The sequence below is a fragment of the Molothrus aeneus genome, chromosome 1 (assembly GCF_037042795.1).
Source record: "Molothrus aeneus isolate 106 chromosome 1, BPBGC_Maene_1.0, whole genome shotgun sequence".
Classification (NCBI taxonomy): domain Eukaryota; kingdom Metazoa; phylum Chordata; class Aves; order Passeriformes; family Icteridae; genus Molothrus; species Molothrus aeneus.
Genome location: NC_089646.1, coordinates 35,536,987 through 35,817,315, shown reverse-complemented (window position 1 = coordinate 35,817,315; position 280,329 = coordinate 35,536,987). Strand labels below are relative to the sequence as shown.

Here is a 280,329-nt window from a genome sequence, read left to right as displayed (position 1 = left end):
AATTAATATTTTTTCCCTGGCTAAAATATTTTAACAAGATGCTGTAACAAGTCTTATCAAGATAATTCCAGCCTGCAGTAGAAATCACGGTATAAATTCTGTCCCGGTATGTTTTGTATTGCTGAGCAAATCCACCTCATCTGAATTTCAGCTACAGATGAAAAGACACCCAATTAACAAATTTACAGCAATCTTAGACACTTTTGGGACAAAGCTGATAGGTAACATTATCACTGAAACATGCATGTGGAATCCAGCCTTTTAACATATCCCAACCATTTTAACAAAGAAGAAATGAACAATTGCAGAAGATGTTTGTTCAGTCTAGTCAATTAAATGTGCAAGTACAAAACACTGGGTGGCACACTTCCAGCAGCTTCTATTCCCTCTTCTGCACAACAAATCTTCCTGAACCATTTCCCATCAGTCTGTTTTTCAATCTTATCTCTTAAAACAGTGGTTTTCCACTGCCATCATATGAAAGAGATATTTTCTTTCCAATGGATGAGCCTCCCTTTAGTATCTGACAGGACATCTTGTTTCCTTCAATGCATTTGAAGAACAGCATCACTGTTATGGTCTCCCCACATGGAAGTCAAGAATATAAAATCCATCGTATTTTTCTTCATACTTCTGGTTACTCAGACATGTTACAAAGTAGGCCCTTCACTGGGACACAGAATGGGTTGCTCCTCCTGCCTAGTCGTTGATGATTTCCTTTCCTAGGATGCTTTCCTGTGCATCCTTTGATGGAAGGGGAAGGAGCACTGCATGGCTCAGGTTCTTCTGTCAGACCCAGAGCCATTGCCTTCACCCTGAGGTCCAATCTTTTAGGTGCTGCTATGTGCAGATAGCCCACAAGCCGGCTGCCCGCAAAAGGTATTGCTGTCCTTGGACTGCTGTTCTACAGCAAACCCTAGAGCTCCTCAGTCCCTGGGAAAGGACCATGTTACAGCTTGTGCCAAATACACCAGCAATTGCTCACAAAAAGGGCCAGTTTGCAGTGTCAGTATTGGCCAGTGCCAATATTATGTTGAATTTCCTGCTGGTCGATGTATGCAAGAGCTGAAAGGCTTGTACTCCTACCAGGCCAGCTCAAGTAGACCTAGTGGTAGAAATCCCAGTGGTATAAATACCTTCAGCAAATGCAAAGTCAGTTATTGACTTCCCTAAGAAAATATTCACCATCCTTCACTATTGCAAATATTGCTCATTAATTGCCAAGAGCTGGAACATGAAATCAAATCTCGGTCTCGTTAATTCTAAAGGCATTAGGAAACACAGTTGCCTTATTGCAGAGCAACAAACCTTTCAGTCACTGTTCTGTAGCTGTTTGTACTTACCCTTTCCTCCCCACCTCATTTTGGCTCGCATTTTTGTCCAAACCATTCTGCATCACATACTTGTTCAATATTACGTGACATGTTATGTTATCCGTACGTGAAGAAACACCATATACTTTCAGTGTACAGAGCCCATGTTTAACTGCCAGGAAAATAACAAAGCAAGAACAAACCCAAGGCTGGATGGAAGAAAGAGCGTGTGGACAGGTTGTTACTGACTCTTTAATAAACATCTTGGATTGATTTACACTCCTATGCCAAAAGCAGATGTGCCACTTCCATTTAAAGACTCAACACATAGCAGCACTCATGGTTTCATAGCTGCATGTATTGTATGCCACAGTTCTTTGTGCTTGTAACAATGGCTTTATTTGCACAGATGTGAAGAAAGTCAGTGCATAAAATGAGACCATTTACACGGTGCACAGGATTTGTGGTGTTTTTGTAACTAAGTAACTTTCCCCACTCTTCCAAGAATATAATAAGGAGTATGTGTTTTTAGATCAGAAGAAGATATCATTCATTTGAAGGTATTGTAGATGGTTTGTGTGCATGGCATTGTAGCAAATATTGCTCATTCAATGATATTTTCTAATAGCAAGTTAATAATAAGTTAGAACAAGTTCTGTGGAACTTGCTTTTTAAGGCTATAAAAGCTTGATAAAATCTGCTGATCACTGGCAGGGTATTTGGCACTTGAATTTGTGATTTATAAGATGTTTGCCAATCTGTCAGAGAAGGAAATACATCTGAAATTTCATTTTAAAAGATTTCTACTCATAAATCATGCCCCATGTAAAATGGAGCATGGAAGCCATGGACCCTTGCACTGCTTTTCAAAAGCAGTTCTGTGGGCATGAAGGTCAGGCACACAGGATGGAAAGTAAAGAGAATATATATCACAGGAGGGACAGCTTCTGGATTTACTGCACCCCAGCCTCTGGCTAACTCAGAAATGGTAGCTCTCAGGACATTAAGGGCAGTACCATGCCTAAAACCTGGCCTCTAACACAGCCCTACACAGCTACCAGCTATCTGTGAGGGATGAGAACTGTTGATTATCATTAACCCCCCTAGAAAAGGTACATCTGAAGGGATGTGGGCAATACACAGGCCATCACCACCTCCTGCCTCTTAATCAACCACTATTAATATCCTCAGGCTGGAGAGGGTTCTGGATACCTTTAATCCTCAGTACCCCACCCTAAGGGAATCTGAATCCAGTTTTGAACTGGTTCTGACTATTTTAGTGCCAACATCCTTCACTAGAATATCATCCTGCATTGACCATAAAATGCATCTAACAGCATCTAACCCACCATTAGGGATAGTGGGACTAAATAGTTGGGTCTAAATTGCAGGTGGAAATGGAAATAAGGTGGTTTACCCTTTCAGAGTAGCTGACCTGGCCTCCTTGGTTTTAAAAAATGAAACAAATTATGTAAGGGAAATTGATCGTTCGTGTAGTATTAACACCAGTGGTGTTACATCACAGATATATTCAGCCCTATGGATGGAAGGTCATAAGAAGGAGTCCTCCATGATAGGTACTGACTGGGGATCTATGCCTGTAGTTTCATTTATGGCTGGAATTTTCTTCCATAGAGCAGGTCATGAAACCATTTGCAAACAGAAATCTCAAAAAACCCAAGTGATGCTAAAGGTATCCACAGCAAAACCATTTTTCTGCACCAAGGGCTCTTTAGCTGGTGGGCATCTTTAACAATATGTTAAATGAAGTTTTTACTCAATTTCTTTCTGCACATACAGGTGGTATATAAACAGCATGTGTCTCTCAGAGACTCTAAATACAGACAGCATTTAAAAGTCACAATATTCATATGGAAATTCTGTCCCCATAGTAAGTATTTTTAGTTAAAGTGGTGTTTAGTGAAGAGAAAAAGCTTTAAATGGTTCTGGCATTTCTTGACACATTTAAGTGCTCAGTGACATGTGGTTGTCTACAGATTGCTCCTGTTTCAAGGCAGTGGTCACCCACATCATCGAAGCTGGAAATTACGTTTTTTTCTTCTTCCTAAATAGTTACATATTTATGTGTAGCTGGTATAATAAATAGTTGTTCTTCAGTTAGCTGCTGAGTATTGCACATTGGATTCATCAGGGAAGTTGGCACAGAGTATCATGAAGAGAAGACAACATTTAATGAAAGTGTGAGGAGTGAATGATGTCACTCTTGCTGGGGGGTGGTTCAGAGCTGAGTAAAGCACGAGTTAAGTCACTGCAGGTGTGCAGCTTAATGACCTGCAATTGAGTAGCAAGTGTGCATGAACTGAGAGCACAGAGGGCATGTTTGGGAATGTTATTACCATGGAGGAGCTGAAGTAAGTGGATGGATGTGTGAGGTAAGGCTACAGTGGATATTATTTTTTGTGCTTTCATTTTTAATATGAGGAAAACACAGAGCAAATGAAAGTAAGCTATGTTAATATAACAGGTGTGTGAGTGGGACCTATGACTTCTCTATGTATTTCCCAAACAAGATCTACATTCTTTAATAGTTTGGGAGAGGAAAGTGGAAAATACTCATTTTTGCAAGCCTGTTTCCTTTAATAGTTCTTTTTGTTTCTAAAGTACCAATTTTAAAAACACATTACAAGAGTTAACAGAGAAGTTATGATGCAGTTCAACTGTGTGTATGTCAAAGTTTACTTTCCAGAAGAAAGACCTAGATTCCTTCTACCCTGCTCTCTGCCCTTTGAGGTGCAGTTAATGGTGGGATGGATATTCTGTAAAATATGGAACCATATATACTGATGTACATCTTGAAAAATGTTTGTTCAGGAATCCAAAACAAACCCTGTGGTTTTCTTTAAATTTGTTTAGGATCATCAATATTCACATACAATAAACATTACATTTAAAGTAATATCAAAAATGAAGCTGGGCTTCATGCCTAAGATGTTCTAAATAAACTAGTTTTAGCTCAGAGATGAGCACTGTCACTGGTGTCTGTGGGAGCTGTGTGTGGGCTATGCATTTAAAACCAGGATTGAATTTAGGGCAGAAGATAGAAAGGAAGTACCTGTGTGTGTGTATGTGTATAGAATTTCAGTCTGCATATATACTATGTGTGTGTGTGTACATATAACAATTTAAATATACAAAATAAAATTAACCTCATCTATTCTCATACATTTCTGTGTGTTTTATCCTACAATCCTGTCCTATGCACTCTGATTGGTTTGTGGCAGGGTTGCTAAATATAGGAGTAAGCTAACTGTTGAAGATACTTCCTTTCTTACCTTTTTTTTCTTTTTCTGCAATAGATAAAACCTCCTATTTTCATTCCTTTAGCAGCACAGGACTGAACTCTGTACAGCTGAATGAAGTATATGACTTTAATATGTTAATATACTTTTAAAACTTGCCACCTATGTACGTTTCTGGTTAACAGTGACACTCTGGGAAGGTGCTCAGTAATGCCTGGAACTTAGAGAACCTTGTTTCCATTTTGTGACCATCCCTGTGGATCTGGGTTTGTTTCGGATCAGCTATTTTCTCAGGCTTAGAATGGGATACCAAACTACCTCAATTAAGGAAATCTGCTAAGGGACATGAGACCCATTTGTTTGCTGTCTCATGAAAATATCTTCACATTGGCAAGCCATTAAAAAGAATAAGAGGGTGGAAGGAAGAGGCAAGACAACTGAGATATCGGGTAATTTACTGCATTCCCTGTGCAAGTCTGTGTTTCCAAAGGAATGGCTCTGGTAGAAAGGAAAGGAAAGGAGTGTCCTTTCCAAACATAGCCTTGGTAGGAGGTGAGGCACAGAGCTACAAGAGACACTCACTACAAGAAAAGTCTCTGCCTGCCTTTAGCCTGTAAGAGTTTTCTGTGTGATTTTCTGAGCTTTCTTCTTGACAGAAACTTAGGCAAGAACAGGGATTTTGGAAGCCAAGTTATAAGAATTAGGATTGTCATACCAACAGGTTTAATCTCTAAAACTTCTACTTCTTAGCAGCCTAGAAAGGGGCAGAGGTGATGGACGATAGAGGCTGTGGTCACTTCTGACTGCCAAATAAGAGGCAATAGGAGCAATCATAAACAGTTTTATTACTCTGATCACAAGCAGTCAGGTTGTTAATAGTCATCAGTTAATATTTTGAAAGATATATCTGCAAAAATATCAACCAGGTTGCTAAGGTAATAGAGACAGAAATTTATGACTGTCAAGTGCTGTCATTTACCAGACTCTGGACATGCTTTGCACTGCACAAGAACACAAACTGAGCTATGTAACTGATTATTCCAGTTTATTTTTATATGTTTGTGGCTGAAGTAAAATTTTATTTTTATTCTCTTACTTAATTACTGCATACAGTGCTAGATTGCTGAGATTTTTTCCCTGAATACTTTCTTCTTCATGTTGGGTCTTGATCTGTGGTTTCATTTTGTTTTGGCTTTTAAAAAAATTATTATTATTAGTGTTATTTTTTTTTCTGTTTAGGGAAAAGGCTCTCTTGGCATATGTGGAATACTTGGTTTGTGAAGGTGGTTAGCAGATGCAGTCTGAGAAGCCATCTGGGAGGTAAAGGCTCACAGAAATTGAAACAAATAATAGAGCTGTTAAATGAGGAGAAAATTAAGTAGGCTTACAATAAGTAATTTGAACAAAGTCTTTGTCTAAGGGTACTGAGTGCTTCTCAGAAATCACACTCCTCCTCATCCATACAGTGAGAGACTGAAAATGTGAAGCAGGTGAATTTTGGTAGGAAGAGTCCTACTTTTAAAGGTATACCTAGGGATGACATCCTTTTCTGAAAACTCTTGTGACTGCAGATTTATGTTATGGTTGGTGAACTAGGAACCTGGACTGTTCTTTTGCTAGCACCAACATTTTTGTCATCAGTCTCAAAAGAATAAGCCCATGGGAGTTTTGGGAAACAGTGATTCAGAGATTCTGCACCAAAGGGAAAAGAGCGGGAAGAAAATTTTCAGTAGATGTTAAAAAATGGTCCTGCAGGTTTCTCAGGACTTTTCCTCTGTAAGGAAAGGCAACATGCAGGGCAAGGGATCATCACTAGAATCATCATGGGAGACTTTTAATTGGGGTGAAAGATGGTGAGAATTTGGCACTGCCATATCTCAACCCAAAGCCACCATTTCCTGGCCTAGACAAGAGTCAAGACAAGCATCTGCCTCTGAACCTGGTCTGCTGGATCACTTTGATCTATTAAGACTCTCTATCACTTCTGCCTTACAGGAAATCTGTATCCCCACCCAGCTTTCTGGGTTATAGAAAGGCTGATCTATAGTCCTGAAGCAAAGAATCTGTACACCAAAAGCTGGAAAAGTGGCTTACATTTTAAGAGAAATTCTCCAAACCAGAAGGTAAAGTGAGTGTGTGTGTTCAGGGGGTGCTGTTCTGGAAACCATCACTCAGCAGGTATCTAAACAAAAATAACAAGTCTTTATAGTGGTTTTAATAAAGTGCATTTTATAGCACCTTTCATCTTCAAAGAATGAAACAAATTTATTGTTAGTATAAACTCATGGGGACCAATGAAGATGAAGAAGGGAGTGCAGTTATCCCTTTACTAATCAGGGTCATGATTCCACAGGAATATTATTTTGTACCATGTCAGTAACTATTACAAAATCTGGGAGGCTGCAGTATGAATTTAGCTGCAAAAGGCAGGCTGAATCTTGTGACTGCAGACTTAATGGCCATCATTAAGTATAATATATATGCATAGCTGCAGTACACTTTTCCAAGATTCTGGAAAGATCAGCTGAGTAACTGACTACAAGAGTGTAAAATTTATACCTCATCTCACTAATGACTACTTTTATTCCTACTGCATGCAGTATGAAATTCTCTAGATCATATTACACATAAAATTGCACCTCCTTCTCTTTCTCACCCTCTTGCACAGCATCATTTTCAGTGCATTCCTTGACAGTATGGGAGCTGTGAAAGTTCAAATTGAGGAAGTGAAACACTGGACATAATACAGGAATCCAAAATGAAGCAATGCACTTATGCCTGTTAGTAAAGGAAAGGCCTTTGGAAATGAGAATACAAACAATATGACATTTCAGCAGGGCATAGAGAACATTTCTTCCATGTTGCCTTAGTCATTTTATGGTGTGGAAAAGGCACAGGGCCAACATATGAGGCTAGGTCTCTGTTTTCCCCTTGGCTCTACATACTGAGAGTGCAAGCTAATGCATTTTGCTTGGCTCCTGCAAAGAAGTTCAAGGATCCCCCTCTTTATCTGAGCAACTTTTGGCAAAATCTGCCTGCATTTTGCTTTTATAGTGGGAACTTTACACAGAATTCAGATTACTAATGGCTGGCAAACTAATATGCTGGAATGTCTCAGATATGACTAATCTATGTTTCACCTCTGATGTTTTATTAAGGGGGGAAGGGCAAAAAAACCCTCAGAAATACTAGCAAAGGAAAGAATAAACTTTAAATTAGGTAGTGGTTTACAATACACAACCCAAAACTTAACAAGGTGGGTATGAAACTGTCTCACTGCTACCAGTATTTTAATAGATCCTGGATGAGATTCTTTAAGCAAGGTCTCATTTAATTTGACTTGTATGAATTCTTGGTGGAAGAGCTATTGTCCATGTAAAAGTAGCTGGTTACTGTGAGACTTCTTGCAAATACTTCACAAAGTTTAATCTTAATTATAGAATAATGCAGGAAGGGCAGATTCCAGACTTATCTTTCAGATTACCTTCTTAGAGGTAATTTAAAAAATGAATGGGTGGGCATTGTCTAACATGAAAAAAAATTATATACCTTCATTATAAGTAACACCTTCTGTATATTTCTTAAATACTTTAAATGCTTTGTTCTCTTCTGGTAATGTAATGCACCAAGTTTTTTGTTTTGTGGTATTTTGTCTCTGCACTCATTTAGGCTCTTTGGTTTCTGTGAAATGATCGTCTGTTCTTGGTGTATAAACATTGCAAGGAGTGGTAACCAGGAAACACATTGGTATTAATGTAGCTGCAGAGTAAGTGACCAGGAATTCCTCTGGAAGTTGCACAGACTGCTCTGTTACTTCTTACTCTGTAAACAGCACTAGAGCATATGCCTTGTTCTATGCTCTATACATGGAGGAAGATAGAGAGAATTAGCAAACTCCCTGAAAGTTGCTTCAGAAAGATCTAGTGAATGGTGACAGTGCCCTGGAAACTGCACAAGAGCGGGATATAAGGAGATGTGGACTCTTCCCTACTCCTCCCATTTAGTCTTTACTGGTGGATCACTTACTTGTGCATTTCCTACATTTCTGTTTAGATTTCTGCCTTCTCCAGACAGGACCTGTGTTATGTCAAAGGTTCACTCAGCAACTCTGCAATGCCAATCTTACCTTAACAGTAGTTTTGTAAGGGCTGGAGTTACTGTGGACAGCAAATTGAGGTGACACATTCTGGGGTAGCTGCTTCCAGCTTGGATCAGGATATCATACCTTGAGTCCCCAGTTAGAGTTGTGTAGCATCAGACATAGTAATAGCCAGAATGAGGCTCTTTTGCAAAGCTGTACGAGAAAGTGACCTAACAGCCAGATGTAGATGGAACTGACTGATGTAAACTTCCTTTAGCTGGGAATTTCCTTCCCCATGAGGAAAATTTACTCATTGAATGGGGTTGCAGAGATGTTTTCTATAAAGAAGCTCAAAATGGCTAGGATGTCTCAACATAGTAGGGATTTGTTTACTATCCTCCATTGGTTCTTCCAAATGTGGGGTCATTCTCCAGGACTTTCAGAGTGCTGTAGAAAGAGCTTGTGATATGCTGTTACAGCTCAGTGTGGCTGTTAACGTCAACAAAATCTTACTTGTTCTCCTGCAATATGTAATAATTTCCTTGCTGTTCACTGTAATTTTTTAAGCTTTTGCATGGATAAAAGTGATGTTCACAAGGAGTTTATATCCTTTAAACTTGCTGATAAACTTGTTTGCCTCTTAAAACAGTACAGTCTGCTGTTGTTTTAATGTTTCCTTCTAGCAGTACAGTACTAGATAATATATGGTGAAATAACATAATTTATACAGAGATGTTAATAAAAAATCCTAGCTCTATAATATTACAAGCATAATTCCTGCAAATGATCGGAGGACTGTGCAGTTTATTCCTCTCCCATGCAGATGGTAATCACTACCACAAGACTGTGTAATCTCCTGTTTACTGACATACTTTTATATAAGTGTGCTAAAATGGACTGTCCCATGCTGTCTTCTGCTTCCACTGAGCTTATAGCAAATCCACAGATTCCCAGGCTACCTCAGCTGCTCCACTCCTTTGGCATGGTGTAGAGTGGTGAGTAACCTGTGGTACGTGAGGATATTGCCATTGCCTCCCAATACTCAATGTTTTGTGTGGAAAAAACGCCTGCCATGGCTAAGAGGGCAGCCCTCAAACCTGAAGGGCATCGATGAGTGTTAATAAATAACGCTGGATACTTTGTATTTCTTAATGCAAGGGCTGTCTGTAAGTCAGAGAGGCAGCTATTCATAGACTGAGGAATTGCAGCCCAGGCTGGCAGAGGTTTGCACCCATGATACATCTGTCTCCAGGATTTGTGCTCTTTGTTGAACCTGTGGCAGTGGAAATATGAGATGCGTGTGCTATTGCTAAATCTCTGCTTTGTGCCAAAGAAGGACTGAGGCTGAAGAATGAGTTATAAACAAAGGAAAAAGCAGCAGTAAACTTACTCCAACCTGTTGCCTCGGTTGATGTGAGGGCTGTGTTAAGTGACAGGGTGCCAGACCACGTGTCTGAGGCCTACAGCTGTGGTAAACAGAAAATAGTGTTTGTTTTTGTGGTGACAACCCTTTAGGCTCACAGAGGGAGATTTGTGATTATGTTTGGAATTGGGCAATATGTAAAGTGAGGGGCAAACAGGTTGAATCTTTTTGAGGACTGTCGCTCCCAATGCTCAGTCACACATTATTCTAGTATCCATAGCTGCTCTATCCGTGCAGGTGCTGGGTAGCAGTGTGGCAACCTAGGCAGCAGCTGGTGTGAAACACCAGCAGGTATGTGTCAGTGGTGCTGGCTTTTCAGTTAGACAGCTGAAGAGATGATTCCTGTCTGTCCCATGATGGGGCATGGCTGGTTGTAGTTGAAATCTTGAAAGCAAAGAATCAAGTGTTGCCTGCACAGCTGAACATCCCCAGTCTCGCACAGAGCCACTTTTCCCTCTTCTTCCTGGCTTCCTAAATATGGAAAGGGGTGTTGAAACTGCTGGGACGGCCTCTCCTAAGTGCTGTTGAAGGTGTGGCTTGGTGCGCCAGGCAGCAACAGTATTTAGTTTAGTATTTTTTTCCTCTGACCCAGCAGTCACCAGGCTTGTTGTGTTCAAAGCATGAGTGCTTGTAGCAGTGTGGAAGGAGGGTGGTCTACAAAGGGTGACTTCTCTGAAACCTGGATGGAGCTGTGTTACTGTCAGATGAGGATGAATGCTAATGTGCAGGTCAGAGGTGGTGAGATGGCAGTTTGGAGGATGCTTCACTTCTGGTGCCAAAGGGTTCTGCTGTGGGTATAGTGCACACATTTTGGACACTTGATGTGTGTCCACGTGTCTCCAGACAGCTGTTTAGTACAGTAGTGCTGATGGAGGGTCCTGGGCCAAGAGCTTCTTTCAATGTAGGTTTAACAACCTTTCATATATTTCTGCCCAAACAGATCATGTTGCAGCAATATCTAATTGTGTATGAGTAAGAGTTATTCTCTTCCAAGTTGTTAATGTATTAATTTCATGAGGTCAGTTTAGTCAAATGTGTTCTGAAGTTTTCCTGCTTGGCAAAGACTTGTCAAAGTGGCAGCTCCTGGGTTTGCTACTTCTCTGGAGAAAACAGCAAAGACTCAGAAAAACACAACTAAACTGTACCCAGTCTACAAAACTAATGAGAAGTTCAGATTTATTCAGGCAAATACTCTTTGAAATGGTGCTCACTACAAGCAGTGCAACTGTGTGAAGTCACTAATTCTAAAAATATAAAAGGGTGGTAAGGAAAATAGTTTTGAAGTTTTCATCTAGAAATGAGCAACTAGCTACAGGAATGTATGTTTCATGGTATGTATTCTGTTTGCACAGAGATGTAGTGCTTTTAAAGTTAGTCTAATGGCAAATAAGGTCAAAATAAAACGATAATTGTGAAGAAAAATAGTTTCTTGCAACAGGAATTCCTTCATTTAAGGAACTTTTCCTGGAAATATTGTTGCAAACAAATACTATCTACCAACTTGTTCCCCATTTGTGTTGGTTAAGGATTCAGTCTGCATCTCACCTAGCTTTGTGTCTAGAAGTCTTTCCATTGTTTTCAGTGGATTTGAAATTGGGTTTCCAACTGGAAACTCCAAGATAAATCGTGTTTTGTACATCACCTTGGGCTGGTCTGTTCTTATGTCAGGCAAAATATACCTTTATTTCTTCTGCCAAGCTCACCTCAGTGTTACACTGGGGCATGTTTTTTTGGTTTTTGTTTTGTTTTGGCTTTTCCATTTCTTTTTGTTTTGTTGAGTTTTTGTTTGGTTTTGTGTTTGTTTGTTTTTTCTTAAATATAAATCTCTATTGCCCTGATGCTTTCCCTAAGGCAGGAGACCACTGACACATCTCCAAGTTGCTTTTTGACTGCTCTGTGAATGCATTTATCCTAACAACAAAGCAAATGATTTCTATTCTGCTCTATTTGCTGTTGTAAAGAGTTTGTCAGAAATTAATACTGCAGAATGTCCCTGTGTGCTTTGCCATGTGGAAATGGACAGGGATAATTGTCTCCCATCACTTACAGCTCAGTGGGGCTCTCCCTTGAGGAACAGCAAGGGCTCTTGTACAGCTTGAAAATTCCTCATGTGCTGGGGCTACACCCTACACAGGTGTAGATAATGACAGTCCCAGATAATAAACGCTGCTCAACAGGAGATCAGTTCCCACCAGGTCTTCATAAGACTGAAAATGTACCTACATGGTGCTTCTTGAAACAACATGTAAATGATAGTAATATAATATCCACAGTGATGTGATGCTGAATTCCAGACATGTAAGAACAACCTAAGGGCCTGTTACACTCAGCCTCTGGGGTATGCTCTGCTATTTGTTGTATGGTCTTCTGGTCCCCCTAGGAACATTTGCTATCGTGCTGCTGGATCAAGTAAGTCCATTTGTGCCCTGCCATGCCAGAATGGATAGCTGACATGGCCTGGTGCCTTATTGCCCATCTTGTAGAATGAATGGCCTTGTACCTGATTATCTCACACTTTTTCTGGAACACGAATTTTTTCCATGCATCAAGTTCAATTGCAGTGGGATTTTAATGCTATCTGCATCTTGTGAAAAAACAGGTATTTTAGTCTTGGGAGTTGTATGCACAAAATCATTCCCAGGACACTGAGAGCTCTTGGGGTTCCTAGTCAGATGCAGGGTTTCATCTTGCCTGTTTACAGCTCTCTAAATCCTCACCAACTCAAACATAAATTTGTAACAGTGCAGATACTCTTGCTTTCAGCCTTCTAGCAAACAGTTGCATCAGGCAACCATCCATCCTTCTCTGGTGTCTTTTAATTTAAGACTGTTAAATATGGATCACAGTCTCATTCTATAGCTTTCACAGTAGGTGTTTTATTTTAACACTACTTTTGTCCAAGTCCTTAGTTGAGGCTAATGGGAATTGCTTGTTACATATCTACATTTATTGCAAATGGTTTAGACCCACACTTGCTAAGCTGTAGCCTGCTGTTAGACATAGTTGTGACATTTCTAATGAAAATGATATTTAGGCTCACTGCTACAGTGTGGTCATTTTATTAATGTTTTGCCAAAAAGCACAAGACAAGTACATTTTTTTTCTCTCCTAGTACAAAAAAATCTTTGCTCACGTTGCCTTGGAATTAAAAATGAGCTTGCTCAACTGAACAGCTCTCTGTGTTTTTGGAAGTAGTCTTGCTAGATTGCCTCTGTGTCTCTTTAAGTCCAAAATTAGTCTGTTCTCATGGTCAGGGCTCTGGCTGACTAACTCTGTAATGAGAGAGTGGGTACAGTACATCAACTGGTTCTAACAGTACCATTTTTTACACTTATTTTGCTAGTCCCTCACCTAAGCTGAGGGACATCCATGCTATTTCTACTTTTTAGATGAAGCAATCTGCCTAATTTCTAACCTCATTTAAGAGATATGCTTGCTCTTTGGACATGGATTTCTTTGCCTTGCTTCAGGAGGGGAGCTGATAAAAATCAGATCTGTCTCCTTTGCACTCCTGCATGTCATGCTAGGGAGCTTTCTAGCTTAGTTTCAAGCCAGAGGGCCAGAAGATCCACTGCCAAATATGTAATGACAGAGGATTATAAAGATGACTATAGTTCAGGTTAAAGTCTTTATGTTCTGTTCTCTGTATGTTCAAGACAAATATTCTGTACAAATGTATCATTTGAGCACCCATCATCTATCATCTCATGAGGCTGCAGGTCACAACCGTGGGGACCTCATTTGTTGTCTTTTGTTTTTCTGTGGAAGATGCCATCCTTGCAATCCACTCAAGGTGTCATCTCAGCAGCTGCAGTCTCTTCTCATATGGCTGTAGAGGGTGGCTTTCTCTAGAAAAAGGTGCTGTGCTTAAGCAAACCATCATCTCTACCACTATTTATGAAAATCTTTCACTCAGGAATCAAAGACCCAAATTTAGAAGCATAAATCTTGAGATGCAAGGTACATGTCAGTCCTTTTATGCAGGACTACCATTTAACAGGTTTTGTATATTGACATTTAGTCTTAGACGGGGTTTTTTGCTAGTTTTTAATCTTAGCAAAATCTTCCTTATGTTTTTCTGCCTTGGGGAATATGACAGCAATGCTTATTTTAGATGCACATCTTAACTGGATGGTTTTGACCTGTGGGAGGCAATCAGTGGAAATAACCCTGCAATGGATCTTTAGACTGTAGTAAAAATCATCATAGGAAAATGTTTCTCCCATCTGGAGGTTTCCCTATTATGTCATAGGGGTGACAGACTGTCTGGAAGAGGGAAGCCTGTTGAAAGGCTGGGATATAACCTGCTTGACTCTATTTATATAAGACATCACAGTTAGCTGCATCTAATCTTCGTTGCTTCCGTTCTAAATGGCACAGTGCTTTATCCCACTCTGAAAGTCTGCTTTTGCTCAAATGTAGTGTGCCAACATCTTATTTCAAGGGCAGTTTTGCAGAAGTTGGGACTGCTGTGTGTTAGCCTAATTGAATATATTTCTTGTTTCTTTTAATCATCCAAAAATTCAGAATGTCTCAATAACACTGAGATCATGGGATCTATTTCTATCCTTCTATATGCCTTTGCTGTAACAGAGGCAAGTTTTGGTTTCTCTTTCAAAACCAGTATGGCTTTAAATTATGACTTTTCTCCATTTTAATGTAGCCAGTATGCCATTTTTCAGATCTGGCTCCTCTGTGGATACAGCCATATCTGGTTTTCATACTTAATTTTACTAATAATTTCTTCCTAGATTAAATGATGCTTGGAGGCATTCAAACTGTATATTGATCTTGTCTACTGAGCTGCATAAATTGCAGGTGTTAAATTTGTGTAAACCCACTGAAGTTTGCACAGCTATTGGTAGGCACAATATGAGATGCCAGGGTCAGTACAGCTGCAGTATAACATTTGTGATACTTGAGCAGAACTACAAGCTATCATAAATAAGGTTTATTTTCAGATTTCAAAGTGTTTATAGACAATATAATCTAAAAAGGAGAGGCTTAGAGTTAATGGTTGACATGGATATGACAAAAAGAAATAGAACTTTGCAGTGCTACATTAACAGAGTTAAAGTAGAGTTGGCAATCATATTTCATATGGAAAATTGTATTTCAGGATTTGATCTACCCTATAAAGCAAGAATAGGAAAATAAGACTTTCACATGATATTACAGGATCCTTAGCAGGAGAGGCAGCTGAGGCAGTGCAGTATGGCTTGCCTGCTGCTTTAGTCTTTGTTTAAATTGCCTGCCTGTGCTTGTTGTTAACATTCAGAATAGCTATACACTGAACTCTAAAGATACTTGCTGTCTCTGTATTTGACAGCTGAGAGATCCTTGGCATATCTGCTGATGCACTTTATCTGTGCTTTTATTAACATGTGTTTATCTCTTTTTTGTACCGTTTAAGACTGGATTACTTAATCCAGATCCATCATAACTAGACAGCATTATTGCAACCACAATCATCTAGGCATAAGAGGAAAAAGCTTTACCTCCTTGTATAAATTGAAACTTTCTTATACAATTGTTAAATGGCTTGATTTTTCTCCCATCAGATTTTTTGATTTTTTGTTATTATGACAGCTGAAAGAGTTTGATATTGTATTTTTCTGAATAATGTATTCCTGATTATTTTAAGAGGGTGTTTTCTTGCACATAAATGAAATCCCATCACAGCAGCTGTAGTTCTTAAAATGCTAGCTACAGAGCAACATGCTCAATGTTTAATTAGCCCTGCCATGTTATTAACATCTCTTTAATATTCACTCAGAAGTACTTGGCTGTTAAAATGTAGAAAAGCTAATGGATACATATAGCTGATTTATATGCATAAATTAGTATAAACATGAAAAATACAAATGGAAAATGTAGGCTAAATGCCTAGACAATCATTTTGACAGCCAGCTTTGCCAGATTGTGGAATCAAGCCTCCTTGCAAGCAGCCTTGAACATCAGAAGATACCCTGTGGCATGCAAGGGACAAGAGATGTGGTTTTGCCGAATTCTGGGCTGAATGAGCTGACATTATTTGATTGCTGTTGTAGTGGCCTCTCAGCTGAAGGCACTGCTCGGGTGCTTGCCTTGTGAAAGGGTCGAGACTTGCAGCTTCAGGTGAGAGGGTGATTTATGCTTTGTCTGACAGCCTCTGTCTTCTGAGTTCAGAGTTGAGAAGGGGATCTGACAAGGGCCAACCAGCAGATGCTGTGGGTAGAGTGGCAAACTGTCTGTGCAAGAGAACAGAAGTGGAAGCAGTGACCCTGGGAGGTCCTGCTGCTGTCCCAGGTATGCTACAGAACACGCCATCCTACTTGGTGTGGGGGTGGCAGAACTCCTGCCAGGTGCTTTGCTTTGGGTGTACTTGTGTCCTCTGGATATCTGGACAAAGCGCTGCTCGGAAATAAAACCTTACCCCAGAGTATTTTTCTGGAGCAGGAGGACTAATGGCTTCTTCTCATCATAGGACAGACTTTTTGCAAGATCTGAGCTCTAACTCATATCAGAAGTGATGATTTGTAATGAGAAGATTTACTGACTTACAGCTGTGACTTGTCCACTCAAGGTTTTTTCCCCAGAATATATGAACCACTTTGAAATGAACCATAGAAGGCAACTAAAAAAAAGAAAAGTTTTTTTCTTTTTGTAGGACTATGGAACAAAAAGGGATAAAAGCCCCCACCCTTCCCTACAACTACCTTTTCAACTACCAGCATTACCATGCCAAGAATGCCATGGAGCATATTTTTCCTGGCTCCTTTGAGGATTTATTCTGCTGCATTACTCACTAATAGGAACAGTTCTCAGTTGTTGTTTATTTGGTGGTTACTTACTGTAAAATCTTTTACATGTTTTGAAATCCATTTTCATGTCTTCTTGTGATTGACCCAGCAGTGAATCTTCATATGAAATTTTGCACTGCCAGTCTCATGTTCAACTTGAGTTTGCCAGTTCTTGCCATTCAGTGAATAACTGTTGTTTCCAATGTGCCTTTATCTCATTTGCTTTCCTTGGATCAGTTGGGGAACAAAAGAAGAGAGCAACTAATGCTAGAGGTGCATAAATTACATGAGTGGTACTTAAATATAGCTGTAAGTAGACATCTCTGGAGAATCAACAGAGAGAAACACTTCCCCCAAAGCTTGTTCTACAGTGCATTAGGAATAAATAACACTCTCTGTAAGCAGTGGAGTGGGAGAAGGAAATTGTTGGGCTTTACATCACAACTCCTAACTCACTGAGAAAGAAAAACCTGTCTGATGTTTCAGACATAGTCAATATTCCTGCTTCAGCTGTTCCTGATATACTTCTTAATGTCATCATCTCCTCTCCCATAGAGTGCTTGAAACTGGAGGAGGGGAGTGAAATGGAAATAGTGATCCTTCTTTCCTAGCATTTTAAAGACATGAGGACATGCTTGAGACATTCACATTTTTTTCCTCCTTCTGCTATTCTTCTCATATTCTTTCTCCCCTTCCTCTTCTTCCCTCTAAAAGAGACTTCAGAGGAAGAAGGATGAGAAAATTCACGAGCTTTCTTTCCAAAACTAAAATTAAAGGACATAGGAACCAAAAAAAGAGCTCCTTTTGTTTCTCACTGTATAAATAGCCAAAACATGTTGGCAGTCAGTCAGAATGGCGGGTAAGGTACTCGCAAGCAGATGACTGTAAAGCTATCAGATTTACAGGGCAGCTTGACGTAAATGTAAATTATGCACCATTCATATTGGGCGGGTGCTAATTGAATCCATACATCTATTTAAATTGTATTCCAAGAAGAAAGCTTCTTCCTGTTGGATGCCTGTTGGCAGGGTGACAAGTTCATTGCCTAATTTTGTAACTTTGCTTTGTCCATATTAACAACTGCCGAACTCTAAGAGAAGATAAGATGTCAGTGTTGGGTCCTTACCTCTTATTCAGCTGCTGTGATTCATGTGAGGCACATTACAATATGCTGAGGAGCTGTATTATTGAACAAAAGGTTCAAAGATCCCCTTTAGAGCAGAAGATGAAGGTTTGGTCAGCAAAGTGCAAGGCTACTTGGTGTCCATTTAGAGAAAAAAGAACAATAAATAATATAATTTTTTGGCTTTACTTGTGTAACCTTGGAATGTGTCTGACAATTGCATGCCATAATTTGTTTCCTTGATTCTGAAGGCAAAACCCCGCAAACATTCCCACACTACTGTCCGAGCAGGAATAACTGTGGCACCTGAAAGGCAGAGGTACAAATTATCATCCTTGCAGGCTCAGGCTGTACTAAAGCCAAGGCTTGCTGCCATCTCATTGATATATTAAATGCCAAGCAGTTGAGACGAAGAAACTGTTACTTCATCCATCTTCCTTGACTGAATGCCCTTACTTCCCTTACATCTTGTTTATTCATGAGTATTTAGAGACATTCCTCACTGTGGGCTGTGTAGCTGCAAGTTTGTCTCCTTGGAGTTTGTCTCCTTGTTCACTTACTTCATTAAACACTGGTTTTGCATTTAAGGCAATAGTGTTTGTTACTTAGTTCATTGCAGCCTGTTTCAGGGAAAAGTATAGAAACCATAATTAGATGAACAAGTGTAAAATGGTAGGTGTGCAATAGGCAAGGGGGAGAAGCAGGGCAAGAAATTGAAATGTACTCAAGGAATTGATTGGGCAGGGAAAAAGAACAAATTTTGCTGGCAAGGAGGGCAGGGGAATAAAGCCAAACCAAACTTCCTAAAATAAGAGGATAGAGATGATGGAAAAAAATATAAATTCCTTTATTAGTGTGTAACATATTTGTAGGGCAGTTTCATTCTTGGGTGGCAAGACATGGCTGATTACCAGTTAGAGAGAATAAAAGGGGGGAATAGGTTGTAATTGCTTCAAGTTGAGGAATAAAGGAATTTGGTTCCCTTTCTGGTCAGCCCTATGATAATACTGAGATGTCTCTGGTTTTCCTTCCCTACTAGTTTCCCAACAGTAATCAAAGTGGCCCCAGCTGATGAAGCATGGAGAGGACAAATAAGCTTTGTTTTGCTTCAAAGTGCGGTGATTCCTTCTAGAATTGTTACCAAATTTTACAGTTCACGAGTCTGAACTCACTATCTTGCATCTAGGATTCATTTAATTCTTATTTTCAGCTATTTTGGAAAACCTACAAAGTAGTATAAGTAGTACATGTGATTTCCAGCTTAGTGGAGTCGTAAGGGCTCAGAACTGGAAAATTATAGAAGTAGTTCTAGAGTGTCAGGCAGTGGTATTTGGTCCCCATTTCTGATACAAGATGTGAGATGAGTTGGCCTTCTGGCTGAGGTAAAGGACAAGAATTTCAAAAGTGACCTCAAACTCGACGTGCACACCAGCAGCCTGTTTTCAATGCAGAGTGAGGAGCAGATGATACCTGCAGGTTTAAGTGCTGGAAATGCAAGTGCTGGTGCATCACATAAAGTTAGGTTCCAGTAAAGAAAGTAGAACAGAGCTCTTGGGTAATGTGGACCATCAAGGATGCAAAAATCAGTTGAAATGGCTCCAGTTCTCGTTGCCCCATGGAAACTGACAGATCCTTCACAGTGTGGGTGTAGGCTGGGCTGTTTACCATGAGGACACCATTCTTCATTGTCTTTATTGCTGTCATTTTTCACACTTGCCCACGGGATTTTGAGTAGCAGGATTTGTAAAAGAGGTGTAAGAAATAGCCTCAAGCTTTTGTTGGCTGAACATCACCCTGGTCTGTGTGTTGACACTTGAGAAGTGTGAGTGGAGGGTTGGAACAGGTCAGGCTGTGGCCTTTGTCCCACCTCAGCTGTGTGGGCTGCTGTGAGAATTGCTGCCTGCAATTGTGGAGGAGGTTTTTAGGAGAACTGTGGTGCCAATCCCTGTGCCTGCATGTACATTCCAGGAGGGAATTTGGTCTTACTGAATGTGCCCAGCCACATATGGGAGCTGACCTTCCAACCACCCACTTGGTGTGACAGATCTCTCTGTTTGTATATGTCAAGCCCCACTAAAGCAGCACAAGGTGGAAAGTCTTAACTTGCAGGTTCTTTCCCACAACATTTTAGCATGTAATGTGTTGTAACGATGCTGTCACATTGAACAGTATTGTGGTATTTTTGTGTTCCTTTCCTGAATTGACTGGCTGTGCTGGATTCAGATTGTGGTTACAAGAAGCTGTTCTAGATTTAGGTGGTGTATATTGAAAGTGAAATCCAGCTGAGAGACAGGATGAATATTATGCTTAACTGAAAAGCATGTGCTTAACTGTACCCATAACAAAGCCACAACTTGTCAGCTCTGGAGTCAGGATAAATTGGGCTGATTAGTGCCAGGAAAACAGTATGGCATTTTTTGTTGTTGTTATTACCAAAAATGTGAAAGCAAAACTTCCATGAAAACAGGAACCACTGTTGCTCTGGTGTAGATAAAAACAATGCCAAATCAACATCAGCAAGTGGGGAAAAAGAAAAAAGAAAGAAATTCATATTCAGAAAACAGTTTATTAGAAATAAAAGTTTATGTAACTGATAAAAAGCTGGACTTTTCCCACCACAACTGCAGATCAGTATTCCAAAAATCTTTCCCAGAATTAATATGTAGAGAGTGTTTATAAGCTGAAGTCTGTTCATAAATTTGTAACTCAAGAGCAGGCAGTGAGTGCCCAGAGGGTTTTGTTCTTTCATCCTACTCATGTGTAGGCCATTGAAAGAATGGCCACTAAGACCAATCAGTCTATGAATGGTGCATGAAGATTTCTGGCCTGTAAACAGAATGAATCAATTCTCTCTTTCCAGTTGCATTAGGTTCACTGGTATGTATGGGGTTAATGGCTGTGCAGGGTATTTGAGGACTGATTGCACCATACAGCCTTGCCTGGCACCAGAATAAGCCACAGATCCTGCCAGGCTGGGGAGGATTGGGCATTGGTGGGCTACAATGTGCTCAGCAGCATTTCCATCTTCTTCCCACTGCTGGGAAGTTGCTGTATTTGTGGTTCTGTACAGCCATTGGTAGTGATGCATTGATTGTTCAAAGCTGTCTTTTGTTTTCCTTATCTTTCTGTCTCCTAAGACAAAGAACTATTGTGAGTCTGCTCCCTCAGCTCCTCATAATTGCAGGTCACGCTATAACAACCTTTTCAGGGTTTATTTCAAAGCCATTGGTAGAAGTCTTTATTTAGTATTATTTAGCATCATTATGAAATTCAGTTCATCAAAAAGTACTGCTTAAGCCCTTGGCTGGTGGACATTCTTCATTCTAATATGAAGTACACAAACCAAATGATTACTTTTTAAGAACAAAACTCTTTTCGATGGGTGAAGCTTCTAGTTTTTCCCCTTTCTAGAAGGAGCAAAAGCAATACATCAGCATAATGGAATGAAAACTGCACAATTGGTTCCCTTTGGGAGCAGTGATAGGCAGAGATGAAACTTGGGTCTGGCAAAACTCATTCATTTGTATCATCATCTCACGGTCTCCTATACATACATTACTTTGTTTATTCATTAAACACTGGCATTCCTACAAAGAGAAGCATTTGTTACATTAAATTATTTAATTTTGTGTGCATTTTAAGTGCTGGTTTGTTTCTTGTTTCAGTGCAAACAAGAAGAAAATTTGTCTTTTCTTCTTTGATGTGTGCTCTTTACTGTCTCAGTAATCCCCTCCAAAACCTTTAGTATAATGGATTAGGCATACTCTTGCCATCTGGTTCTGATCAGATCAGGATTTGTGATCTGTGAATATCTGGAGGGGTAAAATCAGTAAAAGCAAAAGCTTTGAACAGATTTCATTGACTTTAGTTTCTTAACTTCTTTGGTGAAGAAGTTATGTGGCTTGAAAGAGTGAAACATGAAAACAGCCAAAATAAATAAATCCAACTAACTGAGGTAAGACTTGGTAGGTAATGCAACCATGCTGCAGGTGTATTATTTCTGAATCTCATGAATATTTTATCTAATCCTTTGTAGAATAGCTGCATACTCTTAAAAAAGGCAAACCAACAAATCAACCCTCATGAATCATTTATATGAAATAGATAACACAGAATGGGGAAGGAACTGGCTTAACAATTTCACATACAGAACACAGCAGGATAACTATAGATTTATTGAAAAGTGACTTTCTGTGCTGGGGTAGACTACTACTTCTACCATAAATAAGATTCAACCAGTGCTCAGCAAACACCAAAAGGGCAAAAAAGCCAAAGGGGCTCCAATAAGTGTCACCTCTAAAGATCTTCTTGTCCAAAATTCTCACTCTTCTCTCTGTCTGCAGTTAAAGGGGACGTTCCCCCTTCTTAAATCTGTAATCCCATAGGTACTACCATGATTGCTGATGGGCTTGGCCTTGACCAGTGGTGGGTCCACCTTGCGGTCAGCTGCCCTGGAATCCATCAGACACAGGGAAAGCTTCTGACAGCTTCTCACAGAAGCCACCTCTGTAGACCTTCCTGTTACCAAAACCTTTCTGCACACAAACTCAATGCAATAGGTAGCCAGAACCTTTCCTTTGAATGTCAGAGTTGCTCTGGGGAGCTCAAACCAAAGTAAACAAAGAAAACTGCTGTAATCCTGGATTGTTTCCTTGGGAGCTGTCAAAGGCCAGGGTGCTTGTGCTGAAGGAAGAACAATAGGGCATCTGAGGTACGACTCACAGTTATGGAACAGCAATTCTCCCCTTCTCTCCTTAGGACAGCAACAGGCCAATTTCAAAGGTTCCCAGCTCTTTGGCTCTGCATCCCACTTGTGCTCACTTTTTCTTCCTTTGGTAGGAACAGTTCAACTTCAGTTCAAATTCCTTATTCCAGGAGGTAAAATCTGATTTGCTGATCTTGCTGAGAAGTCCTGAGATTTTCCTGTTTAGAGCCATGATTCTATGAGGATAGAGAGAGTAATTTCTGGACATTGCTGGTTTTCTCTGTGGGTTCTCTGTGTTTCTGATTCTAATTTGACAATAAAAGCTCAATGTTTCCTTGCAACTAATGTTAAACCTGGATCTTTCCCCTGAATATCTTTATGGGCTTTGCTAATCATCCCTAAACACTTTTTCTCATAGGGGTTCCTTTGAAGCTGTTTCTTGGATATAAATGACCAAGTTTGCAGAAGATCTTGTAATTGGAAAGGAAGTGAACAGAATCAAACTTAATGGAGTCTTTCTATAAAAGAAAAGAACAGAGTTTTGAGACTGCAAGTTAAGAGTAATTATTTGAAATCTTACTCCTGGGGAGACAAAGTAGTAAACACTGTTACATAAATGAGGGTAGGAATATAAGCAGCAAGTGCACTGTTACAGTCTGGAGTTGTTTTTAACTTCTTGCATTTTTATTAAGGCAATACTGTTCAAACTTTCAGTGCTGCCTGTCCAGGGAAGTGTAACCTAATAGCATCTGGTCCTTTGCTGCATTCAGTCAGCAATCACTTTGTATGCATTATTTCTTTAACTAAATTTTCAACTGCGCAGCACTGGTTGTATAAAAACATACCAAAATTATGGAGGCCTTTCCCATAATCACACATGTGTCACAACTGACTTTATCTATCTAGCCTGTCATAACAAAGCATCTATTACATTTGAATTGCAATCTCATTTCATGTTGCTGATAAGTTTTTTTCTAGATTGCAGGGGAGAAAAATAATTTTCTGGGGAAAGTGAGATGCTCTCAAAGGAAACCAGGTAGGAACCCTGAAACTATGGCATGAGCAGGGACGTGTAACCAAGACATTTGCTGTGGCTTTTTCTTCCTCTAGCTTGCTGCTCTGGAGCAGTGCTCAGTGACAGCGCTGTCACTGCTTTGCTTTAACTTTCTTAGTCCTGTTTTTCTTTCTTCCTTTTCTCTCTCATTTACCTGGAATGGAGCTCCTTTGACCCAAGGACAGTGTTGATGCAAAATCTAGCCCACAGGTCTCAGAATTTACAGGGGTCTCTAAAGCCTGACTGTAATGATAATTTTCGTTATCTAAATAATTGCATTTCCTTAAAATTTTTCTCACTGTCATTTGGAAAGACCTAAAATAACCTTGTTCAGATCAGCATGCCCATAAGTTTAACTCAGAAAGTTTTTTAAAGTGTAGAAGCATTAATGTGTTCAGTGATGCTGCAAAGCCTATGCAAAGCATAGTATATTCTACTTCTGTCACTTCTCAACCTTATCAGACCTGTATTGACCTTAAAATGTATAGTTTGTGGCATGAGGGCTTATTTTCTACCAAACGAAGCACATTTCAAAAAATATTTAAAAGATCCTCAGTCTCTTTGGAACTGAGTTGTTTGGAACTCTGAAAATAGAAGTTCACTATTGGAATCCAACTGGAACATTCAGTGATGCTCCACATTGGCTTCCCATCCAGAAAAATTTTAGTGAAAGCTCCAATGAACATAAATTTAAATGAAAGTTCTATTTCCCTGGATTGGAAGCAAATAATATTGTTTTGGTTCATATTAAAAGAATTCTTTTGTTGATGTTCATGCAACATATTTTGTGGTAAGCTGGAAATACAATCACCAAAGGCTGCAGATAAAAAGATAGAAACAGCTAAATAGAAAAAGGTTGTGCCACTGAAAACCAGTAAGTTTGGTATGTTTGTTAACATCTGGATGCTGTTTGTGAGGAGATGGAAAGATGGCTGACGGGAGCTTGGAAGGAAAAAACCCTAGAAGGGTATTGAATTTCCTATGCCTGTTTTCATGCAGGCTGAAGCAGCACTTGACTGAACTGGTGCATTTTACAACATCTGAAGCAGCAACAGAACAACTGTAAAAACGTGTAGTGATAAAACAAGGTGAGGTGGTTTTACACAACTTCTCTCTTAAAGAGTTACGGAGCACGTTACTTGGCTAAAGAATTTGCTCCAGGTTATGTAGTCTGCCTTATGGGAGGAAAACACCCATCCCTTTCAGTGATTTCTTTAGACTCCAGGCATTTCTTGAAGCCTGTGCATTGATATTTTGTCCTGCTTCATAATTGCTGGGAAAAAAGCAGTTTAAAAAAAAAAGAAAAGAAGTGTGGTCTCTACAAGCAGAACTATTGCTGATATTCCTTCTAGCCAAAGCTCAGGGGCAAGGTGGGATACCAGCAGAGATGCATGAACACCACTACTTTAGCACAAAATATGGAGGAGGAGAAAGCTTGGGCAGATAAAATCCTTAGGGAGCATCTCATGGGTGTTACTGTCTGCTTCTCTACAAAATTGAAAAATGTTTGACAACTCTAGGGTAGCTGGACACTTTGCAAATCAGGGACATGTTCTAGACATTACAGGAGAAGAAAAGATCACAAAAGTCCAGCTCTAATAGCATCTAATTCTGCATATCTACACAGTTACAGAAGCAGAGCTCATAAAGCTTGACTTTGGAAATGCGTTTAATGTGCCTTCACTGCAAGCCCTTCCAACAGCAAAACTATATGAATATGAAAATTCTTTTGTCTAAGCACTGTTTGATGTTAGCTAATAAGATTTTGTGCTGGCTGCCTCATCTTATTTGAGTTTAGAAACACTTTCAGTTGATGGCTGAAACCCTGTCTCTATTGAACTCCATGATAGACTTTCAGAAGGAATAGGATTTCACTCTATATACTTTTGCAATGGAGATTAAGCTGTGATGCTGTCCATATAATAGCTTTTTTGTTCCTTGAATCAGCCAGAACTTTTTTTTTGTCTATGAATTACCACTAGATTGATTTTAAAATGGTGTATGCATAAAGCAAATAGTGAAGAAAACCATGAACTTTAAAAACAAAATCCAGATGTTTTCTATATGTTAATTGTCCACAAGTGTCATCATTTCTTTATTTATGGCTGTAATTTAGCTAAGTGTTCTTTAACTGTTTCATTTCTTTCACTACTACTACTATCTGTACTGATGGCGCAGGTCCCTTACCATACCTAGCACAGTGAACAGGATATGATAGCAGTCACCTTTACCTCAGTGTACAATGCCAAGGTTGCAAAGCTCTGTTGCCCTATTTTGACAGATAAAACCTGGAGGAAAGGGAGATTGTTTTTTCCAGCTTGAACCATAATGTCTTTGTTCTATGCCCTGCTTCTGATTTTCAAAGATGCAGGTTTCTGCCAAAAATGACAATTTAAAGGGCAGCACTGAAAGGATTTATTACTTTCTAGATTTGTAAGTGCCTACTAGCAATGGCTTTGTTTACAAAAAATATTGGCAGGCTTTGCTTTCTATTATGAGCAGCTCAAGATATCACTGGCATATTGCTGAGAAGAAGCATTTCATTCAGCCGACTTTTAACTCAATAACCTGCATGGCATTGTATGGGTGAAGGAGGAAAGAGTTGTTCTTTCTGAAAGGGAGGTGCTTTGAAGGCTTGTTTTCCTTTAAGAGAAGCCATCCTTTCCCCTTTTCTGTATTTCCACTTCCCTGATTTAAGAAGACAACACTGATCTCTTCTAAATAGTCTCTGCTCTAATTGTTTAGTTTTCCTTCAATTCCTAGTCAACAGTCCTTACAGCATAGAAATAAAATGTGAAACAGGCAGAAGGGAGTTACCAGGGGTTGAAAATAACAATCACTTTGCCCAAGATGTGATACCAAATCATTAGGCTATTGCCTGCCCTCTACCATTTCTCTCTCCTTTAGGGTTTCAGGTGTGTAGCTGTTTTATAAGAGCTTGTATTGAACATTTCACTGTGCAGTGTGTGCAGCTCGTTTATTTTGATTCAGAGCATAATCCATTTGCTGCTTTATGAGGTTTTGGTGCATGTCTTGTGCATGCAGCTCTGGGAATTATGTTCCTATAGGAATGTTGTCTATTAATAGCTCTGCAAAGTAGAGACTAACTCTCTGGGAGGCTGCTGTGATAAAAAGCCTTATCACAGAAAGGTCACGTGCTATTTCTATTAACTCTTTTGATGTGATTGAGAAAAGGCTGTAGCCTAATAAACTGAAGATGAGACTGAAGCTGGGGCTTCTTAGTCCTGTAACCATGAGAGTAATGCCTCTAATAGCCTTGCAAAGACACAAAGGGCCAGATCCTGTACCTAAATCCCACCAATCACACCAAACTCAGACTAAATGAAATCAGGAAGTATTTAGGTACCTAAAAACTTTTGTGTATCTGGCCTTCTGATCTTTTATCTGCTTTTTGAATAGGACATATAATACTCATAGTAGCACTGTTGGAATCAATCTATGAATAGGGTGTGGTTGTTATTTATGCAAATATCTTAAAGAGAAAGCTACTTTCAATGCCAGACTTTGTTGTTAAGATATAATTTCCCTGTCATATTTACTAAATATCTCTGCAAAACCTTCCTTAAAAAATATTTATTTAATGTGTTAGGAGGTAATGAAGTGCAAGCATAAATAATTCAGAAATACACAGAAAATGGTGGGCCTCTGGACTCCAGTGTTGATTTCTCTGACTCAGACTGATAAATGCCAAGTTTACTTTAGATCTTTTATTTATGTATGTGTCTGTGTCTACAGTTATATGGAACTCTGCTCAACAATTTAGAAACTCTGCAATTGAATGTTACAGAACACACATCGCTTTCACAGCAGTTTGTGGCAAGAATCCCATGAGAAATGGTTGAGACAGCATAACTTTGTTGCCAAATAATAATGTTTAGTGACTCAGAAACTGCCATCTGTTATATAGACTCATAGCTTGAGCTCTGCATATTGAAATAGACCTTGAAACATCTGCAGGTTTCCTTGTAATGTTTAGGCTTAGGCATCCACCTATCTGGAATCTCCTACCTCATCCTCAACCCCTCCCACAGAGATATTCACATATCATGGCTGTTTGGGGTTTTTAACCTCCCATAGCATACTGTCAACCATATTCTCTTTCAAAAATATCTCTGAGTTCATGCTCTTGAACTAATGCTTCATTTCAGCCACTAAAGCCCGATATTTCTATGGTGTTCCCAAGGTGAAAATTATCTTACAGACTTTTGAAACTCTGAGGGGGAAATGAGAGTTGTACCACCTGAAGCACCAAATGCTCCTGTTCAGATTACAGTGTTTGTCAAGTGGGCTGGCTTGCTGTTGGACACCTGGATTCAGCGCAGCAGCCCCAAGCACATCTCACACTGGGGAAGCAGCTGTGCAGCCTTCTCTGGAGCTGCTGTCCACTCAACTTGGCATTGCTCTCTGGGTGCACCTTGGAAGATTGTATGTGTGCCTGAAAATGTGCTGCAGGAGCAGAGGAAGACACAAATGCTCTCTGGTAAACTTGCAGATCTTCATCAATCTGACTCTGAAGTCTTTTGTATGTTGTAGTCTTAAAAAATTGAGTCTGGTCTCTTCCCACCCTCCCTGCTGCTTGCCGCTTCTCATAGCACAGAAGTAACCCCAGTCCCAGTGAGAAATGTTGAAGGAGGAAAGTAGGTCATGGCATTAAATGATGGGGTGTTTTGGTGCCACTGTCTCTCACAGTTCTGCCATCTGCTGTGCAGAATCCAAACCAATCCCTGTGCACAGGGATCTTCCAGGCAGAGGTGAGCCACAGAAACCTATTGAACAGTCAGCATGGCTTGTCTTTCATCTTAGATTTTGCTTCTGTCAGAGAAGGTGAAGAAGAAGGCAAGGAACAAAGGCTGGAAGCTGAAAAAAGCATTAGACCTGATGGAGATCTGTGCAACACAGCTATGAAACACAGATGTGAATGCATTGATGCAGGGGCACTTGTGAAGGCACATTACATGCTCTGTTCCATTCCTATTATGTTAGAGGTAGAATGTTAGAGGAAGTGACAGCCGTATGGTTTTGATGCTTGGGTTTGTTTTTATACACTGAAAATGAAGGTCAAAGAACTGAGAGAGAGCTCCAAATCACAGGTCAGCCACAGGCAATGCCTTTCTATTTGTTTATTTTGTAGTAGTTCCAGTATTTATAAAGATGTTGTAGTCCAGGAAAATGTCCTAATACATTTATATGATATGATATTGGCTAAGAACAGGAATAATCTACAGCAACACATTAGGTTTAGCCAGAAACTAACCTTGTCTAAATATTACCACAAGATTGAAGTATCTTACCAGCAGAATGGCCGTGAAGAAATCTTTTCAGAAGTACAGAAGAAAGACATTTTGCTTCTGATGTTAAAGAGAAATAAGATCTTTATAAAGGAGTAAAATATATCTGGAAATAGATTCCCTCATGGACAAAAGCAATGATTCCTCTGAAACAGCTTTACACAATAGTAAAATTTCATTTCTTGCATAGGTTTTTTTTTTTTTTTACTGCTCATTACACAAAAGGAGACGTTGTTTAATTAATTCCAACAGTTATTCACATTTTGAATTTACAGGAAGGTTTGAATTCTTAATGATGGTGATGACTCATGAATTAAACATCCCTGAGAAGCTTTCACCTCTGTCTCACCCGTGAAAACCCAGGTATATGATCCCTACCACACTGCCTTTCCCCTGTTTACAGGTGGTATGTATCCGGCGTGGGCACAGTGGCAGATATTTGAGCAGCTGGGGCTGGTTTCCTTTGAAAGAACAGGTAAAGGGAAAGATTCTTCAAAGGGAAGAGGACTGAAACTGGGGGCAGGGCCACAGAGCTGCAGAGAGCTGAGATGTTGCTGTGGCCCTTGGGACAGCCATGGCAAAGTATTAAAACATAGGTCCAGCCTATACTGCTATAGAAGTTTTGCTGTCATAGAAATGTCAGTGAGGAGTGAGAGCCTTTTCCTTATGTGGCAATAGCAGTATAGCCCCAATGCAAAGGTCATCCCAAAAAAATCCCTTTGCTGCCACAGCATGTTCTGCTTAAGGACTAGATACAAGCCATGGGAGCAAAAGAACTTTATTTTTGGCCAGCTCCTGATTGTGCTTACCTTAGGAGGAATAGCTGGTATAGCTGTGGCTTTTAAATGCAAAAGGGCCATAGAGCAACAATTAGAAGCATGTCTTCTCTCATTTTTGTCCAGGTCTGATCATGGCATGTGGGTGGGTGACAGATTAATTCATTATTTATTTTTTGTTAAGATAGATTAGTTCAGCATTTTTGCACTAACATTTACTGGAGAAGTAGAATTACTTCAGTTTATATACAGCACATAAAACTACCTTGGTACCACATGATTAAAAAGGGGCAAGTGTGCCTTCAATATATTGAAATTATATATTCAATGTGAATTGACATATTGATATTGAAATTCAATATATTGAATTGATATATAACATTTTCAGGAGGATTTGGGACTTAGCAACCAATAAACCTGTATCAGAAAAACTAAGAAATTTGGTTAAAAGTAGACACACAAGGAGGCACATGCACAAATAAGGTATGATACAGAATTATCATTGCTTTTCCAGAGGGATCTCATCCTGTGGATATTTATTAGAGACCTATTATTATTATTATTAGATTTATTAGGGTAGTTACTTGCATGTGTGAAAAGCTGAATAGTAGGTCTGAATGTCCAAAACAGCTTTTGCCAAACACCTGAAAAGGAGCAAAACTACTGAGCAATGTGGTTGTTCTTATGAGTCTGCAATTCATTAAGAAACAGGAAACAAAGAGTTGGATGCTGTGGTCTAAAAATAAGCATTTTGTGTCACCTGGGATGCTCCATGATATCGAAGACACCTGCATGAAGCTCTCAGACAAGACCTGGGATTTAAGGGAAATGTGCTGGTTGGTACTGTACAAACTATGCAATACACAAAATTACATACAATGTTTTTCTTTATACAGTGGATCTCACTTGAGCTGTAGGTACAGACAATGGGTTTTTGCAGGGAAGTAGAGAACTGCAGTCTCCTGGACATCAGTGTTAGAGCCAGTGCTGCCTGGGTTGTCCATGAGTGACCTGATAAAGGGGGATAGACAATGATGAAAGGAAGTTTCAGGGAGAGAGATTGCCACAAAATGGTGTAACAAGATCACATTTCATAACTAGGTGATAAAGTGCCATCTGACACTCACTGTTGATAAAAGCAAAGTAGTGCACTTTGGAGAACAGCCCCAATTTCACATATACAGTTATAGGCTGTGAAGTAGATATTGGCAATCACAGAAGACCTTGGAGTAATTTTGGACAATTCTGTCAAAATGTCTGTTGAGTGCTCACTGAGGATCAAAGAGGAAAAAAAAGTGTATTAGGTAGTGTTAAGGATGGAATAGAGCAGAAAAATGAGAGGAATAGTGGTGCTGCTGTAAGAGTCAATAGTGTGCCCACTTCATGAATCCTCCATTCCTAAAAGGGATGAGTAAAGAGAAAGGATACAAAAAAGGAAGGCAACAGTGATCAGAGGTACAGAGCGGCTTCTTTCCAAAACATGACTTAATAAGTTACAGGTCTTCATCATGAAAAAGAAATTACTAGGAGGAAAGAATATGACACAGAGCTATCAAATAAAGAGTAGCAGAGAAGGTAGACAGGGAAAAGTAATTCACCTTTTTCTCCACTGTTGTTACATGCTGCCAAGTGAAGAAACAGGTTAAAAAGTTCAGAATAGGCAGGGGAATTTTCTTCCATGATCCCTAGCTAAACTCTGGCAGCCTTTGCCAGAGGGCATTGTGGGGACCGAAACTTGACCCAGGGTCAAAAGCAACCAGAGGATCTCATAGAATCAAAGTCCATTAGCACTTAGGGGCACATGAGCATATGCTTCTCCTTTGGGAAGTCCTGAAGCTCTTGATTGCTGGGAGTGTGTTCTGGCAAAGCACCACTGTGTGCTTAGCCTGTTTTGATAGTCTGACTTCAGCATCCCTTACTGGTCTCTGGGCAAGAAAGGATAATGAGCTAGAGGATGCAGTAGTCTGGCCCAGTATAGCTGTTCTTACTTCTCTAGCATGTCTCTTTTTCCCTGTGAGAGAAGTGCCTATTTGATTCAACAGCTCCCCTGAGATACAGGTGATAAAAACAATAACTTACATCTGGAAGTGAGTTAAGCTTCAATCAGCAGTGTCCCAGTTTTCCATTCTGCAAACCTGTGAGACTGCAAGCAATACCAGCAGTACAAGATATTAATGCTATTTCTTATCTACTAATACCTTTCACCTTTTTTGAATGCTGCATTTCTCAAAAAAGCTTTGGTGCTGTAGTGATCTCTTGAGCTACTTGTGTTTTATCTTGGTGTGAAAGTGAGCTCTTCATCCACAAGTGAAGGAAATTTAACAATATATTTTAGATCTTATTTGGAGCTCTGTTAACCCAGTTGAGAGAAATACTCCCTGATTATATAGATTTTACAAAAGTTGGGGGGGTGGTGGATGGAAACACCACCCCTTTTTTTTGCATTTCTGCAGTGTGAGCTTCATAATCCTCACAGTGTTAATCTTGCTATCAGCTCTTACCTTCAGACAGTATGTTTTGAAACAAATTTTTCTCAGTTTCTGATTCCTGATGCTCCAATTCTTCAGTTTATGATGCCTTTGTGGGTTGGCACAAAACTCTCCAATTTCTGACTTGCTACAAAACAAAGATGGAAATTATTGATCCACTTCCTATTAAAATTCCATCTTGCATGGCTTTGTATAGTTACCATCATTTCTTTCAAGCAGCAAGTGTATCATAGAGTCCAAATGCCAAAGGAAGATACAACTGCTAAGTTGTCAGTAAGATACTATCAAGAAACTCATGTTGGTTTTTTTTCATATAGGTGTTGCTTGGACTAGCCAGCAGGAGAAGTTATTGGGAAAAATTGTTAACCAAATGCTCTCTGGTGCTCTCTGATTCCCTTTCTCTGCTGTAAGCAGACAATGTGTAAGGCAATCAGTTAGCAAGTGGCCCTATGTCCACCAAATATTTATAGCCATGAATGATAGCAAGCCCACCTTGTCCTCCCTGGTTTGTTTTTCTGTTTTGGGTTGGGATCTTTCGATAGTTTTTTGGGTCTGGGTTGTTTTGGGGTTTTTTGAGTGTGGGTAATTTTAATGAGTTAGAAATGTTTTCTCAAAGGAAGTTAAAATCCATATTAAAGTAGATTGTCACATAGGCCACAAATAAGTGCAAAACCAAGTTAAAATACTTATTTTTTTATCACAATTCTTCAATATTTTTGTTGGACAGTGCTGGAGGAAACATGGTAGGGCAGAGATTTAATGGCAGAGTGAAGTTAGTGATCCTCACTTACCTGAGATCAGAGCTCTGCAGAAGTGAACAGATACATTCAGTCCCTGGGACCATGAGGGCCAGCACCTGCTGCTGTGGGTTTGTATTATCCATATATTTTGGGGGAACCTTCTGTCTTTCTTCCATTTCTATTAATGCACTTAAAGGAGTAGAGAGGTGAACTCTCACTGGATTGCCTTCTTTGAAAAACAGCAATTTTGTGTCTAGTCACTGCTTAAGGATATTGAGATCTTGGAGAAAGACAAACATCCCTAAAAGCTATGAATTTATTTGGAAGAAAAGAAACCATTGAGTAGGAGTATTTGCTCTCAAGTCAGTCATCTCAGGAAGAAAAACGAATGATTTGGGGACAGAATTGCATTATTGTTATCACAAATTCATAGATGGTGCAATATGGTGAATTTTTCATTTGATACTTTCCTCCCTTACTTTTCAGAGTAACAGAGAAAGTTTATTTAGAATCTAGATAATGAGCTTTGCAATGAAATGGCCTCAAGAAATGTATGAGTTAACTGTCCTCTTTTACGTCTGTCATGGATGAACTAAGAGTCGTTGGAAAATTTAATGGAAATAAAGTATCTGCTCTGCTGAATATGGAAAATATAAGCATGGGCAATCAAACTATTATTTGCTATTTGAATGCTGTGGTTACATGGCACTGCTCACTAGGGAAGGTATAAATTGAATAGTTTCACAGTGCAAGAGCACTAATTATGCAGGAAGTGTCTTGGAGCAGAACTAAATGCTGCAAACAGCCTTGCTATACCATCACCCCTTACCAAAGGTGAAACCAAAAATCATTCCTGTTTCTCAATGACACATCTAATAAGGTCCTGTTATGTTAGGATGTATTTCATCCTGAATGTGGTTAAAATGTCCTTGCTAGAGAAAGTCCAAGTATTTGTTGCTGGGGATAGCCAACAAATTGACAGATCATACTGTGCTGGCACAGCCATCAGTAAATCTCAGTACTGAGTTTGGACTTGACAGTTTTTCATTAACTTTATTATTTCCCAGAAAGTTCACACAGGAGGGCTCAAACCTATTTTGTTCTGTCCCAAAAGCTCCCAACAGCTTGTGGATCTGGCCTGTCTTGTGTTTTTCTCCTGTTTACCCTGCTCCAGGTTGGACAGTGAATATTAGTGTTTTACAGTGCTTTTATAGCCTATTAGTATTTTTGTGATTCTATAGCAACTAAAATCCTTGAAGAGGATGTGGGAATTTTCTGTCCATGGTTTGTTTTTTTTTTTTTTTTGACAAATATCTGTCACTTGGTTTGCCTACTCATTCCCTTGCTACTGCCTACATAGCCTTCAGTTCTGCCCTGGAAAGATGGAAAACTCACAGAGGCAGGAGAAAACCTACTCATTAGTGCTGACATTTAGAAGCTGGAGGTGTATTACACAATTTGGCTGCCTTGTGGGGAGCAGTTTATGACATTTCTGCTTCCCTCTGCCCCTCACTCTCATCCCTGCCCTGTGCTTCATCATTTCTCCTTAGTTTTACTGATAAGATTGTTCAAAATAATTTTTTTAGATGCTTCATTTCTGACAGAGATGGCAAGTAAAGAGAAGCTTGTATCTCCCAGTGCAAGGATCCAGTGGTGCAGTAACAAACTGCTTTCTCTGCTCCAGGCTGGACTAGATCCCTCGAGCTCTTAGGGCCCATCATGCCAAACACCGTCCCTACACACACATTCCTGCTGATCCCTGATCAAAATGCATGCAGTAACTGCACATAACCAGGGACAACACACTCTCAGATGGGGAGGTGATGGGTGAAATGTCCAGCTAAGCTGGCTGGACAGTCACTGCATGCTGACTGCCTGCCACCCAGGAGCTAACTGCCCCACTGCCCATGCAGTGATGTTTTCCTAGAGGTGTAGGCACCTGAATCCAGAAAAGACATCAGTGGCATCTCAAGGATTTCAAAAGGAAATGACAGACACATGGTGAGAATGCTATCTGTCACTCCAGGCATAGGTGTGTGGGTGTTATTCTGTATGCATGTTCCCAGGCTGAGGATGTTGTTGGTAACTCTACGGCACCAGTGACAGAGAGATTTATTTCTGCTTGCATCTGAGTAAGTCTTTCTGATGAAGTTCTCTCTGTGGTGACATGTGGTGTCAATGCTTGGGAGATTGTAGAGCTCACTGATTTGGCTCAGGAAAACATAAAATCTGATACTGAACCAAGTGAAAACTGTGTTGAATTGCTTGGGCAGCCTTACATAGAAAAATGTCATTTTGTGTCTGTGAGACCGTCTCCTTATGCGGTCACAGTTGAGGGTGGCCATGCTGCTTTTAGTAGACCTGCTTTGCCCAGGTGTCAGAAATCCATCAGCATCAGCAGCTCACTGCTCTGCCCCTGGCTGTGCTTCTTGGCTCAGAGAGTCTTGCTAGATTTCTTTCTCATTCCTGGGAGTGTTTGAGTATCTCTTGACTGTAGTTGTCCTCTGAAGTTTGGTGTTAGGTTATATAAACTGCACAATGGAGGATGAATATGATCATGGTAGAGCAGAGTGTAGATACAGGGCTTTCTCCTCAACTTGAAGGTTGAATTGATGGAGATGGCTTGAGCAATTACTGCCCTTAATTCACACCACCAATTTTTTTACAGAGGTCTTTGTCAGGGTCAAGCAGAAATAAATGTGATCGTGAGCTGCAACTTGTATACAATGCATAAATTCAAAGTCAGTGATTTTATTTCACGTTAACGTGTCAGACTGCAAACTCTGGCAGGTAGATACTCCATTTGACAAACTCTTCTGCAGGGGTAGCAATAATTGAAACAGGGTAAAAAGAACAACTGAGGGTCAGCAAAACATGTTTCATGTTACAAATCAGAAGCTTTTTGTTTTGTGAGAGAGATGGATGAAAAGGTCTTGATGTGGCTCAGGTTTTTAGCTCACATAAAGGGGGCCATCTTTTTCCAGAGAAGCTGACATTTAACTTGATGTAATTTTCCAATAAGATAGTGAAAACTAAGGTCTTTGACCTAGCAAGCTGATGACCTGCTGGAGTGTCTCGTGGGAGCCAATGTTCTAGTAAACAGAGCTTACAAGTTCAGGCAACACTTGTGATTGTCAGTACTTTTATCAAAGCTTTTAAAGTGTTTTACAATTTATGGGCAATTCTAGTTCTAAGCTCAGTTATGCAGCTTCATACCCTTGTACTTGCTGGCATTTTAAGAGTGCCCTGTCCTTGGTGATGGGTGACATTCCCAGAGTGCCGAGGGGACTCATCAGGATGGTGCTGCCTCAGGCTACAGACAACGAATCAGGATCTTTCTCCTTTTGGTTACATTTGGTTTGATTTGATGTGCTATAGGAAGGTCACACACTCATCTGTGAGACTTCTCCAGGCTCTGTTGAAAAAGTCTTCACAGATATTTCCAGCCAGGTTTTGCTTTGAAAGCTGCTGCTGAGCACTGGCTTTCAGAGGTTTATACTGCTTTGGGTTGTTTGCCTGTTTAAATACCACATCCAGTGCAATGCTGTAAACAAGGGAGCAAACAGCTACATAACTATGATTCCCAGGAGAGAATGATCCGTTAAAAGGGAAAAGTGCTTGTTTTGTCACAGCTGAATTACTAATATTCCTATAAATTGCTTCTCTGGGGTTGTGTAACGTGTTTGGCAATGTGGCAATAAGAGATGTTGAAATGGGGAACAGACTTAGAGGAGCAGAAATGGAAGGAAGCCAAGCCAAAATACACAGTGAGCCTTTTCCAAAGACAGGTCAGCAGTGATCCAAGAGTATTCCCACAAAATGGAAGTTCAGACGGGAACTGTAAGCAGTGGAAAATATTGCATGCTCAACTTATGTTACAAACTTCGGTCACGCTGAGTTCACTGCAGAAAAAAATGTTTCTAGAGCCTAAAGTCCTTTCTTATTCATTTCTTTTCCCTTTTTCTTCTCCTATATTTAAATATTTTTGTGTTAGGTAAACTAAACTAGGAGAAAAAAAAAATTAACTGTTTTTGTAACACAGGAAACCTTAGGAATAAAAATACTACAGACCTTTTCACGGTAACATTTGTTAGGATAATACCTCCAGTTTTCCTTAGGAGGAAGGCAGCTTAAAGGAGAAGTTTTATGGGGTATGTTTCCACTTGGCTTTTATCTTTATTTTAGGCTGGAAAATAACTTACTGTGTTGCTGGTTTCTACCATTGATGCTCTGTGCTTGCACACCCCTTCTGCAAGTAGGCTCCCATGAAGAAGACTTCGTCATGCTTATTAATATTTAGCTTGTCTTTATTTGTAAAACTGCTGTTTGCAGTTTGCATATCTGGTACCAGTGTGTTGATATCTAATCACAAACTAGATGCAACCTGTGCTTTTCTTTTGTTTGAAAGTAGACAGAAACCATTAGAAAAGATCAGAGAAAGATCAGCCTGCTCTACAGCTCTGACACTACAAAGAGAAAAGACAACCTGGTAGTACTAACAGCATCAAACTTCTGGCACTAATTACACTTCGAAGTCAAGCATTATTAATGGAGGCAGAGATGTTTCCTTTATTGAGAAAGGGATTTATAGCAGGACTGTAATTTGGATAAACTGGCTGGCCCTTAGGAGATGCATCTGACTCTCTCTATTACCTGCAGAGAACCTGAAAGATTTATTGTAGGCATCAGCAATTAGATCATGTGAATATCCACCTCTGCCTCAATTTCTCAGTAAATAAGGAAATGCTGTGTCACACTTGTTCATGGAGTTTTATTAATGTCTTCAGAAGGCAGACCAGACATCTTTGTTGGTTGTGCCTGCTCGCACTCTCACAACTCAAAAATAGGTCAGTAACCCTTCTCCCCATTCTGACATCTGTTGTTGGTCAGGTTTCCCATCTCTGTTTTCTTCTCCCTGTGTTCAATTATTCTGTTGTCCCAGACAGACCTGTACATTTTATACACTCAAAGTGTCTCCAGGATGGAAGCTTCTGCACTTACTTTTTATTGAAATTGAAGTAAAAGAGGGCAAGAAACCTCTTCCTGACCTGAACAGTTCTGGATGTTCCACTGATTTGAAATTTGTCACAGGGAAATTCCTTCTGCAGGCCAGTCACATTAAGGTGGTCAGCCCTGCTAGCACTCTGGTTCCTAGGCTGCTGCCATGGGCGATCTGAGGTCAAACTCGGTCTCCTGGCTCATAAAGGCCTAAATTATTGGGGGTGTAACAACTGCCAATTTTGTCCTGCCAGTGCATTAACAGAGCTCTTGCCCACCCTGCCCTTTGGTGGTTACTGTACACCTCTACTCTGTGGGCTTTTTCCTCATGGAATTAGGTGTGTGATGCCCCATCTCTTGGGTGGCTGCTCAGCCATGTTGAGGATGTGGGAACCATGATTCCTTGTGGTGTCTTGTTTTTCCCAGATGCTGCCACAAGGAACTTGATTTTAGCCTTGGTAGAAAGCTCCCCGTCTCCCAGTTGTGGGAATTCAGCCTTTTACTGATGTAGCTGGTTTACAGTTATAGATTTCTATACCTCTTGGATATGCTTTTTTTTCATCTGTTCCTTTAAAATATGCTTTTAAATGACATGTTGGTAGTGTTCCCTGTGTGATGTGACCATGGGGATTAGAGGTATGTTTTTCTCTAAGACATGTACTAAGAAAGCTTGTTATTTGCCTTTTCAAATTACATGCACTGGGGTCTCCAGCATTCCTGGCTGGAATGCTGAGTCCATCATCCTGCCACCTCTGGGTGAAAAGCCTGAAGGTGTATTCCACAGAATGGCAAGTGAAGAAAAGCATTCAATCAGGCTAGTTTTATGGTTTTTATATTATTTTATGGTAATATCAAAAATTTTTTGAATAGTTTGTAGTACAGAGTAGGAATACTTCCTTCTAGCTCAGGGCAGAACGAACCTGTCCCCCCTCCTCTGGCAAAGCCTCATGATGTTTACAGTTTGACAGTCTCGTGCGTTTGTTCTGGACAGCATTGCTCCCCAGATGACCTGCATTTCTTGTGCTAACCTATAATCAGAATTCCCATAAAAAGCAGCCTTGATCTGACCACAGTTTGTGATAAAATGCATTGGAATAAAATGGGAGATACTTCTTCAAACTTCAGCTCCCCAAGCCTCCAAAGTCAGAAAGAGCAAACAGTTTAACACAAAAACTCAGAGATGTGTGTTTTAAAACCTGTTGATTTTTTTTTTTTATTTTCTCAAAGATAAAAGTGAAAAAGAAAGAGGAAACTGGGTTTTTTGGGTTTTTTTGTTTTTTGGGGATTTTTTGTGATCTTAGGAAGAACTTCAAAAAGTAGCAAGTTCCTGAAATATTTTTATAGACCTTATAACAAAAATAACAATACAAACTTCAGAATAAAACAAATTCCAACCCATTGGTGTGCATGAGTATGGAAAAGGAATAAGTATGCTCTCCAAGGTCATGTTAAAAGCAGAAGTGAATAAAAACTACTTAAATATGCATTCATCTTTGCTTTTTTTTCTGTCTGCAGATCCCACCTGTGGTAGCACATACAACTCATGGAGTACAAATTATGTGCAGTGGGCGTTCATGTGGAAAATCTGTATGGCTAAAGCATCCTGGCAAACCACAATTCCTGCTGGGTGAGTTAAGAGTCTGTCTTGAAGGAATGAGGGATTCAAAACTCCCCATGCAGGTGAGTGTAAATCTTTTCCTGCTTTCATGGTTTTAGCTTTGCTGGTGGTTTTAATTCCCAGTTACAAGCATTCATTGGAATGAAATGAGAGTCTCAAGGTGCTGCTGCATGGTTCATTAACCCCAGGGTTTTTGATGGAGTCTTTCTTTGCTGTGGTTTCCATGGTTAGCTCTGTTCTCTGGAGTGATCCTTCACCTGCTGCCAGTCTCACCTGCACCACCATAAAGGGAAGGTGCAGCCCATGTCAGTTTGCAGAGGGAGCAATATCTCATGGCTTCTGAGTCATGCCTTAAGGCCCAAAGGGGCTTCTCTTGCATTGCTGTTTTCTGTACTAAGCAATTTTCCAAAGCAAGAACTCTGAGCACATTAAACTTGAGCTTTTTATTTGCTTTTTCTGTATAGTAATGAGTCAAAAGCTTCTGTGTTATGTAATTATATAATTCTGTGTTGGTTTTTTTTTTTCTTTTTCTTTTTGTTGGTTTGGGGTTTTTTTGGTTTGTTTTTGATTTTTTGTTTGGTTTTGGGTTTTTGTTTGTTTTTGGGTTTTTGTTTGTTTCTTTGCTTGTTTGTTTGGGTCTTTTTAAAGCTAGAAAATAGAACCCTGACTGCTGTGGTGAATTTATCCCCTAAAAATTTGTGCAGTCATAAGGAAGAGATGGGATGATGGTGATGATGATGATGATTTGTTAAAATTAGTCTACCCCGAGCTTCTGGCAAAGGATTGCAAAGTGTAATTTATGCAGCAGGCTTCAATAATGCAGTAAAAATATATTTGTAATGTAGATACAATGGCTGAGGTTAACTGCCTCTTTTAAATTTTCCAAAGGAAAAAATATCCCTTTTGCTTCAGCAAGCTATGAAGGTCATCTTAAGTGTGAAGCCCAAAGCAGGTGATTCAGCTTGATCATCCAGTCCTTTGGGAAAAGCTTTTGTCTTCAAGAGCCAACAGAAAACTGCCACAAGCACCTTGAATGTCTACTGAAGACAAAACCCAAATCTGGTCTGGGATGCTGAGGTGTTGCTGCCTGCAGTCAGCTGGCCTCATGTCTTTGCTGTTTTAGGCTGTAAAGAACAAACATCTGGCCTGCCTAGGTAGACATGAAGCAGCTCTGCTGCCGGGAATGCTCCACAGTTTGTGGGATCATGCATGACCTGGTGAGGAGCTGTTTTACCTCCCTGTGCTGGGCAGCCAGGTACCATCACAAACTGCAGACTTCAACTCCTGTGAGGCTTTTAACAATTCACAAAAATGGCTTTGTGTCTTGCCCTGGATGGTTGAAATTGTGTCAGTGCACTTTAACTCTTCCAAGGCATAAATTTCCTGGCAGTTGGTGCCAGGTTGCACTGCCAGGTGCAATGGCTGTAGAGGGAGGGACCCTCAGCACTCCCTGGGTTCCCTGAGACAGTCTCACAGGCTGAGCTGCTCCTTGGTTTGCTCACCTGTGGCAAGTCCCCGTGGCTGCCCAGAGCCCACCTGCATGGAAACGTGGTAGGCACTGCCAGGGCACTGTGCCCACCTCACTGCAGGCTCGGGGCCAGCTGAGCATGGGGCAGTGCAGCTCTGCACAAAGCCCTTCCCATGAGGCAGGGATGCCACATGTGGTTGCTAGCAACCACTTCACATGCCAAATAAAATTCCTCAGCAATAGAAAACAGAAGTTATGACAGCAGGCCAGCTACATATCCAGAAATACAGGAATATGTCCTTTGTCAGCCTCATGTGGGGTTATTGGAGAGAAGTTTTGGACTTGTGATGGTTTCTTTTAGCTGAAACAGGAGGTAAACTTCTACTCTGTGAAAAGCACCTATTTTGGAGGGCAATCATTCATTTAATTTAAAAATATTTAGTTTAGCCCCATGTTTTGCTCTCTGGAAAAAGCTCAGCAATGTGAACATTATTCATTCAAACCTCCACAGAAGTTAAACTTGCTAACTATGAAGTTTCAAGCCTTTGCTCTGGACAGGGTAAATTGTGTTTGTGCCACTGAAGTCAGTAACAGCATACATCTGCTGAGCATCTTGTCCACAAGTATCTGCAATAAGCTGGCAGTGACATTTATTTCATAGAATGAGATTGGATTTTTTTATTATTGCTCTTTGTGTCATCCAAGATACACACATCAAGAACTGATTCTCGTCCTCTGTGTCTCAATCTGTTCTCACATGAGAGCTGTCTCTGAATGTGACCAGAGAATTGGGCCCTAGCCAATAAAGCTAATATTTTACAAAAGGACATATCAGGCAATGTAAACTGCCCTCACAAGGAAAGTTTACATGTCTGAAATATCTAATGCTTTTTTAAACTTCTGCCTCTCTATCCACTGCCAACTTTCTCCAAGAGAATCATGCTTCCTAAGACATCCTTTCCGATTGTAAATCATTCTCACATATCTAGCCAGAAGACAGACTATGTAGTTGCTGGCCTGTCTCAAATGGATATGGCAGGTAATTATTAGTCTCATTAGTAAACAATTCACAGTCAGCTGCAAATTTTTGATTTAATTGTATGCATGACAGAAGAATATATTAAACTTTAATCTGCAGTTTCGTTAAACAAGTGAATACATTAAACTCTCCTCTGCAGCTCCATAAGCAGCAGAGGAGCTAACATTCAATACACTATGGGTTATTCTACATCTTCTAATCCTGGGGTTAGTGAAGATCTCCATTTTCCTTTATTTCCAGTATTTTGCTCTTTTGAGACCTGAACAAAACATCACACCCCAAGATGATCATGTTTGTGCTCTGTTGGGAAGCAATACTAAAAGAGCATGCTAGATTTTCCTAGTTCCACCTACATTTACTGCCATTCTCAGATATAATTTTTCTCCTCCTTTGGCTCACTCTGCGTCTCCACTGAGGATTATAGAGTTCCTTTAGAAATTAGCCCATGCTGCAATTGCCAGAGAAATCCTCTTTCTAGATTCATGGTTTGCTATTTTTTTTTCAGCACGTAATAATATGTGCATGCCCAGGGACTCACAAAAACCTGAAGCCTCTCATTATGTGTTCCTCTGCTCCTGTCACAGGTGCACAGAATTTAAATGCTGGCTATATGTTTTTAACTCTTATGCAGCCTTCAATACCACACTGAGTTTCACCTCAATCTCATCTGGTTTAGGTGTGGGGTTTTTTTCTGCAACACCTCTCTGTCTCAAGTCATTGTTTCATTTGCTCAGAAAAGCTGCTCCAATTCCCACACTACTTTTGGAAGCTAAAATCCAGTGCCATGCAGAAGTTAAAATACAGAGGCCTGTGCTGTATCCAGGACCAGAACAGTCAACTCACAGAAGCAGTTTTGTAAGATACAGAGGCCTCTAGGATGAGGGCTGTGGTTTTGATACTATATATGTATCAAAGGCATAGGCCTGTGCCTGTATTGCTTTCCTTTGTCTCGCTTTTTCTCATTGTATTTGCAAGAACTTACAATGCTCTTATTTTCAGCAATAGCTGCCTATTTCTAAGACTTTTATTGCACAGGGTTTCAACAGGTGATATTCCCAGGTGTGTTGTCCTGCAGGTTAATACTCCATACCTATGCAAACTTAGCTTATCAGGTTTTTGAAATGTGATTTGAACAATATTGACGCTGTTTTTCCTCAGACAGCTTAATTATAAGTCCCTGCTTATGAAGTAATATCATTCAAATCACAGCTGTCACAAAACATAACAATCAGATTGGGATTCAATGTGTGACATTATGCTCAGCTGGTTTGTCATAGGTATTATATATAGAATTTATGTATCACATATTCTTTAGGAGATCTAGATAGTTACAAGAGTAATGCAGAACCACTACCCAGGGGTCAGTATCACCAAGAAGTCCCATGCCTGGCTTGTACCATGGATTTAACATTTGTTTGCACATACCAGTATGTGTAATTTCAGACTGTTTTCGCTATGCCTCTTCTGTTTTAAATCAAGTTTTCAACAATGGGATTTTAAAAACACTAAAAGCAGACAGTAATCTATGATACTTCTTTACTTGCTGTCAATTTCTCTTCCCTTAGGGTCCTCTTGCCTACACCAAGTTTTACGTTGTCCAAAACTCGGTATAACTGTTGGTTGCCACCAGAAGATGTGGTTCTTCTCCCTCCCATTCCCTGTTGTGCACAATCTGGTTACAGTAAACAGCTGCTAAATATCTGGTCAAAGCAGGAGTGGTTCAGGGAGTAATTCAACACCACACTAATCCCCCACAACAGCAGATAGCTCTGTTGGAGGTGAGCAAGCTGAACTGATGGAGCTGGACTGATGCATGGGATGACAGCAGATGCTGTAGCCCCAAAGGAAGATGGGGAAGGATGGCCTTCTCCTCTTGGTGGCAGACCAATTTTACAGCACATCAGCTATAATGCACAGCTGTGCTCTATTTTCTTCCTCCTACAGAAACGGTTCCTGTTTTCAAGAGGTTTTCTCATCCTCTGCGCTATAATGTCTTTAAGTGAAATATACACTTTGATATGTTTTCAACACAAGAAGAGATATTCCATTTCCATAGGCAATTGCGAACTTTTCTATTTCTCAGGACTTTATTTCCTCTTATAGGGAGGCTGCCTGAAGTTTCACCCATCTGTATTCCACATGAGTCAACTTTCTCTGCAAAATCTTTATTTTAGATTCAGATGTCACATTAATCAATGTAGTCATGTCCTGTTTGTAATAATCATCTCATCTAAATCAAACATAATATTCCAATCAGTGGAAGTATCTAGCTCTTGAATTCTGATATTTTTTCCTTTCCTTAGCTAGATTTTCCTTTATTTGGAATATATACGCTTTGGAATAGTTTAGGATATAGGGTTTTTTTTTTCCTTTTCACAGTCTGCTGTAAAAATGTCTGGTTTTCCTGCAGACAGACAAGTTTTTCCCAACAGTTGGACACTGCATTGCTCCCACGTGTGCTCCTTACCTCCTGCAAGGTTGGGCTGCTTCAGACTTTGTAGAATAAGCACACTCAGTTGCCTGTGCTGAGAGTCTTCCCACCAAGATCTGATAGGTACAATCTGTACATCTAATTAATCTGTGTTTCTTCCAAGTTTAAATCCAGCAAGTTTTTAAAAGTTTGGGTATCTGATCCCCATTAAAACACTGATGTGACTAAAAGACTGTAAGCAGTCCAGAAGAAAGTGTTTGACTGCACAGCTGACATCTTTGATTCTCTGGAAAGTTATAGCTACTAAAAGTCTCTCTAATGCTTAAGAGACGGGGAAAAAAATTACAAAAACTTTGACTGCTTTATGCTTGTTTGTGTGGTTTTGAGGTGTTTTGTTTGGCAGTGGGGGTTTTTTGGGACTCTGTACCTTGTCACAAAAAGACTATGTAACTACACAAAAGACATTGAGGTGCTGGAGTGCATTCAGAGAAGGACAACAAAGTTGATGAAGACTCATATGGGAAGTGGCTGAAAGAGCTGGGATTATTCAGCCTGGAGAAAAGGAGGCTATGGGGAGGCTTTTCCAGCCTCTACAACTACCTGGAAGGAGGTCATAGCGAGATGGGGGTTGGTCTCTTCTCCCAGGTAACAAGCAACAGGACAAGAGAAATAAGCCTCAGGTTGTACCAGGGAATGTTTAGATTGAATCTTGAGAAAATTTTATTCACTGGAAGAGTTGTTAAGTGCTGGAACAGGCTGTCCAGGGAAGGGTAGAGTCACCATCCCTGGTGGTATTTAAAAGGTTTATAGGTTTGGCACTTAAGGACAGTTTAGTTGTGGACTTGGCGATTTTTAGGTTTATGGTTGAATTTTGTGATCACGGAATCACAGAATCACTGAGTGAGGTTGGAAGGGACCACAGTGGGTCATCTGGTCCAACCTCCCTGCTCAAGCAGGGTCATCCCAGAGCACATGGCACAGAATTACATCCAGATGGTTCTGGAATGTCTCCAGTGAGGAAGACTCCACAACCTCTCTGGCCAACCTGTTCCAGTGCCTGGTCACTCACATAGTACAGATGTTCTTCCTCATATTCAGGTGGAACTTCCTGTGCATCAGCCTCTTCCCCTTTCCTCTAGTACTATTGCTTGGTCTTTTCCAACCTAAATGATTCTGTAATTTCATTCATTATATTCCTGGAAAGTTCAGAGTAGTCCATGTTTCTTGCATACTGGATTTTTTTTTAATCTCTCTCTTTTAGAAGTGTTTTTTCTATCCCTACCCCAACTCTGCTAACTTGGCAGCAAGGTTAGGTGCCAGCTAACCAGAAGTGAGTACCAGAACTTATGCCTTAGAGGGGTTGTTGATATAACTAAGAATCAATAGACTAAAGTTTCTGGAATGGAAAGAAAGAAGAGTATGTCTGGCTTTGAAGGCTCCAAGTCAAATCTCTGTATGACTAAACTCCTTCTAGACTCCTGTATTTCAGCCCAAGTCTTAAAGACTAGATAGGCTTACAGCTAAAATAATTTGGTAGCTCTGCTATTGATTTGTGGATGAAAAAAGACAGACATTTGCTCTAAGCTTGCAGCCATGTGATTATCTTTCTAGGAACGGCAGTCACAGCTTTTCTAAGAACCAAATAAAAATGGAGCAAAGATTCATTGTTCAGCTCTCTGTACCAGTATTCACATGGCTCATGCCCATGTCTATTAATACACATTGTGACTTTAAAAAGTGACTTGAAACTAATAAAAATAGGGATAGTTTCCATAAAGTGCTGCTCTCTTTCTTTTCCACTGAACAGACCCAAAAATACTTTGGCTCATGTTAGATAACATGGTGAAAGAGAAAATGCTTTTTCTTTGATCCATAAAGTTTGGACTGCAATGTAAACCAGATGGAAAAATCCCAGCAGAGAATTTTCCTTTCTTTTGACCATTGAGGGCCATCACTCCCATCATATGAGCTCAGAGAACCCTTGAACAGCTCTAGCATATTTACAAAATGAGTTGGACTGAGAATTTTATTGTTTGAACACAGTGGCTGCATGGAAATAATTCAGTGATATACCTATCATATTATCTAAGGGAAGACTGAATTGTATAAAAGACCTTTCACTCTAGCATGCATCTGAGGCAGAGTGACTGGTGCCAGGAATCAGGAAATTTGTGGAATTTGCAGTTTGACATGCTTTGTTTTTAGTTGTCCTAAACACTATAGGCAGCTCAGTGCTTCAATGTCTGCTGTACTTCATGATTTCGTCTTACCCTACTGCAAACAATTTTAATAAAATGTGTATTAAATTAATCTCAGTTTTACCAAAACAATTTCAAAAGAACATAAAACAAATTGTAAACTGAAGTGGAACAAACCTGAAATGCAATAAGTTTGTAACAGGCTATTTATCAGACACATATGTTCCACCTTTAGGTTTTGCATGCTGACTGTATTTCATACAGATACATATTTGCTGCAAAGAAAAATACTGTTAGGGAAGCAAAACCATACTGATATGAAAAAAAGCTATGTCAATACTTTAATTATCTAATTCTTAAAAGAGTCTCTTTTTAAGACTGATGTACTGGCATTTACTTTACACTTTCTTAGCACTTCGGTTATTTATTTACAGTTTTACTACGCTGATGCTAAAACCTGTAGCAGTATTCTCATGGTCAGTATTCTCATGGTCAGTGTTCTCATGGCCAATCATCAATGAAAAGCGAAGTCTCAGATTGCTTTGGTTGTGTCCAGGATCTCCCTCTTCCACCATACCCTTTCCACCTCATCAGACATCACAATCCTAAAAAAAGGACCTTTTGAAGTATTTACACAGAATGGCCCATCACCAGACCCACAGAGAAATTTAAGACAGATAGTTCTTTGGAAAACTTTTATATTAAAGGGGCACAAAACTGTTGGTGCCTGGTCTGTCTCTGCTGTAGCTGTCTCTTAGCCATACCTGTAATTTTCTGACTGAAAATTCAGCAGTAATGGCACTGGCCATTTCTGTGGCACATACGGATTTCTGCTGGTCTCAGTAGTGACCAGCAAAGGGTGGTGACCTCTATTTTAACAGATGACTCCACCAAAGGCAGGGAGACTATAGGCTTATGTTGCTGCAACTCCACTATTTTTAATGGATTCATTGCAATACTGGCATGAACTAGAGCTTGGAGAAGATTCAGACCCAGATACAACCCTGCATAGTGAAAATGCTTCAATCAAGCTTTTTCTGTGGTGGGACTGTTTGTTGGCAGCACAAACAGTTCAGATCCTGGAGTGGCGATCACAGGCAGGCAGATGTACTGTATTACAGAAACTGCCGTGCTTGGCACTTCAGGGTGGTGTCTATTGTCTTTGCAGGAAGAAAAACCTTTGCTTTGATAAAGCTTTCTGATTCCAATTTTGCAGAAAGCTCGTTCACCTGGATTTGCTGCTGCACACTCGGGTGTTAAACCTGCCAGTGCAGGGAGAGCTGCATTCCCACGTACAAGCACATTAGATAGCTCATCTGCCTTTAAAGTGATCATGGCAGTTATTTTGGAGACTCATTTGATTCTGTGAATACAGCTGTTCTTGGTGCTGCTCTGTTCTTAGCTCTTCAAAATTCTCATTAGTGTGTGGTTTGTGGAATTTGGCCTTTTTCTTTAAGAAATGAAAATTGTCCTGCCTAGATCCTAATAGATATTTAACAAATCAGTCTGCATCCCAGTACAGCCTGTTCTGTTTAAGTAGATGCAAATGACCCTCTAGCAGGTGGCTTAGTGATCCAGTGCAGCCAACATTTGCATACCTATTTTGGGCTAAGTTACTGCGTCGTGACTGCTCTTGTCCTTGTGAGCAAGTTGGAGTTTTAAAGATGCTGCATAGAAATGCAGGACTTTGTTCTAAAATTGTGCCAGCCAACTGGTTTATTAGTTTAAGCAAAAACTTTAGCAACTTGTTCAGTTCTTTGGAACACAAAATGGGAGACTGAAATGGAGAATTTTTCCAGAGAAAGCCATGGATAAAGCTTAATGCTTCAAAATAAAATTTAGGCCCATATTTGTTATTAAACTGATGATTGAATATCCCAACCCACTGGAAGAGAAGGCAACTGCTTTGTGTCTAGTTTTATAAAAGATATATGTTCTTATATCTGCTTGGTAAGACAAAGTTAGTTTTGAACAATAAGAAAGCATTCAGAATAAGAAAAATTTCAATTTCAGTCACTCTTTCTGCAATTGTTAGCATAAGGCTGAATTAAAAATTTGGAACTGCTTTTCACAGGTGTTTAAATGAAAAAAGTGTTAAGACTTCCAATATTTTTTCCATGCTGGGATTATACAGAATCGCAGTTTGTTGGTTTATTTTTCTCTTGTAAAATTCAGATACTGCTAGGTTTACTGTGAAGAAAATAAAGTAGTAGTTCAACTGGGCCAAAAGAACAACTTCAAGCTTTTCAACTGGACTGCCAAAGAGGGCAAAGTGAGGAGGCAAGTGTGCAATGTGAGAAAAAGCATGTAAATTTTCTCATCTTCTCTCACTTTTTTTTCCCTAAAAATGTTTTGTCCTCTTGTTCCTCCATTCTTACTGTTCTGACCTGTGTGATTTAAACACTGCAGACCAGGTTTGGTACTCAACAGGGTTATGTAAGTCATGGTCAGACAGTGGTTTTGAGGTCTGTCAAAAAGCTTTTGGTGACTTTTCAGGGTTACAAAGCTGTAGTCTGTGACAATTCATGGGAGACCGAGGTTTTTGCCAAAGTCCCAGATTATGTTGCAACTCAACACAAGGAGGCTTGAGATCAGTCTTCACATCTTTTTCTACTTTCTATCAACATGAAGTCCCAAAACTGCAGGGCAGTTCTTACGCTTCCCATTGCTGCTATTTCTGGGTTCCAGATTAAATGGGTGATTATGAGGGAACAGGATAATGAGAGGTAGTGATCACTGCAAGCTGCTCTCCATGTCATTTCAGTTTGCCCACTTGTTCAGACAAAGTAAAAGGCATTAGAGTACTGCAAAGAGACATGGATTCTGCTTCCATCTGTCAACAAACCGTTGCACAGTTTTGGGAAAGTCACTCTGTTCTCTGCCTTGACCTCTTATTGCTTATGAAGTGGGACTGCTGGGCTCCATTTTCATTTGGGGGTGCATTGAAAACCCCAGACTTTGGTTTCTGTATGAGCATCTTGGAAAAAAAAAGATTTTCTTCTTTGGCTTGCATAATTGTGTAATGTTGCTTGAAGAGTTCTGCTGACTAAGGAAAAAATGAATAAAGTAAGGTAGAGGGAGATGATCCTTCACAGCAGCCTTCTCCACTGAAGTGTCTGCTCTCTGAGGTCTATCTCCAGCACAATACAACTACCCATAAAAAAGATCCTGTTTTTTGATCCTGTTGGTGTAATTTGAAAAATCTTCATTTGAAACAACTGTAATATATGGTGTTAATATGTGGGTAGCCCTAACCAGTCTCAGAATATCTTTATACTCTCAAAGTGGGTGTGCTTTTGACTAGTTATAATGTACTTAAGTGAAGGATTTGTCATCCAGGGTGATTTGCTCGTGAAATTAATATCTTCCAGGTCATTATTGAAATTATGGTCCTTTGCCATAAAGAATTTCTGTTATCCCTTTCCTCCCTAGCCCATCCCCTGCTGAAACTTGAGTTTGACCTCTTCACCACTGAGGTGATCTGTAAGACCCATGTAAAGGAGAGAATGTGCAAGTGGTTTAAGTACTTTATAAAGCAGTTCAATTTCTTTAGCAATTTCTAATAAAGTAGTTCAGGCAAAACCAGTGTGTAGAATAATTTTAGCAAACATGAAGATAGTAAAGTTCAAAGCTAGGTTTTCAAAAGTGGTGGGAAGGTGGGCTTAGGCTGTGGTTCTGTTGAAGAATCCTTCCTTTTATTAAAGTCTTAGAAGAAATAGAGGTGGATTTGGGGAATCTCTTGTTCTCTTTTTTCTTTTTTTTTTTTGTGTTTTCCCCCAGCTTAAACAGGGAGAAAATATTTATGCCACCAATACTTTGAATACATTGATCATAGTGCTAAACAGTAACACATTTTTCATATTTCACCAGGTTGCTTCTGCTGCATACATGGCCTTTTTTATTCTTTAAGAAACCACAAATAGAACACTTTTATGTTTGTTGTATTCTTTGGTTCCCAGATTCCCATGCAAATTTGTCAAGCCCTCAAAAAACCAATTCACTGCTTAGGCATTCAGTGTATTTGATACCTGCTTCAGTTTATCTTGGTCTTTTCTCCTTTCACAGGTTTGAAGGCAGCTCTTGCCCCTCATTACTCCATTTTCTTTCTCTCTTTTTTTTCTTTTCTTTTTTCAATAGGAATGTGCATTTTATGGCTTTGTCCTTTCTTTTGGCAAATTACCAGTAGCTGGATTTTGAAACACTCTTGCTGGAGTCTTAATTGTCCTCCACAAATTAGCCAAGGTCACTGGCTTTTGAATCAATGCAATCTGCAGAAACAAGGACAAAGCCAGGAGTAAAAATAAAAGCAAAATATTCTCTTGGCATGATAATTGTCTAATACACAAGCAAGTGTAATATTTGGAGAGTAAGTCAGTGGTGTGGCCTATTAGATATTGATTCAAGCGGAGACTTAAAATGTGTAAAGATTTGAATCTTCCTTGGAAAAATCACATTTTTCTTTTTTGTTCAAATACCTGCATCTCAAGTGTATCTTGATTTATCCTATTCCTTGTTTGTAGCATAGCCGCAAGATAAAGGCCAAGTTTTTGAGCTAGATTGTCGTGCTTTTGGTACTAGTCAGAAAGCCTTCTTGGTCCAAAAACTTTAAAATCTATTCTCTTTAAAAGTAGCATAATGAATTACTGTTTGATTTGGGGTTGTTTTGCAATAAAATATAGTGAAAATGTGGAATAAACAACAGAAGTGCATCTGTAGTGAATGCTGGGAGGCAAGAAAATCACATATGACAGGATGTTCCAGCCTTTCTGTATAAGCCTGCCACTCCAAACAGATCCTTTGAAATCAATGCAACTCATAAGTGCAGATCTGCTTATGTGGGTATCAAACAGAACACTCTTCTCAGCAGATCTCTTCCTTATAAAAAGTATCCTAGTTTTGAAAACATTTTTTTTGGAATAACATTTTATTTTGTCAGAGTATTTTTTAGAAGTCTTTGGATTATATTAGAAAATAATTGAAACAGCAGGTTTATATATATAAAAATATATATAGTAAGAGTATAGTTTTGAGGTGCGAGCAAACAAGAGATTTTATCCTAAGAAAGTTACAAAAAAGTGAAGAAAAGGAAATTCTAAATCTAAGTCTTAGCTCAGTCCCAGACACAAACAAAGCAGATAGTGTGTAAAAACTACTATAAAATTCAATTAAATTAAATACATGTGAACATGTGCATTCATTAAGTGGCTATTTATATACATTTATGATGTTATTGTTGTACATGCTTTAGTGATTCAAGCATGTAACTGAAAGCTGTGTCTAAGACTTTCAAAGATCTAAGTGACTTAGATCTTGTTTTCAGCAGTAATGTTGGCACTCATGAGCCTTTGTTTCCTTGAAAGTTAGTGGAGCCATGCAGTCCCAGGTCATTGGAGCTTCAACATATACAATAGGAATTCTTATTTGTGCTTGTTTATATGCAATTTAAAAATGAATAAGGTATAAAAATGAATATACCTGATGAAGCAGCACAAAGAACATCTTTCATCCAAGCATTTTTTCCTGCCTTGCTGCTGCCTCCAGGTATCAGTGGCACAAAGCACCTTGAATACAGCAGAAATCAGGAGGGTTCATCTCTAGGGTCCATCCCTTAGGCTGAAGGCAGATTAGGTGCCAGCAGCCACAGATCTGGAATCTGGTGGAAATGCTGCACTTGTGTGCTGGTGACACCTCTGCTGGCAGACTTGTCCTTTATCCGGACAAAGTGATTCACTCAGTGTTGTGGAGGGGCTGAGAGCCAGAGATGGTTTGTTTCTGCTCCTGTGGCTTTGCTGAGGGCTCCTCAAAGAACAAACCTGTGGAAGAGGGATGCCTGAAGCTTTCTATTTCATTTCCAAGCCACACTATGCCCTGCTTGTAGTTTCCATTAGCTTCCAGTGAATAGGTATGAAAGGTATATCCCATACTTGACTTCTGTGAGAAATATTAGACACAAGGTGTAGAAAATATGTGTAGTGAGTCTCTTAATAGACCATCTAGTAATAACCAAGTTAATTTGGGAAAAAGAACATGGAAACTCTGCTCAGGAATATTTCATACTGTATGACTTGCTCTGCAAAGTGCACCTAGACAGTGGCAATACGCTTTTTGTGGGAAGGGAGCCCAGCCTGGAAGGCTGTGCTAAAGGCCAGTCCTCTGGAGGAGCCAGTCACAAATATTCCCACTGTGTGAGAGGCCTGTGGCCCTGCAGTGCAGCAGGGCAGACCAGGGCTGGGCTGGCATAGATGCAGTTTAAAATACCAGCATGTTGTGCCCACCACAGCTGAGAAGATCACTGAGGTGTGTCTCCTCCCCAGTTCTACAGCCAGGGCTGTGGCAGTGACACAGGCTGGATGGCTCAGGCACAAGTCTGCCTGATGACTTGGGACTGCAGGGCTGCTCTGCTACTGCAGCACTGATCATGACATCAGTCTAGGTGAGATTTTGGGGCAGTGTATGCAACATTCTCTCTCTTCTGTAGGACATAAGAAGCCCACACAGTCCCTTGTGAGCAGTACCAGGCTTGCCAGTGTGGCATGTTCAGCAGGAGCTTGATCTCCCACCAGCCACACTCTGCTTTAGCCACAGTGTAAGAGAACTGAGCAAACCCTGTGCATGCAGGAGGGACAGGCATTGCTACCTTGCTCATCAAGTCCACATCTATGTATTCAAAAACATCTGCAAGGTGGTTTCATACATCCTTCTAACCTCACTGCTGTCTTTTGGCCAAATTTCAACTTCCTGTACTGAACCTTCACAATCATCTCAGTAGTTTGTGGGGAAACCTGCCTTTGTCACTAATTTTTGTTAAAGAAAGCATCTGAACATGGATATTTCCTGATTGACTTCAGTCAGAGAAAGAGCATGGAAGATTTTAGATCTTGAAAGCTGAAGGTCTGACAAAGTTGCCAGCAACTGGAAAGAGTGGATATGATGGAAAATATTAGCATGGGGTAACAATGGATGGAGCAGTAGCAACACCTATAATTATAATTGTAAGTGACGAAACAGAAAGGAAAACTACATTCCATGGGATTTAAGAGGAGTTTTTTTAAAAACCTGGGCTAGATTGTTCCCTTCCATGTTAAAACCCACAGAAGGAGATTTTTGGAAACTGCTACATGCCGATCTGCAGGCCTGTCCCAGACTCATCCCTGAGGCAGAATCTCTTTTTCTGCTCTCCAAAGGGGGCAGATTTTCTATTCTAAATAGGCACACAGATGCCTGAACTATCTTATTTCAGGTCCTGCCCTAATGATCTTTCTTACTCCTCACCTTACCCCTACTCCCAGTTAGCCTATTTGATTTGGAAGCACCCTTTGAGCTGTCTTGGTTTGTTGGGAGCAGCCTCCGGAATGGAAAAGGGAGAGATGGAAACTATGCAGCCTTTGGCCTCTGGCTGCACAGGTTATACAGAGAGAGAAAGGAACAGCAGAGAAGGGTAAAAAATCAGATTTGTCTGGAAGGGAAGGATCTGCACAGAGTGAAGAATGCTTGTACCTGGCTGCTAGCTTGCTGTTTTCTTAAAATATTGTAACTGGCCTTCTGAGTTTGCTAAAAAACATAAATAAACCAGCACTGTGTTATATTAACATTTTTTATAGCATAATATTTTTAATATAACTTTTGGCAGCATGTGCTGAGAAGCAGAGATTTTCTCTGAAATGTGGGACCTCAGAAGAAAGACTGTTTGTCCCAAAGTGTCACGTTGTTTCTTGACCTTTCACAGATGTTTCATGAATTTGTCATCCTGAGCTACAGAATTGCTTTTGTTAGGATGTAGAAACAACTCTGTACTTGCAGAGCTGTTGGTGACATGACTCATGGTCCCACTGAATAGACTTGGACTAGTGCAATAGCTGGATAGAGGGAGGGATTTTTTTTTTTAATTTTTTTTGCAGTCTGTTGTAGTAACAAAGGAGAGAAATTGCTCTACCTTTTGCTTTCTTCTCCTCCAACCAGTGGTAAAAGTCCTAAATAAATCTATAAGAAAAATGAATGATGATCTGTAGTAAGGATTTATTACTTTACCAGTTATTGAATTTCTCCCTTAAGATTGCACAAAGGGCAATTGGAGGTGTTTTCCTCATTCATAGTACAGGGTGTAAGCAAAACCAGGTAATGAAGAGCAAAGCTCAAAACAAATTATGACATTGTGAAAGAATCTGCCTTCAGTCACGGGGGAGTCCTTAAAAAATCATCCAGTTTATCAAGAAAGCATAGTCTGGGATTTATTATCTAACAAATGTTTATTGTTTTTAATATCCAGTGAGTGTTTTTCAGATTCATGTCCTAGAAAATGAGGCAAACATTCCTTCAAGCTCTTGCTGGAACTCTCTGTGGACATTATGGAGCCACCTCCTCTTATCCTCTCCCAAATGACAGCAGGAACCTTTAAGACAGCCAGCTGAGACTCTTGATGCCTCTCTTGGCTCTCTGGGTTGCAGGACACAAACAAAGAGCAGGTCAAGCCACTCTTCTTGACTGCAGAAACCTAGCTGAGGACAGAGAGTTGAGTTCAAGACTGGAGGATGGAAGGACATCTTTGGACCAAAATGAACTTTGTTTCTGAAGGCCACTTCAGTTTCATCACTTTCAGATGCAGTGGCAGTACAGCAAGGCAGGGACGAGGTTCCCCCAAAAGAAAAAGTTACCCCGTCCTTGCTGTGACAGACACAACTATCATCCAGGGTCAAGGCAGCTCTGATGCTGGCAGCTCTCACCACCTTCCCAGCTGCATTCTTTTATATCATCTCTGCATCCCTGCTGGCTCCCTCTTTTCTCTTAGCCTGCATTTTGGTGAGGGATGAGGATATGGCAGTGTTGGCACCCCCATGATAAGTGATAAGCCTACAGCAACAGGCCCAAGAAATCTTCCTGTAGCTGCCCTATATTTTTGTCAGTTTGAGCTAGGAAGGTGTTTTAACTAGATGATGCTCCCAAAAAAGAAGAAATGAGTCCTCTTTTGCATATTACTGAGTGAAGTGAATTATCCTGGAGTTTGACTGTAAGTTTCCCTGAGGACCTGTGCAACAGTGGTGCACATGGCAGGAAGAGCTTGGCTCAGACCTCACAGTTCTGGCCAAGTTTGAAGGATTGTTGTCAGAAGTTGTGCCTGATGCCAGGACAGACCTCAGGTGCAGCCTGTACAAGTCCTCACGGAGACTTAGACTCCTGCTCCATGGTGTCTTTTTCAGAGACATGGTTCTTAGGGCTGCTCTGCTCTTGGCTCCTGGTAGAACAGAAGGAAAAGCAGTGAGACAGTGGTGTGAAATCAAATGAGATGACAGGTGATATTGCTAATTATGGGGGAAAACCTCTAAAAGTCTGGATTACAACATATAAATCCTGTCACTTACATCCTTCTTTTGTATTGATGCAACTTTTAAGTTAATTCTTAAAAATTCAATAGTCACTAAACAGCCAGTGCAATGGAGCAGGAACTAAGCTTCAAAACAAGTGCGTGGTAAATATTCCACTACTCCCAGGAGCAGGAGTGAGAGGAAGGAGCTATTCCACAAGGAGCGTGGCAGTGACCACAACACAGCTATGAGGGTGGAGCGTCTGCTCTGGGGTGTTCCAGAACACATCCTCTCCATGGCACTCTGGAGATGTGCTGGGTGTTGCTCTTGATATTTGCTTGCAAAACCAGAGAAAAAGGCTGGCCTGCAAGAGTGTGCTTTCCTCACTTGCCCCATTGTTCAGTGTCAGGAACCACTGTCTCCCATCCCTGTGGGTCACAGAGAAGAGGTACTGGGGCGACACAGGTGTGCAAGACCAGGGGTGTCACCGCAGGAATGTGCTGAAGGGGTCACTGGCCCCTCTCAGGAAATCTGTGTTGGATTACCTTCTCAAGGATGGCCAATACACCAATTCACATGGATGTTAAATCTCCACCAGTACTGCCATTTGCTGCCCCAGGCTCTAGCTCAGTTCCTTGCTGCCAGAGTTAAGGGTGGCCTACAAAGCTCTCTGTCTCCACAGCCACTAATAATGATTCACCAATTTTCAACTGCCCAAAATTGATGTTGTATGGACAGTGGCCTGTTAGTTGTCTTTGGTAGTAAAGCACATTGTGTAATTTACAGTTCATTTAGAGTCTCTGAGGTAACTAATGCTGATTTATGTCCTCCTGTGAAATCCTAGTCTTCTGGTGTCAAAATGGCAGGCTTGCTCCCAGCATGCTAATAGGACAGTCAACTTGCCACAAGGCACGTCTCTCACTTGCCTTTACAATATTCCTACAGGGCAAGAAATAAAGTCTATTCATAGCCTGCCTCTAAAACCTTTTAAATCCTTCCTAACAGAGACAGTGTGGCAAGAAAAGCAATGGTTATAGGAACCGCATCAACAGGTGTTGGACTCTGAGTTGTAGAGTCCAACCTCTCCAGTATCAGTAGTCAGCAGAAATCAGAGATCTCAAGCCTGGTGGCCTTTTTGGAACAGAGACCTCTTGAGGGCAGGATCAACCCTATTCACCCCTGCTGCCCATAAGGACCCCTCACTCAGTCCTTGGAGCCACTTGTGAAAATCACACCAGATGACTGAGGCTCCCAGTCTGGGGAACTTGTGAGGATGTGAGTCTCTGGGATTATTTTTAGTTGCTTTGCTGTGCTACTTTCCCAATGCAGCACAGCCATGAGCCTTTAGGCAGCATTGTGCTAGCAGGATTTTTTAATCCAGCCCAGCTAATATAAATTTCTGGACTTTCCCCATTGACAGTATTGCTGTGTGAATAGATGGTTAAGAAAACAGAAACACATCAAACAAGGCATAGGAACCGCCATGGTAGGTTGGACAAAAGTCTTTCCATTGTAGGCAAAGCAAAGATGCTGAGAAGCATTTCTGGGGTATGTGCTCCAGCTTCCTGGCCACCAGCTGCTGCTCAGGGACGTTCTGTTCCATCCCACTCCGGTCTGCACCTCCTGGCACTGCTTTGGTTGCACATAACATTGCCATTACAGCGACTCCCGGGACTGCAGGAACGGACGGACGCTTTGCTGTGTTTATCAGCAGAAAGACAGTCGAAGGCAGTTTTGTTTGGGAGCTTGGCATGCAGGTTTAATTCCCTTCAACAGGAAAAAGATGGGAACAGTCAGAGTTTAGCAGAAAAATAGAATAGTCATGGGGAAAGAAACAGAAAAAAAAGTATCTGAATAATTTTGCATCTGTTCTTACTTATGGACTATGCTCTTGTGTTGACTGGTTACCTCAGATTCAACATTCAAATGTTATGTGTGAATTATTTTTAACTCCGGCCTGGTAAATATCAGCTATCTGCTGCTCAGACTGCCTTAGCAGATAAGTTGCCAGGCTGAACTGAATTCATTAACCAGCAACAGTAAAAACATTTACAGGACAGGAGTCATCATCAGAGGAGGGAATTAAGATATCCCAAAGTGCAAGCAAACACACCCTGACATTTCCCCAATAGAAAAATTAGTCAACAAGAGTATGAACTCCCTAACTGATCTGTGTCCCCTCAGCTTGGCCTCCCTGATTGTAAGCTGCAAGAAGCCTCCACCCAAGCAGGCTGAAAACATCTGCTGCACATCAGAAGCTTTTCCCTGCACATCCACCCATCTCCATTTTCCCAATTGCTGGACTCATTTGAAAGAGCTGTCAGTGCAGCAGCTCCCTCTCAGGTGATCTCTGTCCATCAATATGGCTTTATTGACAAAGTATCTGTGTGTCCTGTGGACTCAGAATTTTGGTGAAGGTCACATGGTGAGTGGGTCACAGTGACTCTGAGTCACTGCGTCTTTTGCCTGAGTACATCCTTCATGCTCAAGTGCATCCCAGAAGTCAAAATAGAGTTCTAGAGACACAGACCTTTCAATAGCCTAAGTGTTCTGTAACATGCTTTTTTAAATTAGATGGCAAAGAAAACTAAATGATCCTTTCCTTCTTGCTCATATGGTTCTTCTTAGAGCCACCTATTTTCTACTATCCTACTCCTTCTCGTCCTCTTCCTCTAAAACAAAGAAACTTTGCTCATTTTCCCCCCAGCACAATTTCCAGGAGTACTGCCTGTTTCCAGAAAGCAGCACTGCCCCTGTATTTCTGTGTTTCAGACTTGAGAGATGGAATAGCTTGGTGGCACCTTTATAACAGAATTTTTTTCCAGTACAAAGAGCAGCTTGAGCTGTTCTTGTACTTGCTGCTGCCAGTGGGCTTTACAAGGCCCCCAAAAGGTGGGACAGCAGATCAGGGCACCACAAGGAGACAGTGGCTTCATTTGCATCTTACTACAAGTCCGTTGGTACCAATTCTGAGTCACCTCCTTTACCCACCCTACCATCTCAGCTGTGCCTCACAGGGGCATGATCAAGATTTCTTCTGCCAACTACACCAAGAGTTACTTTAATTTGCTTCTGTTGGGGATGAAGTACTGCTGAAGATCCTAGGAGAGAAATAAGTTTCTTAGTTATCTCAGGTGGGCCCAGGGGTCCAGAGTAGGCTCCCCAGCTGTTGTTTGTCTCAAAATGAGATTTATTTAAAAATGAATAGTTTCAGTTACCTAAAGCCCCTGGGTGAATCCATTCCTCCAGTCAATGAGAAAGCTGAGCCAGAATGAAAAAATAGGAACGGGACTGTGCATGTAAGTGTAAGAAAAGGAGGGACAGGTGGAAAAACAGTGTATGAACACCTCTTGCTAAAAGACAGAATTTCTCTTTCCCTGAGAAAACCCTGAGGGGGCAGAGATGTGCTTGGGCTCAGCCTCACATGGATGTGGCACAGTGCAGCCTTTGGCACAGATGGGAGCAGGGCAGGATGGCAGCACTGTCCTTGCACTTCTGCAAAGATGCTGCTCTTACAGCTAGGTAAGAGAAAAATCTCCCCAGATGATGAGTTACAAGCCTCAGTCTGGCCAGAAGTCTCACTCCTGACTTGGCTACTTGGATCTGGAGACCTATGGTCCAAAAGCAGAGTGGATGTTCAGATCTGTGAGTGGAGTGGTTCAGGGTTTCCTGTGGGTAAGAAATAAGGCCCCAAAATGTTTTTACATTTAGAGGCGCTGGCTCTGATGAAGCCTCAGTCCACCTCCAGTTCTTTTTCTGGTTTGAATAGACAACATCCTGAATTTCATCTGGTCAGATCAAAAGGGATAAATCCAGTCATGCTGTTGCAGCTGAGGATTGAGTCATGTGAAGACAGGAGGGAGCAGCAGAGTCAGAGCTTTTTTTTCTTCACTATCTTGAAATACATTATTTGAGACCTGGATGATGATGTAGTCTCCACGTATAACTTCAGAAACTGCTATAATCTGCCATACACTGCTATAACCTGCTCCCAGATCTGCACATCTTCTCAGTGCCCTCTTTAAACAGAAATGTTCCTCTACTGTCAGATTTTTGGACAGATTTTCACTGCTAATAGTTAAAGAAACTTGGTTAAATGCTTGTATTTCACATAGTCTGTTCCTACTAAAAAAATACTTGATTTGTACATAATAAAATATATGGAAATAAATAGGGATGATGATGATGCAGGGAAATTCTTTGAGCCAGGAAAATAAATTATCCATTCCATTTTCAAGGAATCTATATGAAGATACAGATCCAGTCTCTTCTGGAGGCAAAGTGGTAATGTGGAGGGCTCATTCAAAATGAAAGCAGCTAACTTGCCAAAAGATTTTGATTAGCCAAAATTTTATGCTTGGAAATTTACATCATTTCTTAATCCTGTTCCATAAAAATATACTGCCATACGTAAGTGTTTAACATCACATTTGTAGGAATTTGATCCAGTTTAACACATAGTAAATTAGTTCCGTGAATGTTGCTTGCTTTATGCTGCTCTGGCTGTTCCCAATACTCCGCCTGTCTGACATTCCACTCTGCCCACATGTTCCATCCCTGACATATAAAAATATGGAAGATTAGGACCACCCTAGAATTTCTGCTTTCTTTTTTTAAAAACTAACCCCCTGTATTTTGGCTTCCATATAAGTTAAGGAAAAATGAAAGATTATAAGAATTCATTTGCAGATGATAAGGGATATGTGGGTTTGCAGAATAGATCTCTGTGTTTGTGTGGAGTTACAAGGCTCATGTCTTGTTTTCAGGATGGGGTCAAAGAGAAGAGCAATGAGTTTGTTTTCAACACAGAAATCCTATCAGTGAGAAGGAGAGAAAAGTTTCCCAGGTGATCAAAGTACATTTTAAACCAGCTGACTTTGGGAGCTAATATTAATTTGGGGGGGATTTGGGTCAGATATGAAAGCATTTAATCCCCACATAGTTAATCCTCCCAGGAGCTAATTTAAATGGAGACTGATCTGTCAATTACAGCATTGCTTTGCTACACAGTAGAACTTCTGAATTACTGAGGTTTAATTTAGCTTGAAAATTTGTTAAAGTACTCTGTTAAAAGTTCAAATAAAATGGAAGCAAATGACTGAATTGAGAAAGAAGTCTGGGTTTTTTCTCCCACAGTGAGGATGGATTCCTTTGACTTAAATTGGATTTGGGGAGCTTGTTCAAGGGTGGATCTTGGTGACGTTTTTGTATATTTTGGTGAAAAATGTAGATTCAAGGCAAAGAAAATTATCTTTGAACTTGTCAATTTATTGAAGGTTTTTAAGCTGGCAGAAAAAGAATCCAAATGTTTAGTATCAGTATTTTCTCCTGAAATCCATTTATTCTATTGAAACAAAATTTAGCTTTTATACCTGAAGAATGTTTTGAAGAGCCTACTGCCTTCTGTACTCCCAAAATGAAACATATCATGTCACACTGACCAAAACAGTCTGTCTGGCTGACAACAACACCTTTGGCTATTAATTTCTATGTCAAAACTTGATGTATTCCGTTTCAGGTTGACCTGGAACAGCACCTCTGACTTGAAGGTTCACATATCAAGCCCCACGTCTCAGTTATTTGTGCAACTCTTTTCTGGGAGTCTGGCCTCTGAGAATAGACCATGGTAAGGGCTGGCCTATGGAACTGGCCTGACCAATTGGAGAAAACATTCCATTCTCAAAAATGTCCTCCTTACATCTAAATTTAGTTAAAATTCATGTCTTTTGAATCTTGTTCCATGCAACAAATGTTTTGCCAGGCTCCATAGTGATAATGTAGCAGTGTTTTCATAGCATTGGAGAAGACAATGACATAGGCAGCTGCCTCAAATTGCCAGAAGTTTTGCACTCTCTAACAAATACAGCTCAGTGTTGGCTGATTAAATGTGGAAGTAATTTATCCAAATGAAATGCTAGGCCTTTTGCCAAGATTTTTATGTGGGTGTGTGTATGTGCCTTGTACTCGACCAATCCTTCTCTGCTCGATTGGTCGAGAGTATAAGCCATGCTAAGATGGGAATCTTTGCTAGGTTTGGGATCATGTTTCTTGTTTCTGACTACTACTTGTCCCTCAGATTGCTGCCACTCAGTATCAGGACATTTTAAAAGAGAAGAGCTGGGTGCAGGATTGTTTCCTAAATCCACTGATGTATTTTGTCTTCTGTGTCCTTACTGTCTGCTGCTTCTACACCACACTTTGTGAATGCATTTTCACTGAAAAAATGCTGGCTGCCACACTTCATTTCTTCTTGGTCAGCTTCCATGGGGCATTTATCAAATTCCCCTTCAAAGCAGTGTTAAGGTTCCTGTTGATTTCAGTAAGCACTGGAGCAGATTTTTTGTGCTGTATTGCCCTGTTTGTTTTGTGGTGGCAGCTCAGTCTGGGGCCTTGCACTTTTCTGTCTCTGAAGAATTTTGGAAGATGCCTGCCCCTCTCTCAGCGCCTGTTCTCCCTGCCTCTCCTTGGGCCCCTTTGGGTCTCAAAAATATACCTGAACCACTGCTCAGTGACAAGGGGCATTTGCTCCCCTGCCTTTCTGGATGTGGAGCAGAGAAGAAACTGGAGCGCACAGGAGCCACTGAGCTCTTTGGGGAGAAATTGCTGGAGTCACCAGGAAATTTATTGCTTGCTAATAAATTGGCATGACAGGCCAGAAGAGCAGTGAGCTACCTGAGGATCCCAGTGAGTAAGATACTAGGGAAAACGAATGAAATTTTGTCTCCCACCTGGGATAGCTGCTCTCCACTAAACTGATCAGAGCTTGGCTATGGGATGAGGGCACAGTATCTCTTCTCTGCCAAACTGGGGCAAACCCAGTCGCTGCTCATCCCCTTGCATGGCAGGGCTCACCTTGGGACACAACATGCCCCTCCTTGGGGCCATCAGGAGCTTGACAGGAAGAGCAGGCATTACTCAAATTGTTCTTTGTGTCCCTCAGCTTGAATACACCCTTCTAGCCAAGTGTGCAAGAATTTGAAATTTGCTGTGTCAGTCCTTCCTTTTACCTCTTTCTCCTCCACATTTATTTGTCTTTTCTGAAGTTTAATGTACTGTAGTGAATTCAATAACATATGACAGTAAAGATTCAGCCTTGCATATGTTACAATTCATTGCTGTTACTTAGCACTAGAAACTTCCTGTGGCTGCTAGACGGATAAAGAATGGAGCTGCTCAGAGCCAAAGATGCTTTTCTGTATTATTCAGTTATTTTTTAACCTTTGTTGCTATGAATGATTGCTGAAAATAGCACTGCTGGTAAAAGAAAGAAAAAAACCCTTAATGTTTACATAGAACACCTCTAGTAAGGGACTTTGTTATACAAGAATAAGCAAAGTTAGTTTTCTTTATTTTATTTCTCTTTCTGCAAGAGCTTTTATATAATTTGGTGATGGGGGTTAAGAAAAGCTTGGAACATTACTTTCCCTTTAATCCTTAGATCTCTCAGCTAGCTCTACATTTTGTTTTCATGCTGAAAGGGAAAAAATATTTTCCTGGCAGGTTGAGAATGATCTTTCCATTAATCTTTCCTTTTGGAGCCAAGATACATTTTTTCACAGAGAACTGATGTGACATAATACTGTACCTGGAATTTCACACTAAGCAGAGTAGAAAAACATTCTCAATTCTCACCACAGCAAGCACTCACAACTGGGCTCCAAACCCTCCAGCAAATCCAAGAAGCCAAAAGAGCAATTTTAAAAGGGGATAGGAAGGGAATATGGGGCATAGTAATTTCCCACGGGGAATGAAATGTCATGCTACTTATTAAGGCCTTTCAGAGATATGCTGATAGAATATGGTATGTAGTGGGACAGGCCAACAATTATCTTGCTTGAAAGTTATTGCAGCAATTTGAAATCCTATTAATTAAAAAAAAAGAAAGGCACATCAGGGCAGAATCTCAAAGTGTAAATGTGAAGAGCAATAGAAATGTTTCAGATTAATGCAATTCAAAGCAGAACAGAAAATGTCTCTGCAATTAAACACATATGTACATGATCTTGGATTTATGAAAGTTGATAGAATCCACCCATCTGACTATTTTTGGCTTATCAATGTTTTCTTTCAACATTTAAAGTGTTTTCTTCAAAGCTCAGTGCTGGAGCATTTCCAGGCAGTTTAATTGTCCAGATGTGGAGTGGATTTCATAAGTACTTGAAGTATAGGGAAGACATGAAGGTTTTTGCTTGGAAGACAATGAAAAGAAGATAAATCCTTTCAAATTCTGACTTGGTTTTTAAAAAGGACTTGCTGGAATCAGTCTTGAAAAATTCACAGGCCTCAAAAGACAAGCACAACTGTCTTCATATGTCTCATCATGGTTCTGTGCTAAATTTATCTCTGGGTGCCCATGCATTCACAAGACACAGCCACTCTGAGTGGGTTTTGTACCCTGCTAAGGCCCATTGCCTATTCAAAGGACTTTCTAAGAGTACTAGATGGGTGTGTTTCTCCTTAAGTCTGCTAGAGCTCTCTATTGTGTTTCTTGGTACTAAAACCCCCAAACAGTACTGAAGTACAGGAGACAGATTCAACAAAAAAGGTTCTTCTACCAAGTATTTTTCCAGCACGAGGAGGGTTCTTGGTTGCAGTGCTTACCTGAAGTGCAGTTGCCCAAGCTCTCCTGTCTTCTCCATGGCAGTCAAGCTTGTTGTTTCCCAAAAGCAAAATGTAGAGCATTTCATGCTCTCATGGCACACTGTGACTGCAGTATCCCTGTGGTATCACAGCCGTGTAGGAAGGGACCAGGAAAGGCAGCATTTCTTATCTTTTTGACAGTGATCTGGTGGCATCCATCCTACTAGCAAGACTTAATTTGTGGAGAACAATATTGACTGAAATGACATTTCAAAAATCCTCTAATCACAGGATCTGATTTTTTTGGCTAGTTTGAATTTTCAACTTCACATGGTTCAGCTACCAAGGAAAGACTAGACACCCCTAAAAATCAGTCTCTTCCCTTAGGCCCTGACACATGCATAGAATCTGTTCAATCTGCCATCTGCATTGTTTCATTTAATGTTTCACTTAGTTTTCAGGCCCTAGAGCAAAACTGGCCTTCATGTAGAGTGAACACCACCCTCTAAACCTCTATTTCTGCCTGCATATAGGATATCTGAGCTTGGCCTGACATTTCTAGTGACTGTAGCCCATTTCCAGGGGTTTAATCCATTGAGGCAGCCAGGAGGGTGCTGGTAAATTCCTGATGCCATGGCACCCTGTTTACACAGGGCTGGCATGAGATTGCTTAGTCATGTCACTAACAGCTACCAAAGGAGGAACCTGCAAGAGTGGTTATGTGGGAGACTGTGTGTCCTAACAAAATTTTTTGAGGTAGTCAGGCTTGACTGTGCTGTGGAAAAACAGAAGTTATTGTTTTGTGCTCCAGTGCCACCTGCATAGGCAGCATTTTATAGGGAGTGTGCAGAGGAAAAGCCATGAGCCATAACAGCTGCTCTTCTTTCAAAATGCCCACTGCTAGCTGAGTGGTTTCACTGCAAGCAGCCATGGCTGTTGTGTGCTGTGCCTTTGCATGAAGAGAGCCCACAGGGAATATCAACTGAGTCGTATTCTTCATCTTGTGCTGGAGTCCTACATGCTGCTTCCTTCTCAGAAACTCATGCTCACAGCAGGGAAACTGCTGGGAATTCTCCATCTGTATCACCCAAGTCAGAGCCCTCCTAAGCTCCCCCACCCATCCCAGCTGAGAGGAGCAGCCACTTCCCACAAATGGGTAGCAAAAATGTTTTACTTACATTACAAATTCTAACAAATCTCGGCCCCTTTGCTGTACGTTCTGAGCTCCATGTAGGCTTACTGTTTTATTTGTATGACTTTCTGCCAAGCTGTTTCTGAGAATTGGAAGTGTAAAAAAAAAAAGAAAAGTTACATGTGAGAGAAAACCTATTTCTGTGTTTGAAATCAGTTCCCAAATCTGTGGCTGGCTAAGCTTCACCCTGATGTTATTGTGTGGTTATGGATATTGGACATTCTCTTTGCTGGAATGACTGATGCCAAGATGCACCCTTTCTGATGATCTGCTAAGGGAAAAAACAACTGTGTACCACTGCTGAATGCAAAAGTCAAAACAGGAAGCCTCTTTTTAACAAAATCCATCAGGTTCCATCAGTGTTACAGTAGGTAGGAAAAGGCTGGGAAACTTGTGTAACAGTGCAGCCCAAAATAGGGCCATTAACACACAGAAATAGTAGAAAGAGAGACAAATATACCTCAGCAGTCATTTTTCTCTCCCCTTCTGTCTGTCCTCTCTCCTTAAACCTCACAATTTTCCATTTTCCTTTTAGATTTTTATCTCTTTCAGGCTAATTTTATTTTCTGTCTGGCAAGAAGGCAAGTGATTTTGCTTGGTTCACTGAAAGAGTTGGGGCTCAGCTGGGAGTGATTAGGGAGCAAGTTGAGCAACATGCTTGTATTTCTAGGTGTTGTTATAATGTCAATTATAAGCTCTTTGGTTTCATAAGGATTTTTTAGCTAAGCTATAAAACAGAGTTTGTATCTATTTAGGGTCCTTAAAAGTCTTTTGTCATGAACCAAATGTCCCCATGATCAAATGTCAATAATTTTCCAGGATCTCATTTTAAATCATTCCATACAGTTAATATGAGGGTGTTACAAGCTGCTTTTGGCTTCAGAAATGCCATCGTTGCAGTGGAAGGTGAAAAACACACAGTGTATCCGATATTTCTGTTTAAAAAACAGTTCTATGCCACCCTTGTCTGCATTAGCAACCCTCCAGCAAATGTCCTTGTGTGATAGGAAGATGTAGTGGCTAGCAACAGGCATGGATGGAGTGAGGGACTTTTCCTCCCATTTGCATTTCTTCATCAGCCCAGCTTCCTAAAGGGGCTTTGGGACCATTCACTGCCTTTACTACCTGCAGTGTGTCTGCTCCCTGATCCTCTTTTTATCCATTCATGTTGACTGGCACCTCACTACCTGTGCCCTGCCCCACAAGTCTGTGAACTCCCTGTGACAATAAGCTCAGTTTATCCAGCTGTGACAAACTGATTTCCTCCTCAGGATCTGAGTGACCTCTCCTCACACCCCTGCATGAACTCCATGCAGGTGTTGAGTGCTGCAGACTTCTTCCCTCTCCCTCTGCAGGACCAAGAGGCTGAGACACCTCTTGTAGGTGTCTTGGTCTGTGCCTGACATTCCCTGGGCTAAGGGACACCCATCAGGATCCTTGCACAGGGCACAGGGATTCTGTATTGTCTTATTTCTCTTGCAGCAGAGGCATGTTTTGGGACCATTGTTTTAGGACCATTTTAGGACACATGTTTTAACCATTTCCATGACTGAATGCCCCCCTGTGTTGTAAGTGCTTTTGAAACAACATCTTTCTGCCTGGTATGCATGCCCATTGGCTTGGCTGTGGTATTCACATGCCGTCTGAACAGAGAGAAGCTGTGAGACAAGCAGAGAAGAAGGAAAACACAATTCTTATCTCGCTTGCTGTGCCTGTGTTGTGCTAAAGTAGAATGCAATATGGAGATTGTTCACCCAAAATGAGGATGTTTTGTTCCCTTGGCCTATCAGGGCCAAGAAGTGTGTGTGTGTTGGACTGTCATGGGACAGTCACGAGAGAATGAGAGATGAGTGCAGTGTGAGCAGTTGTGAGCAAGAGTGAGTGCATGGCAGATTCAGTTTAGATACAATGTACATAGCATAGTATAATGAGGTAATTCTTTAGCCTTCTGATGATGGACTCAGATGCATCATTCTCTCTCCCCTTTGTTGGAGTCGCCTTTGATTTACAATACTTGGCCATGAGTGTTTCCTCTTCTTCCTTCGCTCTTCCTAGATCTGACCACGTCACTTGGCAGCTCCTGTACATTTATCCTTATGACATGAATTAATTCTGATAATTGCTGTGGGGAAAAATAGGCAGTGAACTATTAATTTCACTAATTAATTTGTCTAGTTGATTCAATCTGCTTTGGCTCTGCTTATCCACAACAAAAGCAATAGTCTTAGTGCTCAGGTGACTTGCACTGCCTTTATTTCATAGCTGCTGTTACCAGCAGGTCTGGTTCTTTTAGTGTTTGCTGACATGACACTTCACTCTTGCAAGACACATTTGTTTCTTCCAAAGTCCACAAGTGTGTTCTGAAATCGTGCATGGAAAGTTTTTAGTCAACATTAATATTGTCATTGTGTGGGAAGCCAGGCCAGCAAAACTGCAGGGGAAATATGGAAAGCCTTGAATGAATGAAATCAAGGTCGAATTTTGGTGTAGGGACCTCAGATATACAAATTATCTCACAGTTTGGTAAGAAAATGAAGACCAGTGCAATTGGTCTGTTGCTTGTTTGTTTGGAGTTTTTTAATCTGCCTAATTTTTTTAGTAAAATGTTGTGCCATTGCTGCCAGAATGGCATATTTGAAGGAGTTAAAGCACTAAAGGGTTATTTTGGGTAAGATGACCCTCCAAGTAACTTCTGCATTTGAATTCACAGACTCACCACAGACATGAGAACTTCTACAGGTTCTTACCCCAAAGGCTTCTCAAACTGTGAGGCTGGTCATCATCTCAGCTCCTGGCTGAGGCTAGATACACAACATACACATGTGTGCAGATGCACACACACCTTCAAGTGTGCAACAGTAGTTTGGAATATGTGATTCAATGCCTGTGACTTGGCCCTCACATCTCCTTGTGTATCCCTAGCAACAGTTCAGCTAATGGATTGTGCCTTGCTGTGAAACTCAAAACAGCCTTTTCAGCCTTTCCAGCATCCAACAAGCTCCCTAGGCCTCCAAATTTTCCATGCCTTAAGAAACATGGTTTAACTTCAGAAGGACAACCCTGAGATCCTGGGTTTCTTTCTTGTTCCAGGAAAAGCCATTCACCAGAGTTCCTTTGCTTTCAGTTCTGCCTAAAATTAGGCTTTCAGTTTAGGGGTTTCTATGATATTACATCTGCTATTACATCGCAAGGTCTTTGACTTCTTTCCCAGACAAATTTCAGAGCAGGGATGGCTTTATTTAGGCACACACTACCTGTATCCTTGCTCAATGCTTGTGTCTGAAGTAGCCCACTTCTTTGATGTGCCACTCCAGGACAGTGCTGGCACTGTGTTCTCCGTGTTCATGATGCCCCAAACTTCCAGGCATGTGCTGTATTACAAATCTGGCTGTACCACAATGTGCAGTGATGGGATCCTATGGCAAACCCTGCATTTGCTATAGTGAGCCCCACTCCTGAGGTAACCTGCAAGGCTCTTATTACATTTTCCAGACTATCTCCTTACAAATCATACACAGCTTGGTACCATGCCAAGGCTATTCAGCAGGTAGCTAAAAGATCTGTGTGCTGGTCCATATGAAGACCAGGTGACTTTCAAGGCAACTTCTCTTCTAGGATTTGCATATAATCCAGAAGGAGGCTGATATTTGCAATCTTCAGCTTTCTTAAAAGGCCTCCCTATCCTTTGTTTCATGAATTTAAGCCCTTGTCATGAGTTTTTCCCAGGCTGAGCGCTTCCTAATACCTTGCATGCCTGGGTCCCAACCCCAATATGAGCCAGTTCCAGTGGCTTCTGCTCTCTTTTGTAGGTCAGCTCCCACATTTCCTATACAAAACTACAACAATATTTTTCTCAATCTGAATTTATTTCCGGGGTCTCTTATATGCCAGCTTGGATTTGATTGAAGGTAGTTGGCTGTGTCATTTGCTCATACATATTTATCCTAGGGAAATACCAGCTGATACACTCTCAAAGGGCTGTGGGCACCACTCCAAAATAGTGAGAGTTAGGTTCTAGCCATCTCTGTGGGTCTGGACCTTTAAGGGTGTAAAACTGAGTTTAGAGTGGGAAAAACCTGGAGCCCCTTTTGAATACATGTGCTCTGTTGCCAAAGAGGTTCACTCACCTCACAGCCATTTAGGAGATCTATTTAATGCTACATCTTAATGCACGACAGGATTTAGGGTCTCCCCAGTGGTGGGGAGCCAGTGGTACCGGGGCCGTCCCCGGAGCCGGTCCTGGCAGCCCCTGTGCAGCCGGACAGACGCCGTTCTGCTGCTCCCCTCTGCTGTTCAGCGCGGAAACAACACGCTCCCAGCCGGCCATCCTCCCCCAGAATCCAGAATATTTTCCCTTTAGCTGTTTTTCTTCTTTCTTTGGCCAGGTGTGGGAGAGGTGTGGAGGGGAAGGGAGCCGAGCTGACACTGGATGTGTTTATTGTGCTTGGCAGCTGGCTGCAAATGCAAAAGGAAGTAATGCTGATTTCCTACGCACTGGAATTCTCATTTCTGACTTTTTTTATAGATAGGGAAGAAGAAAGATAATTTGCTGGAAAAGCAAAATAAATGGGACACAGAACCAGAACTTGTGCCAGGAGAGATACTGGCTAAATGTGCAGTGCATGGCAATGGGCTGAGGCAAAGGAGCTTTAAATGTTTTGAGTCAAGGTCAAATGAAGGCTGTGTTTCAAGTGCAGATTTAAAATATTAACATTAACACATCTTGCTTTCTCAGGATGTCAGTTCCTTTTAAATGGGAATCTCAGAGTAGGGCCTTTATGGGTTTGATTGGACTGCAAAAAAAAACCAACCAAACAAACAAACAAAAAAACCCAAAACAGATGCATCAGATGCATTTCTTCTTTTCTTTCCCCCTAGAAATTCCTTTCAAATGCTTTAGCTTTGAAATTTTGGATTCCAGTTTGGTTCAAGTGGCAAGCAGCGTAAAAGAAAAGGCACTGCAACATTAGATAATTATAAATGATAAAGTGACACCCTCAGAATTTTTAAGCCTGCCAGTTTAAGTAATCATTGCTTATAATAGAATTAATCATCTAGATTGTATTGACTTGGATTTCTTTCTTCAAATCAAACCCTGCTGCCAAGTCATCCTCTAAGTGTAAAAAAGAAAGAAACAAGCAAAATCTCCACCTGTTTTTCTCAGTGGCCCTCATATGTGTAAACAAAACATACAGCTTGGAGAGAAGACAGACATTTCTTGATAGCTTCATTTTTTTCTCTCTCTTTTTACTGGATCAGCCATAACTTACTGCATTTTTCTAAAGCCTGATTAGTATTTGCAAGTTCTGCACAATAGGTCAGCATTTCTGCAATTCCTGGCCTCCTTTCACTTTGTCCTTTTTTGTCAGGGGTGGCGCCAATAAACTCGAGGGGGCTCAGATGTAAAAGGTTGAGACATTCTCTGGGTTAAACCCCTTGGGGAGAGCTGTAAAAGATGTGATGGCATTTGGACTCTGCCCACCTGTAAAGGTTGCAAAAGGCCTGGGCAGTCTGACATTCCCCTATGGAATGCAGGATGTTCCAGCAGTGAACAAATAAATGCTGGGAACTGAAAGGTCTCCTCCTCCTCCTCTGCCGAGTCAGAGAGCGACCGCAGGCAGGCGAGATGTCAGTGCTCTGTGCTGCACCTTTTATGGCTGCCTGCTCCATTCACCATCTTTTCCAGAATGGAGAGGGAAAAAATGTACTGAAATGGCAGGAAGAGCTGTGGATGGATATCACATAACATGGATATCTGTTGTGAATCATTACACTGAGAGCCATGCTTCAGAGAGAGAGGAAGAAGCTGATTTGAGCCTGCTCTAATCCCATTCTAAACTAAAGTGGCTGCAACTGTGACTCCATGCAAATCTTTCAGAAAAAAAGTGAACTTGGTCAAATGGAACTAGTTTAGGTAGGAGCATCCCTATGGGAGTTTATTGTGGTTAAACTTTAACCACATTTATGTGTAGATGTGGCACATAGAGAAGTGGGTGTGTGGTGGACTTGGCAGTGCTGGGTTGACAACTGGACGTGACCATGATCTTAAAGGTCTTTTTCAACCTAAACAATTCTATGATTCTATAAATGAATCCTCCACAATTTCACATCTTTGATAGATTTTGATGAATTTTCTCATATAGTCTGACATCAAAAAAACCCTGCTAAGGCAGATCTAGGGAACATTTTGCTTCCTGAGGGCCCAGAAGGACTCTCCAATACATTTAGTAAAAGAGAAGTTTAGTGTGAACAGTCTGTAAGAGCAAAGAATTCTTAACAAAATGGCCACAGGCTGTAAGAAATGGAGCCATGATTTTACACTCCCAGGTTTCAGGTGTTCTACGATTTGTTACTCAGAGCAAAGATCAGAGTCAGATCTGTTGTTTGAAAATACAGATCACTGGAAGCCCTGTGAAGAGAGATTGCCAGACCTCTATTAATTAACAGAGGCTGCTTCTTGTCTTTGTGACAAGTTGCAGTCAGCATGTCAAAAACTGTGCCTGCTGACTGCATGTACTGAAAACAGGGGTGCAGCTTCCCCTTCCTTCTCAGATCATAACACTGCCTCACACTGAATATAGCAGGGGTTGCTTCCATTTGTTTTTGAGTTTCTGAGTTTCCTATATTCAAGCTTTTCTGAATGGCAGATCAAAAGAGAGATATTACCAGTAAAATCTTTGTAATCCCACGATTTCAAAAGCAGAAGCTTTGAGTAAATCCCAAAATTTTCTTGTGAAAATAGCAGTTGTGTAGCTGCCTGCATTCCAAACAAGCCTGCCCAAAGGATTTCATTTGGATAGGTTATCATTCCTTATTATCTATCTAGCAGTCACAGTGGCTGTAAAATCCCTAGGAATGGTGACATTTCCATTTATTTCCATGTTCAGCTTACAGAACACATTCATGACATGAAAATACCATAGAAATGCAAGGTAATTATCATTATTATGTAACTCCTTGGCATCCAGGAGCAGAATTAACAGCCTGAGTGGTGTCTATAAGAAAAACAGAATACATTTCAGTAAGCAAGCCTGTCATTTTTTATCTCTTAAGTAACCTTAAATAAAATTGAACTGGCTTAGTCAGTGTGGAAAAAAAGGAAAAAAAAGCAAGTTCTTATAATCTTCACTGTGATGATAATACATGTATTACTTCATTTAAATAAAATCTCTGAACAGCACCTGGAGTTTTACAGAGAAATCCTGCACTGGGGATTTGTATGCAGCACACTTGCATATGAAATGTCAGAATTCCATGGACAAGGACAGCAGTGAAATTTAAAAGGTGATGGATAAGACAGATGGCTGAGCAGAAGTGGTCTGCATTGCCATGGAGAAAAGCCTGGTGCTATCCTCAGCAATCACTGCTCGAGTTTGCAAGAGTCTGGCTGCTATGGAAGCATCTGAGCCAACCCTGGGTGTTGCAATATGCCAGTTTTCCAAGAAACAGATTGGTGTACAGTGTGTACTATTTTTTTTATTTTCTTGGGGGAGGAGGGGAGAATCTATGGATTTGGGGCTGTCATTTGGCTTTGAATTTTATCTTATCAATGCATTTCTTGACACCTAGGAAGATCTCTTTGAAATAGAGATGATATTGTGAATACTGACACAACTGCCATGGAAATTACTCCCCCCTCCCATCTTGTGAGAGCAGAAAATCACTGTTTGTACAGAATCTACTAATTTCTACTCACTGTTCTGTATTTAATCTGTGTGAAAGGTCCCATGTTCCTTCCTTGAGACTGATAACAGTGTTAATCTCTGCATTTCAAGGAATTTTTTGTGGGCTTGCCTTTGTGAGGGGTCAGCAGTCCCGAGAGGTCTGTGCAAGAGTCAGTCAGAGCTGATCCCCAAACAGTGAAGAGATTTCCCCTGGGCCAGGCTCAAGGCTGCATCTGATTATAACTAGGAACTGGGAGGGAAACAGCCCAGGAGCACAGAATTCAGGGTCTGAAGTAATTGCTGAGGAATACAGGGAACCAGGATTAAAAGAAAGTGAGAATATTCCCTGGAAAGAAGTGTGAAAGCTTTTTGCCTCCCAGGGCTTAAATTCTCTGGGATATAAAAATCTACTGGAGAGACTTGTGACTCAATTCTCTAACTGCAAGCAACAAGCTCCAAAATAAAGATAGTTAAGTAAAACTAGTCTAATTTCTGATAATTGTTTTCTCTAAAGCATTTGATGACTGTGAAAGTTTCCACTTAATTTAAGAGAATGCAGCCAGATATGAAACTGCATTATGGGCAATTGAGTGGTACTGACAGCCCATGAAACGTGAACAATATATTTGTGAGTGGCAAACCAAAAGGATGGTGAGAGCACAGACAAGTAAGTGATTGGCCCACTGAGCCAACATAGTCATTTTGGGAAAATGTAGAACTCTTGGTAGGAGACTAGGATGAGTTTATACAGCAAAACACTCTGTAAAGGCTAAACTTTTGACAAGATTATCAAAACATAGCCTGAGAGGAAAGTCCCCAGCTGTGGTGAAGCTTACAGAAGTGGGCAGTTCTCTGAGACCTGGCAGCAGACCCAAGGCAGAAAGCGATGTGAATCTCTGACAGACTAGATAAAAAACATGGGCTGCACAGGCTGAGACTGAGCAAACTCCCACCCCCAGCCAGCACCGTGCATTTGGGGACCAGTACTGCTGTGGCTTGTGGTCCCTTGGAAGAGACAATAAGCCCAAGGTGGTTATAGAAGTGCCATGGGTGACAAAGGAGTCTCAGCACAGCAGTGTGTGGAACAAATGCCAGCAGATGGGATGTGGATTCATTTTCAGTTGGATGGGAGCATGCAGACTTGTGTGGTTCCAGAAGCAAGGATCTTACAGCACTGGATGAGCAACCATGGGTGGGAAAAGATAAATAGTAGAGAGGCAGGAAAAGCCCCTCTGAGAGTCTGATATAGCCAGTATCAGTTCTGATAGCAAATAGGAGAGGAAAAGGCCATATGCTGGAGAGATGGGGGTGGAAATGACATAAACAGTAGCTCAGCAGTATTCCCTTATGTTGCTTGGGTTTAGACCACTATAGCTGAGGTCACTTCACTTCAATTTCTGGACTGCAAGATGTTGAATCTTCCCCAACCCTGAATCTTAGCCCTTCTCCAGGAAGTAGGTTCTGCAAAGGGACGACACTGGGTTGTAGAATGTCTCTCTTCCCTTGTTTTGACAGAGGAGAGAAGACTTTGCCTAAGAGCAGCCCCTAGTCTTGGCTGTGGACCCTGTCTCTAGGAGACCTTTATTTCAAAGAGAGGTGAGGAGAAGGGTGTCCTCTTTCCTTTTCAGCCTACTCCCTCCTGAAGTAGACCCCAGACAAATCCAGTGCAGGGGCAGGGAGAAAGACAGAAGAGACTGGAGAAGGTGATGTCTCCTTTGGAGGAGAGGGGGATGCTGGCACACAAAGCCCCTCAGGGCCCAAATCTGGCCAGGAACTGCAATTCTCACATTGAGACCTCTAGAAAACACGCAGCTTCAACAGGGAAATTAATGCTCCAGATGAAAAGTGTGGAAAAGAGAGCTGAGAGAAAAAGTAATTACGAATGGAATGCAATCGTGCAATAGTAAAACTTCAGTGACATTTAATTTCTGTGTAAACAGAGCATGGTTTTGTTCTCTTGGTTAGCAGGAGATGGATTCAGGAAGCTGTATTAAGTTCTTGGCACTATTTCTGATTCACTTAGTGGTCTTCAGGAAATGACTTAATTGTGGGGTCTCGCAAGTGCTGAGCACACACTGAGGAGCATTTCTTTCCTCTAAAGCAAATGGGGCTTTCTGGAGCAGGAGAAGAGCTCTCCATCTCAAAGGATCAGGGTGTGTTGATTGAAAAAACACAGTCCTCTTATCTTTGTAGCTTGCATAAGAACTGAGTTCAAGAATCCAGGGTGCTAGTACTCTTATCATCTGCAAAGCAAAGAGGCTGGTTTGCTGGGGATCTGAGAGGAAGCCAGCTATAAAGGGCTGTAATTGAATTAAAGGATGGACTGGCTTTGCTGAAAGAAAGGGGAACAGAACCACCCAGGCATGTGTGCTCACATTGTGAAACAAATTACAGGCTGACACATCCGCTAATAATCCGTGCTTTGGTGCAATAGACAGGAATAACTCAAAACCTCTGTGGCTGGCAAAGGGGAACCAAGAGTAATAGAGGAAGCTTGTTTCCTATGAATCCTATCCCACACCCTCTGAACCAGGTCATCTGATTGTCAGCTTGGGCCAGGTGGAGAGGGACATGCCAGTGACAGGGCTGTGCTGGTGAGGCAGGTCCCCAAGGGGAACCACCTTTTTAACAGGACAGGTGAGTGCAGGGAATAAGGGGTTTTGGCTGGAGGTGAGGCAGATGTTGACAGCACTGCCAGGACTGAACTAAGATACCTACCTGAGTCTGGTAAATTGTGTGTGAAATTCAGCACACACAGAATATTGCCTGGACAGAAGTGTATTCTTCCCAGAAACAGTTTCTCCAAATAGCTTCATTCTGCTGAAAATGGAGAAGGATTCTTCTGTTCAGGATGGTTAGTCCTTCCCACCTTGCTGCAGTTCCCATCAGCACTGCCTTGATGTGGTCCTGTGAGCCCCATGCTGCTGCTCCCATGAGCCACCAGCCAGGCCATGGTGTTGGCCATCCTGCAATGTGTGAAAGCTTTCCACATTGGAAGGCTCAGGTCTGCTCCAGGGATATCATGGGGTATTTCCTGTATTTTCACTGGCTGCTTTTTTTCAGTGATCCTGGTTTGCACCGCAGGAAACTCCTTACCATACGTGCCTAGATAAATCCCTTATGAAGGGTGTGGATCAGTGTTACACACTCTGGGAGTCCTGTCCGGCAGAGCTCGGCTGCACTGCAGCATGTGATGGACATGTGGGCATGAAACGTGTGCTTTTGCAGTTCAGAGCAGTAGATATCCTCAATCAAGCAGATTTCCCCAGCTTTCCTGTGCCAAGCCTCTAAAATCCGTTGTGTTCCTCCTCTGACCCCGTGCTTTTGATTTCCTCAGATACCCTGTCTAGAAACAGACAAGCCTGAAACAGCCAACAGCAAACATGAACATGAAGAAAATGCAGCTGTTCAGCTGTGTGCAGATTGTGTTCAGGAGATCAGCCACATAAACATTGATGGAAAAATAGATTTGTTTCATGACATAGTCACCAAGCAATATTTAGATTAAAACCCCTGTTCCATTTTTAAGCCGTGGTACTAATTTCCCATATACATTTATACACCTACATATACATACATAACATTGGTAGAAATTCTGTGTTCATATAAAAGAGGTAAAAGAAGCTGTTCTCTATATTCCAGTAAACTGGAACATATATTCAAGTTGAGCAAGAAGTCTTCCTTGTCTGCACTTTGTGATATTTCTGCTTCTGTTTGGTGGCTTCATTCTTTTTTCCTGGTGCTCTTCTGTGCACTACCATTACCCTCTGCATTTTTTTACTGTATTTCCCTGGATTTTTATATTATTCCATCTTCATAGAGTGCTGGTGATAACATGTTTTAAGTGACAGCACTACATACTTCCTAAATAATCTCATTTTACTTGTTGTTTAACCAAAGATTTTTGAAAGTATTCCTTTGCTTTTTTTGCTGTTGAGCTGTGATGTTCCAGGAGCTCCAAAAAGAGATGTCTCTTACGACTGTGCTAGGAACTGCTGTCATTTAAATAAATTGACTTATGCTGATGCAAATGAGAGCAAAATTTGGCCCCATCTGTTCTACATAATCTAGTTCCTAAATCAGAAAAACCAGTCACTAAGAAATGACAGCCAGTATTTTATTTTTATGGGAATTTGGTGTTATCACTTCTGAAAACTGCTGAAGCTAATAATGCAGACTAGCATGCTAAACATGTTGGTTTTATCTAGGATGATGCTGGAGATTTTTCTTTCTTAGTTTCTTAGGTAAGAATGCATCTGCCTTATTTAAATGGATGTTAGATTTACTTATTGGCAAGAAAGAGTAGCCTTCAATGCTGTAGTTTTTAGGGAGGATAATTAAAGGTGAGGAAAGTAGAGACAACAGATGTAGTGCTTAAGCACTGAATAACATCACAGTATCTTAAACTAAGGAAGAGCAATATATTTTACCTCAGTAAAGTATCTGGATAATTTCAAATCTACTGGCCTTCATTCCCAATGCCTGAAAGTGTTCCTTGTTCCTTGCTCTGTGCTACTTGCCAGACCTCTCTGCTTTGTAGTGAACAGGCTTCATGTCAATCCCTTCACTTTGCAGGGTGCTAGAACTGCCATCAATAAGTTTGCTAAAAAGACTGTGGGACAGATTTGTCCATACACATGAAATTGCTGTGGAAACCAAGGGACATGTCAATGTACTGCACTACAGCAGTGCACAAGCAAGTGCTGCTATGGCAGTGCTTCAAACAACATCCTGGGAAGAAGGAACTCTTAAAAGTCACAGATCATCTGTAGTTCAAAAAATCCCATAGATGGTATTAAGATGGTTCACTGGGAGTGGTGGAATGCAGGTTTTTCCTCTCGTGGTGTGTCAGTTTGTGAAATGACACCTCTCCCTTACGGCACAGTCTCACCAGTTGCATGAGATCAGGTGCAGATGACAAAGAAAAAAAAGTCAGACACTCTGGCCAAATTTCCAAGCCAACATATATGCATTGGATATGAACATCCTGGTCTTCCAGTAGGTGCTCCATATTTCCAACTCCTTTTGAAGTAAATGGAGCTGCTGCAGTTTTCTTTGGCAGCAGGAGAGAGCTCAGCTTTTGGGCAGATGAGGCACCTTATACTGGCTGAGGTGCCCAGTTACCAAAGACCAAGTGTGGACCTCTCCAGTCTAAGTGTTTACCAAATACCATGATAAAAACCCAAACCCAGTAAGTACATCAAAGTTAGGAGGGGTTTTTTTAGGAATGAAGATCTGTAGTAGTTAGATTATCATTCATGACCAAATGTCCTCAGGCCAGGGAAAAAGTCAATTAACTATAATGAGAGGTTAGGAACTGGACATTGTATTATTTCCTGTGCAAGGGATATATTCCTTATCCTTTTGAAGAACAGACCAAATTCAGGCCCAGTGTGTTTGGATTCCAGCTAATTCTATTTTAATGAAAGGCTCAGTATTGTAATATCAACATATGACTATTTACACTTCTCCTCAAAGAAGATTCTCTCAAAAGTGTTCACCTTTCCAGAAATTATACTATATAAAGTGTCAAACTCATAAGTGAAATAATTTATAAATAATGTGTGTTTATAATACAAAAATATGTTAAACTTAACAGATTCCAGAGGATATTTTTAGATAAAAGCACATGGTGTAGAGAGGTATGGAATTTGGGTAGTGCCAAACAGAGGTGCAGTTGTTTTTTGACTCTGAGTAAGCCAGAGCTCCTGGGAGTGCTGAGATATTTCTTGTTAGAGCAGCCATGAGGCCCCATGCAAGGAAAATTTATTTGCCAACACTCAGGATATATGCAGAATATATGCCTTATTTTGTTCCTCCATCTTTATACAGAAAGTAATCATTAAAAACCTTTCTGATATAATTAGTACTCTATCAAATTCTCCAGGAGTTTTCATTGCTCTTAAGCACCCCAAGTAATTATTGTGCTGGGAACTTGCCATGACCATGAGCTCACCTTGAAATCAAATTACTAATAGCAGGACTGCTTCTCACTTGAGGCAGTTTTTAGAAAACTGTGACTGATTGCTGCAAAAGCTACTGATAAAAAAACCCCCACATTCGTTATCCTGCCTTCTTGCAGTGACCAGAGTCCTGGCTTCACAAAGAGATGTGTTACTGCTGACCACGTGTGAGGAGCAAACGTGGGAACTGCAGGATCTGCGTGGAGCCCAGGAGAGCCTGCAGACACAGAGACTAGAGGTGTAGAAGGAAAATAGTTACTATTACAGGAAAATAATTAACATTACAGGTGTGTGCCTTCCTCTGACTAAGCTCTCTCAGCTGTGATGCCTAATATGTGCAGTCTTAATTTGCCACCACCAACTACTGACCTGAAGTATCTTAAAGGGCAGTTCCAGCAGTTCTCAGCCAGGCAGAAAGGAAATGTAGCTCTTTCTCTAGGAAGGCCATTGCATCTAGGGAAGTGTCCAAGTACCAGTGTGTAAACTTTCTACACTTGGTTGTGCTGGGCAGTGTTGCAGGTGGAGCAGATTGGTCACTAATCCCAGAAATTAAGGCCCAAGCATTTGCACACTTTAGAGAAAAATGTTTGGCAAATGCAATGGAACAAGCCTCTCCATCTGTAAGCAATCCTGTAGGGTCTTCAGTGAGTTTAGATGTGTCAGGTACTCAGTTTCTTGGGCTGTCTCCTGAATGTTTATGTATGGGGCAACCCAGAGATGCCACTTTGCTTGTCCTGGAAAGATGGAAAGTTTCAAATACCCCTTGGTTCAAACACATCTGGAATCAGAAGGCTGATAGAAACCAGCATCAGTGTGATACAGATGCCTCCAGCTGATCTGCCAAAAGCATGGATCTGTTTCAGCCCTCAGCAGCTTGTGTGTTAACTGAATCCATAGAAACTTAAGACACTTTGCTTTTCTGAATAATAAATGCACAATACCTACTTTATCAAGCAAAATATTATCCACAAACTAACGGGCGTGATTTACCTCATTTGGGAATCAGACACACTCAGGGTTATATGATGGGTTATTTGCACATCCCTTAAGGCCTATTAAAATTGATTTCATGGTTTAGGTACTGAATAGATTCAGGCAAATGATCAGGGCAGATCTTACCCAGAATTAATAAAACAAAGAGCCTTTGGCAACTGGATCACTGAATAAGAAGCATGAATTGAAAACCTGCCATTAAACGTGATTGTGAGTGTGCCGCCCGCACAGCGCCAGAGAGTCAGAGATAACTTCTGGGAAACCCTCTAAATCCTGGATGGAAAATGAGTGTGAAAAGAGCAGGCCAAAACTGTGGACAATACTGTACAGGCCACCTGCCAACAAAGTTTGCAGATCACTCAGCAAACTGAAGCTGGACATGTTCTGGCAGACAGAAAGAAAAGTGGAACTGAAGCCAATTTTTCTCAGTATTTATCAACACTATTATAGCACTGTAGCAAAAAAGAAAAAAATTCCAGTTAGATGATTGACAGGGTTTCTTTACATCTTTCTTCCCCTGAAATACATGCCAGAAAGTGTCAGCTGAGACATCTGGGAAATCCTGAAGGACAAACTGTTCAAAAAGTTTAGCCACAATCCATGAAAGCTAGATAAATCCTAGTCTGAGTGATATCAAAACCTCAGCAAATTAAGCTGTATCTGGACCAACAGGCTCCAGTGAGCTGGACTTTTTATTTCAGGCTTGAGTGACCAAAAAAATAACCAAACCACTGAGAAGGAAAGAGAGGCAAACACTTTCATAAAATCATAGAATCATTTAGGTTGATGCTTGTTTCCTTGGCATAAAAATGCCTTTGGAGAGGCTGGGAGGTCCTTCACAGCCAGACAACAGCCGGCACTGTTGGTAAGAGTGAAAACAGCCTTCTGTGACCTGACATGTGTTTTATTTCTGGTGAGGGGATGAAAGTACTTGTGATGCGCTATGACATTTCTGTCAGTCCTCAAAATGCACTTGATGTTCCCACAGAGAACATCATGTTTGTGCTTTGCAGGGGGATGGGAGATGGGAGGGTCTGTCCCCTTCTCTCTCTGCTGCCCCTGCAGCAGAGCTGCAGCAGATTCACATCCTTTGAGATGTGAATGAGTGCCAGTGGGCTGAGGTGGCACAAAGGGCAAATGATGCTGCTGCTATTCCTCAGTATCAGGTCCCTTTCACTTGCAGAGAGAAGGGGTGGGATGCAGCCTTCCATGTAATAGAAATTCAGTATGCTTGAGCACCTTTTGCAGCATTTTCTAATCTTAGTGAGAAAGCCTCCTTGCAGCAGTTATTTTGCAACCCCACGAAAGCCATAAATGCATTCGCAGAGGCCAGAGCTGCCTAGCCCTGTCGGCACCCAGCAGACAGTGTGGGAAACAGCACAAGTGGTGAAAAGGGAGCAAAAATCAAACGCTGCTTTGGAGTCCAGTAATTCCTTCCCCAGCATTGTTCAAGCCCCAGATACACACTGCTTTTCCTAGATAGACAGGGTCACATCCTCAGCTCCTATCAGCTGGCGCTGCTCCACCAACCGCAGTGCAGCTGACGCAGCTGGGCTAATTTGCTCCCACCAAGGATTTGACCTGCTGTTCTCTTCCTGACAGCATCCTTTAAAAGATACATGATGTTCTGCAGGGCCAGGCTAATCTGCTTGTGGAGGAGCATCCATTGTTCAGCCTGCTGTCCTTATCACCTGCTCTCGCCAGAAAAGAAGGCCAGGCTGGTGACAGCCCTCTTCAAGCGTGGGTCTTGCTGAGGCTGTGAGAAGCCTCATGCTGCAGAAAGCCCCCAGGAAGATGGGGAACAGCCGTGCCTATGAATCACCCCAGAAACAAATGATTCGCCATGGGTAAACTTGTGGAAATGGCATGCTACTGTAAAGTGTGACAAAAGCTTTTATCCCAGGGGAAAGCCTCACAGCACCCCCACCTCCTTCTTTCCATGCCATCTTGGAAGTATGTTAATTATTGCTCTGGGTGTGAATATTCCGTGTCTGTATTAAGTCACTCTAAACAAGCAAGTCCACTGCCCTTTCCATGCAAAACAATGCTGGATTATGTAGGAAAGACTGCTGAAAACACTTGACGAAACATGACTCTAGTGGTCAGAAAGCTGTGATTCAGCAATAACTGATGGACTTGAGAGTGGGTGATTATTTATTTAAAAGTGTTTCCCTGTTGTGCTTGCTGCCGCAGGGATCAACACAGTGAAGACAGGCAGTCCTGCAGAGCTCCAAGGCTCTCCCAGCAATGTGTTGGGTCAGGAGACATGGACTCTGCTGCTGTAAAAACATTTACTCTGTGAAAAACAATTTCTTGATTCCCTGATGAAAAAGCAAAAAGATTGGTAGACACTTTGTCCCTACCATCATCCACGAGTTGTGAGGATGCTCTGGCCCTGGGACTTGGTGTATTACTTTAAGGAAACCATTTTGGACTGACTGACAGGCAATGTTATTGATGGAAGCACAACCTTGTGATGATCCAGTGGTGCTTGTTGGCAGTCCCAGATTCTTCTGTGGCCCTTCATATTTCACAAGGGAAAAAATTCTCTCTGCAAAGTCAGACTGCATAGTTAGAAAAAGGATGAGAGTTTCACTCTTCTCTGAACTGCATGTTTCTGAGTGATGCCATGGGTTTTCCTGAGCTCTAGTTAACATTGGATCATCTTGCTGTTTGAAAGGACAGAGAAGTCTGACTTAAACAAATGAGTGCAGAACTGGACTGCTTTTTATCATGCTGTTTTTTTCTGTTCCTATTTTATGGCCCTGAATTTTCAAGGGCACCTTTGAATTAATCTTTTCAATTTGTTTTAAGGCCTGCCTGAATTTTCATAATGGCTGAAAATGTATATAGAGAAGCCAAGATAATAACTTCAGAGGGAAAGGTATTGCATAATATTATTGTACAGGAAGCACAGAGGTATGCTGAGTTTTTCCTTACAAAGACTAGACACCTTTTAATATAAATAACCTTGAAGTAAGAGCATTACCATAGCAAGACTTTCACCAATACCTCCTTAAATGCCTATTAGCAGACTGTATGTATGATATGAACTGCAACAACATCACTAGAATTCTACTTAGCTATTCCAAAAGACAATGCAGGCTGGGACTAACAATTATACTAATGCACTGTGTTGCTTAATTGAAGGAATTTATGACATAAAATAAATGTCAGAGTTCAAAGCCAAGTATGTGTGTGTGAGAGAGAGAGAGAGAGAGAATATGTGCAGGTAGGGTTGTCAGCAGCTGGAGCACTAAATACAACCCTCTGTGATTTTACATCTGGGAAAATATCCAGAAATCCTTTCTAAGCAATAAATTATAGGCTTGTGGGACACAATAATATACAAGCAAAGCAGCACCTGTAATGAGCTTGCAACCATCACTGAGACCTGGGAACCTTAATGCCCATTAATCTGAGGGAAGAGTAAGAATGTGCCAACAATGCTACAAAGACTCACAACATACCCACCTTGTCTTCCACCTGACTAAGTGCACAGACTGTTAATGAGAACACCTTTTTATTTTTTTTCTCCAATCAGCTTCCTGGAAAGTATTTGCTTATCAAAAATAGTTCACAGCGTCATGCTACAATAATTTTCACTAGTCTTTACTGCTTCTGTCAGCTTGGTGACTATACAGTGAACTTGGAAGTGCAGTTAAAAAATAATTATGAATGTCTTGATCAGTGTTGATTCATCAGTTGCATGGTGTATGCAAAAAATGTTATCATCCTTAATTGTCTCTGTGATACTGTGCTCTGAGAGGAATATCCCTCAAAGGAAACCCTTGGGAGAAAACACTGCTTTCAGCTTTTATGATACTAATGTGGCTTGGACTAAATTGATCAAGCTACTCACATTCCACAGAGTAGTTTAAAGGGACCATTTAGCATTATTCCCAGCTGGAAGCTTGTTCTGTCTGGTTTATAGATTTGTAAACTGTTTTGCTTGTTTTGGTTTATCCTGTGTTTTAGCTATATTAATATTTAAATTGACTTGGAACAAACAAGTTCCCTTTGATGACAACAAAGATGTTTTGATGAAACTAAAGCAAGGTAAAGGCCAGTTTTGGGGTTTATTCTTCCATCTTCTACTTGATTGACTCTCTTATTACATCTCCCAGAGAGAAGCTGACTGTAGGGGTTGGTATGAAGTGCCACAAGACAATGCCATTGTACTGTTTGGTGAAGAAGTCTCTTGTGCAAAGGCTTTGATCAGCAAAGCACTTCAGTAGGTACCTAATTTTCAGCACCAGGAGTAGGCTGCAAGTGCTTTAGTGCTCTGTTTCTGTTCTGCACTCACAGTTCCCAGGGTGGCTGTGTGGGTCAGAAGAGCACATAACCTCACTCATGGTGAACAGGCACATCTCCATGGCACAGATTGCCTGGCAAATCCCCCTCTCCAAGGTCACCTGGAAGGTGCTCTTTGCCCAGCCCCTTCAAAGAGACGTCTGTGCTCTCAGTGCATGCAGAGCTCAGTTTCCAAACCTTTGGCTTGTGAATTACATGACTTGGATTGCTTGGACAAATGGGGTGATTGATAAAGGCTTTTGGCTCCCATGGTGGCTGTGTGTCCATGGGGTCACTCAGCCAGCTAGTTCCTGTCTGCACTCCTTGTGTGCTACAGGGGTGGCACAAGGAATATGTCTGGTAGGGAAATGCTGCTGCTACAGAGCAGAAGGACAGTCTTGGAAACACTTCCTCACTGCAAGGCTTCTCCAACAGCGAGACAGCTCAGATAGCCCAGAGACAGCAAGAGCTCCAGTCCTGCACTCCAAAAATGCAAGGTCCTGGCACCTCCATGGAGACTGGGGAGCAGGCAGATGGGAGCTCTGCTTGAAAGATTTCATGGGTAAGGACAGCAGGGACTGTGATATCAAAACATGGAAAAGAAGCCATGCTAGGCAATACTAGGGTCAGTGCATAAACCTCTTCACATCACGTATTGTTTTCACTCCCACACTAGATGTGTCCATTAGATGCTGCAGGAGCTACCAGAGGGTTTATCATTTAAAGGGCTCCAATGCATATACCATACACACGATGGTGTTGTATACACACTGGAGCCAGGGAAATAGCCTTCACAATAAAAGGGTTTTGCTAGAAGCTGAGGCATCTGTAGTTACCTTTCAGTTCAAAAATTTATTCTTATTGAGGGCATGAGAGTTTGCTTTTGAGTAATCAACAACTTGGGCCAGAAGGGACTGGTCTTGTGCATAATACAGACCAAAGAATGCCCCTCTCAATTCCTCTGCAAAAATCATTAGCAGTGTTTGGTGCTAGAAAAACAACCAATTATAATGTTAAGCTTTCCAATTGTGGAAAATCCACTACAGCCCTTGTTAATGTTTACTTACCTTCAGTGATAAGCAAAAATGCCTCAGCTAATTTGCAGTCTGAACTTGTCTGGTCTCAACCTGCATCCACTGAGTCTTATTATACCTTTCTGTTCCACAAGAGCCCTTATATATGAAACTGCAACATTAGCTAGAAAAAAAAAAAGCACAGGGGTGATATTCCACGGGAAATTAAGGTTCAGGGAGATAATGATGATGCTCCTTCAGTGAATACATGTAGCAGTGCATGTCACCTTGCAGAACATAGCCTGGAGCTGCATTTTGGGGTAATATACGTCAATCTCCTGGGACAGGAATTGCATTCTCTTCCCAGAGTCTAACGTCAATTACAGTCACTGTCTTTTAAGATGTTAAAACTACAAAAAGGGTCAACATATGAAATATTCATGCTGACATTTCCTTATAGCACATCCTTTCCTGGATCAGCCATTTCCTTAAGCAATAGCTCTGTATCATGCTGTGCTCCCCTGCTGCCCCTCTCCCCCTAAGCCCTGTCAATTTACCTGCCCTTGAGGCTCCTTTGGTCCCTTTCCAGGAGAAATTCTAGGACATTTCTACTGCTACTGCTCTGCTTGGAATGCTCTCAGCCCATGCAGTCTGTGACCTGTCTGTGTTTCTAAGCCTGTGTGATCCTTTCAGTGGGCCTCTGAAGCCCAGCACTATTCTGACCCCCATTCTTGGTATAGTTTCTACTTCATTGCACAAGTCAAAAAATTCTATCAATAATCAGTGTATAGAATGTGTTGTGCAACAAAGCAGAGTGAAAAACAAAGATCCTTACAATTTGCAACAGGATAAATCATCACAAAGCTTAGGTTAATTTCACATGCAAATGTTTTCATTTTGAAATGTCTGAAGCATTTCCTTGTATGAATGTTTTCTTTCAGCAAAGTTGCATAGGAAATTTATTTATGTAAATCTCTCTCTGCAAAATCTTTCCCTTTTAGTAAATTGGTCCTTTCCAAAAAATATAACACAACAAAATGAAAATAATTGACAGAGTATCTTTCCATCTGATTATGCCTAATTATGATTAGCAAACTCATGCTGGAGGGTTTTTTATTTTTTCTTTTGTCTGCTAACAACCATGTATGCTTCTGGTGATGGATAAATAACATCATCCTGATAGAGATGCAATTGCTAGTTCACACAGTGGTTCCTCATGTTAAAGTATTTAATTTCCTAATGTAACCTTGGGTATCCTGTCATGCTATACCTCATCCCTGTGTTTTGAGCAGTTCCTTTAAAAATCACAATATAAGGAGTATTTTCTGAGTGCCTGTCACTTCTTCCCTTTGAGTTTGAAACTTTGCCTAAGAGGTTGGCAGAGAGGTTGCTAGAGATAGTTGCTGTCTGTACAACATATTTCCTCTTTTCTCCCACCATTTTTTGTAGAAGGAAATTTTCACTGCAGAGTTATCACAAATTCTTCTGAACATATACCCATCATCTTTTTAGTTTTATTTACTCAAGCCTGGGATTTGTAAGGGTCATAAATCAGGGCTTGTTTATCTGGGGAGAGTTATGGAGTCAGACCTGGCTTTAAGTTGCTCCTCCTCTTTGATGGTTGTGCTGGACTAACTCTTATATGAATGTTTGTGAGGTGATATTCTGCCAGTGAGAAGGGCTGATGTGGGGTATTTAGAAAAGAATTTCTCAGGCAGCCTGCCTAGACACAGTTTGCCATGGGCAAGAGGACAAATTCCACATTAATCCAAACGTGCAGATGTGGTGATTGGGGTGACTGTAAAAGTGGGTGCATGCCACAGTGCCAGGAAACCCGACCTCCAGTCTCCACTTGGCCATTAAACTGATGGATGCCTGGGAGGAAGAGCCTTGCTTCATCACACCTTTGCTCCATTGCATCCTCCCTTTAGCCTCCATGACATACTGAGATCACCACCTGTTTGGGGAGGGCACTGTTTTACATTCTGTATTGCTAGGAAGATGATGCCCTGCTTTTGGTAGGGCCTTTGAGGTGCTGCTGAAATAAGAACAATTAAAAACAAAACAACAGCCTCGAGCACACCAAAGCAATAAAGCAAGTTTGTTCAGAACAAGTTGTGTCACAGAGGGATACAGGGATTGTTTGTATTACCCCTAGGTAAAGCACTGAACACTTGCATCCTCTGTGCAGAAAAACAAACTGACCCAAATTCTTTACAATTACTTTCATTCAAGAACCACAGTTGACAGCAGAGCCATGCACCAGCACTGAGGAAAGCAGCATCAGCAGTCCTTTCTCCAATTTGTGGGGCAGGCCCAGACCTCTTGCTTGCTCCCTTCCCAGCACTGTGAGGCTCTTGGCAGGAGAGCTCACATGCACCAGGGGGGCAGAGGGTCTAACCAGGCTCTCTGGCCAGCAGCTCTGCTGCTCTGTGCCCTGCTAGGAGCTCAGGCACAGCTCAGGCACATGCCACTGCTCTGGTCAAGGTTTGGGAATTTCAAGTTCCAGTTTCCCTCCTTAGCTGCTGTGCCTCAGTCACACTTACACATGAACTTGAGACCTGAATATATTTGTCCAGCTTGCTTCTTTTAGTTGGCTCTAGCAACACCCATGAGTCACCTGAGCCTGCTATGTTTGCTCTCACTCATATTGGTGCAAGAACAAAGCCACATCACAGATGTATATCAGGTATTTTGTATACAAAAGGTACCCTGGAAGACACAGCCAAATGCCCTATCACTGACCTAGCAAGGGAAGCCAAGCAGCCTGTGTGAGTCATTCTTTGTCAGGAAACAGATTTGCTTTCCACTCCAAGGTGCTCACTGGAGAAAAAAGGGAAGCTGCAGCCTGTGCTTCTAGCTAGCCCTCTGGTAAAGTCTCTGAGCTGGTGGCACTTGGGTGACTTTACAAACAGTGCAGGGCTCTTTCCATCAGTTCAGAAGCTCCCTCCTCTCCAGAGGAAGAAAAGTGTTAATTAAGCTGGCAAAGCTGTGCAAGCTGGGATGTCAGGCACTTACAGATTGTCTCTTCAGATCCTCCCTACAAAGGGATGTCTCAGCACTGTCGGGCCTCAGTCAGTTAACGATGAACAAAATGCTCCTTTGCACTCAGGAGGTGCTCAGCTCCACAGCTTTGCTTGTTCGGTAAGCAGGTTCCTGAATTAGTCTCAGGCATATAAACAAGCAAGGGGCAGTGGCTAAATCTGTAAATTCCCAGTGTAATTCCCGGGTTTATTTTGGTATCAGCTCAGGCTTTTAACTAGCAGCAACTCTCAAAATTTTCAGATCTCAAGATCAGAGAACAGAATGTGGAAACTAGAGAAATTTCTTCTAGTGAATGATCCCACATGACCTTCCACCTTACAATGACCGAAAATTAACAGATTTTTCTTTTAAAATCTTCTCTGGTCCTTCCCATTTTGTTGCTATTGATGTGTAATCAACAGCTCTGTCGTTTCAGCTTTTAAATTAAAGACACCTTTGAAATTTCATCTTTGCTGTCTTAGCACATCCAAGAACTTCCTGGAAGTATTTAACGCTTGTAAATACAGCCTTAGAACACAGAAAATTAAAATACTATAAGGTGATCAGGCAGAGGAGATCCAGCTGGCTCAGCATCCCATTTCTAACTTTTGGCAGTAATGCAAACCATACAGAAATGCTTCCCTGAAATACTTGCATTGGCACAGCAATGTGCTGCAGAAGGATTTCCTGACTGACGGACAGTCCTTCTCAAAGACTAGCTCTTGATGGCTGTTTTCTGCATTTATTCAATTGCCTGTGTATTTAGTGAACAAATGTTAGTGCCCTGTTGTCATGTGATAGAAAATTTAGTCTTGTTTGTGGCACATGCCTGTGAAAGTATGCTTTTAATTCAGTTATATCTTTAATGGGGACTCTTCCTTCAGCAGTTTATTAACATTAACAGGAGGACCAGAAGGGACTAAACTAGAGACCTGAATCCTTGAAAGGTGCCCATCTGACTCTGGTGTCACCTTCAAGCAGCAAATGATCAGGAATTGGGTGAAAGCAAAAAGTACATGAAAGTGGGACTTGGGCTCAGGAAAGCAGTGGTGTATGAACACCTGCCAGCAGCCAGATGCCAAAAATTGTAAGGCAATAGTTAAAAGCCAGTCAGGAAGGAGACCTTGGGAAATAAAAGATAAAGATTGACAAGGGTGGAAAAATAGATGAGCACAATGTGACATCTTGGGACTCACTATCCTGATAGCATGAGAGATGTGGCAATCTGCAGAAAAGGGATCCTGCATAAAATGAACTTGTGATGGTGGAGCTCGATTTGCTTTCTTGAAACTGTTGAACTGTTGATTTACCAAAACATTGTCATATCAGAGGCCATTGCACTCAAATAATACATTGCTGCTTGCAAGGAAGAGCTCTAGATAGTGGTATTGCAGCTGGCCTTCCCAAAAAAACATATATGGAGACATAAATGGTGTTACAGAATCAGCAGGAGGAAATACAGCAGAGAAGTTGTGATGTTGACAGTCTAGCCTGCAGACAGAGCATCAGAGGTCATGGCAGGGATTTCTAAGAGTGGAGACACCAAGGAATAAAATGGCAGCAAAGTAAAGTGGCTTGGAAGCACTCATTGGTGTGTTTAAAAGAATGCCTTACATCAAGGAACAAGGAGGGCCTTGGTTTCAGTGATGTAAGCAACACCCAGTATCCTAGATATCTGTGTTTGAACTACTGTGGTTGGGGAGACAGTCCCAGAAATGTGTGGAGGTGACAGAAGAACAGACTGGATGAAAAACCACCAGTACTGGATGAAAGTTGTGAAAAAACTAATGAGTTAACTGAGAAACTGAGAAAAAAATTATGTTAAAAGTGAGTTAAAACTGAGAAAAAACTAATGTTAGATAAAGCCTTTGAGACAAGAAGGTATTTGAACACCATGGATCAGGAGTGACTGAGAAAGAAGGAAGGGGATAAGGCAGCCAGATCCTGGACCCAGTGACCTCTGTATTCATACTCGAGAATCAGAGACACAGCATCAAAACAACATGTACCAATGTTGGGAAAGAGATTTAGTCCTAGAAGGAACCAAGTTCATTATGAAGTGTTTCCCTAGAAGCTCAGCAGAAGTCCTCAAACAAAAAGCAGAGAGGCAGATGTGAGGAGTCACAGTAAGTACTTTGCTGTGGTTGCTATCACCCAGCTCTCCTCACAGGAGGAAGGAGCAGCCCTTGAAGTACATGCCTTTTCCCAGAAATAAACATTTCTCTGGAATTAGAGAATAGGGAAATGGGAGGAAACACAGTCCAGGTAGAAGGAGAAGTGTGGGGCCTCCAGGTGCAGGGAGGGACATGGGGGAGGGAGCCCACCACAACCTCAGCAGGTTGGTTCCAGCTTCTGGCAAGTGCCCTGTAGGGATGACTCCAAGTAAAGCATAAGCTGAGATCAGAGGTTGGCAGGGCAGCACCTATGTGTGGTGAATTGTCAGAAGGTCAAGCATATTTGAGTCTAACAAGTTCCTGATGGTATACCTTACAGAGATCTTGTTTAGACAGGGGACAAATAAATCAGGCTGAAACTGGTCTCCTTTAGGGTATAGATAAAATCAGGACTTCTTGCTTCTTGGAGAAGAAATTGGAGAAGCAATTTTGCCAGTGGGTCTCCTAAAATGAGTTATCTCCTACCTTCACTGCCGTTGCCATCAAGTTGTGAAGCTGTCTGCTTTACCTCCATTTCAGTTCCTCACAGTTTGTCTCTCATATGTTTTATGTACAGATTCGACTGTGCTAGAAGCACAAAGTTCACATCAAGTGTAGACTTGCTTGGTTTTATTGGAACTGATAACAATCTCATTCCAAAGAGTGGAAACATTATTTCTGACTAATCAGGTCATACAAGATAACTTGCATAGTACATTCATTATACAATGATTACTATTAAGCATTGCCCCACATGGAGAATATATTCAGCAAACTCACTCAATCCTTTTAATTGTGCCTATAAAAGTGTGTAACGTCGTCATATAGTTGATGCATTGTCATGACCATGGTGCTCTGGAGGAGAGAGATTCTATTCTTGCACACTGCTAATTGCTACAATATACCATGGATGTTGCCACAAGTAATAAATTCCTGAAACTACCTCACTGGGATATGGTCTCCAATATGTTATACGGTAAAAAATCAATGGAATGGCACCATATATATCTGGGGAAAGAGGCACACTAAATGAATCACATCTTACTTTTCTGATACAAAAAGACCTGCAGAAAATACTGCTTAACATTGCAATACTGTCTTGGTACTGTCCCCCTCACTTGCATAATGTATTTTTGTAGATAAACAGGAGTCTGTTTAGCAGGGTTTCAGCATTTCTGGACAGGCACTGCAAGGTTGAATCAAAAGGGTTCAGTCTTTCCAAAGTTCCTAGATAGCTTCCTCTATGCTCAGATTCTGTGATTGCTTTACCTCTTTGATGCACAAAAAAATCACAATTCTTTAAAAACTTTCTTCCAGTAATGTTGTTTGTTCTCATAACTTCAAAGTGATAAAATAAATATTTTCCTTCATTTCTGCAAGAAAGAAAAAAAATGTTAATTTCCTTCTTCATACTCAAAAAGGCAATTAATTGCACTCTGCCAGACATGCACACCAATTGTGGGGAAAAGAGAAAAGTACGGTCAAAAGTAATTGACATACAAAGCAATAACTTTATCTTTGTAGCAGTGAGTACAACTACCCCTCACAGTTTTAAAACTCACCATTATATTGTTGTCCCTTCAAAGCAGCTTGCACTGAATATCTTTGTTTCTCTGGTTCACTGAGTGGACTCATGATTCTGGTATGCTAAACTCTTTATTGACCTGCTGGGAATGCAATTTATTCCTGAGAAGACACCATGAAGCTGGACATGTAAAAGAGTTTTGTGACTGGAATAGTCTTGTAATGCTTGGCAGAAATGTGATTTCTTACCTGGCTGTGGTGGAAATAAGCTGCATGCAAACACTAAATTCTCCTCTTTTTTTTTTAGTGTTAAAGGGGAATTTTGTTAGAGGGCATCCAGTCAGTTTTTATAGATAATGTTTTATATGCTCCCTTTTCCTGACCTAATTTTCCTGCACACACAAAACCAAAACAGAAAAACATGACAAATTGATTGCATGACAACAGATTTGTCTCTTGTTGGCTTCTTGTAATCATGTGAAAGTCATCTTAATGAGAAAGCACATGCATCCAGCCACACCTTGCGTTTTGCATGATCACATGCTGGAGTCTTCATGCCTTTCCCCCCCTCTTATACTGCTTTCCTCAGCATTTCCACCCTGATGAGGATATACAAGACACTGACTGCTGGACTATCTCAGACCTCAGTCTGGGGGTCCAAGCCCACCTGCAGCACCATGCACTGACACACTGCCCCCAGCCTCTCCTGGAGCTCTCACCTCCACAGCATCTGCCAGGTCTACATGTGTACATCTTTGCTGCCAAAACCCTTCCAAGCATGGGTCACTTCCATTCCTGACTCACAGTTAGGGTTGGCTGATGAGGAGTTAATAGTGGACAGTGTGTGAGCCCTGAAGGCTGCTGGATACCCCAGGGTGAAACCCCACTGGGTTGCTAAGTAGTCAACTGCACACAAAGGAAGATATTGAAAGGATACAGTAAGAGGATAACTGTACCCTGCTTTTCCTCCCCAAAGAAGCCCTCTGGTTCTCTTAGATTGGCATAAAGTAGAACAGATGGGCTTGGTAAAAAGCCTGGGACAATGCTTAAAAATGCCAGTGGAGATGCAGGGGAAAGCACTGTGCCTTTCACTGTCTTCAGGGATTCCTACACAACAGATCTTTTGAGGAAATGGCAGAGAACTGCCTGCAAGGTTTCTGTGACCATTCCCATTCAAGGAGACAAGAGAGATGCAAGTTTTACAGGAGTACCTGAGTGTGCATTCCAGCTTGCTGAGTTTTATTGCTGCTGCTGTGCTAAGCATCCAATTCTCACCCAAAAAGAGGCATTTTTTTCAACAGGGTCATAAGCCTTAAACCTCACTTAAGCATAGAAGGAAACAGATTGATAAGATGCAGTCCCTGAAGATTTTCCCCAGTGCCTGAAACTAAGGATATAACAAAGTAAAACTGGGATTAGAATACAAGTGCTTTTTCTTCAGAATGTCTTAAAGTCCTACAGTGCTGGCCCTGCTTATTTTGCCTCTACGCATCAATGTTAAACATTAGCAAGTTATTTCAATGCTGAGTAGGAACAAAATATGAATGAGGCATCCTTGTACAAACAAAAAGTTGTAGGCAGTGTCTGTACTACACAGCCTGAAATAGAGGTAGAGCAGATATAAATGGGGTAAGGAAAGAGGCATAAAGCATAAGCAATGAGGTTCACTGGAACGATGGGAAAAATTCAGATGTTTGCTTCACAGGTGTTCTTCTCATCTTTTCTGAAGGGTTGAATCAGAAGGAAATCAGATAAACAGAAAGCAAATTGTGAAATGAGGATGACAAAATAGGAAAGGTGAAAAAAAGGAAAAGAGCAAATCAATGAATGAGTGATAAAGAGGTAAAGCAATTGTTACAGAGGCAGCACACAGTAGAGAGAAAGATACAAAAGTAAAACGTTTTTCAAGAATCCACAAACTTTGGTTTTGCTCATCAGCTGGGGTCTCAGGCTGACTTCTTCTGGCAGTTTTCCTGAAGAAAGTTTGCAGAAGTGGTGAAGAAAGAGGATCACCACCCAGGTCTTCTTGCCCTAAAAATTCTGTCTGTGTTGTACTGAGGAAAGACAAATGGTAGACCGCGATGCCTCAGTTGTGGGTGAGGGTATATTGACCTATAAAGCACAGAAAAGTTTGAATCAGTTTGCTCTGCAAACTTGTGTAAAAAAGACAGCAGAGTTAAAAACAAATAAAACCCTACTTCATGCATCAAGCATGCTGGTAACACTATGGCTTTTAAGTTAAAAAACCACAAACCATTGAATATTAATCAATTTACTAAAATTTCTGTGTTGGAAAGTAGGTAATAGGCCTTTGAGGAGGTTGATAGCCTGGCACAAAGGCTGGGAGAACAAGCAGCTGGGAAAGCTTTCGAGCTCTGTGAGCTCCTTTGCCTCAGCAGACCCACGACTTTGAGCCCAGGGTACCCTGTTAAGCCAAAGAAATAACTTGACCAGTTATTAGAGAAGGGGACCAAAAAGCAACCCAGCTAGCAGCCCATCATGTTTCTGCCTCTTTTCCTGCTCCTTTTCTGTTCTCCTCATTTTTTGTGTGCCTCTTAAAGAAAATGTTTAGCCTTGCTGTCCAAGATTAAATATTTTTCCAAAGGAGCTGTGAACAAATGGGAAGAAATTATCTTAAAAAAAACCCCAAAAAACACCAAAACTTTGCTTCAGTGGGATTAGTATATATTATGCAGTGGTAGATCTGACTGTGCTGTCTTTGCTTTTCTTCAGCCATTCTCTGCAGATAAATGCTGCAGATCTTTGAAAATCTGAAATGCTGTGTTTGGAAATATTTGAAATCTCTGGTACCAGATCAGGAAGGCTGTACAGCCATGGTGCTCTCTAAGGTTAGTTAGTCTTCTTTAGACAGGTTACACTATGCAATGTTGGTCTGGCTCAAAAGCCATCAACTCAAAGAAAAAATCCCTTTGCTACTTGCATTTTCCTTTTCTTTGCCTCTCTTCCAAGTGTTTTATCTCTTCTCCTTGTCAAAACAAAACACCAAAACCCCAAGTATTAAGAGTCACTCCACACTCCAAAAATAAACCTTTTACCATCTCCATCACTATCTAAAAACTATTGCACAGCCATTACTAAGTAGAAAAAATCCCATTAGGTGGTAAGAAAAAAGGAGGAATTGTTTAAATGAAAGCTCAGCTCATAGGTCTTCCTTCAGCTCCTGACTTGACTTTGACTCCTGTATCTTCCTCAGAGATTCAAGGAATTTGTAGTGATGGTTGTTGATGATATGAGGGAGCAGCTCTGTCCAGCCTGACTGGAGAGCATCATGCCCAATCCTCACACAAGTCTGCTGTCAAGCAGCCATCTGGACTGCATTCCCACCCTGACACCTGAGAAACACCCCAAAATCCAGACTCTTTGCATCATATCTCAGTGTCTGGCAAGTCATCCCACAGGAGAGGGAAGCCTGCAATGTTTCAGGCATTCACAACCATCCTTTGTTGGATTAGGGCCCAGTGCCAGGATTTGTGCTATCTTCTGCTGGCATGGACCAACATTTGAATCCAACCCTTGATATTTAATTAAGAACAGTATTTGGAGCATCTGTTTGCAAAAGCAGTCAGAGTGTATTCAGATAATGAGCACTTTGCAGCATGTTGTGAGGCCATGCATTTTGTTATTTAGAGCTTTCTTGGAAGTGAATTCCCTGCAAATATACACAGGATGAATTAGAAATAGAGTCTAAGTGTTCTTTCTTCTTCTGACCCCCAACACAGTAATGACTGTATGGAAACGGACACTGCAGAAACACACAGAGAAAATGTCTTGTGAGCCATCTGATAAACCTAAAATTAGAGCACTAGTTTGTCCAAAGAATTGGCTCAGGAAGTCAAATCACTTAAGCTGAACAGAAAAGCATAGAAGGAAGGATGCCAGAGCAGTAAGAAGCAAAAAGCATAGCTTGAATTACCCTTCCTTATTCATTATTAAAGCTTTGATTTGATGGGGTTTTTTCTGAGAAGTGGATGATTCTTCAAACTACAAGAACATAATTACTGATTTACCCAGTGAATATAATGTTTTACACTATGAAAGTTCTATAGAAATGAAATTAGAGTTGTTTCAACGTACAGGCCATTAAACTCACACACTGTAGACTAATAGAAATGGTCTCAGCTAGATTTTGTTTCTGATTACATCTTTTGCTGAGCAACAGAACCTGATGGACTGTCATTAACCCAAGGATCTAAAAATGCTGATTGGTAGATGAATAAACCCTGCTTACTGCCTTAAACAGCTATTAGCAAATGCCCTTTGACATCTAACTTTGATTCTTACACTCTTTCTTTGGGAAATTGTGATGGGGACCTTTTTTCTTGTGCTGCAATGCATAACAGAAACAAGGATCTGGTGAATAAGATAAAAAATTTTGAGAGATGAGATGTAAAGACATTAAATGCTTTCAGACAGGACTTTCAAGAGGAGGGTGTGATCGTAAACAAGAGATGCTATAGCATTTTTGTTAATGATAAGGGACAACCCATGATGGGAGTTTAATGGGCTTCATAATGCATTTTATCAGATGTTTCTATGTTCCAAGCTGGTCTCTTCCACAAGGCTGGCAAGCTCTTTCAACATGCTGAGGGAAGTCCAATCTGCAAAGACCAACCACTTACAAAAAAGGAGTGTTGATGAGGTGTAGAAACAAAAAAATGCAGGAAGACAGGATATAATGACTCCAGCTGCCTGGGTAGGCAAAAGGAGGGAGGGGCAGCCATTATCCAAATACAGCTCATTACAAGAGACAGAATGGAAGCAGAGGGCCAGACCTCTTGAAAAGGACAGCCCAGAAGGTATCTGCAGGCAGGAGAGTATGGGGGCAAGTTTTTGGGATCACTGAGAAGGGCTCTATGTGCCCTGATGTCTGAGCACCACCTGAGAGCCTGTTCTCTGCAGGGATTGCATGCAGTGACAGCAAGGGGCTGCTCAGGTGGCTGCATTGCATCCTCAGCCTGCCCTGGGAACAGGGGGAAGGTGATCAACTATGGCAGTGTTCTTTCTTTCTGTCAATAAATTACAGGCTGGGGTGTGGCATTTAAAGTGCTCTGTAGGAAGGAAGATGAGAGAGCTTTATTTTCAATTATATGGAAATGCAAACAGCAGTTTTGATATTTAAACTGACATACATTCATGGAGGTGGAGGCATCAGAAATTGAACTCCCATCAAGAGTGGCAGACTACTTCTCTTCAAGGAAAATACAAGAACATGAGAATTCAAATAAAGTAGCTTGTTCTTGGAGTTCAGGGATCAGCAACACTTAGAGCAGCTCTTCCTAGGCCCAGATTTCATCTGAGGTTCTTGTTTTCCTGTACCTGAGAGACCAAAGAAAGCACCAGATCAGTATGTCCATATGCAGGCATTCCCTTTAGCATGCCACAGGTCTATATTCCTGGTTTAATGCAGGGGAAACATTCCCTTGCACATAAGGAACTATATTTTCTACAATAACATTGGTATCTGGGAATATGACTTCATACTCCTATCTCCTCTGCATGGCTTGAAAGCTGTATTTACTGTCAAACTGCTTCTTCTTTAAACAAATCATCATCTGTGCTAAAAATTAACTTCATTATGATGCAATGTCAGTATTAGACCTTTTTATTACTATTAAAGTTATTTGCTTACCATTTGTAATTTACTTACATGGACAATTAAACTATATCTGCTACTTAATTTGTTTCCAATCAGTTGAATTTCATGATGTGACTAGCATAACAGCATGTTATTTAAGGGTACATATTATGAAATAATAGAAGGAAGTTCATACATTATCTAAAGATTGCAAAAAATAGCTCTCTTGATGTAATAATTTTTTTTTTGGCATAAACAAGCCTCTCAGTGACAGTTTAGGCTACAGAAATGAAACTACTGCTGGGCATCTAGCCTCTAACCCTCTAACCTTTGAAACATTGAAATAAAACACATGGTTCCTAATAATAGGGTTCTTGATAAGTCCCAAATTTCTTGAGCTAGACCACACCACTGTTTTATAACTAAAAAGCAAATTATATAAAATGATGGATACAGTGTTTCAGTCCTCAGAAAACTTCTATTCTCATGTGCTCATGTGTCCCAGGAATAATGTGGTTTTGATAGGAGAATTACTGCTGCTGGACAATATAACTATAGAAAAGCTTTCTAATATGATGAATCTCAGAATCACAGCAATGAGGTCTGGAAAGGAGTCCAAGAGCTCATCTAGTTCATCCTTTTGCCTTGTGGCAGAGCTAGCCAGACCTTTTCCATATCCAGCAGATGTTATCAAGGCCACTTTCTGGCCTCCTAGTCCTGTCTCCACCCAGCCTTTACAGTTAAACTCTTTTTCTCCTAACATGAAACCTAAGTCTTCCTTGCTGCATTTGAAGCTCTTTAAGTCTCATGCTTTCCATAGGGAATATTCTGATAAATAGTACTTCATTCCACTTTTCCAACCACTTACACATTTCAAGACGCATCACATTCCCACTCTAATTCTTCTTCTTGCCTGACAAGATAATTCCAATTCTTTTAACCTGTGCTTATAAAGCACAGTGTCTGATAACAGAGGGTAATATGTTGCTTTCATCCACCAGATCCATCCTCTCCTCAACCTGTTCTCCCACCATGCAAGAGTAAGTTTGATTTTTCTGTTAAATTCATGAGACATTTTAACTAGAAATGGTGCATGTTAATTAGTTGATGGCAATTCTTGTAATGTGTAAACAATGTAAAGGATGAACTAGAAGTGATTATATGCAAAACACCTCTATTTTTGGTTGACTTTGTAGTGGAACCTACCCCTTGCTGTCCAGTTTTTACCATTTGCACAGAAAGAATATGTTGTTACTTCAGTACTTGAATTCCTGGAGCTTCTGATGAGTGTAAATTTTTGTTTTCTCTCCTTTTATCAGGACAGATAGTACTATCATCCTCCAAGGGTAATATCCCAGTGAAGATCTGCTGAAACAGATCTGAATACTCAAAACTTATTGAAATTTATAATTCTTCTAATGTCAAAAAAATTTATCTCATTCACAAAAACTGAGATAAGAAATAAGATATTTAAGGTAAACTAACCTGTTATATACTTGCTTAAAAGAAGTTTCCCATGTGTATTCCCTTAGAATCAATCATAGAATCCCCTAGGTTGGTTTTTCTGTATTGCATCCTACTGCAAGCATTTAGTGTAAGAGAAAAGCAGACAATTTTTTCAGCAAATGTCTAAAAATAAAATGCATTTGGGTTCTTATGTTAAAAGATTCTGAATCTTCTTGCAACTTCTTAGAAATGTTAACCTAGTGGGATATTTCCAAGTGCTGAGCTGCCTAATTTCATGAGCATCAAGAGGAGCTTGGTAGCTAAATAGGTAGGCATGTTGGAAAGTCTCCTTAGCACCTGTCAGTGGTCAGGGCAGATGTCCAACACCATTCTTTGAGCAATTTGACTGTTTTGGTTCAGCTCAGTGAGATGAAAGTGCAAAGGACCGAAAGACTTTTCTTAATAATTTCTTATGCCTTAAAGGAGCATTTGGCCCAGTACTGCTTTTTATTTTTCCAGAACTCAGCAATACACTATAGCTTACTGTGCAGATTCCAGAGAATTACTAAAAAATTCATAACCTAGAAACAAAAATGTAAACAGTAATGCTGGATGCTGCACTATGCATGAAAATAACTGATGCCAATTCTAAATGTATACTGCTAATCAATGTAACTAGATTTGTAGATACTAAAATGACATCTTTGTCTTTCTTCCAATATGGGAAAATGAAACTACAAGAAGCAAAAACAAATCTCACAGCAAAAAACAAACTCAGTGTTGAAATCGGTCAGTAGTGCTTTCAACAATCAGTTGCTTAATTGTTTCTTGCTTTTCTTGTGCTGCTGCCAAGAACAAAGGTCATATTTAATGACTGCCTAAATAATTTGCAATATTTTTTAGACTTGGCCTAGAAGTGGCTGATGTGGATCCTTTAGTACTTGGTAGGAAAGTCTCATATGGATTACCCAGTTAAAGAAACATTATCCTTCTAAACTGATTCAAATCCCTTCACATCCTCCAAAATACACACTTTTCCTTTTCTTTTCTGTTTCATGTCAAATACTGTAGTGACAGCTCAAACAAAGCAACAGTGTTTGTTTCAAGATTATAGAGCACTCAGGACATCCACATCACCTTTGAAGTAAATTTTTGAAGCCATAATCCTCTGCCAAACAAAAAAGAATATATGTCATCATAGCATCATTGTAATGACATGACCTTAACCAGGAGTCAGAGACAGCAGCAAAAACTGAGGGCCTAAGTCTTCTCTGTCTTGTCCCTCAAGTAGAAAATGTCAGGGCTCCATCACTTAGAAGTAGTGGTTTACTGTCTCCAGTCTAGAAAGTGAAATCCAATACAGTCTCATTTTTTTTAATGACAGGACACTCCTGGTATTTACACACCTTTCTCTTCTTGCTTTATTATAGGCCGGTAGTTGGGCAGTAAACAAAAGGAAAGTATTTTGTAACAAAGCACTTAATGGTGAGGTGAAAGCAGAAGCAAGAATAGAAGAAAATGGAACATTAATTTCATAATTTCAAGGAAAGTCTGAGACAGACTGTTAGGTTCTTCAGTCAGTCCCAAAACTGGGGCACATTGGCCATGTTGAGGAGGGTTGGCAGTGGAAAGCACTGGGGCTCAAGATAATGAATTTCACTCCATCTGAGGGACCTAGGTCCTATTACAAAAGTGACCCTGTACTTTCTGTATTTTCAAAAACATCTCAGTGGGACAGAGGGTGATCACAGAGGCGATGTGTACAGCAGCATTACACAGATACTAAATCAGTTCAGAGTTTCCTTCTGTTCTCTTCTCCCATCGCTAAAGGTGTTCCTGCCCCAGAGAATTGGAGTCCCACATTTTTTAATGTTTCTTTGAAAACTGATCATTGAAAACACAGATTAACTACTTCAATCTATCTTGATGATTAAAATACAGTGTTTAATGTTTAGTGCATGATGGTTACTTTTCAACACTGCTGGTGTCTGCCCTTGCTGTCATTTAAGTCTGTACCATCACAGCACCATAGAATCACAGAATATGCTGTGTTGGAAGAGACCCATCAGGATCAGAGTCCAGCTCCTGGCCCTGCACTCACACCATGTGCCTGAGAGTGCTGTCCAAATGTTTCTTGAACTGTGTCAGGCTTAGTGCTGTAACCACTTCTCTGTGGAGCTGTTCCAGTGCCCAGCCACCCTCTGGGTGAAGAACCTTTACCTGGTATCCAACCTGAACCTCCCCTGACTCTGCTTCATGCCATTTCCTCAAGTCCTGTCACTGGTCACGAGAGTGAAGAGATCAGTGCCAGCCCCTCCTCTTCCCACTGTGAGGATGCTGAAGACCACAATGAGGTCTCCCCTCAGTCTTCTCCAGGCCAAACAGACCAAGTGACCTCATAGGGCCTCCCCACTCACTGATCCTGAAAGGTCCCTTCCAAATCTGCATATTGCATGATTGTATGATTCACCATCCTTGTGGCCCTCCTTTGCATGCCTTCTAATAGATTAATGTCTTTTTTATGTTGTGGCACCCAAAACTGCCACCAGTACTCAAAGTGAGGCCAACTCAGTGCAGAGCAGAGCAGGACAATCCCCTCCCTTGCCTGGCTGGTGATGATGTGCCTCTGCAGCCCAGGACATGGGTGGCTCTCCTGGCTGCCAGGGCACTGCTGACTCAGATTCAGCTTGCCATCAACCAGGACCCTCAGGTCCTTTTTTCCACAGTGCTCCTCTCTGGGCTCTTGTTCCTGGTCTATACACACAACCAGGCTTGTCCTGTCCCAGGTGCCAAATCCCACACTTTCCCTTGCTGAACTTCATTTGATTGGTGATTTCCCACCTCTCTAACTTGTCAAGGTCTCTCTGCAGGGCCTCTCTGCCTTCAAGGGAGTCTACAGCTTCTCGCAGTTTAATGTCATTGGCAAACTTTGGGTCCCGTGTCCAAGACATTAATGAAGATGTTGAAGAGAAGTGGGTGGAGGATGGTCCTGGTTTAGGGCAAATTTGGGAGAAAACTTCCAAAGGGGTCCCTCTAGAAAGCAGATTCAAGCAGCCCCTCCCCCAGCTGGTTTGGGAAAGTATTTCCTTGGAGAAAAGTGTAAAAAAAACTTGTTTATTTAACAAGCAAAGTATTCACAAGTATAAAAAATGAATAATATTAAACAATAAAACCTCTTGCTGTTTTGAAGAGATGGCAAATTCAGGAATTCCTTTTTGTGGGGTGTAGCTCGGCTCGCTCAGTCTCTTGTCAGTCCCTCTGGTGCTGGAAAATGCTGCATCCCAGGCCCCAGTGGGCCACAGGTGTGAGCTCCTGGTGTTTTTCTGGGTTTTCAGTCTAGAGCAGGCTGATCAGTTTCAAGAAAAATAAAAACCACAGTCCGGGGAACTTCTCTGCCTCAGCTAGCTAAAAAAAACCTAAGTAAAAGCAAAGGAGAGCTCTCTCCCACTGTCCATGCTGCAAACAAAACAGTCCATGAGAGAGAATGCAGGGGAGCAAGTGCAGTTTCTGAAAACAGTTTCTGGGTTTTCTTCCCCCTCTTCGCTCTCAGAACGAAGAGCGTAGAAGAGCGAAGAGGTCTTAAAGGTGTAGAGCTTAATATCCAGCATAAACAGAACCAACTGGGGATACAAACATCATAAAGTCACCCCAGGACAAGGATGGGGCCCTGGGGAACCCCCCTAGGGAGAGGACACCAGTCTAATGTCACCCCATTCCCTATAACTCTCTGTGCCCAACCCATGAGCCAGTTGCTCACCCATTGCATAACACTGCTATCTAGCTGTGTGCTGGACATTTTGTCCAGAAGGATACTGTGAGAGACAGTTTCAAAAGTTTTGCTGAAATCCAAAAAGATTACATCTACTGGCTTATGAGGTAATCCAATTGGAAAGGCGCCTCTGGAGGGCTCCTGTCCTCAAGGCTCTAAACAGTCGGGTTCTTTAAAACCTCCAAGGACACAGACTATACACCCTCTCTGGGCAATGCCTTCCCATGCTCAATTTGCCTTATGAAGTTTCTTTGTTTCCAGTCAGAGCATCTCCTCTTTCAAGCTACACCTGTTTTCTCACATGCCCTTGCCATGCACCACCATGAAAATCCTGGTTCCGTTTCCTCAAAAACCTCCTTATAGGCACTGGAATTAAAGGATGTGCAAAAGCAGAAGTAAAGCCTAAATACAATTTGTCCACAGTAACATCAGACCTTTGTATCAGTGTCTTCTCCAATTTCCTCTCCTTCTCAATCCTGACTGAGCATTAGCTCATTACCTCCCTATCCTTCCCCAACATGCTGATCCAGGAGGGTGTGACAAACAGCTGCAAGGACACCTGTGTAGAGGACCACTGACTTAAAACGACTTTCATATGGAAAAAGAGTCTTTCAGAAACATGAAATGCTACAATGTCACATCTTCATACTCATCTTCAGTATCGTTCTTGGCTTGGAGCTAGGATTAACCATCCATTATCTCTCAGTCACAAAAGCTGGAAAGCAAGCTTGAATTTATGTTTTAAATGCAAACTGATACTCTGAAATCATTCCTTGGCCCGGGACTATGTGCTGGTAACACATTAACCAATGTGAGAACTGGTAGCACTGCATCTATACCTAGGCATGTGCTTTCAGACCTTGCCAGACAGAGGGAAGAGAGAGAACAGCTAAGCCTTGCATATGCTCAGTTTCCCTCAACAAAACCATAAACCAGCAAATTGTTACACTAACCTTAACTTGCACGTCGAGACATTCCATTGAAATGATACCCTGTAGGCTTGTGATTAGCCATCAACAGATTGTCACTTAAATGTCATCCTTCAGGAGTTATTTAAGATGAAATAAATTTAGCCCAGAACCAAGCCACACTGGGGGAAGTTCAGCTTGTAGAAATTTGCTGTCCTGTTAGCTCTGAGCCACACTCATTTTTAGTAGTGTGTAATGACATGGGTAAAACTTACCCATATTTTGTATGATGGAGACACAGCAAATTTAATAATGATTTAATTAGTCATTTATACCAACAGTAAAAATATCCGCAATTACTCTTATTAAGCCCAAACTGGAAGGCTGCCTTTCATTCCCAAGGGAACAGGCACAATACCAAATCACGGGAATTAGGAAGAAAGTGTTTTCCTGACTGCATTCCACTTTTGTTCATTATTAATGCATTTTTCATTCTCAAAAAGCATGACAAGGAATCCAAGTGCAAGAGGAAGGCATGGGGGAGAGAGAGAGAAACTGTCAGTGTACAAACCTGAACTTACTAGCACTAGCCTGGCACTTCCTAACACACACCATAAACTGTACTGATAATAAATAGCATAAATCCTCAATTCAGAATTTGAAGTTTTGGTTACAGGGGGCTCATCTGAAGCTTTTTATACTGTTTCCAGCAATATCCAGTCTGCCAAGGAATGGCCTGCCCATTTCACTTTTTTTCTCTGGAGTACTGCCAAATTCCAGGTACTTCTCACCCACGGCAGGACATGTTTCTATTTCAAGGGGCTTTATTATTTCCGGAAAAAAAACCCAAAATTGGGGTTAACACGTGGTGGCAGCAGTGAGTAGCAAGGAAGGAATGATGAAATCGATACTCAAGCTGCAAGGAGCACAAGGTATGGGCAAATTCCACAGAACTGTTGAGTTTTCCACGTGCCCATGTGTATATTTCTGCATTCGTTATGTGTATCTTTGCAAGTCCAGGTGTGAGTAGGAGTTTTTCCTGAGGGCATTTTATCCCACCGTGTGTGTGTGTGTGTGTGTGTGTGTGTGTGTGTATCTGAGTGCTTCTAACGAGCAGTTCAGACCACAGACAGCAACCAGATGATCCTCACAAACACAGGAGCAATGTTAACACCTCTGGGCTGCTGCTGCACAGCCTGCTCCCCAAGCCTAGGTTGCAGCAACTGCTCTTACAATATCTAATGGCAGCTCAGGGCTGAGGATGGGATGCTGAAGCCAACAGTGAAATGCAGAGAGAAGGGTGTACCTTGTTATGAGGGGGTGTCATGTCCTTGCTCCTCTTCTTCTAGAGTACTGAGAAGAAGGCAAACCTAGTCAAGTTAAAATAGAGCTGTATGTAAGAAATAAATAATAATATTGAACCAGCTAACCAAATAACAACTATGTTTAATATTTTCATAATTTTCCTTGGAGAAAAAGAAATATTAGTTATCTGAACGTTGTCAGCACTATGTCAGTGTCAGGAGATTTAATTTTGGAAATTACTTTGCTACTTTGTGTTACATCTGAGCAGCCTAAAGCTCAAGTTTCATAGCACATCTCTGGGCTTTGACTCAAGAAAAGGCACAGGAAGTGTCAGGAAACATGAGAAGATTAGTATTTCTGCCTCATTTTGGGAACTGCTTCACGAGCTCCTCTGCAGCCTGTGGAGCAGGGGCAGAGTAGGTGACTCCTGTGAGCTGAAGGACCTCCCCACCATAGGCTGCCTTTGCTTTTCAACCAGTGCCCTGCAAGTTAGGGAGGAACGTTAGCATGGATCTGCAGGCACACCAAAGAATTAAGTCTATCCCCAGAAAAGCTGCCAGCACTAATGCAACAGTAATTCCAAGCATCCCTCACCTATCATGGAATTGGTGTCATTAGTGAGAGGTCCCTTCAAAGGCATGAGGATGGGAGAACATGACTGCATATTACTGTTTTATAAACAATAAACTAAGCAAAAGGTTAACATTTGTAGGTTTTCACTGCTTTTATAAAAATGCTGTGGACTGCAATTGTCATGGTCCACAAAGTGATGACAGAATTGAAGGCAGATGCACTTGCAGCAAGTGATTTCAAAACTGTTTACCTGAGACTGTAATATTTGTAATAAGTGTGCATGAAGAAGGGATGAAGCACTACTGAAACACAGCAGTGCTGGAGCCATAATGGTGGTGATAGGATTTAATGTGGGAAAAAAAATAGTAAGGCAGGACTTTCCACTGGTGCAAGAAGTAATAGCCCAATAATGTAGACTGGTCAGCCTTGTATTGCCATTTCTTTTATCCTGACTAATCATGTGTGAAAGCTATTACTCCTCATGAATCCATATTCCTCTCTGTGTCTTCTCATGATCTGTACTAACTACTCCCACCACACCCTAAGAGTGTCCTCGGTGGGGTTTTATAGTGGCCTTAATGCTGTTGTTCACACAGGCTGATTGGTACCTTGGCCTGTGCTGTATTGCAGAGATGATTATAACATTGCCAGGCTGTAAAGACAAAGGGGAGGGGATGTAGACATTTTAACATGTAGACTTTGAACCCTCATTTGTTGCCTGAGAAGAAGAGTTATCCTTGCCACAGGAGGGCTGTGTGAGAGAACACAAGACAGGAAAAGAGAAACCACACGTGACAGGTCCTGCCTGAGCCCAAAGAAATGCCCTGCCAAGGCATCAGTGAGTATTTCTGTCAGAGATCCTAATAGCCCAAAAGAGCAAAGGGAAAAAAGATGTTAAGGATCTGTCTTGGGCTTCCTCAGGAGCACCCTGAAATTTTGCTAGCCCACTATGTTTCCCAGTGTCTGCTTCTCAGGATGGAGCCTTGCCGTGGAGGGAAACAGGGAGCAAGAAAGGAGGGCAAAAGAAATATTATTTGCATTAGCCTTGCACCTTCTGGAGATGTGAATACAGGACAAGAATAAAAGGTAACAAAACAAAACAGAAGAAAACAAAACAAAAAAATTCCCAGACTTTCTACAGTTACCTGTTGCTTTCTTTGTGTTCTTAGCAGTATTAGGTTTGGGGAACATGTGGCATAAGCTCCACCATGCAGCAAATTTCAGTATTCTATGTGGTCATATGCTATAAAAATTTAGTTGCTGAGTGTGACAATAGTTTTACAGCACTGTTAGAGGATGGCAAGAACCATGGGCCCATTGCAGTTTCATTAGCATAATTGGCATCCACACTTATATGGATTCAGCATTACTGAAGCAGTTTCAAAGGGACTGATTATGTGCTGTATTCCTTGGAGCAGAATTTCAGCCAGAGATCCCACTGGGATGGAGCAGACATGAAAAAGAGCCCTAAATTTTATAGTGTTGTGTCAGTATTACTACAAGAAAAGTGTGGTAATAAAAGAAATTTGTCACACACAGGCAATTACCAGCTTAATGGATTTACATTGTTCTTTTAGATTTATCTTGATCAGTTCTCTGTTATAGCTTCCCTTGATCATCTAATAGGTTTGCTCTTTCCCTAGAAACTGAACTTCAGTGTTTTTTGTTCCTTGCATGCAAAATGTAGTCACTGACTTTGTGATCTAGAAAATAAGGGTAGCATCACTCCAACACCATTAAACTATGTGTTTCTGCTAGCAGCAGGTTGTGCTCAGAGTTTTTTCTTTTCCTTTTTGAAGCAAATGCCCAAATGCAACTGCACAGCCAGCAGGACAAAATCAGTAAGGAGGGTACAACATCATGCACTTGCTTGTCCCTAAGTCTGAGGATACAGACTAGAACAGCCAAAAAATTTCTGACTATGGCAACACCTGCTGAGAGCTCCAACCTGTACTTGGATCTTGCTCAAGTTTCAAGGATGTCCCAGCTACCTTACAGCTCTTACTCCATCCAGTCTTGCACTGCAACATAAAGTTATCAGGATTCCACACTTCTTTCTTTTTCTTTTTTTGCCCTGGATGTGCCAGAAAGTAGGTATACTCCTCCAGCATGATTTTCCTCTGGAAGGCTAGTGCAAGGATGCTTAATAAGGTTGACAAACCAAATTTGTACTATTTTTTTGGAAGCCATTTCAGTTGTTAGATAAATATAACACATTTTAACCTATATATATGTTTAATATATACATTATATATCCTTATATATGGGCTATGCAGATTTACCATCATAAAAATACGTGTATTATGAAGTAAGGAGTAGTGAAATTATGAAAAATTATGTTTCTGCTCATGTTACAGCATGTGTACCTGCAGCTGTGCACAACCTGTGAGACCTGATGGCTGCCAGCTCCCCTGCCCAGGTAGGGACACTGACAACCTACTGAAGAGTTTACAAGGACAGAAGCTAATCCAGTGCTGACCTTTGCTTTCACAGGTAGGAACCCAGGTTCTCATTCTGGAGGAATGTCTCAAGCTGTGACATCTTTTTGGGGAAGGGTCTCCAACACCGGGTCCCTGCCATTCAACTACCCAAGAAGTTCAGGGATCTGTCCTTAAGTCTCAGGGCTTAGTGGCTGCAGGATCCCATCGAGATTTGTCATGTGCTACAAATGAAGAGAGATTTGTTAGTGATGGAGAGCCAGTAGTCTGTTAGATAGTCCTGTGTCTCTTACCATTCCAACTTAATTTACCCCTTCCCATACCTTGACCATGCAATGAAATTATTTAAATGTTTTCAAATTAATGGGTTTGTGGTTTTTTCTTAACCCAAAGGGGATTAGAACACTGAGAGTACATGTTAAATATAATCACAGAAAAGACCACAGGTGCCCTTAAACTGTCTTTGGGACACAGAGAAGAAAATTGTTTTCCCCATTTTCTTCCTTAGACTGCTGTGGGAGACAGCAAAGAAAGCATTACATATTTCTTTTGATATATCACAGAGAGTAAGCGGTGGGGTGCTGTAAAACACTGTTAAATGCAAATATATTTTAGGAAGGATGATTAGCTTTAATAAGGGTATTTAAAAACAGCACTAAATATGTCACTGGGAATACAAATAGATTAGTTCTGTTATTTTTAAATTAAACTGATATTAGTATTTACATTTCTTTTTAATTTTTCTTCCTTTTACATTACAAAAGGGACAATGAGGATTTCCCTGTTTGCTCTCCAGAGTTTTCTTAACCCTGATATTTTGAATCAATGAGTTGAACAGAAACAGGATAGCTGTGGATCACAAATGAGGAACCAGATACATATGGAATTGATGAGGTAATTAATATCACTTTCTTGTACATGTCTAAGAAAATCTGTTGTGTCCTGCACAGAAGTGTCTGTTTTGATGAGAACAGTCACCATCTATCCCACAGCTTCTTTACATGGTTCAGCAAGAAAAAAATTACAGTTTCTATCTACGATAGTCATTAGAAATCACATTTAACAAGGAACAAAGGGCCCTAGGTCAAGCTGTGAATGCCCAGAGCCATCCCAGCCTTGCTAGCAGGATGTGCTTTCACACATGCACTTGGCAGCAGCCAGTGGAAGCAGTCCCATGACTCCCACCCCTCTCTCCCAGCCCGGTGCTGTCCTTGACTATGCTTAGAAGGATTATTTCTGTGACTGTGCAATGAGCTGGCTCAGTGGACAGGTCTTAGCTAAAGATCATTCAGGGAAAAAAAAATAGAAAGAAAAAAGTTATTTTTCAGCCTGCCTGCCCAGGTGGCAGAAGCAGGTTCTTGGCAGTGCATCCAGGGATGCTCACATCCCCAGCTGCTTGCAGCAGCTCCTGTGAAACCACAGCCTCACTGCAAAACTCCTCTTCTGAGGAATAGGAAAGAGTGAGGGGCTATTAGCTCACTTTATCCACCCTGGTTTTTCCTGATATGGAAGAGCACCAAGCTGGTTCAGGGGAGCTGGAAGAGGGATTGTGTGATGGAAATGATGGTAGTGCCAGCCCCAAGCATTCAGAAATCCTGAGCTGGGCTGGCAGAAGTCATAAAGGCTTTAAAAATAAGAAAGGTACTATTTCTTTTAATTCTTGCTGCAGTCTTAACCTTTAGGGCACATGAGATACTGGATACACATCTTCTTAGACTTTTCGGAGGCACTAGATTGATACAACCACAAACCAAGACTTACATATTGCTCAGAAAATATAACCAGCCTTTTCTTGGTGGCTCTTTATCTACCCAGCATATCTGACACTTATGTATCAGAAAACTGAATCTGACCCTGATAACTTAATCAAAAATTACCAGGCTGCTGTGGTGGGCATGTGCTCCTGGGGCTGGCCATGATTCCTTGCTGCCAGCTCCAGGTGAGCAGTGATATCCCTGAGCTGCAGGCACCTGCAGGCACCCAGAGCTGGTGGATGAGCTCCTGGGCCACTGACCTGCTGGTGTGCCACACACCCCATTTTGGGTCACCTCCTGCTCCAGAGCCTGCCAAGTAAGTTGTCATCAGGAAATACTTTTCCCTTGCACTCTGCTGATTTGATTTGGCAAATCGTCTGAAGATCAGATCCTCCCATGAACCAGTAGGAGTTTCAGATAATGTATATCTCCTCTTGGGTTTATGGGTGATCAGAGAATGCCCATATGCATTATTTATTATGCAGTTGAGGTATTTTGACAGAGTTGGAAAATGGGCTATCAGGAGACTGTTCCAGCTCAGCATGGATGGTCTGAGAGAAATCTCAAGAATTATTACAGTGGGTGAAAATCTGCAGTTCAGCACCTGCAGACCTGCCAATACATACATACAGATCTATATCTTACATTGAGATATGCAGTTTTTACTACCATAATTTAAGAGTCAACTTTCTTCTTCCCTCCCCTCCAGTGTGTCCTCACACTGCTTCACCCCGTGCAGGCCTGTCCAGAAGCCTGCTAAAAGAAAACAAACATTAATTTCAGGTGGATGAATACATGATTCCCAGCCAAAACCACTTTGCCTTGCACAGTGCTTCTGTTTTGCATTGTGAGTCATTACATGTACCTGTGAACAATGGGCTAAGCAGTCACAGCCTGTTTCATGCAGGATCTGGCCACATCAGTGCAGAGGGAATTGCTGGGTTCCCATGCTGGGAGGGCACTGGGGCAGTCACCTCAGCTCCAAAGATGTAAATGCCTGTGCCAGATGTGAGCTGAAGGAGTTTGTGCTGGTTTTTCCATAGGAGAGAAGCAAAGGTATCAGACACTAAAAGGACTTTTGAGCTACATTCTATTTGTATTTGTTTGGCACAAAGAGAAGCACAATCCTGGCCAGTCTCCACAAGTGAAACTATTAATAATGTCTAACACTGATCATGCAGTGGAGCCGATGCATTGCTCTCACCAGATGCAGAGCAAGGCTGGCACTGGCGGTTCTGTGTGGCTGGGGAAGGTGCAATGCAGGCTGCAGCAACCTGGCTTCCTTTTCTCTCCAAAAAGCTGCCAGAGATCTGTGGATTCAGGACTCTTTCTGTCCTGTGATGCTGTGATGGACATACTATTTTCTGGAAGTGTTAGAAGTATAGCCAGATTCATTCACCTCGACTTCAGCAGTTTGCCCCCAACAAAACTGTCTCAGACCCCTGAAATCCCCCTGGTGCCCAGCAGCTCTGACCTTTGGCTGGGCACTGCCACAGCAACAGCCCCTTCCATACAAACCCCCAGCAGGAGCGACCCTCAGAGGGCTCCTCTGCCCCCACGGGGCGCTGCTGCCGCTTTGCCGTGTCGGGATCGTAAGCTTGTCAGAGTGACTCCGAGAAGAGTTCGAAAGTCTCCTTTCCCAGCCCGGGCTCGAAGAAGGAGTCAGAGCTCTTCATTTCTCGCTCTCAAGGTTGCTTATTGTATCTTATCTAGAAAATTCTTTCTCCTGTCCTGCCGAGGTCAGCTCAGCAAGACAGTCAGAGGCATTCTGCCTGCCCCTGGGGCGGTGTTATGTCTTCATACTAAAAATTACGTATACAATGTTTACAATTACTTTCCAATACCTATCACCTATGTTAGACAGTGAGCTTCTACTCTAAACCAATCTGTAAGTGTCAACATCACAGCAGAAGATGGAGGCCAAGAAGAAGGAGAAACGCTGGACACGCCCAGTTCCCTCCATCTTGCCTCCTGAACCCCCATACCAAAAAACCCCAAAATGTACTTTTCCACCCTGTGACAACTTCATTATTATTCTACCTAAACTGTTGTGGCTTGCTGATCTTCATCTAAGGTTGGTAACTTGGTCCACGGGTCATAATCAAAACCACGGGCATTTTGGGCTCTGTGCCAGGGTCTCTGAGCCCCCTGGCAGGGGTCTTGGCTGCTCAGGACAGCCAGAGGGATGTCCTGGGTCCTGACACTGCCCATGGCAGGGATTCCACTGCAAACCAGCACCGGCCGTCACCGCTCCCGCGGGTGCCAGGCACGGCTCCGGTTACCGGGAGGTGACACCGCCACCGCTCCGCCTCGTCCCGCATCCCGCCACCGCCACCTGCCTCAGCCTGGCAGGGCAGGAGCTCTGCCACAGAAACTGCAGCTGAAAGGGTGTTGTTTTGATGCTTACAGAAACTTGTGAAAGAAATGAACGGCAGGAAATCTGAGCTGGAACAGTAATGCAAATAGTAATAACAGCAATAAAAAGAAAACTTCCGCATTCAGCCAAATGTCTGCTCTAAATGACAGCACTAAGGAAATAGAGATATTTATATGGGTATAACACAGTTATGTGTGGGTGGGTGTTTCTGAGCTATAGTGCAGGGAGGATGTCACTTATCCTTGGATCCATGGCAGGTCTAACAGTGATTCTGATCCTAAGTTCTTATTTTGGAGGGAAACAACTTGAAACCAACTTTGATGGTAACACAGTTCCACAGTATGACTGCAGGACATAATTCTCAGAAACATAATAAATAAATAAATTTCATATTATTTTATAGAATTGGAAAACCTGCAGTTGAGAAACATAACTACACAGTATGTGCAGCACTTTCAATACATGTTCACACCAATGGGCATGTGGGCAAATGCAAAGTCCTTCCCTAAATCAACACTGTGTTGCACAGACCAGTTGCCTGTACAGAACCTTTGCCAAATATGTTACATGGAAGTTTTCCAGTATTTCTGTTAAATTATGCTATTTCAGTGTATGTAAATTTAAACTTAGCAAATTCACCTCATGGCAATGTAGTACTCTACAGTCAGTACTTTAGGGAATATTTGGTGTTAATGTCTTCAGTAAAAGAGCTTTAGTTACCTTCATCCCAGTGCTGGCTGATGTGGAGGTTATTCTCTCTACTTTTCCAATAAAAGTATCATACTTTCCTATTTAGAAAATGAAAATACAGGTTAATCAGCATGCCCTACAAGTTAAGAAACTCAGGCTGTATTAGGTAAGGAGGGAGAGCAGATCACCAGTACAGATTCTGAGCAGAAAACACAATATATGCAGCTTGCTGGAGCTCAGGGCTCAATCTTTGCACCTACTAAAGAAAAAAAAAACTAAAAACCACTTATTCCAGCACTGTAGTGGCAGACCCAGCTATGAAAGAGCTGAAACACCTTTCTGATTTCATTTGTTGTGGCATATGTTCTAGGGGAGGGCAGGAGCACCAAGTTATCAAATCCTAATTAATAATAAAGTTGGAGGTATTTTAATGCATTTTCTCTGTGCATGTCAAGTGTCAGGTCCAAAGCAGCTCCAAAATCCATACTAATGAAAAATCTCAGGCTAAAATATCCATATATTAGGTTCTCTGACTGCTGCAACTGACACAGTACTAACCCGTACCTGTACGACTCCATTTTGTTTTAATATTTTATACAAATGGAAATTCTTTAGCATGAGAATGAAGACAACATCCTGAAAACAGGAATAAAGTTGTCTATTAAGACACAAAGATAAATGCAAACTGTTTGCTTCATTTTCTTTTCTTTGAGTTACAAATTTCTTGCTGTCATGAAAAACCTTTTCATCTTTCCTGAAATTCATCACTGTGGCGCTCGGTTGACAAATGTATTCATCACAGTAGTGTACTTCCCAGAGATTCCTGTCTTCTGCCTCAAGCATTTTATTCCTTTAGATGATAAAAGTATTTTTCTGAGAAGAGTTTACATACATACCTGTGTGGCTGTAGGCTCACGCACATCATCAAAGTAGTCAAAAAAAATCATACTTCCAAGAAAAAAATCAGCTTTAAGGATGGATATTCTTTATGACAGAATCTTATTTCCACAATGGCTGCACAGTGATCGTCTTTCCACCATGTTTGGACAGTGAAATGCTCTCTGCTGTAGCAATTGAGGAGCAGGCAAGTGTATTTTATGAACTTAAAAGTTTTTTTGGAGGTTCTTAACGTGTGGCAATGCAGCTGCATTACTTCATCTGGATGTGTAATAGCCATTTACATGAGATGGCATCAGGCAACACATTATTACTAGGTAAGAATATGCGTGCATAGCTACTGCATTTTGGTTTATACAGCTGTCCTGAGGAGAATGAGAGCTGAGAAAGTCGGCCATTACTGCAGCAACTGTGGTATTGGAACAATAAGCTTTTCTTCACCTTCACTTTTCCTTATAGACACTATACCCTTTTTAATGGCACCTACTCCTGGAGTGTTGGGTGTGAAAGTGGAACTTGTGAAAGCAGAACCTCAACTTGTCCTCCTTTCTGAACTCATATTGTGTTACTTGTAGCCAATTTTCAGAGTTCTCATTTCCAGTGCAATTTGGCTGGTGGAAAAAATGTCTTTTCCCTTGGTTCCCTACCCCCACCCTGGTGACTACTTCAGGGCTTTATAGCCAAATACGTGAACTATTCACTGGCACCACTTTCCCACAATTGAAACCAAACCAGTCTGAAAGCAAAAGCCAGAGGATATAGTCAATAAGGGATCTTCATCTCATCAGGAGAGGAAATTTATGTATGCAGAAATCCTCTTCTCTAAACAGGCAGCTAGTTGCAATATTAGAATTATATCATCCACCATCAGAAAATAAAGGGTTTGGGTGCCCAGAAATTTCTCATTCAGAAGTCAGATCCTCTGTTTTGCTTCACACATGAAAATTGGCATTTCCATTTTAATACTTTCACTACTTCCACTTAATACTTTGCTACAAAACTGGTGAAATGCATTTCAACAAAATATCCCTGTGTAGCAAGTGAAACCTCCCAACGAGACTCTTGTGGTGCATAAAGCCTTCAGCTAGCCAAGGTGACTGACCAAAACTCATCCCCTCTCACTGGGCTTAGGTGCTTCATGATGGGTGTCAGTCTCTGAAGAACTGGCCGAGCCAGAAAAAATAATTTGCAAAATCACATCCCACTAGAGTTTCCTGTTAGTCAATACTGTCCACTCTGATATGCAATGAGCCTGAAAAAAATCCCAAAACATTTTGAGGCATTTGGTTATTTATATAAACAAAGCAGAGTATTTTGTTGAATAAATAAAATGTAAGTAAAATATTATATTTTGTTTATATAAAGAGATACATAAGAAAATATTCTAATCTATAAAAAAATAATTCAAGGTAGGTTGATGTGAGAATGTATAAGGGTGCTGATATTCACTGTGTTTTAAGAATAAGTGATCTTGGGGTGGGCTAATAGCAGAAAATATGTTAATGATGTTTTTCTTTCTTTTTCCATGTCTCAGGTAATTTTAAAGATAAAATTTATTTTTTTAATGTTTATTATATTCATTTTGGCTTCACAGCTACTCAGAACTAATGGTTTTTTAAGATCTCATTCCCAAAAGCATACAACTTCATTTTACTACACTTGGACAGTTGAGAGACAGTAAAAAAAAGAAATCATAAGAAGATTTCAGTTAAAATTCTCCTCTGTGTCATCTAGAGGCCAGGGTCCCTTGTACCTTTCCTGTGCCTCTTTGAGACCCTATCCTGATGAAGAGATAAACTTAATTTATGGGGGAAAAAAGTTGTATGTTATTCAAACTAGAAGAAATGTGAACAAGATTTCTAATATGCAACTCCAGATAAAATTGCTACCTTTGTAAAAGCCTCATTTGTATCCCTTTTTCACCAGTATTACTGTGTATTTTTACCAGTAAAAATTTTTACTGTAAAATAGGCAGCATAGGGACACACCAAACATCTTGCAAACTTCCTGCAACATTTTTCCAATCAAAATGCAAGTGATGTAGTTTCTTGCCATTGCTGCCTCATTCCATATATTCTTAATTTTCTGTTTTCTCTCACTTCTACTTGACTTTTCCTTAGAATACAGGACTGATAGGAACTTAGAGCTGTTTTGCTGGCCCCTGTCCCTTGCTGATTGTTCAAAGGAGACTCATATTTGCCCTACCCTCCTCTGGATATTAAATTTGTTCCTTGAATAAGGAGGGCAAAGGAGTTCCCTCATCTCCTGTCTGCAGCAGACAGGTATTAAATTGGTCAAATGAGCCACCATAAGCATAATGGTGCTTTGGAAGTGCCAGTCGATGATATTTGATTGATGAAGACATTATGATACTTAATATGTTTCCACTACAATCAGGAGCCATGAACAGCCAACAATTCAAAATGTAATCTCTGGGACAGAACTACAAAACCTTGACTGGTTTAGATTTTGATGGATAAAATGTGTCACAGAATGTGTAAAATCTTTATGATGATGCTTCCAGCATACCATTATAAAATGAATGTGGTTTCCATCTAGCTCCCCAGAAGTGCTGATTCAGGGCCATAAAGAGAAATGCATCCCTCTGTAGAAAACTATAACATTTCTATTGATTTCAGACACCTTGTATTCTGTGCAAAAATAAAATTAGCCCTGCTTTAATTTAGGAGTACAGGGCAGTATTTGGAGGAGATCAGTGGCAATGAGGACTCCTGGATTCTATTCCTAGCCACAGCAGTGACTCATGCCATGACCTTGTGTAAGCCTGTTGACCTCTGTGCCTGTTTACCCACATTTAACAATGAAAAAAGAATGAATATCTACTTCACTGGGGTTGAAGCCCTCAGTCAGAAAGAGCCAAGTATACAGGCATTCCTGGCAAAGTAAATAAATCATGAGGATGTTTCCAATGAGCTCAGAAAATATCTCCAGTATGAGGTTTCTGTGGTCTCTTCAATTTGATCCTGTTATGTATTTCAGTGCAGCACATGTCCTATCTTTAAAACACTGGCTAGAGTTACGTGCTGTGGGATAGGTTACAGCATGATTTAATATTAACATTAATGGGAGCTGTGCAGTTAAAGCCTATGGCTCTCTGCTGAAAGCGTGCCCTCAGGAGAGCCAGCCTGCTAATAATTTACACATTGTCCAATTAAAAAGTGTTGTGGAAATTTCTAACTTCTGCAGACATATCTTCTGAACTCTATCAGAAATGCTGTGGCTTTGAGTATGTTTGCGTGTCAATACTGAGACTTGTGTGAAATATTCTGTGAATGTTCGTGAGAGAGGCTGGGGCAGTTACTTACCCTTTAACAAAACATTTAAAAGCACTTGTTTCCTTGCAGCACTGTTACATCTAACTTCTGAGGTGTCATTGCTGTTCTATTTCTGTCACTCTGCAGTCAAATACTGTATTTTGTGGGACCCTAGCAGATCAGACAATACTTATACTGGTGATATTCTCTTTTTTTTTTTTTTTTTCAGTTCTAATAACCATTTGGGCTGCTTTTCACAGAATAAGGCACCAATTTATATTGTGACCTGAGTAAAAACCTCCACATGCAACTGATTGGTATCAGTGAAACAACACTCAGAAAATCCCTCACTTCTGTGTTATCCACTTCATGTATGCAAGCCACCTCAACAACCTCTCGTGCTTAAACTGAAACAGACAGGTATCTCCACCATCCATATTTTTACTTCTGCACTTTACCATTTGAACTTGCAGATGGTACAGCTAACAGGCCTGTCCCTGGCAGTATCCTGAATACTGGAGCAAGGAGCTGGAAAACCAATGATGTATTGGTTTTGCCATCCCCCACTGAATCAGGACCTGGCTCCAAGCTCCACCAGCTGCTCCTGAGACAGGTGAGACATTTTCATGTAGGATAAACTGTCTAATAAATTGCTGGAAATAACAGGTGAGCTGAAAGTAGATGTTTTTTCTGAATAACTCTATAAACTGATAAGCTTCACAGGGAGAAGAACTTTATCAGCTCCCAGACATTCTTTTCACTTTGAAAAGGAGCAGTCTAATTTGGGGACAGACAAAGGCAATGCTTCCTGAGGTCATTTTCTCCTTCACTGACTGCATTGATAAAATTATCTCTAATTTCCACAACCATTGGTCTCTTCACCACATTATTATCACAGTCCTTAACTGTTTTGCACAGTGTCAAAATCTACCTGTTTCATATTTGCAATTTACAAAACACTTCTATTCACAAACAACAACAACAACAATCCCCCATAAGGTACACAAATACACAAATAATAAATTAGAGGGCTACTTGAAATAAATTAAAACATTTACTTATCACAATCAGCATTTCTGGACATATCCAGATGTCAAAAACATTCATTTAGGAAGTGTGGGAATGTTGATTTTTTTTCCTTTGCCTGGTAAAATTGGACTACAATTCTTAACTGGTTAAAATAAAATAACCAAAACACATTCCATCAGATCACTGGTATTCAAAGCTAACTAAAATAGTTAGCCTCAGCTAGCACCCATAGAAAACCCTTTTGTTCTCATGCTGCCAGTCTCCAAAAGAACATATCCACGTGCCAGGCTCCTGCTAGAATCAATAACAAGACATGAGAGCAAAACCACACAAATGAGTGCTCACACAGAACACACTCGTTGCTTTATTAAACTTTCATTTTTCTTAGGTTAATAATAAAGTCTAAGTAGATTTAAGTGTGTGTGGAGCATTAAGAAGTCACAGTCTATTTTGAAGCTACAAGAAAATCAAGAAACTTGAAACATTCATATCACCATTGTCTGTAGCAGTATGCAATACCAAAAAGCCTCAGTCTCCCGAGTCTGCTATTTTTTATTTTTTGAGGGGAAATGAAAATTCAGGAGAAAATAACTCTTCTCAGTCATAGTTACCATGCTGGGCTGGCTGGCTGCAGCACTATCTTATGGAACAGCAGCACTGTCTGATTTCAGTGTCCTGTGTGCTGCTTCTCGTCCATTTCACAAGAGGTTTTACAAGTCCCACCTATCCTAATATGGTGCTTGATGTACAGCGCACAATAAGCCTGTAAATTATCTGTCAAAATACAGAATAGGAGCGTTGCAGATGACATCTCTGCTGGTCCTCTGCCAAAAGAGGTGAATACTGAATAAATACATTGCAAAGCCATCTTTCTCTATTTCGAGTAAAGTGTTTTCTGTACTCTATGTGTACATGTCTGTTCCGTCTGGCGTTCTGTCAGAGCGGTTCTCGGTGTGTTTATCCGGCCTGCTGACACTGCCCAGCACGGTGCCCCTCCAGTTCTCCATCCTTCCCCTGGGGTCAGGAGCTCACAGCTGCCTTTGGTGCCGGGCCAAGCCGCCTGTGCCGGTAACCCCCATCCCGGGGCTCCTCGCTCCGAGTGGCCGAGCCTGCGCCCGGGGCCTGCCGAGGGCCGCGCTGCTCCCGGGCCGTGCCCGCTCCGCTCCGCTCCCATGTGCCCGTCCCGCGTTATCGGCCCGTGCCGGGCCCGCCGCGCCCGGTCCGCCAATCAGCGGCGCCCTTACTCTGTCCCGCCTCCCGAGGGCCAATCAGCGCGGCCCTTGGTGGTGCGGGCGGGCGGGTTCATTCAGGAAGCTGCTCGGGGGCGCGAGCGGCGGGGCGGGGCCTGGAGGGCGGGGCGCGAGGAGGCCCCGCCCCCAGCGGCGCAGGGTGGTGGCGGCGGGCGCGGGGGGCGTGGCTGGGGGCGCGGCCGGCGCGCGGGCGGTGGCCGCGGGGGGGCGTGGCCGCGCGGCGCGCGGAGCCGGGAGTCGTTGGCGGCGGGCGGAGGCGGCGGCGCGCGCTCGCTCGCCATGGTGTTCCTGAAACTCCGCGAGCAGGTGGGCATTCCCGAGCTTCCCGTCCCTTCTCCGCCCCTCCCGGGGCCGCCGGGCGCGCCCTCCGCCGCCGCGGGCTGCCGTGCGTGCGCGGGTGACAGGCGGCGGGCAGCGGGAGGCAGCATGGCTGCTGCCGCCGCTGGGGTCCGGGCTGGGTGGGAGGCGCCATGTGCGCCCGGTGTGGGCGCCGGTGCCCCCGCGGGGCGGGCGGGAGCCGCCGTCCCTCGCAGGTACCGGGCCGAACAGGTGGCCGCGGCAGCCCGCCCGCCCCTCGCCCCGCATCGCCTGCGGGTCCCTGCCGAGCCCCCGCCCCGGCGCAGAGGGGAAGCCCGGGAGAGGTGATGGGGGTGGGTCTGAGGGCTCCCCCCGGGCCAGCCCTCCCCCGCGCCTGTCTGGGGGAGGGAAGGGTCTCTGGACGGGGTAGCCGGGCCTGAGGAGCTGGCCGGTGTGAGGGGATCGACCTGGAGGCTGCCGCGGGAGGCGGCGTGCCCGGGAGATGGGGCTGGAGCTGGCGCCGCTCCCCCGGACCCGGAGCCGGCCCTTGCCCTGCGCAGTTTCACGTGCCCGGGAGCCGCCTGCTCGTCCCTCCACCTTTCCCTTCCAGGCCTTTACAATCTTTTGTTCGGCCGCCGTGTCTTTCGCCTGCCGCGGTCATGCCAGAGCTTCCCCGAGCCCGCGCTCCCCTGCTGAAGGCGAAGGAGGTTCTTGGTGCCTTCAGTGGGTTGTTTGCTCTCGTCACATCACACCCTTCTTTGTCTGCCAGGCTCTTCGGTTTCCATCCCAGCTGGTGTAAAATACTTGTCTTCGCTGCTCTGTCCTTTCCTGGTGTCTCCCCTGTCCTACCTATTGTCTCCTGTGCGGTATCAGGATACAAAGGTGGGAGGGTCTGCGCTGCCAGTTTGCCGCCTATGAAAAGATGTTTCTTAGGAATGGTATCTTCTCGTGTTTTCATGTGTGCGAGGCCAAATTCCGTGTAAAAAACTCATACATCCTGCTGTGGGTCTCCTTGTTACTCTTCCTTAAAGATAACCAACTGTAACACTTGAAGACCCCACCCCCTTCCAAAAAAAAAAAAAATAAAAAAAAAAGCCCCACAGTAAAAAAGCCTGTAGAAACTTGGGGGTGGTAAGGCAGCTGGTATTCTGTGTCTGTTTGTTATGCTGATCAGTATCAGCCCATCCTTACCTGCGAGTCCTTTCATTAGTTACATACACATCTGTGTTTTCACACTTAGGTTGCATGATCCCTCGGGACTTGTTCTAAGGAGGATTTGGTGATATGGGGCTGAGATCTCTTATGTCCTGCTGTGTTGTGTGTAAACTTTGTGTGAAGTCTCATGTTGTTTTAGAACCTCATCTATGAATCAGCAACAGTTGTGGATCTGAAAGACAGTGTCCTTTGAGTTAGATTTTCTTTCAGGATTTGTTGCTGTTCTTCTATGGGAGACTTCCCACAGAAATAAGCAGTTGTTCATCCCTTCTATTAAATAAGCCCTTCTGTTAAAACCAAGAACTACAACCCCTCTGCAAGTACTCATTGCAAAATAATTAGCAAAAACCCCATTATCAATCTGTTAACATGACAGTACTGTATTTCAGAACTTTTCTTCTGGGAAGGATCCTGCTATTGACAGATGTTGAAGTGAAATATTGAACTGTGTGGGACCATTGGTTTGACAGAGTAATGCATGTGGGGCTTTCAACTTCTGTCATAATGTAAGTTTTAATCCAGAAGAAGCACAAGGTGGATTTTTTAAGAGGCTTCACAGATCTGTAAAGGGGAATTGATACACTGGGAATTGAAGTATTCTTTCACATAAAGGAGGGGGTGCTAGGGCAGGGAAGGGATGGAGGGAAGGAAGGGAATGCTGGTTTTGGACAGTCCTTCTGTAGGGGGAGTGATTTTTAGCAGCAGCTGCATTTCTGCTGCTAAAGTGTCAGTTGCTTGACAAATCAGTTATTTCAAACTGAATTCTGTTATAACAGTGTGAGAATGCCAGAAAGTCATGAGGAATGATGTTAACATGAAATCCCTCAGCTTTGGTGTACAGAGCATTCCTGCAGGTCACTGTTGCAGTGTGCTGCAGGATGTCTTGATTTGAGGATGCTGTACCGAGAGTGAGGCAGCACCTGCTCTTTATGAAAACCAGCCTGTGGGACTGTGTGGGAGCAGAGGTGTTCCTCTTCAGTCGTTCATGAAACATGCTTCTTGTTTTGATATTGCTTTGCTCCATAGTGGTGTGTTTGGTCAGAATAAAGTAAGTTGTCTTGTGCATTTGTAGTCCTTAGAGTGACTCTGTCTTCAGTGGTGGCTGTGCTTCACAGGGAAGTGCAAAGGCTGCTCTGTTGTTTGTACTGTTCAGCTGGTATGAAGAAGGGAAGTGATTTGCTAGTTTCTTTCTTCAGCTGTCAGATTAATAACTTTCTGAAAAAAAATTTATTAACTAAAGTATTATTTAAGTGGAATTATCAAGATTATTTTTCCAAATTCAACCTGTTGATTTTATTCCTTGAAAATGTAGAAGGGCTCTGTGTTAAATGTCAGAATTATGCTGGGGACAGGCAGACTTATGCCATATAAGAAGCTTAGTGTTTTCTTGCACTTGCTTAGTTTTTCAAGTTACTGCCAGCTGGTGTCAAAGCAGTGCTTGGGAAGTTACAACGAGGTGAGAAATTCTGCTTTGAGGCTCTTAGTTGAGCTCAGAGGGTGAAATCCCAGTTCCGCTTGCTTGATTTAATTTACTTAGTACCTGATAAACAAAACTTTGATCCTGCAGATGCTTAATGTGTTTGTGAAGCTCAAATATTTGTTTGTCTGTGGAGGCTGATTTGACACGTTTAACCTTCAGAAAGCAGGTTTTCCACTAACTGTGAAAAGTAGGCCTTTCCTTGAGTCCAACAAGCAGCCAGCCAGTACATTGTCTATACATTTGTGTTGCTACTTGAGCTTTATTGCTTTGCCATCCTCCCAGGTAGGAATATATTTCAAAGTTTGGACATAATTGAGGGTGTACACTGCACTTTCAGAAGTGACTTATGTTTGCTTACGAAGTATATCAGGTATCAAAAAACCTCATAAGCCATGTTTGCAAAAATTGCATTTAAAGCTAAATTGAACTGTATTGGGCAAAGCTGATACCTGTAATGCTCAATAGCAAATTGTAACTCAGGTATAGAAAAGCAATCATTCAAGTGTCAAATTAGAAGTTGTAGATTGTTCTCATTGCTCTTGGGTTTTTGTGCAGTGTTGTGCAGGTTTTGTTTGATAACAAAGGAAGCAAATCTGCAAATTCTGAATGTTAAACTATTCAAGGTAGAGATGAAAAATATGGTAAATATACATTATAATTGAGGTATTTGCTCTTAAGTTTATTTGCTTTCGTATTGTCTTCATATATTGATGCTTGTATACCAGGTTCTTCTAAATGAGATGCTGCATTAAGTACACAAATGCTAAGTGAGACAAAGCCTTGAAAAGTTTGTTTCTTCCTAAAATGCTGTGTTACACTGCTGTTAGAAACTACAATGACAGTCCAGCTAGGTCAAGGGTCTCTAATGTTTTATCACAATATTTTGGTTGTTTCCCCATTTAGGGGGAGTGTGTGAAAGGGAAGGTATGGGGTGGGGCTAAAAAAGGAGTATTTTGCTTGTGGGTATCCATAGTGGTTGCCTTGGTCTCCTGTGTGAAAGCCCTCTCACCTCTGCATAGCTAGGTGTGAGGCTCTCACCTCTGCATAGCTAGGTGTGAAAGGCTAACTATCCTCTGGGTTTTTTTGTTATGCAATCGTAGGTTGTAGGAACACTGTTTCCCAGAACAGATACATTCTTACTTAAGGCGTTGTGAATTAGTCTCTCTTACACCTAAGAGGTAATTGACAGCTTAGTTTTTCTTAGCGGGTAGGTGAAATTTGGATTGCCCAACTGCCCAGGGATTTGTTCCTTTTCTGTTACTTGCCTTACCTGTATATGTGCCTATAGGTCATCTTTTAGGCTCACATAAGCCTACATCTCAGCAGAGTTTTGTTGAAAGGTATGAAATGAATCAAAACTGGCTTTTTTGTTTTTTCTCTAGTTTTGCAGCTCTTTCTGGCAAAACTCATTGGATGCAGTGTCATTCTATTTGGTAAAGCTTTATTTTTTTTACTTTCAGTGCATCATAGTTTTAATATTAAGCATTTTAATATTATGCATTTCCCATTTTCTCTGAATCTTAAATGTGTAATAGGAAGATGTCTTAGGGCTAATAATGATGGGCATGTGGAAGGATTTTGTATGGGATTTTCCTGTGTGACTGCTAGACTGTGCTTGAGGCAGTGCATTTATTTCCATAAGTCAGATATGAGTGATAGAGATCTGAGTAGGAACAACTGCATGAGGATATTAGGATGACCACTTATCTTTAAAGTCCTTGAACAGTGAGAGCACTGACTTCTTTATTGCCCATTTATATCTTTCTCGTAGCTGAGATGGATCTTGTTCAATTGGCAGTTAAACAAATGTTTGCAGTGTCATAGTGAAGGCTCTGAATGCCTCTATGGTTGCTATTTTCATTACTGCCAGCGTTAGACTTCATTCTTTTAGAATTTATGCCAAGAATAAATGTCCCAACTAGTTCCTTGTTACACTAAGAGGAGGAATGGTCTCCTGTGGTGATGAAAAGGAGCTGCTGGTGTTCAATGAGGGAGGGATATGGTGGGAATGGAATTATGTGGTATTGCTCTACAAATTCTGTTCAGATGTAGGCTAATGAGATGTGTGTTTTATTTTTGACTTTTTTGGTAGAAGTTACTTTAAAGTTACTCTTTAAAAAAACCCAATAATTTCTTTCATGAATCTTGTAATAGCTAAGAACCATCTCTTCGTACTCTGTTGTGCCTTGTATGTTCTTCCTAAAATTTGCATCTAATCTTTTCAAAGTGCATACAAGATAATTAAATTAAGAAATTGTAATTCTTACCAGGACACCCAAAGTCTTACTGTTAGTTCTCTTGTTCCCAGGCTAAGAACTTACATGTGCTGAGAAGATAAGTTTCTTTAGCTGATGGACAACTCTGAGTAACTTGAACTCTGTTTATCTTGTTATATGCAGTAATTACCAGCCCTTCCATTAGAATGTGTTGAGAGAGCCTGGTTCTACCACGTGTTCCTTTGGGGGGGGGATCAGATTGCCCCAAGATAACTTTGGAACTTTTGACTTGTGAACAAGCAGTTCTCCTCAGTCAAGAAAATAAACCTTTTAAAAAAAAAGGTGGGGGAGAAACAAAGCAAGCCTTGATTCTGCAGTCAGATCCTCAAGGCCGATCCTGTTGACTCAGCAGCCTTCTGTGGGGATATAAAGGTCTATTCATGTAGATAGCATCGAAGGTTTCTGACCATTATTTGGAGGCAAATATCAGGGGAAAAATGAGGCAAATGGGCACATCTCTATGAAAAAGTGACTTCTTTAGCATCCACAAGAAAAGATGATTCCTGTAGGAAACTAGTAGCTGTTGAGGCTCTGAACTAGCAGTCTGCTCTCTGGCATGGATTGTTATTTTCCCAGATTCCTAGGGTTGTTCCATTCACTGAAATGGGTTGTGGAATACCATTGTTGAAATTAAATATATTTGGTATTATATACTTCATATTCTCCACCTCATCTTTTGTCAGCAAGTTTATTTCTCATTTGCCATACCTGATATTATTCTCTAATCAGCTGGGCCATCCTGAGGTCAAACTAGTATCTGATGATTTGTTTTCTTGCTCCTGCCAACTTTTTACTTTGTTCTTACCTCTATTCCTTACTCCTATTTCTGGAAATTGAGTGGGAGACTCGTTGCCTTAGTTACAGTGACTAACTGTTTCAAAGTTATTTATAATATTTGTTTTTAAATAACCTATATCACAATAGAATCATAGAACATTTCACATCAATAAAAAAGTAAACAAAGCAGTACATCACTGGGAGCATGCTTACAGTGCTGATTTTTGGGAGGTTTGTTTTCCTTTCGTTGTTTGGGGTGGAAGACAAGTTCTCATCTGGCATTTCAAGATGCATCTGAAATAAGGTGTCTTGTTGTTATCCTTTGTACAAAGAGAAAAGAATCTTAATGTTTAAGCTCCAAAATATCAGGGAATGTTATTCTTTCCTTAGTAAAGACATTAGCACTCTTCCCAGGGAGTGGCAATATACAGGTTTAACTCTGTTAATTCAGTTGTGATTCTGGTGTTGATGAATTATACAGCACTGACCCATTTCAGCTCAGAAACCAGAGCTAATGTAAGAGTGGTGGGACTGAGTAGCTGGGAGAGAAGGGAAGATGAGACTTGTAGCCAGCTGTGTGGGTGCAGAGAGATGAAGAGGAAGCACCAGCAGTGATATGCAAATAAAAGAGGGACAAAGTAGTTGGTTTGTAGCGTTCTTGTGGATTAGGAAACTGCTTGTCAGCTGAAGCTAATAACTTAGCTGATGACTTCTGTCCTTAAATAATGAGATACTCTTTATTGTGAACCGAATATAACCTGAGATTTTCGTTGTTTATCTCTACTGTAATGTATATATGTGAATTGAGTGAACAGTACTGTGTAAGTAGATTGTTTTCTTCATGAATAAAGTCTACCTATTTAGGGCAGCCTGAGAACAAATATTTTTCTCAGTAAGTTACTGAAATGGTATATAAATTTGAGAAGGATGAAGCAGAAGTCTGCCTATTCAAATGCTTGGCATCTGGCAAAAGAAAAAAAAAAAGAAAAAACCAACTCAAGCTTATGTTGTTAAACTTCAGAACTAAAGTTACCTGGATGGGGGTGAAAGTGTGTACAATTGTAAACTGACTCATGTTAGAACTTCCTGAATGTTCAGGTTTTGTAGGTAACTGCCTGTTTACATGGCTTAAGTCTAATTCTGACTGTGTCTTGAACTGTTTTGAAGTCATCCTAAATGTTTAATGTTTCCATATTCTCAGACAATGAACTTCACTTAATGGCCTGTCTAATTCAAGATGATGAGCACTTGCCTATAAGTCATTCTTGGTAATTTTGCAGTCATGCAATTATACTTAAGGTCCACTCTCACTTTGTGCTGAAGTCCTGTACCTGCGTCCAGCTGGTGCAGAGAAGAAAGCATGGATTTTTTTTGAGTTTTACTTTGGCAAATTGAAGATACAGCACTGCCTTAATGAAGGAAGAGAAGGGAGCACAAGCAAAAACTGTCAGCATGACATAATGAAAATGAAATTACAGTTTGTTGAAGCATTGAGACCAAAACAAGCCTTTTTTAGAGCTTACAGAACTTCTAGCAATAATGATGAATCCGTGTTTTGTTTCAAGATTTTCCTATTTGTCCTCCTTTTTGTTTTTATTTTGATAGCTCCATCTATGCTGGTCCCCTTGAGAAAGGAGGAAGTTGAACCTTCCATCAGGAACCTGATCATCAAACAGCAGGCAGCATAATAGACCAGGGATCTACCCAGCATGTAGGTGAAGGAGCCTCTTGTGTCATAGACAGCTTACCTGGGGGCAGTGAAAAGCATTTTCAGGAAGTTCTGTAGTTATTTATATTCTAACATAATCTATAACTAATAAATCATTAAGTAATTTAAATCCATTGCTGCAGACTAAGTTTTCTACCATATTTAGGGTAATTGTTATTCTCTCCTTCCCTGTCCTATCTTCAGGTCATCTGCTTCTTCTGTCAGTTGCTCATGAGAGTGGGCAGATAATCTATGCAAGTCTTTTTTTTCCATCCCGAGCACTTGATGTGTCTTTCCTGTCTCGGATCTCTGTGTAGCGTCTGCTAACATTTCATTCATTCACCAGTGTGTCCCCACAAAGTATTGTTGGTAGGTTAAAAGGAAAGACATAAATCAGAAGAGGAAGAAAAACAAAATGCTAGCGTTGTTTTTCTGGTTACATTATTACTCATTGTTTCAAATTAGTGCAATGTCCCAAGCCATGGTAGAAGGATGCTTCAGAAACAGCATGTTAATGGCATTCCTCACTCCTCTCCTCTGTCCCTTGCTAACTGTAGAGTTTTGTTCTGTTCTTGCTGTGTTGGCTAAAACATGAGGATCGATAGAAAGAGGTCTATGCTTAATTCTGTGTTGCTGTGCAGTCTTTGCCAAATCAGAACCCTGTAATAGTACTGCCTGATAGCTTTTATTTCCTTTGCTCCTTGTCTCAGTTCCAGGAGCTGTATTTTGTTTTATAGCTCTGCTGTGTCTGTTACCTTTTTTTTTTTTTTTAACAGTGCTGTTTCATTCAGGGGAATAATTTTCAGTATTGAGGAGTACTTGTAGAAGAACACTTTCTCTTCTTTTTTCTGTCACCTCTAAGGTTGCAAAGGCCATTACTGACCTGCAGCAGTACTGATCCTGTAGTAATCAACTCATTTATTTCTTCCAGTCCTACCCACTGATATTGTTTGCAATTCCTTTCCATCCACAAGCACAGGAACATTTAAAGTTTATTATCTAACACTACTTAGATTACAGAATGGTAAATCTATTAAAATAAAACCTTTCAAGTAAAGAATATTTTATGACTTGTCCAGAGACATTTCTTTTTTTACCATAAGTTTAGCAAATTATAATCACTGCAATCAGGGATGTAAATAGTCAAGCTAATCTACTCCGCAAGAAACAGAGCTCAAGAGAGGAGTTCTTTGAATGCTTTCATAATGAGAGCAAAAAGGAAAGGTGAAGAGAGGATTTATAGAACACCAGAGAGAACCAGGAGGACAGAAAAGGTTAGGATATCCCAGCTTGTCAGCATCAGTGAACAGCAATGCTATTCTGATGAACTTCAGGTTTCATAGTCAAGGATCATCCAAAAACCAACATGTATCCAGCTGCCCTGTGGAGCTGTGTTTGCAATGACTTGAAGATATTGATTCCTTTTTCTACCTACTGCAACTTCTTGCAGCACAGGAAGGGAACTTTCACAGCACCTGTAATCTCAAACTAACACTGTGAATAATACACAGAAGCACAGAAGAGGATGCCTCCTACTGTTTTTCTACACCCAGAGATGTAAAAAATGGTTTTTGATCAAGTATACCAAATTTGTTATTTTGGAAGGGTAAATATATCTGCATGCAGCCATATCTTTTATCTCTGAAAGGACTTTGACTGCATATCATGAATTTGCTTCCCTTTTTTTTTAAACTCTTAACATCTAGCAAGCCATAATTAAAAAATGATATTTTTTATAGCATGCACTTGAACAGATTATTTATGGGGTTTTCACACCTGAAGGTTGATAAAATTAATGTAATACTTTGCACGTGTTATAACTGCTTTTGTAATCATTTAAGTATTAAACTTACTGCATATGTAACTCAAGAGTAATTACTAGAAGTGCCATGGTTCATGAGTCTGTGTCCACAAGTATTAGAAGAATTTTGCAGAAAAATTGCCATGACTGTTGAAAAATTGTTGATTATATATTTTCATTTTAGCCTTATTGTCGTCTGGAAGGCTCTCTTTTGCTGCTGCAATGGCTGTACAAAATATCCCACACATTTAGGGTATCACACTGGTTTCCTGTCTGGACATCCCACCCCTTGCATGGGGGAGCAGTGAGATATGTTTCTGCAAAGCTCTCTGCTGGAGCTTACATAAGGCAGAGAAACAGTATCAGTTTGAAGGGCAGGAGGAACAGCAATGCCAGCGGTGCTTTGGGGACCGTCAGAGAGGTTCAGCTCCCCGTCCCTGGAAGTTTGCCACGCCAGTATTAGCAGGGCTCTCCTCCTTGTTGATTGCAGGTGTTGCAGAGTTGTTTGGGACCTGTTATCCTGGAGTAAGTTCTTTAGAAAATTAGCTCTTTGGCTCTGCAATGGCCACAAGCACAAATAAAACCTGCAGGCCTGAAGCTTGATCTGGTGGGAGCAGTTGGCCAGAGTGAACTGAACCTAAATACAGGATTAATGTATCTGCAGAAAAGATCTCAGAAGTGTCTGCTGGAGCTCAGCCTTCCATGTTGTGGCAACCCTTATTATCTTTACTGACATACAGGTGTTTTAGATGTGTCCAAAAAAGCCCTGGTGTTTGTTTTCATATGTATGTTTGTTTTATATGTATATATAGTCATACATATATGACTGTCCTACCCACTAGAGCTCCTTTTATGATGCCTGACACATGCCTTGTTTTTTGGGAAAAGTAACCTGTAAAAGTAGGATGGATAATTGAAGAAAAGAGGGGGAATTGTTGGAATTACATCATTTGACCTCAAGGTTTCGTGACCTGCTCTTGTGTGGAGTGCAGTGATATGTTGCCTACCTGGGAAGTGCTGTGTTGTCAGAGGATGCCTGTTCAGAATGCCAAGTTGTTACTTTTCACTGTGTAGCATGGTTGCAGAAGTAAGGTGCAATTCCTTGGTGTATATTTGCACTGTCTTGATTTTTTCACTAGATAAGAAGCAATGAAAATGACCTGTAACAAGCAAGGTTAAAATACTGACAGAAACATTAGGGTATGTTTTTCTCATAATTCTGTTTTTCTTTTAAGAGGTTAATTAACAGCCAAAACTATGCTAATTATATGACTTGGAAATTATCTACCACAGTGAGTGCCAACATTTTCAGCTGACAGATAGGAGAAGGAAATACAGATAGATGAACTACTGAATGCAAATGTATTTCTGGTGTAGGTTAGGACTGCTTGTGTGAGAAATGGAGTACATGCCTGAATCAATCCTGTTCTTTTAAGCCAGCAGAGTAGGTCAATTTTTATGAAAGATTAGAGTTCTGTAATTTTAGGATGGAGTTTAATGATGTGCTTCTCCTTGAGTTGTTTTTTTCGTTTTTTTGTTTTCATTTGCAAGGTTTCTAACAATAATGGTTGAAACTCACTGGCTTCTAATCTATTGCCTAAGGCCACAGTTTGATATTAGGTGGTAGCTGAGCTTAAGCAGTCTTTCATTCTTCTGCAAAGGGGTGAAAAGGGAGGGGAGAGGCAAATTATTTAGCTTAGCATAGGACTGTGAAGTTGTTCTTGGAAGTTTTCCAAAGTAGGAAGTACAAATGAGTGTTTTGTATCATATAAACTTACTCTGATGTCTGTCTTTGTGTCAGATGTCCTGTAATCACAGATGATGTGCCTTGTGTAAGTGTCCTTGGGTTTGGGGGCTGGAGGTGAGTGGAGAAACTTGACTGTGGTCTGCCTTGGACTTTTCTCTCTGAGTAACTTTGATGCTGTTGGTCTTAAACTTCTTAGAATGTGTTTGAAAACTCAACAACAGGCTTGATTTTTGTGTCTGGTTCTTGATTGTTCTGGGCTTTGAGTGTGGTTGTGAATTCTTCTTTAACTGTGAAAGAACCTAGGGTCTGCAGAAGTCTGCTTCTATTTATAACACACTATGTTGACTTATATTGACTGAAAACTCCAAAAGAAGAAAAGTTCCACTGTAACATCCTTGTTTACCACATGCATTGCCTGTCAGGATACTCAGCTTTTCCCCATCTCTGATCTGACAACAGTGTGTCAGTTTTCCTGCAGCATTTTAAAGTTGCTTTTTCCCCCTCTTAGGGTGATCACATGCTCTACCAGTCAGTTTTACAGCTGGAGCTCTGAAAATGACACCAAAATGACTTTCTCTTGCCTTCCATCTCTTCTCAAGAGGTTACAGTGAAAGCATAATACCATGTTTGGGAAGTCCATGTATCTGAAAACCATATGCCAAAATAGTCTGAACTTGCTGCAGACTTCTTTTTTTCTCATAGAAACATGTATGGATAGAGGACCCTTCAACATTTGTGCCTCTTATGTGTGCAGCTTTAATTCTTGGACACCATCCAGTGATGGCCTGGAGTCATGCCTGTTGTGACTAGTGATCCCTCTATCTCCCTGCACAGAGATATGTGTTTGGGGTAGGAAAATATCTAGTATGAAAGCACGCTCATAGATAGATGCCTAAGTTGAAATAAACTCTACAAATAGTAATTAACAAAGCATGTCACTCTAAGGGTAAACTGCAGCCTTCTGGAATAGAAGAAAAATTTTCATCTCAGCTCAATAGGAAATGGAAACAGAAAATAGTAGTTAGTGTTTATTATTCCACACATCACCTCGTATAGCTGTATGAATACACAACATAAGCACACCGGTTGTGCAAATATTTTTATCAGCAACTAGAGAAGATAACATTTTGAATTGTCATTAATGAAAACCTTATCTATCAAGGTGGACTGTTCCTTACTTTATTCTGTTTCTGGGTTTGATTGTGCTGTAATAACATTTAATTCAGCAGGTCAGGGATGAGGCCATTCATCTGACTGGTTTTATTTTCTGGAATAGGCAATGGTAAAACTACAAAGCTTCATTAAAAAAAAAAAAAACCAAACAAATTTGGCATGTCTTTTGACTGTGAGAAAGCACTGAGAATAATTATCAGTATATTAGGGTATAATAAAATTGTTCTTAACAGTTTCCAAACAAACAGTTGCCTACATATTACCTGTATGCTTTTGAAGACTTAGGTTACAGCCCCTACTTCAGGGTGGTTCTTAAAGCTGGTCATCAGCACCATTTAATTTTTTTTTTTAATTTTAGCCTAAAAGTCATAGGCAGCTGTTCAAGAGCTGCTTTCTGAGTAGGTCAGCTGTCTCTGCTGTGGGCTGCTTCTAGTAGGTGCCAAAACCCAGATGGGTGACATAAAAATGTAAAACATAAACAAATGAACACGGGAGGGTGGGAGAGGGAATGAGAATGACAAACATTAAATAAAGAACTATTTTGTACAGTGTGAATAGGAAACATAGTTTGATATTTAAAACAGCTTACCTAAGTATCAGATTATAGATTTTCTTGGTAAGAGGACAGAATATGAGAGGATAGCAGAATCTTCTTTGCTATGCTGAAATAAACCAAGTTACTAAAAGTATGCAAAGTTTTGAGAATACCTGTTTTGTGTAGCTATTAGTGTTTAAAAATCAGAGTCAGTGCTGCAAATTAAGTTACATTTATGGCAAATTTCTTGTTATTCTGTACTTTATGTTCCATGTTCATAGAAGATACAGAGTAGTTTTTGTTGTGCTTTTTGTATTATGTTGTACAAAGGTTCTCAGTGATAAGACTAGACAAAAGGTTAATCTATTTTCAGTGTGGTTTATTGGCATGGATTGTGGGAATTTCAAGGGAATGTTTGAGCTTGAGTACATAGAGAACAGGAAGGAAATTTTTGATTTAAAAATTACATTAGGAAAGGATATGAATATAACTTGCTAAGATTTAAGTATAGCATCTACTTGCTTTCAAAGAATTATAAAAAATAGCACTTAAGTAGTATATATTTCTTGCCAGAGGATTGAATTCAGACTGCTTCATGAACGGAAGTCATGAGCTAAGCACTTGGAACGAGTTTGTGAAAGCTCACTGTTTGAAAGCAGCATTAGACAGTAGCCTCTTCTGGAACAAATGGTATTTTCTTTACAATTACCCCTCTTAATTGGTCTGTTCAGTGTTGAAAATCAGAAGAAGCTGGGAAAAATAAAAGCTTCTGCTATGAAGTGAAGTCTGACAGAACTGTGCTAACCCTAAAATTTTGACAGGCTTTGTGGCCACCCCCAAGTCATTGATTCAGCTCATTAACTGTCGTTCTATGAAGGAAATACTGTGGACCACTTAACTCAGGATATTTTTGGAAGATTTTAATTAGTGGCACATGTAATTAAAACAACTTAAAATATTTTTTTAAATTTCTGTCTTTGTTAGCTGCTCTGATAAAATCACAAATTAGAAAGTATAGCAAAATTAATAAAAGTAAAGTAATTAGTGCATTAAAGTAATTAATGCAGTGTAAAGGTTGTCATGTGGTATTTAAGTGCATCCAAAAAGCAAAAATAGCACTCAGGATAACTCACTTTGATTTGCCCAGATCTGCCCTTCTTCTCAACACAGGTAGAGATTAATTTAAAAAAGTCTTAGTAAAGCAATCAGCTGTCTGTTCTGAAGAGTGTCACACCTGGTGATCTTGTGGAGGGATGCTAGGATAATCATTTTACAGGGGGTTTCTTTTGTGGCTGGTTTTGGTGTGCTGGATTACACCCTGTTTAGTGCACATTATTTTGCTGTTCTGTGTTTGGAAGGTTGGAAGGCGTGTTCATCACTAGGGTTGGAAATGACCTCTGGAGATATCAGTCCAACCCCTCCCAAGGCAGGGTCACACAGAGCAGGTGACAGAAACACACTCAGGTGGGTTTTAAACATCTCTGGAGAGGGAGGCTCCACGACCTCTTTGGGCAGCCTGTTCCAGTGCTCTGTCACCTCAATGAAAATAAGCTGCTCCTTGTGTTGAAGTGAAACTTCTTGTGGTTTGGTTTATGGACACTGCTCCTTGTCCTGTCACTGGGCACCACTGAAAAGAATCTGGCACCATCCTCTTGGCATCCACCTTTAAGATATTTATAAGCATTGATGAGATCCCCTCTCTGTCTTCTCTAACCTAAGAGGTCCAGCTCCCACAGTCTTTCCTCAAAAAACAGATGTGTTCTCACAATCTTTTCCCATCTGGCCCCTATCTTCACCCTGAATAAGTGAAAAACTTGAAATTTTCATGTGGCACAATTCTCGGGTTCTTGTCTGTCAAGAAAAAATCTGACTTGTTTTATTTGTGTTTAAGAGCATTGCACCTAGATAATTGTATGTAGGCAAACGTACTTTGGAAGTGAATTCTATTTAGTCAGTGTAATGGCACTTTACTGAGCAAGGTCTTAGTTTGTTTGTGTGCTCTTCTTTAGATTGATGGCATGACTTGGTTGGGATTCATTTTCCTGAAAATGTCTGTGTCCACCAAGCTGTAAGAATTAACCTGTCTTTTTTCTCATCCCTTGAAGTGTTCCACGAACTGAAATGTAATGGTATTTTTAAAAAAAACTTACCCTTTTTTTTTCTTGTAATGGTCAGATCTTGCTGAACTCCAAAACTGTGCTCTTATGTACAGCAGTCCTCAGGTCAGATAGAAAAGGTGACTGACTTCTGGCAGTCAGAGGCATCTGATTTTCTTCCCTTTGCAGGCTGTATTGATGTAGTGAATCTGCTGTGGCACTTGTGCCTGGCAGGTAAAAATGCCAGTTTGCCTCATTCAATTATGTGGAAGTGGCAGTCATGATTTAAGCTTTAAGCAATTGACAGAGTGCACATAAAGGAGTGCGCATAAAGCAATCGACAGAGTGCACATGTGTGGCCATGTGTCCTGTCCAAACAACTGGATTTTTCCCTTGAATAAGAAAGTCCTAAAGTGTGTGGTAGTACCCTCTGTGTTTCCTATGGAATTACAGTGAACTGGAAAATGTGGATCTTGTTTTTCACTCAAATATTTGACTTGCAGTTGACTGATTTACTCCTCTTCTAAGGTGAAGTGCTGCTACATCCATATATGAAAATGTGTCTGAGTCTACTGGCCAGTTATCTTTTACTGTTGTGCATTTTGGGGAATGAAAGCTGTGTATCATTTAGCAGTGTTAAAATCTCAAAGCTTTGTTCTGACACACCTATGTGGAATGCCTCTATTCCAAGTGAATTCTGACTCTCCTATTTTAAAAACACGTTTTTGTCCTGTTACAATAGCCTCAAGGCTGATAAAGACCACACCACCCCGTGTGTGCTAGTGTTTATATGAAATTGCAGATTCTTAAATCTATTCAAAGAGCTGCTTATTCCATATATTTTGTTATGTTTTCCAATTTTTTTTAAAGGCCTAGTCAATAGGATTAAGAAGACAATTGCTGTTTGCATTGCTGGCCCTGGGAATAGAGAAATGACTGCATGCACTGTTATTCCCAGTGTATTATGGCACTTCCTCATTAAAGATCCAGTGAGGCCATTTGGATGTACTTCTATTTTTGCTTTCAAAAATTAATCTAAAAATAGTCTTTTAAAGGCACTGTTTTCTTTCAGGGAGGGAGAAACAACTCCAAGGAAGCTTTTACTTATGGTGGCTTGTTTCTGTTAATGCATGAGCTGAATATTTCCAGTAGGCATTCTTTTTTTATGCCTGTAACTTAATTTTGCAAATGCATACTTTTTTGTTTGAAATAGCATTTAGGTTTTATCATTCTGTCTGATGGATGTGTATTATCAAAAATACTCCTAACCGTTCTCCCTGTTTCTCCTACCTTTGTATTTGGTAGAGTGGAAATGTTAAAATTCAGATACATGAAAATTAAATAGTAATGATTAAAACCCATAAATCAAGAAACAATTTCCTAAAGGTGGTGTGCTGGTAAAAGATGACCTCACAAACTTCCACCCTGCCATCCTATAAATACTATTGATCAAGTCTAATCTTTGTGCCTTGGCAGATACCTAAAGTATGCATTCTTTCCTCCCTCTACCCAATATCCATTTTTAACTGCTGTCTTGCCATGGATGTTCTGAAATATGTCATTGCTGTATACTAGAAAGTCTCTGTTCCACAGTCATAATCTGAGGGTTTTAACTCTTCAGTCCTCCTGTGTGTTTTAAGCACTGAGGTTTCTGTGACTGTAGACTTTGACAGGTAACCTGCTATGGACAAACATAGACTCAAATGGCTGCACACCTGTGCTTTCTTCTGATGTTAATGTCTATGAACATCACTTCTTGATTTCTCTTTGAATGTGACAGGCATCTGTTCAGAATAGAAAGCATTACTCTTTTCTTGTCTTATGTACAGTGTTTTTGAAGAGTAGCTGTAGGTTCTAAAGAAGTCTGTCCTGGCTGTGAAGTTTCTTAATGGGTTGATTTATGTATGAACTGCTGTGACTCATAGCACACCACCTCGTTTTTATCCAGATAATTACCTTGCTAAAAGATGTGTGAAATGTAAAGATTTCTTCTCAGCTTGAGGAGAAATGCTATTGTCTATCTGTCCTTTTGATGTTTAAGTTTGATCAGAATTCATCTTCTGCTTGCTTTGCCTTCTTCCCAAATTTTTAAATGGAAATTATCTCTGAAGTGCTTAAAGAATAGTAAAAGTGAAAATGAAGGCCATAGCTGCATCTGAGTGCAGTAGCTGCACTACTTTGTTTGTGGGTTTTTTTAAGGTGTATGTCATAAGAATTTTCAGTGTTGATATGGCTTTTTGTATAAGTAGTTATTGTTCGAAATTATACATGTGCACATGCTGAAATAACATGTAGGTAAAGGTTTCTGGATTTGTTAGAGGATCTTATTCCTCTTCTGCTTTGATCATTTTTCATTTTTAACAGTGGTGTGAACATCAGAGGATCAACACGTGTTTTCACTTATGTCATTTGGGATGCTTTGTAGGTTCACAAATCCTCAGGCTTGTCAGGTCGTTATTTCACCTCTTGTTTTATGCCAGGGAACTGTTCAAGCTCAAAGCTTTTATCTGAATAGCAAATCACAGAGTCAGATTCAACATCAGGAGAACTATTAAATCTGGCTTTTAATTTACTTTTATTTAAAAATAAAATATGATCTCTGACAGTTCTGCTGATTCATAACGAAACAGCTTGAATTACTGCTTTGTTTGCCTGTGAAGCTCCTCCACGTGGTTGTCCTTGGTAAATAGTAGTCACTGAGGAAACAGTAAGGGATAGCATCCTCCTACCCCCTCAAATCCTCCTCCTTCCCCTCAAATCAGCTTGGCTCACAGCTGCATGTGTATGTTAATGGTATTGATTTTATGTTAGTCTACCTACTTGTGAACTGTGATTACTGGGGACAGACATCCCTGTGAATATCTGCTGCTGCTGCTAAACCTGCTGGGAGTTGTAAATGCTGTTAATATAACCTCTAGAAAGCTCTGAAATAATATGCCTGATTTTAACCAACAAAAAATTAGAGGATCAAGTAAGTAAACCATCATAAGTACATCGGTGATCTTTTTTTTAGATTGTAAACAGTTTTCTCGTATAATTAAAAGATGAAGGCATGAAAACAAGGAGAAAGTGAGATACCATTTTAAATTATTTGTACATTTATGCTGCTCAAAGCTTGGTATAAATATAAACAAATCATCACAAGGATTTTGGAACAGCAGATGGATGTCAATTTTCCTCCTTCCAGCCCCCAAGGTATTGAGGAATATCTTGGGAAGAACTTGTTGTCCTTCCTGTACGTACTCTAGTTTATATGTAACCATGATAAATAAACTCTGTGTTTGTGCTACATTGAAACAGTCTTTAGCATCATTTGGTACCACTGATACTCATCAGATGTAAAAGATGGAGGGTTCAGTGCTACATATGTTAAATTACATATCCTGAGATCCAAAGGAAAGCTTAGTTTTGCACTTTAAAATATATTGTTTTTATTACAACTAAAACAATGTTGGTAAGCTCAGGCTCCCACAATTTGACTTTCCAGGACTTTTTAAAAGAGTTACTGAAGACACGTGAACTTGGCACATTTTTCCAGTATTAATAATTTGTTTCATGATAAGTCTTGGTTATGACTTCCATGAGTTTGGGTCCCCCACCCACCCAGCTGTTTTGGGAATGGCAGTTTTCTGTGGCACGTTGCTCCAGACACTGGTGGTGGCTTTGTCTGCCCTGGCTCAGATGCTGCCATGAGGCATCTTTTTGGATGAGACTTCCCCCACCTTTGCTGAGATTAGTCTCACACTGCACCTTTGTGAGCTCCTCGTTTCTTCTAATGTGTTTATTGCTTTTACTCTGCTCAGCACAACTTGCTTCAGAAGGCTGCTTGCCAGTGTTGATTCTGTTGTTTTCAGGCTGTTTTTTTTCCTTAGTCAATGCATTTGGTCTTGTCTCTATAACAAATGGTTATCTTAAATAGCTTCCCTCTGAATTATTGATGTTCCACAATGACTTTTTGCTCCAATCTATTTATACTTTGAGCCTATCTGCATTATTCTGTGAGATAGGAATATTCATCTGAAATACAGCATTAATCAGCCTCTGCAGTATTGTTATATATGAGTTTGTAGGTACTTCTGTACTATTGATTTCTGTGTAGCATTCTACAACTAATTATAAATTCAGAGAATAAGGTGTTCAGTGTCTGTCACTGTAGGTAGTTCTTAGTTTAACTGCTAAGTCTCCCTCTATTTCCCAGCTTAACTGCATCCATAGCATTAAGAGCAGAGCATCATATTGCTTTGTGTTATCCCTGCTATCTTGCCAGACTATCATTTGAATGTGAGTACAGATGGTATGACTCATTTACACTTGTCCTAAGCAGGCAACGTACTTAACACCAAGTATGTGCCTCCAGCTTTTGATTCCTGTGAAAAAGCGTGTTTCCCTCTCAGCACCCCAACGAGAGTTATTTTGCTATGATTCAATCAGATTTTCGATCACCTTCCTTTTAAAATTAGGGAAGCAGTCTCTTTTTTTATTTCCCCTACCTAAAATGCAATTGACACTATTTTTAAAAGGTGCCAGACCTCTGCTAATTTTGCTGAGACCACTTTTAAATGGGGAAAAATGAAGATGAGCAAATGAATGGCTCCACTGTTTGGATGTAGAAAATACAGTGAGGTACTGTAGACCTACTCTGCGACTTTTTCAGTACCTCTGGAATATAGACAACTGTTTTTTCCTAGTGTATGGGGAAGTTAGTGTATTCTGCAACTTGGGACACAGATAAATGGACAAACATTTTTCCTTTTTGAAACAGAGTGGGTCTGATAGTGCTTCATTGTTGTCTAGACCTTGTATGGCAGTCTTAAATATGCTGAATGGTTTATCTTTCCTCTTTAGGAACAGGGATAAAAAAGAAATCTTAGAAACCTGTGTGTGGTGGTGGAAGTAGTGGATTATTATTTCTTTTTACACAGAATCATTCACCTCTTTTCTCCATGCCTCAGCTGAGGATCTGCTCTTACAGGTAAGGTTGAGGAGCATGCAGTGTGTTGAAGGCACATTTGGCACTGAACAGCACTGAAGTGGAGCTGAGAGTTTGGGATAAAATTGATAAATAGTCCTGTGCCTTACTTGTTTAACGTTTCCCTTTTCATTTAAGTCAGGCCCAAAACCAAGTTCCATGTTGTGATATAGGATGTTGTTTTTTTTTCTTTTAAAGGCAGTACATTTACTGAAAAAAAGGATCAGGAGCACATTTTCCTAACTTTTAAAAATATTAGTAATTTAAATGGGCAGAACTTTGAAGTTGTTTTTCATTATCCCATTGTATCCTATTTTCTACTTGTAAAAATAGTATAGCAGCTCTGCTTTTCAACACAAGCTTTGTTTTCTTGCAGCTTTTTCACATATGTGCTGTGTCTCAATAAGAATTTGGAGGACCAGCCCTCCCTTAAACCTGTGTAGGTGTTCATAATCACAGAACTGTGTGTCTGTTCCCACCTAGAAGCTGAACACTCTTGTTTAAAGCTTGTACTCCCTCTGATGGCAAACTGCTGCATTTCTCTTGCTTTCTGTGTTCACTTTCATCTCTCTCCCTTGGTCTCCATTTTATCTCCTTGCTGCAATGCTGGATTAGGCTGTTGTTTCATGTGTGTCCCGCTGAAAGTGGAGTTTTAATGAAGCTGATAAAATTGAAGGGCCCTACCAGACTGCATGTATACTAGACAACAGTAAGCTGTTTGGTTAGGTAGGGGGAAAGGAGGCAGAGCTTATCTTCTCCTCTTGAATTTATTTAATATTTTTAACTATTGTGGTCACTCTTCTGTGGTACAAGTCATACTTACCTCCTAATGCTTGGCTTAAACTGATGCCTGCACCTCCCTGAAGCTTGCATACGAGTACTCTGCTCTTTTAAGCTCAAATTCTTTGTTCCAGAAATCAATTGTTTGGGTAATATCATCTTATGTTTGGTACAAAAACCCCTCAGTACTATAAAGACTTCATTAGTTGCTTTTGTATGGAATTGTTATTAAGAAATGACTGTCTGTTTTAAATCTTGTAGTTATAATAATAAAGATCTAATATAGAGAAAATAGGACTGTCATTGCAACTTGTGAGTTAATGATGTGATAGCATATGGTAATCCTATTAGTAAATTTGGCATGTAGATTACAAATAGTAATCTAAAACAAAATTTTAGATTTTAGAATTCTTGTGAAACCAAGCTGTTTATCATATGGTTACAGAAATAAGACGTTGTATAGTTTGTATGTCTTTGTACATCTGTGTGTAGAAGACCAGTTTGAGAGAAAAGATAACCATCCTGTTGGCCCTTTGATAAATGACACTTTGCTACAACATTACTCAGAGAAGGAAGTCAGCAGATCTTTGTGTTCTCATTGCATCCCTTTCCTGCTTCAGTAGTAGTAGTTTCAAATGTTTCTTGAAAGCGTTTGCTAAATTATTTAATTATTATTAAATATTACTAATTTAATTAAATCTAACCTTTGCTTAACATCAATTATTTAAATGGGTGAAGACTATCAGTTCTCATTCATTGTCACTGACTACAATAGCACTGGTGGGTACTTACTGTGTGTGGTGTTGCCTTTCATGTGTGATGCTGGCAAGAGTTTCAACTGGTGGAAGAGATGTAGGACTGTAATGGGTTTTCTGGTGTGCTGTCAGCCCTTTTCTGCTGGCATGAAATCCAAATCCATGGTGCATCTGACTCAGGGTCCCCTATTTTGTTCAGTTTGTAGGAACTGTTGGCTTTCAAGTATTGCTTCTGTTTGCTTGCTCAGCCTTGCACCTTTTTGGGAATACTAGTTAGCATGTTACTGGCAATTTTGGTGGAGGTAGGTGAACCTCTAAACATGTCAAAAAGACTGAAATAAAGCCCTTTTAATTTTGAGCCTTTAGTATCTCCTTGAATGTGAAGTCAGTAGTCTTAAAATTTTAGATGCCTGCCTTGGATATGTGAAGTGACTAGAGCCTTCCAGGAATTCTGGCATTTGTAGGAGAGATATTAAAGTAATATGTCCTGGGAAGCAATTTGGTGGTCTTGCTCAAGTGTTTTGGTTTTCTTTGGTGTGCTGCCACCAAGTGACAAGGTTTGATATTTCTGCTCTTGTTTTCTGGTTTTGTTTTGTTTTGTTTTGTTTTGTTTTGTTTTAACAGTGATTTCCACTAATCACTCTCTTTTCTTTCAAACTGGAAAAATTAGAATATTTCTTTATGGTCCTCGTACATTCAAATACAATATTCCAAATTATTATTCAGAATAACATGACTGCTTGGAAAGTCTGACTGAAAATTTGTAGGACAAAAGAACTGTCAAAGCTAAGCTTTTTTTCTCCCCATCATTCTGCTGTTCAGTTTAAATATTCTGGATTCTGTAAATTATTGGGGAGTCTCTGTCACTGGAGATATTCAAAAATCATCTGTTTGCAATCCTGTGCCATGTACTCCAGGATTGAGCAGGGAGGTTGGACCAGATCACCCGCTGTGGTCCTTTCCAACCTCACCCATGCTGTGATTCCATGATTAGAAATAATCTTCAAACTGAAACAATACAATGTAAGCACACATCTGAGCATAAACATCAAGTATAAAAATGCTGAGATCAAAAAACAATATCTGGCAGATCAAAATGTATTATAGAAATAATGTTTGAATCCTACATTTAAACATTTCAGAGTATCTTTTGATGAACAATTTTACAAAAATAACCAGTATATTAAACCAATATTCTAAGCAACACTCAAAATACCTCCCTATTTGCTAATCTATACAAAACTTGCTTTGCTTGGTAGGATAAAGGGTGTTGGTGCATTTAAGGGGAGATTGTTGCAGATGGATTGGGGTATTCATGAGGTGCTGGGGGTGACCTGACATCCGTGCAGTTCACACATCTGAGGTGTGCTGTCTATTTGACCTGCTGGGCACTGGGTGTGGACAGGAATGATGGTGGGGTGCAGAAATTAGAGACAAGATTTTACATTTCCACTGATTACTGATACTGCCACTGATACTCTTTATCTTCTCATTCTTACAGACTTGAGTGCTATAAAAATTGCTGAGCAGTGATATTATACTTTTTTTCTAAGAAAGTGAAGACGTTTAAGACTTTAGTTACAGCATTATTTGGGAATATGATTAGGGAATATGATTAGAGGTCTGATTTGTACATGAGACAGTAGCCAAGGTACATCTGCACAGATTAGCAAATCCATCCTAAGTGCTGTTTAAAAAGACTTCAAGCTCTTGCTAGAAAAGGTAGTCTCCCTTTATATCTCTCCCTTGGGAGTTTCCTGGCTGTTCTCTTGCACTGTTGTTCAGCAGATCTTACAGCAGGCAAGTTTGGGGGCTGAATTAGCAAAAAAGTTTTAGCTTTCTGCCACTTGTTCTCTGTAGGTCAGCTTATGGGACAGTAAGGTAAATGCAGTGACAGCACAAAGAAAACACTGGGGACATGTAACTACAGCAGTAGTTCCTCTTTGTTCTTGGCTCTGCTGGGGCTGAATATGTCACGTGCTACTCCACCCACTTTGGAAAGGTGACCGAGGATTGTGTTTTGACCTGAGTAATTAATTTGTCATTAAGACTCATCTAAACAATGTTGTAATCATGCAGTTATTTTGGATTGTTCTGTACCTGCTTGCCACAGCTGCTACCTTGCTATTTACCTTCTATACCCACTCTTAACTATGAATGCTGAATCTTCTGAGGTTTGCTCCCTGCTCTCCCCTTTTGCCCCTCCTCAGATGGAAGGGAGGCATCAGTGAAAGTTAGGCTTTCTTTGTAAATATCATGTATGAAGGAGGAGAGGAAAATAGTGATTCATTTGTTTTGGTCCACAGAGAGGAAATCCGTCAGTAAAACCTAATAGCAATGAAGACCAAAACAGTTTATATAAATACATTGAAGCTTCCAGAGATCTCCTCTCTGGCACAGGAAATGTCACGTGTTCCTGACTATGCTGCCAGTTCTATCCCCAAGTATTGGCCTATCAATATGCCAGCTGTGCTTCTTATTTTGCAAAAGAAAAAAATTAATTACCCAAGGTACAGTTTTGTTTGCCTCAGTAAACTATTGCAACAGTTTTAGCATAATTAAAGCGTTTACTTCTGAGGTGACAGTAGTTGTTCCTGTAAAATATAGCCAGCATGTGATATATTGGGTTATATTTAAACTTAGTGAAAGAGGATTTAAGTTCTGAATTTTTTTTCCTGTAAATTAGGAATTAATTTTGCCTGTGGCCATTTCAACTCCAGTGTAAGTGTTCCTGTCTCATGGTGCGTAAAGGCTACCACAGTCACATGGCATTTCACAGGGTAAGACGCTTCTGTATAATTTTATGAAATGCTCTGTTTCCTGTTGTGTATTTCCTTGTTCTCCTAATGTTCTTCAAGTGCTTGTGTTATTTATTAAAATAGCAAATAAGTAAATTTAATTAAATCCAAATTTTCATTAAATCCACTGTGTATTCGATGATGTAAGTTTCATTGGTTCCCCTTACAGAACTAACCTATAAAGGAATATCCAAAGTGTTTAGAACTGGTATTGTGGATAGACTTCTTAAACAAAAAAACACTTATCCTCCTAACTTCCAAAATAGTGGGGATGTGTAATTAAGCACTGTCTTTATTCTATTTAAGGAAAATATATCAAGGTTGTATGTTACCTTAATTCTGCCATTTTCTGGCTTGGTTTGATCCTGGTGGGCAGCTCAGCCCCATGCAGGCACTTGCTCATTCTCCACCAGTGCAATGGGGGAGAGAATCAGAAACATAAACATGAGAAAAATCATGGGTTGAGATGAAGGCAGTTCAATAGTGAAAGCAAAAACTGTGCATGCAAGCAAAGCAAAACAAGGAATTCATTCACCACTTCCCGTGGACAGGCAGGTGTTGAGCCACGTCAAGGAAAGCAGGGCCCTATCACACATAATGATTACTTGGGAAGACAAATGCCATCACTCCAAACACTCCTCTCTTCATTCTCCTTCCCTCATCTTAATATGCTGAGTGTGATCTCATATGGCGTGGGATATCTCTTGGGTCAGTTGGGGTCAGCTGTCTCAGCTCTGTCCTTTACAGCTTTCGGATCACCAGCCTGCTAGATGGTGGGGCATTGTGAGAAGGAGAAAAGGCCTTGGTGCTGTGCAAGCATAGCTCAGCAATAAGTAAAGCAACCCTGTGTTATTAATATGGTTCTCATCACAAATCTAAAACACAGCCCCATTACAGCTACTGTGAAGAAAATTAACTTCTGTCCCAATACCTGTACACTGAGTACCTTGAGCTAATGTTTTGTATGCAGTGTGTCTGTCCTTCATGTGTTTGGATAAAGGCAACTATTGTAACTACCTATTTTGGCATATAAATAAAATGGGTAAGCAAAAAAGAGTGAAACTTGTCAGGATGTGATGCCTGTAATTTAACAAGTAAACTGTATGAGGTCATCTGGTTTGTGGCAGCACTTTGTTTGTTAACTGTATTTATTTTGATAGTACCTGGATTGTAGAAGGCCGTGAGAAGAATTGGTTTAGGTTGATTGAGCAGGTCACTGGTGATGGAAGCCTTTAGGAGAACACAAGTAGACTTCCATTACTGCTTTAGAGCCATGGGTGTGTTTTAGCTTTGCACCTGAAGTTGCATTTGCTGTAATTTCTTATACATTGGGGATTTTGCTTCAGATTCTGAACTCCATTTTATATGTTTGTCCTGGTTTATGGCAAATATGGGAGATGTCCCAGTTTCCAGACTAAACATCATTGTTGCATTTGAAATTACAGATATATTTTTCTTTTAAACTGAAGGATGTTTTTCTGTTTAGCCACGACAACTTGTCTATTGCCTTCTGGTTTAGACTAGTTCAGCTACTTCCTTTCTTCCTTCTAGCATGGGAAAATAGATCAAGTTCTTTACCCTTAAAAGTAGTTCTGAAACTGTAAAAAGAGCGTTAGTGTCAAGCTGTCTCCTAGGGCTAGAATCTCCCTAGAGGAGATTATCCTATGCTACTATTGTCAGTGTAGTATCTATGGATTCTCTGAACAAAGTAGTCCCTGTTGACTAAAAAAGTCTAAATTAGAGCTTGCTTGCATAACTGCTTTACTGGTATAAAACCACTGTTCTTCCCAACTTGCACAGGTTTTCTGTAAATTTTATTTTTATAGGTCTCAAAGAAGTAGTTGCTTTGCTCTTTATGGGGGCCAAAACACTTTTAAGCTGTTATGCTCTTTTTTGTTCATTCCTCTTGCATAAGTGTTCCTCTGCAACACTTATGGAGGGAAAGATATTTTAACCTGGCATAGTGAAAAAATCATAAGGGCTTAGAGAAGAGGTAAATCCCATCTTTTTCTTGTCTGTTGAGGAAGAACTGGTTATTTGTAGACTATTCTGGATTTTTGGAAAAGCATTGCAGTTTTTAATGCTTGACTTCAAAAGTAAATTTACCTGAGAAGCTAGTGTACATAATTTCAGATTATTACTGCTGAATAAAAGCTGAGAAGGCCAGTTTTGACCAACAGGCTGCATGTTCGCCAGTTCTAATTAATATGTTTTTTTCTGCTATGCTGGTTCTGTATTGAAGAAGACTTCTACTTTGAAAGAAGTAGCACCTACATGGTTTTTTTCTGTGTTGCTACCACCAGGTTAGAAAATAGGAGTCTATTGTCACTTAGCATGTTCTTACCCTGTTCCACATACCACTTGCATGTAGACTTCCATATAGACCACTTCCATAGAAACAAAAAGCAGTAATACTTCTTGCCAATAATGAAGAGGTGCATTGCTCTCATTACTTTTGTTGGAAAACCCCAGATTCTGGGAGCAATGATATTAGGACAATTTTGGTGGAACTTTGCATTCTATAAGCTCATGATAGTATGATAGATTTCTAAGCAGAGGAATTGCTGGATGTAAGAGGAAGTAGTTTCAATATTTCTCTCTTCAGTCTCAACAACTTTCTTGTGCTGGATGAGGAAGATTGTCATGAAATGGTAGTTTCAGTTGCTGGAAATTTTTGCTTCAATGTGTGGGACATGAACCTCGCTTAGTTCATTAAGACCTTTCATGCTTATACAGTAATCCTTCTTTCTCCATACATTTCTACTGCTTAAACATGTGACTTTCAAAATCAAACCCAAAAGCTGTGATTTGTCTTGGAGCTCCATATGGGCAAGTCTGTTTATAAAACTGAAGCAAGAAGTAGTCATTTGCTTTTCTCAGCCCTCCCAGAGCTGATCTCACCCTGGTCTCTGTGAGCTGGTCTCTGTTGGGACCTTGGAGTGGTCTCTGTTGGGACCTTGGAGCCTGGCAGTCCTTGGCCCCAGCAAATGGGATACTTCTGGCTGAGCCCATACAGGTCCTGGGTTTGGCTGCTGGGGGCTCCCCAGTTGGTGTGCAGTGGAAGCCATCTCCCTTGTGAGTGATGTTCAGCAAGACCCTTAACTTGCAGAGCTTGACAGTGTCTTTGGTTGATAAATGTTTCTTGTGGGTACTCCTGACTATGCTTTGTAGCATTTGCAGCAAATTGTTAAAACTGGTACTGTTTGATTAAAGCCCTCTTTTGCAAGACACATTCCTGTTGAGACTAGTAGGGACTTCAGATGGTTTCACTATACTCCTTTTGTTTTGTCTGCAGGTTTCTGTAGTTGCTATGATTTGCACAGAGGTGGCCATCTATTTCATCTGAATAGATGGCCAAACTCATCCTCAGCATCAGGAGAGAAATGGCACACAGAACTCCTTCAGATCTTCGTTACAACAACCTCCCCAGACTGTTCAATTTATGTAGCTATCTGTTTTGGGCTGTGACTGATATTTTCAAAAGCCTCCTCTATAAGGAATTCTTTGTTATCATTTTCTCTGCTATCAATGAGGAAGAAGATGCATCTTTTTGCATCTACTTGCCCCTGAAATTTGTAAACTTTGCATATAAAGTTGGGTCAAGTAGCCTAATTACGAAGCATCAAGATTTGCAGAGGTGCTGGGTATTGGTCATTGTATTGGTTTTTTGTTCTTGTCTGCTTCCCCTGCCCTAATAAACTTGAATTCTCACTGAGAAGCTGTGCAACTGCTGTAACTGATACTCACTTGAATATAGGAGAAGTTCCGAACTTCTGGCTAATGTGAGTAATTTGGGAATTTTTCTTCTTGAATCGGAACAATTTTGTTGATACTTAGAAAACCATGCAACTGGTAGAAACCTTAAAAAATCCAACAAAAAATACATATAAAAAAGTAGAACTGGCAAAAACCCTGAAAGCCAGAGGTCTTTAGTTTACTGTTACAGGGCTGTAATTAGGTTAAAAGTGGGCTTCCCTTAGTAGGGAACATGCTGAGGTTTGCAGAACCTCTGCCTGCTCCCATCAGCCTATGCAGTGAACCTCTGCACCATGATTTGTACCGTGTGGTGAAGCCCAATAGGGGCCTGTGACATTGTTCCTTTCTGAGGGATATGCTTTAAGTCAGTCCTCACAGGAGAAAAGTGGCTACATTTTCACTGGTTTCCAAGAGTAATATTGGTCATAGTGTTGTTGAAATGCTCCAAAGAACATTTTGTATTTTCCCCAAGGAGAGAGGAATGCATTGGTCTCTTTCCCTGTATAGAGTGGTTTGAGTTCAAAGGGACCTTAAAGGTCACCCAGTTCCAATACCCCTTCCATGGGCAGGGACACCTCCCACACAACCAGGCTGCTCAAAGCTCCAGCCAGGTCTTGAACACCTCCAGGGATGGTGAGTCCACAGCCTCTCTGGGAAACCTGTACATCACCACCCTTCTAGAAAAGAATTTTTTCCTAATATCTAATCTGAACCTGCCCCCCTTTAATTTAAAGCCATTCCTCCTTGTCCTATCACTCCTTACCCTTGTGAAAAGCTTATTTCCAGCTTTCTTCTAGGCCCCCCTTAGGTCCTGGAAGGTTGCCCTAAGGTCTCCCTGGAGCCTTCTCCAGGCTGAGCAGCCCCAGCTCTCTCAGCCTGTGTTTGTAGGAGAGGTGCTACTGTCCCACATGATCAACTTAATGGCTCTCCCCAGGACTCCTTGTAACAAGTCAATGTCTTTGTTGTGCTGGGGGCCCCAGAACAGGACACAGCACTCCAGGTGGGGTCTCACTAGAGCAGAGCAGAGGGGGAGAATCACCTCCCTTGGCCTGCTGGCCATGCAGCTTTTGATGCAGCCCAGGGCACGTTTGGCTCTCTGTGCTGTAAGCACACATTGCTGGGGTACAATGAGCATCTTGTCCACCCACACACCCGGGTCCTTCTTCCCAGGCCTATTCTCAATCCATTCTCAGCCCAGTCTGTACTTGTGTTTGGGATTGCCTCAACCCACATGCAGGACTTTGCACTTGGCCTTGTTGAACCACATGAGGTTCATACAGGCACACCTCTCAGCCCATGAAGCTCCCTCTGGATGGCACCCCCTTACTCCAGTGTGTTACCACACCATACCACACCACCCATCTTGGTATTGCTGGCAAGCTTGCTGAGGGTGCACTTGACTCCACTGTCCATGTCACTGACAAAAATATTTAAAAGGATCAGTCCCAATACTGGCCCCTGAGGGACATCACTCATCACTGTTCCCCACTTGGACATTGAACCACTGACCGCAGCTCTTTGAGTGAGGCCATCCAGACAATATTTTATCCACTGATAATCAAATCTACATCTGTCCTGTTTAGAGTATTTTGCAGGACAGTGTCAAATGCATTTCATAAGTCCAGGTAGGTGATATCTGTTGCCCTTCTCTGGTCACCACTGCTGCACAAGCCCATCATAGAAAGCCAGCAAATTTCTAAGGCATGATTTGCCTTGAGTGAAGCCAGTGCTGACTGTCACCAATCACCACCTTATTTTCCATATGCCCAAGTGTAGTTTAAAGAAGGATCTGTTCCATGATCTTGCCAGGCACTAAGGTGAGACTGACCAGCCTGTAGTTGCCTGGGGCTTCCATATTTCCTTTTTTTATATGGGAATTATATTCCCCATTTTCTAGTCAGTGAGAACTTCACTATACTGGCATAACTTCTCAAATATGATGGATTAGCTTAGCCACTTCCTCGGGCAGTTGCCTCAGGACCCATGGATGTATCTTACCAGCTTCCATGGACTTGTGTACCTTCAGGTTCCTTACATGATCTCGAGCTCGATCTTCTCCTACAGAGGAGGAGGAGGAGGTTCTTTTTTTTCCCCAGTTCCTGCTTTCACCTTCTGCAAATTGGGCAGTGTGGCTGGAGCACTTGCTGCTAAAAACCAAGGCAAAATAGTCACTGAGTCCCTCAGCCTTCTACACATCCTGGGTAACCAGGTCTCCCATATCTTTCCTGAGAGGACCTACATTCTTCCAAGTCTTTCTTTTATTAATAATGTACCTAAAGGAGATTTATTTTTTTACCCTTAATGCCCTTGAATAGATTTACCTCTCCCAGTACTTTTCTAACCAGATCCCTGTCTGTTCAGACAATTTGTCTCTATTCCTCCCAGGCTATCTGTCCTTGCTTCCACCCTCTGTAAGCTATTTGTGTTTGTCCAGGAGCTCCTTGTTCATCTCTGCAGGCCTTCTGGTGTTCTGCACTATTTCCTGAACTTTGTTGGGATACACTGCTCTTGAGCCTGAAGCCATCTTTGAATATTATCCAGCTCTCCTGGGCCCCTCTTCCCCCTAGGGCTCTATCCCATGGCACTCTACTGAGGGCATCCTTGAAGAGACCAAAGTCTGCCTTCCTCATGTCCAAGATAGTGAGCTTGCTGTGTGCCCTCCTGGCTGCCCTAAGGATCTTGAACTGAAGATCAAGTAGACTTTATACCATCCTTTTAAATGTCTTTTGTTAACAATAATAATTAAAAAGTGGGTTCTGTTTTGAACTGCTGTTACCGGTTGTATTTTTTCAGTTTTGAAGACCTCCATCTTCTCTTAGTTCCTCAATATCATATGCTAGAAATCTGGAGGCCAAGCTGCTTTGTGGTGTAGATGTCCTCCTATAATTTGGGGCCTGTGTGAAGATCAGTTTCCAGGTCTGTCCCCTCATCTGTAAAGATCTGATCTTTTACAGTTTTATATGTCTGGTGGTTGTTTTTCTTGACTGACCTGTCATGGAATCAAACTAGAGCAACTTTAATGCAAATCATACTTTTAGAGGAAAGTGCACTGACAAATGTCCTGGAAGAAGAGTTGGTTTCCCCCTCTCCTCCTTCCATCTTTCCTGTTGTTGAAGTGGCTGTGAAGATGATGGCTTATAGTGGTTTAGTTTAGAAACTGAAAACCATGGTTTGCTCTTCTGTCAATACAAAAATGATGCATGTCCTTATTTAGAAATACTGGAAGCACATTGCTAGCTACAGTATTTCCAAAATGCACTTGCTGAAAGAAGGGTGATTGGTTTTTTGGGTGGGGCATGCACTTTATACATGTTATGGCAATTGTTTGTGCCTGGAAATTGTTCTTTTGCAGTAAATTATTGAGGAAACTGGATCACCAGACAGCTACAAGCTATCCGAACACATTGGTCATATACAGATAAGAGACTTGAACATATCCATTATTTGTGTGTAATGGGTAGCAGAATGGTGCATGTTTCTTTCTTTGACCTTTCAAAATTTCAGTACCAGCTATAAAATACTGTACTGCTATATAACACTTAGGGTGCTATAACTTAAACTACTGTGTGGATTAAACAGATAAAAATAAAATTTATTTTTCCCCTAATCTTAGTAATACTGGGTGGGTGGAGGTTCATTGTTGGTTTGGGTTTTTAATTTTTTTTCTTTTCCCTTTATTTTTTATCTGATTCTGACACCTGATAGAGAAAACTTGAGTCTGAATTTTGACTGAGTTTAAAAGCTGGATGCCTGTGGCACTTAGTATGTGTGGTCTAGCATTTGTGCAGATGTTGTGGTAGCTCTTTAATGCAAATAATGGGGAGCAGTATAAGTTTTATTTTTAAGTGTGTTACCTTGGATTCTTTCTCTAGTGTGCACTTCAAGATGACCTCATTTTAATCTTTTATATTGTGTGTGATATTTCCATAGCTGCTGACCAGATGGTGATAGTAATGACTGAAAAATAAGCTCCTTCCATGATGAATGGAATTTATTGGCTGCTGCTTTTTGGCAGGGGTGGGAGGGAATGTTGTAAAAATATGCTGACTGGCAGTTTGCTTGTTCCATCTCTGTTAAAGCCAGGAGTTCTGTGGGGCAAGAAGTTGGATGTTTCTCTGATATGGGAAGTGAATCTTTTTGTCCTTCTTGATCATGTTTTAATGCTACAGGAATTCCACTTCGATATATGTAAAACAAAGCTTGTATTACGTAAAGAGTAAATGCTTGAGAATCTTTTCCCTTAGACTTGGTAAAGAGATGGAATAAAGGCTTATTTTTACATTTGCTTTTAATAATTTTTTTAAACATGGGAAGTTTTACACATTTTGCCAAAATATTAATATTGTATTAATTAATGTTATAAGTACTTCAGAGAATAGAATTCAAGTGTTCTTTCTTAGAAGGTCAAGAAATTTGAAGTAGCATCTCTAAAGAAATTACATAATGTAGCTGCATTTAATTTCTAAGAACTGACAATATCCTCTAAATGGCTTTGTCTTGCATATTTAGGTAAAGATAAGTATTTCAAAAGAATGAGTCTTTTTTTCCATGGATATTAAATTTCTTGGATAATATTAATTCAGTTACCTCTACAGTATTTAAAAAGAGTTGCTAATACCCCTAGCAAATAACATTACAAGCCTATTACATATATATTACTCTTTATTTTTCACAGTTGAAGACTTTATAATTTTAGTTAGGAGTAGTTTGTTAGATTATCAATCTTGAGATATGTAGTGTGTGCCTTGACTATATAGATATGCCACAGAGTTCTCAATCAAGAAGGAAGAAATAGCAGAGGTTTGGTGTTTTTCTCATACATGTCAGCCTGTTGGAAAGAGTGAAAAGTAACACACTTCTACTTCCAGTATGAGAATCTGGAGGAAGTAGTGAATTTTACTAATATTCTTAGGTAATCATGTGTGTAACTTTGAAGGTTTTCATATACTTCAAAGAGTAAAATGTTTTTGTGTAATGCCAGAAATTTATCCAGAGGCTATTTCTGTCATTTGGGGAAGAACATTTCTGGTCTCATTCTTCATATGGCAGTAATCCTATTTATCTTCCTGGTCTCTCTGTTCTCTGAGGAGTTACAGCAGCTGTGGTTTCTTCCCTGCAGTTTGCAGCGTCTGAAGCTGGAGAGAAAAGTTACCTTGTCCTTCTGTCTTCCATGATACAGTGTTTGTGGGGGGCAGAGTTCCTCACTGCTCATCAAAAATTAATGCTAAGTAGTTTCTTGCTGAGAGGAAAGGAGCAATAGACCAAATAATGTCATCTTAAGATTGACATTTCTAAAGAGGACAACATTTCATTAAAAGAAAAAGAAATTAATTGGACTTTTTAAAAAGGAGAGAAAAACAGAACAAAGAGAGCATTAGACCTTAAGTATTTTTTAAATGGCCATGAGGTGTCAGTGTACATCTAAAAAGAAACTTGGGTGATCAATGCTTCTGAAAAAATGGTTGTCTTTATTTCCTAGGGCCTGAAATAAATCTCTAGGGACAAGGTTACAGCAGCTGAGTCAAGACTATAAAAATGTATATCTGCATGAGTTGAAGGTTACATTTTCATAGTTATTTGGTGTTTTTTAACCAAGATGTGTAAGTTTATTGATGCATTTCTAGACTCTAGTTTAGTTTGCAAACCAGTTCATGAGTTCAGTGTTCTCTCTTCATTGCCCTGCATTATGAGCATGCTGGTTGCATGAGGTGTTTTCTAGGGAAGACACTCCTCAACTTGCTATGTAAGATATAAACAAATAGGACTATTCCTAACCATATTACTGACTTCTTGTTACTAAATATTGAAGTCTTCCTAATATATTTATATTTTATAGAAATCTGGTATATTTTTTTTCCCAATGCTTTTATAAAACAAAAATTGTCTTGCCAGGAAGAGGCAGAAAACAATTGCATACAGGATGCCCTGTGGCCTCGTTTTTGCCACAAAACTTGACCAAATACTCTCCCTTTTTATACCCACTTATTTGCTGAGTGGGGTTTGGTTATTTGTAGGTTCTAAGATACCTAATCCTAAAGGAATGTTAGAGGCAAAGGTGTATAGAAGTTAATTTTCTTAATATTTTGAATAAGTAATATGCAGCTCATGTGTATTGTGTATTATGTAGTGTTTTGATACCATCTTTCTGATTTTGTATGATAATATTCCTTTATAATGCAATTTGTTGGCTCTTAAAAATGTCAAAATTTACTTTGCAAGTTCTCCTCTAGGTGTCGTCTTAATTGAATAAATCACTGATTGAAGCCAGTGTTAGGAAGATTTTGGAAGACATGAAGCCCAAAATAATCCTGATTGAAAAAAAAAATACTAAACCCCCCAAACTCACAAGTTTTAGATCATGTTGGATAATTGTGTAAAAGTTGTAGCTACCTTGTTGTGCTTGTATTTAATACATAAATTGCTTGTGTGTGGATTCTGGATACATAATTGATTTTATCTGCTTTTTTTGAAAATTCTCTAGTACTTTCTTTATAGAGCCATATGCTTTATAAATACTGTTAGTACTATAGGGACAGTTTGATTAACACAATCTGTGAAATTTCTATGTTGCAAAACGCTTTTTTTTTTAAAGGAAATTTATTAGGAGCAATTTACATATTGAATCATGGGAGGAGAACTTAATAATTCTTTGCATGACTATTAATTAGAAATAATTTAAGGAGTGATATACTTGGTTGTAATCGTGTCCAAGTTTGGAAAAGTTCAGTGTGATGAAAACTGTTTTGAGATATTTTAAGGAAAATACAAGAATGGAATAGTTGTGATACATGGTTGATGGAGGGAGTTGGGTTGATGGGTGAGGGTTTGCAAAGCTGTCTCATCACTGTCTGTTGCAATGAGCAGTTTGAACCCTCCCACTGCTCTGTGGCAGCTGCAGGCCCATGGTGAGCTGGCTCACACAATTGGCCAGCAAAAAAAGGAAAAGTAAATAGGGACAGTTGGGTCATAAAAGTGGCTCAGGAAAGGGATGTGAATGTGCAAGGATCATGCGGAGAAGGGAGGAGTGAAGAGTCTGTGTGGTGACCAGCAGTTAAAATCAGACTAATACACTTTTTCAAATGTCACTTAGGGAAAAAAAACCAAAAGCCAAACAAACAGATTTTTAGGGTGGTAAGAATTTAATTAGCATTCTAAAGTAATACTCTGTTGTTAATTTGGTATTAGACTTTTTAAGCAAAGTGCTTTTTTATCTTCTAAATACAGAATTGAAAAATGGATAGGAAAAGTAACTAAGGAGTGCAGGTTGTGCTCATGCTCTTATCCTGTAGTGATGTGTGAGAGCCCTCCTCCTGAAGAGCTGCTTCCCTTGTGGGCATTGTGGGGAGGATTCCTTGGAAGGTTTGAGGCAGGCAGGGATGACTTTTGTCTGCAGCTGTGTTTCTCTTTGCTTCTTCTTTGGGAAAAGCCACATCTATTTTGGCAGCGGCAGAAGTTTTAGATGAGGTCTCTCATTCTTCAGTAGTGCCTGTATGTGTGTGTGTGAATGTGTGGATTTCATCCAGCTGTGTTTTATAGACTGTTTTCAGTTGCCAGGAAGGAGCTTTTCCTTGGACATGACGGAGGTGTAGGGGGATCATTTAAACTTCTAGGAAGTTTAGCTTTCCCCAAGCAGCAAATCCTGATGCTTGAGGCAGCTATTGACACACACTATTTTAAAGATAATCATAATAATTTGTGTACAGTGACACTGTTTATCTACTGAAAAGAGAAAAAAGAAAAAGTGGTATCCGTAGCAACTGGGATTCATTTTGCTTGTGTTTTGAGTCCTGGTATGTATGGAAACCAAAATTTCACATGTGAACAAGCCAGCTGAACTGTGGCTTCTGTGGTCACAGTCTATTCCTATCTACCCAAAACTGAATTTAAAGTATTGCACTTGTAGGAATGTTATATGCATTTTTAGTATTATAATAGTTAAATATTTATTTAAAAATTTGTTCCAATGCTTATAACTTCTGTAAGAGAGAACTGATTTTAAAAAAAGTTTTCTTTAAGAGAAAACTTTTAAATCTTCTAAAAAAATGAATGTATTCACCTTTCCCTCCTAAATTCAATCCTGGGAAAAAAGCCCTCATCATTAAAATGTGCCCCCCTTTTTGCCTCCTCTGTCCCTGCAACAACACTCATTCCTGGGTGGAACAGGGAAGGGGAGACTGCGTTGTAGGCAGATTGTACCATCACATGACTAATGAGTAGGAAAATCTGAACAGAAACTTTTAAAGGCCACAGTTTTTCTGTTTTGTTTTAGAGCTATGAAATAATTCAGCCTTTTCCTTCCCTCAGTATTATGGACTCCCTCAACTTTCTACTAGGAGAGTTTCAGTAATGACAAAAGTATCGAATAGGTATTTTGCAGGAGCAGATTTTGTAGTCCTTTTCTTCTTGACAAAATCAGAGCTTTGTTTTGAATAGCAGAAATTGTGTTGTACTCTTAGAAAATATATGTTGTTATCACTCTGTTATTCTAAATAGTTTCCTCTAGATAATGCATTTTAGTTCTTTTACTTATCAGACTAAGTGAATAGCAGACATACATTTGAAGCTGAGTAAACTTTCCTTCCCTAAGATGGTCAGATTTGGAAGTGTTCTCTTCCTGATGCCCTTCTAGTAGAGGTAAAGCAGCCTGTACTGTATAGTTGCTCCTTCTTAGGTTTTATCTTTGTTCCTCAGTCCAACCTGTGTTATTTCCCCTTTTGGTCATTTAATCACTGGAAGCCAGTGAGAGCTGTTTAACACTTCTTTAGGTGCATTGCTCTACTCTGGTTCTTAGGTTTTCACAGGGTTTTCATTACTTCTCACTCTTAATTGGTTATATCTTCTTGCTTCTGTGACTGGATTGACATTTTGTTAGTATTTACTGCTGAGATAACACAACTGTGAGTCCAAGCACTACATGGACTAAGATAAATCCCTGCTAATATTGCTGAAATGAGACAGGTAATGCACTGTTTGTTATAGCAGCATATCCAAGCTGATTCTTGCAAATATGCTAAAATCAAACTTAAATCAGCATAGTTAGCAGTTGGAAGTCAGTGTGCTTTCTGATCTTGGCTAGCAGAGATAGATCCACTGACCTTCTTGGGGTTTGTGCTTTGGGAGGAGATGGAGGGGCAAAAAAATCCCCAACCCAACTCTTTCCTTTTTACTAATTCTCTGATAGTTGAATGGTTCTGTTGAAAGCGGGTCTGTCAGTGTTGTTTATTTTTTGGAATAGGCAACTGCTGTTTGTTACTTGAGAAAAGCAACTGGTTCTGGAAATGTTCTAAACTGATGTGAGTCATCAGTGAAGGATTTAAATAGTTGAATATGATGTTTGTTTCCTCCCTTCCGTGGCTCAAAATGTATGAATCATTTTTTTTAGTGTTTCCCAGATAATAGTCTGAGTGGAAGTGGTATGTGTTTCTGACTCAAGTTCCTAAATGTTGGTGGAGCACTCCCAGCCACTGCTGATTTTGGTCATGTGGGAATTCCATAGGAACTTCTGACAAATGTATAAAAGCAAACAGTTTGTAACCATGGCAACTTACCCACAAGGATTGATGTGGTTGGTGGCATAAAACTTTGAAAGTCCTCTTCTGACTGGCATAACTAACATGACTTTTCTGCCTAAAATGTGTTAAAAGGTATAGGATAAAAATTCAGTCATGAGAATTGCTTTTCAAGTGCGTGGAATGTCTTGTAGAATGCTAGAATTTGTGTTGCATTTTTATATGGCTGCCTGCTACTGTTCCAAAATTGAGGTGTTTTTTATGAACCCACATCTCTGTAGTTTCATATGCTCTTAGCTAATTTCAGCTTTCTTTGTTCTTTCTGCATAACTTGGAGCATCAAAAACGATGCATACTCCAGTGTTAACTGAAATGGTGCTGAAAAAATTAGCTAGTGAATTTTACAGGAGAAAGAAAAGGGAGAAAGGAAAGGAATGGGCACATGTGTTTTAAAGAATGGTATTAGGAGGATAATCTTGATGTAACCTGGAAAGGACCAACTGATTTGTCTGTCATCCCAAGCTCATCACACATGCTGCAATGAAAGGTTTTATATGTCGTCAGTATAGTGGAGATTGGGATTGAATCAGAGTGGTTACTCAGCAGAGCAATTCTCATTTCTAGAAATCTCTCTGACTACCATTTTCTTCTTCAGAAGCTCAGCAGCTGGCAGCCCAGCAGAGTTTTAATGAGGAAATTATAATCTTTATGCCAGATTTCTTGGCTCCAGTGAGAACCTCCTCATTTTCAGTCTCAACACCAGCACTGTCCAGTGCTGAATCTGGGTGTTTTGCATTGTGCTGCCTTTCCTTTAAGGGGGTTTCCAGTCTTCCAGCTAAAGAACCAAGGTTAGAAAAAGAGCAAAGGATAAAGGTTATTGGTTTATAGCCCATCCAGCTAAATGAGCCTCTGTGGGGAAGCTGAGCCCTACAGACCAAATGCAATGTGTTCCTAATCATCTGCTGGAGAAACAGCAGTTTGTTCAAAAACAAACCAGAAAAGCATACAAATCCAGGGAAACTGGGACTTCTTTTCCCATGCAGCAATGAAAGATCACACTCAGGGTTTTTTTGAGTAAGCAGCTGCCAGGTGAGAATTGCTTCTTTTCCTTGGGATACAAACATAGAGAATTGGTTTCAGTGCATCAGAGACAGAAGAAGTGTATCATGCCATGCATTAGAAAATCCCAAGGAATTTCTGGTATTCAAGGATGCAGTCTCTGAGAGGCTTGTGGTGTTCTTGTGTGTTATAGTGTCTGTCCTTGAATCCCATATGCTATCCACAAACCCCTTAATTCCTACTGAAGAGGCAAGAGCAAACCTATTACATGGTGAAAAATAAGGCAATGTTATGTTGACCTTCTGTGATGTGGACTAGTTTTTCTGTAATGAATAATGAGTTTGATTTTTTTTTTCCTCTGCGGGAACAGTATTGCAGGAAGAAATTTTCAAAGAGGAAATATGTAAAATCAGCACTTCCTCTGTTCATCTTGAGCATGACTATAGATCAGTAGAAAAGTAGATCAAAGGAGATGTACTAATTCTCAGTGTAAATGTGTGCCCATGGGCCCAAAGGGAATTCTCTTAGTTGTTTCACCAGCTGCACTAATATAATTTAGTAGGATCATATTTTAGTTAATTTACAGGAGTGTGTACAGTAGTGGTATAAACACTTTCAAAGCAGGTGATAGATGATATAAAACTATGATTAGGAATTCTGCAGTTGTTATTTCCTCCAGCCAAGCTACCTGTTTCTCCTTCTTGGGAAAATGTAGTAGCATCATTCCCTGCAGCATCAGGCTGTCAGTGCCAGCTGTGACAGTGGGTTGTTCTTCCAATGTGTCTGGATTGTTATTTTTGCTCTGCTCTTGCTGGCATTCCTGTCCAGCCTCACCTCCCAGCAACGGGCTGGATGTGCTGGGAGAGGGTGCTTGAATGTGAAAGAGCAAACGGGAACTGCTGAGACTGAGTCTTTGATTTTTGTTTTGTTTTCATCAACTCTGCTTCTAGAGCTGGTGTGCACAGCTGAAATTGCTGCCCTCAGTAATTATTCCTGGAAGGACACTGTGGTTATTATTGTAATTGATGCCATTTTCTGTGCCAAAACCCAGAATTGGCCGGGGACATGATATGAGCTGGAAGGAGATAAGGAGGCCAGAAGAATTGCTCCTATCAGTGTATTTTCTGCCTTTGCTCTGCCAACAGGTGGAAATACTTTCAACAAACCTGTGGGCCTTGCTTTTTGTATTATGGAAACATTTTTAAAAGCTGTCATGCTTGCAAAAACCTTAAGTGTACAGGTAATAATTTTGTGTTTATGTGGGTTTAACAAATGCTGAAATGTTTTGCCTGCTTCTCTTTTCAACTAAACTGATATTTTAAGATAATACGGTCTCCATTTTCCAACAGAAGTCATCTTCTCTCACTTACCCTCTCCTAGAAAGAAAAATTGCTTAAAAAACAACCTGTCTTCTATCCAAAATCCACACCACAGTAGCTAAAGCGGTTTGTCAAGGTCTTTGTCTTCATGGATGCAAGTGTACCTTAACTGTTCATAACAATATATGTGGATAGGTGCACCTTTTTGTGGTCTCTCTTCCCTGAAACAGGAGTTGTTTTGACTTCTCGTCAATTTTACAAGACTGACAATACCACAATCAGACTCGTGTGGTTGTCATTTAGAAAAGCTGTTGGATGTAAGAGCTGCCTTCTGTTTCCCAAAAGACAGAGAGGTGGCTGCTCTTGGGTGCAGCTGATAAATCTGAGCATGCACATTTTCTGCAAAGTACCTTGAGAGCGTGAATTCAGACAGACTGGAGGACTTCTTTTATGTGCTGTGTGTTAATGTAAGAATAAATTGTTGATTTTTGTTTACAGGATTGTACACTGAAAGCGCACAAGGTGCCTCCTCCTGCCAGTAAATTTAAATCTGGCCTAAAAGGAAAGTGTGCTGGGTGATATCCTAGCTAGAAAACATGTTGGAAGATGCAGGACCCTCATATTTTCACTTTGTTTTAAGAGAAATGGGAGTTGCATTTACTTTTCTGGGTTTTGGTCTGTGCACAGTTTGATTGCTAGACTCCATATTTTGGACTCCAGAGTTAATTTTTTTCAGGTATTTACTTATCTTGTACTGTGATGGCTGTATGGTCCTTCAGCCAAGAGTTTGTCTGCAGGTGTATTGTGCAGACATACAGAATAGAAGTCTTAAACAGAAAATTGCTTAGTAGATTTTAAACACTTTCAAAGTGCTTTATTGCTCTTTGATCAGATTATATTTTTAACATGTTACTGGGTGTTTAAGTATACAACTGAAGTTTATATCTGAATCACAGGCATTTTTTATTAATTAGTTTTCTTCTCTTGCTCCAATTGAGGAAAGTTATAATGACTGCTGGATTATTTTTCTTCTTTGTATTTCAGTTTCAGCTGAAATGGCTTTTTAGATACTGGATTTTATTAATTGCCAAGTGTTCCAAGATAGTATGTGACTATGTGAAATAGTTCTTTAGATTAACAGAGCCTGTATAATTGCACGAGAAAAAGTAGGAATTGCCTATGGTATAATGAAGTGCAAGCAGAGCTATTTTGCATGTCCTTAGAAGCAGAACTGGGGAGTCCAGGGGTTAAAACTATTCTGCAGATGCAGATGCTCTGGAATAAACAGAACAAAACTGGGAAGAAAGGTACTAATTTCTTGCTTTAGACTGTTCTCTTTCCTGACTCCACCTCATTCCCTCAGGAGTGGGGAGGAAACAGCAGAGGAGTTCAGATGAGTGACTCATGAGAAGTGTTCTAGAAGTATTGTAACTTATATTCATGGTGATGCTGAACACTCATCTCTGTCTGTTTGTGATAAAATCAGCTTATACTGGGGCATGCCTGTTTACTTAGAGCTGTAGCTGTTAAAAGCAATTTTTGTATTATGAAGAAATACACAGATTAGGTATTTGCCTTGCAAAGTTGATATATAACTTGGTTCTAAGCTTTTTTCATTTTTACTGGAACCTGACAGAACAATTTTCTTCCTTTCCTAGATCCTTTTAATCATACAAAATATTACCTGAAACCAGTTGGATTAACCTCAGCCCAGAAAAAACTTGGTAAATGCTGATTGGCAAGAGAGAAATCTTTATCTAACTAGATTCTTTGATACTGGTTGTCCTTTGGTTTTTTGTGTCATCAGCAGCGCTGCTACAGTATTTTGCTTATTTGTTCCTAGAGAAGAGGACAGATCCATAGAAAAGTTTGCTATTTTTAGCTGATTCAGAGTTCATGTTTTTTCTGTCTAGCATAGATGGCTGACATCTGTGTTTCAACCTGCAGGTTGCATTCTTCTAATATATTATCTTCATATGCACACATTAAAGACTCCTAAAACTTGATTTGCTTAAAGCCAAGTGTAGTTTGAAAATTACAACACTTTTTTTTTTCCTTACAGCTACCATGTCCACACAAAAGCCTTTATTTTCACAAAAATGGATATCATCATTGCACTTCTTAAAATTTGAGTTAAGTGTGGAGATCTTACTTTGCTAACAGATCTTGTGGAGGTCATCAGATCACCACTCAAACCCCTGTAGACATGGCATTCTTTTTTTAAGTTAGGCCATTTTTGAGCGTTCTTTCCTACTTCTGATTTCATAAGCTTTTGTATGGAAATAGATGACATTTGGAGAAGATGGATGATGATGACCTGCTGTCTTCAGTTATTTCAAGTTTTATTAATACAAACTGTTTGAGATGCAATGTTCTTTATACCTTCACAAAGTTCTGTTATGATTCCTAAATTAGTTTGAGGAACAGAAGCTTAAATTAATCATCTTGAATTTACTCTGCTTTCATTCTCTGTTGCTATTAGCTCTTCTACACAGAAAGTTGTTAGTCTAGATAAGCTGCTGAAAAATTGAAGCCTTAGTTTGGTTTCTCACAGTAGAATTCTAAACAGTTTTTGGTTTTTAGAAGAGCTCTTAGGTAACATCAGAAACTGCATTTTGCACACCAGAAGATACTTTGGATGGTTTTTTGAAGTTGAAAGAAGAGGTCGTTAGAGATGCTGTTTGCATTGAGGTGAAGGCACAGCTTTTGGTTGAAGGGGATGTAAGGGGGAAATGCCAGTTAATTGTGAGCAAAAATTAAATATCCAGAACTGGGTTTTGCTTTGGTTATGGAAGCAATTGCACACACGCAGTCCTATCATGAGCATGGTGTTTTTGCTTACTTACATGGTTTAGATTGCTATAGAAATCAATATAATATTGACTCAGTTGTGTTGGTTCTCTTTCTAATGCAAACTGTCATGTACTGGCATTTAACTCTCTGTTGTAATGTTAGAATTCAAAAACATACAGTGTTAGGTGAGATATATGTTAACTTGCTTTTGGAAATAGTTTATATTAATTGTATTTTATCTAAGATCACTAGAATAATTATCAGAGTAAATTGAAAAGTTCTGAATTTTCACAATTAACTGAGTGTAAAGCATACTTTCTAAGGTAACTATTGAATTTCTAGCTGACTTTGAAGTATTAATTACAAAGGTAAAAAATGGACCACATTCAGATAATTTGAACTAAGTTAGGCATTATCTCTACCTAGCAATGTGTCCAGTTGGTAATTCTAAAGAAAACATATGGAACCTTTGGCATTTGCTTTCTGCATAAATGTACTGACTCCTGAAAAGTGTTCACTTACACTGAACATATGGGCTTAGCTGGAAAACCATTATCTAACAAGTGTGTATCATATGAAGCTTGAGTATGCATTTTGCCAGTATTTTGCTTTTACACATAAAATCTGAGTTTTAATTTTTTAAAAATGCACGTTTAGTTATGCAAAAAGCTAAAGTGTCTGTTCCTTGGGGCATTTTTCACAAATAGAAAGCAAGCTATTTTCTGTGTTGTGGTTGTTTTGTTCCATAGCAGACAGTAGGGTGTTGCAATAGCTGAGCTTTGAGGATGTCCATAGTTTATTAGAACTAGTTCTGCTGTGGCCAAGAAGAACATGAGCTGTCACATGTACTCAGGTGAATCTGTGTTGTTGCTTTTTAATAAATGGGTGAAATGCCTGGACAAAGCAGTGTGGCATACAAATCATTGCTTTTTTTGTAATTAAGACTAAAAGTATGAGATTTCAAAACAACTAGACTCTATGTAATGAACAGAATTTATTTATAAAGTTATTTGTTAGTTTTGAGAAATTTTAATCTGAAGTTTCAAGATGAATCAGAATCTGGATCTATATTCTGCCAGGCACGGACTCTAGAGGTCAGGGAGCCCTTGACCAAGATACTCTTTTGCACTTAGAATAAGTTTCACCTGCATAAAGTGTCAGGGGGAAAGGGAGGTGTTTAAGCAATTCATTATGTTACAATCAAGCTACTGTAGGCATTTTTGCAAAAGAGTTCATGTAAGCTTTTCCTCTCCATGGCCCCCAAAGGTGGGAATTCAGTATGTCTATTTATATCCAAACCACTTACACACCATTTAAACCTGTCTTTCTCTCTGTCTGGATTCCTGTGTGAAACCTGAGTGCGAATACTTTATTGAAGAGCTATAAACTTGCTCACCTTTGACAAATTCTGCTCTTAGCAGCCACTGAAGGACATCAGAATTGCCTTCATGCTGCACAGCAGGAGCAAAAACCCTCCCTCTGTTCCTGTGGCACTGAAGCTTATCCAGCAACTTTTGACAGAAGCCATTTACATAATACACCCACGAGCCAGCACCATTTAGGCAGATTCAAGCTGAAGTATTTATTCAGCAAGTTGTAGGGCTTCATATTATACTTAATTATTATGGTATATTTTAATAATATTATATTTAAATTATACTTAATGTAATTTTTTTTCAAGCTGAGGTTGTGTTTGTTTGTACTAATTGCAAAAACCCACAGCTTTGGTTGCTAGTAACTGGCTTTTTAATAATCAGCCTATTGCTTTAAGATTTTACTTTTCATTTAATTTTCAGAGGATTTGTCTGGGGCATTTGTTGTCTTTAGTGAGTTAAATGAGGGCTGTTTTGCTGCTTGACCGGTGCCATATGAAAGCAGTTAAAGTGCTGGAATTGTTTACTGCCTAAAGTGTAGTTAGTCAGCAGAGCCAGTACACCACATTGCTTTGCGGCTTTTAGTGGAAAATATTAAACAGTCGCTCTTTCTTCAGTTATAGAATTTTTACGTTTTCAGCTGCGTTAGTCACCGAACTGGCGCAGGCTGCAAAGACTGCCCCAAAAAAAGCAAAAGGCGGGTTTTTTCTGGTGCCAGAGGAAGTTGCCCTGGGAGCGGTGGCCGGGCGCTCCGGTAAGTGACATGTGAGCATTACCAGGCCTTGCACCCGGACAGGCTGCAGCGCTGCTCGCCGGGCTGCTGCTCAGGGCAGCGCTGCCGTGGCGCTGCTCGCTGCGCCGCTCCTGCCGACCCGGACAGCCGAGCTGGGCTGGGAGCTGTACAAGGCTATCTGCTGATTGTATAATTTAATTTGTCAAGGAAAAAAACTGATAAGCAGAAGCTCTAACTGAAGAGGAGAATCAGGTTGGCGCAGTGACAGATGTTCGGATAAAGAAGTTGGCTCAGAGAAGATGTACAGAGTCTGATTTTTTTTTCCTTTTTTTCCTCCCCCTCAATCTGAATGAAGACTATCATGGGAACTGCATTCACATGGTGATCAAAAGAAACACTTGAGTGATGAACTGCTTTTTCAGAAGTCTTCTAAGGCAGTAATTTGAGCTTTTGTGTGCAGTAGCTAGCTTGTTTTGCTGAAGCATTCCTCCTCGACAGTATTTCTGCCTTACGCATTCCCTGATGGAGAAGCCACAGCTACTGCCTGCTGAAGGAGAAATGAACGCTCCGCATTGCTCGTGTCCCTGACGGAGTAGCACCGGCTGCGCTGCTTTTGCTGGATTCAGCCGTCAATACTATTCAAGGAGTTCATTGTCCCTGTGGTCTGACTCATTGCATGTAAATGTGCTGCAGCCGTGCTGCACGTTGCAGCTATTTTCTTGCATGGGAAAGAATTCTTTTCCTCCGAGCAGGTCCTGAATAACTGCTGAACCGAGATGTGTTTTTCTGTCCGGACTGTTTTTGACATTGAGAAAGGAAGCTGTAGAATGGCAGGATGATCGGGAGGCACGTTTATTTTCAGTCACCAGAAAGCCTGTGAGGGTTGATTTAAACTGACCTTGCAGGAGTGGGAATAGCTGCGGCCGTCTCTCTCGGGGCAATTGTTCCTTGTTCCGTCCTCTGCAGGACGGAGTCGTGTCTTCTGCAACAATGACTTCACTGTGGGGGTAGAAGGACGCTGTGGAAGTTGTGACATTAACAAAGAGAAATTTGCTTCTGAAAGGACAGCTGTGTGCGACAGTGAGTGCTGTTCGAATGGAATTGGATCTTGGGATATTTTTATCAGCTGTTCCACGGTTTTGTTATTGTGTATTCAATGCTTAGGGACTTTTTATTTTATAAAGAACAACTTTTTTTTCAGCAGTGTCTTGAACATCTCATGGTGTTTAAGTCTGGAAAATGAAGCGTGGGGGGGGATTGGAATGTCCCTTTCTAGATGCTAAGACACCAGCAGTAGCACTCACAAGTTGGTGAGGGCCTGTGAAACAGGTGAAAGTGTTTCCTCTATGGTCACTATTGTGATACCTGCAGTGTGCTTCCAAAAATACCATTGCTGGCATTTTCTTGTTTGCTTTTGCTTCCTCAAACGGATCGAATGAGTCGAGTCTGTATTGTTGTTTTGGAGGAGGAGGAAGAAGATGATTCTCCCACATTTATTTCCAATTTACCTCAGGAAAATGTATCTGTACATCCATCGCCCTCTGGAAACATGCTGGTAAGGCATGTTGTTTGTTGGCATATTTCCTGCTTATAATGCTGTCTAGATACCGATAGCTAGATTCCTAAGATAAGGATGAATATGTGCAATGTTGAAACAAGACAAGGTGATAAAATCTGCATGTAATAAAGATGGAAAAAGCTGAAATTTAGTGGTAGAATTTATGCTTGCAAGGGTTCTTTCTATTTCATGTAACCTTATTTATGGTGCAGCAAGAACAGGTCTTGATTCTTGTGTAATAGCAATGGGGTTTTAGAAGGCTTGGGGAAGTGTATTTGAAGTAAATGGGCTTTCCCTGCTCCACTTCTCACTCTTCAATAGTACATTTATGCAGTACCACTTTAGAAGCTGATGTGATCATTGTATTATAATCGTATGCTGTGTTTATTTTGAGAACTGATAGAGTATATAGTTATATCAAACAAGAGCAATTCTAAGCTAAAATAAAAATTACCATAAGTCACAATCTTGGTATAACTGTTAGATTCAAGTTAGCACTTTCTGAAAATGATCAGCATAGGGGGGACTGTGCTTTTATTTCTTTAAATTATTTTATTCTGTCTAGTGACTGACTTAAATCTTGCTAGCATACCTCAGCAGCTTTTCTTACTTACTAAGAAATCGTGCTATATTTAGGAATAGATGTGTGTGAGTGTGAATTTGTTACCATACTTATCTGATGCACTTTACTTTCCCACTCTGTCTAAACAGGTGAAAGACTTCCAGTAACTTGAGTCACTTGCTAATGTAAAAGGGGATTGTTTGCTTATACTGTATAGAATTTGCAGCATGTAATGACAACCCTAATTTTGTTCTAAGGCGTTCTCTTTTCAGCTGTTATAAGCCAGTCTTCTCAGCTCCTTTTTTTTCTTTCACATATATATTTAAATGACTTAGAGGATGTCTGTGTGTTTGAGGTTTTTAAAACTTGCAATTTCTTTGATTCTAAATACTGGTGCTGGTTTCTTTGTTTTACTGCTTGGAATGGGGTATTTTGTCATTACCTTGGGTTTCTGTTATGTTTCAAAAAAAGCTGTATGTGTATCACTAAAACCTAATATGGGGTTTTATTTTAAGATGTGTTTTTTCTTCATTTTAGCCACCATTGGTTCAAGCTATATTTAATGGAGATCCTGATGAAGTTCGAGCACTAATATTTAAGAAAGAAGATGTTAATTTTCAGGTAAAATCAAATATAGCTATCTTTGAATATATTATAATTTTGAATGTATTTTAATTTTGTTTGTTACATCTTTCTGCTGTACTAATCTCTTGAAAACTTTGCTAATTCTTGAGCTGTACATTTTATATTCTAGTCTAAGTAATGCCTATACATACACTTAATACCGGGAATCAGATGTATAGCTTTGCAAATTTGTGTGAATAGTAAAGACCTAATTTTATATTCCTTGTAAATGTTAGTTCTGCAGTGCTTGGGTAACTGCAAAGTTTGTTTATACAGTTGCATCAGACTAATTTACAGAAAGCTAGACTGGTTGAGTGTGATGCTATGCAGACTTGAATTGTTTTTAAATTTAATATAGCATATAGTATACATGAGACAATTATAAGAACATAGTCTGGGGTTTCAGTAGGTACATTTAATAGTGGATTAGGAAGCCTAATGATTGTATTAGTAAGAATGAGAAACAGGATTTTTATTTTTGCAGTGCTGCAGACTCAGGCATTGCAGACATAAAAATTATACTGAAATGGTACTAAGTTTGTTCCACTGGGTGACATTCAAGATTCGAACAGCATGCAGTTACTGTATTTCTATTAAAATTCTAATATGCGTGTTTGACACTGTGAAAGATAATATAGCATAAACTCTTTACATGGATTAGAAATTGCTTTGATTATTACAGCAAACTGACAAAGACTGTTTAGGGCTTATGCCATAGGAATGTGTGTGGCTGTTTCTCCTCCAAATGCCTCAGAGCAAGAGTGATGCTAAAGGGCAAAGGCTAAGATGCAGCAGCTACCTAGGGGCCCATTTAAGACCATAATGATTGTTTACACTTTCTTCGAGGGAGATGTAAACCAAAAGTAAATATTAGTTTGGTATGTCTCTTTTGACATTTAAAAGCATTCTGCATAATTTACAGCTGAGAAATGCTGTGTGAAAAGTCTCAGTGTAAGGGAGCCCTCCTGTTGTCTTGAAGAGCTTGAGTAGGACCCTATATAAAGAAAATTTTTGTCAAATCTGAAACTTTGTTTGATAAGGTTGGACTTTTTATCCTCTTTCTGGAGTTTTGTATGTCCTTAAGCAAGATTGTATGATGGATTATACCAAAAGACTTAATATTCTTTTTAGTTATGAGAGCATTAGTTTTGTATCCTTCCCATGTCTGCATCTATATGCTCTGGTCCTGTTGCCATTTTTATTTCTGGAAGATAATTAGTGTTGTTACTTTGTATTCATTCATGTGTTAAAGTCACGTTTAGCATTCATAGCTATAGAGCTTGTAAACAAAGTTAGGTTTACTATATTTCTGCTTTTTTTAACTATATATTACCAAAGCCTCTGCAGTATTTCAGTATGTATGTGGGAGTGGTTTGGTATTGGTTTTTGTTCTTCCTCAAGTTCTGTCAAACACTTGCAAATAGATTGGAAGATAGGAAGTCAACTGATAAATAGGAAAGCTCATATTTTTTGCTGTCTTTTGCTGAAGAGAATTACTTCAGATTGCAAGGTACTTCTATTGTAGGAAGAATAGTCAAAATCTGGAGGTTCCTATGTTTTATGTCCTAATTTTTTTAATTTTAATTCCTTTCTGTGGATGTATCTCTCTTTAATAGAACATGTGTGCACTAGGTGTTAGCCTAGTAACACCCAAGGTGTGGTTAGAGTCCACGCAGGACAAATATGCCATTTTTTCACAACCACCTTCTTCAGCACAGGGAGATGCTTATCACACATGACCACTGTTTATTATCATGGCACTCCTAGTCCTGCTACAGTATTTAATATTAAATTTACATTTATCCCTTAAATGCTGTTTGTTGGGACTAATGGAGCAAGTAAATTCTCCCATTGTCTGGTAGACAATGAAGTAGACTGCTTAATACATTTTTCTGTGTGTCTGTGTGCATTTTGTTCCTTTCCTTGGGTTTTTTTGTTGAAAACATCCTTGGCTGAAGGTAATATATCTCTACATAGCCTAGATCCAGAGTTGCTCCCTGAGTTATGTGTTACAAATTGGTGTGGACAGAAGGAGGGAAAAAGAGAAGAAAATGAGGTAGTTGTTTTTGTTCCTAAAAAAGAGAAGGATCGAGATAAACTGTTTTGACCACTGTGGATTGTATTAGACCAGTGTATATACTGGATTTTTTTCCACTTTGCTATCCAAATATTTCAGTACAGTTATTTGAATTCCAGAGTCACTCCCTTCAATGCCTCTGCAGAGTCATTTCCCCCTCTCAAGAGTAACTAATTATTTTGCAGTTTGTATTCTAATAGTTGAGATTCCTTCCATCCTCCCTTCCCCTGTGCATGGGCCTGACTCTGTAACTGGAGACCCAGCAGTGTTCTATGAGTTAATTTTGCCCAAAAGTGAACTGAAGATAGGGCTGTTGTACATCTTTGTTGTGATAGTGACATTCATCTAGGAAGGTTTTTTATGATGAAATGTGGGTATTTTTTCCTTCTGTTTCATCTAGCTTAATTTACCTTCTTGGTTTTACGAAGTCTTACAGATTGGGAATTGTTGCTGTGACTGTAAGATGATGTACAAATAGCAAATGGGCTTTTTTCAGGAAGAAGATTGCTTTCTGTTCATGCCACACCAGCGTCCTGAATCACAGGCTCAGTTTAGATTTAGGAAGTATGTATTGTATTCCATCTGCTCTTGTAATCTTTTGTGAAGAAAGGACAAATTGAGTGTATCCCTAGCTACTTAACTGGGGTTCAACAAGGCTTACCCTCCCTGCAAGCTGGAAATGTGCAGCTCTTTATAGACAAAACTGATTTATAGGAACTTTGTTCAAATAAATTGTTTGGAAAGTGTACTTTCCTGAGGCTCCAGTTAATGGAAAAAAAAAACCAAACCAGCTGGGATGGGGTTGCTTCTCACTCATCTTTCCCCAAGAAAGCTTGAGTAACTGTAGCTGCCTATTTCATAAATCAGGCTTAAATCACATTCATCACATATGTCTGACAGCATAGAGATTCTGTTACAAGCATGGCTTCTGCTATGCTGTGTGTGTTTGTTTAAAAAGTTATTATTATTTCTTGGTACCATCTTGAGCTTTTGAGACTTGACAGAAAGGAAAATCTTGCATGATAATGGACACATTTAATATCTGTTAGTTAATGGAGATCCTCAACGTTTCCTGCCCTTGCTGATTAGATTAGTGTGGCTGGTTTGAATTCTACTTTTCAGCAATTCGCTTTAGCTAACTGAATGATTCCAGCATTGCATTTATAAATTAGTATTGGTTCAGAACTTTTTTTTTAAGCTTTGGAGATCTGTTACTGTTGTAAACTCGGCCATTTCTGTTTGAAATCAAAACTCGTATGGTGCACGGTTAGTTTAAAAGATCATGGAAATGGAATATTTCATCTCAGCTATTAGTTAAGTATGTAATTCTCTCAAGGGAATACCAGCTCAGTGTCAAAAATTATTTAAAGGTTGCAAATCTGACTACTGAAGCGATTGTTCAAAATCAGAACAATTTTTCCTCCTCCTAGACCTATTAGGGTAGTAATTCTTGCCATGAAAATTGATACTTCAGGTAACCCAAGATGCATTTTTTATAACCCCATTGCACTTGATCATAGCTGAGGGGACAAACATCTGATCCTCTCTGGAACTGGTGTCAGTGTGTCCCTTGCTCTTCTCATACTAAAGCCAAACAAGCTTTTTTTTTTTAGAGAATTCCCAAAATCACAGAGATCTCTCACAATGAGCTCAAAAGTGCTCACTGTTGCTATATAAAATAGTAATGTTGACATATGTGATAAGTTACTTAAAAATTAAGTACCTGGATCTTACTTTGTATTGTGCTTTGTGAGATTAAAATAGATTTTAAACTATGAAATGTTCTAAAACTGCTTTATGTGTGATTTGGTGGTTTTTTCCCAATAGAAAATGAAATAATGGGAAGTGAAATTCCTCATACTGTACCATTACAGCCATTGTCACCCTGTAGCAATCGGGGTTCTCTGTATGGTTTCTATTCTGAATTATTGATCCAGCATGACTCCTAATTTAATGTCTTTTTTGTATAGTAAGTAACCACAAAGTAAAAATTCACCTGTGCTGCTATTTTGGGAAGATGGGAAAAACAAAACAAAACCATGGAACCAAATGATCTTTTGTCTGCGCTCCCTAACCCACACCTATATTAGATAGCAATGAAAGGTTACCCGTAAATCCCAAGTTTTGTTGGTGGGACTGCAAGGGCTATGATCCTATAGCACCAAAGTGCTGGGTACAAACAGGATGGCTAAAATTCTGTCTGACTGGTGGTAGGGTGCCTCCATGGATAGCTGTTCCAGTCAAGATGTGGGCTTCATTCCCAGTCCTGCCAAATGTGGGTTTGCATAACTTCTTCTTTGTGTTTTTTGTATAGTAGGAGAATGCTGCTGGATGTTGTTCTAGGACAAGACACAGCATTAGGTTATCCTACTCTGCAGGTCACTGTATATAGTGAAAGAAGAAGAAAGTTGGCTTTTCAGTCTAGTGACAAGTCTAGGATTTGTTATACAGCATCAGGTCTGGGTACTGGGAGAATTAGATTATTGGGGGTCTCAAATATATCATTTGAGTAATTTAATAATGAATAATGAAAGTTTCAGTACACTTTAAATAGCAAGAAAGATTCTTTGAGATTATGGTTATAGTCAGCAAAGCCCTAAAAGAGGTTAAATAGAAAAAATAGGAAATGGATGTATGGTCACCTGGCTTCATCTTTATACTTGTTGTTTGGACTACTGGAATAACAGGTGTTTTTCTGTACACTTGAGAGTGCAGTGTAGAACAGAAAAGCCTGAATTACATGGCTGTAGTATGGAACATTCTACAAGATCTAATGAAGTTTGATGTTCTGATCATGCAAATGAATCCTGTGCCTATTTCATACAGTAAAAGAATTCTAATATATGTTGTTCTGTGCAAAATTGTAGTTGCTCTCTAATTCAGCTATTACATTGAAGTTTTCTCAGTGTAAAGAACCCTACATGAGTAAATATTATGGACTTGCTTGAAAACAAAGGAATGAGAAGTCGTAATTGGTAATGAGGTAAAATTAATCATTAGGTATTTTCTTATCTTTGTGTTCCCAATCTTTCTGTAGCCAATTATTTTACCAATTACTAATGTGGATTTTCTCATTTGTTTGTTTTTTATAAAAAGTATACATGCAGACTACAAATGTAAATTCACTTTAGTTTGACTTATCTGTGCTTCTAGAAACTTTTCTGCATTAATTGATATGCATAAAGTGGTTGAGCTATGCCTTTTGTTATCAGTGCCTTTGAACTTAAAGTCCCTGTTAGTTTAAGAATTTGCTGGTTAGGACAACTGGAAGAAGTTCTCAAAGCAGGTTAATATGTGATGCTCTTTAAACAGTGGTGGTTGATGTACAGCACCATGTTTCTGTGCTTTTGGTGAGAGCACGACTCAGAGATGCTATTTTTAACAGGGAGTGGAAATTGTTTTGAGAACAGGGGAGAAGACCTTGACAGTTTTGCAGAGATTTGTATGGGCCAGATAAAAGCAATGGGAAGAGAGGCATGTCCTAGCAGTCCTCCTTTCCACTTCAGGAATGCTGACACTATTGATCAGGAAAAGGAGTTCATAGTGGTTTGTGATTTGGGGCACTCAGAGTATGTTTGCAGGGAAATAATTTTCCAGACCAGTTCAGCTGCAGCACCTCTTGGTTCTGGAAAAAGCTTCTGGCAGTCACAGGAAACCTGCCCTCTGGTTTTTGGACCTAAACTGGTGAGAGTAAATGGTGGTTAAAAATGAGTGTATTGTAGCAATAGCTAAGCAGGAACTGTGAAGAGTTTTTTAACTCTTCAAGTTGTGTTTCTGAAGAGGTGAGATGATGGGTTTGCTAGCCAGTCTATTTGTTCCAGACATGCCTCACACCCAGTGTTGGTAACTATTTTGTCAGGTTCCTGCAGGCAAATCAGATGATTTACAGGAAGGACTTTTTCACTGGCAACTGGAGTTGGCAACAAAAACTTGCACTAAAGTATTTGTTACTGTGGACAGCATCTTACTGTATTCCTTGGCAGGACAGACATAATGTCTGGTTTGCTCATTTGAATGCTAGGGAGGAATTAAAAAGATGCCCAGAAAATTGTAAAATATTCTGAAGAGCACAATTTATTTACTTTTATTTCCTATTTTAATCGGTCAGTTTTTACACTTTTGGTTTCTTAGTTGTTGACATTGCTTAGGGGTTTCAATCAGTTATGCATTTTTGTTCTCTAAAAGTGTCAGTCACTGTTTTTTTTACTGGATCTTTTGCTAATTTCCAAAGGCAGGCAAGCTTTTAATAAAGAGACACTGTAGTTATTGTAACTTGGACACTGTAATTATTGTAACTTGAACCATCTAGACTGACTTTGTGAAAGTGTAGCTGCTGTAGTATTTTGGAGGGATGCAGTTTAGACCTATTAAAATAAAACTTGAATTTAATGCCTTCTCTCCAAAATGTTATAATATCTCGAGTCTCTAATCATAGCAAAGAAGTATTTAGTGAAAATAGTAACTTTTGAGGTAGTAATAAAGTGCATAAAAATATTTGCATGTTTTCTGCTATATCGAGAACACTTTTTTTCCTCAGAGATCATTAGAATAAGAACAAATTTAGTTTCCTATTTTTGTAATGTGTTTTTTAATAGCTGCTGTGTATCCTAATATTTATATCTTCACATTATAGTCATCAAATCTAGAGGAAAAATTATTTTAAAATTGATTGCTAATTTCCCATATCACTTATCTATTTAAAAATCTGTTCAACCTTGAAGCCATTTCTTTCTCCACTAGAAAGGTTTCTGCTTGGTTGAACATTCTTTGTAACATGCTTTTTGCTTCAATTTAGAGTGTAGCAGATTTGGGGGATAAAATTAAAGGTATTTGTGAGTTTGAAAGACTTCTTAATATGATGAGAAGATAGGAGATGTTGTAACTTAGAGCAGCAGTAATTCCTCCTCAGTTTTCCTGCAAATAAGAACTGTATATTGAAGGAACATATACATGTGTATGCCTGAATGTAAATGCATTCAAGTTATAGATAAAATATGAGCTTATTTTTTTTAAAATGGTCACTTGCCTAATGTTAACAACAGAAGGCATATAATGAAATGACAGTGAGAACAGGCCTCTGAAATAGCTGCAGGATGCTGGAGAGGAAATAAAACATTCCTGTATAAACAAACACTAATAAAGAGAATTCCTGCAGTAAAATGCACTGCTGAGAAACTCAGGGCAGCAGCTGCTGCCTGGCAGCCTCTGCCTGGAACCCAGTTTCAGGTGCTGCAGCAGGGACCAAGAAATCTCATATTGGGCAAGTGAGGGGCTGTGAGACTTCACAAAGCACAGGTGAACTCAGGGGGCATGTAAAACACAAAACAAGCTGTGTGTGCCTTCAGACCCTTCTACTGCTAACTTCTAATAGAGGAATTTTTATTACCCATTTAAATAACAATAATGATACCTAGCTCTTACTAAGAACTGATCTCTAGTAAGAACTGAGAGCTTTTGTAATTAGATAGAGACATTATAATGGTTAATGGCTTTAATTTGGTATGTTTTCATTTTGGGCAAAGTATATGTAAATATATTTTTTGAATGTATGGGGGAGAAAACTATAATGTATAACCCCAGAGACTGATGCTAGTTCTTATCTTTTCTATTTGTTTGCCCACATGCTTCTAACAAAATACAGCTTCCTAATGGGAGCAAGATGTTTCTTTCTGCTTAAACCTGTGTTTGGGTTTTTGTGCAATGTACAGTACTCTCAGACTACTGTATTGCTTTCTGCTTCTAGATATTCTCTGTACTAAACTTTCTAAGTGTTTTTACCACAATCAGGACCCCCCATTTCCTGTGTGACCAGCCTGATGAAATGATGAGTCATATGAGACTCTTACTTTATAATGTGTTCAGTTAATTGAAATTTCTTCACATCTGAATGAAGATTCTGTGAAGAATTCTGGTTTTGAGGGGAGCATTTGTGATCTTGAACAAACAGGAGCAGCCTGCTCAGAACTTGCATCTATGCATCAGCTTTTAATGTGGAGCTGAAGTATCTTGCATGTAAGAAAGTCCAGGAATTTGGTTTTAGAAGAACCAAATTTTTTTAGAAGAACAAAATTATTTTGTGAATAGCACAGGCCAAAGTGTGTGGTGTTGTATTAACAAGAGACAAAGCTTGTGAAACACCTTGTCACTAAGCCTGATCAATTTTTAGTGAGGTGTTTGTAAAGGAGGAAATGGAGTGCAGCACTACCATGCAGGAGTGTCCAGGAGTTATTTTGGTAAAGAATTAAGTACCTTGTTAAATACATGAATATTCATGTCTTATGCCTGAAGCTGCAGGAAATGTAGGGAAGCTCTCTCTATATAAAAGCTGTTTCTACTTCTAAAGGATTCAGTATTAGGTTGTTTGATCCATTGATCTGAGCCTGACTGAGTCCAGAAATGGAGAACTTTGGAGACTAATTCTTCCAAGTGTAGTGGAAACTTGCTGCCAGTTGTATATTGTAAACAGTATCCATCAGCTACTCAAAAATTATTTAAATTCTTCACACAGAAGCTATTTACTGTAACTTAGCTTTAAAGTTGAGCATTTCCTGTTCATTAGTGTAGGATGCTTTTCAAGCATGTCATCTGTAATGATTAATCAGATATCTTAGTTCCTCTGTAGTGTTTTAGAGTGAATCATGTTTTTCAGCCTCAATATAAAGTCCGTCCAAATGGCGTTGAGTTCCTCTTCTGGCATAGAAATAGATTCAAGATATTTTAAATACAAATCTGTATAATTAGGCATTTTCCTTCAGAATTGAAAAGTTTAATGAGAGAAATTTGCTAGTCCAGAGAAGAGTAAGTTTTATGCTTTGTGTTGATAGCACTGTCTTTAGCCTCTGCAAATGAGATTTTCAGCTGGATCAAGTTATTACTCATATTAGAGTGGTACAAACAAACCTTGAGCAGAGTTACAGGATAATCTGACCCATATCAGTGAATTGGTACTCAGTACAGCTGGTGCTGTGCCCATATGTCATATGGGCAGTGGCTCTTGAGAAGTTACATTGCAAAGGGTAGAACTGAGAAGTACACTGTGCTTACATGGCATGCTGCTGCCTTAACAGGAAATGAGAATTATTCTTTAGAGACTTCAGTATGAGTTAATATTAGTGTGCTACTCAGGCAAACATCTCCTCCTTCTCATCAGGCCTAGTAAGCTTGCCCAGTACTATGCTAATGTGGATTTACTGCTTGCTAAACTGGGCAAACAAGCCTGGATGTCTGCATGGCAGTGCTTTACAGTATTGGCCAAACACTGAATTTCTTCTGCAGTAATTGGGAATTTGACAGACAGCTTTTGTTTCAGTCACTGTGATTTCTTTAACATTGAAAAATTCTCATTGGTGTAGAGAGCCTTGAATAACTACTTCAAATTTAAAAGTTTGAAGAGTTTTTAAAGTTTCAAGGGTTTTGTGTTTGAGTCTCCTACATGATTCTTAGTGATGATGATTTGGTAGATCATGTCTAATTTGCCTTTTTACTTTTAGTGATTATTGCTTAAGATTCTAACCTTCAAAGCAGAGTTGAAGTTATGCATTTTTTGCTGCTTTTACAAAACAAGCTGGAGGCAAGGTCTTGAATAGTTAGAGCTTACTGGAGTTATTCCTGGCAGTTGCTGTGCCTGACATGCAAAAAGAATTGGTATTTTAGAACAGAACATCACCACTGAAAGAGCAGAGAGAAGAAAAAAGTCCAATAGTCTTAATGTGCATTAGCTTCCCACATAGACACAGCCCTTAAAGAGGGCATTGCTGGGAAAAGCAAGATAGGACTTGAATTTACTGATTATTTGTAGTCATTTTCTGGATGAAAACCCTTTATGCATATGTAGCATCCCTTTGAGCAAGACAATTTTCTCCACTATGCAAGTTGTTGAAGCTATCTTACTGTGGGATATCCAATCAGTAAACATAATTTCCTTTGTCCAGATTGGCCCTTGTACACAAGCTCTACATGAGGTAGATGCATCTTTTAAGATCCTTAAATTTTCTTTAATAAAGGATGGATACACATCCAAAACAGTGAAAAGAAAGTGTTTCTCATTTGTTTGCTACATGATATAGGGAGAGCTGACCCATAAATACCCAAGGAGGAGGACTCTTGCCTATTGTCAGTAGGACCTGAAAAAGCTCATACTGGTGTCAGGTATCAGGACAAAGGAACTGAAGGTCCTTTACTATGACTTCTTGCTGAAGAGCATGCTCCAAAATTTCAGATACAATGTCTTGATTATGAAGTTGGAGGGGGTATTTCCTCAGGCCTATGGTATCAGCCTGTACCTCTCTGTTTCCAAAACAAGTGGAATTCTTTCTCTTTCCAATCTTTTGAAGTCCTACATTATTATTATTATCATCCTTCCTGATCATTAATTTAATTTCTGTTTGAATTTGTGTTAAATACTAGTTATATACATATGTATATATGTAATTATGGTAACTTATAAATAAATTACATGATGCTGACTTGCTGTCTCAAAGGAGTGCTCATATCTTGCCTTAGTTGTTGCAAGCTTTTCCTATAATGACAGTTATCTTGTAAGCTTTTCCTGTGTCCACTTAGCCTATGAAATAGTGCACATAAGATACTTTGATCCTAAGATAACCAGCAGGTTTAGATGAGTTCTTATCCTCACTGTCAGAGGCTTTGTGTTGGGTTTATTCTGTGATCAGTGTAGGCAATTCTCATTTTCCATTGTTGAGTGGAAGTTTTTTTGCTCTCATTTTACTTGTGTTTTTCAGAATAGATGTGTTCTGCAGGATTTTTCTTGCCTAACAGTTAGCCTTTGAATTAGCATAGATTGTGTTGTATGCTGTTTGGAGTTCAGAATGGTGCAAAGGTCTCTTAAAAGGAGGGCTTTACATATTCCAACTACATGACCTTACTTCATGAAGCTTAACACACACTAGGAAAATGTTTTGGCTTGCTCCAAGAAGAGGTGCTAACGTTAAACATACAGTCTGAAAAGCACAAATTTTCCTGTCAGCAAGACAATGCAGTTAGTGGGACAAATATCTGTTTTCCATCGGTGCTTGTCATTTGAGCACTTGCCTTTGCAGTGAAAAGGGCAGAAACCCCAGCTTTTCTGAACAAAAGTGTCAGTGGCCCGAACGTAATGTGCTGGATTTAAACTGTGGTGGAGATGTGCATACCTTACCTAGTGTGGTGTGTGATCTTTCACTGGAGCATAAACAGAGCCTGTGTTGTACTGATTTCACTCTTGGCATATTTTCTTATTTGTGTCCTCAAACATTACAGATGATGACACTGTAAGACGAGGCAGTGCCCCTGTTCCAGCCCACTCTGTGAGCACAGGCTGGGTTACATAATGTGCTCCACAGCACTGTACTCTCATTATGGAAAATCCATTGTTTTCTCATATTGCTGCCTTTTTTTTTTTTTTTTTTCCCGAAATAGTTTCAGAATTATTTATCATTTTTCTTACCAGCAACTCCATTCTGTTTAAAAGCTGGGGTTTTCTTCTGCCATACCTACCAGGTAAATGTTTGCAAATCATATAACTGGCATTTGTGAAGCATAAAGGCAAGGGCAGGTATTTTCAATGATATGTTATTGGTGTGGGGGATTTTGTGGTGGTTGGTTTTTTTTTTGAGGTTGTTGGTTTTTTTTGGTGGTTGGGGATTTGTGTGGTTTTTTTTTTTTAGTATAACGGAGTTCTGAATTCTGTATAGGTTAATGGATGAGTATTTTTTTAATTTTAGTGAACTTTTTTTGCTCTCTCCTCCACAGGGATCTAGCATGCCAACAAATTGTCTTGGCCCTAAAAGATGCTTTTATTTATATTCCTGAATTAAAGGAAGGGAAGTACATCCAAAATGCCTCAGCTGCACAGTGAGATCAAGTTGCTCTTACCAAAGGGTACAGAATAGCTCTTTATTCGTTCTATGTATTGGGCAAGAATTCAGTAACCTTTATTAGTGATAAATAGGACCAGTCCTTGATGTTGGAACTTTTCTGTGAAAGGGAGCAGCAGCTTGCAAAACCTGCTTAGTTATTCAGGTCCTTTCCAATATCCAAATGAATGCCTGAGTTTGCTCACAAGAAATCCTGGCATTTCTAATTCCGGCAGAAACATTTATGTGTTGTGAAAAATTTTGTTATATCTACAAAGCATGTAAAAATGTAGAAGCATGTAACAACCTGGGTTTAGCTTTTCTTACAAGCTGTACTTGTTCCCTACACAAGTTCTAAAACCTGACCAGCAGAATTATGATGGCAATATTACAAAATCTGCATGGAACATCAAGGTTAAAGAGTATGAGAAGATGAGTATTTCCAAAAAACACTCTGACTCAGTACTTTCAAGAAAGAATAATTGAAGATAAATGGTTTTCAGCTGAATTACTTGGAAGTGGAAAAATACAGAGATGTTTAGTTGTTTCAAAATCTGCTTCTTGACATACTTGAAATACTTGACAGCAAGTCAAAAAGTCTTCTTGCTGTGGACCTCTTTAGTTGAGACAAATAAAGATGCAATGTGTACCAGAACGCCTCAAGCACTCCTGTTCTCATGTGTGAACAAGGAGTGCTCAAGTACTGAATCTCACTTTTCAAAAATCTTCACCACATCAAAATAACTTGTTTGGGTTTTTAACTGTATATATTTAAATGAGATTTTTTTACTCTCATGTTCTGAATGAGACATTAGCTGGCTGTAAGATCCAGCAATCATAATCTTAGATGAAGTTTGAAGCTTAATTGCTGTTCCGTGCTCTAAGTGTGACTCACTTTCTTTTGGGGCCACTCCTATAAGAGGAACAGGGCTTCAAACAATTACACTTGAATGGTGTTTTGTACCTGATTTTTGTCATGTAAGACAGCATTTGAAGTTAACTCATTTAATGAAAGATGCCTGGAATGGTGGTATTTAACAACATGAATTGTTCTGAACTTTAGGTTCCTTTTTTACCAATCTTTTTTGGTAGTGTAGTATCAACTTACGTTTAAAATCTCACTTCACTGAGTTTCTATAGACATTAAAGTTTGAAATTCAATAAAAGTTAAGCCAGCAAATTTTCTCCTGTCCTCTTCCTGTCAAGTTGTTGTGCTTTGTGCCAAAGTCAAAGACTAGATTGTCTTTTAGAGAAGAGTAGTTTTGGCATCTGATATTTGCTCACATGACTCTTGATATTTTTTGTACAATTTTTATAAAAGGTATTTTCCAATGTGATTTAAAAATACTAAAGAGATACAAATGGGCTGTCTTATAGATATGAAATTATGTTTTTTCTGTGCAAACATAATTTTAAGATTAAGATTGCTTTTAGTGTTCAAGCATTTTAGAAGTGAACCAAACCTTCAATGTGCTTTTTGTTTATATGTTTTTATATTGTGCATGAATTGTTTGCAGTGGTTCAGTAAGGTAGAGATTTTTATCAGTTTTTCGTTTATTATTTGTCTAGAATCATTAGCTGAATGGGAAGTAAATTATCTTCCAGGGATTTTAGTGCTGTTCTGTGAACTTGAGCCTAAATTCAGTCACAAAAAATTTTGAAATGACAAGAGGCATCATGCTAAACAAGGAGCTGCCAAGTATGTCTGTACAGCAAAGCCATGCAATGTGAATTCTTTCCTGCCTCCTTCTTGGTGGGGATTCTCATTTGTGTGCATGCAATGTGGAATGGTGTGCAAAGAGATAATGTCATTCTGCTCTTCTCTAGCTAAAGGAAAAACTCAAATGTTTGACTTTTTCCTGTAAAACTTTAAATATTCCCCAGGTTTCATGTTAGGAAAGAAATTTGATTGCCTGGGATGTTTCAATAGTCAAAAAAGGAAAAGACAGTTGTTTGGTTATGAAATGCATTAAAGTTGGTCTGTTGGTCATTGTTTTTGTAGACTCTAAAACTCCAATTTGGCATAAATGATACTTTTTTTCCCTCTCTTAGGTTTTTACCATGACACATAACTTATTGTCCAGGAGAAGGAGGTTTCTAGACCAAGGTTCACTGTGTTGTTAAATTCATTAATTTTTCATGGTGGAAATGTGAATATATCTTGATAGTTTTTATAGCCAAATTTCTTAGCCAATTATAAATGTCATAAGTATTGAAATCAGAGTAGATCAGACTTTTTCATTGCTGTAGTTTTTAAAGCCACTCTGCATGGGTTTCCCCCATTTTGCTTGTCCTCTTCACCCAGACTCAAGTTAAACTTTTGTCTTGTTTCTGAAATATGCCCATATGCAAAATCTGACCATTTGCAGTTGCTGAGGGATTTTGATGTTTGGAAAATCAGATTTTGGAGTGGAAAGTTAGTATCTCCCTTGCAATTATATAGCTAGTAGTAATTTCTTCTATCATGCTACAAGTATGGTGTTTCATGGTTGTTTTGTGGGTCAGTGTAGATTTACTAAAAAATACCTTACAATGGGATTTTATATTTTATTATTGTTCCTTGTGACAATTTAGAAAACTGTGAGTCTGTGCTTTTGAGGAACACAGGTGTTTAGAACGACTTATGTTCAGGTAAACTCTTGGTTTGTCATAAAATGGTGCTGTGATGACATTTTTCCAGGCTACTTTTTTAGTTCTCTTCTGATGTATCTTTTATTTTTTAATGTTACCTGCAGCTGCTATCCATTTTTTTTAAGGCCTCCACTAACTCACAATGCCACAAATGGTAGTCATGAGTAAAAGCTTTTGTGGTTTATTCTGTGGTGCGCCAGTTTTTATTATTGTTGTTGTTACTATTATCATTTTCATTAGTATCAGCCAGAAACAAGTAAAGAGCATGCACTGTTAAACTGGTACTGAAGACCTTACCTAGCAGCAACAGTGGGGTTTGGCAGATTATGGCTGATGTGATCCTTGTTGCTAAAACCACTTCTTTTCTCCTATAAGATGAAGTCTCTCTCATCAATGGTCACTCTGTCTTAATGAGCAAAAGGGCAAAAATTCCTCCTATTTTTTTTTGTGATTTTTTGGAGTTCTAGATTTGTTCTGCCCTCCTAACAGCTGGGATGAAGAGGACATGTCCTGAAATTAAATGAGTAGTGATAAGGTCTTACTAGTGAAAGTTCAATACTGGGCTTGCTAAAATGTTTCTTGCAAACGCAGTACAAATGTTCATACAAATAGGAGCATGAAAATTAGTTCAAGAAATTAATGCAGTCAGCATGCCAAATCTAATAATTTCAACTAAAATGTATCTATTGTGTGGCTTCAAAGGATACTTTGTGTTTAGCCATGTAACATGTATCGGTTTTGTGGTTACTGTCATGCTTTCTTCATTTTTTAAGCATGCAGGAGACCATTAGTGTTTGTTACATTAGCTCTCTCTCTATATTGGATGTGCATCTTAATTTTGAAATATGGGGGAGAAAATGGAGGTCTGCTTCCAAAAATTATTTCAAGCATAATTAGTTGGAAATTGGTTGATTTTTGGCAATGCAAAGTTCTGAGAATTGACTTAAAAATATTAAAAAAAATCCAAAGAAATAGCAGATGAGTTACAGTTAATGTCGGGTAGGGATACAGTATTAATTTCTCATGTATTTACAAGTTTTGAAAGTCTAGTACTTGATCTTTCTCTTCTAGTTTCAATTCAGTAATTTTCTAATGCTAGCTATGTGTTTCTAGGACACAGTTGGGATTGAACATACTTCTGAAGAATTAGTCCTCATTTCTGGAATCAAGTACCTAAAGTAAACTTCTAAGAAGTTTAAAGTTGGAATGTAAAGGCCAAATATTTATGTGTCTTTTTTTTTTTTTTTTAAATACAGGAACAAAAAATTTAGTCAGAGTAGATGGTTATTCCACCTGAGAAAATGATTATTCTAAAAACTGTAGCAAAATTTGTAACTAAAATTTGTTGTTTTAATGACTCCCAAGAGTAGCACTGGGACTTCACACTGTGATACTGGACACTATCAAAAAATTGGAAATACTTTGTAATAATTTCTTTGACATTTTCCATGAAGTCAGGAGTTATACATCACCCTGGTTGAAAAGTCCTGTCTCTCTAAGCTAACTGAATAATACACTTAAGAGTTATATTTAAACCCAGTTTCATTTAAAAGGAATGTTTGTTAAAGCTACTGCACACTATGCTGGAATTGAAACTTGTTCGAGATTTGTGATTGTGTATTTAGGGTTGATTTCTGCCAGGAACAGATGGCACTAGAAGCAGACAGATGACAAGTGATACAGCACAAAACACCTATTAAAAGATATTTTGTAACTGTGATCATAAAATAATGAGAGTATATTAAAGTGTTTTTGCAGAATTTGGTTTTGAAGAGCAGATAGCTAAAGAGGAGTTTTTATGAAGGGGGAGGTTGCATTCAGGCTATTTCAGAAAATGTTTTAATTCAAAGATTCCAGATCAGTAGATGTTGAACTGCTTGAAGGGCAAATTGAAGTTATATTCTAATGTACTCTTGGGAGACTCATAGATTGGTTATGGCAGTCTTGTTGGATATGCATGGGATAAGAGATTTGCCTTAAAGGCATCTAGCTCCTTAAAACTCACTGTAGTTGTGTGAGGTTACTCTAAATCAATTACTGAGATAGAGCCCAAACCAGGAATAAATTGTTTTATCTCAAAGGACACTTACTCAAAGAATACTTTAAAAAGAGGTAGGTTTGAAACCTGCATCTTTAAATTAACATAGATTTGTCCTTTGTAGAAGTTTTGATCCATAAAATAAGCAATGAAGCAATTAAAGCTTCTAGTTTAGGTTAAAAGAAACAAAAGTGGCATTACCATTGTTCTAGGTTGAAGTTTATGAAGAAGCTCACAGTGTCAATGTCACTTTATTCCAAATTTGGTTTTGGCAGGGTCAAAGGGCCTTCTCCTATGCATTTCTCATATTGCCATTTTATACAAACTTCTGTGTTGATGAAATTATTGGGAAACTCAATAAATGGAATTACTGGGAATGGCAGGATTATATATTTTTCACATAATGCAAAGGCACATATAGATGTGATGCTGGGGCTTTTGTGATGCAGAAGTACCATTCTGAAAACTGATTCCTTAAGATCTGAACCCTTTTATTGCTTTTTAGTTTAATGACAGTACTGACCAATATCTGGACTTTAACTTGAGAGTTTCTCATTGGGAATATAAACTCCTTTGTTGTTTACACGGGAAACAAGTTTTAAAAAGGTAAAAGTTCTCTTTCAACTATGTAAAACCTGCTTAATACAATCAGTGTGATCTGTGTCCTTACTACCATTACATTAGCTGATTTAGAGTTGTAATAGTCCAGTTTGCCATGCAGATATTTGAACTGGAAAATGAAAGTGCCACAACACTTGCTTTTCTGTGTTGTAAATACTGCTGCAACACTGCAATACTTGGAATTAAATAGTATCATCAGTATTAGATTTTACATTCTGTGTAACAGTGACTATTATGAACAAAATCCCTTCTCTAGAGAAGTTTTTCTTTTAGTGTCATTTAAATTTATGAAATTAAAGGAAGAATATTAGGTCCAGTATTTATATTAGTGTGACAACACCAGTGGTGCAACACGTTGGCTTCCAAAATTCCTTGTTAGGGCTGAAAGCTTTCTTAGTGTTATTTAAAGAAGCCCTTTATATGCAGCAATTTGTATTTGCAGATGAAATTTGTTCATCAAATAATTACTTGTTTGAATAAAATGTAGTGGATTTGTTCAGAAATACTTTAGTAGCATTTAAAATACAGAATTTGCTTTAATTTTATTCAGATTTCATTTATTAAAATTCATTCGTTAAATGTAAGTCTTCAGATGGAGCAAAATGAGAATTTTCCTTTAGTGGAAGTAAAAACAGCATCATGAGAGGTTGCTGAATGCAGCATTTCTGCTTTTTTTGACAGGTTCTGAAAACCAGGGTTTTAAATACTAAACAAAAAACCTTTTGCACAGAGATATTACATTTTTTAAAAAGTGTTTGGAAGCATCAAAAAAATGCCAGCTGTGAAACTAGAGGGGAAGGAAAGGCCAGGGTTCCTGTCAAAGCAGCCTCAGCGTGTGGAATATTTGTGGTCGGTAGATACCCTGGGGCTTGGGATTGTTGAAATTCCGATCTCTGGAGCTGACCCAGAATGTGACAAGCCCTGAGTGTCCCAGCAGTGCTGCCCTGGTGCTGCAGGGAGCAGGGACATGTCCAACCTCCTGCCTAGGTATGCTCCCAGTTTGTGCTCCCTGCTGCAGAACTGGGAGCTGGGCTTTGAGTGCTTTCAGTCTGTCAGCTTAAGAGCAGCAAAACTGAAATATTTGTGTGGCTGGAAACTCACAGCTTGGAGTGGTGGAGTGGAAATGTTGCTTGTGTTTAAGCTGCTTTTATGTTTGTAACTTGACAATTTCAGGATGAGTATTCACTAATAGAGGTTGGGTTTTTTTGGGAAGTATGTCTGAAATTCATCAGGAGTTTGGACCATGGATGTTTCAGGAAAATGTATTTGTGGCTTGGTGATGAGTGTAGTTCTAGATAAACCCTTCCATTCTGTCCACTGTTTTATTGGAAGATTTCTGATTCATTCTGTCACATTGGTTACTGGTATGACTTCTGTCACTGAGATGTTAAAAAACCACAAAAGAAAACAAAGTCGTCAACAACACAAGTGTGATGAACATTTTTATAATAATGAGTTTTGCCCACTGAGTGGGGAATGCAGTTTTTCTCATGTTCCTATGTAAATGCTGTCTCTACAGAAGGATGTGCTCATGGCCCATCTTAGTTTCTCTAACTCTCTGATGAAATTGCAGGCAGTATACTATCATACTCATTCTCATGAGTTCCCTAATCTCTAGTTTATAGGCTTTTTAGCATTATCAAAAAGACTCCAATGCCAGCTACCTATAGGAGCTCTGTTTTCCATACTGGAGGAATAAAACCAGATTTTCATTACTGGCTGGTCTTTACTTTCTTTCAGCTGGGGAAGCAAGTTTAATATTTGTATTGCTTTTCTTTTTCCTTTGTGCTTCTGGTATTTTTCCTTTCCTTTTTTCTTGTTTGTTTTTTGTTTTGTGGGGAGTTTTTCTTTTGGTTTTATTTGTTTGTTTGTTTGCATTTTGGGGTTTTTTGTCTTTTTTGTTTGATTGGGTTTTTTGGGGGGTGGTGTTTGGTTTTTCTCCTTTTTTTAAAGTTTTTTTTTTCAAGATAGCAAGTCCTTAGTGCCAGGGGCCTATCTTTTTTTATCCTCGATGTGTAAGCTGCATTTGAAACACCCTGGCAAGAAATTGGTGAGGTACTATGTGGTGTTAGTGATAAGTGTAGCATTGATTCCTTAGGGTGCATCAGTGTCAGGTTTGCACTGCTCAATTTGGAATTTCTTGCATGTAATTCAGATATTTTGTTAGGAAACATTGCTAATATGGTGAACTGTGTAGCTTTAACTTTTTCTGAGCAGGGACTAGGCAGGGAGTGGGTTGTTTGGGGCAAGGAGTTGTGTGTGTGGTGATGTTTTTGTAGAGGGGGTGGTTTGAATGCTCTGAATTCTGAAGTTGCCTTTTATGTTTCAGAAGAACTTCTTGGGTCTCAGCTCCAGTTTTGCTCTAACATCTTTCCTACCATGAACTCTAATTTTATTCTTACCTGATGCTAGGTGTCAAGTCAGGGTTCACTAGATAAGGTTATTCTAGCAAGGGAGAAGATTGCTTTTCACAATAAAATGTCAATAGAAAATGTGTGTTAATTTTATCATAGTCGTGACACAACAGCAGAATTAATAGAAATGTCTTGCCACTTAAAATTTCTTGCTGCATATTATCTTGATCCCTCACCCCCAGTGTGTTTGAAACTCTACTAAAAGGATCTAAGCAGAGCTTAGGCCAGAACCAGGGTGCTGACTGATTATCTGTCTCTTTTCTGATTTCTCACCAGCTTTCCCTCAGAGAGCAAACTAGTTGGTTCTTGTTCATTTTTATCACTCACTGTGATGTGATCTTATTTTTCTGATTAAGCTATAAACTGGTGCAGAGAAATTAGCACTGATCCTGAAAGAGTTACGAGATATTTTGTGTTTATCTTTCAAAAGAGCAACTTCATTGTTATATATTGTGCATGAATAAATAAGATCTCTTACTGGTACCTTCAGAAGGACCTTAGATCAGCTTGAACTAATTAAAAGTACTGGGTGTTCCTTGCAGAGTGGGTTTTTTGCAAAAGAAATTTCACCTCTGTCTTCTCTTTACTTATTAACAGCAATTGAAACAGTTGAAATTGGATTCCACTATTTTTGCCCTTAAAATCTGTAGGTTCTTTTCTATTTTCTATTAAAATAATAACTTCTGAAATTGCTTTAAACTTCACAAAGAAAACGTTTCTCACTAATCGTTGCATATGACAATAACACAGTGGTTTAACTGTGTGGGACAGACTCGAGTTCTTGTCTCTGGAGATGAGTGACTGGTGATTTAGAACTGGTGGGTTAATCTGAAGATGTGATGGGCATCCTGTGTGTGTCAGGAAAATGGTGGTTGGCTATGTGGGTGTTAAGAGCTCCTTAGGGAGAAGCATGTTTGTCTTAGTAAGTTTGACTGATTTTAGAGTAATTATAGATTTTTTATATATATCATGTACAATATTTGAAAGATGAACTTCTATGCAGTGTTTTTTCATAACATACAAAATGCTAAACCAAACTTTTTTTTTATTTTAAATAAAACCTTTTTTCCCCCCTCTTACCACAGGATAATGAGAAAAGGACCCCTTTACATGCTGCTGCCTATCTGGGAGATGCAGAAATTATTGAACTACTTATTTTATCTGGTATGTTCTGTTCCTGTTAATGGAAAACAAATAAGTCTATGCACATCCAAGGAAGTATTTATGTACATCTTAGTCTGTGTAGTTTTTATTGAGATATTTAATGTACTAGAAATTAAAGATGCTTGTACTGAAATTTTAGTTTCTAGATTTATTAGTGTTAAAATACTGTGTGTTTCTATAATTCTGCTCTAAATTATTTCTTTGTAGAAAGCTTTCTCAGTTATAACTATTTTTATTTGTAGCTTGATCAGCTTTCAATAGTTCAACACTAATTTAAGGAAGTAATAGTGTATACAGAACAGGTAGGTGTTAGCAGCTTTTCTTTCATTCTGAAATGCCCTTCAGAAAGGCAATTACATTTGAACATAAAGATGCCATTCAGAGTTGGTTGTATTATTTTAAGTATCTTTGCCTGTTGGTTTGAATGAACAGAATATAATTAGAACCAGCTGAAAATGTTAAAATATCTTTTTTTTCCCTATTTATTTGTACTAATAAAAATTCCAAGTTCTGCAAAACAGTATACTTTGGGTTGTGGGTTTGGTTTTGTTGTTTTTTAAGGGTAGAGAACCACAAAACTAAACCAAAAACCTGAAGAACATCATGACAGAAGGACTGAATTGACTGTCTTTGATCTTGGAGAGACCTACCCATTAAGTAGCTTGAGGCTGAATTCATAATACAGAGCTTCAAGCTTACATAGAAAGATGAAAACTTGTAGCAGTCCCACAGAACTACTTTAATCTTCAGTCTGCTTAATTGCAGGCCTTACCTGTGCAAAGCTGGCTATTTCTACTGCCACCACCCCCCATCAAGCCCTTCTTACAAATTCTGCTTGAAGGAAATACCACTTTTAGAATTATAGGAGTCACTTCTAGACCTTCAACTGAATTTGCTGGGCATAATTTAATTTGTTATAATTTTAATATGATGTAATATTTTTGTTATATATATTACTTGTACTCTCTCTATATAAGCATATTTACATCTCATAAATATACATGATGTGATATTAATTAATACATCTACTGTATGGACATACTCTGTAGTGACATTTTGTCCAGAAAAGTTCCCTTTTGGAAAGGTGCAATGTTTGAAGATCTAAAAAGGTGCCATTTGTCCCTATCAAGAAGAAAGGCAATTTCTGGTGGCTCTTGAAAATATATACTGACCCGTCTTCATCAACTAACAATGTTATAAACCTTGCAAAGTTGTAGTCAGCGACTTCTGAGAGGGAATCTTCTGTCTGGTTTAGCTGAACTCAGACCATTTACCAGATGAGTGATAGAACAAAATACCCCTTTCTTGGGCAAAGGGCTTATGGAAGGAGGGGAATTCTAGTTCAGGTGGGAATGGAACAAGATCCTGGCTGGGGGGAAGCAATAGGAGAAGAAATATTAGTCCTGCTATTTGGGCATGTAGCCTGGAGTTAAGCATAAGGAAAAATGGAGAACAAAGAAGGGAGGTGAGAATTAGAACTGTACAAGTAGTGCAAAGCTGAGCAGCTGCATGAAGGAGAGGTTGTAGGTGCTGCAGTGTCTGCAGATTGTTCAGCGAGGATGTGAGGCATTGATATGTCCCAGATAACATTTATTTAATGAAAATCAAGATTGGCTTACAACAAAACAATGCATTAGATAGTTGAAAATCAAAAACTCTGAAAATCAAAAGCTCTGTGGCGATGTCCATCCACCCTTGGTGTGCTCATGTGCTGTGCTGTGGAGTGCAGTTCCATGTCGTGCCTTGCTGGAAGGGCACAGCCTCCTGAAAGTCCCAGGGAGAGGCTGCACTGGGAGTGAACCAGGGTGGTGCAGTGAGGGGTGCCCAGGTAGGTGTGAGCTGTTGTGAGTGAGGAGAGGCATCAATTGCAGGGTGGAAGTGATGTCTGAGTGCTCAGGCTCTTCAGTTTGCAAGGCTGTGCTATACTCAGGCACAAATCTGTGTATTACCTCCCTGCAAGCAGTAGTTTTAGGCAAGCCTCTTAAATATTTAAAAAGTATTCACCAATTTAGTCTTCCTCATTTCTGAACGCTGGATTTGAAATCTTTGTGGCTGGTGAAGTATGAGCACTCAGCTGTATCAGAAGTGCTGAGGCAGCTGCTTCTCAGAGAAATCAGGTCTAAATGTATCAAAATGCACAAGCTATGATTTGTCTTTTAGCTCTCTTAATTGAAAGGTGGGGAACAGAGGTTAAGTGTATTTATCCTCTCCATTTCATAAAGATAAGGAAAGTTCATCTGTTGTGTTTCAGCTGGAAATCAAATCTCTCCTTTGAGGCAGATGTATAATGTTACATTTTGTAGTAATAGATGAGCATTAGGAGCAAATAAAGAACATCTGTTACTGCAGCAAGGCTTGAAAATTGTTTGTTGTGTTGCAAGACCTCTTTTTTAAAATTGAGGAGAGTGGTTTGTTGAATAAATAGTATTTCTGTGCAACCATCTCCTCTGTGTAGTAAATTTGCATGGAAAAATTGGGTTATGTGACTTTACCTGACCTATTGTAACATACCTGTGCAAGGGAGTGAATTAAATGTGGACTACTTTCATCCTAATGTTTTTCACCTTGTGAAAGCTTGTCTTTGCAACTTTTAATGTCCTCTAACATAGCTTTGCTGGAATGTTACTAGGAACCACTTTACAGTTTTCCTGCTGTGCAAACTATTCTACAAAGACTGTTTGCTTTGATGTTTTTATTCTTTTTTCAAACTAGACCTCAAAATTACTGAAGTCAGTATTAATCTTCCCACTATTTGGTGGCTTATACTTGATTCTTTCTTATTATTCTCTATTCTTAAAGTGTTATTATAGACTACTTACACATAGGTTTTTTAATTTGATTGGAATGTCTTTTTCATCCTGCTCCAGGAGATCCACATTGCTTTCGAATATGTATTGTGGATCACATATTGCAGTCACAATGCCTTTATATTACTTTGCTACAGACCTAAGTAACCCATATTGCACATCCTGAAAATATAACTGATCCATCCTTTTTCAGACTTTTTTGGGAGTAAATTTTCAGTCTCAAGAGCATTCTTACTTAGTTGTTGAATTCTTGAGATATTTTTCTACTAAATCTTAAGGTTGCTCTGTGACCTTTCCTATTGTCTTTCAGCTGGACAAGGAGTCTGAAGGTGATGGTTTGCATACAGGCTCCAAACATCAAAGGAAATTGCTTTACTGACTCCATTTTGGGTCTGGACATTAAATTGCCTTTTGGTTTTATATTTTGAGACACTGAACACTAATAAACTTGTCCCCTGAGGATATGAATGTCTTACCAACAATTTTTCATAGCAGTGTAGTTTGTGGAAGTTTAAATTTTCAAATAATCTCTCACTTTTGGATTGTAGCTTGATAAGCAATTAGCATTCCTAGATTTGTGGTGTAGGGAGGTGACCAAGAGGAGGCATGAAGATTATTTGTAGCATCCAGAAGGATAGAACAGAAGTTTATATTTTAGTCACTTGAGAATCATAATTTTAGAAGCATTTTCCTTTTTGTATTACTCTGGGAAGAGTAGTAGCACTCCTCACAGTTGTATTTTTATGACCTTTGTACAGCTCTGCATCCTGGTGCACAAATACATCTGTCTACTTGGCATAATTGCACTGACTTTAAGACTGTAAATGATGGCAAACTACTAAAAAGTAGAAAAGTATAGTAGTTAAGTCTTAATTAACTGAATGTCCAGCTTTTTGTTCTTTCCAAGAAGTCCTGATTTAAAAAATCAAACCCTTCTTTAAGTCTGGCATGTGAACTGTTCTGGAGAAGCTTCTTGCTTTATAAAAAAATCATTCTTTCTAGCTGTCCTATGATTTTTAATCATCAGAGTCTACTGTGCCAGGAAGTGTCATGTGAAAAGCAGAAGAAATTATTGTGATCACCCAATGTATTCTTTTGATTACTAATTTTTTCCATTTATTTTCTAAAAATACCATGGAGATGATTATTGCTTTCACTGAAATCAGTGTAATTCACAAAAATCAACATTTGAATTGTCTGTTATTTTCTTCTGAATAGATTTAGTTACTATATTGCACTGATACTTAAATACTAACACAACACATTGCTGTTTGCTTAACCCAACATTTTCTCTGCATGAAGCTCAGTGTTACGTGAGTGTGGTCAAACTCCATCTCATTAAGGTTTGGCAGCCCACGAGTTTTTGTTTCCTCTGGGTCAGGTGGAAAATGTAAGAAGCGTGCTGATGCTGGAAAACTGCCACTGTTGTCAGAACAGATTTTGGAAGATAGTAAAGACCCTTCAGTGTCACACCAGTCTACTACCTCTGTTTCTTTCATCTAATTACGAATCTCTGCGAGTATGAGAAATCCATGCCATGGCAGTCACATGGCTCAGCTGCTGGAAGGCTCTTGCTGCCTCAGTCCCAGCAGAGTGAAGCTCCCTTTGTTGGGATTGCAGATGTACCCACAGGCTGGGGGTGTTTCACAGGGGCCCCTTTGACACTGACTGTATCTTTCAGCCGCTTCCTCTTCTTTTGACAGCATTGTTGGCCGATGTTTTTCTTTTCCAAGCTGGCCTAACTTCCCCCTGGCAGCAGTAAAAGTCAGTTGCTGTGAAGAAAGTAGCTCTGATGTTCTTTGACAGAAAAAGTTAAGCTGACTCAGGAAAAGACAGAACTGTTCAGTAGCTTGAGTCAGAGAACCTCATGTTGCTCACTGAAGCTCAAGGGGGCGGTGGCTGAGATGCATCAGAAACTGAAATTCTGAAAGGAAATTGGCTTATATTGACAAATTAGTGAAGTCCTGGAAGGATGGCTTCAACTTGATTGTTGTTTTCCTTCCTTTTCTGGCCAGTGTGTCTCCATGTGTATTTGTTTTGTGGGGTTGTTTTGGGGTTTGGAAATGTTTTGTTTGTTGGTTTCTTAAGGAACAAAAATAAAAACTGTTCTTGAAGTCTTATTCTGTTTGGACAAAAGATTCCAGACCTGTTCCTCTTGGATTTTTTTCACTATTCTATAGATCTTCTGCTATGCACTTAGCTTTTAAATAGCAAGAAGCTTTCTCTCCATAAGGTCATTATTTTTGCAGGAATGATTTTCCAAGTATCCAAGTTTTCAATAGGAAATTACACTCCATTATCTATTATTGATTATTCCAATTCATATCTCAAATCTTATATTTTAAAAACTTCTTTATCTCCTCCTGACTGTTCACATATTTTTCTATGTAAGGAAAAGTTTTCATCTCTATCTGTTTATTCCTCAGTATGGTCTGAGAATTTCTGCTTGCCAGTTTAAGTGCTTTCAAGGTCATTGTCTCTAGATAAAACAGTGGATCATTCAAAAGGAAGAACTTCTCAACCTATTACTAGCTATTAGGAAAATAATCAAGTAGAATCTTATTACAGTAGGACTAGTTGTTACTTTCAGTGATTTATACCTGAGGTCTTCCTAATTTCTCCAAGATTATATCTAAAATTTTTTCAGTATGCTAGTTTCTAAGACAAGGTTTGTTACTTTCTTAAATGCACTCTATAAAGATCTTATGTACATCTTTTACACCTAAATAGACATTTCAGAGCTTCAAATACCAAACATTGGGTGTCTGTATTGCATAACTGAATGAAAATACTTTTGCTTTCTTTGCGTATGTTATGATATTACTCAGTCACTAGCACATCTTGTACAATAACAAAGGAAAATACCATCCTTGAGAGGCTAAAAATACAGACTGCAAACAGAACAGTGGAAGGCAATTGAGTACTTAAGTCAGTACTGTGAACAAAGATGAAAATGTCTTGTCAGTTCTGTTGTATTTCTTAATCTATTTCCAACTAGTGACGCATAATTCAGCCGCTGCATTCATTAGTCTTCTGAGGACATTTCCAAATAGGAAGAGTTCTGGTGCAGAGGAGCTGTGGAGGAGTGTCACAGCAAGAGTTTTTGTGAGAGGAACACAGGGGTGGTGTGAGACAGGACAGTGTAAGAGTTGTGTGGCAGTTTATGGGTGAAGGAAGAGATGCGTGGTTGTTCCTTGCAGCATTTCCTGCCCAGTCGTTCCTTGTCTGTCTTTGTAAGAGATGGTTGAGATGCTAGATCTTACTGGAATGTAAGGATATGGACACCAAGAAGTATGCAGAAACATATGGCCAGGAATTGGTGGCTAATTGCACAGTTAAATGTGTAATTGCCACATGTGGGCGGGAGGAATTAAATCCTCCAGGATCATTCTGTAAATCAGCGCACGTATTCAATTAGAAAATTTGTCTCTTGAAACATAAATTTGCTAGAAGTAAGCATCACAGAGCTTTTCAGTAGCCTCTGTACTTTATTTATTAAGTAAAATATGTCTTTCTAATTGTCAGTCTTGCAAATACAACTTGGCAAGATGAGATGTAACATTCAGGGACTAAGAAGAAAATTATGTAATACCTCTCTCTCATTCCCACCCCGCCTTTTGTAGAGCAAAAGTGCTTTAATATTTGCCTAGATGTGTAACCTTACTGGGCTGTACTAACAAAATTAGTGATGAAGTAGGTGATCTTCTTTAATGTTTTAGCTTAGTGCACCAATATGAAGTAATAATTCACTTCATGTGGAAGGTGCTGTTTTAGGGGAGGGTTGTTCGCATGATTGGTTCTTAAGTTCAAGCTGAATATTTGTGTTCCAGTATTGGGATTGCTCTCACAACCACCCTTATCCTTTTTTGCAAACTCTGTGGCATTAAAATAGTTGAAATATAAGAAATTTTGTAGTAAGCAAATGAGAAGTTCTAATAAACATACTAAGACCAGGCCCTTGAAGTCTGGAAGATCCAAGAGACAGAGGCAGAGAGGGGGAGAACAGCAGTTTATTAGGGTTGTTTTTTGTTTTTATTTTTTTTTCCACACGGGAATTAAGATACACTGTACTGTGCTTTGAAAGAGCAGACTGCTCATAGCTGGCATTTGAAATGTGAGAAATGCCCTGGTTAACATGTCAGCAGGTTGAGCTTCACAGGGATAATATTGCATTTGCAGTGCTGTGCAGTAGGTTATACACATACATGTGTTCAGACTCTCTTTAAGCCAAATGTGAAGCAATATCTTAAAGCAAAAGTTATTCAGTGGAGGTATAACATTTGGTGTACATTTTTGTAACATTTCTTTTCAATGGTCTGGAGTAGAGCTTTACCTCAGATGATCAAGGCTGTAAATTCCCTCACTGCTGCATGGTAGGACTTGTCAGAGGTTTGAGAGAGCCTGTGAAGGGTCAGGGAGGAGCAGTGACATTTTCCCCAAATCATGTGCTAGGCAGTAAAGAACAGCCTACAGGAGGATTATGTCCTCAGATACAAGGCTGTTTGGAAAAGCTCCTTTATGAAATTTAAATGATTCTCAGTAGCATGGCTTCTTGGAGATGATTAAGGGCAAAGTATCTCTCTATTAATTTTAGAATGTTAGTTTGTTAAATGTGTCTAAAGCTGGCAATCTCCCAGTCTCCAAATTAATAATGTATATGTGGTTTTTGGTAGTACATTTTTTCTGATTATTGCTTAAAAACTTTCTTTCAATACAACAATATTGCAGCTTCTTTGAGAGTTTTTGTTGTAGAAGGAAAAAACAAGCTTGGTGGTTCTTTCTTAAGTAAGTCCATCAGGGATTCAGATTTGTTATCAAAAGTCAACTTTAGCCAACTTTTTCTTATGTCAGAGAATCTACAATCTTTTGTGTATTTTGAAAAGTTAACTTATATTAGCACCTGTATTTTACACTGTTTCAATGTGCTAGACCTAGGCATCCCTGTTTCTTTGGGTGGAAGACCACTTATGGGATGAGGAGCAGGTATTTGCTATGTTGATTTTTGTTCTATTAAGAGGACCACGTTGCTTTTAGATATCACTTCAGATTTCCTTAGACATTTCTCTGGCTAATGCTTTCTTAATGATTTTCTTTCTTACTTTTACATATTCTTTTCTTTTAATCTTAGCAAATGTGATTCACTTATCATCGTGAAAACCTTTTGTACAGTATCTTTTTGTATTTATTTCTTCTCTCTTCTGGTGGAGTTTTTAGGCTGTGTGTTAGATGTACCAGAAATATCAGTAAAAACTGAACACTTCCACACTGCTTGGACTCTAAGCACATTTTCACTGAGAGCTAGAGCTTAGCTAACTGCTGCTTTTTAGAGTGAAAATGTGCATTTCTTCTCTTCTGATGGGCACTTTCCTTTTCCTATCTTGGGCTTCATTACCTGGATGAATCTGAGCTGACCCCAAGTCTTGCAAATGCATTTTCCTCAGAAAAATCAAAGTCTTTATTTTTTGGTTGTTGGCTGCATGTGAAGGCAGGTAGAACTTGGAGTACAATTTTGGCTCTTACTTTTTATCTCATCTGCTACAAACCAAATGTGGTCATCAATTACCTGAAATATAATCAAGAATTACAGATAATTTTGACATATATTGATTACAATTTCACTTACCAATCATTACCTCATTATATTTGGGATGTCATTCATCACTTGCTGTCTTCTGGGAAAGATTGCCACAAATCTTCAGGCATTTCTAGTGACTTTTAGAATACTCAGATTCTTTCTTTACTTGAGTTCTATGCAAGACTTGATATAGTACAGTTTGCTGTGGCACATGATGTGTTGCAGTGCACCACTGGTTCCTGAGGACGTGTGACAAAAATAGATACTCGTGGTGTCTCCTAAACTTTTGATAGACTGTGGTGGTTTTCTTCAAATGGACTTTCTTCCCTATTTACTAGTCTTATTTTTCAAAAACTTTTGCACTTTGGAAAATAGGAAAACATCCTATTCTGAAATTTAGATAAGAAAATAGGGAAATCCCTGAAGTTGTAGCCAGCAGTTAAAACTCAGTCTCAGTGGGTGGAAGACCTAGGATCAAACTGGAAATTTGGATCCTGCATCAGCTTCCATGTTCTAGTCTTATGACTGAAAGGGATGGATTGATTAGAAACTCAAGAGAATTGACCTCAGGTATTTGTGTTGCTTAGTATATACAGCCATGATTTTGTACACACTCCTGAGTTTCTTGATCAAGTAGCCTGGGAGAGACTTCTTTGCTGGTGCAGATCTTTGATCAAAATACCCTGTGTCTCAGTTGAATATCCTGATTTGACCAGCAACCTTTTTGGCATCTTGTGTCTTACTGGCCTTCCACCTTTTTTCTGTTCCTTACATAGAAAAAACAGCAATTGGTTCTGACATACCAGTATTATGTTTAGCTTGAGATGTTAATCAGCACTGGTCACATAGCATTAATGTTACTGTGTGATTCTTTCCAACAATATTTTGTAACTCTTTTTCTCAAAAATGTAAGATTTTATCTAAGCTATCCCTGTAAAATATCAGAAGTTTCAAAATAAAGATGGTAAGTTTCCAGTAAGGGTATAAATATCCTACAAGGTTCTGTATAAATTAAATTATTAATCTTAATCATTAGGTTTTCTTGTTTGTTGGAGTTCACTGGAAGTTAAGATGTAGTTCAGCTGCTTCCTTCAGGGGAAAGAAGTTCCCAAACCCTTCTTTCCTTTTATTATTAAGAAAAAAATTAAAATCCAAACCCAAGCTTGTGTCCCTTAGAGCTGTTTGTGCAGCTTTGTTTCCTGGGGACAGGGAGGGCTGTTCCTTGAGTGTGCTTTCAGAAGTGGAGAGGTGTGGCTGATAGTCTCATGAAGAGAGGACCAGGAGGTACCAGAGTGGGCTAGGTGACCTGCTGGAATAGTGAAGATTTGTTCCCAAAGTAAGTCCCAACAGAAGAATCATCCTCATTCTATGTACCTGTCCATCAGACATGGCAACCACAAGGAAACTGTAGGTGTGGGGAGTAAATGCAGCCTCTTTCTATATTTTCATAGAGAATTTCAGCTATAATGGGAAACCATGAGATTTTTGTTGCTGTGTGAAGGCAAGGAGTTAATCTTTCTTACACAGCAGCCTTTTATGTGGCTTTGGAAGGGCAAAAGATTATAGAGGATGACCTAGTACAAAAATATGAATATATTTTGATGTGGAAGAGTATTATTGGGAGTGTTAAAAGAATTTTCTCAAAGGGTTGATTTCAACTGGAGGAAAGATTCCTTTTTTTTTGCATGAAAAATGCAAAGAAATGCCTAGAATAAGTAAATTCATTTTATTAGAATACGTAAATCGTTCTCTTTCTGAAAATATCTTCTTGAAAATATCTTCTTGAAAATATTTTAGTCATTCTGTAAATACCTTTTAATTTTCTGTTGTTTTTATTTTTTGTTACAGGAGCTAGAGTTAATGCCAAAGACAGCAAATGGTTGACTCCTTTACACAGAGCTGTAGCATCTTGTAGTGAGGTATGTTGCTCTTTTTGACTACTTTGTGTCAAAATAAAGCATCTCAAATTAACTTCTGTCGTTCATTTTTAAAAAGTGAAACTACTCCAAATGTTTGGAATTGCAGAACATTTTCACAATGGTTTTTTTAGCCTTTTAAGGCAATATATATATGTGTATCTATTGCTTAAGCAGTAAGAAAGGAGGAAAACTATAAACTTTGAGTTCTCAGCTTTGCTCTCTTTGACTTCCCTAGCAGAGGATTCTGCATGCAGTGTTCTTAAATCCTGTTTACTTCTGCTAAGGTAACCAGAATGGTTCAGCATGAGGGAAGAAGAATTAAGATTTAGAATAACTTTTACAGCATGGTCTTTGCATTACTTCATATTTTTTTACATGCTTGTGTGTTCAGTCATTGAAGAAATAAATTATTCTACTAAAGGCTTGACAGTGTCTTTTTTTAAAAGTGATTAATTAATAGTATTGAATATCACTTTAAAATTCTTAAATGGAATGTAGACTGTTTCTTGAAGTCTACCAGTTATTCAGTTGTGAGAATATCATAATGCAAGAAATTATTTGGTTATTGTTTCCCTGTGGTGGTTGTCCTAATAAAAAATTTAAATGCCTGTAGAAGATCAAAACAAACAGAGAAATGCTGATCTTGTTATGTGGAAGAGTTTATGCAAAACTATCTCCTTTGAGATCCTGAATCAAATTGATGTTCATTTTAGTACGTTTCAAATAAAGGTTTTTTATTAGTAATTTTTGTTTGGGAAGATAGGATTGAATATTTTAGTTTTGACAAGCATTGAACTTCAAGTGTTTGATCCATGAGCTATCTAAACAAGCCTTGTTTCAGTTTTTGCTTTTGAATTCCCTGGATAAACTGCAGTATTTTGTCACTAGCATTAATAGCAAAGTTATGTAGAGATCATGTTACTCAAAAAAACAGTGTTTGAAAATGAATCTTCAAGGGCTTCTTATTCCCAAATGCTATTTGTTCTTGAGATATTTTTAGGCTGTTCCTTTGGGAGCTGACCAAAGCACCAAATGCTGCATTCTTCAGAGCTGAGGAACAATAAAAGCTCTCCACATCAGTAATGCTTGCAGAGGCAGAGGAGTGCTGCAAACAAATTGGGATTAAATGATAACTTCAAGAAATGCAATCATGGTCATAGTTTTTTTTAAATATGGAAGATTTCAAACAAAACATTATTCAGAGGCAAACAAGACAAGTAAACCAGTCAGAGCTTGATAGATGCTTGTCAGAATTCTCTATTTATAAACACACTGAGTCATGGGAGCCCATGTACAGGGTTGATACATGTAGGCACTGTTTTCTAGCTGACAGACCTATATGGGTTTGGGGCACTGGATGAAAAGCTGTAATAAAAAAACTGCATCATGATTTCAGTAGAACATCTGGACTCTTGAAGTGAGGACAGCTGCAATTAAACAAGGACATTGAAACTTAAAAAATAGCTGCAGTTATGGATTTAGCTGTCAGCTGCACAAGTTCAGGCAGCTTCATGACAAGACAGTCACATTTTTATTTGTGTGTGCTTGCTGTATGTTGCAAATTAAAAAAAAAAAAACAAACCCAAGTAGATTCAGTCATGAAATTCATAAATGCACATAAAAATTAGATTCATTATTTTTAATTATTTTTATACTAATATTGTGATGCTTCCTTCTGCAAAAGGGGTAATAGCTGTTCTGAAATTTCCTTGTTCTGATATGGTATTTCTTAATATTTGGGTTAAAAAAGACAAGATGAAAATTTTATTAGTTTTTAAAGAATTAAACCTGCTTCAATTTCTCAGAGAAGACCTATTCAATATTCTCATTAAATTACAAGCCTGTGATGCAGTATTTTCACTTCTGTGTTTGTTCCTCTCTTCTTTTTTATTAACAGCAAAAGAAATTTCAACATTTTAAATATTATTTATTCTAACATAAATAGGACCAATAGTGGCTTAGCATTCTGCCCATGGACCTTGCTGTTGTGCCACAGTGTAATTCAGAATCTCTAGTAACAACTTCTGGTAACATGTTTTAAGTTCAAAGTGGTAATCAATTATTTGTGTGCTCAGTGACTGAGTTGGCAGTCACCAAAAGCAATTAGTGAATCGTGGGAAGGTCACACAGCTGATGCAAAATGCAATATTCATCATCATGTTGATACTGCCAGCACAGTTATTTTTTTATGCATTCCAATTGTGTGCACATATTTTAGTGGGATTTGTTTATCTTGCTGTAAGAATTACAGTCTTATTTGTCAAATTTTCACAGCTTGTACTTCTAACAAAAGGAAATGAATAATCATTTTGAGAGATGGAATTCAGTGCAATATTTTAAAACGGTTTTCAGGAATTTTGCAACAGTGTATGTTGAAACTTTTTGTGACTATGCACAGTTTTATTTGTGGTTCTCTAAATGTACATTTAACAATCTCAGGTTTGCCATTTGTAGACTTGGACAGTTGAAAAATTGTACTTGGCAGATTGATGGAAATTCATTTTATAAGTTCATAGTACTTCACTAATCCTTGGCTAAGAATTCCACTGATGGAAGAAATCCTAGGATGGTTTATTAAACTTTGGAAATCAGTGTGATTACAAAATAATTTTCCATGTGGCTTAAGGAATAAAAGACCTGGAAATGGTTGATTTGTTTAAATTATTCACATCCTTGAGAACATCCTCAAGTTTGGATTTATGATAAAGTACAAATCCCAAAGTGTCCCAATGATTATGTTTGCAAATGAACAAATGGTAAAGAGTTGTTTTCCACTGTACTGTCCTTAAATCCAGGGCTGTCATTTCTGATCTTTACTAAGTGGCTTGGTTTTTTTGTAAATGTTTTCAGGATGCTGTTCAGGTGTTGTTAAAGCATTCAGCAGATGTCAATGCTCGTGATAAAAACTGGCAGACACCCCTACACATAGCAGCTGCAAACAAAGCTGTGAAGTGTGCTGAAGCTTTGGTGCCTCTCCTAAGCAATGTAAATGTGTCTGATCGAGCAGGCAGAACTGCACTGCATCATGCAGCCTTCAGTGGACACGTTGAGGTAAAAGTTAATTTTCTTGTCTTCCACTTGTCATTCTGTCCCTCATATTTCTGATATTTCATTTTTGAGTTTAAAATCATTTCTCCCCCATTCCCTCAAAAATCCTCAACCTCTATTTTGTGCTTTTTGGTTTGAGTTTGTTTTCTGTATGCATCTCTGTGCAGAAAAGTTGTGGAAAATAAGTGTTACATCATTTTATTGAAAGTTTATTACAGTGTTCATTTTTCTTGTGACAGAATGAAATTTGTTAAGTGCAGTTAAATTAGTAACAGGTAAATTTAAAATGGAAAAGCCAGGATATTTTTCTGTTCAGTTAATAGCGAACATAGGGAGTTTGTTGTCACTGAAATTCAGAGGAAATATATGTAATAAGTTCTGACTCATTAGTCCCTTAGTAACCTGAAGATATAAAAGATTTCATGGCTTTGCAATATTTAACTAAGAAAGTGGTTAAGAAGTGGTTTTGTTGACATCAAGTTTTGTGCTCCTTACAGTCACTTCATTGTGACAGCCAATTTTTCAAACTTATGGAATATTCAAGACCCAACTCATTTAAATCCTCTGAAAATGCATACATTTTTGTTTTCTTCCATGGTTTTCTCTGTTGAGGCAAAGTTTTTTCCATTATGAATAGAAGATTTGTGTTCTTTTTCTCTATCTCAGATGGTCAGCTTACTGTTGTCTAGAGGGGCCAATATTAATGCATTTGACAAGAAAGACAGACGAGCTATACATTGGGCAGCATATATGGGTATGTACATATTTCAGTTGATTAATACTGTAGTAATAAAAAAAATCATCTCATGTTTAGTGGTTTGACATATTTCTAGGAAAAATATTTGCATTGTGAGCATTGAGTTGATCTGTGTCTGCCAAAAAACTGTTAATAGTATAGTTCAAATTGCCTTGTAAATGTGTATTTTGTGGTGAGGAAAATTAATTTGTTGGAAAAAGAAAAGTAAGGTAAGTAGTTTTGTTCTTTAAAAAGGAGGAGCTATGTTCATCAGTTAACAAGTCTAGTTACAGGTGAAAAACTTCGGAGAAATGCTAAATAAAAAGTAAGCAGTTAATACAAGGGACACCTGAAACAGAGGATCATTGCAGCATCCTTGGGGATTGTATTTTCAAAGAATATTTCATCTCTGAAACTACAAATTCTTGCCTCGCCATTCTTATTCCAGAGTGGATAATTATTGTTCTCGTGGTCTTGATCAATACCCTTTCAATACTGTCAGAGTAATGTTCTTCCTTCCCTTTTATCAGACTTGAAAAAAATTGAATGTGCCATTCAATTAGGAAGTGATCATCACAGCACTAATGCTCTTAATTTATTATTTGAAGCTGGATGAGATTGCACTTCAGGTATTTATACCAGTACTTAAAACCCCAGAAGTTAAAGAACAATCTTCATTATTGATCTAATGTTATTTCAATATTAGTGTTTTTAATGTACTTATATCTGCAAAACAATGTCTGTGGCAGTCTGTCCAGCCACCTTATTGAATGTGGTTATTTGCAAAATTTTGTTGAATGAAACTTGTATGTGAAGTTTCAGAGAACTGACAAGTGTCAATGAGAGGCCAGAGACACCTTCTGCCTTGTGCTTGCCTAGATGAAAAGTCTTCTGTTTTGCAAATAAGCTACATTTATTCCAATTTTAATCAGTGCTGTATTGTAGGCTATTTACAGGGAAGTCTCTTAATGAAGAGTGTTTGGGCAGGAAAAATGTAGTTTAATTGATGTTGATCTGCCTAAATTTCCCTGTAGACAATAGAGAAGAAAAATATTTTGAAAGCCTTCAGTCAAAGTAAAAATAATTATGACATTCTCCCTCACAATTTGGAGCCATTGTACATTGCTCCAATGTACATTGTTTGGAGAAAACCTTAAAAAGTTTTCCACCATGTAAAACTAACCATAAATTAAACAAGTTATGCTTTTCGTCACTCTACTATAAATAACTTTCTAGGGTGATGTCCATTGTTTTGCTTCCTTCCTGCTTTCCACCCGGCTCCATCGCTGTCCAGCTGCAAGGCTGGGACTGCAATGGACTCGCAGTGCTGTGTGCTGGTGTTGCCCTCACTGCTGCACCGGGATGTCTCTGCAGCACTTCTCAAGTCAAGTACCTTGCTCTTCCCTTTGAGAGTCTTCCACTGATTGCTGCTTGCCTTTTCAATGCAGGTCAGGGTTTTTTTTGGCTTTTTACCCTCTCTTTGAATTTTTTTCTGTCACTGTTCTGTTCACTGTCTCTATTCCTTTCGCTGCTTTAGATATCTTCTGAACTTCTGTTTCTCCTTTAGGGCTTGTTTTCATTCTTTTCCCCATTGTATTTGGGTAAAAAGATGAGTATTGTGTTTGCATTTCTCTTTCCCCTGTTTCCTACTATACTGAGATAATTAAGAAGTGAAATATTATTGCAGCACTTCACATTGCGCTGGTAAAGTCTTACGGCTTTGGTTGGTAGCTAAGGTGAAATGGTATTTTGTGTGCTGTTAGGTATGCAGCATAAAATAAGTATCACAGTGTCTGAGTGTTTATAAAAATAGCTTTGTCTGTATTCCTTTGGGTAGGCACTTCCTATTCAAACTTTTGCAAATTCTCTTAACTGTTTATGAAGCAAAGACCCACACTCTTTGTGAAGCACCTAAACTGAAAGGTGGATTTGATACTTTCTACTTAGATATCTGACTGGATAAGTATAAACATAAGTATTCAGTGTGTCCCTCACCACTTCTTTAACTAAGGAAAGGATGTCACCTGAAAGGTAAAATAAAGAGTCCCACATGGGTCAGTTACAAAAGTAAAGCGCCAAGTGTATTGTGCTCTGTTAAAGTCATGTATTTCTTTATTCAGCAGTCTTTGTCATGACTATCCATGTGCTTTCAGTAATTAGTTGTTTGGCAGTTAAATTAACAATAGAGCAAGAATGACAGATACTTGGCTACCCCATTTTCATGGCTTCTTAGCAGGCAGTGTCACAAGTGCCTGCAAGCGGAGGAGGAGCATGTGGGCATGGAAGGGAAAAGCTCATTGCCCTTTGCAGCTGGGGTGGGTCATGGTGCTGGCGTCCCTGGCCCAAAGCTGGCAGTGAGAGTTACTGCCCACCACTTCAGGGTGGGCTCCCTGCCCTCTCTTCTCTTTTCCACCTGGAACCTCCCCCATGCCTTCTTCATTATCCCAACTCTTACTCTTCCTTGTACTCTACTTCCATTGTCTTAGGAGAGCAGTTGATGCTTTTAAAAGGCTGCAGTTCCTCAAAGATCATCTCTGAGTCAGTCTTGAAAACAGAGCTTTACTAAACCATGTATGATGTGGCTTAACATTTTAAATGCTTTGTGGGTAAAAGAAGTCGGATTGGGGGGTATATTTTGATGTAAAAGTAGAATATTTTCTTCTTTCCGTGTTTGCATCAATTTTTCAAACTTCCTGTAAGATTTAAAAATCCTAATGGGCGTGTTTGGAGTTGGGGTGGTAGTGGAAGATTGACAGTCACATTGTCTCGCAAGTTGTTAATGTAAATTTGTGGCAAATACTTAATAATTACAAAGTTACTTTGCCTCTCTAGTTCTCCAGGATTGTGTTTTGAGTATACAAATTTATTTTTGCAGTGGTTGTTGGGTGGGGTGTATGGAGATGATTATTTTATGTTGCTTTTATAGTTCATGATAGGATTAGAAAACAAGAACAATTCTTTCTTTTTTTACATTAGGTCCAAAGGAATAGTTTCTTGATCATGTTATAACAATTGTGGAATTATGAAGTTTGCAAACCTGTGCTGGTTAATAAAATATGATGCTTCATTTTATTTGTCCTTATTATTTTAGGTCATATTGAAGTTGTGAAATTACTCGTGACCCATACAGCTGAAGTGACATGCAAAGACAAGAAATCATATACACCCTTACATGCTGCAGCATCTAGTGGGATGATCAGTGTAGTCAAATATCTTCTGGATCTTGGAGTTGATGTAAGGAAAAATAAAATTAAATGAGATTTTTTTTTGTTCAAAATACTCTTGTTAGTACTTGTAGCACACAGGTTAGGATATAGTGAAAGTACGTGAAGGAAGATCTCTCCAAGTACTACATTTTCTTTTATAAACCCTCATTTCTCTATTAAAAGAAAACCTCCTTCAGAGCCTTGCAGATTTTACACAATACTTGGAAAACAAATGTGTATTCAGTGGGGCTTTTTGTTTATTTGATATTTCTTGCTCTTAATTCACTGGACTGGAAGTCAGGAAATAGGAATTCTGAGCCTAGTTTTGCCACACAATAATTGTTGAAATGCAGGAAATTAAATGCTTTTGCCTCATTTGGTAAAATATACATGGAACTGACTTTCCTACGTGACATAAATTTTAGATGATACTAAAAATTGTGAGAAACTTCAGTACTGCAGTAAATGAGACCATATTAATATTGAAATGCAAAACAAATTAAAAGGTTCTTTAGTACCTGGCTGTAGAAGGAGTGTTAACAGTAAACTGTGAAACAGTGTAAGAAATCTACTTTGTGAATCATAATCTTAGTCTTGCAAGGCTGGAGATTGCAACTCAAGCTCAATATTGAGAAGTAGATCAGAATTCAGTGTCATGTTGTGTACAACAAGAAATTCTGTTTTTATATGTGCACATACACACACAAAAAGGCTCTTTGACCTCTGTTGTTAATGAAAACTTGCAATGCTGTTTTATAGAGGTCTGTGCTATGCTTTCTCTGTAGCATCTATGCTAATTGCCACAGTTGATATTTTTGGCTGTGTGGCTTCTCTTAGAGTTGCGTACAGGAAACTGGTGTGGAGACAATTGGAGGAGGTTGGCTCACTTGTAAAGCAATCATATCTTCCCCAGGACACAGATCTCAATCAACATCCTAGATCCAGAACTTACTTTTAATATCTGCTTTTGAAGAGTTCCAAAACATAATCTCGTGACTTGAGATTTTTCCTTTGCTAGAATTAAATGCTGCATTAAGTACAGCTTTTTGCATACTAACTAATCTTGGGGTTTTTTTCTCTTACAGATGAATGAGCCAAATGCCTATGGAAATACTCCTCTCCATGTAGCTTGTTACAATGGGCAAGATGTTGTAGTGAATGAACTGATAGACTGTGGTGCTAATGTAAATCAAGTGAATGAGAAGGGGTTCACACCTTTGCACTTTGCTGCTGCATCAACACATGGAGCATTGTGTTTAGAGCTCTTGGTCTGCAATGGAGCAGATGTAAATATAAAGGTAGGTGTATCCAAAGCCATCCTTTCACACTTAAAAATGCTATACATCTTTATCAGAGGTAGTTTTTTCAAACATACTTGTTTTGATAACACGGAGAAGTTCCCACTGATAGATTGAGTATTTGTTTGAAAAGTACTGCAGTAAAAATGAGCCAGTATGTTGCTTCAAGAATTGATCTGAATCTGGAAACCTCAATGGGATATATTATAGTGTCCAAAAGGATGAAGAAAAATGCCAATAATGTCTGGCCAGTTTTAATTATATTTAAATGTCAGAATTCTGTATGCTTTGTTTTCCCTAGTCTAGCCATGTAAGTAAGAGCAAATAATTTGAAAAAATGCAAAAGTATGTGTTTTTCTTATAAATAAGTAATATGAACAAAATCAGGGGTATTTCAGGGAAATGTGTATCACCTGTGTAATTGCTGGAGCACTTGAAGAGATGATAATGTAAGATCTTAGAATCTAATCTATCAGGGAGATTGGGGAAGAGTGTATTAAAAATACAAATGTAAGTAGATCAGGCCAATGGAAAGTCTCAAACAGCTGGTGTTTTAATTACTCCAGCAAAATTGTGTGAGCAGAGTCAGTATACATTTTACATCTCTGTTTGGTCACAAGTCTTTGACTGCAGAATAATCCTTAGAATCCAGCCTTGTTGTAGGTAGAGAGATGTAAGACCTTCTGGTTCGTATTATGTTGATCTTTACTCTAGTAATGAAAACTTAAGTGTGTTCAAAAATATTTAGTGACAGTATCTGGTGTCTTGGCAGGTTTTAGGCCTAGGGAGGTAGGAAATGGGTGTATGGAATGAAGAGTCCAAGTGTTCCTTATGTCATAATGTCTGGTTGCCTGAACTGTCACCCACATGCAGTATGACAGGAATTCTATGTTATTTAATTTTTTTAAAAGAAAAAGGAAAAGAAACCTGCTTAATAGGTTTATGCTTGAATTTCAGCACAGTCTGTGCAGAAGATGAATATTAGAGTAGCTGACATTTCTGTTAAAAATCTTGGGGTTTGTGTCACTTCACGTAAGCACTGATTTTTACAGTGATTCAAGCTGGTTTTCAGCTAACTAATTCCAAAATACAGTTTTATATCTATTGTTAATACAAAACTCATAGCCAACTGAAAATTTGAGAGTATTTTAAAAATAAGCTCTTTGATGTGGAAAAATCCTAAATGAATGTTCCTGCTCACTGATACATATATTTAGACATGCAGCTCATTCAATAAAAATGTGCATAACTCAGTTGTGGAAAAATTCATTACCAAAGTGCCCTGCAGAAGTAAGGAGCTGTGTTATAGGGTTTATTGCCAACTTGTCCTAAAATATCCAGGTCACAGTCCATTTATTTTTGTTGCCAGCTTTCTGCTCTGCCTAATGTCCCAGGCTGCATATGACTGAGTGTTCAGTGTTGCAGGCTGGCTGACTTTTGTCCTACATTCTTGAAACATCATTTTTCAGTAAAGTGTGGTCTGCCATGAAAATAATCCCACAATGTTAAATATACTTCTGATTATATTTGTGTGTTACTCACACAAATAAGAGCAAAGAAGAGCTTAGAGCACCTTCTAGTAGCTGAAGGGGGCCTACAAGAGAGCTGGAGAGGGACTTTGTGCAGGGGCATGGAGTTATAGGACAAGGGGAAATGGCTTCAGACTTTGAGAGTAGGGTTAGATTAGATATTAGGAAGAAAATCTTTGCTGTGAGGGTGGTGAGGCCTTGGAACAGGTTGTTCCAAGGGGAAGGGAAGTTGTGGATGCCCCATCCCTGGGAAGGGTTCAATGCCAGGCTGGATGGGGTTTTGAGCTACTTAGTCAAGTGGAACCCTGCCCATGCTAGCGGGGTTGGAACCAGATGAGGTCCCTTTGAACCCAAACTCTTCTGTGATGCTCTGACAAATATTACCAAGCCAAGAATTACTGTTTTTCTAAATGCAGGGCTGCAAGGGTTCATGATTTTGGGCATATTTCTGATGTAGAAGAAAGAAATGGACAGGGCTCCATTTGAGAACCAGCATTAGCTTTAGCTATGGGGTTGGTTGTAATTAAAATGTGCTGATTTTGTACATATCAAAATTCTTAAGTGCAAAATTAAGCGAGTAGGGCTATGTAGGGATTTTAAGCAATTATAGCTCGAAAATAGCATTTATCCCCACTTTCCTCACCAAGGTGTTTCTGTTGTAATTCTGTTAGTAGCATTTCTGTGGATTTATACCAATATGACTGAATTTGGCCTGTAAATTTGCACCTGAAGGCGTGAACAGCCTTACTTTGCATATGAAAACTTGTCACTTGCACTGTGAAAAAGTGCAAGAACTGAGGCAAAAGAAAATAATTTTTAAGTCAACTTCTACTTCCCTGGAAAGGCCTATAAAGATAAATCTTGGACTTAATCAGAAGAGCAATCCCTAAAAAAATAGAATATGTTGTGTAACTAAGAAAGAATTGTGGATTTAAAATGAGATGGAATTAGGGTGTTCTTACTAAATATTTATTGAAACCAAGCTAGTTCAGTTTCCAAATATTGAGGCTGGAGTTCAAAGTAGTTCTTAAAATGGCTCTAAGATCTATTTTTCATCATAATAATATTGCTTGTGTAGGCTGATTCAATCATTTCCTCCCATGTGCAGCTTTTGCTGTGATTTTAGAGGTAAGAGAGTGGATATGGATGGCAATGTAGGTGCAGACTGGACAGTACTATTACAGTTCTTCCTGCTGTGGATGACTGAGTAGGGAGAGCAAAAGGGAAACACTCTTTACTCTGGATGGCAGATAGAGAGGAAGTTCTTGTGCATATCTGTGAGTGCTGGCCTCATCTCAAGAAGGGATTATATAGCAGAAGAGAATAGAACAGTAGAAATATGTTATATGCTTTTTATCACCTCTGGACATAATTTCCTACTTGTTTTCATAGCCTTGTCAGTGTCCACTGTAGAACAGTGAATCTTATTAAGTATTGCTCATTACTGGAGCACTCCCTCCTCACTATTCAGGATTTCCATGCATGGAAGAACACATTGAAATGAGGATGTAATGGGACAGTATTAATTGTTTTATGGACCTCATTGCTGCTTGAAAATTCAGTGACCTAAATAGAAAAAGTTTTTTACTTTCATTGGTGGTACTAGAACATAAGAATTGTTGCTAGGGGGAGATTTCATTTGGAGGAATGCTGTGACATGATAGACCCATATTTCCTCTCCCTCAGTGAAGCTCAGTAGTCTGAGTACAGTTAATATATGAGTAATCACTGAATGAGACACCTTGTGCTGTGTATTATTTCTGTCTAATAGCAATTACTGTTCTTAGCAAATTTGCAATGATCTAAGTATTTTGTGGATACATTTTCTCTAGTGATAGGAGAGATTTGGGTGATTTTACCACATTTAGCTGAGTTTCAGTGAAGACAACGAAAGTTATCGTTAGCCCATAGCTGTCCTGTCATGTGCTGTGATCCTGTCTGATCTCATTAAATCACACAGCTGTAGTTAGCTTGATATTTAGAGAGAAGAACCTAAATACATAAAGAAAAGGAAATGGAAGCAAAGTTTAGAAAATACCTCCCTGCTTCTACAGTCCAATCTCCTGGCATCTCAGGAAATAGTGATTTGCTTAATAGAGCATTGATACTTCATTGCTTAAAGAAGTGTTTGGCTACTGGTTCTGTTTGGCTACTGCTTCTGGTCCTATATATCCTTTTCTAGTGTCTTAGAAGGCAATTCTGAATACTATCCTATACCTGCTTCTACATGGGAATTGTCTTCATTAAATTTTATACCTGTTCTATGTTTATGTGCTTATAGACAATTGCATGTTTTGTTATTCCTGGGCTGGAAAGGAACTTGAGACTATTAGACATGAGAGAGGCACTTTCATAAAATCCAGTCTTAGAAATCTATGTTAAGTGCATTTTTAAGTAAATTTGAACAGAGTAAATATAAAAATCTCTTCTTGTTTGTACTGTGTTTTTTCATTTATAAGTGGAAAATTATTCTGTAGCATATTTTGTTGTTCTTTTCAAGATCTTACCGAAGTTTTCTTGTGAGAAAACTTAACCACAGTGCTCTTCAGTTTCTAATACTGTCACCTTAAGTTATTCCTATGTCTTTGTAAGGTACATTATGAGATCTGTGTTTTTTCAGCTCCATCTTCTTTTTCTTCATTAGCCTTCCTATGAGATACAGATTTGTTCCATCTAAGCCAGTGAGACTGCAGGCTACTTTATCTGAGTCCTGAAATTCTGTCTGTTACTTCACTAAGCTTATTTTATATGATATTTTTTCTTTAATTAATAGAAATTAATAGATTTTATAGATTCTTTAGCTTAAAGAAGGATAAAAGTGAGGAGAAAAGTCACCAATGTCTAAGAGTTGTTTTAAAGTAATTGGGCACAGAGAATTTTAGTGGTTGGAAAAAGGGATGAGAACTGAACTGTAGGGAGAAACATGAGAGAAAAGTGGAGCACAGAGGTTGCTTGAAGAAGTTGTCACTTATGGTGTGTTTATTTGGCTTTTTCTTAAGGCATCCAATGACAGAATTAAAATTGATTGTCTAAATCCTCAAGAGGATTTCAACCCCATGTTCTGTGTTTATTTGCATCTGCTATGGATATGTGGATGTTGTCTTTTGGATTATTTATGGTCAAAGAAATCTGCTAGCTGGAAGAGCTAGAGATAACTTAATTCCTTATCAAGTGTTTTATTTCTTTCAACCTAGGTCTGAGAAGACAGTGTTTCACATAATTGTGCTGTTATGCTGCTCCGGGCAGTGACACAATGAAAAATTCCATATCCATCCTTAAGAGGGTCTTAGCAGACTTTCAGTGTCACATCCATAGAACCATGTCCATTTGGTGCCAAAGGGAGAGTAAAGATGGGAAGACACTTTTGCATATGACAACAATTTGTGATGTTTCAATACACGTGTTCCTATGTTCCCCTGCCATATTTGTCTGATTTAACTTTGTATTTTGTGAACATTTCATACTCTTCAAAGGCATCTTTGAAAACTTAGATGCAGTATGCAAGTGCATTCAAGGGTACTTTGATTTTCTGTGTTGTGTTTGCAATTTTTTGAATGCATGTGTAGGAACTTTTTTCTGCTGTAAAGCTTTCCCATTACCTGTGACAAGTATGAGAGGAAGATCATTCCAAAATATTAGCAACAGTAAAAATAGTGCTTTGATACTGAGCTGTTAAAAAGTGAAGTTTCCTTATGTGTTACTGTTAGCCTGCTTCAAGAGTGTCTTTACTGGCTGAATGATTAAGTGCACATCCAAGATGTGCATTTCAAATGTGTAGTACCTAGTAGGGTTGAATAGTTCTACCCTAGGATTACTTTTAGTTTATGATAAATTGCTTACAAACATCACTTTACAGAAATTTCTAGGAAACACATGAGCTTTGTAATGTGTTGTCTTCTAATATAATGTTTAAACCCCTCTAGTAAATACAGCTACTTTCTTTCAATAAACAATCTTAAAACATTATTTTATTTTAGCCTTGGGGAGGGGAGGGGTTGGACATAGACTTGTTGCTGAAATTGTGTGCTGTCATCATCCTCTCAAGAGTTATCTTAGGGATAACTGTGAGTGTGAGTGAGTGGGCATCCATGAGTTGTCACTGGCATCTGGAAGAGTGACTAAGAGCAGCTCTTGTGAAAAGCTTGCCATGTCATGCTGAACTTCTCATTGCCAGCATCTGTCTGTGCATAGAAACAATTTAAAGGATGGAGTGTAGAGAGAAAAGAAGTAAGAAATGTCCTTTTTGTTGGTTTTTCTTTTATCAGATCTGATTAATTGCTGTTACTGGTGATAAGTAACAGTATTTTTTTTCTCTTCCAGAGTAAAGATGGGAAAACACCTTTGCACATGACAGCGATCCATGGTAGATTTTCAAGATCCCAAACCATCATTCAAAATGGTAAAAAGGGGGAGGGAGTATTTTTGTCATAAGCTTTCCATTTTGGATGTTTTCATCCTCTTGTATTGGTAACAACATGCTGAATTTTTTTCATGTCCAGTTATAGTGGTGGAGTCTGGCATATCTGTTTATAAAGTTTGATAAGTTACACTGATGAACCATTTCTTTTTAAGAACGCAGGAATATGTATATAGATTTGTTTTCCATAACCCAGGTTATTTTCCATAATCCAGTTTGTCCCATAAGGTTACATAATAAAATGCTTTTCTCTACCATTGAAATCTGTATAAGTTTTAAATCCAAACTACTCAGTCACTGGCAATTAATAATGTTACTTAAATGATCAACAGTCCTATCTTTCTAACAAAGTATCTGAATGCCTGCATATGCCCTTACTTAGTAATTACTCTTTATTATAGGAGCTGAAATAGACTGTGAAGATAAGAATGGAAATACCCCTTTGCACATAGCAGCTAGATATGGCCATGAGCTATTAATCAACACTCTGATCACGAGTGGTGCTGACACTGCAAAGTAGGTAACTTTACTGACATGAATGCAAGCTGACATAATTTACAAGTGTATTTATTAGGTTAACAGAACTAGTGCAATTTTTAATATCATCTTCAACTTGCAACAGGAAATGCTTTGTTTATTATGCTGTGTTGTACTTGTAAGTAGCTAGTCAGTATATCACAATTTGTACCAAAACAAAGAGAAATAGGGTTTTCTGTAATGTATTTGAAGTAAAAGCCCTGAAAGTTTTAATAGGCTGTTGCACTGATAATGCATGCTGATAGCTTGGAAGGAAGTGTTTAAGATGTGAAGTTAGCTCAGTATTCTAATTAGGTGGTTTGCTGAACCCACCATGCATGTGCACTTTGGCACACAATCATGTTTGTTTTATTTTAATTGTAATGAAACTGTGATACCTGATTATGGTGTATCTTAGGCGGGGTATACATGGGATGTTTCCTCTCCATTTGGCAGCATTAAGTGGATTTTCAGACTGCTGCAGAAAGCTCCTCTCATCAGGTAGGACACTCTTTTAAATTCTTACAAGGTGCTTTGCACTTCATTGTGTATTTCATAGAATAGCTTTTAATTAAGTCTTAATTTAGTGATGCATAGAAATCCTTATAGTTTACTAGTACCCTGGGGCCAATGCTTGTTTTTTAATGGACAGTCCGTAGTTAAAGTGAATGCAAACTTTTGCAGACATAAGTTTAAAAAAAAATCCAAAATTAAATAATATATTTATAATTTCTTTAATATTGTGTTTGTGCATTTTGAGTTGGCCATAGGGGTGGGATGACTGGTTTAGACCATAATGAAACTTCAAGGAGAAAGATTGATAGTGTTTTTTATTAGTTTATGGACCATCCAATTTCCATTCCATGGTGTCTTTAGCTTAATACAGATCAGTCTATTCCCATCTATTCCTGTAGTGGGCACCTAATAGTTCTGAAGACTCTGTAGACTGCTCTCTTAAGAAACTGTTCATTGGTATTATGTTGTTAACCAAATGCAATGCAGACTGCACTTTTCTTTTGATGTTTGACTCCTCCCTGAAGATGTGCATGTTGGAAGGTCATTACTTCTCTTGTTGGCCAGAATCTTAGGTGAATTCTGAGCTCTTTGAACCAGTGCAGTTCTGAGAAGGTAGATTTATCCAAATGAAGCTTCTGGAACAGAAGAAGAAGAAGAATAAACTAAATGGTTCTGTATTAATCTGAAGACACTTAATGTTTTTTTGAAAAAAGATAAGTGGAAAGGAGAGAACTGGGGAAAAGGAAGCATAAGAAGCTGCTTCCCCAGCTTTGTACTGTTAGATAGGGAAACCTGGGAGAAGAACTAGAGGAGTATAACTGAAGCTACCTACTGGAAAGGTTTTTTATTTACTGTCCTATCATGGGCATACTTGCAAGGATTCACTTCAGGAAAGAACTGTCCAATAGTTGACAATATTTCAATTGGATGTGGTCAAAATGAGGGATGCTGGCTCTTTCTCCTTCCTGCACGTGCTGTGGTGCTGGCTGTGCCCTTACTGGAGGTTCAGTATGACAAAGGAAATCATGTGGAGGACTTGCAAGTGATTTCTGTGGCTTTTACATGAATTGAGAAAACTTGGATGCAAATCTAGCCTGGAGCAGATAAGGAATTGAAGAGAATGTTCAGCCTTCAGGCTAGAAAGACTACATACTGCCAAAGACTTTTAGGATGTTCTCGTGGTGTGGGGATTGGTATATGCAGAGTATGTGTCCTTTTTGGGGTTGGGAGATGTCTCTTTTATGTAAAATAAAGATCTCTGATTTTTAAATTCATTTTTATTCATATGCAAACCTTAACAAAATGTCACCAATCTGCCTTATCCCAGTACTGAATGACATTCAAGTAGTTAGTGATGGTAGACAAGCAACTTAGGGATGTGGAAAGGCATCAAAGGCTATTCTTCAAACCAAGCTAGTAAACTCTCCTAAATATATGCTATAGACCATTCCCTGTTGAAATGGGATAAAAGCATAGTGGTGCATACAAAACCTGTTTTAGGGGATATGGAGCAGGAAAACAGTCTTGAAATAATAGTATTTTTGAATAACATGTCTTATGTTGTTCATTATCTACTGTTGTTGAACAGTTCTTAAAAAAAACCCAAAAACCAAAAAAACAGCATTCCCAGGTACCACAAATAGAGATTTAGTAAATAAGTTACACTACACAAGAGCAAAACTCTTGTAAGAGTGTAATAGTTTTCTCAAACCAAAAATGTAGCTTTGAAACCTGATTTAAATAGTAATCTTTCTGTCAAAATATATGGGTGGGTATGGAATTACACAGCTAGTGTTTGTGATCTTGGATTTGAAGTTCCATAGCTGAGCCTTCAAGGAAAGAGAAAACTCCAGTGTTCTGCAAAGAGCTCCTCTGTAATTAACTGCTATTTGCAGCCATCACTCCAACTCAATAAAATTCTTTCTTTGGGACTAAAGCATTAAACTCAAGCATAAAATTTAAGTAGCTCCTATATTTAGTAATACTGACATCCCCAAAAATTATTAATCTCTGCACAACAGTGATAAATTCTAGTGTATTCGTGAATTTTCATATGACCTGCATATATCTTATGTTCAATAGTGACTGGCACTGAAATATTAGCAGGTAAATAGAATGAGAAAGAGCACAGCCTCAGTGCAGCTACTTGTCTTTTAGCTTACCCCTTTCAGTTTTATTTAAATGCCTGTTTTTCAAAACATTGGAAATAGCAAGGACATGTTTCAAATGAAGAAAATTTTAATGCTTGAATGCTCTTTTGCAAATAGCTGTTAAGTTTGCTTAGCAAGCATTTCTCTTAACAGCAGATGACAGCAGTTTTGTGGAAGGTGATGTTACATAATGATTTTACAAAATATTTGCTTTGTAGGTTTTGACATTGACACACCAGATGACTTTGGCAGGACTTGTCTTCATGCAGCTGCAGCTGGAGGGTGTGTAAAAAAGCATTCATGCTTTCATATTCAGTATTTCTTTTTTCAATTGCTGATCATTCTTGTTCTTTTTTCTATTATCTCCTCTCTGTTTTTCCTGCCCTCTCCCCTTGGAACTTATGTAAACATGAAATTAATTTCAAGATGGATTCTATCTGCAAACAAAAAATTAATTAACTGTTCAGCTCAATAAGTCATTGCTGGAGTACAGTGTCCAAGTGTCATCAGCCTTACATTAGATTTATATTTGGGGATGAACTGATTCTTTTTTTTTTTAATTCCCATGGATGATAATAAAATTTTTAGAATTTACAGCACTCTAAGATGGCATGCCCACCTCAGATCACTGTGGGACATGAGATAGAGAACAGCAACTTTGGGAAATTTGTTTTTACCAAAACCATAAATAAAAGGTCAGTCTAAATAAAATAAAAGCAATAATTAAATTCCAGAGTTTAGGTGGATGAAGTAGTCAGAGCTACTTGCTCATCACTTGAGTTGTGATCCATATTGATTATTGTTATTGTATTGTAGGTTTTCTATAGCAGCTACTCAAAATTGCCTGGAAGAATTGGGTAATAAATTTCGTGATACACTTTGTGGGACACAAGAACTCCATGATATTGCGATTTTCATTTTTCGGTTTGAATGTTGTTTAAGTAATACTGTTAAGTAATCATTCTAAGTCAAAAGTATTTCCTAGATACATCCTTGTTGCAAGTGATAGAAGTTAAAATGCTCTCTTCATATAAAAACCAAATAATTTGTGACACATTCCCTCACTCATCTTCAGTTTAGGAAAGTTACCAAAAATAGTGTTTAAACAATAAACAATATAGTATATCTCTTATGATGATCATATTTTTATTGAAAATTGATTACACTAAAAAGCAAAATATGTATGTTTCAACTTACATTTGGCCTTAAAAAATAGGCAGTAAATCTTGCCTCTGTGCTGGAATCATTGTGGGAAAAGCATGTGACATACAGGTGTTATTATTTATTTCTTTATAAGAATTGAATTATTTATTGAATTAGGTTCATGTTTATGTGCTTTATGCATGCCAATTGGTATCAATTAAATTTATATATGTGGGTTTGAAATAATTTATATTCCTTATTGGTTTGAGCTATAAATTATGGAATCTATTTTACATACAGAAATGTATATATCAAAAATTCCACATTATAGTTCAGTTCCATTAACCTAACATATGAGATGTTCATGTGTAGTAGTTCTGATATTTGTAGAGGCCAATATTAATGAAATAAAATTTTCAATCACAAGTAATAGTGTATTAATTTAATAGGAATTTGGAGTGCCTAAATCTTCTCCTAAATACTGGTGCAGACTTCAACAAAAAGGACAGATTTGGAAGGTAAGACATTCCAGATTTGTACATTGGAAAGGGCTGTTAAAAGTATTGCAAAGTCTGGGTTCCAGTTTAAATGTGTTTTTTTGTGATATGATGTCTCTAATAAAACTATGTTTCAGCATATGTTCTCAAAAGTCACAAACATATTTTGTAGTCCTCTTTTGTTAGGTAGGTGTTTAGTCTTGTTTTTAAAGACTGAATTTCACTTTCAACTGTAATTTTTGTGAACCTTCTTTCCTTATTACATGGATCTAATATGTTTAAATTGCTCTCATCCAAGGACATTACTAATGTTTTCCAAATACTGTATTAGTCATATCTATACATCTGTGGCTATTTCTAAGCTCTTTTATTAATATACCCAGTATTTTATTATAACTGCTTCACCTTTTTCATTTCACAATATCGATCCCTTTCTGCTTCCCCATTTGAGCTCTGAACTCTTTGGAATGACATTAATTTCTATTTTTAGTATATGATTATTTAAGTTAAGATGACAGGATCTGTACTCATGTAAAATCTCATGTCACATCATGGAAATTATGATTTTCTGGGATGTGAAGAGCAGGAGTAGGACTTAAAGAAAATGTTATGGAGCCAAACTTGTATTTTGCTTTAAATTCCACTTCCATTATTTCCTGAGAAAGGAACAACTATCTGTCACAACTTTTGTCATCGAAAGTTGGGTTTCCTTTTGGGTTGGATTTTGGTTTAACCTTCATCTTATATAGAGGAATTTTTTCAGGAGATGGAAAATATTAGTTTAAAATGGGAAGAAATGGGAAAAAGACATTTTAAGGGAGAGGAAAGAGGCTGTCTCCTCCAAATCAAGATATTTATAGCTGCAGTCTCTTTAAAAATAGAAAATAAAATTCTGAGTCATATTGGTCTTTTTAAAATTTTAGTTAAACTGGCATATTTAGGGAATTGTTTATGTATTTGAAGTTGGGATAAGGTTTCTCTGAGATTATACATCAGTACTAATATTTCATGGTTTTGATACAAGAAGACAAGATATATTTAACAGTGCCTCTGCTACGTCAGTATAGATAAAAATAAATAGTAACATTTTCCTCTCTTAGGCAAAATTGTGCTTTTTTATTAAAAATGTCTGTTTGTGCAATTGTTGTATTTTATTTGTGCTATATTTAGTTGTTGTGCAGTTTTTGATTTGTCCATATTTTTCCATGTGGCTTAAAATTACTTAACAGAAAATGGTATTTCTAATGTAAACTGGATTTCCCTCTCTAAGTTTACACAAGAAAATTCAAATAAAGCTTCATTTAATATGAAGTTTGTGCATATTTTGGCTGGCAAATAAATCCACTATATATAGTTCAGCATTGTTAAGTGGTCCCTAGAAAGTGGCCCTATTCTTTGGTACTATGATGATGTATTCTTCACCACAAATACTTACTTACATATGTAAGGAGGATTTAAGTTTCACTTTATTTTGCTTTTTCTGTCTCTATAATATTATTTTGCTGTTATTTACCATTGTACTTTTTATTTAAATGTGTACTAAAGAACTCCACTCCATTATGCTGCTGCCAATTGTAATTATCAGTGCCTGTTTGCCCTTGTGGGATCTGGAGCTAGTGTGAATGACCTTGATGAGAGGGGTTGTACACCTCTGCACTATGCAGCTGCATCAGACACAGATGGGAAGTAAGTGGCATGCTTTGTACTAAAGCCTTTCTCATTAGGAACATCTGAGCTGTGAATTTCATGTGTGTTCTGCCTTCAGATTTGCCAAATGCATTTCTTGTATTTTTAAAGATCAAACTTGACAGAGGTCTGTGCATTGTATATAAAAGACTTGATGTAACAGATTTCAGAGGAAAAAATGAACAGCAGGAAAATGAATTGTAAGAATTTTATGTCCTATAATGCAGATGTCCTAAATCAGGAATTAATTGGGAATAGAGTTCTTAATCCTATCTGCTGTGCAGTGGTTGAATAAATATCCTTTGTGGGGGTTATTAAGTTGGTTGTGAGCAGTAATTTTCCCTTAAAATCAAATTCTGATGAAGGATGGATATTAACTTGATATTTCAATATAAGATGCTTTGTCTATTTGATGTTTGAGTAAATCACAGCTGTAATGCCAAACATGACTATCTGTCGATAGTGTAATTTTTTATTATATAGTTACACTTGTATTAATGAAATGCATCCAGAATCTTTCATAAATCCATGATCTCTTGCATGTGTTTATTTTCCAATGGTTATATTTGATATATATATTAATGACTTAAATGCTTATATACAAAGTGTATATAGGTAGCACCAAAGTGATGATGACTTAAGCTGCAGACATTGGATATATTGAGGAGACAAGAAGAGCATCACTTCTTGTGCACACACTCACATATGCAGGTCGTGGTGTGCAGCAGCACATTCCACATGCACACAGTGACACCTTCCCTGGAGAAGTGCTGCTTCGTGCCAAATCACCTTTTTTTTTAATACAGCACCTTTTAAAGGGTGAGATAGCAATAAGAATGAGGTGGTGTATAACTTAGATTGGGTTTTGAAGGCTAAATAAAGAGTACTTTTATGGCCATTTAACTTATATTTGAACAACGTGCCTTTTTTATGTTAAGCCAGATTTCAAAATTAAATTGTCTGCTGCTCTTTAGAAATAATATCAATTCCTGCTGGAGCTTGCTGAGATAATTTTACTTTAATTGCCCTCTTACAAGTTGAGCTAGGATTAATTTTAGCTTCACAGTTGCTCTGAAAACCTCCAGACTATAATGGTTCTTCAGATGACATCGTTTTGCCATCTGTCTTACAAAAGGCACGAGCAGGAGTGATGATGACAATGCTGCAGAGTTTTGGGAGGTAACTCAAAGCATCATCTCTGGAGCCCATGGGCTGCTGCCCTTCTCATTAACATTTGGGTCTCTGGAAGACAGGCTGCAAAGCAGAATGGCCTGAGGGGAAGCTTTTTATATTGATGCCCCAAGATGAGTAATAACAGCTGGAAAACCAATACTGCTCAGCTCATTCAGAACAGGAATGAAGTTAAAAATGATTACTGGAGTCAGAATATAAAGCCTGGGAAAAACATGTCAGGAAACCATCTACATAAAATTCCAAAAATATTTATGCAGTTTTATGGTCTTTGTTCAGACATCTTTAAAGACAGATTGTAGAGACACGGATGTTTTTGTTGAAAATTATTTTCCGGTTTATTCCTGTTTGAAAGTACTTCTTTGTATCTTTAACAAATGCTTTTCATCTGGAATAAACACCATTAAGCCCCATTTTACCAAGACTAGAGAGAAAAGCATGATTTCATAATTTTCTCTTTAGAGGAGAAAAAGAATGTTGCTTCTATTTATGCTTTTCTAATGGAAAATAAATAAAATAAATAAAGAATAAATATATGAGAAAGAAATTTAATTTACCTGGGCTTTCAGAAAGTTTGATTAATATCCTCTTTAAGAGACCTGTTGAGGACAGTTAGTTGTATGAAAGATGCAGGAGTAATCTCTCTCTTGGATGCAAAAAAACATTGAAAATAATTATCTGGTTTGCACCGGAAAGATTGGGTACTTGGGGATTTGTAGCAGACTTGGCTCCATGCAGTGTATTTAGTGTATTGTAGAAATTTAGGTAGCCAAAGCCAGTGACATGTAACATTTATTAATCACCCATGAATGGTAACGCAAAATTACTGATGCAAATTAAAAAGAAAGTTAGATGATTGGACAAATGAAATGTAAGAACTGTAATTCTTACTTAATGAGACAAACTGATTTCTCTTTGGGTTTTCATAAATCTCATCTCATTTTAATTCAAACAAAAACATGCAAGCACAGTTGTCATTAATGAAGTCTAGGCATTTATTATTTACTGGACAAATAAAACCTGAATTGATTGGTTCAAAACATAGATATGCTTTACAAGTAGCTTTTTATTAGCTATACTGAACTAGTTTTAAAGTTGCATCTTATGTTACATGTGTTATTCTTTAAAACTCAAGAAATTTTATTTTTCTCACTACATACCAAGTCCTTGTTTATGCTGGGCAAAAAATTATGCAAGTGAGAATGCACCTCTGATAAGGAAATATTTAGTGATCCCAGAGAAAAGAAGGGATGATGACCTGATGTACACTTCAGAATAACGAATAGCTTCACCAGCAAGTTCAAGGTCATAATAATGACTTTGGAAAATGTTGCTAAAATTACAGTCATCATAAAAGTATGAAACATCAGGGTTATTGCTTGCAATCATTAGTGTGCACACATGGAGTCTCTTAAAAACAGAAAACTAGGGAGAGGGTGAGCTGACTTGAATCCCCCATTTCCCATCCTCCCAACTGAATGTGGATGAAACTGGGCTGATCATATTCTGCCCTATAAATTTGTCTAGTGAAAGTAAGGAATGGTGAGAAATATATATATGACAACAACTGAGTATTTACTGTATAAACAAATTTTAAAAGTTGTGTCTGGTAGTGCATATGTGTGTGTGTGTGTTATTCTTGTATGCTACCGTGGGGATCTGCTTCTCTTCTTTACATATAACATACAGAGAAGAAGGGATTAATGCAGAAAAGCATACAAAATAGCAATCATTGATATTAGCAAAGGTAACTGCAGTTGTGTTAGCTGGAGGAAAATAGCCATGAAATACTAGTTTTAACCAAGTCAGATAACTCAGAAGATGCAGGATGTCTGCAGAGAAGGATTATTTCAAATTTTGAAGTTTTGTTATTGACCTTTATGCTTGATGTAATGAGGTAGTTTTCTCTAGTCCTAGCCAATATTGTACATTAAATCAGTGTCCCTGTGTGCTGTATTCTATTTTCCAGTTGAATTGGAACAATTTATCACTTAGCATTAAGTTGAAATTCAGCATTTAGATACATGGTTGCATATGTCAATTTGAATAGGTGCCTGGAATACTTGCTAAGAAATGATGCCAACCCTGGGATCCGAGACAAGCAAGGATACAATGCAGTTCATTACTCAGCTGCCTATGGTCATCGCTTGTGTCTTGAATTGGTAAGAGAACATATCCTGGGTGAAAGGTGTCACTGCTGCTCTCACAGGGTGTGCTGCAGAGGCCAGGGGATTCCTCCACCTTGGCTGTCAGCTGGGTCAATACTGGATTTTCAGTATTTTTTTATAATTTTATAATTATAAAAAATAATTATGAAATAAAATTATAATTTTCAGCCTCGGTGCAGATAAATTTAAGCATTTGGTATTCCTAAAATAGAAGCAAGGTGAGGAGCTAGGATGCTAGATACTGGCTTAAAAAGATGAAAAATTCTCAGATGACAAGACAGCTAGTTGAAGATGTGGGATATTAGGTGTTTTTTGTGTCTTAATTTAAAATACACTACTTTTTTTTTTTTTTTTTTTTTTTTGCTGGTGGCTGAAATAAAACAACCACAAGTTATCCCACTGAGAACTTTTAAGAAATTTCATGAATGTCATTTGAAAGGAGCAAATTAAAAGGTGGGGAAAACCTGTAAAGAAAGGATGCCTTATAAAATAGTTCATGCAGTTACAGTAACTAGTGGCCACAGAATAGAATTTCAGATAATAAAGCCATAGTTAGTTTTTTATTGCTCCCTTTGCAAAAATATGTGTGTTATTTGATATGCTGTCTTTTACAACTTCAGTATTTTTATTAAAATTGCTCTTTTATATTGAAATGTATTCAAACATGAATTTTGGATGTTTTTAATTACAGATTGCAAGTGAAACGCCTCTAGATGTTGTAAGTCTATTATTTCTCACTTTTTAAGTATGACTATAGAGCAAAAGGGAACATGTAGTTTTAATAATACTGCTTATTTTTTAGACTTATTCAGCCGTTTCTTCAATGCATGAATGTATTATTCCATTTCAACTATAGTTTAGATTAAATTGGATTTTACAATTTTAAAATGGGAAATTGTTTTTAAGCCAAAATACTTTGAATGTTTTAATTCTACTAATGTACCTAATTAAATATACTCTTGAAGAAGACCCAGAAGTAAAACTTCAGAACACATCTCAAAGTCACAAATAGAAATGTATATACATAGATATTTTAATGCTATAATGCTTTTGCTTTTTTTGAGTCCATTTTTTCTCTCTGAGAATTGTTTTCCTGTTCTGAGAAATCCATCCTGCTGTCTGGCCTTTCATATTGTATTCTGCTGACTTTCACCTAATGAGAATGCTTACTTGGCTGATGTTTGGGGTTTTTTTTCCTGCTGCTGTTGTCACCTGTCCTTGTCTTCCCTTTGTATTCATTGTTCATATTGCTACTTCAGAAAAAATACTAATTTCAATTTCGTTTCTTATTGAATTATTGCATTATTATGCAAAATTAAACTACTGGGGTTGGAACATGAATATGGGGGAGATGTTGTAGTTGATTCAGACTCTAAAATGTTGAAGATCAGGACATCTGTAATTCTATACTATTCTTCCTACTTTTTCTCCTTTATTTTTCAATCTGTGTATATGGGAAACTGTAGCAATTATTGCTGAGTGTTTTCAAAAGTGAGGGGGTTTTGCATTCACTCTGACTTTTTCTCTCTAAGCTGATGGAAACATCAGGTACTGACATGCTGAATGACTCAGACAACAGAGCACCTATAAGTCCACTGCATTTAGCTGTAAGTTCTCAGTTCTTTAGTGATGACAGCTCATCTGGTAGCAGACAGTTGCTGCACAGGTTTATTCATTCTGGATTTTTTCAAAATAAGTTAATAAACAAAATGCAAACATATTTACTAATATTCCTGAATGAGGTATACAGGATGATTTTTGCATTTCACTTGAAATTTGCTTCATGGAACAGCTTTCATGTGGAATCTTCTAATTAAAAGCTGTGCTAATGAAACTTTTATAAGACTTGTTCTATAAGTAATTATGGCTTTTTTAATAATTACATTGTTTTACTCTCTTAATTGTTTAGTATGAGAAATGTTTGTCCTCAATACTTTAGGAAAGATTTACACAAGGAGTAGTGTAGGACAGTGATGAAATTAAAAAATATATATAAAAAAATATAGAAAAATATTCCAAATACAGAGTAACCAGCTCAATGTGTAGCTTTGATCTTTTCACTGAATTTAAAGCAATTGAAAAAACACTCAATACTTTCTGAAAATAGAGTCCCATGCAGTACGTAAATATATATATATATCTACAAAGTAAAAAATAATCTTCGATAGTGGTAAATGAAAGCTATTTCTACTGCATTCTTATTAGAGGTGCTTTTTAAAAAATATTTTGTGTAAAAAGCTAAAAGAAATACTTAAGTTTGCTTATGTTCCTCACTTGACATAATCTGAGGATGATGTAACTACAACATAAAGCGATGAAACATTGTGCAGTAGTCAAAATTCTGGGTTTTATGCAGATTGAAGACAGATGATTTTCTGGGAATAGTTGCAGTTGCTGACTGAAGGGATAAAACAGGAACAAAACACCAATCTTCTTGCTGAAATTGTGGGGTTTTAAAATTAGTTTTAACTGTTGTAACTACTTATTGTGCTGCATCAGTTGCTCTTCTGCATGCTAAAGTAAGGATAGTCTCTTTACAGTTTCATTTATGTAGTTCTGGCAAGAAAGGGAAAAATGTTAAGGATGGGAAAATTGAAGAATTTTCTTATTCTTGTAGGCCTATCATGGCCACCATCAAGCTCTGGAAGTGCTGGTACAGTCACTGCTGGACCTTGATGTGAGGAATAACAATGGGAGGACACCACTGGATCTTGCTGCCTTTAAGGGACACGTGGAATGTGTAGATGTGCTCATTAATCAGGGAGCATCAATCTTGGTGAAAGATTATGTTGTAAAGAGGACCCCAATTCATGCTGCAGGTATGTGCTAGCTACTAACATCTAAAATTTTGGAATTTGAAGTTTATAATCTGTTTAGAAGTCTCTGTCATTAATGTTCTAAGAAATAGTATTTAGGAACAGAGGATGACTTTCAAGATAAATGCTGTGCTGAGAAACATGTAGCAAGAGAATTGCAGGCAGGAACCGGGACTAATCCAATAAACCAGTGGAGTCCAAGAGTGCCGTTCCACACTTCCCTCTGGAAGGGTGCATTGTCCTTGTCCATTCAAGTGGCTGTGTTGACAGGTGCAGTGCCATGTCCCTGCTTCTCTCCTCATCTTTCACACAGCCCAAACTGCAGGCCCAAATTTAGAAAGGCAAATTGCGTTGCCTGTCTTGGCAGTAAAATGCTTCTAAAAATGACGGGAGTCTTGGAGAATTTTGGCAGTTTGAGAAGAGACATGAAAACTTACTTTGATTTTTTTCCAAGGATTTAAATGACTCCTGAGCATTTTCAAAATAACAGCAATCCTATGCAGCGTTTTCTTGCTGACTTTCCTAGAAAACATCTCTAGGCCTGCCTTTCTCTGAGTCTAGAATCCACAAGAGTCTTTTTTTTCCCCTTGCATTAAAAATAGGCTTATTAAATTTGACATTTATAGTAATGGCATTACAGAAGTGTTGCAGTTAAAAAGAGCATTATGTACAAAACATCATCATTCTAACCACTTGATTTGTTGTCCATGAGCACAAGCTGCATTCTTCTATTTGATTGAGCTTTCCTAACTTGTGTTAGCATGTCTGTCAGCTACAGAAACATGAATTGTTGCTGTGCTTTTGTGAGCTGAATACTGCAGCTGTAGGTCAGAAATAATTTCCCTTCCAAGAAGCAATCATTTTATCTTTCATGAGTTGCATTTAAATGAGATTTCTCAATTTTCTGTTTGTTCATTTTCCTTTTTTTTTTAACTGCTTGGTTTATTACATCTATGCATTACATTTCCTTCCCCTTTCTAAATGTGATTTCCATTATTTTTTAACTATGTGCACACTACACTTGCTAACAAAATCTGACTATGATTTGCTAGGTATATGTTTCCCAGTGCCTTAAAACAAGCAAAAATTATGCTAATTCCGATACTTTAATGTTCCTTCTTATGTGTGTTGTATAAGCATATATTCCAATTACTTTTAAATATGCAACCTCATTAATATATACATAAAATCTGTTGGCAGTTGATAGTTGGAATCAGTTGTTTCTAACAATTTTCTAGTATTCATATTTTAATTTAAGTTATAACAATGGTAAAATTGTACAGTGGGTTTTCAAGCTAATGAGCTTTAGTCTGAGCAGATAGGTTGCCATTCTGTTTGAGCTCTATATTCAAAGGCAATCAATGTAAACCCCATATTTTTATAATGTTTTACAGCTACAAATGGTCATTCAGAATGTTTGCGACTATTGATAGGAAATGCAGAGCCACAGAATGCAGTGGACATTCAAGATGGAAATGGACAGTGAGTTTAAATTATGGACATTCTGTTCTACACAAGTTATTGCATTTTGTAAAAGAAAAAACCAAATACTTTACAGTAATTATTTTTAACTTATTTTAAAAGGAAATTATTGCAATAAACATGAAGTTGAGAGTGAAAAATGTTCAGCTGGGAGGAAACTAAAATGTGTCTTACTGCCCAGATTCTGAGAAAATGGATTCTAGTTACTTAATCAGGACTTCTGAACTGGGGCATGTTACTTTATTTTCTCAAATCTAAAAAGCAAATGAGTGGAAGGTCATTGATGATGTAAATCTTAACAGTGCTGAGTGGAAGGATAGCAGTTGTTGTGCTTGAGCTGAGTGCTAGTCTGTTAAATTTCCAAGTGTAAATTTCCACTTTATTTCTGTCTCTGCTTAGGACTCCTCTGATGTTGTCAGTTCTCAATGGGCACACCGACTGTGTTTATTCACTCCTTAACAAAGGAGCAAATGTAGATGCCAAAGATAAGTGGGGAAGGACAGCATTACACAGAGGGGTAAGAGAATATTCCCTTTTTTCATTTCCAGTTTTCTACATGCTAATTTCAGATAAAGACTTAATACGTAGTGTTAATTAATGTCTCATTATTCTCATCTTGCGATTTTAATTTTTAATTGTATTTTTAGTTGCATTCAAAAGATGCATTCTGCCTGTTTGCTACCTACCTTCAGAATTCCTTTTGACTTCTACAACCTCCTAATCTTGCTGTAAAGTGTTGACTGGAGAGGTCCTAGAGTAGAGTTTTTTGCTGGGGGGAAGGTAGTGTTAATAGGAGGAAGAAAAGCATGATATGCGCCTCATGCCAAATATTTTGTTTATAGTGTCTGCCAGATAAGACAATTGAATGAGCCCAAGAGATTAGTAGTTCATTCAGTGTTCTTCCAAGAAAATATTCTGACATGAGTATTATAAAATATTGCTATTTTCCTAACAGAATGTTTGGTTTAAGGAATAAAAATAGCGACTTATTTTGCTTATTTTGTTACGCCTTAAAAATGCCAGAATTTGCCTGAGGTTTGCTTGCTTGGGTTCTGCACCTCGGCTTACACACAGGAGTATTTTCAAACTGCCCTTTGCTGTGTCTCTCTCCCAGGCAGTTACTGGGCATGAGGAATGTGTGGAAGCATTGCTCCAACACGGTGCTAAGTCCTTGCTGCGGGACTGTCGGGGCCGCACGCCCATCCACCTGTCAGCGGCGTGCGGCCACATCGGCGTGCTGGGGGCTCTGCTGCAGGCCGCTGCCAGTGGGGATGCAGCCCCTGCCATGGCAGACAACCACGGCTACACATCGCTGCACTGGGCCTGCTACAATGGTAAATGCTTCGAAATGCAGCTCTACGTTTAGGTTTTGGTATTGGGGTAGAAGTATTAGTAACTTAATATTCGTACAAAAGCAACATCCTCTTTCAGTTCCTTTCACTGAATGAGAGAAAATGACAGACATGATATCTTTTAGAGGAATGTATTAACAACTAATACATAAGAGATGTTTACTTTTGTCCTACATTTTTGTCATATACTATCTTAGTTTAGTTTTATGTCTCAAGAAGTCTTTAAAGAAATTCAGCATAATACCTTTGAATAGCAATGTGTCGCACACATCCCAAAAAATAACTTTTATAAGGAGGAATGGTTTCAGATTAAATCTATATTAAACTTGCTTCATTTCAAATATGGTAGGCATAAGAATCATATAAAAGTGATTCAATAAGAATTTTTTTTTCTTCACTGAGACTTTTCATGGATTTGGGAGTGCAGGAGACCTTAAAATGTAGGAAAATCATTCAGCTCCTTTGCTAAAGATTTTGTTCTGTGTGTTCATTTAGAACATTGTAGAAGGTGTTTTTTATTTCATCTCTGAATGACATGATAGAGAAAAATCAAGAAGTAAGAGATTAAACCTTCATTTCACCAATTATTGTTAAGTGAATAACTACTGAGCTGATGCAGCTGGGTGATAATTTCAGCTAAATGTAGAACAAAAATAAACCTCAAATGGTGGAGTTGTTTTCATGGAGACAAAGTGATGAATGTACAGAAGAGTTTGCAATGCAGAGGTGTAAAGAATTCAATTAGGTGTTCTGGCTGTTCTTCAGACAGCGTGAGGTACCTTGTAAATTACATAAAGTTTACAGTATTACATGTCAGTTTGATTTTCAGGATTCTAAGAATGTATTGGTTCCTAAATGTTGAATATTCAGCCCTGTTGAATATAACCAGTCTTTCTTTGAAATTTTCAAATACAATACTGCTTAATCTAATTTAGGTACATATTTTTCATTGTAAGCCATAGTTCGACCTTTTCCCTTCTTTTCAATACCTAACTCTTACATTTGTTTTAGGTCACGACAGTTGTGTAGAGCTGCTCCTGGAACAGGAAGTTTTTCAGAAAATGGAAGGAAATTCTTTCAGTCCCTTGCATTGTGCTGTGTAAGGAAGTACAAAATTATTCTTCATAAATTTCATTGCTGTATTTAACAAAAGATTTATCATTCTGTAAATAACAGTCTGTTTAATTCATTTTAGGATAAATGACAATGAAGGTGCTGCAGAAATGTTAATTGATACACTAGGTGGTGGTATTGTAAATTCAACAGATTCAAAAGGAAGGTAAGAGTGCAAATGCAAAGGGAATGTCTGTAATGTCATACAGTGGCTGTGCTAAATTCTTCAGTCATTTGGGGGGTTTGTATTTGCTACTTAACATTAATTCCTCATTCCCCCCGTTTTATTCTTTAAAGGTTTTTGTTTTATTCTGTGCTAGAAATAAATATTAGATTTTTAAAATTCTGTTCTGATTCAGTAAACATGAATCTACTTTTTATTTTACAGGCGACTTATAGCACGTTTTAAATTTTTTCATTTTGTGGATAGAGCTTTATGCATCTTTTATTTTTTCTGAATCAAATTGTATCTCTATTATAAACTGCGTGGGTGGCATTAGTTGAACCTATAAAGGAACTTTATAAAGGCAGCAGTCACAACTCCAGCAATACTGATTGCAAAGGATCAGTGGGAGAGACTGCAGAGTCTTTTTTATTTGTAGGATCACAGGCAGGGATGCCCCTTTGAATACAGTAGAAAGCATGGCTGAACATGGCCATATTGTCTTTTGATCTGTTGTAGAACACCTCTGCATGCAGCAGCTTTTACAGATCACGTTGAGTGTCTACAGCTTCTGCTTGGTCACAGTGCTCAAGTAAATGCTGTAGATTCTTCTGGGAAAACACCTTTAATGATGGCTGCAGAAAATGGACAGACGAATACAGTTGGTAAAGAGAAAGCTTTATGTATTTCTGCTCTTAGCTCTGTTAATCTTACTGTGGGTGAAGTAGCCTTACAGTTCATGTTCTTGTGAATGTATTTTGCCAAAATTCTGTTTTCATTTTGCTGTTTGGATTTTAAGGAATATGCTTTTAGTTAATAAAAGTCTTTATTTTCCCAGAGGTGCTGGTTAGCAGTGCTAAGGCTGATCTGACTTTGCAAGACAATTCTAAGAACACAGCACTCCATTTGGCTTGCAGCAAGGTGTGTGCACAGTCTGACTTATCAGTGCTGAGCTTTGTGTTATCAAGCACTCTTTGAAAGTATTGTTACTTTGAGAAAACACTCAAAGCAATTTGTGAAGAATATTTGTTATGTGACAGATGTCTGTTCTGTGTTAAGGGTCATGAAACTAGTGCCTTGTTAATCCTGGAGAAGATTACAGATAGAAACCTCATCAACGCCACCAACGCAGCCTTGCAAACGTACGTATCAGCAGGGAGCGTGTCTGAGAGATGAATTCTTGGTGTGCATCTTGCTCATAAAGAGGAATATTTTTCAGATTTTTTTTCAAACTCATTGAATTTAAACTGTTAATAGGTACCAAGAGTTGAACCAATTTGGAATTGAAAGGGTGTTTTGCTCATACTTACAGCTCTGGATGGTTTTTTTTTTCTTGTGGGTGAATAGGATGATAAATAAAACTTGTGATTCATGTATGGAGTTACTGCAATCCACTGAGATTACCTGTAAACTGAGGTTTTTCTATTTTAAAAATTTTCCAGTTTTTCAATTAAAAATCACTTCATTTAACAACTTGAGGCAAACTAAGACTTGGTCTTCAAAGATAGCTACTTTAAAAAAAAATAACTGCCTGAAGTGTGCTTTTATTCTTCAGCATGCTTTCTGTTTCATGTTTCAAGGGTGAAACGTTATTGTCTATTAAATGTCATGGAGAATACACTCTTCTTCAACCTTCCTGAAGAAGGTCTCTCAAATAGAATTAAACCTATTTGGTTAGCCTAAATCACAAGGAAACCGTAGAAATATGTGGTATGTCATACCAATCAAGATGGGCTCCTTAACTCTTCTGCATTTTTTTCCTTTTGGAGAATGGGTTTGTGTTCAGGGGATACTTGGCACACAATGTGTAGCTGAGTTATGCACATGAATTATTAGACTGCTTCAGTAACGATATCACAGACCATTTAGGAAAAAAAAAGCCAAAAAAACACCAAAAAACACCTTACACTGGAACTTGTAAGCAACTCACATATTATTCTGGCCTTACATCCCTTCTGAAATCTTGCCATATTCAAGCTCATACAGTGCTTCCAAGTATTCCCTGAGACCTGCTTGAATTAAGGAGTTAGAATAGTAAGAATTCTTCTTTTGCTTTTGCTGCTCACCATGGTGCACCTCAGGCAGCATGAAATAACCAGAAAGCAGGAAAGGATTGATTGCCTCATTTCTGGCTTTAAACAAGGATGTCTTGGGAGAAGGAAAAGCAAAAAGGAGATGGGAGCAGATGTGGGAAAGTATGCTACCACAGGCTCATGTAATTCCACCCACATGCCTTGGCTCAAATAGTTTGATCAAGAGATATCATGGGATAAAATAGGTACACATTTGTACCTCTATAAAGTGTTTATATAAATTGCAAGGTTTTAACCATTGTTTAAATAATACTGCTTTAGCAAACATTTAATAACTAAATTGAATTTCTGAACAGCTTAAACAAAGTCCTTCTTTGTGGCAAGATAAGCATTAAAATTGTTGGTATCTACATTAAAATTATTTTAATTACAGTACATTTTTCAGTATATCTGTGGTAATTCTTGCATTTTTTAATACTTTAATGTAAGTACCATAGATACAGCTGCTCCTGTTTGTATCTTTTGCATTTCTGATATATAAGTAAGGCATTTGTTTCCAGCTTATAGTTAATTCAAACAACTTCAGCAATCTTAGAATGAATGAAGAGCAATATAAAGCAGAAGGGAAGTAAGCCGATAATTCTGTTTCCTGCTGCGTGATAGTAAGGTTTTATTGAAGCCAATGGGAACCAATTTTGAAAAACTGTTGCATTTGAAAAAGATCTAATTAGAATATTTGAGATAAAGCTACACTTTCCTTTATAGAGCAAATCAACACAAAATTGATTTATGGTTAGTAGTTTGAGGTTTTGAAAAGTAATCTGCTTTTCTTGCTGCATGCATTATACTGTGAAATATTTTTTCATCTCTAATCATAATGGAATATAGTGGTTTCTAGAAGGCAGATTGATGAAGTGCTTCTGCATCTCTTATGGATATTTACATGTAGCAGCAAAGGGCTGCCATTCTGCTGTAGAGCTCCAGTGAGTGATGGCAGTGATATGCAGTTACTCTCACATGTGACAGTATCTGTTACAGCAGTTGAGTGGGGGATTTATCAGTAGTAGGGTGCCAAGTGTTTCTGACTTTTTAACATGATAAAGTCCATAAGCAGGCACATCTTTACTAGCAGCTGCTTCCTCCCTGTGTGCTGCCATGGAAAGAAGAAAGTTCACAACTGGTATTTTAGAGTTTCTTTGCAATAAGAAAAGAGATTTGCTGAGTTTCCCATCTTAGTTATTACATCTACAATATTTGTATAATGTGTAAATAACATAGAAGTATAATATTACATTTAACTAGATGCAAGCTACCTATCTTACTTCATTACTTGTTCTAAGGTTTATATAAGAGTTTGCTTGTCTTCACAGACCTCTGCATGTTGCTGCTCGAAATGGACTAACGGTTGTAGTTCAAGAGCTTTTAGGGAAGGGAGCAAGTGTACTTGCTGTAGATGAAAATGGTAAGAAAAATCTAACTTTGTTTTCCTGTAAGGAACTGTGGTTCTAAACTCAACTCCTTGAAAAACAGTAACTCTGGAAACTACAGATAAGCCTTGCAGTAGGTTGCCCTCACACAAAAAAATGTGTTGCTGGTGGATCATTTTAGCAAAGCAGCAGAAGTAGGGAGAGTGAAAACTTTCAGAATGATGCAGGTCACAGCACAGAAAAGTTTGGCTTGCATTTGTAGTTCTATGATGCTCTATAAAAGTAGTTTTATGATGCACCTATAAATGCACTAGCTTTGGCATACCAAAAATGGTCAGAAAAACATAATGCTCAAAGTAAAATATAACTTTCAGCTGTTAAGCTGGATTGAATTGCTATTTGTTTTGTCACAGTAGGTATATTGGTGTTAGCTTTTAAAAGCTAGTATGATTTACAGCTCACAGTTACTGCTCTCAAGCTTCTGGCTCTTCAGAGTTTTTGGCACTTAGAAGTAAGAAGTAACTGCTTTATCACGAGAATAAATCCTGCATCTTGTAAAACAAAAGAAAATTAGACTTACTGACTGATTCACATATTTTCATGTAAGATATCTGTGGTCCTCTAAAGCTGGGCTTTTGAAAGTGTAAGGCTCTGTCACTTTTGCCATAAAAGCAGTAGCCGGGATTTGGGGAGGGGTGAAGCAATGGATTGTTTGCTTTTTTTACTTTGTTTGGGTTTGTTTGTTATTTTTTATTCCAAAAGTGATGTGCCTAATTAATAGTTCTAGTTATATTTCCAGATTGGAAATTTTTTCGTCTTTTAATGTTCACTGTGAATTTTCTCTGTGTGTTTCTCAAATTACACCCTTAAAGTAACATGGGTGACTTAAAGATCATTCCTTGCCTAAAATAGGGCACAAGAATAAGTGCTAAAAGAAACTCCCTCAAATGAAAAGATTGAAAGATATATCTTTTTTTTTATTTTTGCTTCTCATCACATGTATGCTGACTGGAGACATTTGCATTTTTGTGGGCTTCTCATATACAGGCAGCCAGTCCCTTGTTAGGATGGATCTTCGACATAACAGAGGAAAACATTTGTATCAAAGTACCCTGGCAGCCTGGGGATCTAAAATTCTTCTTTTTTATTCTGCTCACATTTTAAATTTTAAAGTAAGTCTGAGCACTATCTAATATTTTTCCTCACTGTCGTTCTTTCTAATAGCAGTTGCTTTGTTTATAAAATTTTAAGCAGCCTTGAGACTATATCAAGCAGCCTTGATGGATTCTTTTTCTGACTGAAGAAATAGGCAGTGGAATATTTTGGATCACAACACTGACATTCCCTTACTTCAGCGTAGTCCAGATAAGTTCAGTGATCTGCCAAACAAGATTGGCATTTCATACAGAGTTAGATGATAAGAGAGTTTAATTTTAGTTTTAGAAAGTTTTAGTGTTTTACATGGAATCTGTCTTGGTTCCTTATATGGAACATGTAACCAGCAGAGCCTCAGCTGTTATGGAGCGATGATCCACTTTTTGTTTTTGAATTTGTCCTTTCTATAAAAGCTACATTGACTTTTTGCAAGCTGTCTCTATTTGTATCTATAGCTGTATAAATTGAGTCCTCTGCTGCTATATCTGAGCATTATTGAAAAACATGAGCTTTGAAAAAAACCAGCATCACTCCAGTTACCTGCATTTCAGTTTATAAATAGTTAATAAGATTTTTAAAACTCTGAATTTGAAGTCACACTGCTTTTGTCATAGAGCATCTCTTAAAATGGTGAGATCATTTTTGTTTAAGAACTAATGTCAGTAGAAAAAATTTAATCCTCTTGGTTCTTAATAGATTAAATGCAGCTGAAACAGAAAATTAACTTTCCAGTATACTTCCCCAAAGTGGTTGTGTTGAGGGTTCATTCTCAGCTCTGTATCAGTTCTTATTCAAATTTCTTTTTTTTCCCCCATTTTTCTGCACCAGTCATGATGAAACTGCCATCACCTTCATCTACAAAATTCTGTTGAATTGGACATTATTAATGCAAATTTGCCCATCTTAAATGAAATTATTGGCTTTTTCTTTCATTTGATACTATATGAAGTTTTGTCACTCAATCAACGTTTCAGGAGGGTTTTTTTGTGTGTTTTGTTTTGTAGTGGGTTTTTTTTTTTTCCCTGAGTATTTAACTTGTATTTTTGTTTATATTGAAGATGTCCAGTTTTCTGGAAGGAATTTTTCTGCAAGTTGTTATAAGATGACTTCTGCCTCAGACTCTCATCTCTTTCCCAGTGCTAATACCTCATTCAGTTGATCTTGAGAACTCTCATTGCACTGACCACATCACCAACCCTCTGATTTTCCTCTAGACGCCTTCCTGGCAACTTTCAAGCTCCAGGGGAGGGAGCAGCTCTGCATTTGGGCAGGGGGAGCCTCAGCCTTAAGTCAGTGTCCATCATGCAGACCCTTGTTTTTTGTTGTGCAAGGATGCTGCCCCAATTCACTCTACTTCTATTGCCCCATCTACAAATGAAGATAGTAAATATTTTGTTGTCGTTGTTCTGTGAAGCCTTACACAGGTACAAGTTCAGATTATGAGGACCATTACAGGAGAGCTGAGTTAAGAGTATTTCAGTGGAGTCAGTTCATTTACCAACATCATCTTCAAGTGAAATATAAAGTATTTATATCTGCTGTTTCCCTGGCTTATGAATTATCACTCTGCAGTTAAGTGACATAAAATTACAATTTGTTCTTATGAATTTGAATTTCATATAGTGGAGTTAATATAAGTTAATGTGGTGGAGGACACAGATGTCAGTCTTCTGTGGTGTAAGCAGTTACTTCATCTTGCTATGTCTTAGGCAGGAATAAAACTGGGGTAATTCATTCCTGCTTATGAAAGCCAGGAGCTCGAGACCTACAATTGTGTATTAATTATAAACACAGTTTTTAGAGAACAGAGCACTTTTAACAGAAGCAAGTATTTTGTTTAATCCTTACATTGACCTTTTTATTATGAACTGGGATGCACTGCTCCAGAAGGAACATGAGTATTCAAGACCCTAGAAGTCTTTAAAAGGGGGGAGGGGGGAAGGGGTCAAACAAACAAACAAATAAAACCCTTAAAATAGCAGATGACTGCTTGTTTTTTCTTCTTTGAACTTTTATCAAGTCACATTAGTGAAAGGAATGGTATTGAATATGACCAGCTTTAATAAACTTTGTGTGTCATCTTACCTTCATACAACCTCCAGCAACCATAGATATAAATGGTGTGCATCTGAGTATCAGTTCTGAGCCTTCTGTTCTGCCTTACATGCCTGAAATGCAGTCATGATCCAGGTGTGGCGAGCCCTGGCCCTTGCTTCTGAATCCTCTCAAAATGTATCTCTTCTGCAGACTGTCACTGTTAACTCTGAGCTGTTTAAGTGCTGTGGTACCTTACTAACAATGAAACCATCCGCTGCGCTGCACTTCTGTACGGCCCTATCGCATGGTCAGCTGGTGCGTTCTGTGCTTGACTTCTCTGTGTTTCCTTGGATTGTGTGCTCCTTTGGGCAGGGACTCTTGTCTTGCTCTGTTCAAAGCATCAAGCACAAGGTCTGTCCTGAGTGAAAAATAGTTCAACTGTCTTGAGTGAAAAATAGCTCAATAGACTGTCCCCTGCTTGCTGTTTTCTTAATTTCTAGCTATAGTTATTTTCCACAATGTGATTGCTGGTTTAATACATATGTGCAGTTGTACAATACAATAACTGCTCCTGAGCTCTATCCTAAAACTTGATCTGGACCTACTTCTAAAATAAATATGATTCCTTTGAAGTAGTTGAAACACTTGCTGGTAGAATGAAGATTGCCTTGTTTTCCCTGCCTTCCTAAAGTCTGGATAGACGTCTATCATGCACTTTGTGTTAAAGCCATCCATTATTTACAATTACTTGGGTGCTTTTTACTTGGATGTTGTACACCTTGAACTTGTGGACTATGAGGTAGTGCAGGACTTCAGACTCCCAAATGTACCTGAATATGAATCTTCCTGTTGAGCTCATTGTGGACATTTCTGTCCCACAGAGTGAGAGATGCTGCAGGGTGGAGCCAGGGAGGGGAACTTGTCCTGCTCTTGGCATCAGAATTAGCTGTGATCTGTGGTGGTACTTAGGAGACTGCCCTGCTTTTAGAGCTGCCAGTGGCACCAGCAAGGACAGTCCTTGGTGCTGTAGATGCACCGAGACCTGTGCCAGAACTCATCCTCAGGTGCCATCCGGATGGCTAAGCCTGAGACAGGAGCAGTGCACGGATCTCTGCTGAGGAGAATTTGAAGCATTTTTCTTGACATTGAATGAATAGAGGCAAGTACACAGAGAAGGGGAAGCTGCAGAAGGAACAATGGTGGAGGATTATTAGAGCCACAGAAACCCAGAAGAGATGTCACAGCTACGTGACTTGACTGCAAATCATTCCACAGCCCGAGACCTCCTGCATTTGGGGGTTGTCACAGCAGCAATGCCTGGCAGAAGTTTGGTTGGACCAGTTGGGCAACCAAGTGGTCTCCCTGCAAGTTCTAGCCTGCTAACCCAGCTGGCATTTACTCAAACTTCTCTGGATTTCTTAATTGATACCATGCAAATAGAAATCAGGCATTGGCTTTATAATTTATATTATTGAATATTGTAATGAAGTATATTACACTATTGTGATGAAGTAATTACACTCTGCCTTTTCAATTGACTGGCCTTGATCCTTTAGCCAGCTTGTTACTGAGATAACAGTAGTGTTATTGAAGTGCCTGTCTGTGATGAACAGCTATGGTGGAGATTCTGGATGAAGAAATGTTTGAGCTGTAGTTTGTGCAGTAGCTCTTTAGTGAATGCTCTCTATCCTTACTAGCTGCTTTTAGTTGTCTGTCCTCAGCCAGGTGACTTCCTCACCATTTTCAGATCTGGGCTTTTCTCACTGGCCTAGAGTGTTTGGCTCTGCTTAACAAAGCAATTACATCTTTTTTGCAAAGCCCAATAATTTCAAGATTGTTTTTGTAATGCGAAGTTTAAAAATACTAATTGATAATGCGTTTATTTCATTTTTTTGGTTTTTTAAACAGTGCGGAGCTAAGCAATGTAAAATACCTTTACAGCTGAAAGATTGTATGAACTTGGAGAAATTTGTACTTTGTGTTTATTTTAAATGAAGGTTTTGTTTTCTCTCGCTTCGTAGGTTACACGCCGGCTTTGGCCTGCGCGCCCAACAAGGACGTGGCCGATTGCCTGGCTCTCATCCTGGCCACCATGATGCCTGTTTCATCGAGCAGCACATTGCCCGCCCTCACCTTCAATGCCATTAATCATTACACCAACACCTCAAAAACTGTCACCTTCGATTCCTTGCCAATCATGAGGAGTGACCACAGCTCCTACTGTACTTTCAACAACATTGGCAGGGAAGGTGGCTACCCCTACACAGAAGAAGACGAGCTCAATGACTCAGATTCTGAGACCTATTAGAAGATGCTTTTTGTAGGTCTGAGTGAACCCTCATGCTGGAAGGTCAGACTCATGCTATGAGAAAGCTGTTGCTGTTTGAATATAGAAGGAGGACACACCTTTGAGAAGATGTTTTTTATTGTGGTTACATATAAAAAAATCTGTGAGATTCTAGGAAGATTTTTAAGAGCATATTTTGCAGAAGAAGCATAAATTCTTGAATAAGTACTTTGAATTCATGGCAAAAAAAAAAAATAAAGAATGTCAAAACTGTTTTATTTAACTGTATTCTACTATTCTGTTTCTGGTGCCGGGAGTAATTCCTGCAGACTGGGCACCCAACTTGGTGTAAATGAACAAGACAAAGGATTCAGATGCTAGATTCAGATGCTCTCAATAAACCTAAAACCATTTTGAAGGCAATAAATGAGTTTGGTACAGTAGGCATTGTTTGTGCTGCAAATTGCCAAAGGACCAAATAACTTAAAGATTTTTTTAATTAAATGCGTTTTTGTGAAAACTGGAATAGGTTATTTGAGAAGTTATTTCAACCAAACCTTAATTACTTCTGGAAAAGAAGCGTAGATTTGGGTTTAAATGTTGAATTTTATTTTTTTTTAATCATCTGAAAGCCTTCCGACACTATTAAATGTACCATAAAAGAAAGCAGATGTGCTTTTAAGTTTTATTTTTTTTTCTTTTAGGTGAAATGAAAATGATCTGACATACTTTTATAATACTAAAATTAAACCAGCTAACAAGGTGAAGTCAGGGTGAAAAATGTACAGTGTAATAAGGGAAGGAAGGGGTGGGAGATGTGGGAGGGAAGAAGTAATTGTTGCACAGTTACAGATTTTTTTTTAACTTTTGGGTTTTGGATGGAATTTTTCTTAATTTAAAAATACATTAATAACTTGCAAACTATGAAACTGCATAAAAAATTGAATTGAAATGTCTTGATAACCCTGTTGTGACTAAGAGTTCTTTTCAGTAATTTATCTACTTCCTTACATCATAAAATTGTATGTAAGATTAAAATTGTATATCCCTGTCACTTTTTTTTTAATCCCAGATTAACGGGGCGGGGGGGGGAGGGAGGAGGGGAGGTGAATTTAAAAGTATATTTCCCTATTAGAGAAAAAAGTACAGTGTCTGGTCTGTGGGAAGAGCTGTGTATCTTTGTTGTGCTACATTTAGAAAATAAACAGCAGAAACAGGTCCCTGTAATGTAGTTCAGACCTGCCCAATTTTTTTTTTTTATTTATAACAGACTACTGTGGTTTTTTTAATTGCCTGAAGAATGAAAAACTGACATAAGTAAGCTGAAGTTCTGTCTGTTAAATATGAATTTACTTTATTTGGCTCTGCTTTAACTATAACTGTTACTTTTCAAGTGAATTTGTTTATGTACATGCAAGGAATCCTTGCGTGTCCTGGCAAAGTACAAATAAATTACTACAAACTGATTCCAATTTCATTTTTATCCTTTTTTTGTATTGTGAAACTGGAAATCTTTGATATTGTAAATTAACAGCTGCTTTTCTGAACATAGTGTGGAAACATGGGACAATATTTTGATCTATTTGATAATTTTGTGGGGTTTTTGAAGAATTAATGACCATGTACATAGAAATAGTGACTGCTTGAATACTGTATTTACCTGCACTCTTTCAGTACTTCAAGATTCCTGTATATTTTACAGAGTATAATAAAACCCAAATGTGAGTTCTACTAATGAATAATTTATTTGTATGTACTAAGAATTAAAAACAAATTCTCTTGTCAAGCTGTTGAAGTTTATAAAATCTTCACGAAGATTTGCCAGCATTTTAATTCTAAAGCGAAGGTGAGCTACTTAAAATAATTTTGAATATTACTTCATTATTCCTTTAGGCTTCCTTATAAATACTGCTTTCTTAACATTTGTGCCTTTGTTCATTGTTTATCTGTGAGCAGAGTTAGAGGATTTCAGGGAAGTGGTGATTTCTGTGCTCTCTTCCCTCTGAATCTCCCAGGTGTGTGGCTCTGTGGCAGCGATGTTTGTGCCACGGGCAGCACTCACAAGATCCACATGGGCCTGTCTTGGGATTCACTGCAACCATTTCCATTCAAAGGCTGAAGCAACATGGACCCATTTTTTCCTCAAATGCTTGTGGGAAACCTGATGAGACCGCCAAGTGGTGTGGCAGTTATTTAAAAGGTAACAGCTGCATGTTTCTGTTCGTGAAACTGTCTGATGTTAATTCAAAAGCACTGTGGAAGGATGATATTAATGGGCCTTTATTATCTGTGCTGACCTCTGCCTGACTTGGAGATGACCTGGTATCTCTGTGTGGTGTCTGTAGCCATAGGGCACAAACTATAGCAGGGGACGCTCCTGTCCTGCTGGAAAAATTGTAGTGCAGTAGAGGCTGGGTGGCAGAGGAGGAAAAGCTCACATGGCATTGGTTTGTTGAAAAGTCAAAGATTTGGATATGGAATACAGATACATGCAGAAAACAGTGTTATTGAATGTGTTTGTTTCCTTATGCCAATCAGAAATTGTGCCTTTCATTTTGTTACTGCTCACCTCTTGAAAAGTTTCTCAGTGCATTAAATTGCATTATTTTAACTTAGGTTTTGTGAACTTTTTTGAGCTAAATATTTGTCTTTTCTAATTATGAATTCTTTAATTGACTTTGGAATTCATATTTACATGATTTGTGTATCTCATCCGTCTGATCATTGCAGTTTATTCAGTGAGCCTGTACCTTGCAATTTGCATGTATTTGTTAAAAAAAAAAACCCAAAACTCTATTACTACTTAGCAGTATGGGTAGGACAGTAATTGTGCCTTCTAAGTGATAATTAAGATTGTTATTAGAATATGGTCTAATTCCAAAAATGGAACGTGATTTGTTTAAAGACCATGCTGCTGTGCTCAGAGACCACTTCTTAATGAGAGGTCAAGGAACAGCAGGCTCCTTGTCTCTGAAAAGCAAATAATGATGATGGTGTCTCGTAGGGCTTTAAAAAAAATGAAAATTATGTTGCAACCTCTATTTTTCTAAAAGAAATCCTCCTGATTTTCTACAGATGAATATTGCACAGCTATTCTTACAGCCTTTATCCAAACAATCAATTGGATTTTCGTCAAGGGAGAGCAGCGAGCCTTGGCTGGACTACTGAAGCAATAGATTAGAATAAAAGAAACCCTTTATGTCCTGGGGAAGAAAAAAGAAAAATCAGATGGACTTAAGGAACGAGGACAGCTGGCTCTGCTCAGCTTTCTGTGTGCTCTGACTTCTGGGATGTTTTATGGGTTTTCCGTTCTCAGGATAAATGTTCTGCAGGAGAAAATGCCAAGTCAGTATTAACCTCCTAGGCTGAGCTGTTACTTTTGGAGTGTCATGTTGCAGGATAAATGCTGGGTGCTATAAGATGAAGAATCAGTGTGTCTCCCCCTAAGAGCGACCCTACCTCAGTTGAGGAGATTTTTCGTGTAATTCCATATCAAATCTCTGTGTCCTGCTTTGTATTTCCTCCTGTAAGTTTTTATTGCCTTCCCATGCTTAGATGTCTCCAAAATAGTTGTATAAATATATGTGGAACAGTCAGAGCTTTTATTCTAGGCACTTTTTAAACTTAGATTGATTGCAATTGTTTGGGGTTTTTTTCTGGTGATTAATTTTGTTTAAAATCCTGACTTGTCTATGTTCTGGTTTTGGTTACCAGGCTAAAGAATTAACAAATGCTTGGTTGAAAAAGAAATTAATACTTAAAAATTAATTCTTCAAAGTTTTGCTCCTTTTCACATCTATGCAGGTGTTAAAAGGAGCACTAGAGACCCCAAAGCTGTTACCTAAACTGTAGGGAAGATGACTAAGAAGGAGTATGAGATAATGTTTACAGATTCTCCAACCCAATTAATTCTGGTTTTCAGAAGAATTGGCCTTTCTGTCTTGCCCAGACTGTACCCATTTAAACACAACTACCAGTTGTAGTAGCTGTAGTAACCCAGAATAACATGCTGTATTTATAGCTACTATTAAAAAAAAAAAGAATGTTCATTAAATGCAGTTGGTTGGGGATAACACAAGTATTTAGGTAACTTAGGTTCTCTTTTGCAAAAAAAAAAAAAAAAGAACTGGTGATCTTTCTGTTGTTGATGCTGCAATAACTGGGTGAGAGGATCAGTGTGTAGAACGATGGGAAGTGTCAGTGAATACTGCCCAAAGAACTGGCTAGCATGACTTGAAAGAAGTTTGTCACAATCAGGAAACATTTTTAACAGTGCCAGATGAGCCCATACTACTCAGTTCCATGTTTGGATCAGTGAAGTTCACATCTTGAAAAACTGAAACCAAAATGAAAAGGGTAAACGTTTATGGAAACAGCAGTTCTGCAGAACTGGAGGTTGTGCTCTGGCTCCGTGCACCACAGGGTGGGTGAGGGAGCTCCATGGGCTTCCCTGGCTACAGCTACAGCAGCAGCAGGATCCTCCTCATCTCTCACAGCTTTGCACTGGGCCTCTGCTGATGGTATGTATCCACAAGAAATGCCATCACACTTTTGGTTAAAAAGCATTGATTCCCCCTGACAGTAATTTCTGATAATCCAGTCCTGATGGAACCAGACTAACTAGACTTTGGAGAGAAGGGTCTCTTTTAATCTCTTCATAAGTAGTTTAAACTTCTAACACAACTTCCATAGGTCTGAATTCAAACTTGTAAAATTGATATTAATATCACGAAAAAGTATTTAAATTCTTAAAGCTGGTCAAGCCAATTCATACAAATCCTTAAATCCAAGATTGATAGTTATTGCCTCTTGCAGTAATCTCAGTGATTTGTGATGATTTCCTTATAATCCTCTTTAATATGCTGCAGAAGCTGGCAAGACAGTTGGAGTAGAATTCTGATTGGGATGGAAAACATTCTTTGTATATAAATGTGTAACTGTGACTCTGAATTGGACAAGATAAAAGTTTATAAAACACGGGGTTCCAAACTTTACATACTGAAACTGGAGGTGGTATATGCTCATGGGAATGTGGTGTGATCCTTGGGGTGATCACATGCAGGGCCTGGAGTTGGGCTCCCATGATCTTAGTGGATTCTTTCCAGTCATAGACTATGAAATGAGAAGAGATACAGCACAGGCCTCTGTTAATTGATAGCATTGGCTTTTTGCTTTTTCTGGTGTCCTTCTCTCACTTTAATATCCATATGTTTTCTAATGTTAAGTGCAAAAGTATCACTGTGCATTAATTTTCATGATGAAACAACTGGCTATTATTAAGAAACTATCCTGTTCTTGGATTTATGAGAATCTGTAAGCCTTATCACAAAATCCCTTTATTTTACTGCTTAACAGGAGAAGGAAATGCCTGGCTGGACATGGTGAATGTCACCCAGGCTCCCAGCCTGATCTGTGTTCCCACTCAGACCTACTGAGAGCAAAATGGTCTGAAATGGCAGCCTTGGAAAGAGCATTTTTTTCAGTTGTTCAGGCATCTAGAGCCCAGCAAGATAACAAGACTGTTTTGGTTTCCTTTCCCAGGGGAAGATTAGTTATAAATGTGACTAAAATTTTCAAATTCTACAGCTCATCTCACAACTGAAATTTCCTGACAGGGAAAGATGACTGTCCCTGTTTACAGGACTTGAAGATTTCTTGCAGCTCTTTCCAACCTGGTATCCCAGTCTCTTTAGCACACTATTTGTCTTCAAGTAAAGCAGTATTTAAATTATCTGTGCTTCCCTGGTGTGCTGTGTGTTATTTTACATTAGGGTAAATTTAGCTCTCTCCATTCCATGCTATGTTTTGGCAATTTTCAAGCTGAGGTTGGGAAAGAGATCTTGCAGTGTTCCCCCATGCAACTGTAAACATAGTTGAATAATAGAGAACCTAAAGAGCCTTTCAAGGTTGTCTTCATGTTGATGGTGTCACTAAATATTTAAAGAGGAAAAAAACACCTTACAATCTTTCTTTTTTTAATTAAAAATGCAATAGATGCAGCCAGAACTCTTGCTATTCAGGTTTACAGCAGAACAGAATAAAACCTGCTTTGAAGTCTTGTCAAAGGACAGACTTGCAGGTTTTCTCTGTACCTGGGATCTAACATGTCTGACATCACAGGTGTTCTATGTTAGAAGAATAGATTAGATAGCTTAAATAGTTTTCAAGCAAAATCTAGTGATTCATGTATCCTGTCATGTGTTTTCTATCCCTTGCCAAACTTTGTTACTCAAACTGGCTGGATAATTTTCTAAAAATTTTAAAAATCTTCCTAATCTATTAAAGTCTTAATGAATTCAACCTTTCTAATCTCTTCTATCAAGAGTTTGTTTCATTTGTTGTGGCTCCCACTATTATCTCTGATTCCTGACCTGTGTTGCCCACACCTGCTCTCCCAGGGCAGGGAAAAGGAGAGCACAGTGACTCTCCCAAGTATTTTCATTGTTGTTGACTTTCAAAACCTTGATGGAGTGATAGTTCAGTTCAGCCTGTGAATATTTGGGGTTTTCAGTTCACTGGCTGAGATCTGCCTCAAGGAGCTTATGCCCAGTTGGGCCTTGTGAAGGTCTCTGATCTGAGCAGATTGTGTCACCTCAGCCTCTTCCCATGCCTCTTGATAGCTCAACTCCCAAGGTTGTTTTCCAGCTGTTCCTTTGATCTGCTTTCTGGTGTTTCTCTTACAGTAAGGGGAGTATCCTGACATCCACCTGGAAAAATCACTGTGAATCCTGAAGTAGCAGATCCCTTATGAGGAACCTTCCAACCCTTCAGATTCGTGTGCTACTACTCCTACCTGGACAGAGAGTTTCTCTGATTGTTATCCTGCCCAGGAGCAGTGTCCTCTAAAGACACCATCCCCTGCTGTCTCAGAGAGGAAGTTTCTTTAGTGCCAGTACAAATTCCCAAATCCTGGTTTCACTTTGGTCCACAGACTGAGTGCTTTAAAGCTGCTCTCGATTTTAGCTCTGCTTCCTCTATGTCAAAAATCCTTGTGTCCTGGTTTGGTTTTGTTCCACTCTCAGCTTTAATAAAACTGTTCATATCCATTAGGTGATGGGATGCATTGCAGTGTGTAAGTAGTGAACATCAGCCTTGCTGAAGGCTTCTCACACCTCCTTGGCACGTGGTAAGTAGCTTCACTCACAAGACTGCAGGCTTGTTTGGGAACAGAGCAGTGCTGGGATTGCTGCTCCAGCACACACTTCTGGAAGGCACCAATGTGTGGGGGTGTTGCAGGTTACTGCTGGCCACCCCAGGTCAGACACATCTGCTGTTACTCAAGGATCAGGGTGGGAGGTAGGAGTTGATAGTTCCTGGTAATCCATTGTGTCTAGTATTGCCTGTTCAACCTTTCCAGTGACTCTGCTGGAGGCAGCTGTTTTGGGTGAAGGGAGGAAGGTATGAGAACACCCTCTGATACTGCCTGCTCTTCTCAGGGAAGAGACAGGAACATGCCTCATGCAAACTCCAGTAGGGCTAGAAGGTCTTCTAACAGTTTTACCATACCCAGAGTTAGAATAGCTCTTTGGGACACACTTTGCAAGTATTTCACAGATAAATACTTCTTCTTTCCTTAAGCATAGCAAATACATGTAATGCTATTTAGTTGTTTAGCCTGACTTACTGTGATAATGGTCTGCTCTGGAACTAAATCCCAAGGAGTATTTTAGTGCACGAAGCTGCATGTTTTTCAGCCTCCAAAGTGGAGGGTCCTGAGAGCTGAAATCTCCAGTTGTTCATTGTTCCATTCTTTCAGACTTGGTCATGTGGTACTAGAATCAGCAGCACCACCAAGCACTGCAAATGCTTTTCTGTTCTACCCTGTATGTCCTGGAACCATGTAGCATTCAGCAAGAACATGGTATGGGTGCCAAAGAATTAATGATCTTTAATAACCCTGTGGTGGAATGGCCTACTTTATAGCAGCTAGTTTATGCCTAATGAGATACAGACATTCCCCTCTCCATATTTCTGTCCAGTACATGCTGCAGGATAAACAAACCTGGTGTGCTGCTGTGTCAGACTGGTGTTCAACAAGGGCCTGACTCACAGGGATACAGACTGGAGAAGGAAGGTTTGATAGAGCCCAAGATCTTCCACAATTATACACTAATCTTGTGCAAATATCTAAGAAACCCTGAGGTAGAAATTGAGCAGTTTTTTGGTTGTTTTGCTTTCTGAAACCAGAAAGTGAGCTCATTTGAAGCAGGAGCTGATTGAGCACCTCTCAGGACTCATCCTTGTAGCTGTGGTGGTTTCAGTTTGAACCAACTCAGATCACCAGAACAAAGAGAGACTCTGAGCTCTCTGTCTCCCGTGCTCTGTTCCTCAGCCCAGTAACAGAGCAGCTGGAACACAAGGACTCACCAAAAGAACAGTTGTGTTTATTGCATTACTCACAGCCATTACCCAGATGAAGTCATAATAGCCAATAAGACCCCATAAAATTATAATGCTTGAGAATACATTAACTTGTCTGAATGTAACCCCAAATTAATAACCTTTGAATATTCTCTTCCCAGCTTCTTCATTACAGTAGAACATCTATAGCACTTAATCTAGTTATTGCTCTGGAAAAAAATGGTGTGTTTTATTCAGCAGCACAAACCTGCCATCTGGCACATGAAGCATTGATGCAAAATCCTTGCTGTCCCACAGCTTATTATGTGCTTTTCATAAGTCATCTTGAATAAATTCATGAACAACATGTAAGATGTCTTAAAGTCAAAACAGTCTTAAAATGATTGCTCTTTCAAACAGGGAAGTTAAAGGACTCAAACAGTACATAACATGGCCACTGACATTTAATGCTGATGTTTTCTTTGAACATAATTTCTTGTGAATTGTGTCTTGCTGCATTCTAGGTTTTCACAGTCACTGATATCCTGTTCCCCAGATTAGCTATTCTGTAGATGTTTACAGCTGTAACATTCAGTTAAATGTGTAACAGGATTACAGATACCAGAGTGGCCAGTCCATGGTAATGATTTCAGCTGGAAGTTTTTGACTCTTAAGAAAAAAAACAATCATGGCATCCTAACCAGAGATCAGAACCTCAGCACATAAAAGCTACATGTATCTCTACTTACATGATCCTGTCCATGTTAAGCACAATATTTGTGTTTTCCTTCCCTTTCTTTTGTTTGTTTTTTTTATTGCAGTAGTTTTCCATTCTAATAATTTCCATACTCCCAGCCAGGACCCCCAAAAATCAAAGGATTAAATTAAAAGGAACAGATTCAGTTGAAGTGAGAAGTGTTATTTTCTGGTACCAATCATCTCACCAGATCACAGCAAGCCTTTATCTTTGCAAGGCAGTTTTTTCACTCCTGGTAGGACATAAGCTACCAGGGTACAGACTTACAGCCATTATTCCAAATGTGGGACCTAATCAGGCAGTGACGGGACAAACACACCTGAACCTCTAGCAAATATGGATATTTAACAATTTCTGTTAAGATACAGACTCTGAACATATGGGCAGTTGTTTTCTGACTCAGTCAAGTATCTGTGCTAGTCCTTTTCATACCATCGTCCATAGAGAGCAGCTGTCAGGAGGCCAGCAGATGTTCTATTTTTGCTGAGGAAATAGTGGTTGTTTTTCCAGCCCATGTGATCAGCAAAGTCCAAGGTAATACCAGATGTCAGCAGCAAGGGAAAGATGTAAGGGGTGCTCATATTTCCCCATAGTTGGAAATCTATCAGAGCAGTGGCATCTGTGACCTCCTGTCCACAAGTGCTAAAGCTGAGACCCCCACACTTCACCAAGGCACAGGCCTGGACATAGTATGTGCCATGCACTGTGTGGAGCCCATCAAAAACTCCCAAAGCATATAATTCATCAGTTAGAACAGCTTTCTGATAGTTTAAGTAACAACAAAGGCTATTGGCACAAACCTGGAGCTCTCCCTTTTCCCCCCATAACGGAACAAAAGTGAAGTTGTCATACATCATTTCTGCATAAAAGGAAGGAGGTGACTGTTCCTTTTCTTCTCCTTTTTCAGATACTCTGCCAGGAGTCTCTTCTTGCTCCTTAAAGCAAACTTCATCATCCAGTGAGGTGCTCGTAGAAGTCCTGCATGAGTCATGTAAGTTCTCTCTAAATCTTTCATTACTCTCTAAATTAGTTTTATAATCTGCAGTAATCACAGGAATTTCTGCTACTATGAGCTTGCCACCGTAACTTTCCATGTTGTGGTAGATGAATGATTTGACTGGAGTGTATATGCCACTCCCTGTCATGCCCAAGGTAGGGTGGTGGATGTTGGCCGCTAAAATATTGACATTGAAAGCTGTTGAAAAAGCTTGTTGGAACTCTACAGCAGACAAAAGCGGGAGCTGGTTCATCCAGGCAGTTGGATAAACAATTTGCTTCAAATTGTACTGTCTGATGAGGCTCACTGCAGGCTCATAAAAGAGTATATCGAAGCAAGTGAACATGCCAAACCTGCCAGCAAAAGGGGTGTCAAAGAGCGCATGGTCTGGCTGTGCAGGGGTGTCGAAGGCGCTCTCGAAGTACAGGTTGTGTTTGCGGTAGGTGGCCAGCAGCGCGCCGTCCGCGCCCAGCGCCACGTTGGTGTTGAACTGGAAGCGCCCGTCCGGCGGGCACCGCGGCTCCCAGCGCTCGCACGGCTGCTTGGTGCCCAGGTTGGCCACGAGGAATATCTTGTTCTGCAGGGCCATGCAGCTCAGGCGCTGAACGACCTGCAGCACAGCATGGACAAATGGAACCGCGCGACAATGTGGTGGAGTAAGTTTTTCTATCACTTATTTAATATTATTTTGGAAATTCAAAATTGAACACGTTTAACCATATCCATAAAATTTAAAAGCACTGATGACTTTGTGACAAAAGCTACTGGAGCCAGTAGCTTTGTAGGCAAAATTTCAGATGTTTATTTTAAAACATCTCTGAAAAAAATTGGCTAAGTTGTATTTCCTCAGAAGTAAGTAAGTAAATAAATCTATTCCAAGGGTGTTAATTTTTAGAAACTTGTGACTTTTAGGAGCACCAATGGCTTTAAAACACTGTATGTCAACTGAAAACTTTGCCAAGGCAGCACAACTGATCTATGTGTGCCTTTAGAACAGCAAATGTCTAAAAATGATCATCTGCACCTGGATGTTTCTACTATAAGTTTTTAAAAAGCAATTACTACCTACGACTTAGAGAAGCAGAGATGGAAAGGGATAAACCCTATATATTACAGCAAAGAAATAGAAAACGCTGCAGACCATAGTATTAATGGAATATTTCTTCCATAACACAGAGGGTTGTACCAAAGACTGACATTACTGCAATCTCCAAACAGCATCTGAATGGCAAACTAAGTTCTTGCTTGCTTGGCCATGACCATTGGTAACAAAGATTCACACAGATCATTGTTTACAACTGCGATTCATGCTCCCAGACAAATCCTGCTCACTAGGTACAGGCATGATTTCTTTCATTATATTGATTACTGGAAGAATCAGCAGTCTGTATTTACTGAGCATGGTTATTTTCAGTTCAGGTCCAGAACAGTCAGTGACAATACTATTTTTGTAACATCCAGGTCATATCTTATGTAATCATGCTTGGTCTGTGCCAAGCTGTGACTTCTGTTACGTTCTAGCAGGTAAGTCCTGTTACTTGTGCTAATCATTTGACAATGATTGTTGAGTCAGAATGCTGGGATGTCATTAAGTCATTAAAGCCAAGTAATGAGAATGCACCAAAAGGGAAGCATATAAAACAATGTTGTTCAAACTATAAACCACACAGAACGGATCTTACAAGAGAGTAGTTACCATTTCAGAGGTTGGGGAGGAGGAGATGACAAATCCAGATGGTTCATATACAACTGATCTCCTTGCATGTATGGATCTAAACCCTCCACTGCTAAGAATGAGCAGCAGAGCTCAAGCATCCATGAAAACAGAATCTGGTACTAGGAATTGTTAAACTTCTTGCTTACTTCCCTTTGAACTATTTCCCAATTGGAGCATTCAGTTATCCCACCCCTGCATGCATCACCCCTACATTTACCTCTGTGTCATTGTACAAATAGGGCTCTCTGCAGGGATTCCACTTCCCAGAGTGTGAATGCGGAATGAAATCCAGGTAAGGGTAAATGGAGCTTCTGGTGAAGTTGAAGCCATGGATTCCATCTTCAGGAAAAACAATGATATCTGCCCCCTGTATGTAAAACAAAGACATGTTTTGTAGGCAAAGCAAAGGAAAAAGGGGGATCTCATGGGTAAAAAGAGCTAAAGAAAGTTAAGGATAACCCAATTATGTTTTGCCAATAATGTAGCTTGAAGATGTCTTTTCTTCAGCTTCATAGTAGGTGTAACTATGTAATAGCCATGTAACTATATGTATAAAAAAACTTGTTTAACCTGATGCATACCTTTATCTTGAAAAATAATGCATTTGACATAATTTTAAGGGCATGCAAATAAAAGCATACTGCATCCAATTTCTTACCAAAAGTATCCTCCCTTCACACAAGTTATGAGAATGTCATCATTCAGGTTAAAGACTTAGGATGTTAAAACTTGTCTTAATTTTTTTATCAGAATTATGCTATTTGCAGATACACATTGTCAAAGTGTACAGCATCACCTAATTGATTGGGTATTGGGTGATCTACACCTCCCTGAATTTTTCCAAAGCAAATACAGACTGACAGACACATGCATGAAGAGACATCTCTAAATCCCATTATAATATAGGGTTGGACAGGGAGTGTTGATTTCAGAAACAGCTTCACTGTGGGAGCAGCGCACAGCCTGGTAGAAATGTAGCCATGCCAGAGGCTCTGCCTGAAATTCAGGGAGATCTGAATTGTTCCTAAAAATGAGGTGGATTCTTCTTAAATCAGACACAGCACCAGTCACTCAACTTCCTGTTTTCAAAGTCAGCTCAAACGTGTTATCTATGTGATAGCTCTGGGATAATTTTGTGTCTTGGGTGCAGGGCTGCATAAAAATTGTATTATGCTTCTGCCCAATCATCTGAACTTCTCAAAAAAAATAATATCATGTTTTCAAATTATATAAAAATAGTAATTATTCTCTCCCAGAACAACAGATCTCTGAAAATTACAAGTCAGTTCTTCCCTGTGTAGGGCCAGTAACACTTGCTTCCTGTCACTAGAACCAGCCTGGGTTTTCTTGGGAGGGGAGGAAAGAGGGCTGTGCCTAAGAACAGCTGGCGATACTAGTCTCTCTCCTCTAAATATATTTAGACTGAGAACTGTTCCATGGTGGGTAGGAGAAGGGAATGGAAAATTTTAGTTCCACAAAGCTGTTAAAAGCAGAACATTCATTTCCAAAGCATTTGACTTCTTTAGTTTTTAGAAACATTCAGGAATTTCCATTGAGAGCACTGGAATAAAACCAAACCCAAGACAGCTGCCAGCAAGACAAACTTTCAAGGAAACCCTTCCATTTAAGAAAACAGAAAGGAGCTAGGTATTCAGACCAAAATAGAAAATTAATTTCCCTATACTAAATGACAATGGGCGTGTTTTTCCAAGCCTGGAATAGCCTGAGTCAGGCGGGATGCTAATTGGCCTGCTTCTTTTTCAGAGCTGCTGGCAGGTCAGATCGTCTGAGAACCCAGACCATAGCTGTGGATATAAATACGGCTTCAGTTGCCTGGGAACACAGATGTGAAAGATTATCTTCAAATAGCATACAGCCAGGGCACACACAAGTGCTGCCTGGAGCTGGGCATACCTGCCTGGCAGCAGCCAGCACTTGCTGCTCATAGATGTCGAGGTTCCTGCCCATGAGCTCCAGCGCAGCGCGGCGCTCCACCGGCACCGCCGGGGCCGGGCTCAGGATGGACTCGTGCTCGTACACGGCCGCCACGTAGTGCCCCTCGCTCCGCACTCGTCCGGAGACCACTTGGTACAAGAGAAAGCAGATGGGCAGCCTCCAGCACAGAGCCACCATGGTGAATGCCATAAATCTAGAGGGAAAAAACCCCAGATAGGTGGGGTGGGGGAGCTTGAGAAAAATATCATGCCAGCAATTTAAATTTACAGTTAGGTTTTTACGCTGCTGAGGCTCTCAGCAGTGTGGTGCTTTCGAGTTCCTGGATGACCATGTGCATGTTGTTTCTAAACCTTAAATCCATCTACACTGGTGCTTTGAACAACTGTGTCCTGTTCAAAAGCATTTAAGCTTCATATGTAGTTCCAGTGATCTCCTTGCTTGGTTTCCCTTTATAATTAACATACATTTATACATTATTTCACCGTATATCAAAACATCTTTGAGAAAAGTTTAAAGCAGCTCACAAATTTGCAGTTCCTCCCCCATTCAGTGATGGGGGATGTATTTAAAAGTAGCATTTCCTAAAGTTACTTGGAGACTGTATTTAGCAGTCAAGCAGAAATAGGAATTATTTTATCAACACTGAAACAGATAATTGCCAAGAGAATTACACCAGACAATATTTCTGCATCTATCATGAAAATGCCTCTCCTAATGGATTCAGAATTCACTGTATTTTAACTCCACATATGAAATAGGCAAATATTTCTCCTACAGCGCAGCTTTTTTGAACACTTATAAAAATGTTGAGTGCAATTCAGATCTGCATTCCTCCCACACAATGCAGATAAGTAAGTTTAAAAATGCTTTCATAGTAACAAAAATAAATCAGAAAAATCTATCTAATTTGCATTAGTTAGTTTTTCTTTGAAAAAATGAAGAATTGTTGAGTCTGGAAGACTGGGGCCCTCTGGAATATGGGCTCCCCATGTAACCTTTTGACTTCCCAAGTTAGGAAAGGACTTAGAACAAGGACTGACACAGTCACTGATTGTGCAACACTTCAGAAAGACTACAGAAATGGCTTTTCATTCAGAATTATTCTCACAACATGAGAATTCTGTATTTGTCATCACAGTGTCACTAGTATCATTAAGCACTTAAATCTCTAATATCAGTGAAGTTGAAAGAGGGTGTAGGAAAGATTACTGGTGCTATATATTGATAGCTCTAAGTTCAGTTACTGACTTTTTAATTGTATTTGCTCTCTGGGAACTTGTATCCAAAAAAAAAATTCCAAAACACTCTTAGTGCCCTTCAGTCTTTATGATCTACAGCCCCCTGAATTTTTCCAAAGCAAATAAAGACTGACAGACACATGCATGAAGAGACTTCTCTAAAGCTCAGCAGGAAAAAAAGATCAATTCTAAACTAATCACAGTCTTATTCTTTTCACAGTCTTATTTATGTTCTATTAAATGTAGTTTTGTACCTAAAAATAGAAAGTCCACGGCAAGTTAACTGAAAATATCTCTTTGCTTGAATTCCAGGATGAAAAGCAGCTAATAACAATCCTCAATACTGCTTTTTTTTCCCTAAACACCAACTGTTTAGTACCTAACAATGAGCAAATGGAAAAAGCATTATGTAGGGCAGCAAAATTATAACCTTGGTGCCCATGGTACGCAGAAGAATTGTTTGCTCAACCAAAAGGACTTAACATGTAATAGTAACACTTCTAAGGGTAAAGGAGTAACTTAGCTGTTCAATGCTGCTAAGCTCAACTATATATTCCTATTTCCTTGAGTTTTAATTAGCCAATGTGTCCATACATACATGCCTTCAAGGGTAAATGTATTTAAAGTGTGATGAAAACAGAATAAAACCTTGGCCTCTCTGTAATCAGATGGATTAAAGATACTGTATTTATGTAAACAGTTTTGAAAAGTGATGTATGACAAGCTATCGTTGCTATTCTGCATGTTGAGGAAAACATTTGGTACTTTTGGGGGGTGATTTGGCAATGCATGCCAAGAATGGAGGGGCCTCCTTGTCCGGTGCAGCTCAACTTTGCAGGAGGAGGGAGTTCAGGGGTGAGAAACCTCTCGCAGTTAAGGAACATACTGAAAATAAACAAGCTGTGCTGCACGTCACTGACAAAACTCTCTTTTCTATTTCTTGTCACCCCTTCAAAGCCAAAATGCCTATTTAGGGCAGGAATGGGTTCTAGTCAGCTGCTCCTTAATAAAGTTGTCAACTAAGATGTAATTAGAATTCATCATTACTAGTGACGGAAAAAGTTGGGAGAGTTTCAGATCATGAGATGGAATTGCTATGCATTAGAAAAACTGCCTTTTTTAAAAGCCAAACATACTAATTAAAAAAAAAAACCAACAGGTAACAAGCCTCTGTAAAATGTTGCATTTTAAAAACATGCTTGGAGAGGTCTTATTTTTCTACCACATTTCATTTCCTGATGGTCAGAAACACTCAGAAGTACTAATCTGAATCTTTAACTCATTTAGATGCACAAGAGGTTTAGCACTGAAGAAGCAACTACACAACCCCATCTGGCTGAATCTGGGGCAACTGAAATAACTAAAATAATTCCTCTGAGTCTCCAGTCCTCTGGGTTGTGATTACTGCCAGTCCTACAGATGATGGCTGAGCACTTGTGTGAGTGCTCCCTAAAGCCTTTCCCCTGTCTGACAGCTTAAACAGGACTCTGCTCTCTCATGGATTGCTTCTAACACACAGAGCCATGACAAGCCCCAGGGCTGGGCTTGGGTGTATTAAACTTTCCAGCCAAAATAAGGATACCAATAGGGTTTACTCAGCCCTTGGGGCTGTTGAGATTCCAAATATGTCTCTGCCACACTCTGGATGTTTTTACTATTGGAAGATGTCACGCCATCTCATAAATCTTCTCCTTGAAGAGAAGTTAATTTGCTTAGGATCTACAGAGCTGTCACCTCACCTGAGCCATGAGTTTAAATTTTCATTACCGGAAATACTTTACAATTCTATCTCTTTTTATGTCCCTTTCCTGTGATTTATGTGGTCTTTTGCCTGACAGACAAGCTTCAGCAGGATCATGTCATCCAAATATAAATATTTCACAGCAGTATTACTGTCATGCAGTCACAATATTCCAGCTGTAGTTCTCCACAAAGGGTAAAAAGACTGGTGTCCAAGTTTGGATGCCAAGTTTCCTCCCCAGTCACACTGCAGCCTGTTTTCCTTTTCAGAACCATCTGATCTCAGTGTATTGTGAAGTAAAGCATCCAGTCACTCTCTTTTCAACAACTTTGAGGATTAGAAGTCTGTCACCTCTCACCACACCTGGATGTATACACAGAGAAAAGCAACACATACCCTTCTTCTTCACACTTCTCCACTCAGAATCTTGAAATAACAGAGGTAGCACAGCACTAGCCTGGGTCCTCCTGAGTGATTAATAGTAAATGCATGTTAAGCTATGCCCAACATATAGTATAGTAACATAAATAGCAACATAAAGAGTAATAATAGTAACATAAACAGTAATGATCACTAGGTAAATATTCAATTGGCCATGAAAAAATAGTGTGTTTTAGGTTGAATGACAACCATGGATTGTGATGTTGCTGCCATTTTGCTATATATTATACAACGTATTTTAAAAATACATAAAATATAGTGAAAATCAAGGTGTTTTCCACTGATACTTCGTGTCTACTGCTTTTATTTGCTGCATTATATTACAGTATTTTATCATTTTATACATTTTATAATGTAGGTTTTGTGAAGGTTTTTGCTATCTATGCCATCGGTGTTTTGTTATGTGTGTTTTTGTTGTTCGGCGAGTGAGGGCGAATGGAGCGCTGCTATCATCAGTGGTTCGGCTGGACAATCCGGGCGGTGGCCCGGACAAGCCGGACCGTGAGGCGAGGACGTGCTGTCACCTGTGTCACTGCAGCGACACGTCCCGCGATGGGCAGAGCCGGGCAGAGGGGCGTGCGCCATCCCTCAGCCGGGAATTTGGGAGGGTGCTTCGCACTCCTCCGGCGCTTTCCCGGCTGCTCTCCAGCGCCGGGCACCGGCGCCTCACACAAGCCCCGGACTTTGCCCCGCTTGCGTTCGCCACCTCTGACCAGCCCCACACAGCCGGAGCGCTCCGGGACGGCTGCCCCGGAGGCCACCGGGGCCGCTGCTGGTCCTGCAGCCATAGATCGATCCCTCCCCCCGGTCCGGTCCGGCCCGGCCCACTCCGCTCCCGGCCCGCCCCGGGACCACCAGGCCGGGTCCCGCTCCCACCCCCGCGCGCCGCGACCCTCACGTTGCAGGGCCGGCGCCTCTCGGCCTCCGATTGGCTGCCTGCGCTGGCCAATAGGAAGCTACCCCGGTCTCCGCCCCGCGCCGCCCGCCAGCAGGGTTAGGGGCGGGTCCCTCGGGCCCGCCCCCTTCGCTGTCTGATTGGCCGAGCCGCCTGTCAGTCACTGCGCACACCCTTCGCCCCCGGTCCCGGCCCGGTCCGGCCCGTTCCAGGTGGGCGGCGGGGCCGGGGCAGCAGGGCCGACATGGAGAGCGAGACGGTCAGCGGGGCGCAGCTCATCGCCCAGGCCCTCAGGGCGCAAGTAAGAGCGCGGGGCGGGAACCGGCAGCCTGCGGGCCGGGACAGCCTGCAGCGAATGAATGTGCGCGGCCGGACTTTCCCGGGGGCCGACGGAAAGGGCTCGCCCCCACCGCTCTGAGGGAGGGAGAGGGAGGGACGGAGGTTCCGCCGCCCAGCTCCGGCAGCGGCCCGGCCCCCGGGCGGCCTTCCCCAGGCCCACACTGACTCCCTTCTTCCGGAGGGCTTGCCCCATTCCCGAGTCTGCCCCATTCCCGGGCCTGCCCCATTCCCGAGCTCAGCCATCCCCCGTTACCACCAAGCAATGCCGGCGCTCCTCTGCGGCTCTGCCCGTGACAGCTGGATGGATGTGCCGCCTGCGCCTCCTTACAGCGACGAAAACTCTGTGTGGCCTCTAAACTCGAGATGCTGGCACGGGTCTTGGGAGAAGACTTTGCGTTTGGCCTGTGAAACATGGAAAAGTAGTTCAGTTGTAATCCAGATAAACGTAGTCTTCTCCATCTCTGTGTTTCCGTGGGGACGGTGCTTTCCCAGCCATTTCTTGGGGGCTTTTTGCCGTTAATTTTCTGTGAAAGTGTAAAAGCACAAGGTGCCATGAGGCATTGTCAGAGTAGAGGAGGCTGACATAATGAGAATCAGAAAAGTGACACAGCAGGGATGTCCCAGGTAAGAATTGCTCAGTGGAAAGCGCTAAACACACCTGGACTGAGGCACTGAACCATTGCCCCACTCCCAAAATAGACTGGGCTTTGTAGACTCCCAAAACCCAGCACTTTCACAACCACCGAGGGCTGAGCTGCAAACATCAGCTGATGTTTCCACAGTGACCTGTGAGCTTCTCTGTGACTATGTTACATTTTAGTTTTAGATTTCCTGTGTAGTTAGCATGTCTGTGTTTGGCATGTGCTTATTAAAGCTGTCTTTTGGGAAAAAACAGTCTGACTTTTCTCAACTTTTTTCTTTATAGAATATTGAATACATGTTTGGCATTGTTGGTATTCCAGTCATTGAAATTGCAATTGCAGCCCAGGCAGTTGGAATAAAATATGTGGGAATGAGAAATGAGCAAGCTGTAAGTATATATCTGTACTGGGACCAACCCTTTCCTTAACTGTTTCACAATGGAATGAAAGCCAGTTTTTCTTACTAGAAAGAATGTGGTCTCTGAATTTTCCTTTAAAAAAACCTATACAGGAGCAGCCACTGTTGTTTTGGAATAATGGAGAACATTGGTGCATTGGGTTGAGTGTTTCTTTGTGCCCTTCTTTCCCCACTTCCATTTTAAAGTGGCCCCTCCTTTTCTGTTAAAGGAATTGCATCTTCTTTTCATTTAACAATGCTATTCTCCAATAAGGGAGCAAGGATAGCAGAGGGGGAAAAAAAGAAAAAAATAATTTAAAGACTACATGTGATGGAGAACAAAAAAATTATAAAAAGTTATATCCTTCAAGTACTGTCTGACAGATGTGCATCTGACAGATGTACTGTCAGATATTATCTGCCAGGTTTTGAGATGCTCATCCAGGGCATTTTGTTTTTCTATCACTTTCTACACACTTCCCAATATTATCATTCTTACTCTAACTGGTAGTATTTTAGTTCTTTTTAGGACTTTATTATCTGCTCCTTTACTTTTTTTCCCCCTGTCTAGGTGATGTTCTTAAGTGCCCAAAGAGGAAAGTTTTCCTGTTGACTGATAAACTTGTTCTGACAATTTTAATAATTCTAGGGGTTTTTTCCTTAACTATGTTTTAAAAGCTCACAGAACAGGAAACCACAGAAAGTAATAATGCTTCCAAGTGCTCAAAATCAACCATGAACATAGACTCTCTTATTTATGAATATTTCAGCTTTATTGTGTAGGTGTCAGCAATTAAAGAGCCAAGCTGGTCAGGATTTTGGTGCTGTGCTGCTAGTTCTGCATTTGTTTGGTTTCCCACAGTAGAAACTCTTTAATCTCAGTAATTCCTTGGGTAATCTCAGACTGACGATAACCTTGGGATTATTTGTTGTTTTGAAGGGTTGCTGCACAAGATGGGGAGCTGGCTGCTGAACTGGTGGCAGAGGCACCAGCAACTTCCCACACCTGATCTACAGCAGTTGCCAGTTTTCCTTAACTTACTTAGCTAATAATCTTTAGGATTGTCCCAGTCCTCAACACAGTATTGTTACAGTACTTCTTCTAAATCAGGTGGTTTTGAGCTGTATGTTTTTGCTGTCTGATCCCTACATTGTTCTATTGGAATGTGAGAATTTAGAGGAATGCATGTCTCTATGGAAAATCTGTAACATATGAGGGAGGCAAACATAGACAAACATATTTAAAAGGTGTATTTGAGTCCTTGAAGAACTGGGAATTCAGCACAATCTTTATGTTGCTGTAGGCCATTTAGCAAATATTCTAGTTTTAGCTGTGGTTACTAACATGATTAAAATTAATTTCCTCATGTGTCTGTAATTAACAGAGAAGATTGCTTTGCACTGCCAAATGAGATGCTGTTCTATTTATTAGTCTCTACTAGATGAAGGAGGCAAAAAACATTCTGCTGATTAATTATGAGCTGCTTTTGTTAGTAGAATAAAAACAGCACAAAGACTGTTTTAAGGTTAAAATGTCAGGATTTCTCTTGTTTGGGGAGTCAAAAAGGATGAATGAAGCTGCATCTTGTAGTGAGTTTTGGTTTGTTCTTTTCCTCAGTGAGTAGTAGAGTAATTTCTTGGCAAAGGGTGAAAGGTTATATATATATAGTATATTCATGATATACTCAATATGTACATGTCATAGTTTTAAATGTCTCAGTTGTGTGGTCTGGCTGTGGAGGATGTGTATACATACAGCTGCCACCTTTATTGGTGAAGGCAGCTGTATATGATATATGGAAAATTAAGGGATTTTTTTTCCAGGAGTTGAGTTTCTACCTCATTTCTAGGCCAGATGTAGCAAAAGGATTTCCTTGTAAAAGTGATAATATTTTAATTAGTAGTGTTCATAGGAAATAGGGCCCATAAACCAGTTAAAACACAATAAAATCTCATGATGAGATAATAATCAAGCAGCATACTTGCTGTTTGGCATCCTTGTGTTCTTATTCTGCCTAGGATGTGGTGGAGTCACCATCCCTAGAGGTGTTTAAAAATGACTGGATGTGGCACTGAGGGCCATGCTCCAGTTGACAAGATGGTGATGGGTCACAGGTTGGACTCTGTGATCTTGGAGGTCTTTTCCAACCTTAATAATTCTGTGAAAAGCTCATAAAACTGCAGAATAGGAACACCTGAGGGAAGCATGGAGCTCAAGTACCACTACCAATACGCATAAGCCGTTCTCCTGTGGCCTGTAACATGGTGTGGGTTTGCCAGAAGCAGCTCACCTGCACCCACATGCCCTTTGAACAGTGAAAACTGTGTTGCAACTTCACAGGGGCGGGTGTTTTTTGTATCTCTCCTTGAGTAATTAGAGATTGTTGCAGCTGTTTACAAGACTGATAACCCAGCTCCCAGCTCAGTTCTAAACTTCAAAATCCCCTTTACTATATGTATTTGTTAACAAAACACATTATTTATGTTAGTTCTTTAATCTTTAATAATAATTATCACTACATATTCAAAGCAATCTCTTGATATTTGTATCCTGAGTTAGTTGTGAGCATATGATATGCTGGAGTTGGTGCAGCTGTGAAGGGAATCAGGCTCAAAGAACCCTTTAATAATGGCAGCTGGAACCAAAGTGGGTGTCTTATCATCAGAGTACTCAATTATAATTAAAATCAAATCTCCACTCTATTTAAAAATGAAAGAGGCAGGTTCTAAGGCCAGAAGCTTACTTTAAAAATTACAAAATATTGCAAAATTGGGTTTTTTTGAACTTGCTGATTTCAAGACAGGAATATGAAAATATAAGAGACTGGGCAATGTCACACGTGAAATCTTGAGTTCTGTTGTCACCTGTAAACTTCTTGATCACGTGCTGTCATTTTACCAGGTGACATTTATATCCAAATGTTTAATATCAGTACAGGAATAGCTTAAAAACATACTCTGCAATAACACTGCTGATGAGGTATGCCAACACATGTTGTAGGTGTTACTTTTGTGATTTTTATTCAAAACATAATTTTTCTTTAAATGTGTGGTACCAAAGCAGAGTGAGAAGTATTTCAGCAGCTCAACTTATGAAAGATGATCCCAAATCATCTAATTATTCTCTCCAATGTGAGATTTCAACCTTTTGCTTGATTTCTGAAATACAATTCAGAATGGCTGCATTTCTGCTTGTTGTCTTTCTCTTGCAAGTCCCTCTTCCATGTTCATCCAGAAGGCAGTGGAAAGCAGAACTTTCATGTTTTGTTCTATTTATTTTTTTGCCCTGGTTTTAGTTGGGTTTTTTGATCTGGTTGATTTTTTTCTTTTTCAATTCCCAAATAATCCTAATGTAATATCTTGTGACAAAAGGAGCCTGAAATGTGGAGAGAAGTGGAGAAGAGTCTTGATTTTTCATATTAATCTTCATGGACACTTCTAATAATGGGAAGGGTGAAATGGAGTTTTACTTATATTTAAGCTCTTATAGTCAGGGAGGAATCTGTACCTGCTTATTTTCAGTATTTTTCTTGAAAGTTATGTACAAAATATCATTAAATGTATAAATAATAATAATAATAGTATCATTAACACCAATATTTTCAACAGGCCTGTTATGCTGCATCTGCTGTTGGATATTTGACTGGCAGGTATGTAAAGAAGTGTGCAAAGCTGTTAAGAAATGCTCACTAGTTAAGAATTATAATTTTTTATTTCATCACCTGGAATAGCAAGAGCCTCTGCCTGAATTAAATTTGAGTAAAGTTTGTGTTGAATCAGATGCAATTCTTCCAGTGTGAGTTTTCTTAATTGGGAACTGCTGATAAAGTACATTGAGAAAACTGCAAACATAAGTTTACCAAATTGAATATAAACGTTAGATGGCAGAGCAAATGTGATAGAAGAAGTCAGAGCTGTGTCAGGATAAGCCTGTGTATATTGCCCATGTCTGTGTGGGTGGCACATAATTGTTCACTTGCCTTTCTAATTGGGTTGATACAGCTTCATAATTTCTGATTTTCATGTCTACCTTTAGTCATTCATACAAATTCCTAGCCATTGACATGAGTAAATGACATGAGTAAAACTTTGATATTCTATATTTCAGCACCTTACTAATTTTTGTTGATTATTTATTTGGTGTTCTCTATGCTCACTTTCCTTTTCTCTCTTCCTCTTTTTTTCTTTTTGTATTTTCTATGTAGACCAGGAGTATGTCTTGTAGTGTCCGGTCCAGGTTTCTTACACACTCTTGGTGGGATGGCAAATGCAACCATTAACTGCTGGTAATTTAACTGCATTTTTCCTTTAAAATTCCAATAGTTGTGTGTTGTTACTTGTTTCAGATGTTGAGCTCCACAGTATTTAGTATTTTAATTTTCTCATTATCCGCATGAAAGGGGAAAAAAGGAATTCTTCCTTTATCAACCTTAAAATTAATTTAGTTACATTTTTTGTATTCTCATGGATAAAATTCTTGGTTTTTTCCTACCCCATTGTGTATATATTAGAAAATCTATCAGTATAGCTGGTTGTATCAATACCAGTATAGCTGGTTGTGTCTGAAAGTGAAGTCAATATTAGCCTGTAATGCTCTCATGATCATGGAGATCATCTTGAAGGTGTTTCCTAAATTTAAATTCATACTGCCTTTGAATTACTATATTTCATATGTGAATAAATTGACAACTGCATTGTTAAAATCCCTATTTGCTCCCCACGCTGACATTTAGAGCAGTAATTAAGCATTGAATTAAATGATGTACAGAGGGATAGTATTTACTCCTGTAAGCCTTCAGTGAGACATGACAGCTTTGTCTGGTCTGCCACTGAAAGCTGTTCAGAAAGCTGTACTGAGGAATTTGGGAAGAAGCTGTAGAAATACCAAGCAGATGTGTTCACAGAACAGAATGAGATCCAGAGCAGTGTGAACACTGGAACACTGAATTAGCAGTGGCTGATGGACGAGGGAAGCTCAGTAATGGGAACACTACAAATCAAATCTGACATTTTGAAAAATGTCCTCTAAGTGTTTAAATTCTTCTTTTAAAAAATGAGTTATTGACTAAAGTTTTGCTGTCACTATTTGACCTTAGACTAAAAAAGATTATAGAAAAACCTTGCTTTTGAACAGTCAGGAGTTTGATTATAAGAAAGAAGTGTACATGTAATTTACTTATGGATTTGCAGGAGACATTTTTGAGGGTAAACTGCATTTTCAAGGGTAAAACCTCTTGATACTTCCTGCTAAAAATTGCCTGCCATGCTGCTGCCTCCTGTCCTGCCTCATTCTGAGCAAGATTTTGTACCTCATTCTGGCTGTGACAATAGATTCCAAAACAAGTGTGTGCTAGTTGGTAAGATTTGGAGTAAACACAAGCATGCTGAATTGTGGTTAAATTTTTTATCAGTTTACTGAAGTTCTTCTCCTGCAAGCCCATAAGACTTACCATTTTTAGTTTCATTACAGTCAAATGTTCTGTCTGCTTCACTATTTTTTGCCTTACTTTATAAGCACTGTTCTTCAAAATGTCTACAATATTGTGACAGTAGTACAATGATTTCCTTGAGGGAAAAACTTACTTCTAGTTAGAATTATTTAAAACTTCAAAGGCAAAACTAAATCTTTTCAAGAAATAGCTGTTGGAGTTGGCTTTCTAAATAGTAGACCAGTTTTGTAATTGTATTTCATTATTGGCAAGTAGTAGTTAATTTGTTCATTAAAATATTTAAATAAATTTGGAAAAGGCAAGTGAGAGGAACATAGGACTGTTTGTTGCTGTCAAACAGTCTTGGATAGTAATAATCATTTTGCTGAGGGGATGAAGCAGAATGAAATGTGTAGAGCAGTCATCAAGTGAGTTTTTCCATAAAGATTTTTCATGGAAGTAAGATGCAGCCTGAAGTTCTCATTTCACTGCTCCAGGGGATTAGAACTGAGATTTTTGATGTATGGCAGAGAAATGGCCTGGTTATGAAGCTCGGATCTAGATACACATATCCCCAAGTCTTATGGCTGATTAAATTTAGGATTATGCATGGAACTCACTGCTAATGTTTGAGCTTGATACATTGTATAGATAAATGCAGTCTATAAGGCCATCTCTGAAGAGAAATTGTTTAAGAGAAAAAGCCTAGAAAGCTATAGACCCAATATTTCAATATAGTGTAGAGGAACAAGGAGATTAATAAAGCAACTTTGCTCTGTTGACTCGGCGCTTAGCATTTTAAGGAGTTTGACCTACAATTTGAATAAAAGACAGGTTTTCATTCACTGTAGGAAAATTATTTATTATATTTTGTGGAAATTACAGTAAAAATGTGCTCCTGTGGAATGTATAACCTCATGGTAAAGCAATACTGCCTTCCTTGCTTAGCTGTGAACTGATTTAAGTTCAGGACTGCTTGCAGGCATGTTAATTTTTTGTCTGGTTTTTTCAGTTTTGGAGTTTTTTTACTAAAAGCAAAATGCAGGGAGTTGTGCTCTCAGCCAGCTAACTTAGCTGTGTTCCAAATTGTATAGGAAGAAAGCATAATCTTTTTGAAAAATTGTATCCTAGCTTGTTTTTTAGTTCTAGTGCTTGTGCATGTTACAGTATCCTTTATAAAGACACATCTTAATACTTTTTGGACCACTTAATACTTTTTAACTTCTTATTAGGTGTTATCATTCCCTCAAACCACTGTGTCACCCATATTTTCAAATTTAAATGAAAATTGCCTGCAATGGGATTTGGTTTTAGAATTTCTATGATCCAAGTCACTTAATGTGGCCAAATTGTCCCAAAACTGGCTGACCCAAAAGCTGCTGGGAAGGCTACTGGCTGACACTCTGATATTTAGAATCCATTTTTGTATTCTTTATCTATTCTTGTACGGATCTGAGGATGCTATATGTATATATGTATACTGATAGGGGGTTTTGTTTGTTTTTAAATTTTTTGTTTGTTTTTTAACTTTCCTAGGCCTTTGATTGTTATTGGCGGTTCTTCTGACAGAAATCAGGAAACCATGGGAGCTTTCCAAGAATTCCCACAGGTATACAGACATATAGCTTTCTACAGGAAGGTTTCAGTTAAATAATTCTTGTTTCTTCATTATTGTAGGAAAAACAATTCTGAACACTAACGTTTCCTAGCAGATCTTATAATGCTGTTGATTTGCTCCATCTACTGGTTTAAAATTGACATTGCGTAAATACAGCAGATTGCCTTCATGTTGGAATTCATACTCTATTTTAGGTTTTCAGCTAGTATAAATTACCTTTGTTTGTTCTGAGAAGGACAAAAGCAAAATGTCCAAGAAAATAAAGCAGTTTATGGGGGAAGAAAAAAAAAGCCAAAAACTTAAGCACATGGAGGAATGAGTATGGTCTTGACAGTTTTCACCAGTTGCTACTGCATTTTTCTATGGGGAAGTTTCCACCTCATTGGTTTTCATCTGTCATTTCTTTAATTTTATTCATGTGGAAATTAAAAAATTACTTTGATAAATCAATACAATGTTATTTACCTTTATTCAGGTTGAAGCTGGCAGGCTGTACAGCAAGCTGTCTGTCCGCCCAAGCAGCCTGGAAGCTATTCCTGCTGTTATTGAAAAGGTATGAAAAAATACAAAATGAACAACAGAACCTCAGGTAACTGTCTCCTGTTTAGGTTTTGAGGGTTTATTTTTGTATAGTTGTTATTCTAAGTAATTTGCTCTGGCAGAAAGGAAGTGATGGTTGATTGAGTAAATTAACAACTGGGGAGGTTCTGCCTTATGAACAATGCTATGGAATAGGCTAGAAATAGATCCTAGTCCAGTCAGATGCTTAATGATCCCTGCAGTGATTTTTGTTAGCTTCAGATAGAGTTGGAAAATTTTTGTGAAATAAATGCTTTTAGGGAGAGATGCAATAACTAGAAATTTAATGTTTCAGCTGTTTTATCATTGTCATGTGAAGGAGATTTGGAGGAGGGCAGTGGAGATGGTTGTGTTTGGGGTTTGAGTCTGGTTGTTGCTCTGTTGGGTTTTTTTGAGAGTGAGAAAAAACACATTCTTATCTCAGTGCTTCAGAGAGGATTAGAGAAGTCTCTTGGTACTGCTGTAGCAGCCCTTCAGCCATGTCAGCCTAAATTCTGCATACAGTCATTCTGTTTCCAGAAGTGCAGATTCAGCAGAGCATCTACCTGCAATAGAAGAACTGGGATCAAAAGTAATAGAAAACAGAGGCATTGGTTATCTTGGCTTTACTCTGTTTGTGCTACTTTAAGTACAATTCAGCATGAATATTTAATTTTGTATCTCCAAACATAACAGCTGATAAAGCCATTGTCTCATTGCAAATTAACCAAAGAATTTAGAGTCTAATACTGTACATCTGCTGAAAGGCTCCAGCTGGTATATAAGAGAAAGTGTAAATAGCTATCAAAAATTTATTTTGTTGGTACAAATCCATGAAAGCTTCCACTGTGATGAATCAGCAAAATGAAACTGTACACCTTGTCTGCCTACAGCAGAGTTTTCTTGCTTTTTCAAGTATAAATATTTTTAAAATCCTGTCAAACAGTGATTAAAAGTGTGACTGTATGTTTTCTAGGCTGTAAGAACCAGTATGTATGGTCGTCCAGGTTCCTGCTATATTGACATACCCGGGGATTTTGTGAATCTTCAGGTGAATAAGAGCTCTGTCAAGTGCGTAAAGATTACGTTCATTATTTTTAAAGTTACTGAACAAAAGAAAATTCATTTATAGGTCAATTTCTTTCCTAAAACAAGAAAATCCAGCCTCTAAATGTGACATCCCATATTACATATGGATGTATATTATTATGTAATGCAATTATGTAATATTATTATTATAATACATTACATAACATTAATGTAATTTAATGTAATAATGAAATATTATTATTATAATATTATTATATTATATGTATACATGTTACAGTTTGTAATGAAATGTGCAAAAAAGAATGAGTTAATATGGTAATATAATTATGTCACTCTGTAAATCTCTGAAACAAAACTACCTACAAGATTAAAGAGACAAGGAGGGAAAACTTCAAAGCCTGTTTTGAAAAAAGTATTTCCTGTTCTAATCAATGCTGTGACATGGTGTGTAGCAACTGCAATTTTATGCTAAACAATAGGTTTTGTCTTTCAGCATTTCTTGTTTTGCATTTTTTAAAGAGCCTCTTTTGTTTTGCTTGGCTGCAGGTACACGGAATGCTGCCTGCCACCTCCCATCAGCTTGGCTGAACACTCTGCTGTATCCAAAGCAGCCTCTGTCATTGCTCTTTCCAAGCAGCCTCTGCTCATCATTGGCAAAGGTAGAACGCTTTGTTGTAGCCTTGAATTGTGCATGTTCAGGACAAGAACAGTGATTGCTCTTCCCCAGAAGTGTTACCTATCTTCTTTTTACCCTAATAAACCAACCAACCAGTAGTAAAAACACAAAATTCTTTGGAATTTAATGTTAAAATGTTCTTTGGTTTTAGAATTTTTTTCTGTTCTTTAATGGTTTATTTTTAATCTAGTTTAAAGGAAAATCAATTGATAAAATACAAGTTCATGTAGAAAAAAAATCAGATAACTGTTTTCTAGAGCCAATACCAAGGGATCACTTCCAAAATTCCAAGCAATTTAAATTCTATTAAAGAAATTATATTCTCTGCTCTGGCATATATAGCAAGAATCAGAGTAATAAGGTAATTTTTCTGGTTCTTGCTGAAAGTGCCAGCCTACCTGTGTGGGGATGTACAGCAACACAGCAAATACTGCTGCTGTTGCTGCTTTACAGACTTTTCTTTGTACTCTGCCAGTCTAATCAGTTCCTGGAGATGGGGAGTAATTATTTTCTGTGCTAGTTCACTTCTTTTATGCCTCCTTGTGGAGTGTTAGCCAGTGCAGTGGTGTTCCTGTTGAAGATACAGGTCAGCTAGGAAGAGAATTAAAATAACCAGCTCATTTAACCTGGGCTGTTTTCCTGCAGATATGGGGAATGATCTCTGTCTGTGTTTAATTGGGGAGTGCAGTGATTGAAATGAGATGCATCTTATGATTGATTAGGTAATGAAATTGAAAACAGAAGGTAGATCAGAAGAGATTATGGGTTGGTTTTTTTTCTCTCTGGCTGGATACACAGGAAGAAAAGGGTGTTCTTTGAAAGCGAAAGGTGGAAAACTCAAAAAAAAAATGATGTGTTTTGTCTATGTCAGCAATTGAGAATTTACTGAACAAATGTGCCTGGACTTTGTGCTATATATTGTTGTTAGCAGAACTTCTTTTTAAAGATTTGCAAAAGTATATTTTTCAGGATTTAAGACTCATAGATTCAAGCCATTGCACAAGGACCTGTCAGTTAACCCAGATTGCCTGGGCAAGCTTAATTCAGCAGCCATGTACTGCTGCAGCATCACAGGAAATGTGTGCACAAACATACACCTTTGCAAGGACTTGTTTGTGCTTCTCTCTTTTCACTAAAGGCTTCTAGTAGAGTCTTTGGGCAGGTTGTTACGGAGCAAGGGGTAAGCAAGAAATGACTGACATGACATAAAGATCATCTCGTGTTGCTGCTGCAAAAGTCTCTGTCCCATAATACCAAATTTCACTCACTAAAAAATTGTGATTTTAAATAAACAAGATCACCTATTTTTCCCTGCCCTGCTTCATAAAAATTGATAAAAGAGTTCAGCTGAAGTCTTACAAAAAAGCCAAGCAAACAAAATTTTTGTCAAAAATATGTGAAATTTTAACTGCAGATATCTGTGATTTGGCATGTTTAGTTTTGAGTTCTTCAAAATGAAAAGTAACAGAGTTCATAATGGGAAACTGTACTCTTTGTGCCATAATGTAATCAACTTAATTGAAGTGCAAGCAAATACAGTTGGTTTCTGTAGTATTAAGCAGTCTCTTTAATTTCATTTCGTTTAGGTGCTGCTTATTCACATGCTGAAAACAACATCAGAAAGTTGGTGGACCTTTGTGGACTGCCTTTTTTGCCTACACCAATGGCAAAAGGAGTAGTTCCTGATAACCATCCAAATTGTGTAGCTGCAGCAAGATCAACGTAAATATAAAGCAAGGCTTCTAATCCTAACAGATGAGAAACAAGTAGGAATTTTGGTGGGCTATGGATGCCAGGGAAGAGAAAATTCATACCACAAAAAATTTTTTAACTATGTTTTGCACTTCACTGTAGAGCACTGGAGATCCTGCTGGAAAAGGGACAACAGATTTAAGTGGGTCACTTTAGAATGCTGACCAGGAAGATACTTTGAGATATATTATATTCTGTAGCTATGAAACCTATGGCAAGTAGATGGATTAATGTTCCTAGTGTGTATCTTGTAACATAAAATAGAACTGGCGAATAGTTTATGTTAAACATTTAACTTCGTGCACTAGACAAACTCCTTCTTTTTACTTTAAAACCATAAACAGAAGCTTGAGCTGCCCATGTTGCAGCTGAAGTTTTGCCAGCTGTTGTTTCTGTGTGGTGTTTGCAATACCCTATCGCTAAATTGCACTTTATTTATAAAGAAAAGTAAGATATTTCAAACTACTCTGAACGACTATGTTTAAAGTGATTTTTGACTTTTGGCAAAATTAATGTGAATGGACTCTAAGAACCCTAGTCAGTTTGCAGATGGAGCATTTATATACCCTGAAAGTAAAATGCTGTCCATTGGTGAGCATATTAGCTTTATCACTGTTAAGCATGCTGCTAGGCAGAATGGAGAATAAAAGAATATACCAAATATTGTCTGCCTATCTGAAAGGTAAATTAATGGGAGACTAAACTGAGAGGCCCATACCAGTCTTAATTTTGGCACCCACTGTTGCCAGTGTCACAATAGTGAGTCTTTTGCTTTAACCTGTGCATCATTCTAGCATCTTGTTGGTCTCCTAATGTAATGATTCCTCTCCTATATACAGTGTAATAGGAAAATAGTAATTAATTTTCTTCTTAAGTTCCTTAACTCTAGAATGGCTTGGTGATTGGCTGTATAAAAGGATACAGGGTTTTGGGGCTAAGCAAGCAGCTTAGAGGAATGAAGAATTCTATGTGTATTCTAGGTTTGCTATGGTGGTTAGAGTTGTTTCTAATTTTGCAAAGACTGTTAAATGTAATAGCGATTCCTTCTTACCTGCTTCTGTCATTTCCCTTTATTAGGGCATTACAGCATGCTGATGTAATCATCTTGCTTGGTGCAAGGTTGAATTGGATTTTGCATTTTGGTCTTCCACCAAGGTATCAACAGGATGTAAAGGTTATTCAGGTAAGCAGGAAAATTACTATCATTTAATGGAAGTCTTCTGTGTTCTAGCATTGACCAGAGCAATTTTATTGTAAAAAATTTGGTAACATATTTCATATGGCAAATACTGCCATATGGACAGTGCAGTATGGTGCATATAGTTATGGCAATTCTCCAGAAATACTTATACTATCTTTAATTATTATTTTTACTTCCTATTTTTTTCAAGAATGTTTACAATACTGTTCCTAGTATCAAGAGCTTGGTGCTGCTGTAATGAGGAGGGCAGACACATCTATGCAGTTGACTAATACAGGGTTAGACTCACAGAACTGTTGTGATCTTTGGAGCATTGGAATTTCTATGATTGAAAGAAAACTGTCTTTGAAATTGTGGAATCTTTCATACTGCTCTCTTGGCTGTTTGTTTTCTGAAAAAGAACGGCTTTCAGATCCTGTCATAATGTAAGAGCTCAGTCACTCAGAAATGAAGTAAGAGGAAGAAAGGCTGTTAAACTAATTAATGCATTTGATAATCTGCCAGCTCTTAGAAAGAGAAGTCTTTAAATTGTGTCCTTAAAATCTCCTCTCCAAGACTGTGATCAAATAGTAGTAGTTGATCCAACATATTGGCTTTCCTGCTTACGCTGACCTGGAACATAGTCTAAAGTTCCAAACTTGACAATAGCATTAATTTTTAACCTAAATTTTTTAAAATACACATTATTTTTGCAAATATTACTTTTACAAATAATACATATTTTATGATTCCTCTTCCTAAAAAATTTAAAGACAACACTTTTTCATCTCGCTTAATTTTTTTCACTATCAGAGATTACTATTAAAACACTAAGTCACTTCATTGTTTGCGTGACCTGGTCAAAAATAACAGTTTATGTAACCTTAGAGGGCTCATGCATCACTGAAAGATTTGCTTCAGTAGTTGCAACTTACTTTTCAGTTTCTTCATGCTAATTAAGTTCTTACTGTCCAGTAGCATACACACAGTTTTCTCTGAAAAAATTGCTGCTTTGTATAGGTATACCTGAACCTAGATTTTTAGCTCACATACAATGCTGTAATAAAGTTCTACAGTGTCTGCAGGAGCTTGAAAGAAGCAAGCAATCACCTTTAAGGATATATATAATTTTTCATTCATAAGGATATATACAACTTTTCATTTTCATTATAACTATTAATATATAACTTTTCATTAACATAGGTATGTACCATAGGGTTTTACTTTGTATAAAGGGTTTCCTGATGTCATGTCAAGGAAAGACAAAGTTACCTGTGCAGCCAAAACAGGGTATGAAGACCATGTTAGACATCTATGTATGTTAGGGCATGTTCCTCACTTGAACTGAAAAAAAAAAATTCTGGTTAATATCCTTGAGTTAATGGTTGCTTTTCTTTTTGAAATACAGATTGATATTTGTGCAGAAGAGCTGGGGAATAATGTAAGGCCAGCTGCAACTTTGTTAGGTGACATAAACGCCGTGACTGAGCAGGTAACGTAATGTCTCATGTCCTCTGGTTTTTGACCTCAATTTCCTCTGAATCATGTGATGTAACTTGCCAGTTAAAAATAAAAGGAAAAAAAACCCAACTGTTCAAGGAAAACCATTTTTCAGGCAGTATATTCGTGTTGTATATCCAGTCTATTCTCAAATTTTATGTTAAAGATTCTGATTACTGTGATTGTGCTGGGATGGTTCTTAGTAATGTTATTATTGATATTTTGTTCTCTTTTAAATATGTTGAAAGACCCCTTTACAACATTTCAATATTGTTCCAGCTCTTAGAAGAATTCAACAGAAAATCATGGAAATATCCTTCTAATTCAGAGTGGTGGAAGAAGCTAAGAGGGAAAATAAAGAACAATGAGGAAAGATCGAAGGTAGTGTGACATTAAAGAAATTAAAAGATTTCTTGCTATAACAGGCACTGATAAATTGTCAGTTTTGTAACTGGTCTATATCCAGCTTCCTCAATTATTTCTCAGTTAAGTCACCCAGACTTTGAAAATTTGTACCATTCTGGTACAGACTTACTCTTCTTATGCTTAGGAACTGTAAGCATTATAGGTTAAGTGTTCTATGATTTTGTTTGAATTCAAACTGTGTAGAAATCATTACACTTTGGGATTGGATTCTTAAAGCCATTAGTAGGAGACCACAGCCAGAGCTGCTGTATTATGGGCAGTGGCTTTTAAGCAATGGACTGATATTCCAAGTACTCCAAGTGGAAACTGGCTTAGGTGAAGACACATCTTAGTTTTCTTCTAATTGTAATCATTGTTTGTAATTGTGCAGTTTAGCAGTGCCAGTCTAGGTTTAATCTATGCTAAAAGCAAGTAGCTGTTAAGGCCAAGAGACCACAGATGCTTGGTATATATCTAACTTTGTGTAACTCATATTCTGTAACTTCAGATGCATGTTCCCAAGACTGGGATCTAAAATAAAGTCATTTTAACAAATTCCTCTTTTGAATTATCTCCTAGCACACAGATGACAGCTCGCTTAGGGTTGTAAATAGTCATGCCTGGTGCAGAAAAATTTCATGAGCCTCTTGGGTTAAACTGAGTTTTAATAGCTTCTGCTAATGATAGGCTCTTGAAGGGCTGCTGAGCTTGTTGAGCCTCTGATAAATTTGTTATGTCCCCGGGATAGATACAAAAGGAGTGACCTTGATGCAATACTGTTCTTAGTATCAGTAGGATGCAGTGCCTTAAAAACCAAATACTTCAGCCTTACCTGAAGCAGAGTGAATTTTATTTCCATCGTTATTATTTATGTGCCTCTGTTTTGCACCCTAAATTCTATTCATGGGAGTTACTAATATCTTTTCTTTTTAAGGGATTAGCATTGCAGAAATCTCTGCCTATGAATTATTATACAGTCTTTCATCACATCAGAGAACTGATACCCAAGGACTGCATTTTAGTAAGTGAGGGAGCAAACACTATGGACATTGGACGAACTATGCTTCCAAATTTCTATCCCCGGCAAAGGTGTGATATCTTCTGTTCTGACTCAACATGCTACATTTCTGCATAAATATTTTCATTTAGCTAAGAAGAATAATGGCCTGGGAAACAGAAGTATAATATGTTGGGAGAGGGATTGAGGAAAGTTTTCTATTCACATACTGATGTCTTGTCATAGATAGTAACAATTCTCTGCGTGCTCTGCAGCAGAATGGTGATAGTTGCTCTCTTCTTATGGAAAGGGAGTGATGAGCATTGTGTTCAATTCTCTGACCTTGATGTTTGTTTCTGTGTTCAGAGTCTATGGTAAATATTGATGAAAAATAAAAGCAATCATTTGGATTCTTATGTTGAAAAGAATTCACATGAAGAGTTTTTCTTTGGAACACTTAAGAACAGGGAAAACTTGAAAATTGGATTATATGTTGGGCATGCTTTCACGTAAACCTGCTTGCCTAAGGTGTGGGTACTCAAAATACTGCTTTGTGAGCAAAACAACCAACAACACCCATGTACTTCCAGTAGAGCTGGGGAAAGAGTGTGTATTTTTCCCCCTTATTTAAAATAAGTACACAATAATGTTACTGGTTGTCTCTTCAGACTGCACTGCACATGTCTGAAAGGAAATTCAAGCAGTTAACCCTAGAATAATCTAGTGCTTTATGTACTTTTGTATCCATTATGTGCTTCTGATGGAAATGATCTAACTAAATTATAGCTTTCAATTTGATTTCAAATGGTTGAACAGAAGACTAAAATTTGAACAGCAGTATTTAATCAATGGCTTTCAGACTAATAGTTATATTTTCAAGGAATTAAATATAGAAATATTTCATGTTGTCTGTCTCTACAGTAATTGAATGTTTTTGAAATACTGTAACTATGCAAGCTAAAAGCATATGAGAATAGTTCTTTATTGTGGCACTAGTGTACAAGAGTTCTTAATTTTGAGTTTTCCAGTATGTTTATATCACTTAAAACATTTACAGTTTTATCAAATGTTTGGCTGACTCTAATAATCTCTAAATGTGGTATCTCTTTATACAAATTGTTTATAAAACAGTATTTGCATACTATATGGCAAAGTATTAAAAGTAAGGCACCATGAATTAACTCAAGAGATTGAGTAGAAATAAAGGGATAATAATTCTGTATTCTCCCTTTAGGCTTGATGCAGGTACTTTTGGAACCATGGGAGTGGGGCTGGGTTTTGCCATAGCAGCTGCCATGGTAGCCAGGGACCGCACACCTGGAAGGCGAGTTGTCTGCATAGAAGGGGATAGTGCTTTTGGATTTTCTGGAATGGAGGTGGAGACTATCTGCAGGTAACTGGGTTTTTTGGCTCAAGAAGATGCTCTTCAGGGTCACTTTAACTAGAAGAACTTAACTGCTGGTAGGTGAGGCATCAATAAAACACATAAAAACAAGCCAGAAAACATACATGCTCATTTTTTATGTTGTTGGGATGTAGTGCTTTACTAGTGATGGTTGAATCATATTTCAGGTGGAAGTGGGGTTTTTTTTCTCATTTTACTTGTAAGGAAAATTACACTCTTAGCATCTTACAGAAGGGGGCAAGTATTTCAGAGTTCTTCCAAATGTGTCTTTTTACAGATACAACTTGCCAATCCTGATAATCGTAGTGAACAACAATGGGATTTACACTGGTTTGGATGCAAATTCCTGGGAGCAAATGGTAAAGTTTGGTGACCCTGCTACATGGTAAGTATCTTCAATGTCCTATGTAACTATGGAAGAAGTGACCAAAATAGTCATTCTCTTAATTTTTAATGCTTTATGATCCAGATTAAAATTATATTTATAAAATCAATTTAGTCCTGGGCTAAGTTCATATAAGTAAGAATGAATTACCAAAAGCAAACAGCCAACCTAATTCCAGCCTACTGTTTGCACAGCAGTGCAGCAGAGAGATGATTCTCTATTAGTTTTCTCAGGTTCCTGCAGCAGTTCAGCCCACACAGTACAGAGTTCATAGTGGGTAACTTTCAAAATCCTGATACTCTCCAAAATTACCTGAGATCTGCGTTTACACATGACTTCTGCTTCTGAGCTGAGATCTCTGAACTAAGAGAACTAAGCTAAAGCTTAGCTGAGGAATGACTCCACAAGATAAAAATGAGTACAGTACCCTATAAGCACATCCTAGGTGATACAGCAACCATAGTTCTTTCAGCCCAGAAGAATTCATCAGGCCAGCACAATAACCATCTTGCACTTTAAAATTGGTGCTAAAGTAATTAAATTAGTCAGCCTGGCAATTTTCCCATGCCATTAGTCATGTTTTCCATTCTGTTACAGTGTACCTCCTGTTTCTCTCCTGCCAAATGCACACTATGAGAAAATTATGTCTGCCTTTGGAGGCAAAGGATACTTTGCTAAAACACCAGAAGAATTGCAGAATGCTCTGAAAGCAAGTGTGTCTGACAAGCAAACACCTTCTCTTATAAATGTAATGATTGATCCACAATCTGAGAGAAAGAAACAGGTGTGTATGTTTTTTCCTTTCTTTTACTGCAAGCTTCATAGTGGTAAGCTTCTGAAAACCTTAGGGACTATCATTTAAATCACAGAAGAGGCAGGATGGTTGCAAGGAAGAAAGATTGTTGATAGAATTGGGAGATGGAAAAAACAGGTCCTTTTACACCATGCCATCTGCTTTCCTTGCTATCTGCTTGTTTGGGTTTTTCCCTCTACTGGCTGTGTAGTGTCCTTAATGACTGTTTCCAGAATTTAAGGTTATTTCTTTTCATTCTAGACCAAAGGAGATGAACCATTTTTAAGCACTCTTTATATCCTGTGGATTCCCTCTTACTGTTTGTCCATTCTGATGTGGTTTTTATTCTATGTTGATTTGTTTTTTTGCTTGCAGGAATTTCCCTGGCTGACTCGTTCTAACCTGTAGTAGAAGAGGAAGATGATGGTGGTTCAAGGCAGCATGTTAAACAAAACTGAGTTGTTTTCTGGAAGTGCAACTGATACAACTGTATTTTGCATTAGCATTGGAACAAGTGGGATTTTAGAACTGCCGTGAGAGGAATCTTTAAATGCTGAAATTAGGTAATTGTAAAATGAGAAAGACACGTAGGAATGTATATCAGGCCTTCTAATAGATTGTACACAAACACTGATGATAAAATTATATACTTTTTCTTCTACTCAGAGTAATACCCATTATCTTTGAATTAAAATCTTGACTGTTCTGGATGAACAGAATAACGTGAGGGTTTTATGCTGTCTAAAACATATAAGTGTTTGCCAGTCTGCAATTATAGTAGCTTGATTTTTAACCAACTACACCACCATTCTACTTTTAAAACCTTTGTCCTCTAAGGACCAAACCAAAGCATCTTGTTGTGAATAATTCCTGATTGGCCTCATTATGCATTGAAGCCTGTTGCATTGGTCATAGCTTCCTAATTTTACAGATTGATTTTTCAGCTTCTTCTGAATGTAGAAGTAGTGTATTAAAAATGCAGACTTGCTCAAGGGCTAAGCTTCTGTCTACTGAATTTGTTTTTACTAACTGGAACTCATGGTGTTGTAAACTCTGGATTTTTGTTTGAAGCTTAGCTCTTCACAAACACCACCATGTCTGTAGGCTGAAAACATGGCCATGTGTATTAGTGAGATTCCCATTATTAATAGATTGTAAATCTTTATAATCAGAAGCATTATAAATAAAACATTACCACCACCATCACTGAAATATCGACAGTGACACCAACAAAAAGACCACAAAAAAACCCCAAAAAACCCAAATGAAAACAAAAATTTAAAAAATCCCTCACCAGAGCAACAACAATAAAAGCTATTAGACTGGAGCATAATGTTAATTTTGGATGGTGTCACAAAGCAACCACCAGTGTTTGTGCTGTAGCTGGCTAAATGTACAACAAAGGTTCTTCCTGTAGCTCTATAGAGACCTTGAGTCCCACCTGCACTATGATGCAGAGGTGACATTTAGAGCAGATATTTGGCCTGCCTGGCGTTCTGTCTACTGTGTTTTCATTTGTTGCTGCATCTGACAATCTGACTTAGAGCTCAGACTTTAGAAATTAAATAGCTCTTTGTCTATGCTTCTGTCATGGCCTACAACAGTTACTATGCAGGATACTCTAAACAGATTATATTTACATCTGTTCTTAAATGCAAGGTTCTTTGTTGTTACATGCACAAAAGGGAATATTCTATCTCTGATTTGGGTTTTGCTTGCTTTATTTTCTGTTATTCCATTGTCAGTAAGTGTTAGTTATCTAGTGGAAAGCACTTGATGACCTAAGGAAAGAAAGCACTGGGCTGGCAGGGGATTGTGGCCTGCAGTCAGGTTTGTTGCAAAAGGCTTGGCTTATTGGGTCTGGCACTTTGGTTTGGGTCTGGCCCAAGGCCATAGGTTACTGTTAGGTAGAGGAATGTAGGACAGTCTCTGCACACTGGTACAGGAAGATAATATCTGAAAGAAATAATATCTGAAATAATCTGAAGTGCAAAAGGATAAAATCCTAGAATGGATACATCTCACAAAAAAAATGTAAGGTTGCTGATTTGCTGTGTTCTCTGGGATACTCTGCAAGGAAGGTGGAACAATGTTGAATCTTGACATTAATTTTGTTTCATTCTTCTTCTTGTCTCACAAATTCATTTTGATATGTTTCTCTGATTAAACACAACTCATTATCATGGTGTAAAATATCTGTGAGAGTTAATGCTGGAACTGACCACAGGGGAGATAATTTGCATTGGATTAGCAAATGTAGAAAATACTATTTTATACTTGAAAATTAATAAAAAGTTATTTTCATGCTGTTTCTTCTTTAATGAGAGTGTTTGAATTATGTCAGCATTTTGTGTCAGCTGTTGGAAATCAGCTTACTTTTGTTACTGTCTCAGCACCTCACAAAATAGCATAATGTGTTGAGTATGTGTTCCTGCAGCCCCTTGTGTGCTCAGCTTGCTAACAGGTTTAGTTTGCAATAATTCCAAACTGCTCAGTAATTGTGTTCCACCTTCAGTCTGCAGTGAATTCTGTAGGCTCTGCCCTGTGAGCATTTGGGTGTATGGTGTGTCTGCTTGCCTTCAGCTGTTATGGCCACATAGCACATACCCGCTGTGGTAAGGAGTCAGGTGTAGGTTTGGTCTGGCCAGATCTGAATTTAAGCACTCCTTCAAAAGCCCAAGTACACATAAAACAAGCAGCAATGCATCTTCAGCTCTGCCACTCTGGACCCAGAGGCAACAAGCACATGCTGGCTGGAAGCTATGGTAAAAGTCTTATTAGTAAATATGTCTTCTGCACTGACTGCCTCTTATTTTATAAGTTGTAATCAAAATCTCTCCTGCAGCTCTTTTCAGGCTGTTTAAAGAGCTTGATGGCTGTACTTACAGGAAAGAGTGCTTGGCATTCCTCTACTTAGTAATGTTCTGAGGTAAGACCGGATGTCAGAGCTGCTCTTCTGTATGGCAAACTGGGAATGTGACTTCTGTCAATTGACTTACAAGTGAGTATTGAAATGAGTAAGAAACAGCTATCCTGAAGGAGACATTTGCTGTTTCTTTTGATGAGGTGATTGAAACATCAGGTGGACAGATGGACAACCTTTAAAGAGGCCCTCAGTAAAGCAGACCCTTCCAGGTAATTATGGCACATGTTAATATAAATGGGAGTTATTTCAGTGTCTCTTCTTTCCAGGAATCTCTAAGATGCCTGAAATAGTGATGAAATAAGTAAGAAAAGTTAATAAAATGACAGCCTGCTTGCTTAAGTCAATATACTTGAGAAATTTTGAGTTTCATCAGTCTTCTCAAGGGAGTGATAGAAAAATCAAAGAAAGGTGCTACTGAAAAAGTTCCATAGTTTAACCTGGAATTATTTTTCTTTTTGTCAGCTATAGAATGTCTGAGCAATCTAACTAGGAATTATTTGTATAATACCTTGGATCGGATTCTAAACTGGATGCAGAGAAGGGATGCTTTAAAGACAGGATATGAATTGCTGTACTGTAGATTTGGAGAAATGGATTAGCATCTTATCTAGGATTGTATAAGTGGCCATGATCACACGAATGTAAGCAGCTTAGAACATCTTTGCACATAAATGATGGGAGATTTCCCCTAGTGCTGGTAATGTTACCACACGAGGAAGATAGTGGAAGACTCACATAAGCCTTTTTACATCTCCAGCCTATACAGCAATCTAATGTGGCTCTTGATTCCAGAAAGCAGTTGCTGTTCCTGGGTGTGGATTTTGTGCAGTGACTACCTGTAGCTGTTGTAGCATGAAACTTGTCATTACCTGCAGGCCTACCTGAGAACAAAACTGTTGGACAGAGAGGCTGTTCAGTTCTCCTGTGTGGGTTTGCCTACCTCTGCATTCCTTGCAGCTTTAGAGGTGATGTGATGTCAACACACACTCAGTGATCCAAGCTAAGCTCCACAATGTCTGGATTCAAGTCCCTCTTTAATTAAATCTTCACATTAAAAATATATTTATTCTTTAAATTTGCACTTTTCAAAGTGTTTGAAGGATTTGTCTTCTCTCTCCTTGGCATTGTCATGAAGACAATGTGCATGTATGGCATTTTGTAAGCCTTGGTGCTGGGAAGTGCTGGTACCAGAACTTGTGGATATGCAGGCATACTTCAGGTTCCAGCCAAAGCTGGGCCTTAGCCAGGCCATAAGCCACCTACTTTCTCTGCAAAAACAGGGGTATCATTCAAGTTCCCAGAAAATAAGTAAAAAGTATGTTCAACCCTGCCAGGAATTTAAATCTACCCCACCTAAGCAGCTAATGCTGGGTCTCATTTTATGTAGTTGAAATCAGTGAGACCTTATTAATGATTTTGGTGCAGAAGCTGTTTTTTTTCTAAGTTTTCATCTCTGTGTGCCAAATTGCCATTTGGTGTTTAAGGTCTTAAATACAAATTAGTGAAGCTTCAAAAGTAGGACTTTTATGATGGAAATTCTAATGCAGCCTTAATTACAGTTCCCTGGTTCTGCAAAGAGTGCTGGGAAAATGCTCTTGTCTAATTTGATTAGGTTCAGTTATCCT

General features: G+C 39.2%; 3 protein-coding genes across 8 annotated transcripts; 2 read left to right on the top strand and 1 right to left on the bottom strand.

Moving 5' to 3' along the window:
- Positions 1–120,043: 120,043 nt before the first annotated feature.
- ANKRD28 (ankyrin repeat domain 28) lies at positions 120,044–240,302 on the top strand. 4 transcript variants are annotated; one of them, XR_010784036.1, is made up of 29 exons: positions 165,124–166,316; positions 167,419–167,502; positions 188,226–188,304; positions 198,535–198,605; positions 201,456–201,656; positions 202,320–202,407; positions 205,481–205,623; positions 206,681–206,893; positions 212,743–212,821; positions 213,241–213,355; positions 213,774–213,856; positions 216,240–216,303; positions 217,614–217,682; positions 219,207–219,347; positions 222,589–222,700; positions 223,398–223,424; positions 224,239–224,313; positions 225,324–225,525; positions 226,917–227,004; positions 227,404–227,521; positions 228,119–228,338; positions 229,368–229,455; positions 229,552–229,635; positions 230,152–230,297; positions 230,471–230,553; positions 230,692–230,774; positions 233,036–233,127; positions 236,495–236,599; positions 238,306–238,419. XR_010784036.1 is itself a non-coding variant. In XM_066555055.1 (28 exons), exons 1-28 carry the CDS (start codon positions 120,092–120,094, stop codon positions 238,590–238,592), a joined length of 3,162 nt encoding a protein of 1,053 aa, XP_066411152.1. In that variant the 5' UTR covers positions 120,044–120,091; the 3' UTR covers positions 238,593–240,302. The 4 variants fall into 4 exon arrangements, 3 of the variants coding, with proteins under 3 accessions (XP_066411152.1, XP_066411146.1, XP_066411138.1); XM_066555055.1 differs by lacking the exons at positions 165,124–166,316; positions 236,495–236,599 and adding an exon at positions 120,044–120,118 and having other exon boundaries at positions 238,306–240,302; XM_066555049.1 differs by lacking the exons at positions 165,124–166,316; positions 236,495–236,599 and adding an exon at positions 144,139–144,201 and having other exon boundaries at positions 238,306–240,302.
- A 6,632-nt stretch (positions 240,303–246,934) lies between these two features.
- BTD (biotinidase) lies at positions 246,935–257,388 on the bottom strand. Of its 3 annotated transcripts, none has more exons than XM_066555010.1 (5): positions 257,246–257,388; positions 255,714–255,784; positions 252,297–252,531; positions 250,600–250,749; positions 246,935–249,275 (listed from the first exon to the last, which is right to left on the bottom strand). In XM_066555010.1, the coding sequence occupies exons 3-5, from the start codon at positions 252,525–252,527 to the stop codon at positions 248,085–248,087; spliced, it is 1,572 nt and encodes a 523-aa protein (XP_066411107.1). In that variant the 5' UTR covers positions 252,528–252,531; positions 255,714–255,784; positions 257,246–257,388; the 3' UTR covers positions 246,935–248,084. The 3 variants fall into 3 exon arrangements, with proteins under 3 accessions (XP_066411107.1, XP_066411125.1, XP_066411116.1); XM_066555028.1 differs by having other exon boundaries at positions 257,249–257,263; XM_066555019.1 differs by lacking the exon at positions 257,246–257,388 and adding an exon at positions 256,657–256,679.
- HACL1 (2-hydroxyacyl-CoA lyase 1) lies at positions 256,828–278,099 on the top strand. Its single transcript, XM_066554999.1, has 17 exons — positions 256,828–256,954; positions 257,918–258,022; positions 261,640–261,680; positions 262,236–262,316; positions 264,996–265,068; positions 265,553–265,630; positions 266,612–266,706; positions 267,232–267,344; positions 268,948–269,083; positions 270,191–270,296; positions 271,702–271,785; positions 272,073–272,174; positions 273,133–273,287; positions 274,430–274,588; positions 274,878–274,985; positions 275,583–275,769; positions 276,154–278,099. Exons 1-17 carry the CDS (start codon positions 256,898–256,900, stop codon positions 276,184–276,186), a joined length of 1,713 nt encoding a protein of 570 aa, XP_066411096.1. The 5' UTR covers positions 256,828–256,897; the 3' UTR covers positions 276,187–278,099.
- Positions 278,100–280,329: the final 2,230 nt, after the last annotated feature.

Excerpts from the sequence above, each read along its gene's own strand:
- BTD (XM_066555010.1), bottom strand. The coding sequence starts at position 252,527 with ATGGCATTCACCATGGTGGCTCTGTGCTGGAGGCTGCCCATCTGCTTT. Across the intron at positions 250,750-252,296 it reads TGCTGGCTGCTGCCAGGCAG|GGGGCAGATATCATTGTTTT; the intron begins GTATGCCCAGCT and ends TTTTACATACAG. Across the intron at positions 249,276-250,599 it reads ATTTGTACAATGACACAGAG|GTCGTTCAGCGCCTGAGCTG; the intron begins GTAAATGTAGGG and ends GCTGTGCTGCAG.
- ANKRD28 (XM_066555041.1), top strand. The coding sequence starts at position 166,197 with ATGAGTCGAGTCTGTATTGTTGTTTTGGAGGAGGAGGAAGAAGATGAT. Across the intron at positions 223,425-224,238 it reads GTGAAACGCCTCTAGATGTT|CTGATGGAAACATCAGGTAC; the intron begins GTAAGTCTATTA and ends TTTCTCTCTAAG. Across the intron at positions 233,128-238,305 it reads ACTTGCTGTAGATGAAAATG|GTTACACGCCGGCTTTGGCC; the intron begins GTAAGAAAAATC and ends CTCGCTTCGTAG.
- HACL1 (XM_066554999.1), top strand. The coding sequence starts at position 256,898 with ATGGAGAGCGAGACGGTCAGCGGGGCGCAGCTCATCGCCCAGGCCCTC. Across the intron at positions 267,345-268,947 it reads TCTGCTCATCATTGGCAAAG|GTGCTGCTTATTCACATGCT; the intron begins GTAGAACGCTTT and ends CATTTCGTTTAG. Across the intron at positions 275,770-276,153 it reads AATCTGAGAGAAAGAAACAG|GAATTTCCCTGGCTGACTCG; the intron begins GTGTGTATGTTT and ends TTTTGCTTGCAG.